Genomic DNA, 269,515 nt, shown 5'->3' on the forward strand with positions numbered 1-269,515 from the left:
TTTCTATTATAGGCGTGTTTTGAGTCAACAGGTTTTATGTGTGTTTGTGTGTGTGTGTGTGTGTGTGTGTGAGAGAGAGAGAAATGTGTGTAAATGATAGTCTGTGGTCATCAGCTCTACACCACAGATGCAGCAGATAAAGGTTGTATTGATAAGAGTCTGAGGTGTTTTTTTTTAAGTGAGGACGATGGAGAAAAGAGGAGCGAATTATAAAATGAGACTTCTGGCATGTTTAAGAGCACAGCTTTTACCGATCACATTTTACCTTAATTTTAGACACATACAGGCATACAGAAAAAAGACTATCACTGCAAAGTCATGTAAATCCACTCACAAAACATCCATCCATCCATCCCTTCCTCCCTTAACACAGGTGTATCAGAGCATCTGATACTATAAAGGAGAGAACTCCGTACCTTTAGTTTAGTGTGGTATTTAAACAAGTAGCCCCTCCCCTAGAGCTAAACCTAATCACAGGAAAAAAATATCACACATGATTAGAATTTACAAAAGCAGTAAGTATAGCAAATTCAACATCACACATTAGGATTTACATTGTGCACACATAAATGCATACGCCTAAAAGGACTTGAACAAATCTGATAATAATAAAAAAAATCATTTAAAAGTATCTTCAGATTATCTCATATTAATTTAGGGTATTTAAGGCTTAGTCCTGTGAAACTTTTTGTTCTGTCAGTAATGATAACATTATGGGTTCATTCTGCATTAGTTACTTGAGCCCTTCAAAATAACAACTACATATCTCAACTGTTCTTCTTCTTTTTTTTCTTAACTTGAACTTTTTAACATGAAAACTGAAATATAGTTTATTTAGACTTAGACTTTAGACTATTTCTCTATTCATGAAATCACTTAAAATATAATAACTTACAACTGTAAGGAAAATAGCAAAACGTCTCATAAAAGTGAGAAAAATGGTTAATATATGATTATGGATTAGTTAAGTTAATCATTTAAACATAGAGCAGCTCACAACCAAAATTATAGCCTGAAGCAGTTGTACTTTTTATTGAAAATGTAACCAAAAAAGCATGCTTTTAGAGACTGCTACTGTATCATGGTAATTAGTGGAATACATGTTTATCACTGAGGGAGTGATGGTTAGAACATTTATTGAGTCCAATGTGCCCACTCATTACAGTCATATTCAAATGTACTAGAGGAAGAAGAAGGAGATATTCTAGGTCAAGTAAAGAAATGTAACATTCAGTTCTCAGCAGAGAGTTCCTCCAGAAAGAGTGAGCTACTCTACTGACTCTGAGCCTCACTGTTCTGCTGCTGCGCCACGTTCACCTATGAAAACAGGTCACATGCCACTCTGACTGCTTTCCAGGTCATCAAGTCAACTTCAGCTTCTCTGTGTGGTGCAACACTGACCTCTCACAGTTCAGACTCAGAGTCAGAGTTGTTGGTATGGTGCCAGTGCTCCTTTCTGAGTAGCCACTGTTTGTTATAGTGGTTATTAGACTAATCTCAATATTGTTTTTGAGCAACAAAAATAAAGTAATCAAAAGGCACAAATTGCAATAATTGCACATGCATTGTGAACAAATTGTGTATTTTTTGGCTTTTCTGTTTCTTGTGCATTGCTATATTTTAAATTGCCAAATGCTTATTTATCCATTTTAATGCATGTTTTTTTAATTCAACAAATTGTGAAAAGGCTACAAACAGAAACATATACAGCTTTGGAAAAAAATGAGAGACCACTTAAAAATGGAAGATGGATGATCACAAGCCATCAAACCAAGCTAAACTGCTTGAATTTTTGCACCAGGAGTGGCGTAAAGTTATCCAAAAGCAGTGTGTAAGACTGGTGGAGGAGAACATGCCAAGAAGCATGAAAACTGTAATTAAAAACCAAATACTGATTTCTGATCTCTTAAAACTGTATGAATATGAAACTGTTTTATTTGAATTATTTGAGGCCTTTTGTTATTTCCCATTTTCTGCAAATAAATTCTCTAAATGACATTATTTTTATTTGGAATTTGGGAGAAATGTTTGTTTTACTCAAACATATACCTATAAATATGTAAATCAGAGAAACTGGTTCAGAAAGTAAAGTGGTCTGAATTTTATTCAGAGCTGTAGATACACAATTTTTTGTCTTTGGAATTTTTTCCACCAGTTAGTTAGGACTTCCACTCTTATTAATGATGCTGCCAGCATCAGCATCTGGAGGCAGTGGTGAAAGCTAGTTTGGGCTTCCTATAACAAACATGAAGCACCACACACATTTGTTTTTAAACACTTTTAACACCATGTTAATGCTTTTCTCATTTTAGCTTATTTTTCTTAAATATCTTAGAATAGTGAATCCCGACAAATTTTTAAAAAAATTACAGACTAAATATAGAGACATTAGCAGTCACTCTGTTTTTCATAATTTAGCTCTGAAAATACCCTTTTTACTGTCTTATTTTTTTCAGTTGAGTAATCATGTTTAATGTAATATTGCTGACAGCCCGACTTTTGAGACATTTTGTTGAGAAGCAACATTACTAGATGAATCATGACCTGATTAAATAATTATCATCACAGTTTCCGTCTACTAATGAGTAATATTTTTAGCCTGGCAAATAATTACCACCTCCTATGCCCCCAATACCTTCTGCAGCCCAGAGTGAACTGTGGTGTCTGTATCATTCTGCCTATTAAATCCCAATGTAAACATCATTTTAATGAAAGAGGGCAAATGTTGTGCTGACACAAGCTGTTCATTCTGGAAGACAGTATTAGGGATGTAGCCAGCATTATGCAATGCCTTCCACATGAATTCATGAGCCACGTGATTCATAATTCCCTAATCAGGCAAGAAAAAGCATATCTGAGTCTCTTTTAGATAACAACAGAACGTTACAAACAAAAAATAACATGGCAGCTATGAGGAAGAGAAGGTGGCAGAGAGTGGGACAGGACAATGTGGACTGTGGATTTGAGATTTATTGTTTATTGATTGTTCATGCACAAGGTTAATGATGAACTCAGACGGCACATATCCTACTTTTAATTTAGATTCACTTCTGAAGAAAGAAAACTTAAGTCTTCACCACACATCAGTTATTAAAGCTCACTCTTTTTCTGGATAAGGTTACACAAATGTTTGATGCCAGCTGATGCCAAGCTACATGAACGGGATTCGAACCAGCTCAATTGATCAAGAAGTGTTACATCAAGGGAAAGCTTGGTAATGCTAACACCACTGCAAGTTGTGAGGTGTTATCTTGTGAGTGATGTTATATATGATGTTATTATATGAATTGGACTTTCTGCTTAACATTCCTCTATCCTTTAGAGGACAGCGCAGAGGGTAGTAAAGATTGTGACCAGCATCATCTGTTTAGAATTGTCCATGCAAACAGACAATCACATCCACATTCTATGCAGGAGACTCAACACGCATTTCCTGCGAACTTTAGCTTCCATGGGACATGAATCAGTGTTTTAATGGAGAAGCTGTCTATGGACAGCTATGGATTTCACTTTATGAGTCATTTTCTTCTCTAATGCTTGTTTATAGTATAACATTTATAGTTATATTATAGTTATAGTATAACAAGATTACACTGGTCTCTGAGACCCTGTTCATTTTAGCCACTTTTCCAATAACACTGTGCCTAATGTCCGAGCTGAACACAACACTGACACTCCCACGTTTCAGGATGACCCCTGTAGGGTACATTGCTGCATGTGACTATTTAAAAAAATGCTGATAATACAAACCATGTTATGTAAGAATTTTCAGAGAAAAAAAAAACAATGGGTCCTATCGTACACTCTGTGCAAAGCTCGTTGCGATGCTCATTGCTATCTTACACCCCATCAACAGTTCATTTTAACACCTTGCACCCGCATCGTTTAAATAGCAAAGGCTCTTGTGAATGAAGTTATATTATAGTTATAGTATAACAAGGTTACACTGGTCTCTGAGACCCTGTTCATTTTAGCCACTTTTCCAATAACACTGTGTCTAATGTGCGAGCTCAACACAACACTGACACTCCCACATTCCAGGATGACCCCTGTAGGGTACATTGTTCCAAATGTGTATGTGACTGTTTTAACAGACACACACTGGGAAACTGGGACACTGAGAGTGACCAGTGAATTCCCCTGACCTCTATTCCAATTCCCTATCTTTGAAAAGAGGAGGTGAATTGTGATCTTTAGCTGGAGTGTGAGCACTCGGTCAGTGTCAGTGGAAGGTTGGGATGTTTAAGGACTGGTAGAATTCTTATCTGACAGCATTGAGGCTGTATTGATTGAAATCATGAGCTGAAAAAAGTGAAAAGCGTAGTCAAATAAAGGTCTGAACAGTCCTAAGTTCACTCACGACTGCACAAGAAAACCACTCAGGCCCCAAAGACACCTTTGATGACCCTGCAGGAAGTACCAAAACCCAACTTCAAAGACTTTTCACAAGTTTCACAAGTGCAGCTCACCCACGTGTGAACACTCTGTCAAGCCAAAGAGCTGCAGGCCAGGAGCCGACACACAAACGCCAGTCAATACATTTAAAAAGAGCACAAACAAACCAGACACACCACAACCCAGAGAACCTCTCAGCACACAGCAAGCGAGGCCTTCTCCACCGCCTCCCCCTCCTCCCACTGCTCTGTTTTAGAGGAGAGAAACACACACACTAACATGCCCACACAGAAACACACACACACACAGTTGAGTTCAGGTCCTGTTCAGACGTGTCAGCTGGAAAACAAAGACACTAAATTTCACAGCACTCAGTTCATTCACAGTTTATCTACCCTTTCTTAGGGCTGCCATGATTCAACTGTTTAAAAAAATGCTGATAATTCAAACCACGTCATGTTAGAATTTTCTGAGGAAAAAAAACAATGGGTCCTATTGTACACTCTGTGCAAAGCTCGCTCCAAAGCTCATTGCCATCTTACACCCCGTCAACAATTTGTTTTCACAACTTGTACCTGCAGCATTAAAATAGCAAAGGCGCTTGTGAATATATCAACACTGATGGGCGTGGTGGTCTGAAAGTGAGGTGTGTTCGGGTGTGTTAAATATCTGGTGTATTGATATCTTGGCAATGGAAAACACAGGTGCGCCACTGACTGATTTGAACTCTGACAACAGTCAATAGTCAGATGTTTATGGCTATCTTCACAATGCAAGCAGGTCACTAATACATGAGATGTCACCCACCACCTCTTTTCAAACTGCTGCTGATTAGCATCACAGCGCAATCATAGAAAAGCGCATTGACTCGGTTCCGATACATCAGCTCACAGACGCCTTGGAGTGAAGTGGGGAGAGAGCTCCATCTACCCACCCAGAGAGAGAGAGCAAGGCCAATTGTGCTCTCTCAGGGCTCCGGCAGCTGATGGCAAGCTACATGAACAGGATTGGAACTGGCAATCTCCTGATAATAGTGGCAGTGCTTAGCCCGCTGGAACACTCGAAACCTAGTCTCAGGTTTTCTGATAAACTACGAGAAATGTATATGGAAATATGATAGATTATGTTAAATACTAAGATTAAATGTTATTATGGTCATATTATGTTAAATTAGCAAGTAATACCAAGCTTTTAAACTTTTTTTATGCATGTTTTAAAGGATTATCATTACACTCTTAGTGCATGTAATGTTTAGACTGAAGTCAAGCAGAAAACAGAGACACTGGAACTTGCAGCACTTCATTCTTTCCTTTATCATCTTCCTCTGAAGCAGATCTAAAGAGAAAGTCCTATTTTAAAAGCCCTCAGGGCCAGAATAGCTCCAACCACAGCAGTCCACCGGCAGCTGATAAGTAAAGCGGTGTGTGCTGATTTCTCTCAGATTACGGATGGGTATCTGATAAGATCTTGCTGGGAGTGTGAGGCACCTGGACTGAGTTCCCTCAAGATGCCCGAGGCCTCTGTACTGAACCTTCAATGAGAGTGAAGAAGCCAGAGGTCATCCTCTGCTCCTGCCCTGCCCAAGCCTGTGTTACTGTGACTGCTGTCTGTGGGGAATGTAGCACCAGCCCACAGAGACCCCCATCCCATCCAGAACTATGCACTATGGTAGTCATTGTTTGTAAAGGTGTTATTTAAACAGTTTTTATAGATGTGGTTTGTTGCTGGATATCTAAGTTGCTAGCGGTGATGTTTGTTTAGATAGTTGTTCTGGTAATACCTAATGCTAGACAACTTCCATCACTTGCTATTTGTCAAATTTGCCTAATTTTTGTTTTAATATTAATATTTTAATATTACGAGATTAAAGTCGTAGTCCACATTGTAGAGATCATTACTTTGACACGCATATCTCTTTAATCTTGTAATAATTAAACTTTAATCTCGTAATATTACGTCTTTAATCTCGTAATATTACAACTTTAAACTCGTAATATTACGACTTTGTTCTCAAAGTGAACTGTTATTTTTTTTAAAGTGTCCCTAAAAAGCTGTCATACCTTTTGTGAGGTACTGCCATGCCCGTTTTAATTGGTTTTATGAATGGCCCTAAAACGCTGTTGTACAAAGGCTATGTCCACAATTATCTGAATAATTTTAAGTACAGATTTCCATGCATTTTTGGAAATATTTCCGTTTAAACAGAGATAAAAATAAATACTGGCATGAGCATGCTAGCTTTGTTTGGGGCAACTGTACCTCAAAAACTGACAAATCATCATCAAGAATATGGAAGAATAGAGCACAATACATGTGTAATTCAATGGCATATACATTTATGTTGAAATGGGATAAATCTTGCAGATTTTACAGTTTAATGACTTATAGTATGTAGCTCACTAAACAGGATATGAGGAGGTATGTAAGATTTAGCATGAGGGCCTGTAAGCTGGCGTTTCAGATTTGGGTTGCAGTGTTTTCCTCTGAGTGTGCTGGTTATCCAGTGATGCCTCATCAGCAGAATTTGAAAAAAGAGTGATTGGTTTGGAAAAGGGGCGGTGGCGGGTTTTACACGTGCCGGAGGAGGCATGTTCTAGTCTTTACCCTCATTACTAATTACAGGGATTTGTATGTGAACAATTAAAAAAATATAAATTAAAAAGTATAAGTAAAAAATACATAATTAAAAAAAGTAAATTCAGTAACCGAAAAACAACATTTTCATGTAGACATGAGACCAAAGCAGACAAAACCTGCCCTGTTTTAAACAGATACCTCTGGATGGAGCCATTGACTACAGTAGATTTCTAATGTGTTCACTTCACAAAAACCATTTCAATATTTATTACTACATTCTATAAACTAATAAAGTAGTAACTGAAAACTGAAACTAAACCTCACATTCAAAAACCACAAGATGTGAAAAAGCGATTCACAATAAGCTAAAGTAGTTTTGATGATCACATGTTTAATGTTTAATTACATGAATGCATATAAAGTGCCTGTGTACATTGTCAATAAAGCTCATTGCTGCTTTTGACAACTCATTTGATGGTGCAAAAAACATAAGAGAGAGGAAAGAAAGAGCGTACAGAAAGATCAGTGAATAGTCATCATCATGCTGCTCGGATTGCCCTCTTAGCAGCGATCAGAAGTAATTTCTGCTTTTTACAAGAAAACACAAACACAGGCTTTAAAAAGCAACATTCAAACCGCTGTATTAACATTGTTCTTTCATTGCACAAATCATTTATCTGCTCAGACGGACTTAGTGATAGTTAGAAGGCAAAGTCCACCACCTAAAAAGTGTGAGAACACGGCACTTGTTGATCCTCGCACTGTCGCTGTGAGGCTGTGAGCACGGTTAACGCTGTTCCCCGCAAATCCTTCCCCGAGGCACTTCAACAGTCTGCGTTCCAAAGAGAACTCCTTAATTTTGATGGCTTTAAAATATCCAGGGTGTTTAGGATCCAGCAGAAATGGAAAATGTGAAAGGAGTAAAGTCACTGTCTTATGGACAGGGTTTAGTAAACTGTGCATTTAAGTAGCTGGCCTACACTGTGTGCCCTGCACAGTATTCGTCCTTAAGGTAATAAATACAAGGCAAAATACAAGGACCCCATTTATAAAAGCAGTGTTACAACCAACGTACTGCATATACTGGATGCTAACAATTGGCACTTTGATGCAAAATAAAAAATACATTTGTGTTTAATGCATTAGAGGCCACAGCACTGTTGAGCTGAAGAAAAGGCATGCAATAGAAACCACTTCACGACAACTCGCACGGTTCTACACACTGCAGCGTTTCATGGAATGTCTGAAGGTGCCTTGACGTTAAAAATGGTTCTAATCAGTGTGTACAAAAGGGGTGTAGAAATGCATCTGAATTAAAAACAATGACTGTATATAAGCATGGACAGCACAGCGCCTCTCGAAAAAGTGAAGACACCTCAGGTCTAGCGCCTCTGCTGGCTGGTTGTGGTGTGATGTGTTTCTCTGCCCATCACTATGTGTTAAAAATAAAGTGACTGAAATCCTTGACAGGGTCAGACTGCATGCAGGACTATTCTATTCATTGCATGAGTAGCATGAGGAGTTGTAGTCAAGCTGTCAGGAAGTTGGTTATTTAATAATACTATTATTGATCATGTGATGTGCTGTCGACTCATTTACAGACACTTCTTTCTTATTACATGCTTAGTATTCCGGTAAGTCTGATGTAAGTGTAAAATTGGCAATGTGATCTAATTAGTCATAAACTAGACAGCTAATGTTAGTGTAGTTAGATGTGCTGGTATTTGTTCTTGGCTTCTGTCAGCACTTTAGCCTGGGGGATAAACTGGATAGTAGTAGTTTCGGTTTGTCGCATGGAAATGGAAATCGATTCATAACGAGATGCTTGTTTTGTTTGAAAGAGGCAGGTCTACCAAATAAGTAGGCAAGTCTGGGTTCACCTCTGGTCACTACTGTACACATTAGAGCTTAGATTCTCTGCCCGAACCCAAACTGACCCGAGGCCCGACCCAAACTCGGGCCGAGTCAGGTTGGAGTCAGGAGTCAGGTTTTATTAATAATATTTTTATTTTATACAAAGCTACGGCATGATAATCAAAATCAAAAGGGTAAAAGGAACAAAAAGTTGCACAAGTGTGCAGTGCACACTCCACTTGTGGCAGTGCAGTGCATAGCCTTATTACTGTTTTTTGTGTTTTTGCACATAGACTTTAAGCTTAATATAAAAAAATTAGAGGAAAGTCATTCAGACATCATTCTTGTAGCCTAATTTACCGATGTTTAGGCCTGTGGATCATTGTTCACGTTGTTCATGTTTTAATCTTTTGGAGATCTGTCCTTAATAAACATTTTTCTTAAATAAAAGCAACACTTCTTTGGTGTTTTAATGTTAATTAATAAAATCGTCCTGAACAGATTTCGCTTATTCAAACAGCCCGGAAATGTTTTTTAAAAGCTACTTACTAAACAAATGACCGGTTTAATTCAAGCTCGGGCTCAAAAGGACAGTTTATGGGTCGGGTCGGGCTAGGGCATCACATGCTCGGGCTCGGGGCGGGTCAGGCCGGATATTTTGGGCCTGATCTAAGCTCTAGTACAGACTACTGCATGGTCTCTGGCTGGAAATTCAATAATATGGCAGACATTTTTAGTAGCGGCACTTCAATTCTATAGAATGGAAGGGAATGGAACCATAACATCCATGCTTATATACAGTATTATTGTGTATATTTTTTTAAACTCTATTAACTTTGGAATGTTATAATCAGTCATGAATGAACATAGTAATAAATTAGGTATTCGTTGTTTTGGCCCACATATAAAGTTTAAAATTTACAAAAATAAGTTTTATTTGTTGCATTCCTTGTCTATTTTTAACTACCATTTAAATGGATAAAATCATGAAAAAAAATGATGGGCCAATTTGAATTTTTTATAATGCATTGAATCTCAATCTCCCTTAAGAATCATATTTATATTGTGAGTGTATGCCGTTCTCAGATCACATACAGCAGGTGTAAAAGCAGTGTCATGTCCTTCAGTTTGCATAGTGTTAGAGACAATATTAAACCGTAAGGGGAATATTAATCACGTTCACACAGGGGACGACACAAATCAGTCTGGCTAGTATCATCAGTGCCAAGTGATTAGTACTGATTAGTAGTCAAGACTCTATTGTCTTGATTCCATTGTCCTTTGGTTTCTCACTTCTGTAGTAAATCCCACTCTGAGAGCAGTTGCTCGTGGACAGTGTTCTGGGCTGATAAACACTGTGCTGTGGAGATTCCTGGACCCACAGGAACACACATTCTGCTCAGGTCCACACGTCCATGGGCACCATGGCTTCCTTGGAGCCGATGGGTGGCAGGAGGTTCTGCTCGCTGAGGAAATAGAGAGGAAACTGGACTAGAAAGCCTCGGATCTTCTTCAGCTCGTCCTGAGCCCGGGCGGGATCTTCCTTATCCAGACCCGGCTTGGCCAGGTAGCCCTCCAGCTCCAGGATGGTCCGCACATCGCTGGAGGGCAAGCAACGAAACACCTAAAAGAGACAAGGAGGAGAGTCAAAGAAGGTACACATAGCTATACACTATATAGACAAATTATTGGGACACCTGGTCATTCATTGTTTCTTCTGAGATCAATGATATAAAAAAGCACAGTCTGCTTTTGGTGTGCATTGCTTTTAGGATTTGATTGCATTCAATGGCAAAGGTATTAGTGATCCTTATTCAGCACTAGTGAATATAGGTGAACCCTCCTGTCTCAGAAAAAGTGTGTTGCACTGTCAAGTCACTGAAAAGATTTAACCGGTTTGCTTGCCTTCTCTGAGAAAACATGTTAGCCTTCACCCTGCCAGCACTGGTAACACTATGATATGAGATGTCCTAAGTAGTAGATGGAATTTTACACGGCTAAATGTGGAAGAAATTAGGGGAAAAAATTGTAGAAGTTTATCAGGTGGTCATTTAATACAAAATGCTCAGTACAACACAATAAGGCTGTTTTGGGGTTTTGACAAAAAAATAAATAGCCAAACAAATGATCCATGTCTATAATACAGAAGATTATTTTGATTCTGCAGTTTCATAGTTGTTTTTCCTCCATGCACAAACATAATCATTGTATAGCTTTGACATTGTGTCTCAATCTCTCTCAGTTCACAAAATTCATATAAAAAGGCACTACAGTACTACTACATTAGTTACAGTTGGGGTAAAAACACTTATGGCCTAAAAGACACAATACATTATTTAAATCTGCACATAAGAAGTGAGTAAAATGCAAGAAGGAAAAGTCTGACCTTTTGGTAGATGGACGCATTCCGAGCAGCAGTGGTCATCCACACCTCCTTGTAGAACTGGTCACTGATGGGGTCGGTGACATCTATGCTAGGATCTGTGTTAGCTCCCAAAATCATCCTGTTTAAAAAGGAAATCAGTTTATTTACATGGAGAAAGATCTGGGGCGAATCTAAATCACTAAATGGGTGATTTAAAGCCAACGCTGTTATGATGAGAGTTTAAAGATATACATACAAATACACATTCTGAACAGCTGAACATCACTAGAGCTGTGGTGGTATAATAAAAACTTGTTAATACTTTAACAGTGTAATGTATGTTGGTTTGTAAATATACAGCTGATTTTGCTATTTATAGGTTTATGTTTGAGCAAAATTAACATTGTTGATTTATTCTATAAACTACAGACAACATTTCTCCCAAATTACAAATTAAAATATCGTCACTTTATTTGCAGAAATTGAGAAATGGCTGAAATAACAAAAAGATGCAGAGCTTTCCGACCTCAAATAAGAAAGAAAACAAGTTCATATTCATGAAGGTTTAACAATATTTGGTGGAATAACCCTGGTTTTTAATCTCAGTTTTCATGCATCTTGGCATGTTCTCCTCCACCAGTCTTACACACTGCTTTTGGATAACTTTATTCAATTCCTGGTGCAAAAATTCAAGCAGTTCAGCTTGGTTTGATGGCTTGTGATCATCCATCTTCCTCTTGATTATAATCCAGAGGTTTACAATTTGGCAAAAACAAAGAAACTCATAATTTTTAAGTGGTCTCTTATTTTTTTCCAGAGCTGTATTTGTTTTAGTTTAGATAAATAAAATAAAAGGTGTGCTTGGGCTGTGGGTTAACCATTCAGCGATTGTGTCGCTACCTGAAGCATTCCAGACGGAGGTTAAGGCCAAACCGCCCTGCCTGGTACTCCTGTCCGTCCATTATGGACTTTTCAGTCTCTGTATCCTCAAAGATGACTGCCACCTCACTGTCCCTCTTCCCCAGCATACTGCGGTCATTGATGTTGGCCGAGCCTGGAAGAGCGAAAAGCAAAAGAAAGAACCTTTTATCCGCAGGAGTGAAACCCGAGTGTGTGACATGCCTGGGTGCCAAGAGGATCACAGAGAACAAGAAGATAATTTGTGAAGGGCATTCACTAATGAAAATTGATATTCTAACCATGAAGAGACTTTTATATCCATCGACTGATTAATTACACATGCCACAGCTGAGCCACTTCTAGATAGTCCTGTCACTCAGATGAAGTCAGATGATGTGGTGAATATCCATGTCATATAATGTCAGAAAACAGGTGGCGCCATTTTACTATTTATTATCCAATAGGTCTACATTCAGTGTTCTCAATACTCTAAATATATACTCATAATGAATTTAAGGAGGTTACAACTTAGTATTATTTTATTTATAGGCAAGACTGCAAAATCTTTAAGCTATTTTATGTCATTTATTTTAAATTATTTACATTTTATAACAATAATAATAAGTAAGTCAGTAAGTTAATTTAACCTTATTTTACAGATTACCAAGTGGCCTTAGAAAATAAATAAAGTTTTTTAAATGTGAGCCATGGAGCCAAAAGCTCAAGAGCTAAGAGCTCACATACTTTCTGTGGTTTAATAACAGATCACTATATTATTAGTTTAAATTATGGACCCGTTATTTTACTATTTATCTAAAAATAATAAATCAGTTGACACATCATGTACAAATTGGATAATTGTACAGTGAAATCTATGAATAAAATGAATAATAATGTAATAAAAGTCACACTGCCATTTCAGCAAGTCCTCCACTTACCAATGATGACAGTACTGTCGTCTGCAATAAGCATTTTGCTGTGGACATAAATCAGCTCTGTGACCAGCTTCCCCTCCAACTCCGCATGAGTCCTCAGGCCTCCAAACGAGATGTAATTCATCCACTGATCTCCCACTGCAGAAACACAGAGAGAGAGAGAGAGAGAGAGAGAGACCTATTACTACTGAAATACATATAACTTACTGAATATCCTATCAATTAGCATCACGAAAAAGCACACTTAAATCATGTTCGATAATTTCAAACTAACAATGGAAAAAATAACAATGATAGTAAAACATATGAAACCATAGTTCCATTCCCTTCAATTCCACAGACTTGTGGGTAGCAGTGGCTTAGTGCTTAGCACGTCTGCCTCCTAGTACTGGCGTTTCCCTATGGGGTTGGAGTTTCCACGGTAAATGGTTGTGTGTAAAACATGATTGTAAGGCATCTTTAGGAGTCTATATATGTGCGTGTATAATGTTTAAAAATTCAAATGTTATAAAATTAACAACCAGAGTTTATACAGTAGAGACTAGAGGAGGAGCCAGACACGCCCTCTTATCACAGAGCAAGTGTCTCAGACCTATTGAGTTAACTGCACAGTCAAAAGGACCAAATGCAACTGTTAGTTAATCCAGGAGGCGTAATGTTTCAAAAGAAATTCAGCATGTCTGACTACACTAGCATTAGCTCGCTAATAACCAAATATTGATTTTTCATTGAAACACATGGGAATGGATGAAACTACATATTATACTCATTAGAGGAGTACAAAACAAATGCCAAAAATGTGATTTGTCAGTAATAAATGTGAATTTGTGAATTAAGAATGCAGTTTTAAGCACTGTGCTAATCTGGTGGCTATTAACATCCATCTATTCATCCCTCTATGCAGAGCAAAGTAACAAACATGTTTGGCCTGATCAACAACTGTCAGTGTAAGTATTAAAATTGTGTAAACATGACACCTGGCTGTACTGCTATAATACATGCAGCGCATTTTATATACAAACTTCTGTAAGCAACAGCGGAAGACTCTGCTTCAGCAGTGGTGCAACAAAACACCAAAAAGCTGCTGGATAATTCACACACACAGAGAAACTCCACTCCAGCATCTCTCCCACGGTCAATGAGTTCATTCTAACGTAGACCACAACCGCAGAAGAGACGAGCGGGAAGGTAATATGCAAAAATGGGATGTGGGGAGATAAAAAAAAACAGAACAAACAAGATTAAATGGCCACATGGTGTCACTGTAGCGTTAAACTAACACTACTATTTTCAGCTGGAATAATACTAAGAAAGGATGCATGATAAAACACAGATTAGTGCAGCTGTGCAGGAAACCTGCCCAACCTGCTAAAGTCCATTTAAGGTCATCTGCACACAGCCCCAGTTGCAGCCTCTGCTTGAGTAACAAGGAACATTACATAACAGGAAGTTCTTGTTTCTCTACTGTTGCTTATAGTGTGTGTTTGCCACATACACAGACAACTTCCACTCCAAGGGACAAGACCATTTGAAATGGCATATTTTATGTAACACACACACATATACATATACACACACACACACACACATACATAAATACACATACACACACACACACACACACACACACATATATATATATATATATATATATATATATATATATATATATATATATATATATATATATATATATATATATAAACAGACTGATAAAACCATACAGCTAAGAAGCAGTTTAATTTCTTGTCATGTTTAATTTTACTCATTTTGTTTAATGAAGCTACTGGCACACAATGATTATATAGTTATTTAAATGTTAATGTTTTACCTTCTAGGACCTGGTGTCCACATGTGTTGACATTACATTTTGGGTTGTCTAGACCAAAACACAAAATTTTGCTCTACATGGACCTGGTGTCCTCTTATGAGGCCATTATACTGTCACCTAGTGGTGGCAGAAAAGTTTAACATGTTTTGATTTTGATCAGAAATTTAAATGAACAATAAATACAGTAAATGTTTAAGGTTATTGCATTGTTAGGTATTTGTGTTGAAGCAGCACATTGCTCAAAAAAGCACAATTGTTGTATCTACTTTTGTTTTGTATGCTTCAGTGTTGAGGCACAAAATAAATATTTTGCACATCATTACTAATTGCAATTTCATTGAGTTCTATCGAAATATAAAACTAAAAGTCCTCATATGTGGACATCATTTTTCTCAGTAACTACATCACGTAGCAAAGAGAAATAAAAAATGCATGCCATGCATAAGGTTCAGGTATTAGAAGGTGAATGTGCAATGTCTTTAAATGTAGTTCATGTCAAAACAGATTAATAACAGAGTACACCACAAAATGGTCAAAGCAGAGTCTTGACTTTAACCCTATCGAGAAGTTGTGGCATGAGAAATTGCTCCTCAACATTGTTCAAATCTAATCTGAAGATTAAATAAATATTTAGTGATGGTGACTTCTGCTAAGCCAGGGTCTAACTGTTAATACATTGAAGGGTTTACATACTTTTTCTAGCACACATTGTGTTTTTTACTCAGTGCGATTTTTAAAATAAATAAAGAGAACAATTGGTCCTGTGATATTAGTTTACCTACACAGTGACTATCTGCCAGGGTGACTTAGATAACATCAAGAACACATTTTATTGGTAATCAATACTTCCTAAGGGTTCACTTACTCTCTTTCTTCAGCTGGGATATGATGGAATATTCTCCTCGAACCATTGTTCTGAGAAAAAAAGAAAAAAAAGGCAGAGTTAGAGCAATAAACCTCAAATCCCTGAAGCCTTATAAAGCTCTTGGAACCACAAGGCGTGAAATTGTTTAACCCTTAGAGCCTCAAGCCATGACTGAATGTGATTTTTTACTTTTACTGTAAAACTCAGAGTAGAGCTGCACGTCTGTAGAATCTGCCGACTCCCATCTTACACCTTACACACACTTATCCACATCACATTTATTAATTTAGCAGTGTAAGAGAAATAATAAACACAAAACTTAAAATCTGTTGGGACTTAAACATAAGCATAAACAGCATAACATTAAATCACTTCAAATGTCACATGTGTAAAAAGCTACAGGTCTAGAGAAGGATGTAAAGCAAATAAATGTGAAGCATACACATGCATTTTACACTGTATGTACTACCATAGTTTTTCAATGTGATTATTAGAAGTGCCTACAGAGGGCAGCAGAAAGCTGCATTCTACACACTACACACACGGTCTGCTACAGAAAGGTTTGCAGGATAAGACCGTTTAAAAGTAATGTTATACCATTTGCAATTGATTCTTATGAAATTAAAATGCCATAAGTGTTTGAACTTGGTTACTTTTGAAGGTGAATAACTGATATAATCTAATATGGCAATAATTTAAATATGTGCTAATATGCAAATGACTTGTTTCATTCATTTGAACACATCACATATTTCACACATCACACACTTTGTACAGAAATTGTAGTCTGCTGTTTTAATGTATAAAACTAGTCTAAACTAACCGGACATCAGTTAGATGGCAATATACATAGACCCTGTTTACACCTGTTCACTTCATGAGACTTAAGCCACATGTATTTACAGTCCTTGGATATACGTTTTAGTTGTTATATGTGTCTTAGAGAGAATAAAAATAGGGTCTTATATTTTAAGCTTTAAAAGGATTCTAGGGTTAAAAATGGTATCTGCTTTTCATTACAAAAGTTTGGAAATATTTTGGCTTAAAACACAATGACAGTCACAAACCACTAAGTGTTAACAGTGATGTATACAGTACGTGTAGTATATAAATGTCATTATAGCTTTAGTCATTTTAAAAGCTAGCCCCAGTGCTGATAATAGTAATTATATTACCTTCAGTGAAAGTGTGAGCTATTGGGAATGACTCAGGACTCTATAGGGTAGGGATCACATGTTTCTCACACATGCATGAATATCTCCCTGATCATGATCATTCTGTTCATAACTTCTGAATTCTGCAAATTTCCCCATTGTGGGATTATTAAAAGATTATGATAACTGTAAAATTTACACTGTTATACAAGATAACCATTTGGTACACGTCTCAAGAATTAGCTACAATTTACCAAAATCACCCGCCATCCAGCAATAGACCACTCAACATCATTAAATTAACGTATTATACCATATAATAAGGCGCACTATCAAAAAAGTCTATTTATAGCGTTGGATATTAATTTACATAGATAATTATTTGTGTGAGTAATGTGCTTCCGTTTATTTACCGTAAGCTTAGATTTCCACCTAAGCTAGAGCATAAGCATTATCGGCTAACCGCTAGCGGGTAATGCTAATGCTGCTCCAGTAGTGATAGCCGTGGTTAGCAGCAGGCTACAGGCTGATAATACTCACCTTTGGACAGCCAAAGAGCTAGCACTTAGCACTGTTAGCAGCTAATGCTAATACTGCTGGAGAACTAAACTGAAGTACTTAAGCGGAGTGGCTTTACTGATCCTTACAACTTGACTGGTAGAATTCATACATAAGGCGCACCGGATTATAAGGCGCACTGACAATTTGGGGGAAAATTAAAGATTTTAAGTGTGCCTTATAGTGCGAAAATTATGGTAAAACTTGCAAACCTGTACTTCCCTTAAATAAATCAATGTAAATCTAAAATTCCAAACAGCTGCTTATTGGATATTATTGGATATATATGTTTATTCATCTAACTATTTAAACATCTCTAGGTCTAACCAGAATTCATGTTTTGTTTTTTCAGCTTCTCTGATGAACAGAGAAATGACCTTCGGCCTCATTCTACCTGTAGTTGAAGTGCATGACAGCCTGGAGGGCACTCCCTCCTCCTGTGTTGATGTCTCCCTCGAAGCCAGGAAGGAGCGGAGTGACTACATACACGCGGTACTTCTTGCTCTCCCTGTTGACGTGAAGTGAAATAAGGAACAGGGTTACAGACGGAGTTTAGGCGTTTTATGAGAGGCAAGGCTGCTTTATTGCTTTCATTTCAACATTGCCTCGAATCACAGGCAGCTGTTCTCACTGGGCTGAACATTATGTTTTTAATGTGGAATGGAAACAGGGGACTTTGTAGCCAAGCACAACAGTGGCTAGTCCAAACACACACACACACACATTTTTCTGTGTAATGCCTGTGAAATCACTGTATGTGTGTGTCTGTGTCAGTCTATTTTCATACATTTATTACCACAAAAAATAACTTGTTATGGTTAGTTATAGAAATCTAGTTATAGAAATCTATATTACTCATATGTACATAATATATCCTGGGCATAATTATTATTGCATAAAGGCAATAATACACATGGTAAATAGTAACAATACATTAAGCTGTGGTTTATTTAACTGGGTTCATCAAAATATTATAGTTTAGTACTATTCATAATCATCCACACCATGTCCATGTTAAATCAGGTGAGCTGGAGATAGAATTAAACAAATCTATCTATCAAGTTCTGACTGGGTTGTCCAGGAGAAATCTGGAAACAAGGTTAGTCCTTCAGACTAGCTCACAAGATATAAAAGTAATTATTTTCTTTAAAATGAGAAATTCTTGTTACATTTTACTGTATTTATGTTTGCCAGAATCTGTTCTGTCATGATCTGCTTTCTTTCTTTTTCAAGCAATAACCCTGGTAATGCTGAGATAAATGGTTCTCAAATGTGTGCTTAGTGCCTGAAGCCTCTGAACAGTATACATATTGTAGGTGTGTGCACAACAGAAAATTCCCTTTAAGTTACTTTAAGACTAATCCAGGCTAAAGGTGAGCAAGAAAGACAGGTTTGACACTCTTACTCTAACCTGTGTGCTTTGATGATCCTCTGGATGATGGCGTCACCAATCTTGTTGTGGACAACCTTGTTGTCAGCACAGCTTATAAAGAACTGGTTCTGAAAAACGATAGTGATCAACCTTAATTCACTTCATATTCTGAAATCAACTCATGTTAACCATGAAAACTGATTATTTAAAGTCTCAAACACTGATCTAAATGAGTGCTTACCTCTATGTAGATGTAGTGTTTGCTGTTTTCAATCACATGGATGTATGCATTGTGAATAGACTCCTCGTGAAACTTTATACCAGCTGACCAGTCTGCTGCAGAACGCAACACCTATGAGAGACAGCAAAGCCAGAGTTCACAAAGACTCGTAAAACAATTAACTGCAATTTCTTAACTTTTTCCACAGATCAGAATAACAGTGGTAACATTAAAACCATGAAACTATGAACTATGACAGTCACAGTCCCTGAAGCTTCCTGCCTTTCTGTCTCCACCCATTTCTCGTATAGGTGTTACTGTTGCCCTATCCTCCCTTCACATTTCTTTCTGAGTTTAGTGTGTAGTGTTTATACTGACCTGGTTCTCTTTGTTCCCTGACTGATACTGTTACCTATTAAATTTGTAGCTCTAGTGTTTTTCTAGCTTTATTATATAAAATTATAATAATTTTTTAAAAATAGATAAATATACACATGGACAAATCAGTGTTCAATCTTTTCACTTTTTTATATGTTGGTTCTGTCAATAATTTCATACATTATTAACATCAATATTCTTTTAAAGTAGCACTAGGTAGGATTTTCTTGGTTCTTGATCTTTTTAAAGAAGTGAAATTACAGCTTAAAACTCACTGTAGCGCTGCATTGAGGTGCAGTGAGTGTCTGTGCCGGAGGTGCAGTGTCTGTGTTGGAGCTCCTCTGAGCTCAATCCAGACAGTTTTCCGAGGCGCCCACGACCAACGCTCGTGAGAACTGCGACCTGCTTTCCGACCTTAAGTTCTAACAATTCTACAAGGACTACTGCTTCATTCTTTCCAAACTAACATATAGACACTCTGGCAGAAGCTGAAAAGAGACCGAATATGTCTGTGAAAGCCAGAAAACGAAAAAGAGAAACTAATCCGCCTGAAACATTTATTACACTCTACAACTGTAGGGGGAGCCCGGGAGCACAAAATCCCAATCCTACCTAGTGGAGCTTTAACTGTCTAAAAAACACAAAAAAGTAGTATTTTGAAGTAAATGTAGGACTAGGAATAAATGCCAGTAAAAAAAAAAACTAATCTAGTCACAGATCATATGAGTCTAAGGCTGTAACAGAAGGTGTTACCTGAACTTTAGTGGGGATGCAGCCTGGAACCTGGTGTTTGATCTCATTAGCAGAAGACAGGGACTTTGGGAGGAGGTATGGGTATGAGAGGGACCTGTACTTCGGTTTCATGATCTAAAAGTAAAGAAAAAAATAATTCATAGTCAAATCAGCTGGGAATTTTAATGGTTTATTAACATGTTAAGCACATGTATGATAAAAAAAAAGGATGAAAGAACACGAGGTGATAGTTTTGGATTGTCACCTTGGTAAAATTCCAGCGCTGAATGAAGTGCCGTGCGACGTCTCTGGCAGCCTTCCCATGAAGCACGGAGGCAATGTCATGCCAAGGCATTCTGGGAGTTATGTGCCTGTCGATGAAGTCTGAACAAGTACAATTTAATATTTAACTTTACAGCAAGACAAAGTGCGCAATTTCTTAATTAGAGAAGCAGGAAGGAATGGTCCAACATTTATCCACTATGCTGTGCAAAGCATACATGCAACTATATGAAGAGAACGCTGCTTGAGGGATATCTACATGTCATTATTGCATTTATGTGTTCACTTTCTTTCTCTAGCCTGCAATTTGGTAAATTCCTTTAACTCAAATAACGAGATTTACCATCAAATGGTTTGTCGAGCTGAATCCAGTCCTTGTGGACAAAGTTGCAGTAGTCTTTGCCGTGCCAGAACCGTGTATTTCCCATCAGGCCAATGACATCAGCCTGCAGATCCTGTGCTGTTTCTGCCTCTAAAAAGAAGAAGTCATCAAAACATTCAGTTAGACAACATGAAGAGATAAAGACAGATTAAACACAGGCACAAAAAGGGCAAACTTTCATCCTGAAGATAAAATGGCCAGGAAACCCATGCAATACAGAGCAAAAGAAAAACACCATCAATCAGTTTTTGTACAGCCTGTGGCTCAGCACTAGAAGACAGCACAGTAAGATGGATCACAAAGGCTGACAAAAACCAAAACAAAACACAATGGGACAGTGCTGTCTTTGAAGAAGATAAAGTGAGTCATAAATCTTCCTTTGGAGCTTGGAAGCGAGGAGTCTAACAGAAGCTTTTTTACTACTCTTGTTTTCAGAAGAAACAATGAATGAGCAGGCGTCCCAATACTTTTGTCCATGTAGCTTATGAACTAAAGTGTGCTTCATATAAATCCTTACTGTTGGAATTCACTACCTGACAATTGGCTTCTAATGTAAGTGTGTATTAAATCACAACAAAACAAGTAAAAATAAAATGTCTTATTGTCTGTATGCTACACATGCAGATAGATAGGTTTAGAAACCACAGAACTGAAGTCATTTAAAATAAAAAAGAGAGACTCCTGCTGTGCTGATCAGGGATCAGATCTATATTTTAAGTAGGAATATTACATAGTATTCATTGCAAAGATTTCACAAAGATCACAAAGGTATAATCCTGGATCAGCACTGAAGGCAGGGCCCACAGGAAACACACGGCAGCCAATCTAACACCAGTCGTGAGCCTCACTCACCGGCCTGGCAAAGACAGGAGGGTATGGGCACCTTTAATTCCATCCATTTAAGTGGAATCAAGTTCTGTTGGCTGCAAATACTGTTAGAATAACCTGCAGAAAAGGGCAGCCAGACACTCGTTACTGTGCCCCCAAAATCAATACTCTATGAAATAAGGAATGATATTTAAAAATAAGTTTCTTAAAACTACCAATATAAAAACACTACCAGGAAAGACTGTGTATTTATGTATTTGGATGAGTCACAGTTTAGTCCAACCTTAATAAGACTAATAAAACAGCTGATGACCAATAATACAGCTACTTAGAAACTTCTGTCTTTCATGGTAATGTTTTACTCATCTCATGTCTTATTCCTCTTCCTTTTTGTGTAAACAGACCAATGAATTCTTGAAAGGTCATCTAAACTATACATACATTACATATATGAATAGATTTTATGGTGTAAGCAGCATTACTGTAAGACAGAAGATTTTACACAAAATGACTGTCCTGCTCACTTTACCAAACTTACATAGCGCAATTTCTGGCATTCTGAGCTTAAAATAGCAACAGTGGTGATGCTAGTATTCCTATTAAATACAAGGCAGTGAATGTTTTACTTATTCCTATTAAATACAAGGCAGTGAATTCCTGACATGATTTTCAAGCTGTTATTTTAAGGTAAAAAATATACATAATGCAGCTTTAAAATCAATGAAGGTCATCAGGATTAGTTTCTTCACCATTCAAGAATATAAATATATAATACAATATATTTATATAGCACGGTAAACACTTATTAGCACATTGCAGCCTAAAATATCAATACTAAAAAGAGCTAAATTGTGATAATACTACAATAAACTATTTGTGCTAACACTTTAACTAACTTTAATGCTTAAAACTTTTACAATAAAGATGTACTTACTTTCCTCTGAGCTGTCTATGCTGCTGACGCTATCCGCAGGTGCCAGGCCATGCTTCTGCAGGTGTTTGCGGATACTGAAGCGATTTCTCCTGGTCTTGCCATAGCCCTTCAACTTGGGAAGCTCCACAGTGTCTGTTCCTATTGCTTTACCATTGCTATGAGCTGGAGCTGGGCCGTTTGAGGGTGCAGCCATGTTTAGGGATGCCTCCCCCACATTCTGCAGAAGAGAGGACAGTAAGATTAGTTTGTACATGTGTTCACATAATCTTTTTTAACACACTATAGTATGTGCGAAAAAAGCCAGTGGCAACTGTTCAGGAATTCAATATGTGAAGTTTTTAATCAGATTATTAAAGGAAGCCTAATCTTTAACAGTTTGCTACTTATGATAAATCATAATTAAAGATGAGTGAGCCAGTACATGTTACACCCATACAGGCCCAGGCAACAACACCCCCACCACCATGCTTTACAGATAAGCTAGTATTGGACAGATATGGTCAATAAATCGTCAATATTGTTATGTCTGAGACCATTTTACAAGAAATTCTTTTTTATATCTGTGCTCCTTTTGGCTGTAATAGTGTCAAAATACATGTCAACACATTAGTTAAGGTGTATACTCATGAAACTCATTAAATCTTTATCATAAAATGGCATTATGGGCCCTATTTCAGCAATCTATAGTGCACAGGTCAATTGCGCATTTTAACAGTCTGCTACTTATGATAAATCATAATTAAAGATGAGTGAGCTGGAATCTGTGAGACCCATGGAGGCCCAGGCCATAGCACCCCCACCACCATGCTTTACAGATAAGGTAGTATTGGACAGATAAGGTAGGGATGGTCAATAAATCTTCAATATTGATATATTTGAAACCATTTTACAAGACAAAAAAATCAATACTGACACTTTCTTTAACTAATATTTTTGTTTATCATTATATATCATATATTACCATTTCAAGATAGGTCAGGTCTTTTTTACCTCCACACTCTTTCTCTTATCATGCTAATGGAAATTGTTAATCACCTCTGCTGAAGTGTTTAGAGTTCTGGTCACACTCCCAACATCAGTCAGCCGATGCTCTCTATCGTCCCAGCGCCCATACGCCAGGTCAATGCCTCCCACGAAGGCCACTGATTGGTCAATAACCACAATCTTCTCATGATGAGCCCACAGGTAGACGGAGGATGACACATGGTCAGGATGTCTCATTACCTGCAAAAGAGAGATATTTCTCTGTAAACATCATTTCTTAATCTTATATTTTCTTTTCTCATACGCCACTCCCAATGCTGTATTAAGTCTCTGAATATACCTTGATGTTGGGGTGGAGCTGCAACAGTGTCCTCTTACTGTATTCACTGTTAATCCCGAGGGCCAGTTCCACTTCCTTATACAGCATCACAAATATCCGTACTCCTTTTTGCTGTGAAAGTTTTAAGAGAGAGATCAACACATTAGTACAAGGGTATATTCATGAAACTCATTAGATTTTTATCATGAAATGACATTATATATCTGAAGTAAGGAAATACTAGGGGTGGGCGATATGGTCCTAAAAAATATGATGATATTTCATGGTATTTTTGTGATGAAGACACTGACAAAACGTTGAAAACAAAATAAATTCTATTATTGCATATGATATGATATGGCACATCCTTAACTAAGATACTAAAAAATACAAGAATTCAGCAGATTTGTAACAGAAGTCAATGATCCAGAATGTCATGATACTAATAATGCACTCCAAATATCTCTGTATATCCAGAACTGAGGTAAAATAAATGATACTGGACAGATATCATCTGTTTGTAGTAGATATAAAGTAGGAAATGAGAATTTGAGTGTGAATTTTCCTTTTACTAAAAACAGCAAAACATTGATAATTGGGTGTAGTTGATATGGAATGATATTTCAGGGTATAATATAACTTACAATATTTAAAAATGTTGGTGATATTATTGCGTATGATACAATATGGAACACCCCTAGGAACTACACTTGCAACACATGCCATAAAAACAGTACCACTTTAAAATAAGACTACCTTTATAAACAGTTTATACATGTTTACAATTAGTTTATTAATGATTACTTATTGGGTTGTAAATAATCAGTTATAACATACGTAGAAAGGGCAACAATCTAGATGGCTGTAGGTTCACTATTTGGCAACAACAGGTCATCATTGCCCTTTCTACGTATGTGTTATAACTGATTATTAATGATTTTTAAGGCAATTACAACCTAATTAGTAACCATTAATAAACTAATTGTAAACCATTTATAAACCCTTTATAAAGGTAGTCTTATTTCACAGTGATACCAAAATATTTTATAGAAATTATGTTTTGCCTTAAATAAGGTTTTTGTTGGTTGCAAATATACCATGCAGTTGTGCCCTGTAGTTACAAAACGTATTGCATAGCAGCAATGAAAACATTTTCTACACTAAAATTAAACTTCAAATATTTATTTTAAATTAAAGATGCATGCTGTTCATGCATGTCAAAAATACTTTCCTTTCTTGTACTGTTACCTTATACCCCCACACACCGACTAGTTTGTTAATAGTTTGTTTCTTCTGCTTTTTTGTATAATTTCCAGTAATTTCATATTAAATGTTTTTTGGTTGTATCATATACAAAATTAGATCAGTCTAAATGTGTAGATCCTGTAATGGACTTACTTCTTTAGATCTATTTAGAGCATAGCTAGGTTTTTAGCTTTTGAACACAACACAAAATTGTTGTGAAACACCATATCCTGATAAAGATAAAAAAATAGAAAATGCAGAAACTGTGTTTATGGTTTAAGGAGCTAAATTTAAAACCTCCACCCATACGTCCGATCTTACCATTTTGTGGATAATGGAAACTCCATCATGATGCACCAGTGAAGTGGAAGTATTGGGTGCCTTCAGGGAAAAAGTTAACCTAAGAACTAACCTTCACAAACTTCACAAGCACCCAACACCTCCAATTCCCAATAACCAAAGCATCATAATTAAGCCATTTTTTTCAGTACGCATGTCCTGGTGTTGGTTTTCCATCATCAACAAAATGGTAGGAGTGGACTTAGGGATATCTGGGTGGATGTTGTAAATCTAGCGCCTTTCTAGGTTCTTTTCTTTGGAAGGGAGAAGATATATGTTATATGATGCTTCACAACACTCGCATCTTTTTTTTGTGGTGTTTATAACACTGCTGTTCACATATTATAATACTCATTTTATATGTTTATTATTGCTGTGGTTGTAATCCGTATTAGTGGATCTGAGGAAGTTGTGACAAGGATAACAAAGATGTCCCCTCCTTTGGTACCAAAATAGTGGATCATAAAGAATAAATGAGCATGCTATATAACTCACTGCTTTGCGTTTCAGGATGCAGTCAAGACGCCAGCGGTTGCCTTCAACAACGGGTCTCTTGAGAAAGATTTCAGGGCTCAACCTGCGGTCACACAAAAATGACATTTAATAGACCAATAGAAAAAGAACCAATACAAATATCAGAAATTATAGTGGCAGTTTTCATGATAAAGATTAAGACTAATTTAACTATATTTTTCTTTCAATGAAACATTTCTATTCAAAATGTTGGGTAGACTATGCTTAATCCCTGTCTGGGAGACTACTCCCAAAAAACTTTATGACATACGATAAACAATATCTGGGTTTTTTTTATCTGATTGAATGTCAAGCTAACACATGCACAAACACACCCTCACACACATTGGGTTTCTGACACACTGACTGACAGACTTGTAACAGTGCACCTGCTGTCAGTCTGATACAGGTAACAGATCTCTCTGACCAGTGTTCCCTTTTGAGGGTGTCTTCTGTGCGACGACTCTGTTCTCTGTATATGTGTGTGTGTTTATGTGTATGTATGTGTGATTTGTATTGTCAATATTTTATTATTTTTAATTAGAGGATAAAACTACTGACAAAAGCATATTCAGGGCATAAATAGTATTAGTTTTGGGACACCTGTTCATCCACTGTATCTTCTGAAATCAAGGTTATTTAATGGCTATATTGTCTCTCTTGTACAGGGAAAACTAGATTTTGGAGCATTGCGGTGAGTATATGGCCTGAAATTAGACATATGTTTTACATTATAAGGCACACTATAATTAAACGTCTATTTTCTGGTCTATTTACACACATAAGGTGCATTGGATTAAGCAGGTCTCGCCGCTGGGTGGTGGTGGGGTGAGTAGTTATCTAAGTTAAGTAAAGCTAAGCTAAGTACACCAAAATGTGATTCTTAAAAAAAACAAAACACTTTCTTTTAAGGTCAAACGAGCACTGGATGTTAATAAACACAGATTTCTCTCCTGAAAATTGTTTATTTGGGTGAGTAAAGCGCTTCCATTTATTAACTGCAAGCTTAGATTCACAAATTTCTCAAGCAATAAGGCTGGAGCATTAGCATTAGCCACTAACCACTAGCGGCTAATGCCACCCAACAGAGCTACACTGAGAAACCCTGGTTGTTCCAGTAAGCCAGGGTGCGATTTTAGCTAGCGATACGTCTCACATAACTTGTTTTAATGCAGTAAATGTGCAGGCTACAGTCCGATATACTCACCTCTGAACGACAAAAGAGCTAGCGTTTAGCGGCTAATGCTAATACTGCTCCAGCCTTGGTATTGTACTTTAGTGGAGTGGCGTTACTGCTCCTTACAACCTGACTGGTAAAATTCATACATAAGGTGCACCGGATTATAAGGTGCTCTGACGATTGAAAAAAATATATATAAGGATTTTAAAGTGCACCTTTTTTGTGCGAAAAAATGGTAGGTTCATGTTCATCTGCTCCAGAGAGTCATATTCTTTAGACAATACTTCTTTGTCTAGGGACTAGAAAAACTCCATGTGTGTGTGCATTTGCACATCTCTTCATTCATTACAAGGGGGGGGCAATAACAGCTGAGGAGCAGAGGATCACACAAATGTGTGTAAATGACCTCATATCCTGAAATGATGTAAAAATGTAGGTGTGTGTATGTCTATTTTGTAGGGCTTCGTCAAGCATTCCTTCATTCAGTAGTTTCCTCTTTTCTTTTTCTCTTCTGGACTATGTCACACATCTAAAACAAATAAAACCCACACTCTCTATGTAAAATAAGTAAAATAAATAAAGTCGAAACGCGTCTGTTTGAATGAGCCACATTAAAATGTGCAGTAGTGGAGAGTGTAGCGTTTTTTTTTTTTTGTTTTTTTTTTCACATCAAGTCTTCGTATAGGCTTCCCTTCTGACCTCCTAACCTCCTGCACTTCTCAGGAGAGTAAGGGAGATGGAATGTTTGCTTAAGGTCTTAAATATCAGCGTACCCTCTTAAGATTCCGGTAGTTTCTTGGAAACTTCCTTGCTGGGTATTTCCTCTAATAGTGGCACAGCTTTGGTTTGCTCTATTTAGCCTAGTCTAAATGGCTCCAAGAAACAACTTGAAGTCATGCTCTAAAGATATTCATGCCAATTTATACTTGGCTAAAGTGAATTGTGTCTTGCTCACACTTACCACCAATCAGTGATGAAGATTTCTTCCTCAGCTTCCTCCAGAGCATTTGCCACATCTTCCATATATGTTTTACCATTCACATACCTAAAACAGATATCATAACCGTTAGCTTTTTTCATCATCACTTTAAGAAGCATTTTTCATTATTATTTTGAGAAGGTTAACTTCTCAAATGAAAAATGTACCTCATTCAGGGTTCATACACGTTCTAACTAATACATTTCCATGATTTTTAATGACTCTTCCATGCCTTCAAGAAATTTTTTCACGACCATTAGATGTTTAAAACATCAGTGCAAACATAGACAATAAAACCAAAAATCAACTAAAACTATAATCGAAATTGATTATAGCAGGTCTAAAATGAATCTGACACAATTTTTAATAATAAAAAGTGTGTCAGATCCTGAGAGCTCCATTGTGTAGGGCTAAATTACTGAATTAACTCTGAGCTGATGTATTTTATTAGCTCAAAATAAAATTTCTCCATCGATAAACGGAAACACAAAAATTTAAGACCAAATTTCCAGATTTTAATTTTTCCAAAACTTATCCAGGCCTGGAAATGATCAGATTCCATGACTTTTCCAGGTTTTTTATGACCGTACAAACCCTGCTCTTTTAAAGAGAGCTGCTGTTAAAGAGGCAATACAGTATTCCTTAAATTTATACAGCTACCAGTTTGAAAGTTCAGCCCACTCTCATTCTCTTCAATAATTTTACGACAAACCTGCAAGTTCATTTTATTTCTATCAAAATTAAGGATATTAAAGCTTTGCTTATCCAGCATTTCTGGAGTAGCTGTGTCTACTGTCCAGGCATGACTTTCTACTAGATTTTGTAGCATTGCTGTGAAGATTTAGCAACAAATTCAGCAACAAGGTCATTAGTGAGGTCAAGCTGTTGAATTATCACCATCCAACCTCATCCCCAACTCCTTAACTTATCCCTAAAGTATTCCAGAGAACACAGATCCACATACTACTCCTCAATACTACATCTCAATGCTGGGGCTGTTTAACCCAATAGGTTCGTAATTACCTGTTTGACAGGGTCCTATTTTATTAACAGATAAAGATAAGCTGTGTGTGTGTGTAATGACGTCTCTCTGTTAGCAATGGTAGCAACAATAAAGCTGTGTCCACAAACATTAGGAAATATAAGGGCAGTTTCCAAAACAAGGATTAAGTCTTGGACTACACAGCATTTTAAATGGAGATTTTCCATTAAAAGGAAAACATAGTTTAAAACAAGGTCTAATCCCTGTCTGGGAAATTCACCAAAGAGTGTATTATTTATGAATAGTGAAAATAAGCAATATTAGGCTATATAGAGTCATAATCACATGTCACAAACTAGAAAGCATTGTTTAATATCCACTACTAAAATAAAATACATAATAATGAACATATTGATTAATTATTTTTTGTTTATAACTTTATTGCAAGTGATACTGCTAGCTAATGAGCTAAAGACTTATCTGAGTAACACACTATCTGGGTTGGTGTAAAGGTTGGCAGAACTTTCTGCTGACAGACAGGCGATAAAAGCCATTGGAAAACAGCCAGATATTTTCCAGGAATCACACATCCACATGGGATTTAAGGTATCACTACTGCTCGTCTTCAAACAGTGGATGTATTGCTTCCCCATTAAACAGCTGAATTATTCAGGTAACAAGCAAGCTAATGGGGCTTAATGCTCCAATACTAAAGCCGAAATCATTCTGCTCAGCCAAGACTAACAGCTCAGCTGGCCTTGGCTGAAGAGGATGATTGGTGTTTCATTGTTGGAGGATTATCTGCAGTCTCTCACACGGACACTATCACATTCCTGTAAAGGGTCAGCAGAGGATCGCAGCTGCCGTATTGCTTTCACTCTCATTCTCTCAGGTTACTCCAGTGAAACCGACTTCACCTGGAGACATTTAAGGAGTCCATGCACTACAGTCTACAACAATGATTAGTCTGTCACTAATGATAACAGAAATTCAACACTCCTAAGCAGACGAGGACACAGCATGTTAAATCCAAGCTCAAGTAAACGTATTGTTACTTCAGTGAAACAAGTAGGAGACAAGTAGAACTGAAAGTTTCCATCCAAAATAGCCTGTTTGAGTAGGAGTAAGGGCCCAAGGTGTACTCAGGCACTGAGTCCTCTATAGAACTGCCCTATATACAACCTTGCTGCACTCCTCCAATGAACGTCGCCTCGCTTTGCCAAACACTCACACAAAGCAATCCAGACTGTTCTCATACAGAGTTCCCCAATGGTGGAACAAACTACCTTCCACTACCAGATCAGGAGAATCTCTCACTATCTTTAATAAACTCCTGAAGACAGAGCTCTACAAAGAGCACTTACTCTCCTAACACCTCTAACACACTAACTACTTCTAACCTCATTTCCTTCTTCCCCTCCTTCACTTCTCTATCCCATTATTTCCCTTTGACCTCCTTTAGGCCCTGTCTAAAGATGTTTTTACCTTTAAACTTCTATTACTTTTGTACTTCACTATTGTCAGTGCCAAATGTAATGTAACGTAATGTAATATCTGGTATTTAATCTCATAGGAATTGATGCATGTAAGTTTTTTTTAGGTCTAAAACAAATAAATAAAAACAAAAGTGAATGTGAATGCAACTGCAAATCAGGAAGAATAACCCAGAACTCTTTATATAAAAGGCAATGATTTAAATACCTTTTTTTTTTTCTTTTTTTTTTACAAAATATCCTTGACTAGAACAATGATGATTTGATAACACCCAAATATAGCATAAATGTAACAAAGCTTTAATTTATTCAATGTCACAACCAGTTAAAACCCAACTGTGCTCTTATTGGAACCTTTAATAAAGATGTAGTCACTGTATTAAGATTAAGGCACTATATTTACAACTGTGTCAGTACAGTACTGAAATATATTGTTACCATTTGGCAGGGATGTTTTCCGCTTGTTTGGCAAAGGAGCCAAATCGGTGGTCCTGGAGGAAGGCACTGCCGTGTTTGCGCACAAACTCATCGAGGGCCTGGCCCCACCAACGGGCATGGCGATAACTGGAGAACTTCAGAACCAGGTTCCTGGAGAAAATCATCAAGAGCTCATACACACTTATAGTACCACATTTAACAACCAAAAAAGGAACATACAGTACATGTGGTCTATCAAACTGAGATTATTTACCTGGACAAGCTGTCAACACGAATGCCATGCTTGGTCTCAGTGTCTTTAGAGTCCATTTTGATGCAGAACTCTTTGTCCACCAGAAGGACAAACGAGATGGACCCTGAGTCGGGCTTCATGTAAAGGAGGAAGGAGTCCTTTACCACCAGCCACCTACAGAGGAAGATGCAAATCGTCATTATAGACTGATTATCAGTTTATTAGGTACAACTACATTTTAGGTACCAAATATGATGTGTGACATATGAAAAATGATGGTGGTTCTATCACTTTCCAGAATACACATAAAAACTGTGGATTGAAGACCATTAAATGCTCACACAACTTTTGAAATTAAATGTCCCATTCATCTGGTATCCACTAATCAGGCATTGCTCTGTTCATTCATGGTGCCTTGTCATGAGCATGCAGGCCAGTATACAGCCTCACTCAACAAATAACTCCTCACTTATCACTATATAATCAATTTAAAATTAAAAGGCTTTTATGACTTCTGCCAATGACCTTTACTTTTTATTGTATGTATGTCTATGTGCATGTTTTAATACAATATTGTGTTTTTACAAGCAAAAAACTCATGTCAAGATTAATTATATATAAATTATTTAATTTTCTAATGTATTTTGGTGCCAGAACCTCAGCACAGTATGGTAAAAAACATCACACTTTAGATATAGGACAATGATCCAAAGAAGATTACTCTCTGCATTTCGAGGACACTGACCTTTTCGACCAGCGGTAGCATATTTTGCTGTGGCCGCAGCAGTTGAGTCCAGGAATACGGTGACCCCCTGACCTTTTGTAAACCATGCCCTCCCTGAACACCAAACAGGGCAGAAGAACAAGGATCAGTAACTCAGATCTTCAGGGTCATTTAATATACATTGATTTCTCCATCAATAATGGTGTACTCTGAATATCAATAAAAGGCAATCGACAAAAAAAAAAAAAGCTCTTACAAGCCTTTTGGTCCCAAGTCATGAATGAAGGACAGCTGACTCACATCAATAAACTCCATCTATGACAAAAAAATCAGTACCATGACATAAAACATCGGAAATATACATGTAAAAATGTGAAATATGTAAAAGTATGTCAGTTATTTCGTATATTTGTTTCCACTCTAAATAATCTTTATGAGGAAGGAGAACTCACAGTGGCATGGTAGTTCCTGTACATTGGCATTTTTAGCAGCTTATTCAAGTAATCTTCCAGTTGTTTCTGTTAAAGATACAATACAGAACAAATTAAAATTACATTTATTACATACTGAGCTGTCTCTTACACATCGTACATGCTAATGTGTATGGGATATTAAAGAGGAACCCGACCCTCCGGCTGGACACTTGCTCCTCCCTGACCAGTTCATCCCCTCCTCCTCGCGGCAGAGTGGGCATCTGACGCGTGTGTCTCACTGTCTGCCTCCGCTCTGTGTGGCTACAAACAGCAAGATGGTAGAAATGTGTAAGACAAATGGTAAACGAGTTAAGGAAAGGAAAAAGGAAACAGTAAAACTGCTGCTGTACTCACGTGCGGGAGGGCAGAGGAATCCGCAGTAAGGTCTTGTAGGTCCGTAACTCTCTGTGCAGCTCCATGAAGTGCTTCTCCTTCCTTTTCACAATCCAGGTGAAGTTCCCATGTCTCAGCTCGATCCTGAAGACTGCAGGGAGCATCTGCAGGACAGATAAAAACAAGTAAAATGGTGAACATCATAGATTTTTTGGATGCCAGTAGAAATACTGCATTTCTCTGTGAGATGACTGTTATTTTTTTTTTGTCTGAAGAGACAGAAGTATGGTGGGATTTTCATATTTTCTGTAAATATCTCAGTATGACTGTTATGATTGCTTAACAGATAATTACTCAGTAAAAAAATCTGTTTGCAGTTTGCATGATGCATATGTTACAATCTCCATCTGGTCTCCCTTACAGTAAGAAATAGAGCCTGAGAGATGCACTCATTTCTATGTATTTTTTAACAAACTGTATTTATATGTCTTTAAAGCACACTGTATTTATATTAGATTAAATATGTATTTTACGCATACAGTATTTGTTTTTGTATATGTGTTTGTGCACTTTTTCAAATACCGTACACTGTTTTCGATAGATTTTTGTTTACCACACTGTATCTATGAGTATTTTATATGCATTTTAACCATGATACATTCTTATACATTTGAACCATACTGTACTCAAATTATGTTTTCACCAAAATTATGTATTATTTATGTAACACATTTTTACACACAGTATTTTTTTTGCATTTTTAACCATACTGTATGTGTGTTTCACCATCCAGTATTACACAAATGGTAATTGTATGTAATATTGTATGTTATATTTTTACCACAATGTATCCATATATATTTTTATTATACTGTATCTATGTGTATTCTCCTTTTACCATACTACATGTATGTGCATTTAGAAGCACAGTTTATTTAAAAAATATTATATATAATTTGTAAAGGTATTTATGTGTATTTTTACCGTTATATTTGTATATGCATTTTAAATACTGTATGCATTTTTATTATGCTGTTGTTAAATTTTTAAAGATTTTTACATTTTGTTGATATTTTTTAAATATACTATTCCATATCATACCACAGTTAGTTCCGACCCTGCAATGTGATTGGCTAAGAGGCGTTTTATGAGTGCCGTTATCAGCCGGTAATGCACTGGAACCGAAGCTCTCCATGTATTACTTCGCCACATACAGGTAACCTAGCAATGATGCAGAGCTTACCAGCCAAACAACGCAGCTACAAACAGAGCAGCAATTGAACTACTTTACCTCGCTGACTTTTTATAACCAAACAGATCATATGTTCACATTCTCTTTAACTCAAAATCTTTCAATAAACAGCGATAATGGAACTGTGGAATAATCGCAATAATACATTTGAGGTTCATGCTATTGTGCATTATTGCGTAAATATTTGACTTTATGGAATATCGGATATTAGCTTTTTATGCATGTTTAATTCATAATATTACTTTTTTTTTTTCAATTTGTAAAATACTTAGAAGCATTTCTCACTATTTGACAGATTGTCTAATACACTAAATAACTGAGACTGGAGACTGGGCTTGCCCTCAAGCTTTTTACAGTGAAACTGACACATTTATCAATTAGCGGTGAGAGCAAGTGGTGTGGCTCAGTTTCAGACGTTACTCACTGGGACTTTAGGGCCCTGTTTGCACGCCTCATTAGTGTCCATTTAAACCTCATGGGGAGATTTGTGGTCGCACTAACTTGTTCAGTGCAGCCATCATTTAATTATGTGTCTCTGGCAAAGGAGAGCAAGCCATCTGTGAACATTTCAGGAACACGTCAACACATATTTTGCTTTAAATGAGATGAAGACGTGTTGGCTGTCAGTGATAATTTATACTATGATATTTAACATACACTGTATAGTTATCATGGGCAGTGAAGTATCAATCCTGCACATCAAACAAGTTGCTGTTTTTTTTTAGATATGCAAAGCGGCTCTGGTTTCACAAGCTTCCACTGTGCTGTCTCATTGTGATCACATGCTTTGTTCCATGTTTATACAGCTGTTTCAGTCTGTTTTTGGTCTGAGCACCTTCACAGCTCACTGTAAAGGTTTCAGTGCTGTTCTTAATTACTCATGGTTTTATATACACCAAAGGTTCCACCACATGAGATTATACTAGTTATAATTTTAATATTATTAATTAGTGCCCTATATATATAGAGCCCTATAATATTTTTGAAAATGTATGACCACAAACACCAATGCACAAATTGCTATTAAAAATTTAATCCATGTAATTTTCCTCAACACAAATTTAAATAGTATCTGAAATGTTGCCTTCATGTATAGTACAGCATATAATATATAAAAGTGTACACATTAGCCCACACATTGCATTTGAGAGTATTAAACAGGTTAGAAGGTTATGGTGATAAAATTGTAATGCATATCAGAGTGGACTAGACTTTATAAGCTGATAGGATTGTCCTGTGTTGTGTATTGAGTGCTGCTGCTGGCTAAGGTGTGTGAGTGCTGTTACTTAAATATGTAGCGCAAACACTCCTGGAATACCACAACACATTACAACATTACACGCATTGCTCACTTTAAAAAACCCTTCCTGCAAGGCTGACGTAACTGACAACTTACCACCAAAAATGTGTGGTAAGAATGTGAGGTAAATGTGAGGTAAGAATGTCCTGTTAAATGGGTGTTATACTTAAATATACAACAGCTTTTTTTCTAAATGGCAGGTTATGCTGTCGAGAGGTCAAATCAAGGAAGTCTTTCTGTTATCAGATTGTGTTGGCTTTGTCACTACCATGCTGTTTTGGTCTACTGTACTACCTTTGATATTTCTCATCGCTATAATCATAAACCTCATCAACCTCAGCAATAACCTCAACTGTAAAGCAGTGCTGCATTTGAAACCATTAAAGAGCAGATTGAATCAAGAATAAGAGTAGGAGTGGGCGGGTCGAAACGACGAGCAGCTCACTTTTCTTTCAAAGTATTTGTGGAAATAAATAACTACATGATAATAATATGTTTTGTCCAGATTGTGTTCAGATTGTAAGGGAACAGTTTTATACCATTTAAGCACTACTGCTATTAGTCGTACCGATGTGGTTGGAGGTTTACACACACTCTAATAAACTGTATATATATTTCTAATCTGTATATAAACTTTTAATCCTTCAGAAAACCCAAAATGAAAATGTGTAGACCACATTACTGTCTTATTTTAAATAAATGCTATATGCTATATTGTGCTATATGTTTGCATTGGAGTAACTTAGCCTAATTTGCACAGTCAATATACAGTTGTAAAGGGTTAACACAAGCTTGTACTAAGAATAGCACAGCATGGCACAATGCCACTTTTCAGCCCTATCACTACTAACCAATACTGCCCTAAAATAATATATGAATATTACAGGGTATTTTTTTTAGTGGGAACAATATAATTGCCAATATTTACAACTATGATGTACAATTAATTTCAATAACATACTACTGCAATAAAAATATTAAAGTTTTATTTAGTTTGAAAATAACAGTTTCATAAATTTTATAGGAAAAAAAGATAAACATTTGTTTATTTCTTAAACAGTAGGGTACCAAAATTATAAGAGTAACACAATAAAGAACTAAACAAACAAACAAAACGTTCTACAGTGCAGCGTATTTAATGCATGCATAACAATAAAAGTAAATGCAGTAAATAGCAAAACAAATACAAAACAGACTGCCTTTAAGAATTTTGCTCCATATCATGATATGGCATTTTAATTTTTTTTTTTAGTACAATATGATATGACACACCTCTAACCACTATCCTAAAATATTATTATGTATTACACCTTGTATTACACTCTTTTAGACAAGCAGCAAAAAATGACTTTGCATATTTTACTTGGCATGATCTGTGTTTTTGTACACCGTAAGCATGCAGACATGATGCAGTCAGTGACTCTGGCTTAAAGCGTACAACTTTACATAGATTACATTGATAAAGAAAAAACAAACAAAAGGAAAATGAAGACGGGCTTGTTGCCAAATTCTGTCAGTGCTGAAAGGCTGAAAGCAAGTACACAGTAAACAAAATTCTTTCAATTTTAGAAATTAAGTGTTTATACTACCTTAAAGTTTCAAGTTTATTAAACCTAAAAATAGCTAAAACAGATTAGTGTTCTGCTTATTAAGTACTAAATGTCCATTTTTTCATTACATGTTCAATGCATAATTGGGTACCTCTTTAAAATAAGACTACCTTTATAAAGTGTTTATAAATGGTTTACAATTAGTTTATTAATGGTTACTAATTAGGTTGTAAATGCCTTAAAAATCATTAATAATCAGTTATAACACATGACCTGTTGTTTGTCAAATAGTGAACCCACAGCCATCTATATTGTCAAACTTCAGATCTTGTCAGATACTCAACTTACTTTGTCTTCTCCATCTCCGTGTTCTCCATCAGTTTAACCATTTAACTCCCAAGTTTAATCATTCTACCACTAACTCTTTTAGTCATTTATAAACAACAGGTCATTATTGCCCTTTCTGTGTATGTGTTATAACTGATAATTAATGATTTTTAAGGTATTTACAACCTAATACCTTTTATAAGGGTAGTCTTATTTTAAAGTGGTACCCATTTTTGTAAATTGGCTCATTTAAACTGCTTATTTAGAAGGTGAGAATGCAACACTGATAATGTTATGTAGAACCTTTAGAACCACACACAAGGCAAATTAATTCAGTTCTCAGCAAGCCTGTGTGTGATATCATTACGTCTACTACAGCAATTCATTCATAAAAATGTCCCAAACCACCCCCCCCCAACCAAAATTCTCAGAAATCCTTTTCACTTGCAAATGTGAGCACAGTGCACCTACTGTATATAGCCTTTGTATTCCCACAATACTGACACTGGCTTAACAAGAACACTTTAAATATTGTTGAGAATTGCATTTTAAATTTACATTTTAAAAAATGCCTTGGAAAGGAAGTGTACCTTGGCAAAGATGAATAATGAGTGTTTGCTTCACAGAAATGACAAATGAATATAAATAAATAAATAAAAGCTGTCTCATTATTCGAAAGAAATTCCAGCATAAGCACAGATAATATGGTATTTTTGATACTTGCACTTTGCTTTCTGGGACAGCTGTTCCTTAAGATGTTCATTAGTAAAAAGGACAAGCAGCACAACATTACTACACAATGCAAGCTGAGACTGTAGCTTACTGTAGCGACTGGCCTTTACATCTCGTAAGCAAGCTAATCGCACACTGCAGGTGAGGATTTCAGCACTTTTCAGTAAGAACTTTTTAGTCAGATTTTCAAAAGAGTAATTAAAATGTTTTTGAATCAGGACTAAAAACAAAGCTATATTTATAGGCATGCCTATTAAGTCAGTGGCTATTTTTGCAATGACCTCCAGTCACAGCCTCTACCCTCCACCCACAGACTCTCCTCACTGCACTAGCAGCAAGCTGATTGGTTCTTTTTGTTGTTTGTCTGCAAACAGATGCCATGATGAGCGTAACGAGAACTCCCATTCATATTTAACCAGTGGCTGGTCTCCTCATTAATAACATTTTTGGCTATGCTATGCTGCTTCTGTGTGAGCAGTAAAGCAGTCAGTCAGAGCAGAGCTCATCAAATCATTCACACCATAATACCAACACACCGTAATAGAAAAAATAGTTTTAGTCCAAGGCCAAATCATGGTTGTAAATTGGTGTGTAAAACTACATCTGGTGGGCATTTTCCCCCAATCAAAATAGCATGTCTTCTGTGCAGACATCAAAATAGCTGACTTTTAACAAACTGAAAGATGATTTTTTTTTTATTTCTGCTGGCAAAATTTTGCCTCCGGCTTTTTTTTTCTTTGATCCTACAGAGATTCTCATTCCCTGTGGAGGAAAAGCATCCCAATTATCTGCAGCTATGAACATCCTACTGCACTAAATGGGGTTTTAGGCAACGGCAGACTTGTGCCACATGTTATAAAAAAAATTAAAATCTACTGCAGCCTGATCTAATCATAAAAAATCTGATATGATTATTTATATGGCTGCGAGCTGGGCAACAGCTCACACTTCGGAGGTCCAGACACCTTCGCTTGCATAATGTGTGCTGCAGGCGGGGGACGGTGTGGCGTCAGCAGCGTTAAGCCTAGAACTCCCAGCTTCACATTAACAGCTCCTACATTCTGACATTCAATTCATTGTAGATCTATATATGTGGGCTATGATTAATGGACTGATTTAAAAGAATTGCTAATTTTGTAAGGAACAACTCAGCAGGGGCTTGTCAAAAGGTCTAATGACACAATTTGTTCTTTTTTTATGGTGAAAATCCTGTACAGGAAACAAATCCAAATCTTTTTTTGGCCACATTTCATTTTTTTTTTATGTGCACCCAAGAAATATGTAATCAATTACATTTACAATTACACATTTTATAATTTTATATGCTAAAATACATAAAAGGCAGTAATTATGCTTTAGAATAGTTATCAACACTATTTTATGTGCACAATATATAACTTGTGTGAGGCAAATTAAAAAAGTCAGCTATTTTATGCATTGTAAAAATTTTGTGTCTGCAAAAAAGGAATAGAATAGTCATTCGGACTAATGTGATTTTAAGTCTTGTTTTTAAAAAAGTGACTCAAGCTAAAATAGCTATTTTGTTTACTCTCTAAAATGGTCACTTAACCTGAATTTGTATCCCAAACTAAAAGAAACAGTAAAATAATGGTTAATCTTAATATGTTTCTTTAGGGATAGATTTTACTTTATAGCCCTGAATGTAATACTCCACCACAGTTTCCAAAGCAACATCTCAGGCCTAAGGCAGTATATCCACAACACTTTCAGCTTTTTTGTGATGTAGCTTTTAGACCTTATGACATTTAGTTTTAATCACTAATACAGTGATTATAAAACAGCAGTTTCTCTAGGACAGTGCGTTTCATTCTCTGAATGACTGACTAATATTACATATAAACAATTTAATTGTGCAGAATATTTGAAAAATAAAAGGAATTCCAATTTAATGTAATCTAATCTAATCTAATTTCTTTCAGAACTGATGTTCTGGAAAAGCAGCTTTACAGAAATCACTAATAAGGCAACAGGTACAGGATAAATCTCACTCAAAGCTGGAGAATATGAGTCTTGGGGGAAACCAATACTCATATCCTACGTTAAAAACATTTAGAAATGATACGATAATGAATGGTATAATGCTAATGCTAATTTAGGTACAATATGGTCAAATACACACCCCTGTTGCAACGCTGACATCATATGTGTCTATGTGTGATGTACAAGGCCACTGACCTTAGAGACACTCCTCTGGTTGGTGATGTTGAAGCGATCCTGTGCAGAGGCGAAACGCTCCACCTCCAGAATTTTGGCAGTGATGGGAAAAGATGTGAGGAAAACTCGAGCGCCCGGCTCTTTGAAGCCTGTTGTCTGATAAACAGCGGAGAAACGGATACGGGAATCTGCAACAGAGCAATCGAGAACTAATGACTACAGAGATATAAAAGCTTAAGCAAATGTTTATTTAAACACAGTGTTACAGTACTGTTTCAGTATTGTTGCAGAACTTGCATTCAAAATTATATTTAAATATCTGCAATAATCAAATATAATAATCAAAATTATAATTACTAAAGGGTGTATTGTGTAGGCTTGAGTTTGAAAGTTCTCAGCTGTAACACACACCTACTTAGAGAACTGAATTTTTAGAATGAAAGCAAGACAGTCCACATTCTTGCTCATCTCTAGCTCGCAGAAGCTGTACCTGTAGTATTTACTGAGTATCCAGGTGTATCAGGAGCAATCAAACAGTCTGACTATTTTACCAGCTTACCTGCTCAAATCTAAATAATAATGATCATAGATTTGTGCTCATAATTCATTTGTACTATAAAGCAGCCTCCTGTCGTTATTGCAGCATTCAACTAAATCTGAGTAGAAAGTATAGCTCTATATACTTCATAAATCAGCCTGCTAATTAAAAGTCAGCAGTCACACCATCTCTAAACACCAGGAACTCAGTTCACTTGGCTGCCTATATCTATGCCTGAACAGTGTTTGACAGGTATGTTTAAAAGATAATGACCTTTTTGAGCTTTTTTATAGTTATGAAACCCCTACTTAAATTAGAATTTTAACTTCATATAATCTACACAGACCACACTTATAATAATTACAGTTTATTTGCTAATTCTTAACTGCTGTATTTTGGTTCTGAAAAAAAATTAAATAAATAAATAAATTCAAAGAACGCATCTAAATGAGAGGTGTTCAAACACTGAAGCTAATTACTAGCTGGACATCATCCATTATAAAAACCCTATCTAGTCAAAGTAAAAAAATAATAATTTAATCTGTTACTGGGAATATAGTATTTCTAGTAATTTAGTGTTAATATGGAATTAACAGTTGTTGCTCTATGAAAACGATATTAGTATTCATTAATTTCTCAAAAGATCAGATCTGTGACTTGTAATATAAACGTAACCTAGATCCCTTTCACCAGGCCCTATACGGCCATACCTGCTCTACATTCTCTCTTACCCGAGTTATTAGCATCCTGTCCATCAAACACCTCCTCTCCGTCTCCAATGTCCAGCTCGCGTGTGTCTAGGTTCTCCATGATCTCGGTCATGTCTGTGGCCACCAGATGCAGGGTACTGGATGTGGGTTCCTGCGGCCGCAGCATGGCTAACACTCAGCCTGCCGGCCAGGGCTGTCCTGCAGTAGAAACAGAGCATGGGAAGCTTTAGGAAGCCTGTTTGATTTAGCTTTCAGTAGAGTTCAATTAAAGCAATGTTTCCACTAAACATATTGTTCTTTTTATATACAAAACATGTGTGACACACTGTATCAAACAATGTTACACAAAGCTACTACACATATTCTCTGAGTTCCTTAACTTAATTTTGGTCAATATAATATTACATAGGTTCGTACAGGATCCACAGCTCTGTTAGAGTTCACAAGTAGTGAATGGTAAATGCAATTGGTCTAGCGTAGTGGATAATGACACCAGCCTGCATGTGGCAGACAAGTGTTCAGTTTCCTAGTGGCCCACATACAATCTCTTTTTTATATGTAACACAGATGTGTTATTTGAGTGGCAGTGTGAATGGCAAAAAAAACACTAGCAATTCACTTTCAAACATTTTCACTTCCGATTTGGGCCTAATTTTTCATATTAAAATAAATCTGCTACATATCAGAAAAATGGCAGAGATTTAATCTGAACAGCCAGATCAGAAGTCATGTACCTTCTAAAAATGAATTAATATGTAATGTAATGTGTTGTTTCTTTTGTACACACCAAATTGGGGGTAAAATAATATATTTCAGGGTATTTTTTCAAAATAACAAAATATTGAATAAAAAAAATCTTTAAAGAACACACCACTGCAACAAAATAAATATTTAGTTTTATTTTGTTTATTTTGTGATATTATTGCATAAAATATGATATGGCACACCCCTAATTGAGATTTTCACCAGATTGTAACAGAAGTCAATGATTCAACAGGTCATGATACTAAAAATAAAAGTAAAATAAATGATATTGGACAGACATAATTGGTCTCTATTAGATATTCAATGGGAAATGAGAACAGTGTGAATTTTAATTTTGCTACAAACAGCAAATAAATCTGTAAATTAATGGCCTACATGGCCCTAAAATAGTACAATAGTTCAAGGTACTTTTTGCTATAACGATATTTAAAAGATTTTGGCTTTTAAAGATTTGGAGATTATTGCGTGCAACACGCATATGGCACACCCCTACACTGCATTCAATATTTTTATATCAGACAGTAATTGTTATTTAGAATATGTAATTTATAATAAATGTAAAGCAATAAAGCAAATTAAAAGTGTTAAATTAAAAGCTACTTCATACATTGTAGGAACATGTGTTTGTATGAATGGAATAACAGAAATGGCCACTGAACCTACACATTCTAAACTGAGTAAAACAGTAAAGTAATGGTTAATCTTAAAATATTCTTTGGGGAAAGATTTTACTTTTAATAGCTCTGCATGTACCACTGCACTAAAGTCTCCAGGGTGGAGGAAACTCAACCAAGTATCCTGCCAAAAGCTTGTTCTTAAAGTATCATAAAACATTGTCTCATGACTTTATGATGCAGATTTTTCAGGCAGAAACCTTCCAGACATCTGTTTTCAATCACTACTGCTATAACCCTGAAATGGCAGCTTCTCTAGAACAGTGTGTTTCACACCAAACCATTTTGAATAACTATAATACTTATGCACAATTTCACTATGCTATTAATAATTTATTTGTGCAATTTGTTAATACATTATATAAACACACTTTTATATGTGGCTTTAAAATCGTATACATATTCAGTAAAAAATGTAGGTGAAGAGATGGAAACAAGGATGACAGCAGTAAGGAAGGCTTTCAGTGACGGGATAGTGAGGAAACAGACCTCTTTGTGGTGATGTCTCTGTTCAGACATAAAATTCACATATCTCATACTACTCAGTGTTTCTAAAGAAACATCCAAACACCACCTCATGAGTTTGTGGCTGCAGTGCTCAAAAAATGCTAAAAAGTGCCTGCAACCAAAAATGTGCCACCAAAATGTGCCACCTATGATAAGTCAGTTATCAGCCACTGCAAATCCTTGATAGCTCCTATGATGATGACAAAGGTAAAACCGAAACTTAACATAAAGCACTGTTCCTTTTTTCATGTGCATCAAGGAGGAGAGTGAACTGTTCAGTCAAATAAAAAAAAATAAAAATTGTTGGCACAATTGGATTTGGGCCTATACCAGATGTGTAACAGTAGCCTAAAAGTCCTCTGCAAAGACTCCTATGTAAAAGTAACCATTCCCACTCTTGCCTATAAGCTAGGTGTATAACTGGAGCCCTCAACTAGAGGTGATCATTTGACATAGGAGCAAGGACACATCATACAGATGAGAGTAACTGTGAACTTGGTCACACAGCTTTCTTCAAAATTTCTGCGATTTTGTTCCTGCTGAGTGCCTGCAATGCCCCTAGAGTTGTGATGTGTACTGCATCACACACACACATAGCTTTAAATTCACAGGATGTGGCAACCCTCATGCATGTGAACAACAAGTGTATCTCCAGCCTACAGCACTCTACATAAGAGCATCATCCAAATGTTATGAATGTAAGAGAATGTATATTGAATTTGGACAAACCGTAGCTTTAAGGCAGTTTTAAGGAGCTTTTCCTGTACCTCCTTCTGCAACTGGTTTAATATTTCATCTCATAACCACTTGGCAAAAGATGAGAGGAAGCTAATCACAGCTGTTTTGAGGGAGGCTCTTGAGTCTCTGTTATATTCTCTGACAGGAGAGCTTATAAAAAGACCTGTTTGAAGATACTGAACTCTGCAGAAAAATGTTAGAAATGTATGTTAGGAATTTGGTTGAACTACAGTCTGTTCAGTTTTACAACAGGCAGCTTATACTTATTTTTTGTTAAAATGACTGGCACAATGCCTGACACAATCTTCTGTTTTTCACTTGTTTAGTTGTGCATGTAGCCTTTATTCATCTCAATGTGATCTAGTTTTAATGTGATCTAGTTCTCATGTTTCTATTTATATCTACCAAATGGCAATTTTACAGGAGAAGGAAAAAAAATACTTTTAATTTGAAGTCAACATAACTAATAACATCCTAATAACAACATGACTTTTACCACATTGTAAAGATGAACAGCAAGATTTAATATGACAAAAAGTGAAAAATGGAGACAAAATAAGTTTTAATACTTATTTTAAAACCAAATTATCTTAAACCGCACTATGGACTGCAGAAGTCAACAGAAAAGGTTAAAGGAGCAATAAATATTTCTCACTGTGTGACCAAGCCTCCATTTATTACTGGTCATTTAGTGCATCTTAAGCTTCACAGCAAATTACATCTAGATAAGGTCAAAACACATAACAATGCAGGTTAAATCCAATAAAATGTATTTGGTTAGAATGTTTTACAATAGATGTCGCAAAGCAGCTTTGCAGTCTTACAGTAACAGAGTACTAAGCTCAAAGATCAACAAACCATAAAACCACCAGAGAGCAAAGTAAAGGCAGCAGTGGCAAGAAAGGAAAACATTCAAGTTAAAAGAATAATGCTTTGGAAGAGCCAAGACACACAAGGTGTGGCCCATCCTCCTCTGGTCAAAGAAAAAACACATTCAAGGTGCACACAGAACAGATAAAATAAAAAATAAAAAAACAGAAGCAGGCTTATGATAGTTAAGAAATTATTATTATTTTTAAAATTCATTATTATTTACAACATCCTTAAGAATTAAAACTAAGTTTTATATATATATATATATATATATATATATATATATATATATATATATATATATATATATATATATATATAAAATGTTTAATAATGTCTAAACTAGACAAATAATTACTTGAGATATCATGTTTTAAAAATGTAACAATATTTATTAGTGTCGTATGTGCTGTTATTTGTGACTGTGACCCTTCATTGACCCTCAAGTATTATTAAAAAACAAAAGATGTGGTTAAACACAGTATAAATGTGGTATTGAACATATAATACATTAACTGTCAAAAGCAGCAGCAACAAAAAAGTATCCAGATATAGCTGCATCCTTCCTCAATCTATATAATTTTTATTATTTTATAATAAATGACTGGCAAAGCCTTTTAAATAAATTATACAATCAGCTGACAACAAATATGTTTAAAACCAATATAGAAAAGATAGTGAAATTCATTGTGGACTGCTACCACGGTATTTCTCATTAGGTTCCCGGTGTCACAATGTGAATACGAGTGCCAATCATGAGGCTAAATTTATCAATTTAAAAACATGTTACTGAAATGCTATTTGTGCTTAAAATCACAACTAATCCTCCAGTGTTTTCTACCATTTTGTCCCATTTTGCTGACATTCTGATGCCACTCTGCACAATATACTGTATAATCTAAAAAAGCCTTTACCCTGCAGCAGTGTTAAAGAAACCTGTGGGTCATGACCTGAATGTGGGTCACAGCACACCCTCATGAGGTCACAAGGACATGCTGAAAAAAAGACTAGCTACTGCCTCAGGCTAATCTGAGTCAGCTTTCATTTAAGTCAAACTGACCAGAACATTCTGCACTTACAACAACTTAGCAGTATAAACCTAACCCTACACAACACTGCAACCACACAAAGCGTTCAGGCAGCGGGTCAACTTTGACACCTCTGAAATTTTACACACACTGCTCTCGAGCTTCCTGCTAATGAGAAATGTACAAGTGTTAAAACGACTTTAAATGTGCTTGCTTAACACACAGTTTGCAAACCCTTTTCTCCTTCTTCTTTTTTTACAGCATTATTCTTATTCTCCTTCTTGCGTATGAGGAAGGGGTTGTTATTTTAAAGCTATTGGAGAAAGAGTTTTAAACAGAAAAAGATAAAACCAATTTTAACACTAATATAATATAGGTTATTTAAAGGAAAACGCCGGTGTAAAATTGACTTTAGGTGTAGTTCTACATGATAAAGTACTAACCTTTGTTGTACAGCACAGCTCTGTTCTCAAGCAGCTTTCCGATATCCAGTCATTTATTTTACAGTTTGTCCAAACATGCTTTAGAATGGATGATATGGGCATATTTTGTGCCTGCAGATAAATCGCTTTTTCCACTGTTATCGAGACTCAAAGTAGACCCACACCTCATTGGTAGAATCTGGAGAGACCTGACATTTAAAACTGAGGCATTAATAACTTTAAAAATGCACAAGAAGTTTATTAAAAAGCACTGTTCACAACCCATAGTGTAACCTAATCTTCGGGCGGAGACATCTTAAAGTAACAATAAAATTGAAGCTACTTTGAGCCTGGATAAGCGATTTTTCTGCAGGGGCAAAATATGCCCCATATCATGCATCCTAAAGCATGTTTGGACAAACTGTAAAAAAAATTGCTGGATCTCTGAAAGCTGCGGGAGAACAAAGGTGGGTTACTCAACAATTTAACATTTTTTACTACACCAAAAGTAAATTTAGAGTTCTCCTTTAATATAATAACCATTTCTATAGCTATTTTAGTTAACAGAAAAAAAAGGTTGTTACTAGGATCCTGTCACGGATCATCAGCTCATTCTGCTTGAGCACGAGCAGCACAAGAGCAGCTGCAGTCTGAGAGAACACAACTGGTGGATAACCACATCTCTCTAAGTGTGACGCTGGCTGGCACAGGTGTCTATTAGCTGAAGTATCAGAGCTGGGTCACTGCACTTTCCTCCAAAAAGGAATGCTGAATCAGTGGCAGTTTGAAAAAAGAGGGTGGCTGACATCACATGGGTTGGAGGAGGCATGTGCCAGCCTTCTCCCTCCTAGTGTCTGTTCGGGGGCATTATTAGTGATTACTAGTGTAGCTCATATGAATGGGCACTGGGTAGTTGGCTTTTCGAATTGGGGAGAAATTTTGAAATAAAATAAAAAAAAAATTCATGTGGTAACAAGCAAGTGAATAGATGTGGTTTAATGGAAGTTTTTATTTGAGCTGAATAACCCTCTGTTACCATATGAAGAAATGTTTTTTAGGTTAAAACAGATGAACCACATTTTACAGTGAGTGTACTGTTAGTTTAGAACTCTCAGAGAATCTGTCTGGGTCAAACCATCTCAGTGTAAATAATACAACCTAAGACATTGCATCAATTGACCATTAAAGCAAAACGAAAGCAACTTTGAACTTAATAGACAGACCACACTGACAAGAACACTCTGCAATATCCGACCAAACATTCTGCAATCAAAAACACCCTAAGTCCCTAAGCAGTGTTCTGTCATTCTCTACACACTGGTCACTGAATGTGGACATTTTAAGAACCAGTTATTCAAAATGGCCTGCAACAACATTATTGTGTGTTTGCATCAAAAACTGCTATGTAATGAAATGCATGACCTTTCATTACTTTAAATACATTTATACTACACAATTGCAACAACATAAGCTAAGAAATGCAAAAATGTAAATGCAAATAATAAAGAGAACTGCACCGTATTAAAAAAAGGTAAGCCTGCAAAGCAAAGTTCATTTTAAAATGCTTTAAAATGTTTTTTATAATAAATAATACTTTATGTGAAGAAATGAGAAGTATTAGCATGTGAAGTTTGTAGAATCACCACAAAACCTCATTAGACTCTTCCATATGTGTGAACAACAGGTTACTGAGAAGGAATTTTTATAGTGCCGTTTTTCAAATTATGCTACCCTCAGATATGTGCTCTGCAGATGCATTTGGGTGCATTTAAAATTCTGAGCTTACTGCTGTTTTTGCCTCAATGTTCCAAATGTGTGCAAACACAGCAAATCAAATTTAGGAAAAAGAACAACCAAACAACTTCTTATCACTTTAATTAGCTTATCTTTACTCTCTAATACAGTAAACATCCTGTCTACGCCTCTGCTGGAAGCATTTTCTGATATGGTGCTTTTTACTCATTTCCTTCTAGTTTTTACATTTTTGAACAAAGAACCTATCCACTACAGTAACACCCTTTGACAAGGTAGAACAAATGAACAAAACACCAACTGTAATTAAACTAATCCTTATAGCAAAATCTTTATAGCAATATCCTGTAATTCCTTATGTGGCCATAATAAATTATGATAAAAAAGTACAGAACTTTCTGGAAACAGTGAGAATGAGAACATTTTAGAGTGTTTTACTAATCCAGCTCAGTAATAGTACACCAACTGAATGCCTGCTTGTTTGTCTGTGTGTTTTTTTATTTATTTATTTTTGTCAGTGTGCTTTGGACTTAGTTGTGCTTAATTACTTTTAAGGACATGCTGGCAACTGGCCAGCATCCACATCATATATACAGGGGTCAAGCCTGTTGCCACTGTTTTTCAACTGCATCCTTAAGAGTTATTTCTGTGTTTATTTTGTGCTTGTACCATATTTTGTCTGTCTGCTCTGATTTTTGTCATGCCCTTTTGTGCTTTTACCATAACTACATCTTTCAGTTTGGCCCTACATTAGGGCTGCAACTAATGATTATTTTGGTAGTCGACTAATCTGACGATTATTTTACGATTAGTCGATTAGTCACCGATTATTTCTGCCATCTCTAAAAACGATAGAAACAGCAGAACATGGCATTTAAATTGCATTTAAATATCTGAATGTTGTTTCAACGTAAAAAGTACTGATATTTAGTGATTAAATATGTAATCTGTTGTGTTTGGGCACTTCTAGAGCCACAAACTAAGTTGATTGTAAACTGTGTGAGCAAACCATTAACCCATCTCCCTTTACGCTTTTGTCCCCAGTACTTTGTGTACTGCAGAACTTTTACAAATTAACGATTAGTTGACAATGACATTTATAGTCGACAAATTTAAATAATCAACATTGTCGATTATATCGACTAATTGTTGCAGCCCTACATATTAAAATGCTTCTATTTTTTTACTGCATGTGACTGATTCCAGTCTGTGACATTGCAGAGCACGTGAGCAAAGATCAGAGGGTCCCTCCACTAACGGCAATGAGCAAGTGGAACAATGGCTTTATGACGCTAAAATACACACAAAACAAAAAAAAAAGAGCACATCTGTACACTTTACACACAGAGGTAGTATTAAGCTGCAGCTTGAATCTGATTTGATGAATAGCAGAGAAGCAGAATGTCTCACTTTAATCCAAACCTGACCCTGAGCGTGTTTTCTCTGTAATATTCACCATGATGCAGACCTATGAGATTATAACCTCAGAACTGGGTTGTGTTTGATTTAGAGCTTTTAGAGCTCTGGGGCTCTTCAGGTGAGTCTGCAGCACAAAAGCACTGACTGAACACACTCAGCCTGGCAGAGCCAGAGGTGCGCTTTTCCACAGAGATAATGAGGTCAGTGCAATGCTTCAAAAAAGCCATGTTGAATTAGTCTCAGTATGAACAGAGTGCAGGTTAATTAAGCCAGAGCTGAGAGTCAGACAATAGCTACTGAACTATTGTGCAAGTGATACTGACTGGTGTAGATAAATATACAAAGTATCCTTTCACTTCTCTAATGCTGCTGATGAAGGGTGCAAAACCACAGTGGAGGAGAGGAAGCTAATATCAAGTGTTTACAACAGCAGTACTGAGGATGCGTAGCTTTAAGCATTAAAATCTGACAATGCAAAATTTTAGGACTTATTTAAGTTTTATGTATTGGTTACATTCCTGAAGAAAGTATTAGAACAGAATAGGAATCTCTGGAGCAGATAAACATGAAGCTACAGGCACCATGTCTAATGCCAGGCATGGGCTGGAGAGGGATAAAGACCCCAGAACTGAGATGGATCAGTGGAATTGTGTTTCTTTGAATAATAGTGCTCCATCCAATCCTTTTAGAAGAGTGGAGAGCTGGAGATAAGAGGTGGTATTCATCCAACACCTCAATAATGCTTTTTACATGTGATTTACTTTTAATGTAAACAGAATAAAAAAATCGTTAGCATAACACACCAGTATTTGCACATGCAAAGTTAAATTATCTCAAAATACTGTGACAGATTAATTTTATCAATAGTGTTCCTACAGAGCTTAGTTAAAAAATAAGTCTGTAAGATATATTCTCAGAGGCAATATGGATGAGAAACAGAGGAACAACGATATGCAGAGGAACTGCACTTCCAGCCAATTACTCCCAGTAATGCAGTGGGAGTTATAACCAAGATGAATGGAGTGTCACCATGACAACAAAACCTAAAGTTATACTCGCGCTCACAAGCTGGTAGCGAAAGGCTTCTGGTCCAGCTCGCCTTTTGTTCAAACTTTCATCTTGGTTGCAAAAGGCTAGAGAGGAAGCCCTGTGCTGCAGATCTCAAAGCTTCATGACTTTAGCTTCAGTCAGTTTACTAAAAATACTGTAAAAACTGGATATCCTAACATCACCTTCAAATGCTGAAAACAGTGATGAATCATCAGCCCCATAATGTTAAACAGAGAGCACACACTTCTGCAGAGTGAGCTTATATATATATATAGCTCTGGGAAAAAAATAAGAGACCACTTAAAAATATATACATTATTTGATTTTAACAAATCGAAAACCTCTGGAATTTAATTAGGAGGAAGATGGATGATCACAAGCCATCAAACCAAACTGAACTGCTTAGAATTTTTGCACTAGGAGTAAAGGCTTAAAGTTATCCAAGAGCAGTGTGTAAGACTGGTGAAGGAAAACATGCCTAGATGCATGAAAACTGTGATTAAAACAGGGTTATTCCACCAGATATTAATTTCTGAACTTCATGAATATAAACTCATTCATTTTACTCAAACAAATACCTATAAACAGCAAAATCAGAGAAACTGATTCAGAAACTGAAGTGGTCTTTTAATTTTTCCAGCGTATATATTTTAATTACAAGATTACTGGCCTGTGTATGATTTAGACTGCTGGTGGGTCTATAGATAAAAGAAAGCGCACAGGGGTAGGGCTGTATATTGCCAAGAACAAGAACTTGGAGATATGATACACATCACAATGTATTAAATATATCACAATAAACTGGCATTTTTTGTTATAGTTTAAATCAAATCTTGTTTTTGAAAATGGATACTGTACTGCAAAACCAAATATTGTGATAATTTTACATACCTTTATTTCTTAGATTCCTACACTGGAGCATGTAGGAATATATTCACAATAAAATACCAGCATCTGACCACATTTCTGAGAATACTGTGGGCATCTTTATAACACTGAACTCCGTCCCACATAATGCATTATAAAATAACAACTGCTATATTATAACTGTACTATGAATCATATTTTTATTAGGGATGTTCTGGTCCAGGCCCATGTTTCAGGATCCGGGCTAAACCAGGCATATTTTATGTGATTCTTAGAGATTAAACATATGGTACTACAAAACAGTACTTTACTACTGTGAAGTAAACATGTCACTAAAAATACATACAGTAATCAAGGCAGAATGTCTCATTACATAAACTGTTACTAAAAATAAAGTGATTTTACTTCAGTATTAATCAGCAGCACCATGTTATCTAAACTGTGTGGCTGTTTTACTTATACAAACATCAGATTAGTATTGGCTATTACTCAGTAATAAGAGGTATAAATCAAATCTGGGCAAAATAACTGGATCAAGACATCACTACTCTTTATATGATATATGTTTTTATAACATATTTGTTTTTATTGTGATTCCTCTCTATGCCAACTTGCTAAAAAAATAAATAAAAAACCTATACAATTTTTTTTTCCTTTTTATTTTATCTAGCCTCATCCTGAAAACGTATTTCTCCCAGTGATAAAATTGTGAGAGATCTCTGAACTACAGGGCCTTTTACTGTTTGTATTCAAAACACAGATGACAGATCATGGTGTAATGCTGTTTAAAATCCCAACAATACATGTTTCAGTCACTCCATGCTAATTTTCCACTTATTGCACCACATAGAAAACAATGTGCAGTGTATAGTGAGTGAGTTAAAAAGGACGTTTGTTGTGTAAACATGTGTATTGTGTAAATATAGATAAAAGCTTTCTACTAAAATTTGCATACATCTAGGCCTTTCACAATAATTACATTATCAGCTTATCACACAATATCACATCAATATTACCTGTTCTGCTTACTATGAATTTGCCAATATGTCTTTGATTAAAATATGTTTTATTTAATTTGTTTTATTTGTTTAAGATACTGAAATATTGTTAGATGCCATTTGCAAAGTCTTAATAATATTAATAATCAAAGTTCATTACTAATGAACTAAATCAATCTGTAAAAGCATTATTATGCTACAGTATTATCACTAAATCTCTGGTTTACAACAGTATTAAAATGACAATAATAATGTCTATCGCAATAATTTCTGGGACAATATCTCATCCAAAGAAATCTAGTTATTGTGACAGGCCTACAAACAACCAGCACAAACTAGCCAAAACCTTTAGGGCTTATCACAAACTCTGCTTGACGAGAAAATGGAAGCAATGCCAAAAAGGCTAAAAGCTAAAGCTAGGCCTACCGTAGGAGGAAAAGGGCTAAGAGGAGGAAATACACCTGTGTGTATTAGCACATGAGGAAACCCACACGTCACAAGAAGCCAGGGAGGCAGCGAAAAAATAGGGAATTTTTATAATATTAAGCTAGGCTGACTGAACAAGAGAAAAAAACTGACTGCAGAGAAGCCAACAAAGCTAAATGCTAACAGCCAGTTACAACCCCCTCAGCTAGCAAACCATGTCAAAAAGAGGCTGAGAGAATAGCAACACCAACCACTATTACTTGTTATGCTATTCTACATAAATACTGTGATTATTCACATTGATTTAAATGCCAATAAAAGCCTAAATCCATTCTAAAAAAAATCTTTGTGTTCAATTTTAAGGATAGATAACAAGGTTGTAACAAGATTAATGAAAGAGCATCTGGAAACTTTACACCCCAACCAAAGACACAAACCTGCTGGTTCACAAAAAAAAGGTTTTAAAAGGTTAAACATATTAAATAAATGCATTATTTGATTTTTATTTGCTCTGAGACTGAAAATCTATTGTATTTTATATTTTAAAAAACAGTACAGTGGGACAGCAATAGTAGAAGTTTAATAAATTGGTGGTATCTGAGTGGAGGAAAAAGAAATTCTAAGTGGTGTGATCTGTTTATATTTCCAGCCGCACTTCATTAGCTAATGTGCTGTTGAAGTACCTTCAGGTTTTGCTGGACTTTTTCCAGGGGCAAGCATTAAGTATAGGTGGTTGTCTCGGTCAGAAGCTTCTAGGCACTGATTTAGAAACATATTTGATAAATAAGAGCTCCAATGTGTAACAGTTCAGAGAGTGACTGCTGATGATACCAGGTCACATTCGATCATGGTTTTATAGTATTGTACCAGGACGGACAAGGCTGAGAGTTTCCATCTGGCCTGTGAGATCTGTGTTATCTCACGCTACAGAGAATATGTTTACATTCCAGAGGTTTGTAGATAGTGCCCCCCAGGCTAAACCAGCAGAAATCAATGCAGCGGTATTTCATATCAATGTTTGGCTGCAATGAAGTTCTTACAAGTCTACTTTCTTTCACACAGTTCAGCGTGAAAGTACAAACAAGGGTTTCTTCATCTGAAACCAGCATTTTGTAAGCTGGGAAAGTGTATCAGAAATAGAGAAGCTTCAGAGACACAACAGCTTTCTGGTTCTCCTTTGCCAGGACAACCCCCAAGTTGCACAGTTGTCAGGGGATCCATTTCCACTTTAGAAAATGTAGAACTTAACTTAAAGGCTGCTCTGACTAGAAACTAACTCTTTTCTTTCTTTTTCAATTGAAACAGCAGTAGAGTACAAAGTTTAACATTTAATTAAAAAGAGTGTAATCAGCCCTGTTTAAGTGGGTGATGGGCATTTTATTTTTAATAAATAGCACTGTACTCTATTTTTACTTGTTAATACTATGGAATGGCATTTAAAATGCAGTTTTTAAAAATGTGCTCTTCTGGCGCATTTTGACTGCAATTATGTGTATCAAAATAAATATTATATTGTATTGTATTGTATTGTAAATTGTAAAGTATTGTAAACTAGGGGTGGGCAATATTATATCGTATACAATATATCGTGACACAGAAATATCATGATATTAAAAATCCATATCGTGATAGTAGGGCTGTTCTGTCTTAAAAGTAGTCTATTATTTACTGTGAAGCTTTAAGTGTATTTACTGTATAATTGTTTTAGTTTGCAGTTTATATGCATGCACTAAATATTCTGCAATATTTTTTGCTGCATTATATTATTTTATGCTATATTATTTATTTTGCCACATTATGATTATACTGTTATACTATTGTACTATATTCCTGAAATGAGTTATTTTAGTTTTCCTGTATCGTTTATCGGAAAAATACCCTGAAATATCGTGATATTATTTTAGAGCCGTATCGCCCACCCCTATTGTAAACATGTTTTTAATATTGTGTTACAATATCATTATCAGCCCTACGTAGGCCCCAGATCCAAGACTGACCAATAATGGTTGATAGTACATTAGATATAAAGGACTACTCCTATTTGGTAGCATCAGTAATCAAATAAACTAACACTTACAATTAGGTCATTTTTAAATCTAAACTTAAAGATAGAAAGGGTGAACGCACAAGATAAAACAGAGTATAGAATATAAGATTATAGAAGAATATCTGTAGACACTCTGAAATGTAAACCATACCAGTGACCAATCACTGTGAATCAATCTACATGCAGGAATCTGCAGTTACCATCATTCTAAACTAAAAAGTAAAACAGACGGTGCTAAGACTGTCTGACAGGCCTGCCAATGCTTCACACCATTGGAGAGGGTAGATTATTCACAAATGTTAGCGCTCTCACACAGGAAAAGGCAGAAGTGTGTTTCTTACACTCATTCTGGCCATACAACACCAGACACAGAATCTATTAGCAGGGGCAACTTGACAGTGGCCTTAATATTATTTGTGTGCCCTAGAAAAAAAAAACTATTACTAGTGTAACACAGTAAAAGCTTTCTTATAAGTACAACATAAAAAACAGCCTGTTGTTAAGGTCCTAGTGGCGTGTTAGGGTCTTTTAGCCTGCAGACAGTGAGGCAGAGAATAGGCCATTGTTGTGAGAGGTTTGGGTGAGGTGAGGAGGAAACTGATGGAGCATGTGCCTCAAACCTCCAGACCATATTCACACCAAATATCACACAAAGAGTCCAGTCAATACTGTAGCTTCCCAGCTCCCTGTCATGCTTCACACACACACAACATACAGCTCCCGGGCAAACTCCACTCTCAGATACACAATCTCTGATCATAAAACCGGCATTCCTGATAAACAACAGAGAAGAAAAAATGATAAGATCGAGACAAGGTCAGCTAAGCTGCAAAAGTAATCTAATCTCATGAAGCTGTTCAGTTCAGTTTGTCTGTCACTTTTCCTTTAACATATACAGGCCAACATAGAAAGTACACTAGAATGTAAGGTATTTGTAGATGCTGTATAATTTATTTCTGTTAGTTAAAAATGACATTTCATTCTTATGGAAAAAAAAATCCTCAAAAATATGATGTTGCTCTGCAGAAAATGTGCATCCGATTAAAAAGCTGTATACAAACATGGCACAACAAATAGGCCACTACTGATAAATTTAACAACACTCTAGGTCCTACTGATAAACACGCCAAGCATAAGCATGAGGAAATATTTGGCAGTTACTGAATGTTCGGGGCTCCTCTGCATGCGGTTCTCATGGTTGCAGTGGCCAGACAAGTATGCCATACCAGCATCTATGTGCTAGGTGGACCTGGCAAAGAATTGGTAGCAGCTAAACAGTGAAGGCCCAGCTATAGCCTCACATAAGTTAATGCCTTGGGTGGAACGCAGAGGGTCAAACATACTGCACTAGGGCTGCAGCTAATGATTATTTTGGTATTCAACTAATCTGGAGATTATTTTTCTGATTAGTTGATTAGTCAAAGATGAAATCGTCATGCCCTCCAACTCTGCTTGCTGTGGAAACGGCTCCTGTTTCTAGCTTTGTCTAGCTTCAAAACAATAGAAACTGCTGAATATGGAGTTTAATGCCCTTCAAATGTCCAGAATATCGCCCTTTAAAATATTTGAGGAAATATGTAAGCTGTCGTGTTTAAGCACGTTTGGAGACGCAGGCTGAGTATAAACTGTGTAACCATCCCCAATACTTTGTGTAGTGCTCCAAATTAACGACTAGTTGACAATTAACATTTGATGTTGACAATTGTTTATAATCAACATTGTCAATTATATTGACTAATCGTTGCAGCCCTATCCTGCACTATAGATTAGCAACTATGCATTTATACTGTAAATGGCTTATATTCAATCAGGAGAATGAAGACTCTTTTTCACTCATTTGTACTACTATACTCCTATATGTGACGTGACAATAAACCTGATTTGGTTCGATTAATATGAAGCCTTTTACACATATTCTGTATGTACAAATGCTTGTATATACTTCTTCTCCTTAATTAAGTCAGTTTTTTGGTAAACCAATAGCGAAACACACAGCTTATGGTCTCCATAGGAAAGCACTGCTAATAAAATGGTACACCCTGGCACAGCTGCACAAGCCAATAATTTGCATGCCACCCAAATTATACCCAAGACATCAGTTAGAGAGGCATAGTGGAGTGACACCATATCCTCTTATGTGATGTAGCTGCCAAGAGTAGAATCAATAAAATGATGAACATCCCAATGTTAAGAGGAGGCAAAGCCTGGGGGTTCCCAAAGGTTCAGGGCCTTACAGTGTGTGGCAGCTTGATAATGACCTTTTAAGTTCTGGTTAGATTTAGCAGCAACTTGACATACGCACTTAAAGTGTGGTCACTTTAGGACTGTATGTTAGGGCTGTACTGCTTAAGGGCTGTGTGTATAGGCGTTTTTATGAAAAATACATTGAAAGGGCTGCAACAACATTGTGTGCTCACATAACATAACAATATTGAGACTGGAGGCAGAGCGAGGCAGAGCTTGTTCCACAGTTAACACACACACCAAACTACTTCTTAATTTGGGAAAAATGAGTGCAACCAAGCCAAGAGCTGAAAAAAAAAAACCTTTGAGGAGCTTAAATTAATTGATTGCAGTACAGTCAATATAAGGATATTCTGTACATCAGATTTTTTGACGATATAGTGCAACCCTACACAACTTCAATCTCCATATAAAAGCACTGCTAATAAAATGGGACAGCCTGGAGCAGCCGCATAACCTGAATTTTAAATGCTATCCAAATCACAGAAGAACCAATGTCAAAATCAAATCCCCACAGTTCAGTATGTTGTGCATTTAGTCGCAATTAAGTAAAGGGTGTTTGATTACACAAAGGTAAGAAACACTCCCAATTAGTACCATTGATTTTAGAGATAATATTAGATAGATAGGTGTCTACAAACATTTGGACACATTGTGACAGTAGTGATAATGTAGGGCATCCCCAGCACAGAATAGAGGTGGGTGTAAATTACACCGCTGCTTACTGGAGCGAAGTGGTTCACTCTGAGATGGCACTGGAGAGGCCGGGGCTGCCAGCAATGGCCTGGCTGGTGCCACTCACTCTAATTGGGGACGAAGACGGATGGGTAACCCCACCTCCCCCACCCTATAAACACACACTCGCACACATATGAACACCCTAACCAATTGCCTGATCTCTCGCCAGCCAGGTGTCTAAGTGTTGAGAGGTACCCACATACACACAGATGTACACAAACACACAAAGACAGACACACAAATACACCCACACACACCTGCTGCCTCTTCACATAACAGTACATCGTATATCTCTTGGATCAGGTTTCTTATATGTTAATATACCATTTAACATTTTAAACAAGGCATTGAAACGAAGCTCGAAAATGTCATTTCTAAATCAAACTCCACCGCGTCTGGGAATTGTATCTGTCACTGCTGTCACGCCGAGGCAAACGTGCCAAATATACTGCACATAAAGCAGTGAATCACAAAACACCCACATTCACAAGCACCCACGTTCACATTCACAGGATCTCAAGAAGTAGAAGAAAATCACACCCTTCACACATACCAGCAAGTGACTATACACAAATGACTCTACACACACATAAGCAAAAAAACAAAAACAGCAGTGATGATCAGAACTACTGGGTGATAAACTAAACTGACATACCACTTGTGTGCCATGACTTTTGCCATGTACAGTGCAAGCTAAAGAACCAGCTTGTGTGAGGCCTTCTGCATTGCATGTGGATGTAATCTGTTTAAGTCTGTTTGCATGGACAATTTAAGCCAGATGTCACTGGTCACGATTATTACCACACACTACACTGTCCACTGTGGGTGTTAATGCCTTCTTTGACTACACAACTTCGAAAATGGTATATTCCATCCACCTGGCACTTAATATCAGGCCTTGCTGAAGCTCATGGAACACTGACCAGTGTCCAAGCTTATTCCTGATTCCCAAGCCAGCCTCTGAGCTAGCACTTTATGAGCAAGTTATATACTGATATCCCATGACTTTTGACTTGGCATGTCATATCCAATACTAGCCTATTGAGACTTTTCATATTATTTTAGAAAATTTTACAAATATTTAACAGCAAATTACATCTTGGCAGTGGGGAACCCTCACTGCTTTTTTTTAGTCCTTCAGAGACCTGATTTATTAAAATGCATGTCCGTAATTTTTATGTAATAAATTGATGCTTGTATTTAAACATTTATGAATTACAATCCAAACTTTATTCTATTGTTAGACATTGGCTTTCAGCAAAAGAGAAACATACATGTATAAAGGATTGTGTTCTCTGTGGTATACTGATATATAGAAAAGTAAGCTCTACAGCTGGTTGGCACTTCAAATGCAGAACTAAAAAGTACACTATGTGTCCAAATGTTTGTAGATACCACTTTTAATGCTACTTTAAGTTGCACACATTGCTAACAGAGATGTTTAAAACACACAGTCGCTGTAGAGAAGTTCTGTCAATATAATAAGACTCTCTCATGCATATAAAACTTATGAACCTATTGGCACCATGCCTGATGCCAGGCCTGAGCTAGAGGAAGAAGAAGAAGATCACACCCATAGCACACATTAAAAAGTAACTATACACAAATGAATAGTAGTGGTGATGAGTAGCACTGTGTAACGTTATTCAGATAATCATCAAATTTTCTAAAACTGAACTTAAAATGTCATACTTGAATATTTGCCATGGAAAACACTCATGACTTTCTAGGAATTAGAAAATGATCATTTTTAGGAATTAAGAAAATGCACATCTGTTATATTTAGTTCATTTTTATGTAATAAAATGATGCATGTATTTAAATTTTCAAATATTACAATACTAGCCCTATTCCACTGGCAATAGAAGAAAAAGAAATGGAAAACTGACCAATCAGATTTTGTTTCTCATCTAGTTGATTGAGATTTCAAAAGTATATCTGGAGACCTTATACGCAATACATCCAAATAAATGCATTCAGCTACTTTAAATTGCACTCGCTTGCCAGATGTGCAAATGCTCAAACACATACACACACACACACAGCTTGTCTAGTCCCTGTACAGAAGTGCTGCCAATTCAATAGGACTCAATAGGACTCACTGGATTGGCACCATGCCTAATGGCAGTTTTGATATAAGGATCTCCTGAATTAAAGAGGGGAAATTCTATTCTATTCTATTTTTGTGTTTCAAGACAATGCTGAAAGGCCTCTACCAAGCCAAGAGTTGCAGTCACCATAGCTACCAAACAGTGAACACACACACACCCCCGGTGACTATAATGTAGAGAGTAGTCACACCTGGAAAGATGAGGAGCAACCCCAGATTTGAGCAATTCAAGATTAAAGCTTGCTCAAGGGCATCCCAACCACAAATGCAACAGAAGCAGATAATGCTGTTCCTTCTCCCCGACTTCTGGCTGGTTGAGGGAATCAAACCAGCAACCTTCCAGCCTCAAGTCTGTTTCTCTAATACTTAAACAACCCCCCTGACTTACTGTCAACTCTTGCAGAGTTTTACTCAACCTGTTGCATGATGTGAGGCTTATCTGGTTTAGCTGGATTTAGCACAGTACAATGTGTGAATCATTACATAGAAATCACTGTGTCACACCCATCACAGTATCCAATATTGTGTTTTTAAACGTACCACTACTGGGACTTTCAGTATTAGTATCAGTACACTACACCACAGAACATGCAGTGAAACACAGTATGTAATATAGTGGGGTTTTTTTATTGCCTAAAATATTTTATCTTTCTGCCTCAAAAATATTACCTTTAGAGGAAAGGGCAAAATAAAATGTAACATGATTTTATTCCAAGTCATTTTTACTGCTCTGTTTATCATAAAATATAAAAAGCACAAACTCAAAGGTCACTACTACACTCCAATGACGCAGAAAACGAGTACTCAGCCATTTAGTAAACATAATCTCCATCTCCTGCATCTGTGCAGTTGAGCACCAAAGAAAATAACATACCTCTAATTAAAAAAAAGAAGGGAAACCCATGAATTTAAAATAAAATCAACCATGCCCTACAAAAGTAGTAGGAGAGAGGATACCCCTTTCAATTAATGCAATCATCTGTTTTAATTAAGTTGCACCAATTGCTGATACAAATGTTCTAATGTACACACACAGCTTGTTTATTGCCTGTGGAGAAATACTGCCAATAAAATAGGACTTTCTGAGGTAGATAAACATGCACACTGAGCTGAGTAGCAGTTACTCCAATACATGAAACATAAATTCTTTTTAATACACTGGATCTCAGATGAAATAATGAAGGAGCAACTGTACCAATACCTTCACATATACAGTGCAATTAATTTATCAGATTGCATGTTAAAAACAACACAAACCAAACTAAAATGTAACCTAAAAAATCAATTGTAGTCTGGTCTGAAAAACATTATTTCTTTGGTGGACAGAGGACCAATATTTAAGAAGTATGGATTCAGTAACTTTATTAATACAAACAGCTCTGTTATTATATAAAATTAAGAGACCACTTCTGAATCAGTTTCTCTGATTTTGCTATTTATAGGGATATGTTTCAGTAAAATGAACATTGTTGTTTTATTGTATAAACTATGGACAACATTTCTCTCAAATTCGAAATACAATTTTTGTCATTTAGAGCATTTAATTGCAGACAATGAGAAATGGCTGAAATAACAAAAAATGCAGAGCTTTCAGACTTCAGATAATGCAAAGAAAACAAGTACATATTCATAAAGTTTTAAGAGTTCAGAAATCAATATTTGGTGGAATAACCCTGTTTTTAATCACAGTTTTCATGCATCTTGGCATGTTTTCCTCCGCCAGTCTTACACACTGCTTTTGGATAACTTTATGCCACCCGGGTGCAAACATTTAAGCAGTTAAGCTTGGTTTGATGGTTGTGATTATACATCTACCTCTTGAGGTTTACAATTTGGTAAAATCAAAGAAACTAATTAGTTTTAAGTGGTCTTTTATTTTTTTCCAGAGCTTTTCATGTATCAAGAAAACACTGCGATTCCAAACTTTATCAGTACCATTCCGTACCAATCTTGACAGATTGACAGCACGAAGCAGTGGGTGACAAACTCCATCCCACACACATCACTATATAACACACCAGCACATGCACAGACCACCAACTGACCACAGTAACAAAGTCAAGCACAGCACATGTACTGTTAAACAGCAGAACAGTGAAGAACAGTGATGAAACAACCACCTAAAATAACCACTGACCTGCCCTGGCGCCGGCAAAGAAGCCCCCATTGTGTGTTATTCCCTTTATTCCTCTTCACCAGTTAGAAAAGCACTAAATATATCCTTATATAACACAGCACACACACCACCACAACCTCTCTCTCTCATACACACACACACACACACAGAGCTCACAGCTCACACTGACAGACAGAGAGCGGGCGGACTACTTGGTCCTAGTGAGAGGTGTTGAGGGCTGGGACATGGCAGTCACATGGCCCACAGAGGGGAGGTGCTGTTGCTTGTTAGAAGCAACAGGGTGATCTGGCCCTGAGGTGCCAATCAAAGCCTCAGCCAGTCACATTTTGAGAGGAAGGCTGGCCTTTTCCCCTTTATTTATATCCCTAAGTACCTCTTTTTGATGCAGACACTTCAACACAAACAGGAAGCCTCGGATATGAGTTAATACAGTAGCGTCATTCAGCTAATGCTAAATTGTTAGTAAATAAGCCTGCGATTACTCATAAATGACATGATGCAATTTAATATTACTTTAGCAGCTCATTTTCTGAGTTATCTGCATGATACGAGTGTATTCCTCAATACCCGTTGCTCTGTAGCAATGCAATGCGTCTAAAAACAATAAATATGAAGATACTGCCAATAAAACACGTGGAATGAAAAATGCTAATTTATAAAAAGCACAGTGTTTCACACATTTCCTATATATTTTTACTTACCGGTAATTGCAAACAGTACGAACCAAAGATAATACATGTTTTATTTGATTAATAAATGTATGCATCTATTTCCTGCTTTTTAGGACTGTAACAAAATATGTAAAAAAAGTAGAGACAATAAAACCAATTTCTTGGGGCCGTTGCAACAAGGCAAGCACTAAACAAGCAACTGGCGCCAACAGACAATAACTGTGTGAGTATAATTTAAAATTTTGAGATGGTCAATGCAGAAAAGTACAACAACACTGTTTTTGGAATCTCCCTTAAGGGGGTATCTCCTGCTAGTTTCTGACAGTAGCCAGAGAGCCAGGTTCATGGTTCCTGCATCCTGCAAAATATGAATATGGGGTGAATGTGGTCCACACTGCTTGGGGCCTCCAATTGCAAATACCACAAATTTTGCTATTCCTTCTCACAACATTTAAAAACAAGCAATGAAATGTTTCAGGAGTTACTTGGCCCCATTCTTCCTGCAAAGACATCTTAAGTTATGCAACAATAAAGGGTCATTATTGCATTTTTCGCTTCAATATTCTAAACAGATTATCTGTTGAGGACAGGCAGGCCAGTCCAGTATCTGTAACCTCTTCTTCCACAGCCATGCCTTTTTAATGTATACAGCATGTGGTTTTGCACTTGTTGAAAACTGCATGTACGCTCCTATAAAATATGTGGTCCTAAAAACCCACAGTATATGTTTCTCTCAGATCTCAATGGACTTTTCTGTACATTTATCATGATAGTGTACTGACACAACCCTATACCATGACAGAGCCTTGCTTTTGCATTTGTTTTGGATCACAGTCTGAATCACATCTTTGGTTCCGAGAACATGGCATCTATTTGTTCTAAAACAAATCTAGAATATAGATTTGTCTGACCACAATACACGCTTCCACTGTGTGATTGATGTCCATCAAAGATGCATCAGAGAAGTGGACGCCACTTCTGGAAAATGGTTAACAGATTTGCCAAATAAATCTATAAGCTATTGCTGAATGATGGTTCTTTATGGTTCATGCATCTTGAGTTTTGCAAGGCTTGTGCCCTTGCCATTTATACACTAAAATTCCTCCCGATTCCTTGCTATTAGGCACTCACTGTAGAGAAAGTAAAAAATGCATTGTACAGATTCAGGCATTCTGGATATTACTATTAAAATTCTAACCCTGAATTATTAATTTCCCTACTGTCAGCTACCTGAATGCTGTTTTGACACATTATTTCAGGTGCAAGCATCAAGAAAACAGAATCTAATGAGCCTTTTATTCATAATAGAGCTCTACAACAAGAACATAACACAGTCATTGCAATACATAATGGTAAATCAGTGATCCGACATGGCCAAAGGCTGAGCCATATTATTCTAAGCAAAATAATTAACTTTCGTTGGATAACAGGAATACATTCATTCATCAAAACACAAAAACAAACATAAAGCTGGACCTGTGATTGGTCAATATGCTCGCAAAACCTAGTAAACACACTGTGACTGGATAGTGGATCATTTGCACACTAAAGGATAATGAATGTGAAAATAATGTTAATAATAATGAGAAAAATAATGTACTGTTCAATCCTAACCTGGACATGCTCTGCACTCTCTTCATTCTGATTCAACATCGCATCAATAACTGATATCATGACCTTGACACCACCAGGATACAAACATCCCATCTACCTGCCCACAGCATCTGCTTTGGTGACATATTAACAGCAGGAGTCCAGTAAAATGTCACCTCCTCCCAGGTTTTATGGCCGTGAGGCAAACAAGAGGAATCCATGCACTATCCAGAAGGTTGATTCACACCCAAGATACGAGTAAACCAACAAAGGTGGGGAAGACGGAGCTTCTTACATCCTCCTCAGTATCGATTCAAAGTACACTAAAGTGCCTGGCAGACTGTATAACTTATCACTGGGGAATAAATTATTGACAGACTCTCAATTCATGTTAGTGCAGCCATTTGAAATGTTTTGCAACTCTTTATCACTATCACTACTTCAAATGAGGAAAATAAACCGTGAGGTTTTGCATAGATACTGGATAATCAGGGATCTCGAGTGAAAGTGTGAATGAATGAATTAGTCATACTGGAGCTGTCAAATAAACAGGGCCGCTTCTGACCCCTTCTGGTGATTAAGATGCATTACATTTAGTAAGCCAGGCTGGCTGTGCACAGTACCTAAACACAAATGTGTCCTCATACACACAGACAGAAAACCAGCGGCTGCAAAACAATACACAATACACAGTAAATTATGGGTTAGAGGTATGGACAGGCTGTCAGCTGGGCTTACTAAAAGGCCAGCAACTACACGTTTGATGTACCCACACAATCTATGAAGACATCTGAGAGTTAGTACTCAAGCGAAAGAGAAGGGAGTTACTAAATCTAAACAAATGATTACAAGTAAGTAGAGCCAGTTGAGCCAGTTAAGTCGTTGAACGTGTCGCAATAGGGTTCAGGTTTTCTGTAATGTGCCTCACCTATAGTGGGTCGAAGGTACTTTTAAAACACATGAATCCTTTAGTAGGAGTTAATTACACTGGCATACACAACACAATAATTACATCACTGACTTGTCATGCAATATTTGGACGTGACCACAACCATTTTTGTTTGCCTAATGTGATTACAAAACCAATTAATATGAATGAGCTGGTGTGTGGATTGTGAACACTGGTTTTATTTAACTTATCTTTATTTATTTCTTTGGGATAAATAAAGGGCTAAAAAATTACAATAATATTATTTACGCCATTTATTTCTGGGACAATATATCAACCAAAGAAATTCAAATGCATTTCACTGAGGTTATAAACTAGCCCACAACTGTGTTTTTATGTTTTCATTGGACCATGTCATGACCCCAAAAAAACAACCCCTGGCTTTGGTTGGTGGTGTAATGAAAAATGTCTTTTTCACGTTTGCTCTGATGTTGTAGAGTGAAGTTCTACATACCGTATTTTTTGGACTATAAGGCGCACTATCTATAGCGTCATAGCACATTTTAAAAGGCACTTGTTAGGAACAGGGGTGTCGCCATGTTTCTCTTCTAATTCAGCCTCTAGCGGCAAAACCTGTAAAGCTAAGCTAAGTAAAATAAACAAAACGGTACTTCTTAAAAAAAAAAAACTTTTTGACGAGTCAGACAAGTCAAACAAGCGCTGGATGTTAATCTACACATATTTCTCTCCTGAAAACTGTTTATTTGGGTGAGTAAAGTGCTTCCGTTTATTTAGAGCAAGCTTACATTGCAGATTTCCTGCAGATTTAACTGCTAATGGCGCCTTACTGCAGCCCTACAGAGCAACACTGAGGAACCCTGATTGTTACCAGGGCAATATTAGCTTAATTGCTGCTATTGCTGCTCCAGCAACGCTAGCAGGGGTTAGCAGCAGGCTACAGGTCGATAATACTCAACTCTGAACGACCAGAATGGCTGGTGCTTAGCGGGTAACGCTAATGCTGCTCCAGCAGTGCTAGCCGGGGTTAGCAGCAGGCTACAGGCCGATAATACTCACCTCTGAACAGCCAAAAAGATAGGGCTTAGCGGGTATTGCTAATAATGCTCCAGCAATGCAAGCCAGAGTTAGAAGCAGACTACAGGCCGTTAATACTCAACTCTGAATGGCCGGATGGCTAGCGCTTTGCGGGCAATGCTAAACTGAAACTTCTGTGTAACACTGCACTTCAGCAGAGTTGCTTTACTACTCCTTACAACCTGACAGGTAAAGTTCATACATAAGGCACACCAGATTATAAATGTGCACTGACAATTTTTGGAAAAATTACAGTATTTATTGTGCACCTAATAGTCCAAAAAATACAGTAATAATCTATTTTCGATAGCCTGCATATAATTTATCCATATGTCCTGCATATTCAGAATTTAATGCACTTTGTTGACTTAGATTAATTTAGTATTATTTATATTATTTATAATATTTATTTCAAATATCATACACAATATAAGGCCTGTTGTAATGTAGCTGAAAAAGAAAGAAGCCAACCTTGGCTTTATTCCAAGACCACAGTTGGTCTGAGAACACTGCAGTGTTGAAGCCCCAGGTTTTAATCACCTGTCCCTAGTTACAGGTGAAAGATATGGCAAACAAATTAACAAATACTCTCATATCACCCACCTTCACCATAGATATCATCAGCACTAGCATTAGACTGCATGACAGCTCATTTTATCATCATTTTATTTTGTTACGTAATTTTTAATAATTGATTGGGCAACCTTGCAATACGTATAACAATGAATCATCGTGATAAATACTGTGTAACAGAATTCTCCACCCTTACTGCCCACACACATTTTACACCATAATGACAATGACATACACAAAGTATCAGAAGGATATAATATCAACCGCAATTAAAAAATATATATTTTTTTGCTTTAAAAACTTTAAAATACTTCATAATAGATCATATTATTACCATTCATCATATCACTTAAAATACATAATCGTATTTTCTGGTAATCTTCCATCAAATTCACATTAGAATAAAAAAAGAAGAAATGTGGTTAAGCATTAATACTATCCAATCATATCATGTTTCCCCACCACCCACAAGAGTAAATGATGCTCAGCTAGGTCAAAGTGCATCCCTGATACTCCCTTACACTCAATCTGACACTACACACCAACCAACCAACCCGTGATCCGCATTATTATTATTATTCATCAGGATATGACACACTAATCCCACAAACACAGCTTTTCTCTCTAAACACTGATGATCAAACCTTCTGGAGTGACTCACAGCAGTGTTCCTGTACAAGTATGAGGTGCACCCCATAGGGCAGCATAGCCCAGCTGGTGTCAAACTCCATTATATTTTACTACACTGATCCACCCATTCTCATATAACCCAAACACATCATATGCTTTTCTAATCCAGAAGTACATAGTGAGATCAGATCCCACTTCTGTTAAACTGAGTAAAATATAAACAAAAATGTGGTGACAAGCAATTTAGGACACATGCTACTGCTATCATGCATCATCACCACTTGCACTCTACTTCCTGTCACTTGTGTAGAGTGTAACACCACGGTTTATAACCACAAGACCATCTCCCCTTCAGATCTGTACGTTAACACATGGTTAGCTACACGTTAGACACATGCAAATTACCATGCCAGCATGTTTTTTAAGCTAAATAAAATGTATTACGCTACAGTTTCATTTTATATGACCTTCAAGGGTATGGAAATCACTTGCAGAGCAAAAGATAGCGGTCGCACAGAGTTCAACAGCATCCTATTACCAGGATCATATATATTTTTGAAATAAAAAATGTTATATGCATATCTGCACAACAGCTACACTTCATAAGGTCCATAAGAGTTCCCACAGTAATCATTTGTGTAGTAAAGTTTGCCTCTGAAGCATTTAAAATGTAACATTTGCTACCATTAAAGAAATATGTTAACATTTTAGGAATTAAAGCCAATTTACCCAAGCTTAAATCAAATTGGACAGTTAAGTGTGTGTGACAATCAGTTGTATGACCAGACATGGTCTGTTTTTTATTTTATTTTAAAGGCAAAATAAGGAGATAAAAGATCTGGAGTTAATTCCAAGTGTCTCATTTGCCAACTGACAACTGGTAGTAAAATGCATCTCCAGTTTACAATGTGATTGCTGTGTGTGACAGACATAATATGCAAATCCACTTGTTACATGGCAACCAGCTGTTTATCTGTGCCATGATGAAGATCGTTGCTGTCTGAAAATCTGCAATTTTACAAGTCATTGTCCTTCATTATTATCTTCCTCGATGTACTGCATAGGGAGGAGTTTCAGTTGTACTGGTGGGAGGTTAAATTTTCAAGTGGATATTGAAGAGACCGATGTGTTTACATTGCTATAAAATGTGTCTTAAATGTGTTTTTAAGTGGTTTAAGTGCTGGGTTTGTATTTGTATGTAAAAGCGTCATTAAGTCTCCCAGAGAAAATCTAATAAAGCTAATAAGTTCTGGAACAGGATTCTTTGGACAGGATTAAACTGAGTAATGAGAGGGAACAGAGAGGTTCATTATCAAAAGCATACCACATCCTTTCTCAAACACAGTGGAGATGGTGTTAAGGCATGGGCATGCACAGTTCCCAATATAACTAGTTCACTGGTGCTTTTTCATGATGTGACTGCTGAATTGAAGCAGAAGGATTAATTATTTAAATGTTGATGACCATATGGTGCCAAACTGATTGGATGTGGGATGTGCTGCTTCATACAGTGTAATTTAGGCTATACAACAACACAGTTATTATCTATTGGAACTATTATCCTCACAGATGCAGCTATTTTTGTGCAATAATTTATTAATATTTAACAGGATGTTTATACTGTTACAATTAGAGTTGCACGGTGTACCGAAGGTTCGATTCTTTTTCGATACTACGTCATCACAAACGATTCGGTTCTTTAGCGTTCGATGCTTTCGATACTGTGTATAGCCCAGTCACTAGCTTCAAATGAGTCAAATTAGTAGGCGCGATTTGATTCAGTTCATAAGAAAACTGATTCACACCGCAGCAGTCGGTGTGGCAGGATTCAGATAAACTTAGTGTTCTGAACAAATGAATCGATTCACGCGCAAGCCAGCAGAGCAGCAGCGAGTGTAGAATGGCGACGGCTAAAATAACAGATGTCTCTCGTCCGCGACTTGTGGACAAAACGGGCGCGAGGAGTGAAGTGTGGGAAAATAGTCTGAGATGTAGGCATCTGTTTTTTATTTGTATTTTTATTTTTAAATAAAATAACGAAAATAACGAAAACTGAAAGTGAACTAAACTACTTTATTTATTAGCGCTGTTTTCACTCCCGCAGTTGTACAGCGGGGGGTGTTGTGCCGATTCTGTCCGCGAAGCGGGAGTTGGATTCAGTAGCGGATTCGGCACAAGCGCGGCGGCACCTCGCGGTCCGCGGTGTTAGTTGTAAGCGCTCGCGCTAGCCGCAAAATACGACAGAAAACACTGAGGGAGCTGCAGACTTATGTGTGGGACTAGAATATGAGCACGAGGAGATAAAAGAGAACCTTTACCTGTGAGTAGCTCACATCAGAACACGCAAATCTCTCTCTCTCACTCTCGCTGTGTCTCTTTCTCTGTTTCTCTCTCTCTCGCACGTGAACGCCTCCGCGTTTGACCTGCAGCAGTGTGTTTAGCTGTTCTTAAAAATCATTTTAATTAAATAATAGTTCTATGCTTCTATGTTACAGTGTTATTTAACATAATAGCAGACAAGCACCCTGATCTCTACAAAGAGCTGAGAAGTCGACAGGTTAGTGGAGTTAGTCAAGATACACTCTGTCTGTAGTTTTACTAAGATTTACTAGCGACTGCTTATTAAAAATGGTAAACGGTTGATTAATAAAACGGAGCAGTGAGTGTTAAAATGAACATAACATTGTAATGTTCTTCTGTCTCTTTATTTTCCTTATTCAGAACTTAACTTCTGCCCGCCCGTCAGGTTCACATAGTCAGGCTACCATTACCTCTGGTTTTAGTTTTAGTTTTTAGGAAGTGTTTAGATAATTATGTTATAGTTAAGGTTATAATAACGAAACTTGTTTTTTGTTCAAATGTTTCATTTTAGAATAAAAACGTTTGCACCTATTGTTCAGTGTTCAATCCAGTTCAGTCAAAAATAAACATTTTATGTTCAGATATTTTTATTGTTTTTTTTTTCTTCCAAGTATCGTTTTGGTATCGAGAATCGTGATACTACAGTTGGTATCGGTATCGAAGTCAAAATTTTGGTATCGTGACAACCCTAGTTACAATGAGCAATAATACCACCAGTGTGATTCATGTGCAATATATATGTTTCCTCTTTTTTCTCTCCCTATATGCAGCTCTGGAAAACAAGGAAGAGACCACTTCAGTTTTTGAATCAGTTTCTCTGATTTTACTATTTATAGGTATATGTTTGAGTAAAATGAACGTTGTTGTTTTGTTCTGTAAACTACTGACATCTCTCTTAAATTCCAAATATAAATAATATCATTTAGAGCATTTATTTGCAGAAAATGAGAAATGGCTATATTCAGACTTCAAATAATGAAAAGAAAACAAGTTTATATTCATCAAGTTTTAAGAGTTCAGAACTCAATATTTGGAGAAATAACCATGGTTTTATTAATCTTGGGATGTTCTCCTCCACCAGTCTTACACACTGCTTTTGGATAACTTTATGCCACTCCTGGTGCAAAAATTCAAGAAGTTTAGCTTGGTTTGATGGCTTGTGATCATCCTTCTTCCTCTTGGTTGTATTCAGGAGGTTTTCATTTTGGTAAAATCAAAGAAACTCATCACTTTTAAATAGTCTCTAATTTCTTTCCAGTGCTGTATATACTTTTTCTCCATATGTCTACTTGCTGTCTAACACATACCGTGTTTTATTTTGTGTTATATTTTCACATCAGACTGGAAAACTCAATTCCACTCAGCTGTGCTCTCTTTGGTGTGTAGTCTGAATGACAATGAAGCTCACTTTCTTCACTCTTTTCACAGAATGGAATGTTCTTAAAAAGGCCCGGGTCAGTCACCTGGCCTAATCCCTGGTGAGCATGATTTTCACTGGAGACTAAACTAAAGGCAGAAAGACCCACATTATCAGAACTCACAAGTACATAAAGAGTGATGGAACTTGCAGTTCAGAAACTCCTCACAAAGACAAACGCAAAGACAGAGAGAGGAGGACAGACCTCAACCTTTGACTCATACAGTGAAGGAGTCAAGCATCATATGATGAAACATTTAAACATTTGAGTCCTGAGAGGAATGCTCTCTCTGGTGATGACAGTGACCCCTGAGGCTGAACAAATGGTTTGAGGAGTAATAAAATGACGCAAATTATATGCTTTAGCCTTTACACTCACCAGATCTCAACCCAAATGAAAACCTGAGATGGAGTGATACAATCTTATGAAAGGTTTGGGCAACCTTGGCCAAATGACACAGTAAATACAGCTTCTTTACCACTTCATAACCTAACCAGAGATACTAGACACCCCAGTATAATTTTAGAAACATGATTTGCCTTATATTAGCTTAGCTTTCAACAAACTGTATGCAATAAAATGACATGTGTAAAATTTGTTTTCACATTTTGTTTCCCATTTGTTCCTTACACAGACTGGTCACAGCCTAAAACATTTTAATAAATAAAACAATAGATCTGTTGAAACAAAAAATTAATTAATTAAAGCTTTAACCTATATTTAAGCTATTATTAGCTTGAATCAGTCTTAATATAGTACATCCAGTGTTGGCCAGTTGGCCCGAGTGGTGAGCGTAACTTGGTTCTTTTTCAGCATAGAATAAATATGTCAAAAAGTACTGGTTTGAACTATCTGCTAAATCTAGGCATTGGGCAGATGATTCTGAAAAAGAAATAATGCAATAATTACAATATAACTGTGCATCATTAATAATAATAGTGGCAACAGATCCTTAAAACCAAAGTCAATTAAAAAATCAATTCGAGAACTATTCCATACTCAGTATACAGTTCTTTTTATTCAGAATGTGCTGTTTTTTATCTAGTTAAACAGCACTAATCACACTCTTTGTAATGAAACATGCAGTTGGGCAATGTTCTTGTAGCACTGGTGATACTCTCAATATGCCTACAAAAGTATATTGGCAATACGAAAATTTATTACGATACGATAAAACATGGTCATATTGACCAGCTCAAAAAAGAAATGTTCACTTTGTTCTGTACAAACATTTTGTCACTTTATAGTGTCTGAAGCAGTCAGCCACTTTTAAGTGTCAGTAACGCCCCATTTGTCAGAAATGTATTTTTTTATAAAATGCTGTTCCCTTTTTCTCAAAACAATCCTTTCCTCCCTTTGCTGCTTGTGGCCCAATATCTCTATTTTTACTCCACCAGTTTCCTCAGCTGGCTTCCCTGGATGTTCTGTAGCTTACTTCAAATATTTAGATTAAGATTTTCTTTTTATGACTCTTACATGAAGATTATGCGCAGTTGAATGGTACACCACCCTCTTGAGTGAGAGAGCTAAACTTTCTCTTAGGTTTTCTTTCAAATGAAACAAACTTTAGTTCGTAATTCCCATTTTTAAACTAGATTATTTTAGTTGATTCGGATTTAAACTATGTTCTACCACTCGCTTTCTATCCACTCTGAGCTGCAGGCAAACAGACACGATATTAAGTTGTGTTTGAAGAGTACAGAGTGAGTATGCAAATCTACTTGTAGTCAGTGGAACAATTTCAGCTTTTATTTCTTATCTGGAGTATTTCCTTATCTGGTGTATTTCCGCATGATACACACAAATACACCAACAGCTAACACTGTCACATTCTCTACCGCAGCCTTCTAGGATATTTAAACCTTGAGTAAGAGCTCTTTACTAAAGAAATGCTTAGAGAAGCACAATTCACCACAACACACTCCTGCCCCGTTTTAAAGAGATGTATTCTGAGGATGGGAGGAATCTCCAACACAATCTGAGCTCACTGCACAAACCCTGACTGGCAAACAACAACCGCTCTGTCCACTGTTCATACACAGGTCATCTGAGCTAAGCTGAGGATGGCTAACTCCAATCTCGTGAGACTGCATTACTTTATTAGGTCAGTAAGAGAGGGAGTGTATCTTAGTACACAAACCCAAAATCATTCAGGTTAATCCTGCATGTATTTACATCTTACATTTTTTTAAACATTTGTTTGTCAGATCCCTGATTTGTATGCTTAGTGTCCACTTTAATGGAAATTGCCTCTTTGGCCAATTTATTAGAAACAACTACCTATTACATCCACTTGCTGGACACAGGCCACATTATTATAAACACTTACTTTGTGTTTCCACTCATATGCCACTTAATTGTCACTTTATTAGAAACACCTACCTTGTGCTTTCACTAAATTGTCACTTTATTAGAAACACCTACTATGTGCATCAACTTACTGACCACTTTATTAGAAACACCTACCTTGTGCTTTCACTCATATGTCACTTTATTTGTGTCTTTTACTTCCATTTACTGGACACTTCAGTAGAAACACCTTTGCTGTACTTCCACTTATTTGCAACTTTATTTGAAACATCTACCTTATACTTCCATTCTCTTGCCACTTTATTCGAAAAACAATTTATTTCCACTCATTGGCCTCTTTATTAGAAATAACTGCATTTACTTACAGACCACTGTTTTAGAAACACCTATATTGTATTTCCACTTTATTAAAAAGAAAAACACCTAGTTTTGCACTTACTGGCCACTTTATTAGAAACACCTACCTTGCTACCAGCACTGGAAGGGTGAAAGCTAGCATGTGCTTCCTCCAAGTCAAGCAAAGCCACCTAGGGCATGCAGTATTTTAACCTGCCACTTACACAGTATCATTGGGCAGCTAAACAATGTGATGCTATACGACTAGAACTGTACAGCATCACATAAGTGATGGGCAAGCGGGAGGGCCATTCTTTACACACAGAGAGAGCAAAGCCAAGCAAGCTTTCCACAGTAAAGACTTTAGCATCATCAGAGATTTCTGGCACAGAGTCAACACTTAGATGATTAAACCACTCTTCAGCAGAGGCATTCTCCTCAGCAATCAGCATGCTTTATCCTTCTGCACAGTCTTTTCTCCATGGAGGTAGAGAGCCATCATGTTGCTCTTAGGCATGATATTAGCAAGAGCTGCAGAAGTGCAAATAGTTATGAGAAAACTGATGAGGGCCTCCCTGCATGGGCGCACAGCAATACAGCTCCAGCAGCACAACGCATATGCATACTGACATCCAAACCCACAAAGTCAACCAAACACACCCGTTCTGTGTTTACCTTGCCACCAGATTGCTCAGGAGAGGTGAACAGGCTGACAGGACCAACACAATACAGGCCTATTCCAATGCCTTCATTAGCTTACACATTGTAGTCAATTGCAGCTGACTGTGAAAAACAAGTACGACTGTGCTGTAGAAGTGCTTACCCAAGTTAGCAGGCCCAAATTGCTCTCTAATGACACCTAAAAAGGTTGCAGGTAATTGAACACAGAGATCTCACCACAACCTATTTGAGTATTACAGTATGGACTTAAGCAGAGGACACAACTAATGTGCCAACTCTCATTCAGCAGGAGCAAAAGCAGGAAATTTACACGGTCGAAGCCCAGACATGAAGTTGCCATGCAGGAACTGCAGGTTGTTGGCCTTCTGTTATTAATATTAATGAAGCTGATGGGCCTCTGACTACTCCCAAGTGTTTTCATTCTCTTCTGCTTCTCTCAAAGGGAACTCTATCCTGTGAGTTTTCAATGGTGTGTAAAGTTTCCTGTTTAGTAGTTTAAGAAAAGCAGAACAAAAGTGTAACTTAACGAGGCAGGAATAGATTTCCATAAATATACAAACTCAAGAACACTTACTCAAGTCATTTGGCAGGTCTTCAGTCAACATATTTCACTTTTCTGATGTAGTGGCCCAGAAATGCAACCTAAATCTAGCTGTAAACTAGGCTTCAGATCCCAGCTTAACGTATTTAACTGTCCTGGATTCCATCTCTTGGACTACCTAACTCTCTAACTCACATTACAAGCCACATTTCTTAATTCCGGCTATCTTGACGGTTCACATTCACAAATGTAAGTGACCTGTATCTGTGTGTAATGTGAACAAATTTGTCTCTGAAACCTCTCACATGCGCACATTGATGCGTGAATAAGCATTGCTTTCTTTACCAACAACAGAAAAAACTCATATTTGAAAGATGACTCGTAGCTTTATAAAGGTGAAACAGATGTGTTAGCAGCTCATATATGGAGCATCTTTTGCTCGCATGGAAAGCAAATGGCAAAACTTTTGCTGTTTTTGCAGCTAAAGCTGCACAGATGCACCAAGAGATGTGTGGGTACGAGAGAAAAGCACGTAGCTTAAACGTACATGTATGTGTGAAAGCAAAAAGACGCATCAACTCCAATTTGACCGTTCACTTTCATGTCGCATGTTCATGGATTGGATATGTATCCAATTTAGGACCACACATGAAAGTGACTCAAAACTGATTTGAAAAAAAAAAAAAAATGATTTTGCACGTTCACACAGCCATGAAAAAAAAAACAGATCTGAGACACATTGAGCAAAAAATCCGATTTGAGTCACTTCTGCCTGGTAATGTGAACGTAAAGTGCAGGACAATATGATATTTTGACATTATTGAGATTTTATCAGCTGATGTTTTTTGGTATACATTTTCTTTTCTTAAAAAAATGGTCAGATTTAAAATGCACCTGACATAAGGAGAGCAAGTCAAAATAGGCCACGAAACTACTCAAGCAAGACTAGCCCATAGCAAGAAACGCAGATAACAACATGGCGACATCAAACAGTGTGGGTGTGTACGGTATTTTAGGCTAGATTTGTTACAAAACTGGATTGAATTCATTCTTTTTTACCCAAGGCAACAATTCCTGCTGACATCATCCGAGTAAACGTTTATGTTGTCTAGTGTAGTAGACAACAAGTGAGTAAACTTGGATTGAGTTTTAATTTCCTAGCTAGGCAAGCACACAAAAGAGTGTACTTTTTTATCCCGTTTTACACTTCCATCTCTCACTTATGTGATTGAGCTTATGTGACTCATCAGTTGTTTTTTAGATTGGCCAGACTCAAATTTGCATGATGTATGGACCAACAGAATTGCTCCAAAATAAATAATGAATAAAATCTCTTTACTTCTAAGTCCTCAAAGGAAGTTAACCTCTATATTTAACATGTTGGTAGGTCGTTTTTTGCATTATGGCGACAATATCCTGATATTGTGGTTTATCCCTTCTTGCTAAACCTGAAGGTCAGTGTCAGTGTTGGCACCAGGGCTGCAATGACTAGTCAACATAATTGACTGTGTGGATTTTAAAAATGTGTTGCTCCAAATTTTAGTGTTGCCTTATTGTTCATTTATTAAAGTGTACTAGAGACAGAAAATCAATAAGAGAGGGTTAATGAGCTTATTCACACAATTTATATTCCACTTGATCTGTGTCTCCAAACGTGCCCAAACACAAAGAGGGCAGAGGAGGTATTAAGCATTGTTGTGAATGAAGGGAATGAGTTACACGTATATAGCGGCTTTCTAGAAACCCAAGAATCACGTTTTAGTGATATTCAGCACTCATCAACACAAACACTTTTAAGTAGCAGCAGCCAATTGTGCACAGCTAGAAATGGCTGTTCACCTAAATGACTGTATCAGGCACTGCAGCATTGACCCAGTACAGAGTACGAATCCAGGTCAATTCATAGGGAGGAAACCCACACAAAGACACAAGAAGAACATGAAAACTCCATCCAGATGGGATAGGGACTTTAACCCACTTCCCCAGTGTTGGGAGGCTAACTTGCTAACCAATAAGACATATTGTTGCCAACTATAGGCTATATGCTTTCAATAAAATGTCCATTCAGAGTACTGTGTAGTCCAGGACTAGGCTTAAATGGTCACTAACTAACTACCCCCTGATTCTAGCTGGTTTTACCCATTGTATGGGAGGGTTAGTTTGGGAGGGGCACTGGATGATGTATGGGTTTAGGGCTGGGGCAGAAGGGAGAGCTGATTGAGCAGAGCAGTGTGCCTTTGAAAGTGGTGAGATGCAGATGGTTGGACATCACCAAAGTACACAAACACATCATCCTTGCCTATAGCACAGTTGAACCTGCGAGGGCACTAAAGAGGCAGAAATGACAGCAATAAAAGTGTTTTACATAGGACTTGTATGTTTCAAAACTTCAAAGGAACACATTTCAGTGGCTGTTTAACCCCTGTCTGGGAACCTGCTGCTGCTGCACTTCGATAAGCTTCTGCAATGTCACAATATTTATTTCAATCCAGTGTTGCATTAAATTTTCACCAAGATCTTGCATTGATGATGGTAGAGTTTGACCACTGCACAAAGTATTCTCCAGCACATCCCAAAGATTCTCAATGGGGTTAAGGTCTGAACAATCCATGTGTGAAAAAGATGATCTCGTGCTTCCTGAATCACTCTTGCAAAATCCCAGCCCCAATGAATCCTGGCATTGTCATTTTGGAATATGAAGATATGAAATTTATTGATGGAATAACCTGGTCTACATTCAGTATATTCAGGTAGTCAGCTGATTTTCAGCACTGTTGCTGAACCTGGACCTGACCAACTGCAGCATAAACCTCACATCATTTACTTAGTTAAACCCAGGTGGAGGCTTTTTTGGTCCTGAGAGGGTTATTCAAATCCCAGAGTAGGTCTGACAGCTTTAAAGCCTCGGTATTATGATTCCTGATGATCTGTAGATCCACAGTGTAACACTAACAGGCTGCTGCTGGTGCTGCAGTGCGGATCACTGGGGTCATTAAGAAATGAGAAGCAGCAGCAGCAGCAGCAGTAGCAGCAGTAGCAGCAGTAGGTCGGTGGGTTGGAGGTAGGTTGGTAGGTTGCCTGAGAGACTCCGCGGACTGAGCTCAGGAATGTTTACAGCTCCGCTGAAGCTCCTGCTCTCACACAGCGCGTTTCTCCACTCAGCTGGACCCTCTACTCTAAAACCCAGTGTAAACCGCACAGCAGTGTCCCTGAATCATGTTCTCTGAGTGCGCTTATCTGAGTTTATCTACAGTGTTTCTGCTCCTCTGAACCGCCCTCACTCCACACTCGCTCCGTCTCAACGAACAAAACAACACAAACTGCGCTAAACTGAGTAAAAGAGGAGATAACTCACCGCTACAGAGAAATTGAATGGATGGAAATCCTCAGGCTGCTCTCCTGCACTTGTTGTGCTCCTCTCTGGAACTCCTGCTGCTCTCCGCTTCCTCCCAGCGCGCGCCCAGAACACGCCCTCCGCGCGCCACTGATGGAGAAAAACCGAGTCATGATGAACCGACTCCTTCGAGCAGCTAATGCGACTCACTGAGTCAAAAGTCACGTCTACTGATTCATTTCACAAACCGCATCTTCTACTTCCCGGCTTTGAATGCAGTCAAAAGTTTAGACACACCTCTTCTCATTCAGTACGGCAACGTAGAGCTGCCAGCCATAGAAATATAATTTGACTCAGTAACATGTAATAACGTAAAAGGTTTCATATTATAACGTGATATTTATTACGTTATAACGTGATATCTATCACGTTATAACGTGATATCTATCACGTTATTTCGTGATACAAAACTATTATGTTATTTCATGATATGGTATTTTTACGTTATATTGTGAAATTATCATGTTATTTCGTGATAAGAAATTATCATGTTATTTCGAATTATGAAATGATCATGTTATTTTGTGATAAACATTTATCAAGTTGTTTCATGATATTTTAACGTTATAACGTGAAAACATCAATATGGTTTACTTTGATACACGGCCAAGCCAGCGCGCTTCCATTTCACTTCACGTCGCCTCCAGCTACAGTGCTCAACAACTGTAGAATTCCACCATGCCTTAAACCAAGCTTGAAATAGAACTGAATTAAGTCATGCAGACGAGCCATGTTCCTTCACTGAACCTGGTAAGTGTTGAAGTGCTGAATGGCCTAATATCATGATATAACATGATAAATGTTTAACATGAAATAACGTGATAGTTGCATATCTCAGAATAACTTGATAATTTCTTATCTCAGAATAACGTGATAGTTGCATATCTCAGAATAACGTGAAAGTTGCATATCATGAAATAACATGATAGTTCCTTATCTCGGAATAACGTGATAATTTCATATCACGAAATAACGTGATAATTTCTTGTTATAACGTGAAAATACCACATAATGAAATAACATGATAATTCCATATCATGAAATAACGTGATAAGTATCACATTATAACATGGTAAATTTCACGTTATAACATAAAACTTTTCACGTAATTACATGATACTGAGCCAAATATATATTAGGGCTTGGCAGCTCTGAGTTTCCGTACATTCAGTGTGCTCTCTACCTTTTTATCATTTTTTACATTGTAAATTTAACACATTCCGCATTATTTTATAAGCAAAAAAAAAAAAAAAACAGAATATGTTATATAGGCCATTTCACTGAATATTTAACTATTCAAAACATGTACCGGTTAATCTCAGACAGCTTTACTTAGTTTCTTACAAGTTTTCTTTTTACAAAATTTAAAAGGCATATTTAAGAGCAAGTCCACTAATTCCTTTGATTTTCTCTTAAGAAAGTCGTTACTTTAAAGAAATGGTTGACTGCATGTTAAAATCATTGATATTTATGACAAAAAATCACTCCTGTTAATGGCACTCATTCCTGTTACTGGAACTTACTCCTGTTACTTAATAATCAGTTCTAGTATAGAATTAGCAAAAATATGAAAAATAGCTAAAAAAAAAAAACAACAACACTGAGGACATTCTAGTGATTTTCCCAAAATTACGATTTTAAAAATAAACAAATTAGATCTAAGAATAAATTTAGGTAACAAAATGTATTCTTCGAGTGAGTTCCAGTAACAGGAGTGAGTTCCAGTGACAGGAATGAGTGCCATTAACAGGAGTGATTTATTTTTTATTTTTTAGGTAACAGGAATACGTGTTGAGATTGACCTCCTCAGTCATAGTTACAATAAGATCAAATTTGCAGAAAAACAATTGAGATAATTTAATTTTGCTCTTCCCATGATCTTCTGAAGAACCAACTGATGTATCTTCCTGTTGTAGATGGGTATGGGAGAATGTTTCAGATGTTTCAGATGGGGTAATGCTTTACAGTAACAGGAATGAGTAAAACGCAGGGACACAACTATAATGTATATTTTACCTTAAATATTATGGATTTATTTTGAAAAACAAATCTTTAAAGCATAGATGGGATTTGAACAACAGTGCACAGCAATGCAAAATAAAACATCTCTGAACGATTTTAAAGAATGGGGGCAGGTAACAAGTGCTATTTTTTTCAGTGTTCTAATAAGATCAGCTTGATCTCTTGATTCACTCAATGATGAGGAGCCCCTTTAAACCTGGTGACAGTGCAGAGCATCTACCTCTCTGGCTTTAGTGATAATATGGGGATGAAATAATTCATAACTTTTTTTCATAATCGTAACAAGTAACGATGCATCACATAATAAATGTATCAGCGTAAAAATATTAAACTCATGGAAAATATGTAGTAAAGTAAAAGTGGAAGTGGGAGAAAAACAATAATACCTACATAGATTTAGATACAGCATTTTAGTATTTAACTGCAGTAGTGAAGTAGTTCTACTTCCTTACTAAACATCTTTGGGTCCAGCTCATTAAAAATCACCATCTCATTTGGGTTTAGGTCAGAGGATTGTGTAGGCCGAACACTTTTTTATTTACTACTTGATTCCATATGTGTTCCTGAAATGTTTGATGTTTTTAATATTAATCTACAATGTAGAAAATTTATTTGATAAGAAATAAAAAATAACATTGAAATTTAAACCATGATGTAACCATAGTGTAGCTGTTCCACATTGGCCCTTGTGTGTCTTCTTTTTGTGGTCTTTTCGGTTCCTTTTTTGTGCTCTCCTGTCTTGTCTTGTGTTTCTAGCCATGTGCTCTTTTAGCACATGGCTCTGTTTTGTTTCTGTCTTGTCTCCTCCCTAGCTCCATCCAGTCATTAGTGTTTCCACCTGTCTTGTTTGTAACCCCTCTCCCTCGTTTCCTTCCCCGGGTGTTTCCAGTCTCCCAGTTTGTATATATACCCCAATGTGTTTCTTTGTTCTTTGTCATGCTTTATGTTTGAACCTGTCCTGTTAAACTCTGATTTGATGTATTAGTGTTGTTTGTTTGAGCCTCAATCCAAGTTTCAGGTTAGTCCTCTTTATTTTGTTTATTTCTTTGTATGCTTTTCTTGCTTGTTTGTTTTACTTTTCTTGTTAGTCCTTTATTTTTTAGTCATTGTTTCATTAGTCTTAGTGTTTGTTTTACTGTTTCAGTTTTTGTTCTTTGTTAGTTTTTGTAAGTGAAAATAAAACCGACATGAATTTGCATCCTGTGTCCAAATGTAGTTATGGTGGGAAGGGTTTTCAGCAGCCTGTGAGTACAAACCGTAGGTAGCAAAGGTTTCTCTTGATGCAATAAAAATGTTCCCTCCCTGAAGGACAGTAATGAATCCCTAATGGATGTTTTGCTCAAGCTCTGTCCATCCTAATCTTAGACTGCCACATCTGTGCCTCTCAATTGAATAAAACAAGATAAGACAAGCCATGAACTGCCTCCAATTTCCCTGTACTGAGTAAAGAACAGACAACAGAGTGGCTGGGTAAACACATTTATAACCCAAGCCAATGGGCAGTTGCTTCATCACAGCTGTTTACTTAACATAAGGACATATGTCTAAATTATGGTCTGAGGTAACTATGAGTTTTAGATCCAGAAGATTATAACTGCTACTGGTTCTGGCTACCACCCCAACCACCCCCTCACTGCTATAATATAGGAACAACTCCAGTTTTATTTTTTCCACAGGCTTTCCTTAAATGTGCCACTTTTTAAAGAGAATATTTGTTTGCCATTTTAGTATGTACCATAATAGAGGTTAAATATAAGCATATAAGGCCCATTCCCTTCCCCTATACTCTACTCTCCTTCTCTTTACACATCAGTAACTTCCTCCACCTAACATTTGGTTTCTGTGTCCGTTTATGATCTGATCAGCAACATTTAACCCAAACATGAAGATCCAACACCTAACAGGTTGCAGTTTTGGGTTTCCTTTTTGGGTAAAAAAAAACATTTACAATTACAAGACTATATTGAACTATATTTAAACATTTATTGAACACTTAACATTTCAACATCCCATCAGATGATCCAACAAAGCACAGTGTATTTACCTCAGCAGTGCTACTCTAATTATTAATATATTTTAAGCAGTGCTATTCTAGTCACACATTTAGCTAAATATAGCTAACTAAATAACTCGGAGTGCCGTTCTAATCATAATTGTACTGAAGCAGTGGAAATCTAGTCATAAATTACCCAGCAGTGCTACTCATATCACATGTGAGTGAAATGTACGCAGAGAAACAGATACAAAAATGAGCTCAGCTCGCTAACCCTGGCACCTTGTATGTGAAGGAGTATCTTTATAAATGATTTATGACATGCTATTTGGAATATAAACAAATCATATTTCGGTATAAATTATTCTGTCTATATATGTATTTTGCCTTTTTAAAACTTTTTGGTCACAATATTTTCGACACATCGCCAAATTAAAAGAATAATACCTACCTTTAAAAAACTACTTGAAGACTTGAGCTCTTAAAAAAATATTTACGGCTTAATAAGTTGTGGCCATGCCTTAGGATCTCATTCCCATTCCTTAATAAGTCATTGCCACACATTAGCATCTCATTTCCACGCCTTAATAAGTTGTGGCTACGCTTTAGGATCTCATTTTCACGCCTTAATAGGTTGTAACTATGCCTTAGAATGCCATTCCCATGCTTTAATTAGTCATAGTCATGCTCACATACTGGGATCTCGTTTCCACACCTTAATAAGTCATGGCCACGCATTAGGATCTTGTTTCCACGCCTTAATAAGTCATGGCCACACATTAGGATTTTGTTTCCACGCCTTAAGCTAATGTACATATTTTTTTTGTAATGTGCTTTGGATAGAAGTGTCTGCTAAATGTAATGTAATGTAATAGGCTAACTAGGTGTAATAAAACTCATGGATCAAAAGGGGTTAAATTGACAGGTACAGAATGGGTTTATGTGGTTCTCTGTGGTCCTTCAATAGCACATAAAACCCTTTATGCAGCTGTATTTGTTTTTAGAGTGAGGTACAGTAAGGTTTACGTATGTAGTTACGTATGTGTTATACTATAAATACATGGACTTGGACTGGAACTTAAACCGAACAAGAAAAAAAGTCAAACAGTTCCATCTTGTGGTCATACGTTGTAAAGGCACGTCTCTCATTGAGTGGAGTTGTTTATATTTTATTGTAAAAGTGGTGGTTATAGCAATCAGACTTCTCTATAAATGTAACGATACTAATGACCCAAACCTACCTGTCACATCAAATAGATAAAAATATCAATCAGTTAACCTTTATTTTTACCCATTTCATATTTATTTATTTATTTTTACAATAAACATGGATTGAGTGAAAATAAGAGTAAAAATAATATTACATCTCATTTTATTAATAAGGTACAAAAAATGAGGAGGTAAAAAAATCAAGAAATTATTAAAATACATAGATGTCCCAAAAGAGACTCATCTTTGCTGGCTTAACAGCAGCTAAAAAGAGTATAATAATAAAATGGTTTAATCCCAAAACAGGAGTCTCAAAACAATGGCTGTTATTCTATTATGATATTGTCTCTTTTGAACAGACTACTGGAATGATAAATAGAGCTAAAGCAGCTACATTTATGGGGTGGGATACCATCAGAACAATCCTAAAGGACTCACATTGTACTTTTTTTCAACCTATATGGTGTCACAGTGAATAGGATGGTTTATCCCTTATATCTGTATCAGCTTGTTTTTTATATATTTTCTTTTATGTGCTGAATTGTAAACTATACATTTGTAAAAAAAAAAAAAAAACAATACAAAAAATATCACAATATCTAGATGTTAGAGTTTTTTTTAACAAAAAACATTTTTAAAAAGGTCATTTTAAACCAAAAAGTAAGATCACTTTAAGCCAAAACTAACTAATACATAAAAAAAGAAAATATTAATATGAAAAATATTAACACTACTAAAAAGTAAATGTTTAATAATTAAAATGTGCTGCCTCATAATGTCTGATATATTGTTTGTTTTTTTAAGGATACACATTTTTTTAAATCTGACCACAGGACTCTCAACTAGTAAATACTAGTCGTTTTAACCATCATGTCCCTATACAAAATGAATAATGTCTTACAGCAGATCAGTCAATTTAAACACCAGCTGTATTGCTAGTTTGAAACAGCTTCCTTTTGTAGACATCCCCCACACACACACACACAGGTCTCTTCCAGCCTTTTAATACCTGTAGCTCCGCCCCTTCTCTAATTGGGTCATACCATAAATACAGGCAAGGGTATACAGACACACAAATACACAAATACATATATTAATGTTGACATTATTTATACCACATTTAACATACAGTCACTAGATGGTAAGTATTACCATTAATTGTTTCTTTAATTTCCCCAGCAGATGTGGCCAGGCCTCTGCCATCATCACACTGACTGGAGAAAGTCTTAAAGCAACAGCTTGATACAAAATTATATTTACATGATTTTCTTATTAGATAATGATTAGCAGATTTGTTATTTTGGCCCTATAGGTTACAAATTAGAATATCAGCTTTAAATCAAGGCTTTTTCATACATTTTGTGTAAACCATATAGTAAGCCTTATTAATTCTAGCACACAGAAAGCTAGTTATAATTAGTCCACCAGATGGCAGAAGATGAAATTACTTTCTTTTTTTTTTTACTGCAAACACTGAAAAAACATGAAGCAGCATCTTTACGTTTTACCAGAAATTGTATCTGGTTTTGATTTAGTATATTAGTAGAAAATGGATTAGCTATGAGAGAAAGGAATGTATAATAAATCTTATTTATTCCTTGAACATGAGTCATTGTGTTTTCTTGTGTGGGGTAGTACAGTGATTTAAGGTAGTAGAGTAATTGGAGTGGAAAACTCTTCGATGCTTATGTTAAAGTATCATTATGCAAGAATTGGTATTTGTGCTCCTGGGCTCCCCCTACAGTAAGGAAATGTAATTCATGGTTTGAGCAACTGTTAAAAGACACTGTACACATGCATTTCTGGACAAGCTGAGAGATACAGAACTGTCAACTAAAGTAAAAGAAGAATTTTTAATGAAGTGGTCAATAAATATTACAGGAAATTACACAAACATTGAGTTATGCAGTGTTATATAGTTCTCATGAGTGTTGCCCTGCAAGCTATATAATGAAGTTAACAGCAAATCTGCAGAATCAACAAATGTATTATTCTATTACAGGTCAGTGGAGCATCATAATAACTGTTACTTGTAGGTAAATTCTGCATTTAAGTGAAATACTTTACTTTCAAACAGCTTATTTTTAACTTCAAATGTTTTGAGCCAAAAAATGCTTGATTGAAAAAAGAGTTGTTGTGCCACCCTTAATTTCTGCCAATAAAAGGAAGAACACTGGCTTCCAGAAATGTACTTTATGATTCTTGGTCTCACAGCAGCAATTAGGTGATGCTGATGACAAGATATATAAGTTTGTTCTGTTAGAGTCATTGTCTGGAGAACATTACGAGGCCCTGCTGCTAGGAAAAAGCCTTCTAGTGCAGAGCTGTGCTGAAACATTTACAAGAATAGTTTACTTCAATACAAAGGAGAAGGTAAGATCTTAGATTGTAGTCCATATCCAATAATACAACCTGGATGTCACAAATGAAACAGTCAGTTTAATAAGTAAAGATCAACTATTCTGAACACTGTGGGTCAGTTTCCTGGACAGGGGTTAATTCTAGTCTAATTCTAGTCTACATTCTAGTTTCTGCTCAAGTAGGAAATCTCCAATCTGTGTAGTTCAAGATTATGCTTAATCTCTGCCTGGGAAACTGCCCCTGCATGTTTTAGGACAAACAGATACAGTGGGTTTATTAGGATTTTTATTTCAGTAGAGGCCAAACAGGGCACTCGGTACTGCAGTATTAATACTAGGAGGCATGTTATGAGAACATTACTAATGATTGCATTGCATTTGATTGTAAAAAAGTAAACTAAACATATTAAACACTGTGTATACAAACGATTGGGAATCATTAATATATTAAATTATCTCTGTATTAGTGTATAATTAGCAGCATTGCATTTCTAGGTACCATCAAGTGTCTGTTAGAGTTTATTGCTATGCAGCTAATAAGAGTTTAATAAGGCACTAATACTTGTTGAAGATGTGCTCCACATCCTTAAGTGCCGTTTTAGTCATCACTACTTATAGACTAATGTTCACTAAGCTTCAGTAATTCAGTTACTTTCATTACAAATTCAATAATAATTCTTGGAATTCTTATGGACTAAATTAAAGATTTTCGGTGTGTAATATTTGTTTGGTAAAATGGGGTAATAAGGTGTATATACAGCTCTGAAAAAAAATTAAGAGATCACTTCAGTTTCTGAATCAGTTTCTCTGATTTGGCTATTTATAGGTATATGTTTGAATACAATGAACATTGTTGTTTTATTCCATAAACTATGGACAATATTTCTCCCAAATTCCAAATAAAAATATTCTCATTTAGAGCATTTATTTGCAGAAAATGAGAAATGACTGAAATAACAAAAAAGATGCAGAGCTTTCAGACCTCAAATAATGCAAAGAAAACAAGTTCATATTCATAAAGTTTTAGGAGATCAGAAATCAATATTTGCTGGAATAACCCTGTTTTTTTAATCACAGTTTTCATGCATCTTGGCATGTTCTCCTCCACCAGTCTTACATACTGATTTTGGATAACTTTATGTCACTCCTGGTGATAAAATTCATGCAGTTTAGTTTGGTTTGATGGCTTGTGATCATCCACCTTCCTCTTGATTATATTCCAGAGGTTTTCAATTTGGTAAAATCAAAGAAACTCATTATTTTTAAGTGTCTTCTTATTTTTTTTCCAGAGCTGTATTTTTCAAGCTTGCATATTTCACACAAGCTGACAAACCTTACAAAATGGTGATGGCTAAAGTTGCATTTTAGATTGTGGTATAAGTGAATAGGAAGATGTTTTAGCTTAATCAATATCAGGGTTTATAAAATACATGACCAGTACTTCTTAAGGGGACAGTGCATGATTACAGTGAAGTAGCAATTAGCAGAATTATGAAAAATAGTCTACAAGGTAAAACTACTTTGGGTAGAGGTTTTGAATGTCTCTGTCCTGAATGTTCTATCTAAAACAAAATGATTACGCTTGAGTGTTTACTGTGCATTATTACAACTAATAAGGGCAATGAAGCTGTTTTTACACAACAGACCTACATTCATGTCTTTTATGTACCACGACAGGTCATGATGAACACAAACAGCTTAATTTATATTAAATAAGCCACTGCAAAAATGTCTAATTTAGGTTTTCCATCTCATTCACTTCAACTCATCAGCTCATCAGAGAGAACCCCTCATTAGAAATCCTTTTCAGGTGTGCTAAAACAATTAAAGCAATAAAATGCACGAAGCACAGATTAAATCCTTTCAGCTGCAGTGCAAATATAACAATGACCGTGTCAATTACTTATTTATTTACTATTGTTCTGTCTCAAACAAGCTGATGCTCTCAGTGTGTGCCACTCCACACACTTGCATCTAGTGTTGCAAACAAACCTGAATGTGTTTCTGTTTACATATAACTGGGTTACAGCAATACTGTGTAATACTCTGTAATGCCAAATTATGAGTTATAATATTGCAAGTTGTGAGGGATTTATTTGAAAAGGGACAGTAGATGAGATTTTAAATATACATGTAAGCATTGGTTGTTGCGGCCCCTCCCCAGTAGTTAAACCACTGGCACATGTACTCCACAACCATCTCTCAGTTCGTAAAGGCCTGCCAGAGATAGCACTTGCATCATAACAAAAACATGTTTGGTCCTGTTTGAACAATCACAGTTGGCCACCAGTGTTAATTAGGCTTTGAAGGCTGGAATGAATGTAAATTGTGATGTCAGATGACCAAAAAATTTTGGTTCCAGTGTCAATTACATATAAGATAGTGACAGCGACTGGCTATGGTATTTTATTGGTTTTAAGTTGTGGTGTTAAGTAGCCAAAATCCAACATTTTGGCTGTCTTTTGGCTGATGTATGAGTGAGTGCATTGGCTGCCTAGTGATGCTGCTTTGGTGGCAGTTTGCAAAGAGGCGATGACTGACTTCAAATGTATCTAAGGAGGTGTGTGCTTGTCTTTATCCTTCTAGTATCGGGAGCATAGTAAGTGTGGGGGATATAAGTGTTCGAGTTAAGTGGCTCAGGTAAGTAGGTAGAAGAAATGTGTAAAAAAAAAAGTTAATGTATTGTTGGTTATAAATCATGGTGTTCAATAATTCTGTATTCGATTTCCAACCAAAATTCAACATCTGTCTAATGTTGGATCTTGGTGTCAACCAAAACCTTGAAAGTATATGTGACTTAGATTTTTATCTAATGTCGGAGCTTCATATCAACTCAATGCTGGTTTGCACAGATGATTTTGATTTGAAAGTTCCATGTCTGTTTAACTTCAGAGCTCAGTCCCACAACAATTTTGTATGTCTGCTAAAATACACATGGTTAACTGGTGGTGGAATCACAGTTTTATAACTGTCTGCATTAAAACATCAGCGCAATTTAAAGGGGAACTCCACACATTATTTTTTTAACAATATTTTAACACCTGATGCAGATGATTGTCTAAATCCCAGTAAGCCTGAAAAAATACATATGCTTCAAAGGTTTCTTTAAGGAATACCATAGAACACCCATATATGTGATAATGATGGTGAACACCCTACTTCAATCATCTTCATAAAACTGATATATTCTATGGCAACACGCACAAGTACATTTGAAGTACCTTTATTTATTATTTAGGAGAGCAGATGGGAAAACAGCATCAGTCTACACTGATACTGTATCAGTGCATGACACACAAACTCTCACACACACACACACACACACACACACACTCGCGCGCACAGGAGGCTGAATGAATGCAGTGCAATGCTGTGTGCGCATGTGTTTGCGGTGGTGGTGATGCTGAGTGTACTACGCTGTAAACAGCTCTCTCTCTCTCTCTCACACACACACACACACACACACACACACACACACACACACACACACACACACACACAGCTCTCTGTATGAATGAAGTGATGACCAGCCTCCAGTGTGAAGGTCTGTGTGCAGGATTTGACTGGCAGTGAAAGGCGCGCGATGTGACCGGATTCAGGAGTGAGGGGGGCTGCGTTTCTCCGTGCGTTTTTACGCACAGAAATCTGAGGAAACTCTTCTGCTTTTTTTAAAATATCTGATTAGAAGATGTGAAAGGACCCGAGCGGCGGATCGTCCTCGCTGAAGAAGCTCCGTCACCATGAGCAACGGGACGAACGCGTCCGCGTGCCAGCTGTTCGGCTCGTGCGTGGCGGACGAGTACCCGGACTACCCCGTGCACCTGTTCCCCGTGCCCGTGCTCACGGGCATCACGGCCACGTGCTCCCTCCTGTTCCTGGTGGGCATTGCGGGCAACCTGCTGACCATCCTGGTGGTGACCAAGTACAAGGACATGCGCACCACCACCAACCTGTACCTGTGCAGCATGGCTCTGTCCGACCTGCTGATCTTCCTGTGCATGCCGCTGGACCTGTACCGCGTGTGGCGCTACCGGCCCTGGAACCTGGGCGACGAGCTCTGCAAGCTGTTCCAGTTCGTCAGCGAGTGCTGCACCTACTCCGCCATCCTCAGCATCACGGCGCTCAGCGTGGAGCGCTACTTCGCCATCTGCTTCCCGCTGCGCGCCAAGGTGCTGGTGACCCGCGGGCGCGTGAAGGGCGTGATCGCGCTGCTGTGGACCGTGGCGCTCTGCAGCGCCGGGCCCATCTTCGTGCTGGTGGGCGTCGAGCACGAGAACGGCACCGAGCCCTGGGAGACCAACGAGTGCAAAGCCACCGAGCGCGCCATCCAGTCCGGCCTGCTGACTCTGATGGTGTGGGTCTCCAGCGTCTTCTTCTTCCTTCCCGTGCTCTGCCTCACCGTGCTCTACAGCCTGATCGGCAGAACCCTCTGGAAGAGGAAGGAGAACCCGGTGGGACCCGTGTCCAGCCGAGACAAGAGCAACAAGCAGACCGTCAAGATGCTCGGTGAGAGAGAGGAGGATGCTCCTGTGTCTGTGCGTGTCTGTGAGCGCGCGCACGTTTTTACACCTTTGTGAGGACCAGATGTTCTCACAACCAGGGTTACCATCTTTTAGAAATATAAATAAGAGACGCAATCCACAGCTCCTCTGGGCCATGACCAGTCAAAATATGAATATATAATTATAAATTATAATACATAAAAAATATAAACACTTTGGCACACAATAAAAAAAGCTCTACAGATATTTTATTGTGGAAGTTCTTTAAATATATATATATATATTTCAAGTTTTATATATTGCATTTTACATTGTATACATTTATATTTACATAAAAATATATAAACATCTTGAACTAAAAATAAACATAGATGGTTTTAATCTTGAAAATGTAAATATATTTTACAAATATTTTTATGTTTTATTGCATATTATATACATTTATATATATTTACATAAAATATAAATATTTTGACACAAAACACACAAAGCTCTACAAACATTTTAGTCGAGGAAGTTCTTTAAATCTAAATATATTTTTATATATTTTATTGTATATTGTATACATTAATATATATTTATTTGTAGAGCTCTATATTTATTATATATAGAGCTCTACAAATATTTTAATCTAGGAAGTTTTTTAAATGTGAAATTTTTAAATATATGTATATGTATATATATATATATATATATATATATATATATATATATATATATATATATATATCTTATATTGTATACATTAACATTTTGACACAAAATAAACAGAAACCTTTACAAATATTTTAACTTATGAGGTTCTTTAAATGTAAATATAATATATTTATATTGGCTTTTACTACTGTATATTAAATAAATGATCATTAATTCACCTTAAAAGCTTAACATTCTAAACAATCAATCAAACCACAACAGTCTACTAAAATAAGCCATGCCCCATGCACTGACATCTTCTAGCAAAAACACAGATAAGAAATCAATTATTATTGATCATTATTGTTGGATTTAGTGTTGATGTGTGTGTGTGTGACAGATGTGTGTATTGGACATTAATGGAAAATTGGTTCAAAAAGGATGCAACACTTAATTAAGTGTAAGTAAATTTAATTAATTTAACACTTAATAAAGGACATTTCCCTACTTTACTGGAAGGTTGGCAACCCTACTGACAATCATAGTGGAAAAACAAAATGTCCTCACAACTTTGAAAGCAAAAAATATGCTTTAATTAGAAAATCTAAAAGAGTAAAATAATTTATTTTTGATCAAATAATTTATTTATTCACTTAAGGTTAAAATTAGGGATGTAGGTGTAGTATACATTAGCTGCATTTATTATAATTATTTGAATGGAAGGTCCTCATAAGAACAACAAAACCAACGTGTGTGTGTGTGTGTGTGTGTGTGTTTCTGGATATTCTCCTCTTTGGGGGTCTCTCTCACTCAACTGTTAACATTAATAAAATGGGCAAGTATGAAAATCTGTTTCATTAATAACAATCAATTTCAAATAATTATTTTAATATTAATTAGTATTCAAAAATAATAGCAAAGAATGTTGAATAACATTACTTCTTTCATCTTGTAATGATGATGAAGGAAAAACAACCTTTATTTAATATTGGCTAGTCATCGGTCTTCATTAAAACGTAAATCAATTCTGAGTCAGAGATCAACGTGTTGTCAATGCATTAGCGATAGAAAACATCATTTACTTTCATTTAGCTATCTGGTGTGTGTGTCTCTGCTCTTTATGTGTCCCTGACTCAGCTCCTAATGTTGAGCTTTTGTTTGCAAGAAAAATTAAATGATTTTAAAATGCTATGTTTGGTTAATATCAACATTGTACATTGTATGGTCCCTTTTTTCCTGACAGTGTAAAATTTGTGTATGTCTGCACTCTTGTTTCACTGGAAAATACATTTTTAAGGATGATATCAGAATAATTATAATATTTATTTTTAGTTAATTATGTTTCAATTTGACCAATATTTTAAACCAGTATTTGTTGTTCATCAGCATCAGCATGTGACCTTAATGAAGGCAGTCTGAGACACTTGTTCTGGAGAAGGGGGTGACATTTTTGACTCATTTCTATGAATTAGAAGGGAACAGAACCACACGGTACATATTTTATACAATTATCGGGCTACAGTCAGATACCCCCTTGTCACGGTTGGCTAGGCAGGGAGACGAGGAGGCGGACGTAATCGCAGGTAATAAGGAAATTTATTAAGTAAATAACAAATTAACCAACCAAAACAAACGAGAGATAATACTAACATAAACAAACAGGGAAAACAACAAGGAACAAAACTAGACAGAAAATAACTAAGCAGGACAAGGTAAATAAACAAGGAAATAAACTAGATATAAACAAGGAAAAACAGAGAAAAACACAGGGCAAAGAACTAGGAAATGCGTATATAAACTAGAGTAAACGAGGTACGACAAACAACAGAGGAAGGTGCAAAGACCGACGAATACAGACTGAAACACAGGGCTATAAATAGACAGGAACACAGATGGGAAGTAGAAACACCTGGGGCTAGGGGGCGGAGCTACAAATTACACACAGGTGAATGGAAAATATCTGGGGAAGGAACACAGAGCATACACAGAGTAACATGAGAACAGACAGGAAAAAGGGCAAAGACGTGACACCCCTGAAGAAAGAATGTTAAATCCACTTGATCATTTGTCTAATACTCTTCTCCCTCTGTTCTTCACAGCTGTGGTGGTGCTTGCGTTTGTGCTCTGCTGGCTGCCGTTCCACGTGGGCCGTTACCTGTTTTCAAAGTCATCTGAACTAAATTCCCCTCTCATCACCCAGATCAGCGAATACTGCAACCTGATCTCCTTCGTTCTCTTTTATTTCAGCGCTGCAATAAACCCAATCCTCTACAACATAATGTCAAAGAAGTACAGGGTGGCAGCCTGCAGACTGTTCGGAGTGAGGCGAGCTACCGAGCGCTCGGCCTCGTCCGTCGTTACTGCTGAAAGCTTCGCCGTGTGGTACGACTCCAGCGGAAGCACATGACAGAGGAGGGAGAGGAGGATGCGGAAAGAATAGCAGCAGATGTCCTTACCTGACCCACTCACTAGCCACTGTTACAATTCCCATTGAGCGAAAATCGTAAACAACATTATGGAGTGGGAGACTGGTTTGGACCAATTTGGACTAAAGTGACCTAATTTCAACACTGGTTATCATAGTAAATGACTCCCAGCAGTTTTGATTGGTTGTGATTGGAGGATCATAGATCATATATGATATAGAGATTAATGCCCCAATAATAAGCATTATCGAAGGTTGCAAAACCACCTTTTACACAAACTTATAAGCTGAAGGACTCTTTGTGGTTTTGTATTGGCAGTTGTTTATGAGTGTTCCAAAACTGCAGGTGGCGCTGCAACATTTTAAGGTCTTTTCCATCAATTTAAGGAACAAAAACTACAACACAGTGCAACAGTGATTAAAAAGCCTACGCTGCAGTCAAGGTAGGGCGAGTCCTCATCAGAGCTGTTCTATGAAGACTCCTGTTGGTTGGACATATAAAAACCGTTTAATGAAGCTGTGTGATGACATCACAAACAAAACCTGTGTAAAAAAATGAATCCTGTTGCATTGTGTCTCTTGTTATTTATGTATTTATTAATTTGTGTAAAAAAACATACATTTAATACAGACTCTGCTCTGAAAGCTTCGTTTTCATCACTTTTCATGGTGCTGTGTTTTTATTTGTGTTGTACAGATAATGCAGAGAATTCTGGAAACTATGCTGTTGTTTTTTTTTTCTCGCAGTTACATCATGTGGTTCTCTGAAGCAGGGTGAACATCATCCATGCACAAAGTATACTGAGGCCTTAAGTCATCTCACACTTGAAAAACAGTGATTTCTTACTGGACAAAAGCAGTTTTTAAGTCCAACCCAGTTCCGATTTTTCGTTTTTACCATTGCATCCTTTAGACACAAGTAATGGACAGAATTAGAGCTGGACAATATATCGATATTTTATCGCATTGTGATAAATTTTCTTATCGTGTCAACAGTAAGCATATTGAGGATATCATCAGTTCTTAAAAAACACAGACCCAACTGTACATTTTATTAATAAGAGTGTAAAAATGTATGTTTAATTGGATCAGGTGCAGCATAAATGAAATAAGAATCACTGTACTATTCATGAAAGAACTTTTGAATAGCAGAATTGTGTTGCCCTAATTGAATATATAACAGATTTCAATACCACATATTACCAATTGGACTTGATAGAGTGGAAATGTCATGTTCAATGTGTTTTTGCTGTTCATACTGTCACACAAATCACACATATGGGTCGAACTGGATGAAAAAAAAAATCAGATTTGGGTCAATTTTATCTGCTGTGTAAATGTAGCCTAACATCAATAACACAGATTTAACCATTTTATTAACTCCAACTCCAACCACCAATCAACCCTCAAATGTCTTCCTAGAGTATATGTACAGAGTCCATGTCCTAAGGATTTATCCATTTATCCAGATCAATCTTTCGCCTTACATTACAATATCTTTTGTATATTGCCCCTCGGGGACAAATAAAGTAATGTATAAAAAATACATTTATATAAAAAATATAAATGTATAAAAAATACATTTTAGGCAAAAATCTGATTTTAGAAATGTCATAGAACAGACGATTATATCTTAATTAATATATTAAATTATATCTTAATTATAACTATATATCTCAAAAAGGTTTTAGAGGCATTAAACGTATTCAGATGCCTGGTTCTGTTCACCTCCACTGTGACTCTGTCAGGCTTTTTTTTCACACATACAATTCACATCAAACTACATAATAACGTTCTCTCTGCTGATTGGTCAGATCTGTCTGGGGTGGGAGCAAGAAAGTAAATTCAGGATAAAGGTCCTGTGTTATGGACCAATGCATAGGAGACAGAGACCAGCTCCTCTCAAGGGTCTAAGTTTAGTTGTTTTGTTGAATTCTGTAAATAACTGTTTACATCTCAACCACTTAATCTTTAATCAGACAGAAATTTGAATAAATATATTAATAAAATTAGGTCTCCTTTTAAAAGTTTTAAGGAGTAAACATTTTTACCTTGCGATGTAAAAAAGAACTGAACTTCACTGATGCAAGTATTTGTACATGGTGAATTGTCTTTGTTTTTTTTTTTTTCATTCTTGTAGATGATTGTTATATGCATTCTACACAAAAATGCCTTAAACAGTTTAAAATACTGGAAGACAAAGTTCGCACTGTAGATGTAAGCATTGTACATTGTACCCTGAGTCAGGGAGAATACAATTGTGCTGGCTGATCAAATGTTTATATTTATTTATGTGAATATTTACCTTATTTTTGTGTATGATCACTGTCAGGATAAAATTATGCATCTTTAAAATGATATATTTAGAGAAAAAGTCTGATCTTCATGGAAATTTGACCACAAAAGGACAGTAACAGGAGGAAACTAGGTCAGTAATGGAGATCTGGTTTTATCCTCACAGTGATAAATGTTGTAAAAATCGTTCATATGCCGTTACAGTAAGTTGTGGTAAGTTAAGCGCTCTGGCAGATAGATGTTTGTGTTTACATTCTGTATTTGGTGTTAAGCATTCTTTACAGAACTGCACTGGTGATTTTAATGCTTGTGATCTGTTTTAAGCGTACGATACACTTCAGTTGTTTTTATTAAAAGCCTTTATTGTTAGATTTACAAGCATATGCAAGCAAAAGAACACCAGCAACATGAGCTTTCTGTAATATTAAGTGCTTAATCAGCCAATGTGTGCACTTTTTAAAATAGTCTCAAATCACTTTATTTATTCATTTACTTCGAATTAGTTCCCTATTTTTCCCCATTTAGCTCGGCCAATTGTCCCACTCATTCAGCTGCTACTCAGCTGTATATACCCATCACTGGTGATGCAAAAACATCAGGAGGGTGAAGACTATCACATGCCTCCTCTGATACAATCTGATGCAGCACTGCTCGGAGGAGGAAAGTGCAGCGACTCGGTTCTGATACATCAGCTCACAGACGCCTTGTGCTGATCGGCATCACCCTGTGGAGTGATGTGGGGAGAGCATGCCATCTACCCACCCAGAGAGAGCAAGGGCAATTGTGCTCTCTCAGGGCTCCGGTAGCTGATGGTAAGCTACATGACCGGGATTCAAACTAGCGATCTCCCGATCATAGTGGCAGCACTTTTAGAACTTTGTTCATTTAGAATGTTTCTTACTTTAATAAGTCATCATTAAACTATGAAAAAGAAAAGGAAATGTATTTTATAAATGATAAAAGTAAAAACTAATCTGTAATTAACACACTAAAATATGGCATTTTCTGAACATTTTGTAGCTAGTTGTTTATTTGCTGAATTCTACATTTAAAAATGCTAAATATAATGCAAAAAACATTATTCTTAATACAATAAACTGTGTATTAAAATGTGCAGAAGTGTGTTCTTCATAAAAAAAAAAACATTTATGTGACTTTTTACATTTTCATTAAAACCTGTTTACTTTATGTGACTAATAATATCTAGATTGAGTCCTAATTGCATTTTAACCACATTCATTTATGCTTATTACCCAAACGTGTCTCCAGTTAAACTGAAATCTAATTCCTGTGTGAGACAGAATATGCTAATGATGTGTTTCTGCTTTGTATTGGGATTAGGTTTTGGTTGTTGAATGTTTCTTAAGGAGACAGATGTGTTTACACTGTTAGAACTTAAAAATCTACATACATAATCCTGATACTTGAGACTCAGCATAAATCAAATAGCAACACTGTAAGTCATATCAGAAAAATTTAAACATTTATTGTGTATAAATATATTACATATATGCTACAGATACATAATCATCTTAAATACAATGGGTAGTACTTCAAATCTATACATTAAACCGATATGGTAGGTTGTGTTGTTCTTGTTTCATTTTTTTTTTATATAATGCCTATGATTATAATTTACAACAATAAATGTGACATGATTATGTTTGGAAATGGCAGTGTGGAATGATTCTCATCATGTGTCAACACGAGCGACTGTGTTTATCTTCCCTGATGACAGGTAAGGCTTTGAATTGTGATGTCAGAAGATCCTTAAAGTGACAACCTGATGAATTTTTGCACATTTATTTAAAAAAAAAAAAAAAAAAAAACAACAACAGAAAGTTGGGGTTGTTTAGGTGAAAGTTTTGAAATTAAAGTGTTCAAGTGTTTCCACTTCAAGTTTTATGTTTAGTATCAAGTTATGTCACGTCTCTCTTCAAAAAGGACACTGGAATGTATGTTAGATGTCCTCGTACGAAAGGCTCGAGGGCTGCGCTGATGTAAATCAAACAAATAAAAAACAAACAAATGAAAGAAGATGAAATGAAAAATAATAACGAAAATATATTCCATATGAGTATTAACTTGCTGATCGGAGAAGAGAGATATAAGCTATTGAACGAAGGCAGACATACATGTAAGTAAAAACTGGTATATGCGCAATAAAACATATCTGAAACGAAACAGGTTAATATTAAAAGATTACTGCTCTATATTTGGAAACAATTCATCATAACCGAAAAAATAAAAGACATGCTACATGAGAAAATATTGAATATGACAGTTCGTTTGATTCTTAAAGAAATAAATAAATGAAAGATTGCACTGTGATTTGCATTATAAAGTACTGTATGCAATATATAGTATAAATAAACCTAAACAAAACTGTTATACCTTGCTTTGCTCACTAACTTTGGTTAAAGATAAAGTTGAGCTAGTAAACATTGTTTTTTCATGTACTGCATAATGTAGTCTCAGCTAAAGAGAGAGGTTAGAGGGTAAATGAAATGGTGGGAGATCTGTGGAGAGCGTAGAGAGTAGAGAATCTGAAATTATTTAAAAGCATAGGCACGGGCCACCGGCATTCTGAACAGTTTATCTGGTCCCCCCAGTCCCTGAGGTACGTACATTCCAGACTTCACTTTACTGTGAGTTGCCAGAAGGCGAAGGATGTTGCTAGAAAGTTCTTTGGCCATAAGGGTGCTTGCATTTTGTTTTCCCAGGACCCAAGGGCACTTTCCCTTTTTCACTTTAAAAGGATTAGGAGGAGAGCGAAAAAGAGACAAGAGGAAAACAAGAACGTTAAAAGGAAAACTCAGAAAAGTTTGTGGACGCTCCTTATTATTACTAAGTACATTTACATTAAGATGTCCCCACTGCAGACAGTGTAATTTCCATATAAAAGAACTACATTTACAGTCACTAATAAAATAAGATGAAGTTTAGAGGGGTCTAAAGCCCCCGGTATTGGACTGTAAAGCACTGGAGCAGCAAATGTCACTCCACCCACATAACTATGTGAGGAGCTTTAGATTTACTCACTTTCCCTTTGGTGTGTTGGTTGTGCAAGTCTTTAAAAAGAAATGAATGCTAGGTGTACACAAGGCACAGTACACACTGCAGGCACTTAGCAGCATCAACATATCGCAAAGTTCTGAGGAAAAGCTGTGTGATCAGGTACGTGATTACCTGCTGAATGATGTGCCCTTGCCACTGTAGTAAGTGGAAGGCTCTGGTGGAAGCATCCAGTAATATTAGAACAGTTACGTTCAAGAGGCAGAGGACTGTCTACACGAGTGCATGGCTAAAGAGCAAGTACAGTACCAGTCAAACGCCTGGACACACATTCTCATTAATATTAGTCATTTATTTGTACTATTTTCTACACTGTATATTAATGGTAAAGACTTAGAAACAATAAACGAACACATAAGCAATAATCATTATTGCGTACATGTTTCTTCATAGTTTTGATGTCTTCGATATTAATCTACAATGTTGAAATGAAAAAACTAAAACTAAAAATTAAAAAGAAGGGCAGTGTTCAACACTCGACTGGTACTGTATATTTTTAGCCTTTGAGCAGCATCTGTGATCAAGATCCGATCCCCCAACATCCACCAACCATCAACTAACTGCAGTTCTTTCTGCTGCAGGAAATTTGAAGAAAAACTCCCTATTAATGATCTTAAAGTTTTAGAAAAAACAAAGTAATAATCAGGTGTCCACAAACTTTTGTCCACAGTGTAAGTACAGATATGAAAGCATAAACGAATAAGTAAAAATCCGCTGGTAAAAGTACGGGCCACTGAGTATCGGTAACTATGAGATTATTTGTTACGAAAATGAACTTATGGGTACAATAAATACAATGGTCTACAAATTTACCATGAGACGAACCTCTCGTTTGTACCTGTATTTAATACACTTCTATTATCTCTCTTTATATTGAATATCAATAGCTCTATAGTTAGGAAAGGCTACTCGCTGTATTACTAGTGTAGTATCATCTACTACTGCAGCATTAGTGTTGTCGACCCCATGCTAACCGCTGCAGCAATCCGTCCGTAGCAGCAGCAGCAGTGAGGTCTTAAACAGGAAAATAGAAAATTACACATCTCTGCAATGCTGATGTGTTAAAGCTGTATCACATAATAAACACTTTGTAAAAATACAAAAAAATACATATATATATTTTTTTACGTTTACATGAAACCTGTTCGGGGGCCTCGTAAAAAGTTCTTACCTTGTAAAAAATACATAGGACCTAAAAACATATAAAAATACTTTCATTTACCACTGTAGCTGTAGTTTAAAAAAAACTGTGCAACAAAGACACCAAAGTTTAAACATATAAAAGAGACAGACAAGAAAAAGCAGATGAATTGAAACGATAATAGGTGGGGGGGGGCAGGGCAAGGAAGCCTGTCTGACTGATTTAGAAAAAAATATTATAAAACGCTGCTTTGACGTCCCTCAAGTTTTGCAGCTCTGTATATGTATGAAAGTGTGTTTATGTGTATTTATGTTTGTGTGTGTGTATGTGTGCGTCTGCTCGCTGGCTTCATATGAGGAGCTGGAGCAGGTAAGCGATAATGATGGAGGCGCCGGCCACCCCGAGGACGATGAGGCTGGCGAACTGTTCGTCCGTGAGTGCTTTGGGTGTGGATGTGCTGACAGAGCCCGGCTCCAGGGCCACGGCCGTGTTGGTGCGGCGCGGGGAGAAATGTGTGGAGGGGCTGAACGGTCCGCACAGCTCCTGTGAGGTGTCTGAGCAACGTCGGCACACGAAGACCCGCAGGCGGTAGTCTGTGTTCCACTGCAGGCCGAACAGCTGATAGGAGGTGTCCTCTCCCTTGTAGACCTGAAGAGTCAATCAGAAATGGGGAGGAAATTGTTATTTCTGCCATTTGTTCATTTATTCTAACCTTATCTCTGTTAAACACGTTTTTTACCATGTACAATAGAGACATGCATGCGTATTAATTACTCTGGAGGAAGATTTTAATAAATGATGTGTTCATGTGTTCAACAGTGCTCATGCTACCTATTATTCCAACAGAAACTTTAGCTGCACTTAAATTAATGAAATGTATCTACTAATTTCTGTACATGCAACGTTTTCCAATTCTTTGTTCAGTTTTACCATTTCATTTCAGCTTGAATGTAGAGAAAAACAAAACATTAAAGTTGCTGTCTGTTAATGGACACTCTAAACTGAGGCACCATCAGACCATTTCTGTGCTTTAACAAGGAGACGGTGGCCCATCTACCCCACTCTTCCCTGCACTTTCACTAACACACCCTAACAAAAACACTCAATCAAGTTGGGAACACAGTATATTACACTTTGCACATTAACAGCGGGACAATTTCAGATGTTGCTAATAGAAACTGAAACAGGCTCCAGCGTAAAGAAAAACACTCCAACATTTTTCAAACTAAACTCTCCATGCCACAGCTACATTTTATAATCGACTGTATATCACAGATGCAGCAGCCAGAGAATAACATAAACTATGGATGTCGATCTGATCATGTGATCGGAATGGCCAGGCTGCATTCACACTGGCAGCAACAAGTCTCTCATTTCAACCAAGTTTGCCTGTAGTGTGTGTTTCTGACTGCTCGCGCTGTCATGCTACTGAGGGCATTCTCTCTCTTTCTCTCACACACACACTCGTGCAGCTATGCAGCTGCACACACACCTTTTCCTCTTTCCAATGTGGAATTTGAAAAATAAATAAATAAATCATATATGGAGCTACACAAGTATTTATTTTCTCCATTAAAGCTCTCAGTTTAACTCAGTAACTCAGTAAATTACAATACTAATTTTATTTATCTAATTAAAAAATAAAATAAAATACCCCAAGATATTATACTATAGTGAAAACATCTTATCTAAATCTAGTCTTCCAGACCTAAAACCACACTATACTATTATTACTGCCCTCCCAACAATATAAATTAATCTTGATCTTAAGTATGATTAATCACAGAGCTGTTGACATTTTTAGTTTAGTTGTTTATTTAAGAATCGATGCATATTCAAATGTAAACCATTTATATGGCTATTTAGTACTTGTCTATTTTGTGCTAAATTGTTTTGATACCATTGTTTCAATAGTAATTAAAAATAATTTTAAACATCAAAAGGGACAACTTGGATGTGTTCTTTCTTGAAAGTATTTCTGTTTATCGAATCAATACTCAGTATCAGCAGATACTCAAAATCAAATGACTCAGAGGCAAAAAAAAATATGATTGGGACATCCCCAGCATATGCCATAGCGGCAGATCTAAAATGTTTCTTTAATGTACTGTATGGACAGCGTTTACAGAACTGAATCTCACCACAGCTAAATGTGTTTGGAGAGAACACTGCCGCTGCTGTTATGTTTATTAACAGACCCCTGCGTTGGCAAGCATCACACTAATTGAGAGAAAATTGCTAGAGCTTTCCTCCCTACTCTGAGAGAGCAAGGCCAATTATACTGTAATTGTGTGGGAAGGAGTTAAATGTGACCATGAGCCAGAGCCAGAATCCTTGTAATGATGCAGCGATTTACCAGCCAGAGACCCAGTATATTACCTATTGCAGTAAATACAGCAACATCTATAAGACAAACTTAATTTGGCAAACTTCCAATGAAACTGCTACATTTGTGAATATCATGAAGTCCGAACATTAGTAAGACAAGTAAAACAACCTCACACAGAATACCCTGCGACATCTGAAACCTGTGCTTTTTTATGTAACTACACTTTAGCACACACACTGGGAGAAGACACAGGTTGGCACTTAGCGACTCTAAATACTGTTCACTTCCATGGCGCAGCAGAATAGACCACGCAGTGTTTTTCATTATTACATTACATTCAACACAAATCAAAACCACAAAAATGAATAATATACAGTGCAAAAGTTTTCATAACCCTTGAACTTTTTCACATTTTGTCACCTTACAACTACAAACTTAAATGTATTTGATTGAGATTTCATAGACCAACACAAAGCCGTACATGTATGTTAAGTGGAAAGAAAATGTCTTGCTGTCTTGCTGGAAGGTGAATCTCCTTCCAAGTCTTAAGACTTTTGCAGCCTCCAACACGTTCTCTTTCAGCCCTGTATATAGCTCCATCCCCACAGCATGAAGCTGCCACCACCATGTTTTACATTGGGAATGGTCTGTTCACGATGATGAGCAGTGTTACTTATCTGCCACACATAGCGTTTTCGATTTAGGCCACAAAGTTCAGCTTTGGTTTCATCTGACCCCAACACTTTCTGGATTTTATTTAGGGGTTTCAGAATAAAGGGGACGGAATATTTTTTAATATCATACTTTTCAGATTTTTAATTGATACAATTTTTGAAAACCATGTACCATTTTTGTTTTACTTTACAATTAGGTGCTACTTTGTGTTGGTCTATCACTTGAAATCTCATTAAAATACATTTAAGTTTTTGGTTGTAAGATCACAAAATGTGAGAAAGTTCAAAAGTTACTGTATGATTTGTGATTGTACATGAAATGCGAGAATTCCAGTATTTAAAAGTAACTTTTTACTCAGAGTAGGCTCAACACCAAGCTTGATGTGATGGAAGAGAAGAAGCTGATCAACAGGATGAACGTTTTAGATTATAAATAATCTAATCTCATACATCAAATGATCATTTTCAATAGAAACAAATCATACAATCCAGGGCTCTGATTTTAGCCTTTGTTGCGAGATGAGGTGAGGTGAGGTGAGGTGCTGTACGGCACATTCAGTGAGTGGTCACCTGTATCCGGTGTAAGAGTGCTCATGATGAGTGATAACTATAAAAAAAAGTCAAACAGCTAGTTTGTGATTTGTTGAGCATTTGATTTTTGTTGCTATCACAGCTGCTAAGTGAAAGGTTACAGAAAAGTGCACAAGTTGCAATTACACCACCTATTTTGAAAGCTTTCAAACATATGGAGCCCTCTACTATCCTCTGATTGACAGTTCACTGCACACAAGAAAGACCTGCACAACACAAAGCAAATGTGTTCTACCACAGAACAGTGGAGAGAAAAATTACTTTAATTTGTGTGAGCTTTCAGTAGGGTCTGAATTCTACTCAATTCTACTGAAAATGAAGCAACAATGAGAAGACATACACACAGAGTCATGTATTGCCTTGTTAATCCCTGAGGTGCAAAACTTCAACCATATTAAAGCCTTTAAGGCAGCCACATTGCCACTTTCAATACAGTAAGGCATAATTTAATTTAATATTGATTCATGCAATAAATTGCTTTGCAGAATGAAATATGTAAATTGCCTTTCCGTCCAATTTTCTCTCTAAAAAACTCAATTTAATCGATAGCTTCTCTGAGGTGCTTGTATACATTCAAAACAGCATTCACTTGGTAACAGAAAAACAAGACAAAACACTTGTTAAAAAAAACTTTTCACTTCATTTGTGCTGACTCTTCTTTTTCTCTGAGAAGTATATTTATTGTTTATTCTCATGCTGTCTACAGTTTGAAATGAACATTCGCATTGCAAATTATGTTTTCAGCAACTGTATCAAAACACAATGGGATAATGCAAAATCTCCTATTATAAACTATACCATGCTATAGCCATCCTCAAAGATAAAACACCATAAAACGCTCCCTGCAACAAAGGAAGTATTGATCAAAACCATGTCATACCTGTCTGTATTCTGACTCCTTTCCACCCAGGACCTGCAGCACGTAGGTGATACGGTCCCCCCTCATCGGGGGGACGCTTTCCCAGGTCACCTCACAAGCATTGCCCTCTAGCTGAGCCACTCTAGGAGCTGAAGAGAGAGACATAAAGAGCATATTTAGCAAAAGGATAATGGCAGTATGACAAAAGATATCCACAATATGATATAAAAAGCGAAATGTTTATCACAATTATAAAAAAAACATATCCCCACAGACACTCAGATCATATAAAAATGACGTTTTCACTGAACATTAAAATTAAAAAGTAAATGGGCCCCAATATATTTAACACTGCGAAGATTTACAAATGAGGTTAAATTAATAAAATGTGTCTGTTTTAGCCCAAAATGTACTGTACGTGCTGCAGTTATCTGCTAATGTTACATTCAGAGAAAAAATATTAACCAATTGTTCATTTACAGTGCTGTGAAAAAGTATTTGCCCCCTTACAGACTTCTTTTGTCTTTTAGTCATTTTTGTCAAACTTTAATATGTATAAACCTGAGTTAATATAAAAATCTTTTTTTAATAATAATTTAATTTATTAAGGGAAAAAAAATCCAAACAAACCAGGAACAAAGCCTGTAATTATAATTATTTTTTTTGTAATTGAGTTTAATTTCACTAGCGACAACCAGGCCTGATTATTGTCAGACCTGTAGAATCAAGAACTTAAAAAAACCTGTCTTACAACATCATGCAGGTTAAAATATCTCAAAAATCAACACATTATGCACCAATCTAAACTAATTCAACAATTTTTTTGATGACTTTAAGCTCAAATGTCCTTGGGTTCTGCAGCAGGACAATGATCTGACATACACCAGCAAGAATGCCCTGAGAATGCCCCAGTGTGGCTGAATTAAAAGAATTCTGTAAAGAAAAGTGGACCAAAACTCCTCCACAGAGAAGTGAAAGACTCACTGCTATGGAGTCAAAAAAGGGTCATAAAGATTTTGAGTTTGTAAAACAGAAGTCACAAATGTACTGAAACTTGTAACTGCGTTTAAACAACTGCATGCACGAAAATCCAAATCCACAAATTAACTGGAATGTGCAAACTTGAAACAGAAAGTAATATTAATAATAATTCAAATGTACAAATGTGAAAAAATATTTTAATTATATATAAATATATATTTTTTAATTTGTAAATCCAATCTCTTGAATGTGTGAATCAGTACTGCTCAAATGGCTTAAGCTGGGTCAGACCAAAAATCACATTGAATTTGTGAGGTTGTAAATGTGACAGTGGGTGTTTTTCACTGTGGAGCTAAAAATCCTCTCATTCACCTTCTCTGCTGCGGGTGCGAAGCTCTAGCTGCAGTTGCGAATTTTGACCCTGTTTTGACGCCTGATTGATGAACCAATAGGAAAGCTTTATCTGGACCAATCAGATTACGGGGTTTGTTTAACCAATCAGAACAATGGGTGGGTCTCTGCAGCTCAGAGTACTGGGCATGTCGAAAGGTGGTCGTCTATTGGTCTATTGGAGCTGACGTTCCACGTGGCCGCCATTTTGGAGTCGGCCACCATGCGCCCCCCAGTGGATCAATTTACACTGAGGAAGGAGTTTAATAAACCGATAATATTCACAACTCTACCAATTTACACACGGTTTGGTTTGTTACAAACAGCAGAGATGTAGTAATGATACAGGACACTGTCACACATTACAAATATGTGCTTTCATGCTGAAATACTTTACATTATGCTCTTTATCAAAGACAGACATATGGTATAGCATATTAATTAGTACATAAATTAATTAATTTATTAATATATATATATATATATATATATATATATATATATATATATATATATATATATATATATATATGTGTGTGTGTGTGTGTGTGTGTGTGTGTGTGTGTGTGCATCTATGTACATAAATATAAAATTAATTCATATAATTAGAACATAATATAAAGTATTTCAGCATGAAAGCACGTATTTGTAATGTGTAAATCAGGTAAAAAATTGGTAGAGTTATGAATATTATTGTTTTATTAAACTCCTTCCTCTGTGTAAATTAATCCACCGGGGGCGCATGGTGGCTGACTCCAAAATGGCGGCCACACTTTCGACACGCCCACACCTTTCGACACGCCCAGTACTCTGAGCTGCAGAGACCCACCCATTGTTCTGATTGGTTAAACAAACCCCGTAATCTGATTGGTCCGGATAAAGCTTTCCTATTGGTCCATCAATCAGGCGTCAAAACAGGGTCAAAATTCGCAACTGCAGCTAGAGCTTCGCACCCGCAGCAGAGAAGATGAATGAGAGGATTTTTAGCTCCACAGTGAAAAACACCCACTGTCACATTTACAACCTCACAAATTCAATGTGATTTTTGGTCTGACCCAGCTTAAGCCATTTGAGCAGTACTGATTCACACATTCAAGAGATTGGATTTACAAATTAAAAAATATATATTTATATATAATTAAAATATTTTTTCACATTTGTACATTTGAATTATTATTAATATTACTTTCTGTTTCAAGTTTGCACATTCCAGTTAATTTGTGGATTTGGATTTTTGTGCATGTAGTTGTTTAAACGCAGTTACAAGTTTCAGTACATTTGTGACTTCTGTTTTACAAACTCAAAATCTTTATGACCCTTTTTTGACTCCATACACTGCCAGTAATCGCAAATGCTTGATTGCAGTTGTTGCTGCCAAGGGTGGTCCAACCAAGTTATTACTTTTAGGGACAATAATATTTACACATAAGGGCCAGATTGGTATGGATAGATTTTTAACATAATAAAAGAAATTATCATTTAAAAATGTTTTTATATAATATTAGGGTTATATTTGTCTTATATCAATGTAGTGATAAAAATGTGAGTATGATTAAAATGCAAAAAGAAAAAAAATACTTTTTATATATGGTAGAGTAAAAAAAAGGTGGTCATACATCTACAGGCTGTTTGTCTGTGGACGATGGTTACCTTTGAGTGTTGGAGGCACTGATTTGGTAGTGGTGAAGGTGTGGGTGTCAGAGAAGGGGCCCTCGCCTGCCTCACTCACAGCCTGGATCCTGAAAGTGTAGCGGCTCGACTCGCTCAGGCGCTGAACCTTAAACGTGTGGCTCGGCCCACGATAGATTGGCACGAACCTGTTAAAAGTTAAAACCAGAACCTGACGGATTACTTTACCAGAACAAGGAACACATTTTTGCTGCATCCCCTTTATAGTATTAAAAACATCAAAAAACTCAAATGAAATAAAACAGAAATGGTCCAAAATAAAATAATTGGTTAAGAGCAAAGTTTTCTTTCTCATTTATTTGCAATCTAATATCGGCTTAGCTTGCTATTTAGATTAATAGGTTTATTCTGTCTGTGGTCAGTGACGATACACCCAGGGGACCTCAACTAAAATATTTAGAGAAATATTTTATCCACTAAAAAAGAGAAGGCATTACATAAAGCTTCTAAGTACAATTAAGCTCATCAGACTCCGAGACAGAACTATTTGTCCGTGAACTTTTTAAACCCATGTACCAGACCACTGAGTGAAGGTAAAAGCTGGACGCAGCAGAAACAAGCAGACAAAAAAGCTCCATCACAGCAGTGTCTTATTAGTCTCCACAGCAGTGTCTTACTCAGATCCAGCTGCTTCCTCTGCACCCTGTGCATTTCTGCTGGCTCAGAGCCCTAAGCAGGGGGAAGTGTGAGGCTTCAATTAGCCTTATAGCTCTAATCAGCGGGGCAGTGCTGAAGCAGAAAGAGTGGGTATTAGTGAGGAGGGTCAAGACAACCCTACCTTTACTCCTCCTAATTCATAAGACACTGAGAGAGCTGCCATACTCATTAACACACAGCTCATCTACTCAACAGCTAGCAGACGGGGCTATAATAAAGACATATAGACACATGTGAACACACAGCTAAAATAGACAAGCAAGCAAAGACATGAACACAGAAGAACGTGGCTGTGGAAATCAGGGCAATGACACCTGAAGGGACATGGACATAGGGCAGTGACATATGCAGGGACACAAAATCTAAGGCAAGAACATGTGCTAGGACATTGACACATGGCAGTTGGGAATATGTATTAGATAATTTGTCATATTTAAATGGTGAAAATAAATTAAGCTCCGAGAATTATATTGACTGATGAACTAGAGACAGCAATAGGGGTGGATGATATGGCCCTAAAATAATATCACAAATTTTTTATGGTATTTTCGCGGTAACGATACTCTTGGCAATATGACAAAACACTGAATAAAAAAAAAATATTTTAAGAATACACTACTGCAACAAAATGAAAATAACATTTTATTATTGCATATGATATGATGTGGCACACTTCTAACTGAGATAATAAAAAATACAAGAATTTTATCAGATTTATAACAGAAGTCAATGATGCAGTATGTCATGATACTAATAATGCACTCCAAATATCTCAATATAACCAGGATTAAAGTAAAATAAATGATACTAGACAGATATAATCTGTCTCCAGTAGATCTATAATGGTAAATGAGAACAGCATGATTTTTTCTTTTGCTAAAAACAGCAAAAATAGTACCCTGATGTAATAATTAGGGGTGGGTGTGAGATGTTGGCGATATTATCGCGTACGATATGATATGGCACACCCCTAGACAGCAATGTAATTTTTTAGCACAGCTCTGTTCTCACCTCTGGTTCCTGTCCTCCATCTGCAGGACGTAGGTAGTATCGTCTGTGATCAGCCCCCTGCTGTTGCTGTCCCCCCAGCGCAGTTTCAGACTCTGTGGTCCTGTAGCGGCACACTCCAGTTTAGGTGGGGAGGGGGGCAGTGGCTTGGTCCTCACCTGCAGACTTGGCCCAAATGGACCAGCACCTACACTGTTTTCCGCTCTCACCTGCACACTAAACACACACATAAACACAGGTGTTATATACTCATTTTAAAATGCGTGTTTGTTTGCTGAAGTAATCTGCAGTTTTTCATCCTTAACAGATATTGATCTACATAAAATGCATCACTTAACATTAAAAACAAATATAACATTCATGTGTGCAGGGCTGTAAAACCCAATAAAATAAATACGATACAGGTCAGGAAAAAAATAAAAGACTTTATTCTTTATTTCTTTGTTTTTACCAAATTGAAAACCTTTGAAATATAATCAAGAGGAAGATGAATGATCACAAGTCATAAAACCAAGCTGAACTGCTTGGATTTTTGCACCAGGAGTGGAATGAAGTTATCCAAAAGCAGTGTGTAAGACTGGTGGAGGAGAACATGACAGGATGCATGAAAACTGTGATTAAAAACCAGGGTTATTCCACCAAATATTGATTTCTGAAAACTTTCTCTTAAAAATGTATGAATATGAGCTTGTTCTCTTTGAATTATTTGAGGTCTGAAAGCTCTGCATCTTTTTTGTTATTTCAGCCATTTCTCATTTTCTGCAAATAAATGCTCTAAATAACAATATTTTTATTATAGAAATAATTATTTTAACAAAATAAACAAATGTTTAATAACAGATCATAATCACTGTAAATAATTTAGAGGAAAAGGCCAATTGTTGTCATTACAGAGGAATAGGCCCCAATTGTGGCCAGTTTGCTTAATGGGACGATAATAAAATGGCAAAAAAAAAAACAGAACATAATTTTGGTAAACACAAGCTTACTCTGGTATTTACACGGCAAGAAAATCTCGCTTTCAAGTAAATCACAGGGGCCCAAATGCTTGTTCGCTTCCCCTCTACTTAAAGCAATAAAATGTCGATGTATTTATAAATAAAACAGCAATGAATTTTTTTAAGTAATTATGTGATGTGACAGTGCATCCATAGTTAGAATGCTTCTAACCCTGTGTATGTCCACTTTCACTCGCAATAATATAGAAGAGTCTCTAATGTGCACTTAATGCGTTGCTTGTATTTTCTATATACACACAAACAGAAATCTCCAGCTCTTAGGTTTCATAATGCAGAAAAAATAGCTTGAATCTGATTCATATGAGAACATTAGCACGGTACGGACAATCCCACAAGAGTTACCACTACGGTCATGCTGTTCATTTGCAGTCATTATCTCTCCCACTCCCGATTTAATTTCTCATCCCACAGGAGCTTCTATAGCGAGATCCACTGTTTCACAATGATAACATGCACAGACACACACAGTAGGAGGAGAAGCACATTGTGTGCATGTCCCAGGACTGCAGCTGGATAAAGAGGAATGTGAATGAAGTATGGAATATGATGTTGTGAGATCAAACTCTGTTCAGTCTCAATAAAGGCAATATCCATGTTGGATCCATGTTGGAAGTCCAAAAGCAAGTCTCCAGATTTAATATTATCTCTGTCGGTTCTGCTGCAGCTTTTGTCATATTGAAGCTTCAAGCTACAAACACTCAAGTCACCAGGAAGAAATGAAGTGTTCAGAATATCAATCTGAGCAGTTGCTTTTTGATATTTACCAGCATCTGTCCAACCTCAAGTCATTCATTTCTGTAATTTCAGATTTCTACTGTCCAATCTTGATTTACATAAAACCTATTTCACCACTAGTTTAATACACATTAAAACTTGTACTCCTTTTTTGGCTGTAGTATTGAGTCAAATTATCCAAGATTTACACCTTGGCCCATTTTTGTAGCATTTCTTCTCTTCTTGGTTCTTTCTTTTCCTGTCTTGTGTTCTTGTTTGACTTCCTAGTCATGTGCTCTGTAGAACATGGTTCAGTTTTGTTACTCTAATGTCTCTCGGGCCTTGTCATTAGTGTCCCACCTGTGTCTCATTTGTGACTGAGCCCCCTGGTTATCTTCCCCAGGTGTTCCTTGTCGGTGTCTGAGAATAAATATCCCATGTTTTCCTTTGTTCTCTCTTGTGCCTTGTTTGTTCGCTCAATGTTACAGGTGTGTAAGCTTTAGCACGCTCACTCAATTGCTTGCTTGTTGGTTGGACTCCTGTTTATGTTAGTCCTTATGTTTCAAGGTTACTTTTTGTTGTTTGTTTTCAGTAGGGCTACTAGTAAAACTAACTTGCACATGCATCCTGTTTTCAACTCTACACCAAGAGGGTTTTTTATCAGTCGTTACCATTGATTGTGTTTTGGTGTATAAACACATAGACAAACACATTGTTTTTCATGGTCTGTTTTATGTGTTTTCTGATAAGTACCCTGTTAACTGTGTGAACATACATTTCTTTTTCATATTCTAACTTAACTGAAAATGAAAATCCATCAGTGCTGCAAAAACTTCCCAAACTTCTGTGTAAACATAGCAATCGGTGCAGTCCTGCAATTATGCCTGCAGAAGCTCTTGTTCCTCTTAAAAACAACCAATTTAGCCCTCTCTTTTTATAACTCTCTCAGAGGCAGCCTTTCAGACTTTACATCTGATTGGCTGTTGATGCATGTCTTCCCTTGATGTTCAGTCTGTTTGTGAGAGAATTGAAAACAGCTTACGGAGTGGCTGTTAAGAGGCCTGGACACAAAAAGTCTCTCTTAAATGCACAAAGGCAGGTGAACAACGCAGCACAGGACACAATGTTAAAATAAGCCAGCAGGGTACAGAAGAACTCTCAGCATAAATATATACATAAAGATATCCTACAGCAAAAAAAGGAGAAATGCAAATATTGATAATGAAGTCCTGATAAATCGCACAGTTATTTGGGCAAATAAATACTTTTAAGCAATTTTAAAGTGTGCAATACATTATAGTTGAATAAATTATAGAGATGGAACAAGTGGTCCAAAACGGTCCAAACTGAGACGTGATGCTGCATTTTTTAACCTTTTCGGATTAAATAATGGAGATTTTTTTTTGGCCAACAGGCTAAATATACAGCACTTTGCTTAATTTCAGCAGAATCTTCCCACATGGTTACCTAAGATACAGCAGTGTTGCATATTGTTACTAATTTTAACACTCACTTTCCCATTTAGCATAGCTGTACCAATTTCTGGGCAGTGCACCGAATAAAAACTAAAAAGTACAGGTGTGAAAACACCCAGAAAACCTTTTAAACTACCCATACTTATCAATAATATAAAACTACTGATTTACAAAATATTCAAACAGTATCTTCTCTATCTGTAGAACTCAGATACACAGAGCACATTTGAATGTGTTAAATCAACACTGTCTGTGTTAAGACTGTTACATTTGAAGTATAATGTTCATTTAACACTATAATTGTTGATTTAACACAGGCAAATTTACTGTGTATTCTCTCCTCTTCTCTCTCTCTATCTCCCCCCTCTCTTTTTCTCTGTCAATCTGTTTATTTTATTTTTTTTGTTCTGTCTACTTTTTTTGTCACTTGTTTTTTAATGTTTCTGTCTCAGTCCGGCTTGTCTGTTTTTCATTTTCTAATGCAGCCTTGTTTGTGTTTCTCTTTTGCTAGTATTGTTCATATTATCTATTTCTCCCTCTCAGTCTATCTCCATCTAGTTTGTCTCTTTGGTACAGTCATATATCTTCATTAACAGAAAAGGCCAAAGAAAAAAAGATAACTGCAAAGCACGCAGAAAGCTCTCTGATAATACTAATGGACCTTACTGGCTGCAGACACGCACGTGTGTGAGACACATTACTGCAGTCTCTCACTGACCTGTACTCGCTGTCAGGCTGCAGGTTTCGGATCACGTGGCAGGTGGCATTTCCAGCTGTAATGAGTGTCTCTCCCATGGCGATGGTGTAGCAGGTGATCTCCTGGCCGTTACAGTTGGGCTCATCCCAGGCCAGAGCCAGGCAAGTGGAGGGGGAGAAGGGTTCTTCGTCAGCAGGCAAGGAGACAGACTCCTGCAGGTAGAGGCTGACCACGGCGTTCGGAGCAGCCGCCGGTGTCCGACACCACCCCAGATCACTGTAGGGGCCTGCCCCTGCCTGGTTGGTGGCCTACAGAACAATACAATCACTGAGGCTACATTCATGTTACAGGAGTGACACAGGTCTGTTTTTTTTTAAAGAATGGTGTAAAAACAAGAACAGAATTTAATAGGGCACAGTTCATTTTACAGCTGCTGCTCACAACGCCATATGATCACATGGAAAGTGCAACACTGCCTACAGTGGTATGAAAAAGTTTGGGTAAATATGGAACATACAATATGACAAGCTCTCAGGATTGGCTAAATTATGAGCCATTTATTAATAACAAATTTGGTCTCCAAATAAGTTAATAATGAAACATAGCCGATCAATCGTTCCATCTCCAGCAAAAAAAAAAACATATATTAATGCTTTAATTTACCATTTATACCTAAAAACACCAGCAGCAAGATGAATCGTGATAAATCGATCATAAATGTGAGCTGCCAGGGCAGAAAGGTTATAAAAGCACATTAAAACAATAAGTTCTGTCATATGAAGGCAGCCTGGGATTCGCGGGTGGCATTCTGCTCATCCTGTTAAGCCATGAAACAGCTGGTTAAAGCAAAGGTTTCAGGAAATTAAGGACACTTGTAATTGTAACTGCATCAAAAGAAAAAGGCCTTTACTCTGAGATAGACGCTCTTTGTGTTACAGGGCTGTGTTAAACACTCTGCTTGTTGCTAGCTCATTTAGAGTCAATTGTCTGAGACCTGTGCACACTCAAAGGTCAAAGACCATGCAGGAAGAGAATTTGATCAAGTATAAATGCACCCAGAAATGAATTTGTTATTGTGAGAAATGTTTTTTTCTTTCATGAATAAAGATATTCAAAGTGGCATTTTGTGCGTCACTAGGACTGGCGGGAGAATGGGACTGTTATTATTTAAATAAATGAATCCAAAAAGGAGTGTCTCTTTATATAATAAGAGCTGGAAGTAATTGCTACTAATAATGGCAGTAGAATAGCAGAGAGGTATTCAGGACTGGTATGGTTTAGAGCATGGCTTAGAGCATTTTCAATTCAAAGGGTGCAAATCAATATCAATCTCATCTTTTTATTTCATTTAATTTTCTTTCCTTAGAAGACACTTGACAAAAAGCACATACACATTGGGTTTCTTTTCATGTGGGTGATTTTATATAACAGCAGGTGATAAAAAATATCTAAACAATTTTTTTGTGGTCTGCTGTTATGTAAAATCATCCATATGAAAAGAATCATGATGTACGAAGCTGGTGGTTACCTGTAGCCTACAGCAGTAGCTTGCTGCTGCCTCCAGGTTGGAGATTTCGCAGAAGGTTTCCGTCCCATTATAAATCATTTCCAGAGAGTCCTGGTCCCGACCCCAGTCGAGCTGGTAGCCGGAGATATCTGCTCCCGAGCTCTCATCCGTCTGATGAAACAAATTAACAAATCAGAACCTGGCTCAGCCTCCTGGAAACTCCAGGTACATGTGCTCAGCTGAAATCTGACCGATTAACATTCGGACACAACGCAATTACGACCCGCCGCTGGGAGGAATTAAGACGGAACGGGACACTGGGAAGATCGTCTCTGCCACTTTATAAAATTTAATTTTCTACCTCTCTGACACTAAGAGGTTGATGTACATTTTGAGTGGGAACAACGTCCAGAATACACATAACTCCCTTACTGGAAGAACTTCAAATGAGGCATAAATCACGATGGATGGTAATTGAAAAGGTTGTGACGTTGCCCAGATTAAATGTTCTTTTCATTCTATTCTTACTTTTAATTACGTTTCATTTGCGTAATTATGTTGACTATGGGAGTAGCACAGTGTCGGAGCAGAGCAGCAAGGCCTGGGGATGTAGGGAGACATTGCTCAAGGAATAACCAAGAAAACCCAGCAAGTTTTGGGATTTAAATCCACAACCTTGTGCTTGCTGTAATACTCCACTATACTATGACATTTGTTGATGCATATTCCAACACAATATTAATGTTGTCAGTTTTTTTCTTGTTCTTAAATGTTTCTGTCTCAGTCCAGCTTGTCTGTTTTCTTTTTCTAATTCAGCCTTGTTTGTTTCTCTCTCTAGCTCGTTTTGTTCTATACACTTAGGGTTTTTTGGTTCTTTTAATATGTTTTATTTGCCAACAATGTTCCTTTTGCATTGCAATCTGCTATTTAACTTCTTTTGTTGCTGTCCAATGAAAAATAAGTATCTCCAAAATAACTTCACAACTTTACAGCAGAGGAAAAAACACCCTAAACTTTTAATAGAAGTCAATGTAAAAAGAGTTTTTTTTATTTTAAGTATTTAAACTATTGGTTTGTTCATTAAGACATGTTGGCACAGTGTAAGGGCCAGATTGTTTTTTGAATTTTGTAGTAAACTATACATCCACAAAAATGAAGATACTTGTTTTTTTCACTGGAGAGGCACGCTATGCATGTATCATACTGAGAAAGACGCCACCCACATTAATCACAATTAAACACGTCATGCCTCCATGGTATAGCTGCCTTTTACTGCAAACTTGGCAATGAGGATTTTTCTAATCGTCAAAACAGCACACCATATCTGAACTGAATTTATTGTACTTTAAAATATTAATTAAAGACCTGCCCTTATAACAGTAATATGATGAACAGAACAAGTTAAAAGTGACAAAATTCCATCTATTTTGTGAAATGTTACTACACTGATTTAGCAATCAAGGCTAAAGTTTGGACACACCTTCTCATTTAATGCGTTTTCTTTATGTTCATGAGTATTTACATTGTAGATTCTCACGGAAGGCATCAAAACTATGAATGAACAAGTGGAGTTTATGTATTTAACAAAAAATGAGCTGGCCTCCACAGTCACCTGACCTGAACCCAATCCAGATGGTTTGGGGTCAGCTGGACCACAGAGTGAAGACAAAGGAGCCAACAAGTGCTAATAAACACCTCTGGGAACTCCTTCCTTCAAGACTGTTGGAAAACCATTTCAGGTGACCACCTCTTGAGAGAAGCTCATTGAGAGAATGATGCCAATAGTGTGCAAAGCAGTAATCAGAGCAAAGGTGGCTACTTTGAAGAAACTAGAATATATATATATTTTTTTTTTTTGTTAGTTATTTCACCCTTTTTTTGTTAAGTACATAACTCCACGTGTGTTCATTCATAGTTTTGATGCCTTCAGTGAGAATCTACAATGTAAATAGTAATGAAAATAAAGAAAACGCATTAAAAAGAGAATGAGTGTCCAGACTTTTGACCTGTACTCTAGATTTAAATAATCTTAACAAATGATCTTTAATCTCTTAGGCACTATGTTTACAATACATTTTATTAATCTCACTGCAAAACCTTTATAAATTATTTGACAGGCATATGCTTTAATGTAATGTTAAAAACTGAGGTGTGGGATTAGGTATAAGGTAAAGTAAGCCTAGATTGGCTTTGTTAATGATCTTTCAGATTTAAATTGGAGGTCCTTAATCAGTTTTCTTTCCCCACACATAAAAGGAGCTGATTCATTTGGAGAGATGGGGTGCCCTGCAAAAAAAAAAAAGAACGGATAAAGGAGTGGATGGATATAAATCCACCTGTGGTTGTAGAAAGGAAGGAAATGGACCATATGAGTTAGCTATTGTGAGAGAACAGCTTCTCAAACACCTTCCGTGCTCCCTAGAGAAGAGTATTATAAAGCATGTTGGGATGAATATAATGGACAATGTCCTGAGTGGAGAGGCTGGAGCTGAGGTGGCATTTATCCTGTAATTTAGCCCAATTTTGTTTTTTTCACCACAACAAAGAAGCTGATTGCAGCTGGAAATGTATTAGTACTCTGAAGAAGCAGGAAAGACTGTAGAGTTGTAGAGTCCGTGAACATAATGGGTGTGCTTTTTACTCTGAAACTTCAATAAAAAAACCCTAACTGCAGTCAAACTCACCTCCCAGCTGACCACTGCACACGTGTGAGATGTCAGATTGATGACGGGAACCACACACTGGCCTGGAGGTCCTGCTGCAGTGGTCACTTCCACAAACTCGGTGTATGGTCCATACTGAGGAGGAAATGAATGGGACATCAAGAAAAACACTCAACACTGACTCACCAAATTATAAATTGATGGGAAAATGCCACAAAATGTTCTGAAAAACAGTGGAGATGTTTTTTTTTTATGTTTTGTTACATCTGTCAAATACTCTTCATCTGCTGACAGGTAAATTACTATATTTATAGCCTGACAACTGACAAGAACTAAATTTCAGCTCAAAAGCACATCAATGTGATGTCCCTGTCTTTCATAAGAAAATATTACCTGAAAGAATGCACTCCAGACTTACGGTAAGAACCTCAAAGCAATATTCCAATATTTTTTTATCCTGATCTATATCTGCAGCATCTCTAGCAGACAGTCAGTTATCACAGACCATCATTATGAAGCCTGTATTTACTGAAAGAATAGAATACCATTGACCAGAAACATAATAGAAGCCAATGAAGCAGCTCCCACAGGTGTGTTTTCAATGTGTTTATCTATTCTTTACTTACTTTGTACATAAATATGTTACAAAATGAAGGTCTATATCATTTAAAGTACAGTTTATATAAGAAATACCTTCATTTTGGAAAGAAAAAATTGTCCATCCCTCTCCCAGTCTAACTTCCTATGAATTCATCTATACATTACATTAAAGTAGACTTCACAGGATAAAAGGAAGTCACCTCTTTTCAGAGGGGAGGTTTGACCATCTACAATAAAGCAGAAACCACATAAACTCCTGCCCAAAATTCTCATATATTCATAAGCTGATGTCACATTTCAAACTCACAAACTGCATTATATATGCTAAACCTTTTTAAATCAGACTTGTCAGATTTGTAGCCCAGATACAACCCTGGAAAAGATTAAGAGAACACTTCAGTTTCTGTATCAGTGTCTCTGATTTTGCTATTTATAGGTATATGTTTGAGTAAAATAAACATTGTTGTTTTATTCTATAATCTACAGACAACATTTCTCCCAAATTCCAAATTAAAAATATTGTCATTTTAGAGCATTTATTGGCAGAAAATAAGAAAAGGCTGAAATAACAAAAAAGATGCAGAGCTTTCAGACCTCAAATAATGCAAAGATAACAAAGTTTTAAGAGTTCAGAAATCAATATTTGGTGGAATAACCCTGGTTTTTAATCTCAGTTTTCATGCATCTTTACATGTTCTCCTCCACCAGTCTTACACGCTGCTTTTGGATAACTTTATGCCACTCCTGTTGCAAAAATTCAAGCAGTTCACTTTGGTTTGATGGCTTGTGATCATCCATCTTCCTCTTGATTATATTCTAGAGGTTTTCAATTTTTAAGTGGTCTCTTTTTTTTTCAGAAACTGCACTGTGTTGGGTGACCTACCCCGGCATCGTTGGCAGCACGCACTCTGAACCTGTAGGTGGCGCCTGGCAGCAGACTCCCCACAGTACACTCTGTGTGGGTTCCATTGTACACCTGCATCGGGTTGGCTTCCTCTTCTACTCCACTCATCTCCACACTGTAGACCAGACTTTCATTCTCCACATCGCACACAGGACCTTCTATACAGACAGACAGTAGGAGAGCAAGACAGAAAGAGAGAAAGTGTGAAAGGGCAAGAGAGGGGAGAAAGAGAGTTAAATACTCTTATTTTTCTAACATTTCCAAACTTTGTCAAATAACACAGCAGTGCTGTAATGAACTGAGCGAGACAGGGAGGGAGGGAAAGGGAGGAAGACAGGGAAAAATGAGATGGTGGGATAGCGTGTTATGGATGAGAGGGAGAGCTTTCAAAGCGGCTAATTTATTTTTCTGCACAGATGCAGGTCTGAATATTTCTGTCTAGACAAAGATAAGGGGATGATGGGTAGGCATAGCTCACAAAGCTGAGACGTGTACATCTCCAAAATCTCTACTACCAGTACATGTTGGGCATATACAAGACTCTCCATTAAATTTGTGGGTGGGACATTTTTTGTTCTTTATCTTCTATTTATTTACGTTTATAGAGTTTTTTAACCTCCTTCTGATACTGATGTGGCGAGAGATTTTAAATGTCTTCTGATACAACTTCTTGTCTGTAAAATTCAATAAACATATTACAAAAATCAATACTGCATTTTTGAGAACCAAATATAAATATAATATTGCAATATATACATTGATGTTTTCTCACACCCATATAATCCAAAAATACAGGGACAGAGCAGAAAGATTGATTGGATTGATTGTGCAAAAATATAAATATTTAAAAGATCTACGCTTAGACTTGAATTTTACTCCAACAGGCTATCCCAGTCATTTAAAGTTCTCGCATTTACTTGAGACGCTGTTTTGTTCACCTGAGCTCAACTTTGTTTCACCTGTGTCTGTTTTTGATGTAGCACAGTTTTGGCAATGGCTTGCCTCTACACATCACACACAAACAATAACGTGTGAGCGCTTCCTTTGACTGTCAATCCTTTCACAGTATGTCATTTAGGACTAGATTGTAAAAGATGGGGTGGGGCGGATCGAAGTAGTAACACTTACGGTTCAGACTAAAACGAGCACAACATACCTTACATAAACACTCATTTTATCTCAAATAACACTCTTACAGAATCATACAACCCAGTAAACACATATACACATTTTAGTCTAGCTTCCGTTCCCTCAGCAACCGCTCAGCCTGCACACATTGCGAGGTGAATCAATAGCGGGGGGGGGGGGAGAGGGGGAACATGCTGTGAAAAACACATTTGATAATAGAGCCAGAACATAGAGAGGTGGAGAGCGCTTCTCACCCTGCAAGAGCTTTCTGAGCTTCATCGTTACAAAAAAAGAGGATGAAAAAAGGAGGTTTCTGTCTTTAAATTCCAGACAGGTTCTCCTCAGACCAGCTGAAGATGTTTGGAGGCATGCATGCAGATGCTGTTCATTACATGCTGAAACACTACTTATAACTTGTTGAGGGCAAAGCTAAACTGCAGGAGCTTAATAGGTTTTAGGGACATCACAAAACATATTTTAACAAGTAAACTAAACAATATGTATTTGTCTTGCAGGTTCTTTAGCAAACAAGCATCTAAAAATACCAGCATAACATACATCATGCAAAATTTTGTATCTTCAAAATGGCAACTTAAAAACTTCTTAATTTTTAATGAAAGTCAAGGTCAACGTGTTGATCCATTTATCATGAAATTGTGACACAAAGTAACAATACAGAAACTGTCAAAAATAGTGCAAACGAAGGTACAAAGTTGTGTTCGCAACAATATCAAACATACATCAGAAAAAAACTGCCTAGAAACACTACATGGACAAAAATATTGGAACACCTGCTCATTCATTGTTTCTTATAATATGAAGGGTTTGAAAAAAAATCATCATACTTTTGTTGTAGTAATTGTCTCTAATAATCAGAGTAGGCATTCTACTAGACTTTAGATACATTGGTGTGAGGATTTGATTGCATTCAGCAATAACAGCTGAATTAAGGATGTCAGGATGTTGTATGACCAGCATCCCACCTCATCCTCAACTCATTCCAGAAGTATTGTATGGATTGTGTGGAACACAGTTGCTCCACAGATCCATTACTGTACAGAATGTTATACCTCTTTAGCCCAAGCCTGGCATTAAGCATGGTGCTAACAGGTTAAAGTTTATCTGCTGCAGAGAATCCCATTTTATTGGCAGTAATTTTCTTTAAACACAGAAATGTCAAAAATTAGTACCTCTTACAGTAGCTGAACGCATTTATTAGAATGTGTGTCTAAAAAGATGACTTTTACACCGATTACTTTGGATACAGCTGTTGTCTATAGTATTAACAATTTAACAATTTACAGAATTATATATTGTCAATCACCTCGTCTGCTTTATCGCTCCGCTTTAGAGTAAATAATGGTCAGTTTAAATGAGTTTAAACAGGGTTGACTCATGGACTGACTGGCTATAACTTCAGGTTAGTCGAGTTAACACTGATGGATGATGCAGGTGCAGTAGGGATTTCCCTTCTGGCCAGGCTGCATGGATACAAGATGTAATGCATTCATTAAACCCATCACGTAAATGTTTCTCAGCTCTAATCTGGTTTGAAATAGCTCTGATTTTATAACCATAAAGCTTGGAAACCCCCAGATCTAATTTACAGCACTTTGGACAGCTAATGTGAACATAGCCTGAGATGCCAAGTTTAACAGAACACTGCTAACTTCTCACACTACAGGTGGATAGAGGGCATTTAATGTCAAGCTCAGCTATAAACAGACTGCTGTTCTTTTTTTTTGTTCTCTAAGTGGACAGAGGCAGCAATTTATGTCTTTTAGACTAAAACTGGGCACAACGGAAATCCAGGCCAGATAATCTATAAACATAAAGACTGGCAGTTATTAGGGCACAAATGCAAAAAACCACTGACCAAATAAGAGAGGCTTTTTAAATGAAGGACTTTAGCAAGATGTGCATTTAAGCTAATGGTTAAATCTAGATTTTGCTAGGACATGTGTACACAAATAATGACAGGAAGAAGACAGGAGCAAATGGAAAACAAACACACAAGTGACTCACAGAACATGTGCTTTTGGGGTGCGTTTGTTTTCGGTGTGCATGTGAGTCAAATGTTTGGACACACCTGTGTTTTGAAAGGATATTTCTCAGATTCACCATTTCCTTATGTTGTACAACGCTAATAAAACACCATCAAAAGTGTACAATGAAATTATTATTAAATGGTTAAACAAATCTATATGCATTTATATCTGAGACTCTTGAGACCATGCAGTCTCAATGCGGCATTGTATTTTTGTACAGTGGGATTTCCTTAAGTAGAACTGTGAGAAGCCCCTACAAAGACTTTTATAAAAGTTCCATGGCTGATAGGGACTACTTCTTAAAATAATTAAGAATTTAATCATTATTGAATGCCATCATATTATCATATTTCGTGCATATCTGCTAGTGCCAATATGAGAACAGCACTTTTTCTGAAGAGCTTCTGCTGCTGTTCCTCCCTGTAGGAGGGTTTTTATCCAAGTAAAATAGAAAAATAACACCAAACAACAAAAATTGTCAAAGCTGTGTTAAATTTGTGTAACGTGTCTCTTTTTAAGCATTATTGTTTACATTCTTTAGCTGTTTTTCTGCTAATGCAGTCTGATGTCTTTATATATTGTGTAATTTTGTGGGACAAAGTAAACCCAATAGTAATCAAAGCTTTAAGTTAAAGCTTAAATGTTTAATATTATATGTATTTCTAACAGAAAGGTAAGTCACAAACATTTTAAACTCAGTGACGCAACAAAACTATACATAAATAAAAATATAACAATACTGTGATATACCACCCATCACTAATATTCACATATAACAGTTAACATAACAGTTTAGCCCCAAAGCATTTATATTGAAGTTATAAGCAATGTTACATTGGATACAAACACAATTTGCGTATTGTATGACTACCTTTTGAATAAGGGAACCAATCAGACCAGAGATACTTTACATTTATTAGTATAAAGGCAGTAAAACCTGTTTTATCCTAGCAGAAAAACTGAATTCTTTCTGATACTTTTTTATTAATTTTCATGCTTGTTGTAGAAACCATAAAGGAATAAAGTTTCAGAAAATATTAGTATAAATGTTCATACAACCACATTCATCAGGTGTGTACTCAAACAACATGTGTGTACTTACCCCACTGTAAGTTCACCTCCCTGTGTTTGACACTGCCCTGGACTGTGATTGGCCGGCAGGTGCCTGGAGGCATGCTGAGAGTGCAGACGTGCAGGCTGTCTACGTACTGCGGGACCAACACAAACATGTCAAATACAAACGTAATTAACCACCCCATTTCCATCTCCCAAAACATCATTGATGATTATAAAGCCAAAAACAATAAATATGAGGATTGTGCTTTTTGCACATTTTTACCTGGCTGTGGCCACCTGAGCCGATGGCGCTGAGGCGAACTGTGTACCGAGTCGATGCATTTAAATCCTTACACACGTGCTCCCGCAACGGTCCACGATAAACAACCTCCCACTGGCTCCCCTCTGTACAGCAAAATAAAGAGAATGTTAAAGCGGAAACTGACGGATAGGACATAGGACTGTTAGGACCCTCAACTTTAATTCATGATTAATTTTTTATTTGATTTGTTTTCATTTTAATTAGAAATCTCTAATGGTACTTTTATATACAGCTCTGGAAAAAATAACAGACCCCTTCAGTTTCTGAATCTAATTTTGCTATTTATATGTATATATTTGAGTAAAATGAAAATTGTTGTTTTATTCTATAAACTACAAACAGCATTTCTCCTAAATTCCACATAAAAATATTGTCATTTAGAGCATTTATCTGCAGAAAATGAGAAATGGCTGAAATAAAAAAAAGATGCAGAGCTTTCAGACCTCAAATAGTGCAATGAAAACAAGTTCATATCCATAAAGAAATGAATATTTGGTGGAATAACACTGGTTTTTAATCACAGTTTTCATGCATCTTGGAATGTTCTCCTCCACCAGTCTTTCACACTGCTTTTGGATAACGTTATTCCACTCCTAGTGCAAACATTCAAGCAGTTCAGCTTGGTTTGATGGCTTGTGATCATCCATCTTCCTCTTGTTTATATTCCAGAGGTTTTCAATTTGGTACATTCAAAGAAACTCATCATTTTTAGTGTCTCTTTTTTTCCAGACCTGTAGTTAACTTCAGTCCAGACACATCCACACAAGTGGATGTATACTATATATAACATATATACTATATGTTTCTCACATTGGTTATCCATCCATAAAAACAAATGCAAATTCTTTTACCTATAAAACCAGTTTCATAACAACTTTATGCTGTTTACATAACAGTTTGTTAACTGGATCCTTCACCTGTTAGCTTAATAGCTTATTGTGTTGGTTTAAAACTAAAAGCACTAAACTTCAGGTATAACTTGGATAATCCACTACTTTTGGAATAAAGTGAAAATTGCTGTGTGGCTCCTCCAAAAAACAGTACTTTCTACAAAATTTAATACCTTCAGAATTCCCTTCAGACATTTCCAAGAGGTATGTCAAATCCCCACAGCCTCCATCATCTTGTGGGGGATCTGCAATATAAAAAGCAGTTTAGAGATGTTTATTATTTAGAGTCTATATCATTAAGCAACAGATCACATATCATACACATATCTGATTAAAGCTTACCCCACGTCACGCAGAAGCCGTGAGACGTGACTGCAGAGACTCTGGGGGCTGCTGGAGGTCCAGGTTTGTCTGCAGTCGTCCTACACACCAGGATGGAGCTGGGGGTGCTTTTCCACTCTGCACTGCAGGTAGTGAGCTGTAGGGGGCGCCAAATTAGAGGGGGTGTACATATTAGACTGGCAGGCAAAATAAAAAACACATCACTGAGACCCAAACAGCACTACAGTTTCTCAGTACACTGTAGCTTCTTATTTAACCTCACACTGCTCTGTCATATTTAAATGAGACTCTTTTTAATTAGACCACTGCCTAGAATTCTTCACTTCTGCCCACAGACCTCCTACACTCTACTGGTAAAGGTCCAGTCTGAAGATGGTGACTCAATTTATTACAGCATGTACTCTTTTATTAAGTGTTTATGCTTAATGCATTGTTTCTATTTTAAACTATGTGCAATGTGCCCATAATCCCCAGGACTCCAGGACTGACTTAATAATGCGCTGACTAATTTTAATTACATTTAACAGTTTAATTACCGCGAATGAAAGGCTGTAGATAGTAGCAGACAAAAAAGCAGACCCCTGCTGTGTTTTATGTAGAGAGAAAACAAGCATGTACATGTTTTGTACAAAAATTACTGAATAAATAAGACCTATGACTCAACCTAAAAGCTAAAACCAATATGAAACAGAATATTAGTATCAAAAGAGAGGACAGATACTTTTACTCACTCTGAATCTGTAGCTGGTGTTTCTGTTTAGACCCTCCATTCTGCTGCTCAGCTCTGCCCCACTGTAAACAGCCTTAAACTCTGGCCCCTACAGTCATACACACCATGTTACACACAAGCACTACACCCACAACATTTCAGTAAAAATCCTCATAATAACCATCATACAGGAATTGAGTTACCATTCAAAAGATTGAAAATCAGTGATGCTACTCACAGACAACCAATTGTTTCAAAATTCAAACTATTTTTTTTCTCAACAGTAAATGATGTTATGTAATAACAAAAGTTTGGGAGAAGGACCACGCCCGAACTCTACGTTCTAACTCCACCCCGTATCAATCAACCGTCCTATAAATACCTCCCCTAACTAACTACCTCTCGTGACGAAAGTTCGCAACAATCGAATTTGATGCACTCACCTGCCAGCATTTGCTTGCTCCCCATGGACCTCCAACTCACCGCCTCCGATGAGGACCTCTCCCCTCCCAGCCAGCCTGTCTCTGCTCCTGCTCCCTCTCGCCGGGCTCATCACTTGAGGTCTGTCGTCTCCATTCCGGCTACTCCTGGTTCTACCCATTCTTCCTCCCGGGCTGGTTGTCCTCACCAACGCACCCCCGGATCTTGGCGCTCCCGCCGCTCTTCTCCTCCTTCCCCTATTCCTCCTGGTCGGGCTCGCCGCTCTGGGCGCACGGCTTCCTTGGCCGGCCCTGCACCCCATTCCCCGGCCGAGCCCCTCTCTTCTGGTAAATCCCAGCCTCCTCGCATGTCCGATTGGACTGTTGTTAAGTTACAGCGGGTTTTGAAAGACCGCGGCGTCCATTTCCCCCATTCTGCTCCCAAAGCGGAACTTTTTTCGCTCTATCTCTCCTCGTTGGGTGGAAAACAGCGTGCAGGAGCCGCACCGGCGTCGCGGTCCGATGACGTCACCCGCTCAACTCATCGCCACGGCTCCTCTCGTGCCGCAGGCGCGGCACACCCTCCACCTGCTTCGCCCTCAGCGCCTCCTCCTCTGGGCCCCGAACCCCTCCCCTTCTCCTCTGCCTCCTTCTCTCCTTCATCGCCGATCCCGGCTGTTTTCTCTCGTCTCTCTCCTTCCCCCCGCTTCCTCCATTCGTCCAACCCCCTCCCTCAATCGTCCAACCCCCGCCCTCAATCGTCCAACCCCCTCCCTTAATCGTCCAACCCCCTCCCTCGATCGTCCAACCCCCCCTCCCTCAGCCGTCCAACCCCCTCCCTCAGTCGTCCAACCCCTTCCCTCAATCATCCTTTGTCCCTCCCCTTTGCTTCGCTTCTGCCGTTCCCCAACCGGTGTGTTCCAGCCAGCCTTTCCCATTCTCTCACTCTATGCCAGTCCAGCCTCTCCCCTCCACTTCTATCCCTGTTCCCCCCCAGTCTGCAGCACTCGCCGCGCCCATCACCGGAGCTCCGTGCTCTTCATTCTCCCTGTCTACGGCACTGCCTGTTGCCCCCCCGGCCAATGCACGGATGTTCAACCCTCCCCTGGTCTCCTCCTCTCTGCGGAACCGCATTCTTCAAGGTGCGGATGTCAATCTTTCCTCCCTACTTCTCCCCTCCACTTCTTCTGCTCCCCGTGTCATCGACACCGGCGACATCTCGCTTACCTTGCATCAACCAGACCCTCGCGTCTCCAAAATCCTCTCTGCAGCCGAATTCGCCTTTGCCTTCTCCATCTTCAGGGATGTCATCTGTTCGGCTTTCCCATCACGTCGCCAGGAATTGGACGATTATCTGTCCTTGATTTTGGATATGGCTATCCGTTTTGGAGGCTCTGGTTTCTACGAATATCACCGCCTCTTCTCAGCCCGCGCCGCAACTCGTCTTCAACAGTGGAACCTTGCTACATTCTGGGGCGCCCCGGACCTGGAACTTTATTGCCACGTTTTCGCGGGACATAGCTCCCTCTCCTGCTCCGCGTGTGGCGGCCCCTCTCACCCTGCTTCTGTTTGTTCCCAGGCAGCCTCCACCGCCCCTCCGGCCCCCGTCCAACATTCCTCGGCATTCCGCGACAGCTTTGGCCGGCCTATCGTTTTTCTCGACGGGCAGATGGTCTGCAACAATTTCAACCATTTGGGTTGTTTTGCTTCCTCCTGTCGAAGGCTGCACGTTTGCTCTCGATGCGGTTTGGCGCACGCTCTCTCCTGCTGCCCAACGCGTCCCCCCAAGTTCGGCCGGAGCTGACTATTGCGGTTCCTCTCCACCCCAGTCAACGTACCGGCTCTCACCGCTGACCTGTCTGCTCACCCTGACACCTCCTTCGTCCTTTGGGCATTGCCACACGAAAATACTCTGGCAAAAAGAGGATCATAATTGATCTCTCGGCTCCGCATGGCTCTTCGGACCCGTCCATCAACAGCCTCATCCCCAGTTCTGAACTTTCTCTCCGTTACGCCACCGTGGATTGTGCCATCGAAGCCGTCAAGTTGGCCGGCAGAGGTGCTTGGCTGTCGAAGGCTGACATCATCTCAGCTTTTAAAATCCTACCCCTCCATCCTGACTCTTGGCACCTTTTTGGAGTCCGCTGGGATGATCAGTTTTACTTTTCCGTTCGCCTTGCTTTTGGGTGCAAAAGCAGCCCCAAGCTTTTTGATTCCTTCACTGAGGCGCTGTGCTGGATCTTGCTGAATAAACACAGGCTCCCATTCGTGCTCCACCTCCTGGATGATTTTCTCGTCGTTGACTCACCTTCCTCGCCCCCTCGCGGGGTCTTGACGCCATGACCAGCACTTTCACTCGTCTCGGAGTCCCGATTTCCCTTCTCATCATCCATCCGTAATAGCAGCTTATATTACTTTCATTCACACTCAACATTCAGCCCGTTCCTCGTCACTCAGAGTCCATCTGGCAGCTATCAATTTTTTCACTAAACTAATTACTGGCATACCACACCCTTCCTCTAATCACCCTCAAATTTCCCTTCTCCTGAAAGGAATCCAAAAATCAGAAACTCCATCCTCACATCAACGAGCTCCCATCTCACCAGAAATCCTCCATCGTTGCATTCAAACCCTCCGATCAGGCTTGTACCCTCCGACAACATCCTCCACGCTCCAATCGCTATTTCTCCTGGCATACTTCGGATTCCTCAGATGCTCAGAATTCACTTCACTTAAAATCTCCCACAACTCCTTTTCATACCCCCTCATATCAGATCTCAGCATCCTGGACTCGGATACTCTCACCTTTAAAATCAAACGAAGCAAAACTGACCAACTTGGCAAAACCACGATCCTCCATCTGTTTAAACTTGACTCACCCCTCAGCCCGTACGAACCACTCGTCCACCACCTAAATCTCCGGCTCTCTCAACAAGCATCACCTTCAGATCCTGTGTTCACTACGGAATCTGGTAGTATAATCACAAGGCACTGGTTCCACACACATTTCCGCCGCATCCTTTCAGTCAACGGTTACTCACCAGACCAATTCTCCGCCCACTCATTCCGCATCGGTGCAGCATCCAACGCCTCCAGACAAGGAATCCCCGAGCACGTCATCAAGCTTCTCGGACGGTGGTCTTCCCAGGCGTACCACTTATACATCCGTTCCAAACCAGACGATTTGAGACAGGCTCATCTCAAACTAGCTTCATTATAAGCTCCATATTTTGGGTATATAACTGCATGCTTCTTCAGCACGCAGTTCAGAACTCCAGCCCAAATTTCCCCGAGTTCCCTCCCCTTTTTCTTCCTCCTTTTCTACTTCTATCAGGCGTGGTCCGCACTTAGCAAAATGATGTTATGTAATAACAAAAGTTTGGGAGAAGGACCACGCCCGAACTCTACGTTCTAACTCCACCCCGTATCAATCAACCGTCCTATAAATACCTCCCCTAACTAACTACCTCTCGTGACGAATGTTCTACTCTTCCACTTCTCATTAAATAAAAAGGGGGGGATTTAACTGCACGCTTCTTCAGCACGCAGTTCAGAACTCCAGCCCAAATTTCCCTGAGTTCCCTCCCCTTTTTCTTCCTCCTTTTCTACGTCTATCAGGCGTGGTCCGCACTTAGCAAAGTGCTTTTGCCTGTAAAACCCCATACAACATTAGAATGCATACAAATAAGCATACATCCAGCAACAGCATTCGGATCACATGGTCTTCAGTGAAGATTATGATATGTTGATTTAGAAAAATACACTTAGGCTATGTTCACATTGACTGGCTGAAGTGAATCAAATCAGATTTTTTGCTTTGAAGTGACAGATATTTTTAGGGATGTATGGACATATCAAATCAGATATTTTCATACCAGATTCATATCACCACATTTGTATAATTTATATTTATATCACTATGTGGTCCTATTTTGGATAAATATCTACTTCTTAGGCATGTAATATGAATGTGAACAGCCAAATCTGTACATGTACGCATCCTTTGGTGTGTACACATGCACTCAGTGCTGTCATCATTGCAGCACTAAGTTTGGTTTGCATTGCAGGCAGATACAGATCAACTGCATTTATGAATGCGAACTGTCAAAAAATCTGAATTGATTTATAAGGCTAGTAATCTGAACATAGCCCCCACATTCCCACCAAATCTTATGTTTAGACTGTTCACACTTTTGTCATACTTTTGTCAACACTAATGTATCACATATGATGAAAAACATCAGATTTGGGCCACTTTCACCTGCTGAGCAAAGTCAGTATTGCATAAGATGTGATGACTTAACTGTTGGTAAATTATCAAATTGTTTAAATGATAAAAGCAAATGCTCATTAAACTATATTACCAATGATAATGTATGTAGTAGATGTCTGCCCTTGAGTTGTAAAGGAATAAGGATAGTGTCAATACCTAATAAATAATAGCTGTGGTTATTAGCAGGTATAGGGGAGAAAGTAAGATTTATTTCTTTATTTCCTTTCTTTCTTTTTTTTTATTTAAATAAAATGACTAAGCCTTAAATACTTCTATGTGGGCATGTTCTAGTTTTATATTTAATTACATTTTATTAAACTGATTATAAAGTTATCCTTAGTAAGAACACAATCCATCTGAAACAGCTGGGTAGCTGGAAAAAAAGGAATGGGCACATGAGAGGGTATTGATTTTCAGTGTGGTAATGTCCCAGCTTGGATATTAGTCACAGTTATTCCATTTACTCAGACAGCTGTGGATGATGGGTTATTAACTGACAGCAGGCCTATGTTCAGTCCAAACACGCAACTAATGGCCAAAATATCCAGAGAATTCCCCACTGGCTGAAACTGGAAAACTGGGAAACATCAACCCTGTTTAGGTGCAGATTCTTGATCCAATGCCAAAAAGATGCCCACAGCCTCCGATACATGATAAAGAGTTAAGTGTGAGAATGCCGCTGTTACCTTGCTGTCGTCCTGCATCTCCAGGGTGTACGTGAGCGCCTCATCTGGGCTGCAGCCACTGGGGCGGGTCCACTCCAGTGCCACCCAAGACGTCCCGGCTCGGAGCAGGCGAGGCGCCAAGGGCATCTGGGGCAGGCTGCCCGTGGTGTGGAAAACCACTTCTGGGCTAAAGCCACTGTGGGAGAGTTTGGGGGGGGGGCACAAAGAAGGGAAAGAAGGGGGAGACTGTGTGAGCACTAATACATTCAAGCTATTCCCAGAGGAGAACATGTGACTCACTGATTCTAGCATAAGACATGTTCTACATTTTCCCTGCATTATAATTTCCCAACTAAATTCCTTTAACATTAGAGTCCATCTATGTACCAAGAACACTCATTCTAACATGACTGTTCTATCTCATTAAATTAAATAGCATATATAGTTTATTGTACTGTTCTTTAATACTGATATGTGTTGATGTTGATAACTGCACTGAATCACTCTTAAAAAGACTCAAAAGCTGGACAACTGATCATTAGAACTTTAGTCATCAATTTTATCATTTTAGATAGAAGGCTAGGAAATAATATATATGTGTTTCCTAACAGCCAGGAACAGCCATATTTGGACACTCACAGCACACTGTGGTTTTGGGCTTATTTTCCACATCACCGCTGTCTGATAAGTATGTAAGTCTATAAATAAATTAAATAAATTAATCAATGATAAAACATGTTTCTTTTTCTTTACATTCTAACCACAATATCTGCTTGTTATATTTAATGACAAATTCCTTGCATGACACTCTACCTATATTGAAACCTGCACTGAAAGTTATTGTAAAATATTTATTTTTAAAGAATATATTTTACATTTTACTGTTAAGTTTCATTTTTTATGGATATATGCTATTTCAAGAAAATGTAAACCAAATAAACACACTAAACTAGAGGCCTGCTTTCCGGCGGAACTGCATGTGTAACGCTGAGTGTGAAGGCAGGACGAGGAGAGCGGATGCTAATGCAAGTAACATTTATTATAGAAAAGAAAACAAAACATAAACCAAACAGAAACTCAGAGACCGGGAGACTAAATAACAGACGGGATATCCACAGCCGTGACAGACGTACAAACGCACAAGAACCGACAAACTAACACTAATGACAGAGACGCTTAAATACACACAAGGGAAAGAGAACAGGTAACACCTGGGGACTGACGAATGAGGGGCGGAGCTACAAATGGACACAGGTGAGTGGAAAAACACCAGGGGAGAAACACAGAGAAGCCGGGTCACATGAGAATAACAGACATGAGAATAGACAGAAAACAGGCAAAAGATGTGACAGAACCCTCCCCTTAACGCGCAACTCCCGGGGCGCAAAAAAACAAAACCCCAGGAGCTGGTCAGGAGAGGGTGGAAAACAAAGAACAAGACACCAAACACGACTAAGACTGAGCACAGAAGAGAGGAGACTGGCCAGAGGATGGGACAGAAAACTGAAATGCAGACTGGACAGGGGAGAAAAGCCGGGACTGGAGATTAGACACAAAAGGGAAAACAGACTGGACTGTAGACTGAGACTGGATGGGGGACTGGACAGCGCATGGAGACTGGACATGTGGCACAAATGGAGACTGGGACTGGACCGGGGACAGGACACAGGGCTGGACAGGAAACTTGAAAGGAGACTGGACAGTGGACTGAGCTGGGGATGGAGCTGTGGACTGGACATTGGACTGGGGACTGGACACGAACAGAGACTGGACATGTGGCACAAATGGAGACTGGGACTGGACCGGGGACAGGACACAGGGCTGGACAGGAAACTTGAAAGGAGACTGGACAGTGGACTGAGCTGGGGATGGAGCTGTGGACTGGACATTGGACTGGGGACTGGACACGAACAGAGACTGGACAGGGGATTGGACAGTGGACATGAACGGGAACTTGATGTTGGAAGCAGACGGGAGAGTAGACTGGACCGGATTGGACAAGGGAACAGGAACAAACACATTAACAGGAACTGACACGAACACAGTAACAGGGACAGGAACAGAAAAACTACTGGGGACAGGAACTGGAACATGGACAGACACAGGAACCATGACAGGGAGAGACAGGGGCACAAAAAACACAAGAGGGTGCCCAGGACCAGCAAAAGTCTGTGGGGTTAGCCTGGGCACATTACTGGGGGCAAAGTCAGGAGGTCTAGCTGGCCTAGGGACACAGGGCCTAGGGCCAAACATTGTTCTTGGAGTGGGAACAGGGGCAGCTGGAGCTGCTGGTGCCTGAGCTGGAGCAGCAGGAGCTGCTGGTGTTGGAGTTGGAGCAGCTGGTGCTGGAGCTGCTGGTGCTGGAGCAGCGGGAGCTGCTGGTGCTGGAGCTGCAGTGTATGCAGGTTCCGGGGCTGTGGGAGCACCACATTCAGGTTCAAGGGTGGCAGGAGTCGAGGAGCGCGGATGAGCCACGGGAGTTACGGAGCGTGGCTTCCCATCCGCGGGCCTCTCGGAAGCGCGGCGACTCGGCCGTGGGCTTCACAGAAGGCGGCATCTCGGCCGCGAGAGTCACTGAGCGCGGCGTCTCGGCCGCGTGAGTCGAGGAGCGCGGATGAGCCACGGGAGTCACGGAGTGTGGCGTCCGATCCACGGGCCTCACGGAGCGCGACGTCTCGGCTGCGGGATTCTCGGAGCGCGGCGTCTCGGCTGCGGGATTCTCGGAGCGCAGCTGTGCTGCCGCGGGCTTCACGGAGCTCGGCGTCTCGGCCGCGGGCTTCACGGAGCGCGGCGCCTCGGCCGCGGGATTCTCGGAGCGCGGCGTTTCAGCCGCGAGAGTCACGGAGCGCAGCTTTGCGGCCGCGGGCTTCACGGAGCTCGGCGTCTCGGCCGCGGGCTTCACGGAGTGCAGCGCCTCGGCCGCGGGATTCTCGGAGCGCGGCGTCTCGGCTGCGGGATTCTCGGAGCGCAGGATCTCGGCCGCGAAAGTCACTGAGCGCGGCTTCTCAGCCGCCAGGGAATACGGCCATGGAGTACGGGCTGGTGCGGGGTTGAGCTCCTCCTCCTCCTCGGAGCTACTGGGAGCACATCCCAGGAAGTCCCACGGGCTGCGCGTCCTCTGCCTCGGGCACTCATGGCTCGACCCGAGGCTCACTGCACCGATCCTTAGCGCCCCCCTAAGAAAATCCTCCCTCCGGAAGGATTCTTCTTCCGGCAGGCAGGAACTCTGAGCACGCTGCGAGTGCCGCCGTCTCCCTTTTCTCCTCCGGCGCCGGGAAGTGGAGGAGTCTTCAGTCCCATACTCCTCCTGAGCGCCGCGAGAGAATGGAGTGGGTCGGATCGCCAGCCTGGATCCGTAATACAGGTAACTTGCAGCGTCCATGGTCTTTTTGTGGTCGGTTCTTCTGTAACGCTGAGTGTGAAGGCAGGACGAGGAGAGCGGACGCTAATGCAAGTAACATTTATTATAGAACAGAAAACAAAACATAAACCAAACAGAAACTCAGAGACCGGGAGACTAAATAACAGACGGGATATACACAGCCGTGACAGACGTACAAACGCACAAGAACCGACAAACTAACACTAATGACAGAGACGCTTAAATACACACACAAGGCGGGAAAGAGAACAGGTAACACCTGGGGACTGACTAATGAGGGGCGGAGCAATAAATGGACACAGGTGAGTGGAAAAACACCAGGGGAGAAACACAGAGAAGCCGGGTCACGTGAGAATAACAGACATGAGAATAGACAGAAAACAGGCAAAAGATGTGACAGCATGGGACTTGAAAGTTCCTTCACAATGTTTTTTATTAGAGAACTATGAGGCAAATTAGTAAATAGTTTTTATATAATTATAATGATCACACAATAATCATGTATAATCACAAATAATCAATAAAACAGCTATAATATCAATAAGAGATAAAACAAATATTGTGCTACAGAAATGGTGGAGTCCGTAGATGGTCAGTCAACGTTTTATTTGTATGTGTGTGTTTACAGTAGAGGCTATTTACTTTTTTACTGAGGTGTCTGCAGCCAATAGCCTATTTAAATTATTATTCTAATTTTTTATTCTTGCTTTGTGTTAATTCAAAATGAACAGCTCGCTTACAAAAAAATAAAGTGGCCAAATGTGCACTATCTATTTATATATATAAACTTTTAGAAGAAAATAATTTATTGGTAATGTATGTGGGCAGGAATGAATTATAGTGGACTTAAGTGAAAATAAAGAGTTCCATAACATGGACCCTTAAAAAACTGTTCTTCCAGCATTATTTGTTATCAGCTATCAGCCTCAAGCACAGTAGGAGTGTTCTCATTTAGTGTGTTGTTAAATTTAAGAACACTGGGGGGAGAAAGCTCAATTACTTTAAAGAGAGCGTAAATGGTACACCTGGGAATGACATTTCCGACAAAGTCTTTATGACTTAAGAAAACATAAAAACAGATATATGAGTTCTCATACCCACACATATATAAGTGAAGGCACATACAATCTTACAAACACAAACACACACCTGGGTCCAATGTCATTGAGTGCTGCCACTCGAAACGTGTACCCAACTGCAGGGCACAGGCGCATGACTTTGAAATGCCGCTGGTGTCCAAAATAACACTCCCGGAAGACGCTGTTCTTCTTCCCCTGCAAAGCCAAAAAAGCACAAGCTGAAACACAGACTGAGCAAGAGTACATGTTGTACAAGCTGGCACAGAAGAGCATGGTGAGACATCCCTCTGTCTAACAAACAGGACACTGGACAAAAGAACAACAAAGCAGAAACTCTGGGGTTCATGACAGGAGGGTGAGTTTGGTTTGGATGAAAGGCAAAATTCTCTTGACCTTTCAGTACAAATGCACACCCCAATGGAGCCACTTTCCAGTTTTCAATCTGTACTGCTGAACAGCAACCCCAGAGGGGCAGCAATTGTGTCCTGGTTCATCAAACAGTGTATAAATGATTGGATGTCCAGCAGCCCCCAGATGAGGATGAATAAGGCTGAGAAGATGCTGAGGGAGCCCCTACACTATTACAAACTACTCCAGCCCAACTCAACATTTCCCAGAGGGTACAGGAATGTATACTTTCCATATGTTCTGAGACATCTTTTTTTAAATGAAAAATGAGCATGTCAGGTTTTGGCCAGTCTACTAACGATTTGATTTTCAAAAGGATTCTGACGTGTGCCCAGAGACTTAAGATTTGTGTCCCTATACAGACCAGAGTGGACAAACCCTTCTGATCATGTTTCCTAAAAAATTAAAAAAATAAAATTTCTATAACGTGTACTTTTTCAGCTAGGCTTTTTTTTAAGATTTGGTAAATTATCTAACCATCTGGTCTTCTTTCTGCCATTGCTTTTCAAAAATTATTAAATAAAATACAGGAATACTCAGAATCCTAAAACCTGACAATAACGCTGCTATGTGCCGTGCCATATATAAATCCCATTTGTAAAGGTCTGGTAGCATTTCTAGTTTTGTTTTCGGTCAGTTTATATGCGACCTTCATTTTATTTTGTTAAGTAACAACCAATCAAAACTGATAACATCTTAATACACTTTTATATACTAATAAACAAAGCTCAGATAAAAAAGGAAAGGAAAAGTATAGATACCAGTTATACAGGTTTCAGAGCTAAGTGAATGTGCCCAAATGTGCCTGATAACTTTAATACCTTTAAATGATCCATTAAAAAAATGAAGATTGTCTCAGCTGCAGTTGTGGTACTGATCTTGATTTGTTTTGTTTCAATATGCTTAATTTAAACAGATCAAAAATAGTTTTTTAATTTCTTTTTATTAATTAATAAAAGCCCATTAAGCCCACAGGAGCACTTTTGGCAGATTTTAAGGAAGCAGACAACATGCCTTTAGTCACTGTCTACCAAGGACCAAGCATGTTACTACAAAGATTTTTTCCTTTTAAAGTCTTAGTCACACTTGGTGGTGCAATTTCCAAAAATCTGTATTCCCTAAAGCACTTTTAACACAGGCTTGGCCTATTTTGAATAAAATGTCACCTTAACCTATTAAATAAACTTATACTTATAATGTTATAATGACTTATAACAGGGATGGGCAACTTCCATGATGGAGAGGGCCACATTTTTTTCAGCATGACCATTGGAGGGCCACATGACCTCGCACTTCAAATAATTGAATATGAAAAACGCTACAAATGATTTTCAATAAGAACAAATTTTATATGAATTTATATCTGTATGTTTACAGCACCAACATTTATCAACAACTATTTTCTGCATATTAATGCATTTTAATACGGCAAAAGACAAACCGTTTGCTTAAAAAAAGTGCAAAAAGGAAGTCCTTCATATCAAAGAACAAAAAGTTTGCTTAAAAAACTGATTGCAAATACAGTAGTTCCTCTGTGTAAAATAAGTTCATTATAACAAGTCCTTCATAAGCAACAAGGACAAAACATTTGCTCATAAAAGTGCAAAAGGCATTTGAACTCATTTATAACAAAGAACAAAAAAGATTTAAAAACTGATTGCAAATAGCTCATTCAATAATAGCAGAAAACTAGACCACAGAGGCCCAACATTTATTGAAGCTAATGAGAGAGCTGTGGTTTGGCCTGCTGGCTCACAATGGACTGGATGTCAATGTCAATTTTCGTGGTTGTTTCGTGGTTTGGCAGCGGTCAAAAGTAGAATTACGTTTTTTTTTTTTTTTTTTAAATTATGAAATTATGAAATTATTTTTGATCTATTCGCGGGCCGCACTGAGTGATGACGAGGGCCGTGTGCGGCCCCCGGGCCGCCAGTTGCCCATCCCTGACTTATAATGTGTGGACAAAATTGTATTGTGTCCAAGTTATTTAATTTTAGTTTTGGAAACAAAAAACAATATATAAGCTAGTGGTGAAAGAGCTATCCTAAAAATAATGTCCACACACATTTCATTCCCTTGTTGTGATGTCAGCGCTGCACTTAAATCTCTCATCATCAATCCTGGCTCACAATGTTTTCAATATAAATTCCTAAATATATTAAATATAGATTTTAGAACTGTAAAAAAAGAGAACTGTGAAATATTTATTTTGGCCGAACCAGTTCCCATTTCAAGAAAACATAAATACCTGTTTTATGCTATCAACAATTTTGCCAGTGATTTTAGACAGACAGGCAGACAGACACACTGGCACACTTTATCCTTTTGCGGGAGAATATGGGAAAATATTCTTACTAAGTTGAAAAATAACAGCGGGAAAATTCTGAGAAAAAGAAGGAGACTGTAAATTGTACCCTGGCATCAGCCATTTTAATGGACTCCATATGCCATCTGTTAACACTAACAGGTACAAAACAAGGCCGAAATGGCGCTGTAATAATTTCCCATGTACTCACAAGGGTGCACAATCCGACCTTGAGTAAATGCAGAATTAAGTACAGTAATGGCTGCAGCAGTAGTGCTGAGGGCAAAAGCAGAAGCCGTTCAGTGTCTCTGAAGCACATGACAGGTAGGAATATATAAAGGTGGAAAGACTCAGGTCAATAAAAGCGTTTTTATTCTACCTCCTGTTCAAACACGACCTGTTCCTGAGGCGCTGAGTAATGGCGAGGTCAGAGCGTGGGTGTGGTGGGTGGCCTGAGTTTACCTGAATAAATGAGTAATACCTAAATGATCCTGGACACTCATAAATGGGTGCTTACCTCATCCCACTCCAGGATGTAGCTGGTGATTTTTGAGCCATTATCGACGGGTGGCTGAAATGAGACATGTGCTAATTAAGACTTAGCATTAAAAATAAGACTTGCAAATAAAGTGAATTTGCTGCAGCTGCGTGTGTGTTCCAACTATCCTGACGCTGGCACTACCTTCCACTGTAGAGTCAAGGAGCTCTTGGTGCGGTGGGAGAGTCGCGGGGGTAGGGGGGTCTCCGGAGGGGCGCTGTGGGTAGTAAACGCCCTCACCTCTGAATGGGGACCCTTCACAGAGTTACACACTGCGCTTACTCTGCAACACATACACAGAGGTAAGGTAAGGTCTACATTGGCAAATTTTCCTTGATTTTTGTTTTTGAAACTAAGTTACAAACCAGCCTGTCTTGAACTTATGATGGTTGGGGTGTCACAAACTAACACACTTACATACACCTCCTATTAAATATACAGTACTTACTTATGTATACATAGAGGTATACATACTTAAAATGTTCATATAAATGGCTGGGTTATAAAGATACAACCAACAACCAGTCCAAACAACTATCACCTATGGGATTAGTATTTTACTGCTGTAGGGTAAAATGTAACACATAAAAACAAGTGCTTCTCTTGTAAGACACATCTTTTACATAAGGTCACTTTATATTAAAAGAATACAGGTGGATGTTTTGAAAAAGAGGCAATCAGATTAAACAGAAATAGAAGTGGACCAGACTTATAAGCAGACGTTCACATTTAAGCACTGCAGAACAATCTTTCCACAGGAAATAAAAGCCATTAAAATAGAAGACAGTCTCTGAGAAAGGCAGGAGTTTCTGAGTTCTTACCTAACATGATAGTCTGTAGCAGGTCTCAGATCAGTGAGAGTATACTGCAGCTCTTCTCCACTGAAAAAAACAGAATAAGGCCATACTGAGTGAAAGTACAAATGAGATTTCCTTTGATAGCGTCTATAAATGTTTTATAAATGTACCAAAATATCTATCAAATGAAACAAAACAGATTCCAATAATGTTTAGCCCAGTGTTTTAAAAACATGAGCAACCACTGACTATCTGTCTTTAGGGGATCGTCAAAACTAATCAGGACCAAAATCTGAATCCAGCATTTTCTGAAAACTTCAAAGCAAGTACCCAGGAGATAAACTCATTCTTTACCTGTAGACGACTTTGTATTTCCCATCGCAGCTCTTATCAGCGAGAAGCAGCTCGTAGCTACAGGACTGTGGAGCTCCATCAGTCTGCCCCCGGCCAGATGCCCCCACCTGTGTGGCTCGGGACCAGGACACCAGCGCAGAGTGAGCCTGAACCTTACACACCTGAGGAAATAAAAACATCACACACTGTATTAAGCTATGTAATGTATTTCTAGATACAGATAGGATAGGGGGACATTGAATAGATCTCCAGCAGAATCATATTAGGTCGTATTGCAGTTTTTTCTCTAAAGGTAGATGATAGATGATTAAAACTGCACTCCTGCTGTAAATGTGTGGTTAAGAATGCACTGCAAAGGTAAACGTAATGAGCTTGTAATTGTAAGCAAGACAAAAAATACCTTTAGATTAATAAACTTATTTAATGATAAAAAAAGTGTGTAAACAGAAAAATCACTGAACTGAACAAGAATCCGTCCCTCCAGGACCAGAATTCGCCAGCCATGGTAGAGGTGGATAATAAAAGGCAGATTTAATTGCAATAGTTTCACATTTTTTAGGAACTGAGCCATCTATTGCCTATCCACTATTGCCATCTTTAATGACCACTGTTCTTCACAGAAACCCTAGCTTAATACAAATCTAATTTGATTTGATTAAAATCATTATTTTTCATAAAAGGTCACGCTGTAAATCCATATACCAGAAGTTGCAGCTAATCTGGAGATTAGATTTTTAAAAGGTCAACAGCATCTCATTATGTGTTTCTGAGAGCAATTTTATATAGTGTGCTCAAGCTTGCGCATGAGCAGTGTACATGTTCTAATGTTCCTTTTAATTATTTTTTTAAACATTTATATTTCTGACCTGATGGATGAGGTGCACAAACAGGCTGTGCCTTTCTCATTAAGGCAGTGCACATGTTGTCAGTCACATGAGCGCTTACAGCATAATGATATATGAACTGTTCCTCATATTGCAGGGCAGTGTTTCTTTCATAACACAGATAAGAGCTTGAGGCTGAGGTGATCAATTCCATAATTGAAGAACAGTAGCCGTTGGGAAGAGTCTGGTGCATCAGTCTCAAAGAGATAGTGAAGAGAATGGATTGGAGGTTTGAGATTGTGATTGTGACCCACCTAAAAACGTGACCAGTTAGTTATAAAGAGAAATGAGGATGAATTCGGCAGAACAAATGACTTCTTTGAACGGAAAAAACAAAAGTCAGCTTTGCTGCCAAATGCCATGGCAACAATATTGCATGACCAGTCATTTTGAAAAAGGACAGAATATTAACTAATTGGCAAGGGTAACATGACAAAAGCAAACAAATCAAAACAGCGCTCTGGAAAACACTGGGACTTTCACCCTAATTAGCAATCAAGGCTGTCCTGACATCCTAAAACCCTCTTGAACAGCTTTTTTAAGAAGGAATGATTAAAATGCTCTTCATGCGATTATTAAGACGTAGCTGGTAAAGTAGGTTCTGGTGTTGTGTTTCTGGTTTGACTTGCAAAACTCTTGATTTATGAGAGACTCAGTGAGAGCCAAATACTGTCAACTACGGTATTCCACAGGGCTTAATACTTGGGCCATTTAGATCTATTTAGAATTCAGTGTTGCTTGAGCCACCACATGCATGCTAATGGCATACAAATTTGCATTTGCACAATGGCTGATATTTCATTCACTTTGAATACACATAAGGAAACACACTGGATATGGATATATTTCTTAATCACTAAGAAATACAAGCACTAATAAAATAAAGTCATTATGATTTGCATCAAGCCATTTACTGACACTCTTTGCAATGTTTTCCTGTCTATTGACGCTGTTAATATTTCACCACTCGCACAGATGCTACTTTGGATACACCACTTTAGGGTAGTGTTTCTTAAAGGAGAATCCTGCAGGAAATGAGAGCGAGCGTGTGAATTAGCTACAGCAGTCCAATTTCAATACACCACAGAGAGTAGGTTGCCCAGGTTGCCAAGTTGAGAAGGCTGAATCTACACAATCCAGTGTGAGACGAGTTCAGTAACTTCTACCATGGCAAGCAACATCGAGTCATACTCTGTAAGTTAATCAGCTAATAAATACGATTGTAGTGTTTTTATTGTTTGCACATTATAAAACGTCTTTTGTGAACTTTATCCACAGTTAGCTAACCTAGTTTTGCTATCTTCCATGCTACAGCACCGCTCGCTCGCTGCTGAGTATTGACAACCTTGGGGGTGGAGTTAACTTTGGGGAATGAGCAGCAGGCGGAGTCAGAGGCCAAAACAATCACAGATACCCGCAACGGACTGCGCACTTCAAATAGGAACCTACTGGCTGAAGCCCTGCTGACAAGAGCTGCCAGTGCTTTAACTCAACATGTTTCCTTAATACCTGATGATACATCCTGCTCATTTTATCATTTACTACTGAAAACAAATTCCTTATTGATCCTTTAAACTAATTAATCCTGATCCCAGAGACATTTACTGCTTTCCTTTCTCCCAGTGCACCTGATTTAGCATATCAGCTGACTAAGTAGCCCTATTAAAGTTTCAGGGGATGTGTTAATGCAGGCAAACCACTAAGATGTGCAGTTTAGGTTGTTTCCAGGACCAGGATAATGCTACCTATATATAGGAAATATAACCTGTATTCAATAATATTTTATATTTGTAGATGTTTATACATCTGAGCCATATTTATGACAGTTACTATACGCTATTTCTTTGTAGGCCCTCTATAATTGAACTAAATACAGCTCAGACAACAGTGAAATATTTTTTTAATTATTTGTCTTATAATTAGCCACTGTTCTCTGTTCTCGCTATAAACTGCCCATATCACTATAGATTACCACAAAACACACACACACATATATGTATATATATATATATATATATATATATATATATATATATATATATATATATATATATATATATATATATATATAGGTATATCTTACCAAACAAATTCCTTTGACAGATAAACTCACGCAAAAGCATAAACACAAAGCAGTATTTCTCTCCACAGACCCTACTGAGAAGCTCTTGACATTTCAAACCTGCTCCTCACACCTTCAAGCAGAATCATTAACTGCAACTCTAATCAATTAAGGCGCTAATGAAACTGCTTAGGCTCTTAAATAAACATGTGTGTGTGTGATTAAGTGTGTCCTTGTGCTGAAGAGATAGAGATGAAGTAAATAAATCAGAAGACACTGTGCACAGCTGTAAGCACAGCGCTGCTGCCCCCTAGTGGGGGGAAAACTCCACTACAATAATGTGTAGTCACGATTAAGGAAATCTAAAAACAATTTCGGATTTTCCCATTAAAACAACACATCTGTAAAATTATAAAACTGAGATTATAGTTGCCACCCACCTGTGGCTTGTCCATTCCTGATGGTACATCCTGGTCTCTTCTTGTGTCCAAAACAGGATCTGCACAAAAGAGATGATAAAAACATGAGGTACTGTTTGTACGGATAAATAATGTGAATTTGAATCATAGTGTCTTTGCTTTGTTCTTAGCTTTGTCAGCACCATGTCATCAGTTCATTTCAACTGTTCTCCATCTATATAAGTGGCCAGAACCTCAGTGTAGGAAAAAACAAGCTCTTACTTCATCTGTTAATAAACTCACTGGTACACATAAGCGGCCTACGCATTTTTTGCCACAATTTTTGTGAGGTGTCTCTCAGTAAAAATACCAGTTTTATAATGTTATATAAAAATGATCAATTAGAAGTAATTAACAATACAAAATGAATGCAGCTGATTAATGCACCACTTCAAAACAGATCAATCGATGAATCACGATGCGTCTGTACACACAGGACTGTTTGTCCACTATTTGTCCAGAACGGACAGAACTCCCGTAATCAAACTACTAGGGACATGACTACCCTGAAATAAAGTTTTCTAAAAAGCTATCAGGCTATTTATAGTGAGCATCTCTGTGACTGTTGTAGAAACTGTGAATCATCAGAGGTCAGCAGTAGAGGGGGAATAGAGAGATCTGGGGGAAGAGTGACAGGCTGATGGATGGAGCTGCCGTCATGTACCCAGGCAGCACTGTGGAAGGTAAGGGGGATTTGTGGCGAAGCAAGTTCATAGGTTCCTCTCCTACTGGGCCCAAGGGGGTCCCACTATGAGTCACCACTGTGATGAAGTCATGGTAGCCTGGCCTTAACATGACCTTTATGTGGCCAACTTTTTCCCCTCTAAGATGCTGGTGGAGGCAGAAAGTGGGATTACTCAATATCCTTTCACTGGTCATTTTTTTATGGTGGAAAAAAACATTAAGCTTCTGTTCCACGTAAAGACTAAGACATGTGAATGATCTAAATTAGTGAGCTGCTCATTTAACAAGCACACATAAGTGTTAAGCAAACAAATCTACAATGCTAACAGTGTTGAATCTAGCAACATCAGCTATGAATTAGCATAGTCACAAAGTTAGATAGGGGGTTAGATAGGCCATTAAAAGAGACCATGTATGCAATACTACAGACAAGAAACTAGAAAATACACTGACTGACATGCCACATATCCTTAAACAGGAACTAGTATCATGTTCCATGGAAGTTAAGGCTAAAAACGCTGCACTGATCTGCAGGATATGCGTGTGGGCCTTTTTCTGCATTTAATGTGGATGTGATTTCTGCCAGACTTGCTTATGTGTTAACACAGGAATTAAAGCCAGTTACATTTACTTCATTATTACCCACTGCTCAAATGCTAGTACATGGCCTGAGCATCAGAACTCGGTCCAGCATTTAACCTCACAAGATAACATCTTACACATTATACAGGTGTGTGCATTCCCAAGCCATCCCATGAGATAACACTTAATGGTCAATATTCATACTGCTATCCCATGACTTTTGGCATGTCAGTCAAAAATCAAATCAACACTGAAGACAAAGTCTGAAGACAACCAATAGTACAAAAAGCAGTTACTTAGTATTATTAATGATAACATTGACAATTTAAAAACTTTATATATTTTGGTCGTTCATTTACTTTTCTACGGTGGCCGAGAAAGCCCAACGCAGTGCAAATTGAAAAGCGCTGCAAAAGCACAAAACACATCCATCAAAATTACAACACAGGCGCAGCAACTAGAAAAACGCGCTGCAACTAGAAAAACGCGCTGCAAATAGAACCACAACACAACGGAAGTGAGTCACAACACAACGGAATTTTCCCGGGGGACCTTAAAAGATACTGTACCAGCTAAGCTGCGTCTTCAGTAACGTCTCGGACTTCACTATGTGTACAAAGGACAATACGTGGCAAACAAGGCGTTTTGTGAAGCAGAACTTTTAATAATATGCACACAACCGTGGTAATCACAGGTAATAAACATAACTTACTTTTCAGAAGCTTGTTTGCCACTTATTGTCCTTTGTATACAGCTGGTACAGCATCTTTTAAGGTCCCCCGGGAAAATTCCGTTGTGTTGTGACTCACTTCCGTTGTGTTGTGGTTCTATTTGCAGCGCGTTTTTCTATTTGCAGCGCGTTTTTCTTTTTGCAGCGCGTTTTTCTATTTGCTGCGCCTGTGTTGTAATTTTGATGGATGTGTTTTGTGCTTTTGCAGCGCTTTTCAATTTGCACTGCGCTGGGCTTTCTCGGCCACCGTACTTTTCCCCACCCAGTGTAAACTAATGAGCTAACGACTCCACCTGAAGTTGGAAAAGAAAAAGAGCAAAACAGCTAAAACAGAGGTGTCCCACATAAAGCCACCTCTACCAAAAGTTCTAATCCACTGTATTATATTCATTTAGAACCCATATTCTCAATGGCAACACTATTTTCTAATCTAGCTTAGGTCAGTTAGCTGACATGAAACATAAAACCTGGACACTGTTCATGAACAGGTTTTCATATTATAGCTCTGATAGAGGCATATCAAGCTAAGGCATTATGAGGCTCTTTTATCTTTTAACAGAGAAAATTTCATTTAGTATCGTTTCCAATAGCACACTTTACCACAAATAAGATAATTACATATCATTCTTTCTTATAAAACTAAGGATTACATTATTTTCTTGTGTCTTTCACGAAAAGTGGACACCATGCTTTGTTTGCTGAGAAAAAAAATGTTCCATCCCACCTGATCCTGAACTGAAAATGATAGGCAAGTTTGACACACTAAAGAAAAAATCCATACAATTAAGCCCTTTAAAGCAAGGAAAAAGAAATCTGGCTTAGATTTACACGGAAGCAAAGCATGCGTGGTCAAGGACCTTAGAGGAAAACATCCTGGTGTGGATTACGAAGAACACTAAAGCAGCAGCACATAGCCAGAACACAGCAGCTTTACCTTTCTCTGGGCATTTTAGAATTGTGCGTAGGTTTAACCCTCTCAGACACGTCCGAGGTATGTCCAAATTTCACATACCGATACTGAAAAATCTTGCTGCACATGCCTATATTCAGCTCAAACCCAGCAACAGTAATGTGAGAGCAGTAAGAAAGTCTTGTGTAGGTAACCTAATGTAGGTTATGTTTAAATCAACTTTAAACATAAACTTTATTTATAATATTATGTTATGTGACAAATGATTTTATTGCAGTTGTAAATTAGTTAGTTAGTAAAAGACCCTACATTTACCTAAATAATGCAAAATATTCTGAATTTTATATTGAAAATTAAAAGATAAGGAAAATAGAATTAAATCAAATGGTCTACTGGAAGTACCTGTAAACTTGCCATTTTGGTTTGGTTTTTGCCCAACAGAGGCAAATGTCTTGTCAATTTATATGCATACAACTATAATAATAGATATGATATGCAAAAAAAATAATAATAAATTGACTGAAATCTTTGGAATTGACAAAAACGTAGATTCTGACATACGCCTGTCACGATAAGAATTTTTTGCAAACAAAATTTTGTCTCAGAAATGATTGCGATAAACGATATTGTTGGCATTTTTAGACCACTAATTTGGCACTTATACAATGATAATACAATACTGTAACAAAGAAATTAACCCTTTTAAAGACACTAAACTTTCGATTCCTGTTCACACACCTAATTTTGGAACCACACCAAATTTTGTTATGTTTCTTTAAGTTAGTTTTGGGTGTTGATGGAGGGCATTTTTCCTAATAAAGGTAATTTTTTTTTTTAGTTTTTACTTAATTCACTCTCAGTGTCTGTGTCTCTCTGTGCCTCATGGTGGTCTCCAAGGCTGCAGTGGATGTGAGCTCAAACTACAGACATTCAGGGAGTCAGGCTTCACCCCACAGACACACACACACACACACATATTAAAGATCAGAACCACACTGACCTGTGCGTCTCCGCAAGATCGGCCCTCCTCCCTGCTTGTTCTAATTTGCCGTCTTTTCATAGCTTTTCTGTGTTGCAATGCGCTCTGGCCCTGTGCGGCCACACAGACAGGAAGTGGTCTGCATCTCGTTACGGACTAGGCCAGACTACAGGCGCTCACGGGCCGCCAGACATGAGAACCAGAGAGCGGAAAAAGAACAAAGCGTAGAGGAGGTGAAGACGGTGAGATAAGACAGAAATAAGGGGAGGAGGTAAATAAGAGCCAGAGGCTGAGGTCTTCAGAGGAACAGTGTGAGTGAGGAAAGGGAGGAAGTGAAGGATGCATGTGTTCTACTGAGAGGTACAAGTTTAGGTCAAGTTTAAAAATTTAAACCAATGCCTTGAGCTAATTAGCAAATGCAATTCACACAATTTTATAACAGGACATCAGTAAAATACATAAAAGATTTGCATTGTATAACAAATCTCAGCATAAATGCCTGCAATGGGAGTAACTGCTTGACTTACACACCCAATTATTTTTCTATTATATATTTATAACTGCCTTACATAAATAATAAAAAAATTAGTTTGAGCTGTCGAAGGGGTTCAACCCCGATACATCCTTTACCTTACCTGAACTTTTCACAGACTTAAATGACGTGTCTAACCTATGGTATCTGTGCCATGCAAAACAAAATGTCCATCAGAAATATTTATATATATATAAATATTAATATTTATATAACCTGAGGTTATTTTTACAGCTTGTTTTACAGAAGGTAAAAGCTGCCAGAATCTTTACTGACTTGGGATTACCCAGACTGTAAAAATGACTGACTCTGGCACACTCTGGTAAGACTGAAATCACTGATAAAATGACATTACCCATCTCCCCAGGAAAAAATATTCATATCCTAATAGAGCTTAAGAAGAGATTTTAATGGGAATGTTAAAGACTTTAGATAGCTGCTACTACAGTTAATATATGACATTTGTATTTTTGTGTAGTGGTTATGGATGCACACATTATTTGGCAACCCAACTTATTTGGCCAAAAATGTTAACACTTTCGGTGTGCGAAAAGACTGAATGATTTATACTAAACAATTATGTTTTTGCTGAGATGTTAAAATGTTCTGTGTTTAATAAATACGTTATAAAATTGTAAATGTTGTAATTGCTTCTTCTTTGAACAACAAGACAACAATACATGTAAGCTATTTGATTTATGCCGTTTTTAAAAAGCGGGAGAAAAATGCACAAATTCAGTATTCAGCATTTGGGCAAATGTTTAGTTTTGTTTAGTTTTGTTTCAGTTTCTGACAAAATTGTCCATTTCAGTGCATCCCTAGTCATGGTCCAATGCATGGTTCTCTCCACAGTCATGCCAGGCTATTCAAAATGCTTCGATCATTTTGTCTGAAGTTGAATGAAGTCAGAGCGTAATTCTGGATGACCTGTTATTGTTCTCAGCTCATGTTTCAAGCCTGACATGGTCAACCAGGTTTCTCCTTTACAACATCTGGAAGATTCAACCCTTGCTTTCTAGGGAGGCCACCCAGCTGCTTGTTCAGTCTCTTGTCATCTCAAAGCTTGACCACTGCAACTCTCTCCTGGTGGGTCTTCATATACATGCCATCACGCCCTCGCAGCTGATCCAGAATTCACCACCACAATTCATCTTCAACCTTCTTGAGTTCAGTCATGTGACTCCACTGCTGTGTTCTCTTCACTGGTTTCCTGTGGCCATCTGCTTCAGATTTAAAACCCTAAGATCGCCTACAAAGCCTTGGGCTGATCTGCTCCTCCCTACCTGATGGCATTGGTCAAAGCTTGATCTGTAAACCTAGAGCTTTGAGTACTTTAGAGTTTTGAGTACTTTCAGAAGACAAGCTTAAATACTTTTTTTCCGACTTGAACCATATGGTAGATTGAATTTCCGATGGCTTTTTAAACAACAGAGACACTTGAATGTTTATTTTGAGAAGCACTTTAGATCAGCAGCCAGTATTTTTCAAAGGATTTGTTTTACTCTAACCTACAGTATATGGACAAAAGTATTGGGACACCTGCTCATTCATTCATCTTTTAAAATCAAAGAATTAAAACGGAATATATTTTGCTGTTGTTGTTTCTATTTGGTCTAAACTGTCCAGGGTAGGAGTGGGCGATATGGCTCTAAAATAATATCACGATATTTCAGGGTATTTTTGCGATAACGATATACTTGGCGATATAGGAAAAAACGAAAATAATTCATTCATTTTAGGAATATAGTATAATAGTATAACAGAATAATCATAATGTGGCAAAATAAATAATATAGCATAAAATAATATAATGCAGCAAATAATATTGCAGAATATTTAGTGCATGCATATAAACTGCAAACTAAAACAATTATACAGTAAATACACATAAAGCTTCACAGTCAATAATAGACTACTTTAAAGACAGAACAGCCCTATTATCACGATATGGATTTTTAATATCATGATATTTCTGTGTCATGTTATATTGTATACGATATAATGCCCACCCCTAGTCCAGGGAAGGATTTCTATTAGATTGTGAAGCATTAGTGGGGTCAGGATTTTGGAGGATCAATACCCTACCTCATCCTCACTGGGCACCATCATATTAGAGAACACAGTTCCGCTGCTCCACAGCTCAATCCTTAATGGCAGAGTCCTATTCTATTGCCAAAAGTTTTCCACAAGGACTAGACAAGCTGTGTGTGTGTGTGCATTTGCACACCCATGTAAATAGAATAGGTGTCCACAAATATTTGGACATGCAGTGTATTTATATGAAGAATGGCAGTGATCTCTCTGTATAAATATATGGCCTTCAGAACTGTACATATCCAGCAGGGGATGCTCTTAGGTGCACCCTTGCTTTACAAGGTCATGACCATCGTGCATCCTGTACATGTGTGCATAACGTGTGTGAACGTGCATGTCAGACCAATGACAAAAAGCTGACACAAAAACTTTAAAGCGAAAGGCTTAAAAGTGCAACTCCCTAGAATTCACAGCCATGAGACTATAAAGTAAGCAGGTGTGGAGGAGGTCTGAATCAGCAGCTCAGCTGTTCTCACTTCAGACCTACTAATAGACCCTCACCTCACCCTCATGAAGACATGCTGAAACAGCCCTCAGCTCCCTTCAGGCATGCACTGACAAAGAACACAGTCTGAGACTGGTAACTACAATTGTAACATGTGCTACAACTAAAAGTAAGGAGACAACCTCCTAATACATGTGTACACACACACTGGGTGGTTTGAATTTCCTCAGGGATCTGAAACCGTCGCTATGAACCACATTACATTGGAACAAAAGTCCTACACACAACACACACATAAATACTTATACTACACGCCCAAGTATCATTAGCACTTTATGTATGATATGGATTATATACAGTTTTTGATAAGAACTTTCTACAACTGTACTTTTTTATGATTACATGGCATTAATAGCGTGTACTACATTAATGAGTGCAGTCATTGGGTAATACATAACAATGGGTACTACTCTTATGGGTGCTGAAATATTTTAAGTACAACATTATTATGGTTCCCAAAATTAAATACAAAAAAGCCATAGCCATAATACTGCACTCCTAAGAGACACACACATAAAGTCTCTCTAACCTCAATCACCGAGATCTACACCACACGCTGCATCCGCAAAGCCATCCGGCAGAAGATACAGGAGCATCCAAGCCTCCACTACTAGACTCTGCAACAGCTTCATCCACCAGGCAGTCAGACTCCTCAACACACAGAGACAGAGCTGAACCCCAAATAAATGTTATTATTATCCTTATACTTGTAGGTACTATAAATGTATAAGTACTACACTATTAGCATAAGTACAATATTCTTGTTGTTTTAGGTACCTTCCTATTATAATTGTTACATTCCTATGTTACCTATAGGTACTATATTGTCTATACTATAGTACATTATGATAACTATTTTATGAACTATATTCTTAGGTTACTTGCAGGTACTAAACCATTATAATCACTATCTATAGTGACTAAATTATTATTGGCTGTTTTCTTATGCCACCTATTAGTACTCTACTATTATGAACAATTATTACATAACATAATAATTAACAGTTATAATGGCAACTATAATATTAACAGTTCTATTTCTCAAAATTGAACTATACCCATAAGCATACCTGTTGATATTAGAAGCCATAATACTATAGAACCAGCTGTATCCAATTATAAATAATAATTCCTTTTTACTTTTAGCTATCTTTTTAACCACAGCTCTGTACACCAGCTATCTCTCTAATTTTGGAAGTATGACGTACGCTGGCGTATTGTGTCTTGTTTTGGTTTTTAATTATTGTGAACAAACTTCACGCAAATCAAGGTTGCAGAACCGGTGTGGAGGATATAACCTTCCTGCTGCTGTTTTGTCTGTTTGCATTCCACCAGCAGCCATGAAGAGTGACGACAGCAGCAGGGTTTGAGCATGCAGTGCGCACGACTAAGACATGAAGTGGAATGAACGAGTGCGCACTCGGTCTGAACACGACTCCATATCATGGGCACACGAGTTAACCATGACGTGAAGAGAGTGAGTGCTGTCAGTCTGAACACAACTCCACCAGTGTGTGAATGTGCATCCTGATAGACTGGTCTTTGGTTGAGAAGACACATTCTGCACAGACAGTGCTAAAGCCTTCAACTCACAATACATTAACAAGCAAGCACAAGCATACTGATACACAATACAATCAGATGCTTAATGAACAGCTCTCTGAACTCTGTTATTCAATGTTATACGAATTCTTTAGAAAATGATTCAGCAAGCGAGCAGGTGTGCAGGATTCATCAGCTCACGAGACTTGCAGGAACAGACCACAGTTCCCTCACATTTTCAGTCACGTTAGATATTTTGGTGCAATTCAAAATTCTTTAAGGAATAACTTAAAAATGAGTTGGAGTTTGGGGCAGCTTCATAGGAGCATCAAGCTGAAATCCCCACACAAGAAAAGATACGGGAGAAAAAGGGGTAAGATGGAGAAAGGAGGAAGATGGGCAGGAGGAGGGTGTGAAGTTGTTAGAGATAGGTAGGAAGTGAGGGCTTATATAGGGTGGAGAGTGGGAGGAGTAATGGCGTTTTTAACCATTAAAATGTTTTAATTACATCAAATAATATTGTCTAATGTAAAAAAGGATATATGTGCTCAGTATTACTTACCTCCATTTACTCAACAAATACACTGCACACTTAAAGGTACTGTATACAATTTTAATCAAATACACTCTAGAATTGGGAAAACAGTCTTTACAGTTCCTCTCTCTCTCTCTCTCTCTCTCTCTGCTCTGTTTCTGCACTGGCAAAAAAATCTACTAAATTAATTAATTTAATCATACTCAAACCTGACTTGGACCACAAAGCACGATTTCAGCCAATCAAAACAGGGGGGCATTCATGCTTGTGCCCAGGACAGGGATTGGAGGGAAAGAGGACAAAGAAGGCAAAGAAGAGTTTTGATGGTGGAGAAAGGTCCAAATGTTGAAAAACATGAAAACGGATGAGGCTGTTTCTCTTTTTATGCCCAATAGAGTGGTAAAACTGGCTATTTTTTGCAGATTCACAGGAATATATCAGTATTGAATTGTACCATTTGACAATGTTTAGCAAAAACAATTGCAGTAAGCTAAATGAAAATGTGCAGAAATTTGAGGGGGAAGAGCTTTTGAAGAACCTGTTAAGTTTAAATTATGGTTTTCCATACAGTACATTTAAAAACAATGCTTTAATCGATCAATGCCATTGTTTCCATAAAGAACTATGTCTGTATTAAAAATATCTGAGTGTGAAGAACCTTTACACTGGTGAAAAAAAATGCAACACTATGTCTAATATTACCCTTATTTTCGAAATCAGCTCTGACCGACATGTTTCTCTTCAAATCTCACTTCTGCAGTTATCTATGGTCCACTAACATCTGTGTTATCGTGCAGGGAGGATCTGCTCACCTTGCTGGTCACTCTCTGTGTGTTTGGGGCTTCCTCTGGCCCTCCTCTCAGTCCGTTTGTTCCCGGGGCTTCCTCCTCCTCCCCCTGTGGCTGCGGTGCCGCTGTGGTTCTTGCTGTAGCCGTTTGGAGTGGAGTTGCAGGCCGAGCCGTTTTTGTAGCTGGACGATGGGGGCGTGCTGACCCTGGATAGACTCTGCCTTTCAGTCGGACGCTCCTTCGGCTTCTTTGGCTGAGGCTTGCAGTACTCTTCCCGACCCAGGAACGTGGACATGTTGTATAAAGGAATGATCTCTGGGAGATGAAGAGACACAGTTTCATTAGAATACACTCTCATGCAGAGGGGTTTACTAAACCAGCACGGATGAGTGTCACTAGTTAAGTACACTAGGTTTAACTATACTTAAAGTACAGTACTATTATATAATTTGATGCTGTAGTCAAAGTACTATAAATTTGTCGGTTTGATTCATACAGTAATAACTAACACAATTTAGAATATATTATTTTCAAACTGTATTTTTAAATGCCTTTCTTCTAAAGTTTTAATTTCTATGTACATTGAAACACTTTTAAAACAAGGCATATCTGGATATTAAACTTTTAACTTCATCCTTGAAGTTTGACAGCTTTCTTCCTCTAATTTGACATCATCAATATCTAGGCAGATTTGTGCTATGTTGCTTTGAGGGGGGCTAAACAGGCTTACCCTCTGGGTAGATTGGGGGCAGGCGATGTTGGTAGTACTGGTGTGGGGGCACGTCTCCGGGGCTGGCGGGAGGGTAGTAGGCCGTGTGTGAAGTTGGGATGAAGTGGGGGTGTGTCATGTACGGTGGGGGCAGGTGGTGGGTAGGGGAGATTGCAGGGGAGTAACTTGGGGGGTAACATTCGGAGTGAGGGGTGACCACAACTCGCCGAACCCCAGTGGTGTCCTCCAGAACCTGAAGACACACAAAACAACAAACACATGTGGTTGGGACTGCAATGCATGTATTGTGGAAAAAAGAAACCCAAAGCTTGACTTCAGGGCCCAGTGCCTCTGATGATAGCCATTAGTGTGCCTGCCATCGAACAAAGGAGAGAGCCTTCAGTTCCAGCATACCAGACATCTCTGAGTCCGACCACAACCATGCAGTGCCACTTTCAACACTAATCCAGAATGAAAACAAAACAAGGGCACGCTAACAGAACTGTGACCAAATGGATTCCAGTGGATGTGAGAGAGAGCCGCCGTTCGAGGCAGGGTTCACAGGAGACTTAGAACAACAATGGGAACCGTGCTGACACAAGGATCATCATGGGTTAAAAGGTGAGACTTTTGGCATCAGTGCCAAAAAAAGGTTTACCCGTGTCTTATAGGCTAAGCTAGGTTCTGACTGAGGGAACCCTGCAGAGCTCCCTGGGGCATTATACATTAGGCTGGGGTTCTATATTAATTACAGTCACATGAGTGAGCTTTGATGCCTTATGCAACCTGCTGTGGGAAGGACAGGGGGTTTAATTCATTATGTCCACATCTCGCACTCCGATCGTTCGCCTTTTCTGACCTTTTGGTTGAAATGCCAGCATAGCTGACCTTTACCTAACTGCGGCCTGACGTAGCCTCCTTCAAAACGGCAGGACAATTTTACAGCCTGAGTTTGGTGTGTGTTTGGTGTATTTGTTAGAGAGTGAAAGGGTTGTGTATTAGACAAACATGTCCTGTCAGGGCTGATTTTCTATTTGCCTGCGAGGCTGAAATCACATCCTATTGTGCAAGTCATACTGGACCACCCGAACTCATTGCCTTAGTTAATTTTGCCTGCGTTACCTGGGAGATGTAGCCTGGGGGCACGTGAATGGGAGGGATGGAGCCGTTCGGTGACATCATGGGAACTTCTGCAGGCCCTGAGAGAAACGAGGAAAAAAAGATGTCAATCAAACAGGCAGGAAAGGATAGGCCAAACAGTAACTCGATACCGCCTATAAAGCCCCACCCCCTCACGGTACAACACAAAGGGCAGAAAACTAAAGCAAATCCCCCGTGTTAACAGAGAGAGAACAGAGAGAGAGAGAGCAAAAAAGCAGTCATCCCTCATATCGTTTAACCCAGCTGTCATATGCTTAAGAGATAAAATTAGGCTCCGTATAGCTTAAGCTAACCGCAATACCTGATGCAGCAGAGCAGCGGCCTGCCACAGACAGGCCTCCATTCATCATCAGCAAAACCCCTTGCCATTAAAGAGATCTGGAGACCTCTCTCTCTCTCTCCCTCTCTTTCTCTCTGTGCTGATCTCCCTCTCAGGTATATCTGTTCCCATCCAGCTGAGCCCATTCAGCAGGGCTGTATCGGATACTGTGACGCTGGGTTAAACAAACAGATTGAGTCATTGTTTATGGCTTTTCGTTCTGCGTCCCGGAGCCGTAACAGAGCCGCGGGGTCCGACGGGAGCAGAGGGGGGAAGAGATGGACGCTGCTGCCGTTTACACAGCACACACAGCGCGCTCTGTCACGGCTCTCCCGGGACGTGGCCCAAGCGGACCCCGCATTCCCCCTTTTTGCCCTCCGTTTGCAGTCGGAAAGTAAGCCCGGCCCACGCCACCCCCAAAGGAGAACACACATATCTCACAGAAGACTCAGCTGCATTTCTTCCATCTTTTTCAAGCTATTCCGCAGGGATTTCATACAGATGTTCTGATTAGAGATGTTATGGGTGATATGGTGCAATACCATTTTATCATATTATGCATATCATGATATTTCTGCTGTTTTTTACATCCTCAATTCTCCAATGTTAGGACAGTATGAAAGAAACAAATTGCGCAGTATTTTTTACATTTATGTTGACCTTTATTTACTGCAGACAATATGAACCCAATGAACTCAAGATTTGTATTATTTTTGTCTGGAAACTTTAAATTTAATTTATTAATAAAAAGCATGCTACACATTCTAAACAATTTTGGACAGGGGCCATTCAGGGCTATAAATGATAGCATATGTGCTTTCAGTTGGTTGAATGTTAACAGGGGATTGTAAACATGATTTGTTTTCACATTTTGAAATCATTTGATGAATAATTGGATGATCAATAAACTAATTGAAATGCTTTTTCTTTATTGTGGTTAAATATTGGACAAATGAAAAAGGAGTGCATGTGTTTTGGTAGAACTGATTCTATCATTCAGAAAAGCTTGCAGTTGATAGGATGCATTGATGAATCTGTGTTGGTCGTTATCACTACAACTAAATAGAATTAGTAAATAAATACGTTTGAGTTGAAGCTTACTATTTACTTTCCCGTGTGCCAGTGAAAATCATTTCACCTGGCCCCTCCCCGCAAAAGGCTGCATCAATAACTCACAGCAACTTGGGCTGCATTTTTTCCGTGACCGTTCCTTCCTTTTCTGTGGGCCTTCGCCAGCTGTTTAAGACATTTCTTGGCCCCCTCCTCCCCTGTAGGGCCGTGAGGAGGCGCAGCGTGACGGCCTCCGGATCACTCCGCGCCTGTAAATCATGGTGTCGCACTGATGGACTTTACAGTTTCATCTCTACCGCCCTGGCCGTTGGCCCCCGGAGGACCCGCTGAGGCCCTGGCCTCTCAATAAGGCCCCTGTTTGTGCGCTCGCATGTTTGGAGCTTCAACGCGGCCTTCTTCCAGGTGGAGGAGGGCTATATGTACACAGAGATATGTGTGGTTTTGGCTTCATAGGGACGGCAGTGTGCAGGACTGGCGGCTTAAAATAACCCCACACAACAAAATCCATTCAGATTGTTCTCTGTGTTTGGAAAGGGCCTGTGCACAGGTATGCTAGAGAGAAGCCCCCGGGCCCTTCTTACACACACAGACACACACACACACATACACACACTAGAGAGAGAGAGAGAGAGAGAGAGAGGGAGTGAAAAAGAGATATGGTGGGGCAGAAAGCAGGGTGTCTTAGACTCTCCAATATGAAGAGAGGCCATTCACACAGAAAAAGAGAAAGAGAGAGAGCGAGAGAGAGAGAAAGAAAGAGAGAGAGGCACTCAACAGCTCGCCTCCCAGACACTGGGCAAACAGCAACATTCCTACCAACTCAACAGGAGGGGTAACGGGTGAAGGGAGGGGGGAGCGAGCAAAGAGAGACAGAGGGGTAGCGAGAGACTCAAACGGAGATATGTAGAAATGCAAACAGTAAAAGAAAGAGAGGATGTTTGCAAAATACTGCTGCAACTGAGGGGCAGCAGCTGAGGCGTGACCCCAGAGAGATCACTTAGAAAGGCTGTGGGATGGTTTATCATCACAATTTTTATTTTTGTGGTATTTTTCTCATATATTACAACAATATTGGACTAAGAATTTTACAGACAAATGATTGGCCTATAAAACTACATGTCTACAATCAATATGCATCAGACAAATATAGATATTATATATATATAGATAAAATGTAGCTTGTTATTGTGTCCTACTACTTATATTTAAAAGTATTCAATTTTTATTGCTTGCAACAAATCACAGGGCAAATCTACCCCCTTCAAGTACCTAAAACATAACAAAATGTATTTTAAAATTTAAACTTACAAGCTTCTTAAGATGCAAGAACCAAAAACACATACTTTAGCACACTGTCTAAACAGATGTAGTAATATCAATATTTGTCCAATTATTGAAAGGGATTACATTTAGTTAAGATTTTGTTCTTCTTAAGGCTGCAGAAATACCTTTTTATGCTAAATATAAAATAAAATTATATAATAAATATATGAATTATATACTATATAAATTATATAATATATTATATAAATTATATTATATATTTTTTATGTATTTTAAATTAATTTTTTATTTACCTTTTACACTCACCTCAACAATATATGGCATGAATTCTGTTTTATTATTAGTGGTTTCTAATACAGGTCCCAGGATTCATGCTCCAACACATCTGATTCATATGAATAACTAGGGATTACCTGCTGCAGCTGGCTGATAAAATGGTCAATTAAATGCTGTAGTAGGAGAGTGTCTAAAACACACAAAACAGGGGGTCCCCATAGGAGCCACTGCTTCAGCATGATAGTCCTAACAAACATGGTCTACTACTAATGATTGAAAAGATTGTTCCATAACAAGATATAATGTCAAACCCACTGACACCCCTCCTTTATTGTATGGAAACATGTTTGTGACATGTATATATTGCCTGAGGGCAACACCATGGCATAAACTGTTTATATTCCATTAATTATTTGGGAATTAGAGCTACAGCTATTGACCATTAAAAACTAGATATTTATGATTTCACTGATTGTAAATACAAGTAACAAATAATTGTGATGTAACATAAGATTAGCATGCAGAACATGTACTGTAGCAGCTGTGCCATGTCTCTAAATCGTTTTTTTATTTAACTCTTAAATATTGTTCATATCAACGATTCAAGATTCATTAAAAGTTACAACATCTATACCTAGTCACAGTTTTCAGGCAGCTTTCTAAATGGCCAACAGCAAGCGTGAATACATAGCTAGCCATATCTCTCATTAAAATTATAGAAAATATGTAGTAACAAGCACATGATTTGCTTATATAACGTAAGATTGTACACCATTTTTCTTAGAGTAATTAAGCTCAGCAATTGAATTGCTTAACAGTTACATGAGCATAATAGGCACAGTTACTATAACAAAACTGGATCCAATGACATTAACTCAGTTGCCGAATAAATCATTTCAGATCAGAAACTACAGGTTTCTTAAATCTCTCATTGTTAGATCTGATTATTTTAAGTGGAGTTTTGGCAATGCAGTAAGTTCGCATGGAAAATTCCTGGCTTACTGAAATAAATTCAACTGAATTGAGACAGAGGTCAACAAAAAAGAGCCATCAAAGAGAGAGAACGTAACGTTAGGTGGAGGTGAGTTCTGCGCTGCTCCCCCACCAGGCTTCCCTGGAGCCTGCAGGAGCAACGGGGCCTCCTCAGAACAAGCCCCTCTTTGTGCTGCAGAGAGAGAGAGAGAAGCCTTTTCCCTCTTCAGGGGCCTGAGGATCCCTCACACAAACCATTCAGCCCTGCAGGAGGCTGCAGCTCATGCTCACACACCACACCACCACCACTGGCTCCGTGTGTGCCTGTGCCTGTGTGTGTGTGTGCGTGTGTGTGTTTTTCACTGCTGTGCCAGATAAACTCGCAACAGGCAGTTGCCAAAAGGATGCCTTTCAGTTGTTTTTTCAACAGATGCACAGAGGGAGAAGACATAAGCTTCCCCAGGATCTGAATGAATATACAGAATGACAAAATCAGACATATACTGCCTTAAATAATCTGATTGAATGTACAGACTGTCACAATCAGATATAAACCGCTTTAAAGAATTTAAATGAATTTACAATCTGACACAATCAAATACAGCCTGCCTTAAAAGATCTGAATTAATTTACAGACCGACGCAATCATATATAGACTGCCTCAAATAATCTGAATGAATTTACAGACTGACACAATCAGATATAAACTGCCTTAAATGATCTGAATTAATTTACAGACAGACACAATCAGATATAGACTGCCTTAAAAGATCTGAATTAATTTACAGACCGACGCAATCATATATAGACTGCCTCAAATAATCTGAATGAACTTACAGACTGACACAATCAGATATAAACTGCCTTAAATGATCTGAATTAATTTACAGACAGACACAATCATATATAGACTGCCTCAAATAATCTGAATGAATATACAGACTGACACAATCAGATATAAACTGCCTCAAATGATCTGAATGAACATACAGACTGACACAATCAGATATAAACTGCCTCAAATGATCTGAATTAATTTACAGACAGACACAATCAGATATAGACTGCATTAAATGATCTGAATTAATTTACAGACTGACACAATCAGATATAAACTGCCTTAAATGATCTGAATTAATTTACAGACAGACACAATCAGATATAGACTGCCTTAAAAGATCTGAATTAATTTACAGACTGACACAATCAGATATAAACTGCCTTAAAATATCTGAATTAATTTACTGACTGACAAAGTTATATATGGACTCCCTAAATTATCTGAATTAATTTATAGACTGACACAATCATATAAAGACTGCCTTCAGAATAAGTGCATTTATATACAGGTACAATTGGGCATAATCTGAATAAATATGTATATATAGGACACAATTCAACATAAACCTTCATAAATATTGATCCCTAAAGGATCTTTTAGAACAGTTCTTATTTATAGGCACACTCAGGCATATATGTTTTTAAGGTTCTGAATAAATGTGTATATACAGGATATAAGTCAACAGAGACCGCCTTTAATGTTCTGAATGTCCACTTAAGAATCTTAAAGAACATTTGCTAAAATATCAAAATTACCTTAAATTTTCACTGTCACAGAGGAAGTCAATTAGCTTAGACATATCTGAGATCAGAGTTGTGCTTCTTTAGTTTAGAAAGAGAGATGCTAGGATAACTTTGGTAAGAAACACAGTGTTTAGACTGTTACCAATGTTATCTTGCCCAACAATGTCTCTAAGCCTGCCTAAAACACATCCACATCTTGCTTTGTATATATTGTTAGCCCGAAGACTTCTGACTTATACTGTTGGGCTGTCTTGCTTATTGGACAATATCTCGAGACAGATATGATGCAGGAAATGTCCACATATAGTTTGGTAATTTGATAAAGTAATTACTGTGATATGCCTAACAAGTCTAAATGTGGAATTTATTATTTTCTTCAGCATTTAAAAACTGCTAATGCCACTAGCATTAAACAACCAAAAAACATCCTTCCCTTTATGATCCACAGTTGGCGAGGTGTTATTTTCATGAAAACCATATATACTTTTATAAAAATTTAAATTTGACCATGGCATGAATTTATTTTTGAGAAAATGAGAATTGTGCTCTAATATATGTAGTATTTAGTGGTATATTTAGTAGTTTATATAACTACATAAAGTTTGTTTCCTGTATAGGATTTGCTCATGTATGTACACACTTAGAATATCAGCAAAATGTTGACTGGGATGCACAAACAAATACACACACAGAAAGAGAGAGAGAGAGAGAGTAATGCGTTTTTTCCACAAACTAGAGGCTCCTTCGAAAGATCCACTAATTCAGCTGGGAAAGCTGCAGTAGTTTGGCCAGACAGCAAGACGACGGACAAAAAAAAGAGAGAGAAAGCGAGAGAGAGAAAGAGAGAGAGAGAGGGAGAGAGAGATGTTTTTGGAAGGAATGTATTACGTGGACTCTAGAGTGTGGTGCAGAGTGGAGGAGGGCTGTGAGCTTCTGCGAAAAAGAAAAAAGATACAATAATCTCAATCTACGTTTTGGGACACATGTGTTTTGGGGTTTGTGACTGATCCTGAGAATGTGTGTTAATGTGTGCTGCAGTGTGTGTGTGTGTGTGTGTGTGTGTGTGTGTGTGTAAAAGGGCAGTATTTGGGACATGTGGAGCTAGGCTGGGAGGGGAACACCCCCTGAAGGGAACCCTACGTGAACAACAGGAAGTAGCTGGGTACAGTTTTCTGCAGCTTGTTTTATTTTGCCCCACTAAAAACGACAGCAGTGCAGAGACACACTGAGATCCTGCTAGAGCTGGAAGAGTCACACTCAGTTTGTGTGTGTTTCTTCACCAGTCTCTCTGCCAGTCTTTCTACCAGTTTCATGGCCTGTCTCTCTGCCACTGTTTTTGCCAGTCTCTCTTTGTGGGTCTCTTCATCATTCTTTCTGCCTGTCTCTCCACCAGTCCTTCTACCAGTCTCGCTGCCTATCTCTCTGCCAGTATCTCTGCCAAAGTTTCTGCCAGTCTCTGCACAAGTCTTTCTACCAGTCTTATAACCTGTCTCTCTGCCAGTATCTCTGCCAATGTTTCTGCCAGTCTCTCTTTGTGGGTCTCTACGTCATTCTTTCTGCCTGTCTCTCCACCAGTCTCACAGCCTGTCTCTCTGCTAGTATCTCTGCCAAAGTTTCTGCCAGTCTCTCCACCAGTCTTTCTACCAGTCTCATAGCCTGTCTCTCTGCCAGTATCTCTGCCAACTTTTCTGCCAGTCTCTCTTTGTGGGTCTTTTTGTCAGTTTTTCTGCCTGTCTCTCCACCAGTCTTTCTACCAGTCTCACAGCCTGTCTCTCTGTCAGTTTTTCTGCCAAAGTTTCTGCCAGTCTCTTTGTCAGTCTTTCTGCCTGTCTCTCCGCCAGTCTTTTTACCAGTCTCACGGCCTGTCTTTATGCCAGCCTCTGTTAAACTAACCAGCATAAACACAGGGATGTGCCAGAGAATAAAAAAATATGTACAAGTGTACTGGGAGATCATATTTTCCCCTGAAGAGCGAGTGTGCGAGAGTGTGTGTGTGTGTCCCTTTCATCTGTTTGTGATTGTATGGCCCATTGTCCGGTCTATAAACACTATCAGTCTGTGTCGCTTAGATGAGGAAAATGTGAGCTGTGGAGAGGCGGCGTGTTTAATAAACATCATCACTGATCAAGAGAGCGACTATCATCACTGCTTCCATCAGCACCAGCACACACACACAAACACTGTCATTAAACTTAACAAGGCATTTTACATGAGATACACAAAGACAGATAGACAGAGACAGTGAGAGGGAAAGATTGAATAATTTGTTTCTATGTTAACGAGAACTTTAATCAACATTTGGCATCAAAAAGTGAGGCTATTTCATCTGATTTAAGAGAGTAAGTGAAATAAACAAATAGACAGACAGGAATCTATACACACTGAGGGTAAGACAGAAAGAGTGATAGAGAAAGTCAGACAAAAGGACAGAAAGAGGCAGACAGACAAAGATAGAAGAATGTGTTTGGCATTACAGCCAATCAAAAATGTAAAGACAGACAGTAAAAAAATAAGTGAGACGAAAAGACAAAAAAACATCAAAAGAGAAATAAACAGAGAAAGAGTAAGCTAGAGAGGGAAACCTAAAGGGAGCAAACGCAAAAAAAGTCTAAAAAAGTCTAAAAAGCCCACTATTAAAAAGTACCCAAAGGTCAAGGGTTGCTTTCAACGATCTGAAATGCTAAATTCCTAGAAACAGTACCTCACGTCATCTAATTTTCCTTCACATAACTGTAGTGGATGGAAACATGACCTATTTCACATTTTCCTACTAAAATTGCAAAATGTTTGAAAGGAATACTCCCTACTGAGTGAGAGAGGATGCCTAAGAACACAAGAAAAAGGAAAGAGAGAGAGAGAATGAATGCTAAGACAGATATGTAAAATGATGTTGCCCTCCAAATTCCTTTATATCTGTGTCTAACTGATACACACATAAGATAAAGACAAGAGAGCATCTCATGAATGTGATGAGCTGCTAAGAGATCAGTGCTCCAAATATTTGCAGTTTAAGGATATTTCTGCTATTAAAGAAAGGTCACCAGAGTCACTACTTCAATAAAGAGCTTCACACACACTCAGATACAGGAGGACACACCATCTAAGCAAATTTGCTGCACCTACTGCAGGAATGAAGAAAAGGAACGGATAAAGGCATAATTACAGGCTCTCAAAGAGTCAGAAGAAGGAATCTCAAGTAATTAAGCATCCATTCTGTCATCTTCCACTTAGGCCTGTCGGCCTGTTTATTAGCACGTACAAGCAAAGACCAGAGGAGTGTGTGTGTCTTTGAAGAAGTGGCTTTAATTCTCGTGTTAATTTAAAGACTCACACACACACATACACACACACACACACACACACAGAGCAGCTCGCTTTTGGCATACATGACTGGTAGGCCTTCCTTCCAACCAGCCCGCTAAGCTATTTTCGATTCTCTACTCTCTGGGCTGCTGGGGCCATAATGCACCACCGCATGACCACACTGCATCTGACCGCCCCGCGCTCCGAAGCTGCCCACTTTTATTGGCATTTCAGAAAACGCACGGCATCTCTCACGCCGGACGAAAATGAAATGCGGCGGTCGCCACAGAACAGAAGCCTGTCCTCTGGTTTGAAGCTCAGAGAGCGAGCCGCATTTTTCTTGTTAAGCGCAAACTGGATGACATATGGAGGTTTTAATAGGCAGAAAGGGAAAAATAAGTCATGTATATGTTGAGAAAACGTTGAAAAAAGAAGTCCTCAGGGTTGGAGGTTAAAGCACATACACTCCAGGATATAAAGACTACATCGTGCTGCCAAATAAAAGAAAAAGACTGACGGAGTGAAGCAGTTGAGTTGAGCTCGATAATGAATTGTGGGGCTAGCTATCCAAAAGGTCACATAATCCAAACACTGAAATATTGAAAGCGAAGGCATGTGGTCAGAGAATATCACAGCTTATAGGAGGGCAGGAGCAGCTAGATGAGCTAACAATGAGACAGATTCAAAGGAGAAGAAGAAGAACAAAATGAAGTAGAGTATTCTCTGGGGCTATGGGTCCAACTGGACGCGCTCCAGCCAGTTCAGGTCACGGTTCTGTCCAGCAAATCTTGAAAAGGGCCTAACTGGGATGGAAATGGGGTTGTAAACGTGAAATATAAGCATTATGCCTGTGCCACCTGTGTTTCAGTCTCAAAAGTAGAGAATCCCACAGAAAAAAATCTTCATGCCAGTTCTGCCACTACACATTATTTTGCTTTCCATTCAAATGGCTCTTTCCTAGCAATGATGAAACACACCAGACTCTTTAGAATTGATATCCAAAATGATTACTTGATGATAGCTGTAATTATGTAACTTTATAATAGCTGGAATTGATATTAGCTGGAATTACGTAACTTGATCGTAGTTAAAATCACATTAATTGGTTGTGTCCAAAATGATGTTACTTGAAGGTAGCTGGGATTATCTTACTGGATGATATCCAGAGTTTTGTTATGGGGCTCCGAGTGTACTTATGCGCTGCCACTATTATATGAGGGTCGCGGGTTCGAATCATTTGCCATCAGCAGCTGGAGTCTGAGAGAGCACAATTGGGTGAGTAGATGGCACTCTCTCCCCTCATCACACACAAGGTGATCTGTTGCTGGGTTGTTGCGCTTTACTCTGATGGTGATGGCTACCCAGTGATGCTGCATCAGCAGCAGCTCAAAAAAAAAAGAGGCAGTAGTTGCCTTCACATTTGTCAAGGGCATGTGCTAGTCTTTTCGCTCCTAGTGTTGGGAGCATCACTAACGATAGGTGGAGTCCTGGAAATCCCCCTATATGAGTGGGTTTGGTAATTGGCTCTCCGAATTGGGAAGATAATGGAATAAAATTTAAAATAAAATTATATTAAAATATACTTGATGGCAGTTGGGATGTAGTTACATAATGGTAGCCAAAATTACATTGCTTGATTGTAGCCTAATATTTTCACACGGTAAGATCTGACAGACTTGATACATGGTTGCTCATACTGTGAAAACCCAGTGAGCCACTACTTCCAGCTTCATATCCGTTTCAACATCCCTCCCTATATCCTCTGTTCCTGTCCTACGCCTGCTACTGATCCTGGACCTGATTGTGAATTCCCAGCATGCTTCAGGACCTTAGTTTTCGGGATGCACAGTAGACCAGTCAGGCTGACTTCTTGCACTCCCTTTCTCAGACAGTTGTGAAAACAGTTCAGCCGGAAGACGAGAAGACTCACTGCCACTTCTCACCACAGCTTCACCCTCCACATCCTCCTCATCCACCCAACCCAACCTAGTCAACTCTCCTGTCCCCGCCTGGTCTTCGCGTGGGTGACTGCTGGCTGTGTTTCTGTGCCGTCAGGGGCAAGTGAGGCTGTGTGGAATGGAAGCACTGAAGCGTTTTATCGTGCCAGGCCACTGCCGCTGCTGTCTGGGCATTGTTTCCCCTTCCTCTGTCCCGAGCAGACAGAGCCAAAGCCTCCCGCTCTCGTCCCTCCCTGAGCTTCCGTTCCCGAACCGAAAACAAGGCGAGCACAGGCCAATCACGGCCAGAGACTAGGAGATATCTGATTTAGAATTAATGCTCTGCTCTGTGATCAGTGTAGATCAGTGACCTGGAGTCACAATACTGATGAACCACAATTGCATTTTAACAAGCATTATTAAAAAATCCCCAGAAGATAAGACCATAAGTACTTGAGATCCAAGTTTAGCAGTACCAGTTTCATTTGGTCAGAGCAGATCTCAAAAAACCTGTTAACATCTGGTCATTTCATCAGTCTTGAGAATTAGAATAGAACATAAAAGTATGAGTGTAAACTCACCCAAAATGTGCCCAAATTTGATCAATCCCATTGAAACAATTTCAGCAAAAGGTCTGAGACACATTCTAAAAATTACTTTTAAAACATGCACTGTGGTGCAGTCTATTTTTAGAATTAATGAGTCTGACAATGTATGAATGAGCAAATAAAGACTACGTCTGCTGTTCTAAAAACCCCTATGTTTGCAGTTGCTCTTGTATCAGCACCATTAGCAGCACCATGGATGCTTAGGTAACCAGCAAAATATGTTATAGCCAGACAAAGGTGGCACCTACCAGATATCTCTGTTTTTAGAATGAATATATGTGGTTTGGCAAAAATGGTAGCAGAAGCTCTTTGATTTATTATAATGTTTTGCCCTTTCTCTACTAAGGAACACTACTACTACTTAAGAAAATCTTAAGGACTTTTGCTTTTAGGTAAGAAAGTGTGAATGCATGTGGTTAAAGTGACTAGTATGTGGTTATACTGTATCTTATGAGGATACAATCAACATGAAGTGACCAAGTATAAACGAGGTCATAGTCACAGGTAGGTTTAGGTTAAAATAAACTTTTGAACTTTTAATAGAAGTCAGTGCAAAAAAATTTAAATTGATGAAAAGTAGAGACTCTAGATTTGTACTGCTACTATACGTCTAATATATCCAGTATAGTGTAGTAAAAGCTCATTTTACATACACAGCAATCCTCTGTGATATCTGTATCAGGATAACTCAACAGGCTTTACATTGTGCAGGACTGGTCTACACTGTAGATCTGTGACTCCAGTGATAGGGACTGTTGTGGAGGGAGACTCCCAGGAGGCGGAGGGTGGAAAAATGTGGTGCAAGAGTGGATGGCCCCCCTGCCCTCTGCTGCACTCCTCGACTGACCCACTTCTCCACCACAGCTGGGCCAGGGGAAGGGGATTACCTCAAATCACTGCTCATTTACCAGAGGAGAGAAAAAGAGAGAGAGAGAAAGGGTAAAGATAGGGAGATATGGGAAAAAGGTAGGGGGAGGGAGAGAGAGAGAGAGAAAGTGAGAGAGAGAGGTAGGGTGTATGGGGAAGAAAAAGAGAGAGCTTGTATGTGAGAGAGCGAGAAGGGGAGAGATGGGGAAAAGGCAGGGCAGAAGGCAGATGGAGAGAGAAGGTGAGAGGGGTGAAAGGTAGAGAGAGAAAAAGAGAGAGAGAGTTTTTGGAAGACTTGCTCTGACATGCTCTGTGCTCAGAAAGAAGTTTTCTTTGCTCTGACATGATCTGAAGGGGTGTTCACCCTTCATAGTGGGGAAGAGAGAGAGAGAGAAAAAGAGAGAGAGTGTGTGTGTGTGTGTGTGTGTGTGTGTGTTCTCAGATCAGCCCTGTCTGGGTGAAGTCGTGAAGTCTAGTCTATGTTCATAAATGGCACCATTGTCTAGAAGGAAAACTCCCCAAAAAGCCTCAAGATCTGCTCACGTTACTGCACTCGCTGAGAATCACATCAGCATAGCTTTTTGGGATTGCACACAGCATGGCTCGAGACTGCATTTTAAACAGATAGCCACTACATACACAAACACCGGCCATAGCAGCAGCACCAGTGCAGTGTATGGAGCCCTATGTAGGGCCTTTTTCCACTGCAGCCTCCGTTTCTCGTGGCCGAGTCCTGCTCCAGATGAGCTTTCCTGCTCGGGAGGTTAGAGAGTTCGTTTCACTGAACTGCACACTCATGTTATTTTCTGCAAAGTCCGGCCTGGCCAGAGAAAATCAGGGCGAGGAGCAGCAGCAGCGGGCCGGCTGGACCGGAGGTGTCACTCCAGTGCGTTTATTTTTTTTCCTTTTTTTTAAGAGTGGCCTTGTTATCCTGGAGCTGGAGCTTAAAGCCACGGCCTCATAAAGACACATCAAGAGCCGGACACACAGCACACAACAGCAGGCCAGCAGAGTGGGTCAGAAAGAGAGAGAGAGAGAGAGAGAGAGAGAGAGAGAGAGAGAGAGAGAGAGCAAAATATGTAAAAAAACAAAACAAAAAAGAAAAAGTGAGATAGAGAGTGAGAGAGAGAATAGGGAAAACAGAAAAGAGAAAGAGAGTAAAAGAAAAAAAAAGTCGAAGAATGAGCAGGAAAAAAAGGTTAGGTCAGAGAGAGAGAGAGTAAAAGAGAATGAGAGCGGGAAAAAATAGGTAAGAATTGTTAAAGAAAATAAGTTCAAAGTAAATGGGGGAGAAAAGACTGAATATCTAAAGAGATGGAGACTTCAGTAAATAAGAAAAAGAAAGGAAGAATGGAAAAAAAGACAGTTAAGAAAAAGAGAGCAAAAGAATAAGGAAGAGAAAGAAAGGAAGAATGGGAAAAGAAAAAAGGGACGTAAGGCACAGAGTGAAAGAAAGAGGGAATGGGAAAGGAAGGGGAGGGAGAGAGAGAAAAAGAATAAGCAAAAGGAAAGTAAGGACAAGATATAAAACATATTATTTGTAACAGAAATAGAGAAAGTGAGAGAGAGAGAGAATGAGAGAAAAGACAAAAAGAAAAGAGAGAAATGAGAGAGAGAGAGAGAGAGAGAGAGAGAGAAATGAGAGAGTGAGAGAAAGGAGGGAGAGAAAGGAGGGGGAAGGATAAGGAAAGAAAAAAGAGTTCTGGAATGTTCCACTGTGTAATGTTCTAAAATGTTTGGTGCCAGCAGGCGAGAAGCGTTGAGCGCTTTCAAACAGAAAGCCCTTTCCTTTCCCTCAAACGCTCTGCAAAAGACCTGTGTGTGCCAACAGACTGAGTAAAGAGTGAGACAAAACAAACACACACACACAGCAGCGTGGAAGGACGTGGGTGAGACACAACGTTGCCCTTTTCCTCAGCTCTCTCTCTCTCTCTTTCTCTCCCTCTCTCTGTCTGTGCCTCTCCGTGATGCACACAAAAATGCACTGTTCCACAGCTGGGTGACTCACAGCAATGGAATCAGGGCTCTGCTATGATCATCTGTGCAGCGCAGGGGCTTTCCTCCACAGCAGGAAAGGGAACAGAGCGTACGCAAAAATCCCAAAAATATAGGCGCCATAAAAGAGCAAAAAAGCAAAAAAAGGGGAGGAAAGAAAGTAAGAGAAAATGTCTGAGAGAAGCAGTGGGGCAAAGAAAAGAGCTGAAGCACGGAGGCAGACAGAACATGCCTCCATGAGCGTTTGCAGTGAACCTGGCTGAAAGAACGAACACCATCCAGTCCCGTAGCTCCTGCTCATTGCCATTCCTCCCTCAGGGCTGGAGGAGGCGTCGACTTCCAGCAGCAAAAAAAGAAGGAACGCTGGGCTGGATCCTACCTCTGCTCCAGCTGAGAGGAGCGGCTAAAGCTCTGCTGCTAATACAACCGTCGCTTTTCTGTTAAAGAGCAATGCCACTGAATTGAAATATAACAACCTAAAAACACACACTACTTAATCATAAGATCTTTTAACTATTTCTGTGGCCAGGACAGACATATTTCAATAGTTTATGGCAGTTGTTGTCTAAACTAGCGAAAAATATAGCTGGCAGCTATTATATATTGGAGGTAAGTAATGTTAGCCAACATGCTAATCACAATGCTGTGCTGGGCTTTGTTTTTCTAGCAAGAGACTTTAAAGCAAAACAACATTGTTTTAGTCAAAAATCTTTTCTTAATCTAAAACCTCCCTCTGACAATAACTGGTTGCTTATTATCACCTCATTTATTCTGAGATCCGCAATGGCAACTGGTCCTATTCACCATAAAGCTTGTTCCAAGACCTCCCCCCGATCGTGTCTGGTCATAATCACCAATTAGTTTGTTCCTGTTCTTTGACTCCTCCCCCTAACTGTAACTTATCCCAGTCCTCCCCCACTTATTCAGAGCCTTATTCCTTACTGTGATTTTTCCTTTAATTATCTAGAGCAGTGGTTGTTAACCTGTAGGCTGCAGAGATACTGCAAGACCATTTTTTTTCTATTTTGCAAAGTAAAAAATCCAATATAAAGATAGACAGACATTAAGTACAGTCACACGACAGGTAGAAAATATAGCAAAATACAGTGTTCTATTTGACAAATAAAATATTCCTGAGAAAGTGTTTCAGTGAGTTAAGTGAGCTGAACGTTGCGTGATCAGGTTAAGAAACCCTGATCTAGAGACCTTACCTTGACTGTGATTTGTTTTGTTCAAAATCCCCCAGCTGCTTATGAAAGCAATAGTTTGGCAAAAAACATATTAAAATTTTCCCCTTACCTGTATTGAAGCTGATCAGATAAGACATATTCACTATTCATTTAGTTTTACAGTTGATAATAATGAAGCATGTAATAAAGGCATGTAACCCAACAATTAGCATTTGATTTCTGACTATGTATCTGTACAAAAGTATGAATGTTATACAGCATTGAAGGTTTAACTACACAACAAACATCAGCACTACTGTGAGTATTTATTGAACACATGGCAAATGTGCTAAATGTGTATGCAATGCCTTAATGTCTGATTTTATATAACAGTATGTCATCCAGAGTCTGAAACTGCTAAAGTCACAAGAATTGTACAGTTCTAACTGCTGGACAGATATTATAAGGAAAAAAGTATTGAGACACCTGCTCATGCATTGCTTCTTCTGAAATTATTGTTAAAAAGTGTTTATTCTGCGCTTGTTGGAGTAAAATAATATCACAATATTTCATGGTACTTTCGCGATAACAATACTCTTGGTCATATGACAAAACACTGAAATATAAACAATTATTTAAAGAATACACTACTGCAACAAAATGAAAATTAAATTTTACTATTGCATACGATATGATATGGCATACCCTAGGGGTGTGCCATATCGTATCGAACGCAATAATATCGCCAACATTTTTTAATATCGTTAACGATATTTCACTCTGAAATATCATGCCATAACATCACCATCACATCAGGGTACTACTTTTTTGCTGTTTTAAGCAAAAGAAAAATTTACACATTTCTCATTTCCTATTAAATATCTACTAGAGACAGATTATATCTGTCCAGTATAATTTATTTTACTTTAATCCTGGATATATGGAGATATTTGGAGTGCATTATTATTATTAGTATCATGACATTCGGCATCATTGACATCTGTTACAAATCTGCTAAAGTTTTTGTATTTTTTTGTCATATCGCCAAGAGTATCGTTATCGCGATAATACCATGAAATAGCGTGATATTATTTTAGGGCCATATTGCCCACCCTTAGCATTCCCGAGGTACCTGAGGTAACAGAAGTCAATGGTCCAGAATGTCATGATACTAATAATGCACTCAAAATATTTTTATATATCCAGTATTAAAGTAAAAAAAAACGATACAGGACAGATATAATCTGTCTCTAGTAGAAGTATAATAGGAAATGAGAACAGTGTGAATTCTTTTGCTAAAATCAGCAAAAAAGTAGTACCCTGAGGTGATAATTAAGGCTGGGTGATATTTCAGAGTATAATATCGTTCATAATATATAAAAATGTTGCCAATATTGTTGTGTACGATACAATACGGCACGCTCCTAGTCCGGATCATTCCAGAGGGCTTTATACACCTATCTAGACCACCTGGCATTAAGCAGGGTTTATCTGTACCAGCAAATGCTTCTCTACAGAGAAAAAGAAAAAGACAAGAATCTAAGCTTTCATTTACTTGCAAACTGCATTAACCTCATAGCTCCAGTACAAAGCTGAGAAAAAAAATCAAAGCTTGGCTGATCAACTACATTTGCTGTAAGGGGTAAACTATGTATATTTGACTTTTCACTGAACTATCTCTTTAAGACCTGTTTCATCCCAGGCCAAATTTGTGCCATCTATCATGAGCAGGCTGTGTGTGTGTGTACGTCCGGCCTACACATCAAAGGCAGGCACGCTCCTCTCTCTCTCCTCAAGGCTGTGGCCACATCTGGCATGGATGTGAGGCTATTGTGGCTGTTTTTTGGAGTCCAAAAATGGCTGCTCTCCACACACAGATAACCTGGAGAGAGGCAGAGCGGCGGCCAGGCACGATCTGTTAACAGCTGTGCGGCTCCACATGGCCACATTCTTTCAGTCGCTCACCAGATCCTCAGCGTCTGACGGCTTTACTCTCTCCGTCTGACAGTCAGGTTTAAGAGCAGCTTTTCACCACAGTGCTTGAGGGGGTAAGGTGGGTGATATAAGGCACTGGAGGGTTGCAGTAATGGACCACTGAAGAGAAAGAGAGCGAAAGCACGCGAGAGAGAGAGTGAGAACGAGAAGCAGGGGCATAGAGAGCAGAAGAGCGAGGGATGGGGGAAGGACTCTGCCACATCAGCAGGAAATATATTTGTGCAGCCTAAAGACAGACAGCGAGGAGTGAGGAATGGAGGAGAAGAAAGCTTCTCTTAGTTTTCTCAGTCTGTTAAAGTCATTTAACCCTCTGGGGGACAAAAAAATTAAATCAAAATGATAAGAAAAGGGGCTAAAGTTACACTGAAAGCAAAGAGCCACGTATTACATTCATCACTATTGTGTGAGGCTGGATCTGTCTGTCTTTATGAGCGTCTTTACATTTTACAAGCATATTGGTTATGCTCATTCATAAACGAATAAAACACAACAGCAGTCTTTAGAGAAAATTGATTATTGTCTGACAACAAAAAATAAATAACTGTTCATGTAATGAGTGTTCTATATAGAACATTACAAACTTATAATAACCTTATTACAGGTATTACAGGCATTACAGGTATATGTAATTATTATAAACATTTAACGTGAGTTAGATGCTGTTGACAACGTCAGATAGACATAAAATACTCCAATGTCATCTAGTTGTTAATGTCCCAAGCCAATTTTAGCTTTATGTTAACTACTTTAGCCTATGTTAGCTAAATGCTAACCATAGATCTACCAAATAGTATATGTCATGCAAACATTAGCTAGATGTTATCTACTCTGAATGCTCAAGTCGATGTAACTAGATGTTATATATTCTACCTGTTCTAGTCAATTTCAGGTAGATGCAGGCAAATCTAGCCAATGTTACCTAGATATTAACTTCTTTAGCTAATGTAACTATATGGTAAATGCTGTAGCCAGTTTTAGATGTTAACTATTATTACTGCTCTAGCCAACTTAGATGAAAACTAGTATTCAAACAGCTTTAACCAGGTTAATATAAGCTCTAGTGAATATTAGATGTTACGCCAACATTAGATAGTCTGCTTTAGCCAATGTTAGTTGTTTACTAGTCTACCTGCTCTAGCTAATGTTAGCTGTCACCTAGTCTAACTGCTTTGGCCAAGAGTTAGAAAGAGTTTTCTTCTCAATTCCATGTAAGTCAGACATAATCTGTTTTTATCATCACTAGGGTCAGTTTGTAAACAGTAACATACCTACTACCACAGATGATACTGACCCAGAAATTGAAATTTCATATGCACACTTGTATATAAAAGAACTATCACTTTAGTTGAAAGTGTTTGTCAACATATTGTATTTAACACAATTATTTTCATATTGTTGGAAAGGTGCTGTTTTAATTATGTCATAACGTATGTAACACTATGAAATTTGGGAAATTTAACCAGTAAAATCTGCATCACAAGTACCGTAGGCTCTCAGACAGTTTGGAAAAAGTCTGTGTGACCACACATCTGGAGAAGACCAGATATTTAGACTCAGCATTTAAATGCCCAGTTAATCAAATAATATTAATGGAATACACATTAGGTTTATTGATTACAAAAATGCATAAATAACTGGTTGCGGCCCTAATTAACAGAATTTACTAAACAATAACTCAGGGAATATTACAACACTGGGTCCTATTGCTCTGACTTCACACCCAGTCCGGCAGGAGAAATTATGGTGCGTAATTATTGCTCTGAAAAGCTGAGGAGGAACAACCTCTCCTCCTAGCACTGCCTGCCAGTCCTCAGACCACCCATCATGAGCTCAAGGCTAAAGGTCCAGAGGTGGTACAGCAGCACCCAGGGAGTTAGAAAGCAGCTGGTAGACGCCTGTGGGTGTCCTAACCCTGCTTGAGCCGATGCCAACAGCGCTGCCAGGCTCCGTTACTCAAGCCTCCTTGCCCAGCAGAAGAGAGACAAAGTTTAAGTTGCCAGGCTGTGGAGATGTAATGACAGAAAAATGACAATCGCCATTTATTGCATCAAACCCAGAACCACAGGCACAGGCGATTAGGTAACGTAGGCACAGACATTCCTGCCTGCTGAAAGCATTCAAGCACCACACACACACACACTCCATGCCAGCCTCAACACGGCTAAGATAAATGTTTAAAATAGGAGATAATGGAACTCGGATCTAGCAGACTGCTCTAACCAAGGCCTGGGAAAAAAGTTTATCGACAACTTTCTGCAGAAACGGCAAGTTAGCGCTGAAATAACAATAACAACAGCAAGAGACGTTGCTTATCCGATAGCAGGCGGGACACCTGGCTAACAGCGTACGCAAGAACACCCGAATATTAAACAGAACATGTGTGCTCAAACGACCACTCCGCTAATGATTAACACCCCTCTGGAAACATGCTAAGCACAGAGTTTTTTTAAAGCTGTAAGCATCCCCTTCTCTCTAGTTTTTTCCACTCAACCTGCCCTCACCAGTCCCTCCCATAAAACCCAAATGACCCTATGCCACAGGCTCCAGTATTCTCATTGGGCAAATTGAATTAGGTAATAGTTGCAGCATCACTTTGCTGTGCAAACAGAGGCAGGAGCCCTCAGAGAGACAAGGCTAACGGCATGTGGCACACTCCTCTGCCTGTCAGTCGGTCAAGGTTTATTTGTTGACAGTAATAATGCAATTCTCTTAAGGCACCACTTTGGAGGTGGGATGAGGTGGTTATCTAAAGACTTAATGAAGTCTAGTGCAAACTTTGGAGGTGCTTCCGAAAACGCTCTGCTGTTCCAACTCTAATTTATGGGTCCAAATCATTAGATTTATTTTGATAGTATTACATAAAATAAAAATCATACTGAGACCACAGAAAGCCACAGTGGATCAGATGTGACTTGATATTTAGCCAAAAAAAGACAGTCAACAAAGAAACGCAGTTGCTAAGTTACCTCAGATAACTTTACTATTCTAGCTTTGTACAGCTGTGATAGTTAATCTCAAAAACAGCCAGTTTGTGAAGAGGTTGTAAATAGGGATGCATTGATATCAGGAGCATTATGTAATGGTGTAGTTGTTAATTTAAAGTACTGCAATGCGACAGCTAATTTTATATTGTTTATGTGAGTCACATTATATAAACATTTTTATTTGTACTTTTCCTGACAAGCATGTTTGAAAAAAAAGAAAAAAAAAAGAAAAAGAAATTATGCTTACACAAAAAATAGAGATTAGTTTTGCTCTATGGATGCATGTTAATTTCTCCAGCACCATCACGTGACATCAGGACTACATCAGCTAATCAGATGATTCTTTTGGGGAACAAATAGGAATTGAATAAAGCAAGGGGGACTGCCTGTGGACTTCGTGTTTAATGTAAGAACTCTATGACATCGAGGTGGTTTAGCGGGCTCTGGGGAGTCTTAGTGGTACTGTGGGGGAAGAAACAAGCCCATCGGAGCTCAACAGCTTATCACAGAGTACTTCATGAATTATGGTTTGCTGAGCTGCTGGTGTTTAGACAGTTGTGTTCTCTCTCTATCGGACGAAATACCTATACAAGTATTGGTATTGATGCATCCCAAGTTGTTAAATGAGTAAACTAATACTAATAAAAAGTGTGAATAGTAATGGCAAATGCTTTACATCTGTTCATTCATGCATAGAATAGAATTTAAAATAAACTTAAACCCAGTGTTTATCTGTCTTCCAAACAGAATTCTATACGGTATATTTCTGATACGCAGCTCTAAACTAGGGAAACGGCTAGAAAAAGCACTTAACCCTAAACTTACACACTTCCTGTCAGCTAACAGCTAACCTTTTCTTGTGGCTCGTATTATTTCATGTCCTATATATATATATATTCTTACAGTTGCTGACTCACCCTTAATACAGTTTTAGCTCTGACATGCTATACCTTGGAAGAGTGCTGGGCGGCTAAATCATATGACTGGTGAAATCATATGCATAACAAGTATTATTCAGTGTCACTTAAGCCACAGGAATAACGATCTGACCAAACATGTGAACAAAACCACAATACAACAACCATCTGACTCATAACATTCTAAAAATATTCCATTACTTTAATACAGACAATTCCAAAAAATACTCTAAATGCATGTAATAGTGAGCTTCTCCAACATGATAAAACGGCCTTGGAAAATCTAGAAATGAGATAGAAACGTTTTTACTGAAAACAGACCTTGAATGCACTGTAGAGTTCCATCCTCCCTCCGAATGGTGAACGTTTCTCCAGGATTCACCTGGACCACGATCACCTGTAAACAGAAGCATGATTAGTTACCTCTACCTCCTCTAGGGAACATTCAGGAAAAGAGCAGTCTGGGGCATAAGTTCACCTGTTGCGAGGCGTCTCCATTAATCATGTGGTGCATCACGGGAACCTCGCCGTTCAGCAGTGGCGGAAGCTCCAGCATCTGGTCCGTCATCATCATGGTGACGTACATTCATGGAGCCTTTCCCTGCACAGCCACTGTGGATAGGAAAAACACACAATTCGTTTAAACACATTTACAGTAGGGGTGGGAATCGATTACTATCTCACGATTCGATTCGATTCCGATTTTGGGGGCCACGATTCGATTCAAAATCGATTTTTGATTCAAAACGATTTGAATTATAAATATTTCTGCTTCTGGCTTATGAATCGTATTGAAAAAAAACCCTCCATAATATACACTGGTCCTGGAGCAAGTAATGTGTTACAAAAACAATAAAATGTGCAGGAATGTGGGTCCTCAGTGACAGAGGAATCACTGGGATATCACAATGACGTTAATGAACAATAAATACATAAATAAATAACACTGCTTTATTACCAGGCTACTAGCGGTGGTGTGTAGGTGACGCTGCTGGGCTGATGTGATGATAGCAGTGGAGCGCTAAAGTTCAGGAGCAGCTGCTGATTAACTAGTTAATTTAAGGTGGTTGTATTTCTTCAGAAAGGGGGCAGGAGGTGGAGAAATTAATTCATATTGTCCATTCCTTAATTCCTCTGTGATGAGGAGCTGAAATTAGCTCTGATTAGCTTATTGTTATTTTTCCGTTCCGCCTTAAATGCTGCAGCCCGCTGCCACCTGTAGCGTTATTTAAGGTGGAACTGGAAAGTTAGCTAGTTAGCTAGCTAACAGTTACTGAAACTAACTACTAGCGATCTTTTTTATGCTTGTTATGAAGCATTCTGCCATAAAACATTGAAACTACACGTTAATCTAAGGTAATATAGTGCTTGTTCTGCCATCTTACCGGTGATTCTCAAACACCTACGCTCTGTGTGTGTCTGGAAGATCTCCAAAGGGACAAGCGCTATCACCAGGGTTGCCAGGTCCAACAAAAATACCCAGCCCAAAATCAGTCTAAAACCCGCCCCTCAGAATCGATTTTGGGACATTTTAAATCGATTCTGAATCGTAGTAAATGAGAATCAAGATTCTTATGTGAATCGATTTTTTGGCACACCTCTAATTTACAGCACATTGAACTGGACTGCTGTTATAATGCCACTTAGCAACCATACAAATCAGCCACGAATGGCTCATTAAAAAGATCAGAGGATACAACAGAGCTCTGCCCAACTGTGCATGTACACCCACCCACACACGTCTTTGTAGGACGTTACCATCAGGATCTGAGAGCCGGCTGCAGTCTTAATGATTGATGTCACCAGCATTTATGTGATGATGTAATCTGTATAGGAATGAAGTAATCGGTATATAAATGAAGTTATGAGATGACTCATTCGTTGCCACAGCTGGTAGATCAGGCAGTCAGGATAAGAAGAGAGATGGGGAAGCCTCCAGTGCCACAAGCTGCTAGAAATTGGCCTGTGCCAGAACTGTTTGCCTTGATGGAGTTTTGATGAGCAGACAGAGGAGAAAGGACCAGAGGAAGGCACATATACTCCAAGCTAATTATACAGAATGAGATAATTAATTAAAAAAATATATATATAGTGAAACTTTCCCAGTAATGCTTGCTAATGTATATTCAAATTGGGCACTAAAGTTCAGCTTAACCCAAATGAACTCTCTAACTGATTCATAAATAGCATCTTTGGCTGCATAACCCTATCTTTTAGAAGAGATTATACATTAATTAGTTTATACAGTTGGCTCTGCAGACATGTTACAGGATGTTCAACATGCTAGAGGGGAAGCCAAGCCGAACAATCATGCTATTTGTGCATTACTGAGACCAAATAACTATTCATGTGGGTTTAATCTGATTTTATCAGCGATAATAGATAAGTAAAAAAACAGTAATAATTTTTGGACTCATATTGGACTTAACTAGGGATGTCCTGATTTTATCCAGTGCTACATACCCAACTGTTCTCTCTGCTCATTTGTTAAATGACTTTCTAAGACAGAACTGAAATTTCAAAAAAAACTTCAGCTTATCTTACAGAGAACACTTAAAAGAAAGTTGTTAGTTAATATGTCAAAAAAGTATGATTTAAACTACTGTACTGTAAAATATTTTTGTTTATGTGCCTGATTGCCCCACAGCGAATCAGCTTTTTAATAAAAAATACTGTGACCTACACTCATATTTTACATTAAGCTAAAAATCAGATTTAAGTCTACTTCAGCCTGGTAGTATGAACAAAGCTATGTTAGTAAAGTAGAATCCACTTAGCAAAAAATCATACATATTTCTAGTCATGACAACATGTGGATTCAGGATTTCAAATTATTTCAGACAATCTACTGTATTAACAAAAACTTTAGCCATGCTGAAATCTTTAATTCTGCCAGTGTTGCAGATTCTGCCCCATGCTTTTTTGAGCTTGCAGAGAGGCACACGTGAGGCTCATCTGCTTTGCACTGGGGCCAAGCATGCATACTGATGAGTTCACTAAAAAAAAGGGTTCAAGTTCAGGCATCAGATTGATTTCTCTTCTTTTTCCCAGCAGAGAAAATATTTTTTCTCCACCTGTGCCAGTGGATCCCTATCACAGTCAACACACCAAGAAAAAACAATAAGTACTTAAAAAAAAAACATGAACCTAAAATCGCCCGACACTGAGTACAAGGTACGAGGTCAGAGAAAAGTCACAAAAGGTGCCACAGGTGAATTTGTTGGCTCATCATCTTTGTCCACTATAAAGCAATAAGTCTAGGTCTTCGGCCTAAACACTTGACACATAAGGGCCTTGTTGTGAGTAGTGGAGGGTGATATTTAACTTTCAGGAACATTTGTAGGGCAATAAACACCTCTATAGCAACGTGTCTCTGCTGCAAGGCCATCGTGCACCGTGTACAATGTAGTCACAACAGACCCACTTAAAGAGCCTCAAATTTTCAAGTGTTTCATCTAGACATGAGAGTTTTTTCTCACCCATTCCAGGCATGCCCGATTCCTTGACTACAGGCATGATAGTGCAGCCTGTAATTACCAGCATCTAAAATCATTAACACAGCAATTTAACGCACCAAGCCCCCAGGGTTCAGAAACCAACACTCACTCACTCTCTAACTCTCTCTCTCTCTCCCCCTCCCACCCTCCCTCCCTCTCCCTCTCTCTCTCTGTCTGTCTTTTATGTTTTCTTCATTCTCGCCATTCCTTAGGCAGAGTGGTGCCTCCACCTTTGTTAGTCTGGGGGGTAGAGTTCGGAGTTTACTCCAACACCCCACCTGCCCCCCATACCCACCCAAGGGAAATGATTCAAGGGCCCATTCAACACTGGATGGAGGGGGGACCTCCTACCTTCAAAGGTCATGTTGTTATTACTGCATTATAGTGGCGTACTTTGCTACACAACCATGGACTCCCATTTTAAGGGTATTCCCCCAATTACGCCCCCCAACTTTGTCCACCTCCCCCGCAAAACAGTCCATCTGCTTCGCATCCTGTGTTGCGCAGGACCAAAACAAACGCAGCCGAAACAAACGTTTCCTACGCAATGGAATCTACAGCAGGCCTAGTGATACGGACTCAGTGCAGATTACAGGGAACGTAAATCACCCGCGATCCACACAGGCCTTTTCCCATCCAGTTACTACAGATAGTGGTGGCTTGAACGTGGCTTTTTGTAGACACGTACACAACATGCATAGAATCGGCAAAACGTGTTGTGTGATCTCTGTCAGGGCTTTTTTACCCTTGTCCTAAATAAATGAGTCCACTTCCAGAACAGGTTCTGGGTTTGTTTTTGGGGGAGGGGCTTATTATTGCTGGTTTGTTTTCACACACACATCTCTTCCTGTACTGTGGATTAAAATTACATGCATTTTTGTGTGTAGATTTGAAAAAAAAACTTAGTGTGTTTGATTCCTTATACTATTATGCTTGGATGAAAACACTAACAGAGGGAGGAACATCTTTTTAGGATGCATGAAATTGCACCAGCAGCCATTCTAGTGAGAGAAGAATTGTACCAATGCAGGTCAGTGCCAGAGGAGTGGTATCATCATGCTGTCAATACTCGCAACTTAATCCACAAAGCTGATTTTTTTTTCTCAACTCTTAGTCCAGTCTTAAGACAGTGGTTTATAAGGATATACTAATGAAAAGCGAAGTAATGCACATTACAAAGCAGGGACATCACAAAATGAACCAATCACACAACCCCACATGTGGTACAGGGAGTGGATAGCTTCCACACCTGGAGTGGGCTGCACCAGAATCCAACTCGAAGTGAACCCCAGACCACCAATTTCAGGAGTTTGAAAGTTCCCATGCTTGAAAACAGCTTTTACACACAATGTTTTAAACTTGCAGAGCAAGAACTCTCAGGTCTAGAAAATAAGGCTAGTGTAAAAATGTTCTCAGAAATTCCAGGGTTTTACATAACGTATCAACACAAGTAGAAAAACATTCCCTAATGTGTTCATGACATGCACGCAAGAATAAAATCGAGAATCTTCCATTGCACACAGTGGCACCTTACACCAAACATCTGTTGAAACTCTGACATCATGTTGAGGATAACATTATGCAATTTAATGAATTTATGAGGGATGAAAAACTGCTGCTGCTGCAACAGAGTAGTTGCAAGAGCGTCTAGTTGCCTGCCACCCAGCCCTGCTCCTCTAGAAAGACAGATTTCTTTCAAATCTGCTTTCACGTCTGGCACTTTTACAGCCCAGATGGGGAGTCGGTCTGGCGCAGGCCCTATAATCCAGCTAATGATATGTAATAACACAGAGGAAACTGGGGGAAACCAAAAAAATCATCCCTTTTTCCTCTCCTCCTCTCCTCTCTCTCTCTTTTCCCTCCCCCATTCCCTCTATCTTCTCTCTCCCTCCACCTTTTAGTCACCCCTTGGCTACATAGAAAAACTTTTCTCCTAACAACTGGAGCTAAACAAGCAGATACACACAGACATATACACATACACAGACACGCACACCTCCTCCGGTGTCTCAAGTAAATCACCACACTCAGCCCTTCATACGAGACAGACAGAATAAGGAGGAAAGAGTGTGTGTGTGGCATGTCCTATTTCTCGATTGTTTTTTTTCCGGCGTAACTCCATCTCACCTCCGAACATTCACCATTTCCAACAGCCTCCAGCTCTCCTCATGAGTCATGTCTGCGACTCCAATCAACATTTACAGCGAGATGAAATCACGTCTTTAAAAATATCCCTGAAAATATCCCCTCCTCCTCCTCATTCCAGCCGTCACCTCTCCTGCCGCGAGTCTGGGGCCTGATAAGACCTCGGACTGGCCCGGGACAGACGGTAAGCTGAGGACACGTCACTGGAATGTTGTTGAAACGTTGAGCAAATGTTAACACTTGGCCAGGACTAGAGTTAGACAAAGTACTGCAACTCAGCAAAAAAGCCATTACTCTATACTGAAATGCCAAAAGTCATGGCATAGCATGTGTATCTGAACTGATTACGCAGTGTTTTTCACTTTGAAAAAAACTATGTCTGTATAAGTTGTGAGGTGTTAACTTTAAGTGAGGCTGGTCAGCTAGCATGCTGATGATGGTGAAGTGAAGTGATACACAGGGGCCTGATAGCGGATGCAATACCCAAAGTTGAATTTAACAATTTTATCAGATGTACACTGGAAATACATCGAAGAAGGCATTACCAACCACAATGGGCAGTGCAGCAGGTGGTAATAATCATGCCGGGCAGTGTCTGGCTACAACTGTTCATGCAAACAGACTTTGGCACAAATTATGTTTATATTTAAACGCATCTCATGGCATCTCAAATCATCATTTTATTGATACTAATCATGGTTAAATGATTCCTGTCTATGAAGCATTTTGGAGTTTTTATATGTGAAAATCATTAGTAAATGCATTTATAATCAACATAATACTGACAGTCTCTACAAGCTGCTTGACGACACTTTTATGCATGGCCTAAGAGCCCTAGGAAGGAAGACTTCCTAGAATCCCAGTATAGCCTAACACCCCACAAGCCATACAAGGAAAGTGCACATAAGGGCTGTAAATGCAGCCCACACATGCCTTACTAACACTGCCTCACAGGAAGTTTAGCTTTTTGAGACGTGTGTACAGAAAAGCCAGTATACAAAGGGTATCATCACTGACAAACTGTCTATGTGAATGTGTATTAGGGAGGGCAGGCAGAGTTTACATTGCCATACATTCATCACATCACTCTACACACAAACACACATTGCTATCGGCCTCTTTGGTCCAGGAGGAACATCTGGGCTCATCCTAAAGCCACGTTATAATGTAAGGGTTTAAATAATGACCCAGCTGAGCTAGGGCTCAGTACAGGCCCTCCCAGCTAGGCCCTCCCTGACACAGTGCTCCTGCAATATCCCTCCCAGCTGAGCTCAAAAGCAGGGAAGATATTTTTTTATCCATTTTGGCTAGTCCAAGGAATAGCAGCAACAGATAGAATTTCAAGGAAAATTATTAAGGCTACATTCACCCAGCAGGTAAAAGTGACCCAAATCTGCTCTTTTGCATGATAAGTGATACAGAGGTGTTATCAGTATGGCAGAGTGAACGGCAAAAACACACTCAATCTGTGAAATCTGATACATCTGATACTTGGCAATGCCGAAACACTTAAGAGTCTTAACACTCTTAGTAGAATTCATTCAAGCTTTATAATCAATCTAACTCAAATGGAAAAAGGACAACAGCAGTGAGTGAGGGTTTTCAGTGGCAAACAAGCTCATTCACGCATAGTAAACAAAGAGTGTAGTTAAAGTGAAGTTTCTGACTGAGTGTACTCTCTCTCTGACTAAACATAACCAGGAATCTGATTCATCTCTGAAAGGAGACCACATCACACCCACCCAGTTTAAAATGATTCTTCTGCATGTTCAGTGCAATCACCCATTCTCACCAGAGAGGGCCCTAAATCAAAAAACTTATGGACATCAGCTTTAAAGACATTTGAAAAAAAAATGCCCGGACACAGCCACCGACATATGTGTCAGTAGTGTTAAAGGAAAAAAATAAAATAGCCCATGTGTAAAGAGGACATAATGCAAAGAAGTAAGTAAAATAATTTTTATTTAAAGCACACTCAAATGCATTCTCAGTGACCAGGCCACCTGTCAGCCACATGAAATCCCTAATGGCTTCTGTGATGCTTGAGAAGATGAAACTGAAACCTCATGTGAAGCTCTGCTTTTTCACAAATGCAAATCAGTTCACCTGCTGTGTGAACGTAGCCTTAAATGTTAATCAACACAACAAGTAGAGCTGGACTATACAGCCATTTACAAACTCACAAAATATTTCTTCTTTTAGACTGATACAATATGATTCCAACATCAATATGAAGAATATAAAAGAAGCAGAAAAACAGGCATGGACACCCACAACAAATGTCTGTACTTGTAGACTTGAAAATTATTTAGCCAATTCATGTAAGGCACCTGTAATGACCAGCAAACAGTAAATACTGTTTAATATTAAATGTAGTGAAAATGTGTTTAAAATCACACCATAGTTATTAAAGCATTTTTATCATGATATACAACAATACTTAGCATTTCTTTACATGATTTAAATATGTGTATTTTAGGTGTATGTGATGTAACATTCTACAAGCTGAACTTCAGAAAGATAATTTAGGATTTATTTAGGGATTTTTTTTAGTGAGGTCAGAATGGTGGATAATCACCACCTGACCTCATCCCCAACATTATTAGAAGCTAGGACACAATTCTTTCTCATGACCCAGACCTCATTCGCATGCCCATTAAAGTAAACAGATACTAAGAGGAGTTTGTATATCTGCATGTATTCTATTACCCACACCCATCCGTACTCAAAACCTGAGCCACTTTGTCATGCACTGTAAACTCACACTTTTGCCCAGCAGCAGTGGCACAGTGTGAGTGTGTGTGAGAGAGCCTAAACACAGGACAATACTGAAGAAGAAGAGGAGGAGGAAAAAAGGATTCCCAGAATGGAGCTTTAGCATTGCGTAACCAACACCCCCAAAACCGAAACATGATACTGTCTTGAAGACGAGGAGCCGAGAGCATCTAAACCAGGTCAAGCTGTTCCTGTGACTGAATTATTCTCTCCTATCAAAACACACAGGAGTGGATCGGGATTACCCCACAAAAAATCAATCACACACACACACACACACACATAGGCACGGCAAGGAGTTTACAGAGAGGAGTGAGGGGACCCAGCAGGTGGAGTTTGGGAGAGTGGGGGACCCCACTGATGACATCACTTTACAGTTCTGACTGAGAAAGCTCAAAACAAATACTCCTATGTTGATTTTATCATTAACCCTTAATAGTGGAGAATCATTACTCAGTTATTAAGCTCATCACTGGAAGGAATACAAATGACTCATTCAGAAAAAAAGCACACAAAAGCTGTTTTTGTAGCTAATTAGAGAGTAACATGTTAGTAACTACATGAATCATGCTTCTGTTTTTTTATATATTGTTGCTTTTGGACAAAATCCCTGAATGTGCAAAATTATAGAATGATTTACAATGAAATATGTCTTAACTTACATATTTTTGTTACATTTATATTTAACTTATACTGGCCCATACATCTGACTAACTGTTTATGGATCATGAATCCTTGATAAAAAAAAAAACTGCCAAATTCAAATTAAGATAAAAAAGGGAAAAATAGGATGTATGTTTTATGCACAGCAGTTATGATATTACACTACATCAAAAACTACAAAATTTCTTTTTTCCAATTGAGTATCATAATTAGGGTTATCACAATTTACTTTTTGGCATACTGTCCTGCTATCACACTCAGTAACAGGAAGGATTCAGGAAAAACAAATCTATGTTAAGACTTATTTTACTTTTTTTTTCTTCCAATAACTAAGATTTTCAGGTTGCGAGGTGACTTGGAAATTACTGTCACACAGACAATCTGGTAGTGTAAGAGCAACAACTTTCCAACTGAGCTAGAAATATATGAACAGATGAATCAGGCCTGATATTAAGTGAAAGGTACTCTGATTTTCAAATCTGTCATTTTTTTTTATCCTAGAAGCTTAGATTTGTTTTCACTAATCAGATCATTTTTACACAATTGTGCCTCTTTTCTAAAACTAAAACAGCCATAAATAACAACACAAGACCAACAAAACTAACAAGGCTGGAATTCTGTCCATTCCCACAAAGTCCACACAACGATTCTTACTCCTAATTAACTACACAGACTGCAGCTCTCCACAGAGAGGGCAAAAACACCTCACCATGCAACACATCTACAGGCAATGCAAAGGAGCTCACAGTGCAACCCCCTTCCAGCTCCTCCCCTCACTCTCCTTAAAAGGTCAACAGGTCAAATTCCTTATCCTCATCCAGGCCTCAGCTACATTTTACACCCCAGTAAACTGGCTTTGCATGGGTGGATGTGTGTACCCAAGGAGAGTTCTTCCCCAGGGGTGGATACAGTGGTATTTTTTTTTGGGCAAAAGAACCGTAGTGACAATTTTTGGCTAATAAACTCACCATTCAATATACAATACTTCCTTTATAATATCTTAATGCTTAAGCCATAATTTATAAAATGAACTATTATTATTTAATTATGATGTACTCTGTGTTCGTTTAATAAACTAAGATCTAAACATTTATTTTGATTAACCGTCAGGGACTCCTTTTAATTAGCAAATGTTAATTTTATAAGCATTATAATAGAGATAAATAAAAAATATTGCTAATATCAATTAAAAATATAGCTAAACCAAAAACTGATTTTACATAAAGTAATATGTGTCAGTATCACAGGATCACAGTTTAAGTAATATCTCTCAGATGTTTAAAAAATATATATAGAATAATGTATGATATTGTGCTGGCGTTTTAACATTACACTCACAAAGATCATGAGCTTATTTTTCATTCTTAGAGCACAATGATCTTATTTTTATTTGTAAGCATATGTAAATTTCAACTTAGTTATATTTACAATTAGAAGTCAAGGATCCAATATGACACTAATCATGCACTATGTATTATCCAAGACGTGAAACTAATTAATAATATTATATAGGGTAAACTCTATGTTATGTGACACCTGTACCTATGCTGCTGTTAACATGCTAACACATGTTAAAAAACTAAACTAAAAAAAGAGCAAGACATCATTCAATCAAACAAGTCTGTCTCAAAGCAGCTGGAAATAACACAATACAGAAGGTACAGAAGCACTGGCAACAGGCTGCCAGCATTAACTATCGAATATGTCGTCATTCTGACTTCATTTATTGTGATTGAAGGTGCAAGTGGTAGATTTCAGGCTCTGTTCAAGCTTTTTACTTGTCACAGGATATCAAATGATAACCTATTCTGACACATTAAATGATCCCACTGTTAGATTTATAAATGCTCTATTAATGAAAGAATCTAATTTTGTTCAAATTTTCACAACACATCTGTTGTGCAACTTTAGCCATGGAGACGTGCAAATTGCTTGAAAATCCTCTAATACTGCATCCAAGTAGAAAATAAAGCCTGTCTCCTTTTCCTGGCACAGAAAAGTGGTTGTTTACCAAGTGAAATTACTTTTTTTTGTTCACAACCGCAGCTTGTCTGATTGATGGAGCACCAGTCTCGTTTACTTGTTTACTTAGCTATTATGCTCCGTGTTGAATGGAACATCGACCTTAATCTGACTCCACTGTACCAGTTTTTGTGTTTATGCAAAGGTTTTTCCACTCACTAGGCCAGTTATTAATGGTATATTACGCAAGTGAAACTGTATTAGGTTATCGTACAGCGCTACATTTATCTGTTAAGCAACTGTAACTTCAATACTAGCAGATTCATTTATGGCATTCTCTGAAAAGGCTCATTAAGAGGTGGGAAGTGAGCCGTCTGCTCAGGTCACTTTCAGAACTTTTAGAGCCAATCCGAGGGGGCTCTGTCTGACCGCCTGAAGAGCTCATAGGCAGTTCATGCTCCAACGGCGCCGTTTTACAGGCACATAATTAGGATGTGTTTACTGAATCCTGTTAATTAGGTCTTAACCTTGTTAATGACCGTTCTCATTAACATCACCGTTGCAGCGATACAGCAACGTGCAAACCTTCAAACGCTCAAGCTCCCACAATCCCTCCTTCTCTTTTCAGTGGAAGGCAAGGATGACATTAATTTAGATAAAGCCCCCCATTCCAGTCAGGTCAAAATCCATAAGCCCTCCCCAAATTCTCTCCAAATGTACCATCAGGTTTTCATAAGATAAAGTCTGCTAAAGCCACAAAAGTGTGCCTTCGGGGCAACTGGCATTTGCAGTAACTTGGCACGAACCGCCCCGCAATATCAACAGAGGCAACAATGGCAGCTCAACAGACGCTTAAAATCTCGCTCAGGAATTGATGGAGACAGATAGGGGGCAACACCTGACCTTCCCTTGCCATTAGCAAAAAAATGGCTCTGCATTTCTATAGTCGCTGTGTGCAGATAACATCAGAGCTTTTCAATGAGGAATCTCCGAGGGGAGACTTTAGCCTCAGGGGGGAGTGGAGAAGGGAGGGGACCGCAGCAACCCAGGTGCAAAACATACGACATCCCAGGACTGGGAAACTCACAGCTATTCAGACTACAGGAACAACACAAAGCCTGACCACCAGCAGCTGAGGTGAAGGTCTCAGGATAGCCTCTATTTCATGACTCCCAGAGTTCCGCAAGGGCATGTGGCTACAGGAATTTTAAACTTTGGAATTGAGTGTACTGGAATGCAATCAGGCCCACTAGCTCATACTGTTTCATCAAATTCTAAATAATCCTTTTTTTTCAACATGCCTATGTTCACATTACCTGGCTAAATTGCACAGACCAAATCCAATCTTTTTAATTGAGATTTGAAACTTTCGCATGTGGTCCTAGATTGGACATGTATCCAATATGTGGGGATGCAACATGAATGTTAAAGGTCAGGTCTGCATTTCAGGGTCAGATTAATTAGTTTACATTACAGACAATTGCAGGTCATCTTCATTGAGTATCTTTAGAGTGGTAATGACAGGACCCATGGGTTGTGATAGTTATTACCAAAATATATTGACTATATTTGTTTACTATCCAGTACATGTTATATTTCAGGCATCAGCAAGTGTAAACAAAGCACGCCATTAGCAAGCCTTCAATAGCTGTAACTGAGCTAAAAAATACCCAATGATAAGCTGAATTAAAGCGTGTATGGAACTATTCCCACCTTGTTTTCTGAGTATGCTTTTTTAGGCTGTGATCTGTCTTGACAGAGGTCCAATATCACAACAGTAGCTATATGATTAGCATTGGGTGATATTATAGTAGACAGGATTCAAGGCTTGTCCTGCTGCTATGAGCTCCACCAAACACAAACATTAAAAAAAATCAGGCAGGGGTGTCTAGCTCTGCAATGCTGAAGGTCATTAGCCTAACACTGCTTGGCGAATTCCCTACGAAAAAAATAAAACGAACTCCACAGTTAGTTACCACCTCTTGTATGTATGTTTGCATAAGGAAATCACTAAACTCCAACCCTCCAGGACCGGAACTAAACATCCCTGCAATAAAGCGTTCTCCTTATCTGCATGCGGTCGCTGGGTTAAACGCATTGAATTTGAAAAAACTTCTACCACAAGTGAAATCTTTAGTTAAAAATAGCACACCGAGGTAAACCCCAGTGAGGCTGGCGTGTTATTATCAAGATTTGGACACCAGAGGCAGAGAACGGCACAGCAGAGGAATGCCACAGGCTTCACATTCTTTCAGTGGTCGGGACAGGAGCCTGGGGGCTGAAGCTGAGGCTGAGCTTGGGGTAGAGGAGCGTGCAGTGGGAGGGGGGTGACCTACGCGCAGACGGCAGTGTATGGCTTCTCAGCAGTTGAGTACAGTAACAAAGTAAATTACAATAATTAGTTACTGCACTTAAGTTTTTTTTTTATATGAGTACTTTATTGAACTATTTCCCAGTTGTGCGATGTTTTATTTTAACTTCACTACATTTTTTATATTACAAGTCTGATATTTCCCTTTAACTCCTCTACTTTGTGCAAAATGCAAAAAAGGCAAAGGTGTTTCTTTCGAGTTACGTGTTCAAAAAAATTTAACAAACCAAACAAAAGAAGCACAAAGTGAGCACACAGATTAATGAACAGAGAGCACTTTGTTTTGAATGTGTTTTGACCCACAGCTACCTGTGCAAGCATAGAGTTCAATCAGTGCATCAGCATGAACGTTCAAGAGTGCCTATGCAAATATAAATTAGCGAATATATGGAATTGATCTTGTAACTAAGATGTACTAAAAATCTTACAACAAAATCTGATGATTTTAATTGTTTTTTTATCAACATGTGTTTTTAACAAATGAAGCTTGCTTGTCTTTGTGTTTTGTGCTTAAGACATTGTTATTAATCATCAGTGTCTGACTGATTAATGACGTTTCACATTAAATGAGCTGATTAAGCAAGAGTATTGTTCAAAAATTAAAAACAGGAGCAATAATTCAACCGTTATAACCATAATAAATCCGTTAATACAATACAACAGTTTTCAAGGCAAATACTTTAACATTTTGTGGCATTCAAGTGGCAGTCTAAAAAGAGGACTTCTACTTTACTGGAGTAACTAATGCCTTAGGTATTTATCTCTACTCTAACTCCAAGTACAAGACTATTTCTAGATGAGTGACAAAAGTAAGACACAGACAGAGTAAAGGACAGTGGGAGAGAAAGAGTAGAAGAGGGAGAGAGGATAATAGACAGATAAAGTGGAAAAGAGATAGAGAGTCTAAGAGACAGAGACACAGAGAGAGGGAGAGAAAGACAGAGAGAGTTTATGAGAGGGAGAAGAATAAGAGAGACTGAAAGGAAAAGAAATAAGAGAATCTAAAAGACAGAAAATAAGAGAGTAAGAAAGACAGTAAGAGAGAGTAAAAGAGATAGAGAGGGAAAGAGAAAATAAGAGACAGAGTAAGAGAGATTGACAGATAGAAAGGGAGAAAGAGAGAGAGTAAAAAGAGAGACAAGGAAGAGAGATAAAGAGAGTGAGAGAAAATGAGAGACAGAGAGAGAGTAAGAGAGATTGACAGACAGAGAGAGATTGATAGACTAGCAGTGTCTTACTTAGCAGAGTGTTGAGGTAGCCAGCCAAGTCTATCAACCCCCCCCCCCCTACCCACTCCCCTCACCCCACCCCTTCAAATCAGATCACAACATACAGTTATCTTAAAACATGGAGAATACAGCAGTATGGATGTTAGCAGCAGTATGGATGTTAGCTCCTCTGCAAGAGCCACGACACAAACCCAGCGGAAAAAAGCGCTGCTTTCTTTCTACACCTCAGCACAGTTGGCTTTGGTATGCCGTGTGACGTAGTGTGTTTGGGATCAGATTTCCTCTGGTTGGTTAACGCTAGGTTAGCTAACGCTGAAATGTTACTTAAAAAGCGTTACAAAACACTCCACCGCGGACTGTTTACCTCACTTTTACCTATCGCTCGTCCACGATAACCCCTTAGGAAACGTGTGCGCCCGGGGTCAGACACTGGTGGTCCACGTCAGTGACTAAAAGTCTGGTTAAATCGACAGATATCGACACGTCTGCCTCCCAGCATCACCACCCAGCAGCATAAGCCACGGCGAGCTTGGCTTTAGATTTAGCGCTTGGCCAGAGTTTCTTCTTGAGCTTCGCTTGAGTTTGCTGGCATGACTTCACCGCTATCTGCCGACCAGCTGCTGAGATTTGACGTGTCACTTCCCCTCCTTAACCATGGCTAGCACTAACATTCCACTTTTCTACATAGTCTTCATTATTGTAACGCCATGAACTAAAGTAAAGGCTTCTTTACAGCTAGCTCCTACACTAGATACACTTCTATTGCTCAACCAACCAAACCAAAAAGAACGTTTTTAACTAACAGCTAACTAGGTTATTCAGAGACAAACTCTTAAAAATATATAGATAGAGGAGGTTTAATCTATTTTAAGATAATTCCTGAGAGAAGACCATACATATTAGCCAGGTTAAAAGTTATCTTAGCTAACCTACCTAGCTAACTAACCAACTAACTATTTTCTCAACGGGAAGTAAGGATGCTATTTCGGAAAACCAAAACTACCTTGAGTGATGGGGCCTTCTGAGAGGACCACAAACGCATATTTTCAGCGACTTAAGATTGTGTTTAACATTTAAAACGTCTATTTTTAGTTAATAAATGCTTACTTATCACTGCAGTCGGTCCCAAAACCCAACTCGAACGTTAATTTTTAAACTGAGCTGCAGTTTAAAATTGGTCCTAACTGACAAAAACTCTAAAACTGAGTAAAAGTAAGCGCTGGAAAAGCTGCACGAAATGAAATACAAGCTGACAAAAAAGTCTTGTGTATGAAAAACAAGGAAATAAGACTTTATTCGGTCGTCAAGTAGTTTAAGTTTCGTTTCTCCTCCATTCAATTCAATCCGAGCTTCCTTTTTCCATCAGCTCAGGCAGCAGCAGCAGCCGGCGTCTGCTCGCCGCCGAGATCCTCCTGCAGCTTTTCTATACTACCTAACCTGGGTTAACTCTCTAAGTTGGCCAGATGTTCTTCACATCTCTAAACCTCAGGTAAAAACAATACCTCGCTTCCCCTCTGTGCTCAAAAACACAAGTTTCACTCACCGTGGTATTCTGGGAACCCTGCTAATCCACGTTTTAAGTCCTCCGTGCCTGAATTTTAAAAACTCGCCATCCCGGAGCTGCTACGTCCACAGTGAAGCGGAATGTGGGATTCCGCCATGTCAATTATGTGGCAGAGCATAGGGGGGGGGGGGGGGGGGGGGGGGGCTGGACTTTACCGTAAGTCATAAAATAGCTGCACTTCAAGGACGGAATGTCTCTAAGTACCGTAAAACATAGAGTATATGCTCAAAATTTTGCAAAAATTGTGAATTTTAGTTAAAGTATGATTCAGCACAATAAAAAATTAATATGTATATAGAGTACAGAGGCAAATAACTACTTCACAACTGTACTTAAGTACTAAAATGCTGTATCTGTAAACTTACTCATTAGTATTTTTTTCACTACATATTTTTGTTAAGTTTAGTATGCACTAAACTTAACAAAAATATGTAGTGAAAAAAATCCTCCTCGGAAGTTTCTACTTACGAGGTTGGAGGTCGTAAATATGATTTGACATGCGTGTTCTTTTGGCATTAGAAAAAATTAAAGTTCTTTTGCCATTAGAAAAAATTATGTTTATATAGTATATTATATGTGAAGCGGGTTGTTAAAAATACTGTTTAATAATATTATTGCATAAAGTCAACATATGTGCACAAGGCAAAACTTTTACTTCATTACTTTCATTACTTTTTTTTTAGTCTGGGTCTCTAGTACTTTATATATGCCTGTACAGACGGGCTTGATATGAAATGTTGAAAAACTGAGTCACATACAGAGTAAATTCAAAGTGAGGGTTATAGGAATCCCAAATTATTGTTAAGTATTTCACGCCTCAAAATCTAAAACACAGAAAGGTTTTCCATTAAATGTTTATTAATAATCTACCCGATGCCTGTTACATTATTGATTAGTTTCAGATTTTAACATGGGGTTTTCAAAATGATGAAAATTCTTTTTCACCCACAAATAACCATTTATTACAAAAAGATTAAAAAAATTAAAAATGTTCATTGCTACTGATCATGTCTTTGTTGGGAACCAAAAAGTTTTGTCCACTCTGTTCTTGCTGGCCACTTGTATAGGTGCCTAATATGGACAGTGATAATCAATAAACTTAATATGACCTAGTATGACTAGATACATGAACTAACAAGTAGGACTGCATGCTATTGAACAAAAACCTCACATGGCATATATTTCGATATTAAAAAAGACAGGATTTTATTTACCTGATATCACTAGAATCCAATAATCCAACATGTGATGAAATGATTAATGCACCTCAAGTATCCAATTTTCGAATTGATATTGGGCAAATATGATCTACCTCTGTCATAGAATATTTGCTGTGAATATTATGCATATGCACATTGTAACTACAATGTTACAACAATCTATTGTGCAGCATTGAATATTGTTGTAACCTAAACACAGTCAAAGATTATCTGTCTACATGAACAATCTACTTTCTCAGAAACATGGATGTCTACATTGTTTGTCACTGGCTGTCCATGTTATAAAGTCCTCATAATATCGCTTTTTGAATTATAAGTTTAATACAGTAGATAACCCACAGTAACCCATCTACTGTAATCACAGTTATTACTGGTCTGTTGGATTACTGTTTGTTGGATAAGGTTTGGGTGCTGGCTCCTTTTTGGCACAGCAGTGACCCTGAAATGGTAGTGTGTGTGGTGCTGGTATAATTGTATTCACACACTTCAGTGTGACCTCAGAAATTATATCCAGCCACAGTGACTTGGTGGTCAGACACTGAGGCTAGAGGATGGTTAACACAAACTGTGTTCATCAGAGATGTGGAGATACAATGTAGGCGGTTCCAATAAAGTGGCCAGTAAGTGTATGTAGAGCTAAGTGTGGAAAAAAGCAAACGCTAGTAAGTATTTGGCAGGTTATGGCATGAAACTGTTTCTCTTGGCATGAACTCCAAGGACATGAAAATCTCTTTTAACACTAACCCCTGTGTGCACAAGTCTGGAAAAATGGTTTACTGTGACGAGGAAGAGGAGGATGGAGATTAAGGCTGTCACTGTTGATCTACTACTTTTATTTTAACGATTAATCAGGTAATTGCTATGCATATTGATTTCCCACCAATATGCAAACTGGTAACAGCTTTTAAAATGAAATCCAGACTTTTTATCTCATGCTTTTAAATCCATTGTGATGGCGTACAAAGACACCTGTCCAGAACCTGACTATATGTTAGTTTAAAATTAGTTTTAAATACAATTTTCTTAGATGTCTTAAACACAGTTTATATATAACACCATGTGGTACAATACACCCATATGCCACATGTCATGGTTTAACAGTATGTTCATTGATCATGAAGTATTTCCTCAGAGGATGGTTTGGGAATGCCAACAGCTGTATAAGTTGAGAGGTGTTGTCTTGTGCGTGAGGCTGGCAAATGCCCACTGTGTATAGTTGCAAGTCCGTGTGATGTTTTTGAGTGAGGCCTGATTGTGAGTGACATACAGATATACGGACATTCCATTTCAAAAATTGTACAGGTATGTATCATTCCACAATCCCCAGTGTAGCTGTGGATACAACCTAGAAGACATTACCACCGACAGTGGACAGTTGAGTGTATTGTAACGATTGTGATCTGTTTCATCTGTGTAGAAAATAGTTCAAACAAAACTCATGACTAAAGGATTTAATTTACACTGCTGCTTTTTGTGTCTCTATAGGAAGTATACAAAGACATCTATGCCAACGTATAGGTTGCATTGGCATATTAGTGGCCATAAGTGAAAAATAGCTCTTTTAAGCATCATAAAACATCATAAAAGTGTCATAAGTAGAGAGAAATAATCATGTGCAAAAATGAAGTGTTTCGGCTTTATCTGAGCTATAGGGAAGAATACATGACCGGAATCTGACATTACTAGTAGTACAAGATGTCTGCAAACAGATGTTTAATTGTGTGTGATGTGTGTTCGTTGTTTTTGTAACAAAACATACTCATATTTTTTCATATTTGGCATTGAGAGCTTTAGAGTTACTGTTTAGGATCAATGAGGCAGCCAACAGGGACAGCTGCTGGCTGACACCAGCCCATACAGATGATTTATTAAAGGGCTTACAAAAAAGATCATGCAGTGAGTTTTAAAGAAAACTTTTAATGCACTCTTGTTTTTAAACTGAAGGCTATCCCCAGCAAATATGGTGACATTAAGGTAATAAATCAGAGGTTCTGTGTTCCAGGCCAGGAGACCCCACACTCTGCATCTAGCCCACCTGATTCAACTCATTTACTACTAAACAAGACCCTCATGTGCTGAGTCAGGTGTGTTAGAGCAGAGGTTGTCAAATTGGTCCTCTGGGACCCCCAGACAGGGTTGGAGTGAAAATATTTAGACCATTTGGGGTCCCAGAGGAACTGATTTGAGAAACACTGTTTAAAAACAGGAAGAATGCATAAATAAGCTGAGCTTGGGGGGACCCAGGGAACCCTGAATATGAATGATTATTTCAGTGTACCAACCTGAAATTGGTTATTATAGACTAGTAGTAGTAGTAGCAGTAGTGATAGTGGTAGTATTGCAGTGTAATATTTACTATATATGAAATGAGTATCAGCATTTTCCATATCATGAACTGCTTTATGAATGAAGCACAATACAGGACAGCCAATCAGAATAGAGCTAACTTACAAACATGTCTGTCTTCAAGGCAGAGTAATAAAAACATATTTTAGGGATAAAGAAAGGTAGGAAAATTGTTATGTAAAAGTAAATTATGACTCCTTTTGGTTCATAAAACCAAACAAATATAAAATAAATGTAGGATATCGGTCCATTAAACACTTAAACTATTTTTTTACACATCCATTTTACAAACATTACTTTATAACTGTATAATCACAATAAGTGATTTTGCAGAATATTAAATGTTTTGTAGACTTCTGTAGGTGTAAGATGCACTGGAACACAGTGTTGTGCATTATGAACAGTAAATTAATATAGTAATAATCAAAACCTTTTGAACAAGTAAACAAACCAAAATACTCTGTGAAGCATTAAGGTACTCTTATCTGGGGTTCTGTTAACTTGCCGTTTCTGAGGCTGGAAACTCTGATGAACTTATCCTGTGCAACAGAGGGAACTCTTGTTCTTCTTTTCTTGGGGTGGTCCTGATGAGAGCCGTTTTCATCATACCGTTTTTGATAGTCTTTGTGACTGCACTTGAGGATACTTTCAAAGTTTTTGAAATGTTTTGAATTGACTGACTTTCATTTCATAAAGTATTGTTTTCTTTTACTTAGTTGAGAGTTCTTGCCATAATCTTTGGACAAGGCCCAGCTGTTAACTGAAAGCCATTTCAAAAGCTCTACCTCATAAAGCTGACTGAGAAAATGCCAAGATGTGCAAAGCTGTCATGTAAGATGAGCCTACTTTTAAGAATCTAAAATATAAAACATATTCTCTTTGTTTAACACTTTTTGTCATAGTTTGAGTTATCTTAGTTTTAATCTACAATGCAAAAACTATTTAATAGTAAAAAAAAATGAAACTAAAACAATGAATTTAAGGTGTGTCCACATTTTTGACTGGTACTGTACATGCACACACACAGATAATACTTGCAATATACAGTAATAGTCAGAATTCTTGACATTTAGGAGCAACAAAAATGTATTTACATGTAAAATCCTAAGCTGCAATTCCCGGTACGCCAAAAATGTTTTTTAAAACTAACTAAATTCTTCGGTTAAACCCTTTGATTTGATGCCTAATGCTGTCATTCCATGTTCCTGAGATCATAAATTCTCATTTCATTCTCAGATTCACGCTCTAATTACCGCTATTTACCATCCAGCTCTGATTAGGAGGGAATTTAAAATAAAGAACTATAGCGCCCCCTGCTGATCTTCAATCTGTAATGATGTTGAAGTCTACCTTCATTCAAACTGCTGCACGACCTGTCCCCTTTAAAAAAACATTCATCAGCCCATAAAGAGAGAAGTATGTAGCTAAAATTCTGCTTCAGTTATATAATAAATCTAGTAGATATAAAAAAAAGAATAGCTAAGCTTCAGAAGAAGAAGAAGCAACATGGCCCAGAATAAAGCAAATGATTTCTGAATGCTATCTGTTCGTTACCAATGGAAGTGGGTATGCTGATCACCAGCTGTTCTGTTCGTCTGTTTCTGGGATCTGGGAATAAATCAAACAATCAATCAATTAATCAAACAATCAATCAATCAATTAATCAATCAACCAAACCATTAGTTTCACTGTGAAAATACATTGAAGGTGAAAATAGACAGGGATTGAAAGAGAATATTTAATCAATTTAAATCAATAAAGGCTGATAAAAATTTGAACATTAAAATGAAAGCAATAAGGATTGAAAGATTGAAATTAAAAATATGATAAAATAAATTAATTTATAGATTTATTATAGATTTCTAATATATTTTTTTAATAAAATATGAACAGAAGTGGTAAATATATAGGAATATTGGTCAACATGATGTATGCTAATGTTAGGTCAAATTAAGATTTTAAAACAAGCAACAAAATTCTACAATTTAATTCAGAAGAAGATATAAGAAAAACAAATGACAAAGTTAACTAGAAAAGCTAAATGGGAAATAAAAAAATGAATTAAAAAAAAAGTTCTATGGAGATTTACTGAACTAGAATTGTTCATACAGGTTAATAGAACAAGATGTAAGCATACATTGCACTGAATTAGCCACCATTAAGGACACACTTCACACATTCATTTCTCGAAAACCTGAGAGATATTAAACCATCCATCACTGAAAGTAAATCATGTGGACGAATGAGTAATTTTGCAGGATTTAAACAAAAAATTTAAATGCAAAAGTTGTCCTGTCCTCTTAATCAGAATTACATAGTGCAATTAGCAGCATGATAAGATAACTTGATAAGATACTTTAAATACCAAGTCAGGAAGGCATAATAATTATTTGTAAACTATTTTTAAGGGAAAACTCACTGTTGGTTCTTATATCGCAAATATTGGATTATTCTTCTGCAATTCATTTTTATTTGTTAACCCTCATTTTTAACCCTCATCATGTACAGATCCATCAAAACTGTACATGAGTACATGGAACTAATGAACTCTAACTTTTTCCAACAATTACAACAATTACAACTCCAACAATTATAGAGTGTAACAACTGACAGAATTTGCTATTTAGTTAATCTGTATGTGCCCTGCATAATTTTCAGGTTATTAGAGCATTCTAGAAGTACAATATAACCTTACACTCTAGCCACAAGTTAATAAGTTAGTCATAACGTAAGAATAAAGTACAATGGAAAATGATATGCTGTGAAACAATATGATATGTTGTACTGTCACATTCCTAGCACCTATATATATCCCTCAGCGTCACAGGGTTGTTTCTCATAGGTTATAAGATACAGGTGACGTAGTTAGGATCTTAGGAGCCCCAGGAACTTTTCAAGGGCTTTCCTCTTTCTTCCAGGGGATACCCCACCCTCTCAAATCGTTCTTTCCCATAACATAATATACTTGTTTATTTTCTCATTAGTGCATCAGTCCATCTTCTAGCATCTTACAATAATAAACATTACCAGAATGTTTGGATTGCACTCTAAAGACCATTCTGTATTTTCAACCTATATAAATGATTGTTTCTAATATTCTCTATAGATCTTTAAAATTTCGTTGGACCGCCTCTAGGTTCACAGTGGTATATTTTCGTATTTTTTCGTAAGTATCTGCAACAACACAATATTTATTTCTGTTTATGTCAAAGGAAAAGAGGATTCAGTATTTTGAAGTAGTCAGTTGACCTCATTCTTTGGGCACATCAAATTCCTGAACTTAGACCTGACCAACTGCAGCAACCCCAGATCATAGCCCCGCCCCCACAGGCTTGTACAGTAGGCACTAGGCATGAAGGATGCATCACTTTAGCAGCCTTTTTTCTGATACTGATGTACTGATATCACTCTGTAACAGGGTAAATCTGCACTCATCAGACCACATGACCTTCTGTCATTGCCTTAGAGTCCAATCTTTATGCTCCTTATTGAATTGAAGCCGTTTTTGCCAGTTAGCCTCACTAATAAGTGCTTTTCGTAAAGCTACACAGCTGTTTAGCTCTCTTCACACAGTGCTTGTGGGAATGCTCTTACTTTCACTATTAAACATATGTCTGATTGTTGTTTTTCTACAATTTGTTTTCACCAATTGTTTAAGAGATCACAGATCAGTCAATCCACTGTCTCCACTGTCCTTCCACTTTTTTTAATAAAGCGTTGCACAGATCTTAACCTGATTTTAGTAGTTTTAAGCAATCTCCTTATATGTTTTGTGACAATACACTTGTTACCAAAGACATACTCAGCTCTCATTGTTTTTGCAGATGTACTCTTCTGCACTGGGTGAGCAGATGCTGTAATTTATGAAGAAGTCTGAAGGACATCTGTGGACTAAATTGGCAGCACAGCTGTGTTGCAGATGGACCTGATAATGGAGGATCTTGTCAGTCTTGTCATGCCAAGTGTAGCACTCTCAGTGTTAATCTAATCTGGCAAATTTACTTTAGGTTGCTGGTTGGTTTTTTTTGTTGTACATAGCTCTTCAGTGTTGTAAAATGTTCTTTAAGCAAATGGCTCTACGACAGTTTCAGTCTGGATTAAACTCCTTATGAAAGTCTGACCTTAGGGTTAAGCACCCTTTATTGCTTAACATTTCAAATCAATGTATTGCTCTGGGATATGACCAGCTGACACCGGCTGTTCTGTGTATAAAGTTCAACACTTAAAGAGAAAACAAAGCACAATATGTACTATGGCACAATGGAGAGAATGTCAGTTCACTTAAAGGAACAGTAACACACATTTTCCATTTTCCAGTTTAAAAAGAATTGTTTTACTGTGATACATCTACAGCTAATTATGTGATGGCAAAATATTGTATTGTATTTTAATATATACAAAATATTTTTGGCATTTCTTTTTGTACATTGTATTTTATAAGCAAACATCTGACACATAAAAACATCAGACATCTATTATGTTCAAAAGCGAAAATAATTTACACTGCTTGACTTTTAGCACAGGAATAAGAAACACATATTTTAAAATGAATATTGACAAGGCAAAAAAATTTCATGTTCATTTTCTTCACTGTAAAAAGGTTTAAAAAAAACAGCCTTCCAGATCTTATAAACAATACCAGAAATGATCATTTGTGTAGCTGGTAGCTTCTGACATTCATTTCTATTTATATATTTTGTTTAAAATAACAAATTCTTGTATTTCATAGTTTAACTTCTATTATGTCGCCTAGCTTTGCCAAAAATTTAAACAAAGCAATCCAGAATGTTCTTCTTGCAAGTTCCACAAAGGTGGAAAACAATTACCTTTCACTACCAGATCAGGAGCGTCACTCATTATGTTTAAGAAATTACTGAAAACAGAGCTCTTCAAAAAGCACGTACTCTCCTAACACCTATAACAAACTAACTACTTCCAACCTCACTTCCTTCTCCCTCTAATTTTCCTGTCTATCCCACTATGTACCTTGGCATTCTTTAGGCCATGCCTAAAAATGTTTTTTTTGCCTTGAACATGTCCTCTATTGCTAATGTACATAATTTTTTGTAAATCGCTTTGGATAAAAACATCCACTAAATGTAATATAATTATTATGTTCCCCCTTTTTTTAATGAAATTATGGTATTCACAACAGGAAACTCTTAAAACATGTTTTTTTTATTATTTTTTTTACCTTTTTTACCTTTTAATTATTTATTGGGTCATTTTATTTATCTTATGTTAAAAATTTATCTAATATTAGTTTTACCTTTTATCCTTTTTATTTATTTTATTAATTTCGTTCTTTTATTTATTGTTTTTTTTTACTTTTGTCCTTTTTTTATTTCATTTATTTTATCATTTTAGTACTCTAATTATTTCTCTCTTTATTTTAGGGGGTGTCCTCTTATTTTTTATTCTGAATTGTTTTATTTCTTCTTAATTATATCTTATTTTGTTTGCTTGTTTTTCTAATGTTTTTACGGTGTATTTTGATTGTTTTGTTTATGAAGTTCCTTATTTTAGCTCATCTGATCAAATACTGGATTTTAATTTTAATTAAGAATGATTTTTTCAGTCCCTTTAAGTTATAAATGCTCGGCTGCTTTTACAGCAGGACGATAATCACCCGTTATCCCCCGGGGACTCTTATTATGAAAATGTCCCTCGGACAGTTTTATAACCCGGGCTGGGTGGTGGTGGGGGTGGTGTGTGTGAATGGGGGGCTGTGGGTCTGTGAGCGGTGACTGAGCGCGCGGTGTGGTTACTGAGCGCGCGGTGTGTGGTGACTGAGCGCGTGGTTGATCTGGTGAGGATGAGGGCGGCGGTGGTCGCCTCGCTCCTGCTGTCCGCGGCCGCGTCCTACTACATCTACCAGCCGCTGCCCGGTGCCGTGGCCGAGCCCTGGAAGCTGATGCTGCTGGACGCCGTGTTCCGGGCGATGTTCCGGGTGGTGAGTGAGTTGCTGCGGGGTCGGCGGGGGTTCACTGGTGTATTTATAGAGCGGAGGCGCAGCTGAGCCCCGGGTTTACCGGGTCTACCGGGTTACAGCGCTGCAGCGCTCCTCTCAGACCGGTGACAGCGCGCGGAACCTGGAGACCTGAAGACCTGTTACGTCACCAGCGCTGGACGTTTGATAACGTTGCGCTGATGACAGACATAATTCATCTGCAGCCTATTTTCTCTCTGTATCTCAGAAACAATGCATGATGCAGTGCAGTACTATCTATATACGACAATGTAATAGAGCGTTTATTACTGTAATATAGTGTTTATTACAACTGCAGCTCATTACTTGTTGCTATAAAGACTAAATAGTTTACAGTTGTAAAATAACTAATGATATTTGAGTGATCTGAACAAGAGTTTTGTGCATGTCTGCTGTCAACTCTTGATATTTTTAATTTCCCTCCTTTCCTGAGTGTTTTTGAGATTTTCTTTCAAAATTTCCTTATTCAGCCATTCAGATGTGAAGAAAGCATTAACACAATAAGTTATAGTAAACACAGGCAAGTGAAAAAGAAGAAATGTGCAGGAAAAAAAAAACAGAAAAGGCTTATATCAAGTGCTTTACAACACAAACACAGCCATATTTAACTTTATAATGTTGACAGTGAAAAATATTATAGCATAGATTGTTGCATAAATGTTCATTTGTTTGGTTGCATTTTTATCTATTAATGTTGATGATGAAAAAACAACCTTTAAACAGCCTTTATTTAACATCGTCTAATTGCCTCAATTAATGTTACAATTCTGACATAGAATCAGCAGTCATTTAAAAGTTTTGAATTCTACACTGACAGTGATTTTAGGTGAAAGGTGCACCCAACAATTAGTAATATTAATATTAATATTAAATGTTTAAATGTATATTTTCATGATAAGGCTATAATAATTGAATACAAACAATATATACGTATTTAATATAAGTAAAGATTAATACTAACCATTCATATAAAACCATAACAAAACAATCAATGTTGAATCCACATAGAATCAATGTCCACAAATCAGATCGAAATTAGCTATGATGCTATGAATGAACATTGATTCAGCATCCTTTTATGTTGACACTGAAGAAATAGTAGAACATTTTAAACATATATAATAATTTTTTGCTCTGGGGGACTATTTTACTGTAAGAAACTACTACAATATATTTTCTAATTTAAGAATCTTTACACAAATTAAGTCATTTAATTCCAATTTCTTCACAGGAATAGGTTTAATATACTCATAAAAATACTCTCATTTTGTTTAAATATGAGCATTTACTTGATTTCTTTGCACTATTGAAGTATGTTAAGTCTCTTTTTTGTTTTGCACAGTCAGTTGGTTATGGAATAAAATGAAAAAAAATATTTATATCACCCTAAACTGGTGTGGCTGTGTAAGCGTCTCTAGAATGGAGCATTTCACACCAAATCTACTCTGAATGACCTTATTAACATCTTAACGACTGAATTATGCAGAAATTCTGAAAAGGAATATGTGTGTTTGAGGGTGTGAGTTAAGCTGTGTAGCACTATTATGGTAATGTGTGTGTGCTTTATAATCTTCTACACTGCTGCACAGTGATCGTCTGGTTCTACTGAGCAGCAGCCGGTACTCCTGTGTGCAGAGTCACACATGTTTACTGAGGCTGAGGATTATACGATTTCTTTCCTTTTCAGCAAAATTATTCGAATCAGAATTGCACTGACCTTTCACAGTGATTAGCCCTTTTTTTTTTTTAGAACTTTATTTATTAAATTTTTAAATTTTCCATCTTTTACAACATAGATCATATATACATATGGTTAACAACATGCAAGGGAAAATAGATTTTTAATTAGAAAAAGAAAACAAAAACAAAACATCCTTAAAGAGAGAAAAAAAAAAACCCATCCAAACCCCCCTCCCTCCCTCCTTCTTATAGTTCCATCAAAAAGTTAAAAAAATATACATCCTATGCATCTTGTACATCTTGCTGGCTTTCCAAAAAGTCTATAAATTGTTCCCATATTTTGTAGAAACTCCGTAGCTTCCCCTTTTTAGCATAAGTCAATTTTTCCAAGGCCAGAGTGTTGGAAAGGCTCTTGAACCATACATTGACAGAAGGTGCCTCCATAGCTTTCCACGAGATAGCAATACAGTATTTAGCTTGTAATGAGCACATATATACCATTTTTTTCTGCATTAGACAATCTTAAGTCTGATGGGACAAGTCCAAGAATGAACAACTTAGGACAAAGGGGCAATCTGGTGGAGCTAATGTCAGAGACTCGGTCTATTACCTTTTCCCAAAATTCCCTAATTTTAGGGCAGGTCCACAAACAGTGATATAATGTACCCTCCTCTAAACCACACTTATTGCAAAGGTCAGGGTTATTATTATTGAAGCGGTGCAAAAGGGATGGGGTCATATATGTACGCATGATCCATTTATACTGTATAAGTTTAAATCTGGTATTGATAGTTTGAGTCTGTGCTGTGTGACACAGCATTTTCCAATCGTCCTCAGAAATTTCTGTGCCCATATCACTGGACCATTTCATTCTCTTGTCAGTTGAAGATTCATTGGAGTTTTCCAGAATTAAGCTATAAGAAACAGAAACTTGACCACGACTGTATAACTTAGTATAACATCTTCAAGACTGGGTAATGGTGGTTTGTTTAGCTGATGTTTATATTTTTTCAAAATATAACTCCTAATTTGTAAATATTTAAAGAAATGAGTCCTGTGTATATTGTAAGCACCCTGTATTTCCTCAAAGCTATACAACACATTATTTTCACTGTACATGTCTCTAATTTTGCTGATACCTTTCGTTGCCCATAATTTAAACCCTGGATCTTTTTCCCCTACTGGAAATCGGTGGTTTCCCCAAATTGGGGTAAACCCTGATAAATCTGAGTCAATGCCTAAATGAGTCTGCACTTTGTGCCAGACTATAATGGAGTTTTTAACAAAAGGGTTGTGTGTCTTTTTACACAGGTTTTTAAATGAATCCGAGAATAAATATAACTTTAATGGCAAGGGGGAAGTAGTACAACTTTCTATCTCAACCCATGAATTTTTAGGTTCATTAGAGAACCAGTGCATAATTGCCTTGATCTGAGCTGCCCAATAGTACCATAGAAAATTTGGCACTTGTAAGCCCCCTCTATCATATGGCAGATAAAGTAGGGACATCCTAATCCTTGGGCGCCTGTTATTCCAAATAAAATTAGTTATTAGTTCCTTCAACTTGGAAAATAAAGTGGGTGGGGGACTAAGTGGGATGGATTGAAAAAGATACAAGAATTTTGGGAGAATATTCATTTTAACTATGTTAACTCGGCCAATTAAAGATATGGGGAGATCTGACCATCTCTTCAGCATGTTACTGGTAGCAGATAGAATTAAATTATAATTTCCTGGGACGATATCATGTATTTTGGGAGTAACCTGTATACCCAGGTACTTAAAACCCCTGGATACGTTATGAAATTCATGCCCCACTGTTGGGTTTATTCTTTCTTTGTCATTTAGAAACATAATATTAGACTTGGTTTTGTTGACTTTATAACCGGAAATCTTCCCAAAGGTGGCTATTACGTTGAAAAAGGCAGGAAGAGATTGTGTCAAATTTTTTAAAAAGAGTATGATGTCGTCTGCGAAAAGGCTTATTCTGTGTTCACAGCTTCCTATTGTTACTCCCCGTATCAAAGGGTGTGATCTAATTGTTAGGGCCAATGGTTCTATGGACATTACAAACAAAAGGGGCGACAACGGACATCCCTGTCGTGTTCCTCTGGTAAGTATAAATGGCTTGGACGTTATAGAGTTTGTCAATACTGCTGCAGTGGGTCTATTGTATAATAATTTCACCCATTTGATAATATTCTGTCCCAAGCCAAATCTAGGAAGTATATCAAATAGATATGGCCATTCCAGCCTATCAAAGGCCTTCTCACAGTCCAGGGAGAGTAGGGCCGCATCAGGACATCCCTCTTCTATATTAATAATATTCAAGACTCTCCTAAGATTGTGAAAAGCTTGTCTACCTACTACAAATCCATTTTGATCTTCGTGAATCAGACTAGGTAGGAGTTTCTCCAATCTCCGTGCAATGACTTTAGCAACTATTTTCATATCCGAGTTTAGGAGGGATATGGGTCGGTAGGATTCACACTTAGTAGGTGGCTTGCCCGGTTTCAATATTGTCGAGATAAGAGCTGTAGAGAAAGAGGGTGGTAAAGAATCAATTCTGAAGGCTTCTTCAAGCATATTGAATAAGTGGGGTATCAGCATATCTTTAAAGATCTTATATAGTTCAATTGGCAGCCCGTCTGGGCCAGCGGCTTTCCCACTTTGCATAAACATAAGGGCACTATGAAGTTCCTCTAACTCAAATGGTCTCTCCAGAATTTCCATGTCTTCTTGGGAAAGAATTATGAAGTTTAGGCCATCAAGAAAACCATTTAAAGATGTTGTATCCGCTGAGAAATCAGATTTGTAAAGTGTTTCATAAAATTTCTGAAATGTTTCATTAATTTCTTTGGGGTCTGAGGTCATTGTTCCATTTGATTGTTCTATCTCATGTATTGATCTCTCATTCTGTAGAGTTTTAATACGCCAGGCAAGTAACTTGCCTGCCTTTTCCCCCTGGTCATAGAATTGTTGTTTTAATTTATTTAGATTATTTAGGGCCTTATTTACTGATATTTCATTATACTGGGCTCTAAGTGTGGTTAATCTTTGCTCTACAGTAGGTGTCTTATTACTTGCAATTTTCTCTTCTAGTGTTTTAATTTCTTTTTCGATTTCTAACAGCTTCTTTTTAGATTCTTTAGATTTAAATCTAGTATAGCTTATTATTTGTCCTCTGATGTATGCCTTAAAGGCATCCCATCTGGTTATCGATGATGTTTCATTTTTATTAAGCTCGAAAAACATATCTATATTTACCTTAAGGAACTGTACAAATTCCGGATCTTGGAGCCATTTGTTATCAAATCTATATATGGGAGGACCACTGTATTCTTTATAAACCTTATAATCTAAAGATACTGCAGCATGATCAGATATTATTATACCATTATAGTAACATCTCTGGATTTTAAATAGTGAGGAGTTAGAAATGAGAAAATAATCTAGTCTGGAATAGGTATTATATGTAGTAGAATGGCACGAGAAATCTCTCTTATCTGGATTATGTTTCCTAAATACGTCACACAGCCCCAACTCTGCCATGAAGTGATGAATTACCTTTCTTGTATGGCTATGAGAGGAGTCCTGACCGCCCTCTCGGTCTATATTAGGTCTCAGAACACAGTTGAAATCACCCCCCATTATAACTTCCCCCCGTAAGGTTGAAATCGTTAGAAAAATATTCTTGTAAAAAGCAGGATCATCCTTATTAGGCCCATATACATTAACTAGATTAAGATCATTTCCAAATAGACTACACTGTAGAATAATATATCTGCCCCCCGGGTCCATAATAGTTGAGATTACCTGAATTGGAATAGATCTGTGAATTAAGATAGCTACTCCTCTAGCATGAGAGGAAAAGTTAGCCGCAAACACTTGCCCCTGCCATCTTCTACGTATTCTGATGATTTCAGTGGAGACCAAGTGTGTTTCCTGTAGAAATATAATTCTAGAGCCCAAGTGCTTTAGTCTAGTCATTACCTGTTTTATTTTCACCAAACTGCCCAAGCCTCTTATGTTCCATGGATTAGCCCTTTTTTAGCAGGGATGTACCGATGTAGGACTTCTGTGCCAATTTCATTATACACATAAAAATAAAAATGAGCTTAAATCAATTAATTTTAAAGTAGCACATTCAGCGCCAGCCAATTGTAGCAGTACAATGAGGTCACTTGGTCTTATTCCAGCACCAACTAAACACATCAGCATGTATCGGTTTGAAATATGGGCCATATTGGCTGATGGCAATGATTCTACAAAAAAAAAAAAAAAAATTATAGCCTGATACTGATATAATTTCAGTATCATTGTGCATCTCAACTTTTTTGACTATATTTAATTTTTATTTAATTTAATATTTAAGTTCGTGCATTGTGTTCAGTTAAATCAGTTGCATCATTTCCACGTTAAGAAAGTATATAATATTGTGAATTTCAGTTTACTTGCTTTTGAGAATTAAACCATTGTTTTATTTTGTCTCAAATACTTTTACACCCAATTACAAGCTATTTCAAGTCTAAATTGTTTTTAGGTTACACTACCGGTAAAAAAAAATAAAATCCCTAGTTTATCCAGTGGTCCACCCTTTCTTATTTTATGATCTTAGCAATGACTTCTTTACTGCCTCTCCACCTGTCCCACCTGGAGCTGCAAGTCTTCTCCTCACAGCTAAAACTGAGACGTGTTTGCTGAATTTATTTTCATTGATACAGGGAAGCTGAAATGTTAACTCTCTGAGAACATTTTGTTAAATAATATTGTGAATACATAAATTAAATTCAAATTGTGAATACATAAATACCAAATAATGTTTTAATAATATTTTATGTAAGGTTTTAGTTTTTAATCATTTTTCCTACTGGACAGTGATGTGTTTAAACGTCAATACAGTCTGGATTGTAAAATCTTTGACCTATAGTGTATACCAGTTAAAAGAAAAAGAGGGCTAAGATGATTTGCAGATTTGAACTTAATACATCATTCATTGCTGGAAGTTGTTTCAGAAATCTGAAGACTAGGTCATTTCGTTGCTAATCTTGACCTCCTTTCTGGCAGAGCCACTTTGCTCAGGATCTCGGCCTGGGTCACCATCTCCATGTCCTTAACTATATGGTGACGCTCATCGAGGTTCGGGGGCCGCAGTCCAGCGAGACAGTTCGGGTCACTGACACTTCCTTCGATGGAGTTCAGGCCCGCGTGTTTGAGTCCGTCACACCCGGTTCCAGACGCCTGAAACGAGGAGTCATCTACTTCCATGGAGGAGGGTGGGCCCTTGGCACTGGAAGTGAGTAGATTTAATGTTTTTATAGGAAACAGAACATCACATCTCATTTTAACTGTTGAGTTTCTTTTGCTCCTGGATATGCAGTGTACATTTTTAAATAGCTTATAAATTGTTATTTTAACCAAACTTAATTGTAATTCACACTTTTAATGATATGCAATATACAATTCCTATTAGTGAATTAATCAACACTGATATATGTTTACACCTCTATATAACTTGAATCTACTTGCCAAGTGTGATGAATGATGAGTGATGTGGAAGGGAGGGAAAGTTCACAAGTGTTTACAGCTTGTGCATGTTGCAGCACTCCTCGTGCTCGACTGTTCAGGAGCTCCCTCATGTGGACAGACCTGGAAATGTCAAAGAAACGCTAAATAACAAAGCAGTAAAATCTACAAGCCCTATGCTTTATACAAAAATATACATGCATGTATGCACATGATTAATTAAAGGAAACTACTTTGTAATTCATCACATTGGTGTGTGTACATCTCCAACTGGCAGTCTTTGTAACTTGACTTTAATTTATTTGTTTCTTCATTCTTTTCCCTGACCTCTCACTCCACCACAAAAAGGAATGCGATCCTATGACCTCCTGTGCAGGACGATGGCTGAAGAGCTGGATGCAGTAATTATATCAGTAGAGTAAGTATGGTTTTCTCAAAGTAAAAGGAAGTTACTTTAACCTCTCAAAAGATCAGGATCTGATACAAAGAGCAGATCAGATTCAGCTGAGAACACAATCTTGATTGAAAAGGATAAGAATTAAAAGGGTTAAAGCACTGTTTGAAATGCCACTTTTTATGCCACGTTTTTGTAAAAAAAAAAAAAAAAAGGTTTTCCAGATGTCAAGTGTGGGCTTAAACTTTTTGTTTAAAAAGAGTAACTTTAAATGCTGACAAAAGAATGACTTGTATTTTTTGTCAAATATTTTTTTATTATAAATATTTGTTTTCTTGTACAAAAAATGACCAAAATCTTCATAAGTCTTCTCAGCTGCGTCTGATCTACTGATCAGAGGCTTTTACCCAAGCCTGAGAATTCCATAGCAGCTGTAATGCAAGCTGTCTGTCATTAGGGGGACAAAACACGTGTACATAGTGTACTGTGTTTCTCTGACTATCCTTACAAAGACAAATATATTCTTGAAAAAACAGGGTGTCTGGTGGGTTTTCCTGGGATTTTTTTCTGATATTATTGCTTTTACTGGATATCTGAGCAACTGCAGCACTGCTAATGATACTGATACAAATGCTTCTGCGAACATCAAGATATTAGAACAGCAAACTTTGTCATTGTCTGTCCATTTATACTTCAATAAACCAAAGAAACACAGAATTAGAGCTGTGGAGAGCTGGAAAGTTAAAAGAGTGTAAAAAGAGAGTTCCTGCTAAGATTTTCCTCTTATGTTCGATCTAATTACACATTCTTACCTCTAAATGTATGGACTGTTACTTTAAAATAGAAAAGTTGTATATATATATATATATATATATATATATATATTCATTAGAGAGTTCAGACTTTTGGGCTCCACGTTAAATCATTTCTCACCTCCTTTTTGGTTAGTTTTTTTTAGAATTTTAGATTTTATTTAATACTTTTGTATGTTCCATATTATTTCTCAAACATGTAGTTTTTTTATTTTTGACATCTGATTAATTTTATGCTCACATGTTAAATACTTGTGTCTCCTGCATTTCCAGTTACAGGCTTGCCCCTGAAGTTCATTTCCCGGAGCCGTATAATGATGCTCTGAGGGCCTGCAGGCACATCCTGAGAGCGGAGGTGCTGGCACTGTACTCCATGGACCCTGAGCGAGTGGCCGTGTCAGGTGACAGCGCCGGAGGGAACCTGGCTGCTGCTGTGGCTCAACAGGTACTGAGATCAGATCAGAAACAAAACCTTGCAGCTATTTAGCCTCAAGGCCTGGCAAATGAAAACAAATGCATTTTTCGACCAAGCGTAAAATCATGACCACCTCCTTGTTTCTATTATTTTTATTTTCCCATATTCTTTATTGGACAAGACCCCACAGGAACACCACAGAGCAGGTATTGTTTGGGTGGTTGGTTATTTTCAGCACTGGGATGGTGGTACACATGGATCATATGGTACACATGGCTGCTGGAGTTTTTAAACATCTCAACTGAAATGGAAATAGTCAACCAACAGCCTCCTGAGGCCAGTGTGTGGAGACATGGTTTAAAAACTCCATCAACACTGCTGTGTCTGATCCACTCATGCCAGCACAACACACACTAGCACGGAGCCATGTACGTGTATGCATACATGCTCTGTGGTGGTCCTGGGGGGTCCTGACCATTGAAAAACAAGGTGAAAGGATAATTATAAACTATGTAAAACACACAGAAGCTCTACAATCTGTAATTACAGAACTAAAAAGTGTCCTATATGATCAGTGGAGAAACAAGGAGGTGGTCATAATGTTATGTGTGATCAGTGTATTTTACATAAATATAAAATGCATAGTCTTTGTTCATTTTTAATGTGAAATTGTACAATGGTGTGCATATACAAGAATGCTAATCAACCCTGATGTGATTTGTCTTTATTGCCACAGTTGGCCCTAGACAAGAGCGTGTCAGTTGGGTTCAAGGTACAGGCTCTTGTCTACCCCGTGCTCCAGGCCCTGGACTTCAACACACCCTCTTACCAGCAGAATGGCAACGTGCCCATCCTCTACCGCACCAACATGGCCCGCTTCTGGTTGGAATACCTGAGTGGAGATATGGACCTGGTTCCTTTACTGCTGGCTAATAACCACACAGCTGTAGACCAAAGCCAGGAAGCGATGTCTGCAGCGAAGGCAAAGACGAACTGGACAGCTCTTCTAGCTCCGGCCTTCCAGAAGCACTACAAGCCAGTGGTTCCTGGTCTTGGCTCCCCTGGGCTTCTAGAGCAGTTGCCAGCCCTGCTGGATGTCCGAGCAGCACCTTTGCTGGCTGAGAAGGAGGTGCTAAAACTGGTCCCACCTGCCTATATTATGACTTGTGAGCATGATGTGCTGCGGGACGATGGTCTTATGTACGCCCAGCGCTTGGAGGAGGCTGGTGTGACTGTTACCAGTGACCATTACGCAGAGGGTTTTCATGGTTGCATGGTCTTTGGCTTCTGGCCTGCACGCTTCTCAGTGGGGACGCGGAGTATGACAAACTATATCCGCTGGTTAGAGCAGAACCTGTAGTATTCTATTGAACGTCAAGAAGAACCACTGTAGAACCTACAGTATGTGCTCCCCTGGAACCTGTGGACGTCTGTTGAAGCTCTAATCTTCCGCATTATCTTTCACAATAAGTCTTTCACAGAAACTTTTCCTGTAGAATTTCTGAAAAACATCTGAAGAACCTGCAGGCTTCTGTAGAATATAAAGGCTCTTGGAGAACCTTCCTGCTCTTATGGAACCTCTGCTAAGTTCCTATGGAACCTGTAGGCACTTCTACAACCCATGGGCTCAAAGATACACTCCAAGATTAAATACTGCACACTGCTTATATTCAGATATGCACCGGCAGGACTGGTGCTACAAAGAACTGTACTACAGAGCATGTTCAGCAGACTGCATTGCTACAGGTCCACAGTGCTACGAGCTTTAGTGTTTAAATCATCCTGTCAGGGTCGTAATGATTTAATCAGGTGTCTGAGGGCAGGAAATCTCCTGCAGCTCTGAGGAATTGCAGGTTGATTCCACCGTTTACAGAAGGCTTTAAAAAATTAAACACATAGTTATATGATATAGGTTAATATAATTGTATATTATGCTTACATTCCTTTGTTTTATATCCTAATTATATTCCAAAGATATTTATGACTCCAAAAATATGAAGATACTGTATATCCATGCACTGACCTGTAAAAGGAACCACATAGACCAAACATTGAAACATTGTAGGTATAGAGAACGATATACTTTACTTGAAAGAAGAAAACAATGCATATGAACATGTAAGTGGTTTAAACTGTGTATTTGGTATGATTATTATTGCTTTATTATAATACAGTTGTAAAGAAAATGTATCCAACAAGGTCCCTCATCAAAGTGATGGAAAATTAGATTTTTATTTTAATTTTACCTGATTTTTTTACAAATCTTTTTTTTTTTTTTTTGTGAAAAAGCATAGGCCTACCTAGTGTTATACTGATGATTTAAAATGTGTTGAAGTATGATAGGACATAGGACTCATAGAGAATTTTTTTCCTGCAACCAAATACAATTAATATTAAAAAACATTGACTTCACACTTGTGAATGGAGCTTCCACATTTTTAAACAGTACAATGTAAATGTAAATATGCAGAAATGTCCTAAATATATATACAAAGCTTTGCATAATTGATGGGTGCATCCAGTTAACCTGAACGTCATAGTTCAGATTGTAATAGAAATCTAATCTCTCTCTGCCACATCTGCAGCATACAGTCAGTCATCCTACCCTGAACAATCCTTTCTCTGTTCCTAAAAATAACAGAAAACGCATTGCCTTGCATCATGCCCACCCACCCGCTCAAATACCAGTTTTAACAAGCCCTCGTCCACTTGGCCTCACCATGACCCATTAGAGGAACCCCCTATACCATATTAAGAACTGTTCCGTTGATTTACTGTAATAGCTCAGATAAAGTTTTCTAAATGGGCTGTCAGAAAGGTGATGGATTGAGTTAGGTGTTGACCTTAGCAAGAGAGTTTGCTCATAAACAATTAATGTGATCCAACACATTTCTCTTTTCAAACACAACCAAAGTGCCAAACAAAGCTGTTAGAAAAAATGCTGTTTTTATTTTTATTTCAGCTAAATACTTTAAAATAGCTATTTTTTTCAAAGCCATAAAAAACCAAACCTTCCAGCAGTAAATAGTCTCTCATCTTAAAAAGACAAAAACTGAAACACTGCAAAGTCTTTATAGCTAGCTGATTAACAGACTAAGGACCCAATTTTAGTGATCTATAGGCGAGCCGTTAATCACGCAGCAGGATTTAGGGTGTGTCAGTGTGTCTTTGGTATCATGAAGACGAAAAAGCACACCTTGTGCAGCTTAAAATGCTCAAAAGGTGTGAACTAATTCTCTTAATTAATCATGGTTGTGTTTTGGGTGAAATAAATCAGTCAGCTTTCACTTGCCATTCCCTTTAAGAGCCAGGTGCACTCTTTGGTGCGTTGGTATCTTAACAGGGCAGCACTTTGTGCTTCTCAGCAGAGGAAACTGACCTGTTTGTTCACACTGTGAAGGTGCTTCAGCAGGTAATTTACAGGAACAGCAATTTAATTTTATTTTGTATTCTGTATATTGTTGATGTAAAAGTTGGATTTACATGCTGCAGCACGTCCATGTGTGTGTAAGGAGTAATGGTGTACGGATGCTGCACCTGCATAGTGAAGATAGGTAGATATGGATAGGTGACTTTTGACTGTTGTCAGCATTTATATCAGTCAATGGCACACCTGTTGATTTTTGCTGCCAAGATAGAAACACTCCAGAAATATACATGAACACACCTTAATACCAGACCACCACGCCCATCAATGTAGATATACAGTACAGGCCAAAAGTTTGGACACACCTTCTCATTTAATGCGTTCTCTTTATGTTCATGACTATTTACATTGTAGATTCTCACTGAAGGCATCAAAACACATGTCGAGTTTTGTACTCCTGGCCTCCACAGTCACCGGACCTGAACCCAATCCAGATGAGCTGGACCACAGAGTGAAGGCAAATGAAGTGCTAAAAACCTCTGGGAACTCCTTCAAGACTGTTGGAAAAGCATTTCAGGTGACCACCTCTTGAAGCTCATTGAGAGAATGATGCCAAGAGTGTGCAAAGCAGTAATCAGAGCAAAGGGTGGCTATTTTGAAGAAACTAGAATATACATTTTTTTTTTAGTTCTTTCACCTTTTTTTTTTTAAGTACATAACTCCACATGTGTTCATTTATAGTTTTGATGCCTTCAGTGAGAATCTACAATGTAAATAGTCATAAAAATAAAGAAAACGCATTAAAAAGGAAAGGTGTGTCCAAAATGTTTGCCTGTATTTTATTTATAAAATCTGATGGTATTTTAACAGTGCTGGCACAAGGCGTTAAAATAGACCATTGTTGGGGTGTAAGATAGCAAAGAGCAGGCCCCTGTATAAGGCCCCTGTATAACCACTTTGTTGTAGTTACACATGAGAGTAAGTTGGTGAGGGAATGTTGAAGGCAGCATTAAAACTGCATCAATAGCAGCTTTTCTGTAGTCTGACTATGTATAACAAAATCAAGTATAAAAGTTGGACTAAAGCTTATAGACTGAAAAATACACATGTGGCAGAGTGAGAATGTAAAAATGTGAAAATTGTGTCTATTTTCATTTAACGTCCTCAGTGGATTTTAAAATATATGGGCGGGTTATTGTTGTTTCTTCTGTGTATTCTGTTATGTTACTGTGTATTTTATGAAGTAAATCTTTATTTCATTACACATCCTTTTCTCGTTCTTGAACAGTGAACAGGGAAGGCAGGCTTTAAGTTTAAGAGTCCGCAGTCTGAAGGCCTTCGATGGGGAGCGTTTCGTAAGCATCGCTGTTGGCAGCAAGAAAAGATGACAAAAGGGAATTTCCTAAATAGAGAGCAGTATGGAGGTTCAGAGGAAACATGAGAGGGGGAGTAGCTGTGGGAAGGCGGCCTGGCCCTGCGGCGCATGGGAAAGGCCGGGGGCTATGGACTCAGCGCTGTGGAATGCTTGCTCAATCTCCCTTCACCTTCACCTGTGGGACTGGAGGTCTCAACACAACCTTCAACCTCCACTAGTGTAGCTTTATCAGAGCAGGAATCAGCAGCAGAAACAGTGAAACAGAAAGAAAATACGATGTTTATTACTCTAAAAGTGCTTAGCACAGTCTGACGAAGCGCAGAGTCGAGAATAAAAGCCAACATTATTTACAAAGTCAAATGTGGCTTTTGGTCTTTTTGATTTTAACATCTGCAGCTTTTCTGTAGGCGAACTGCATAATGCTGACTAGAGCTGGGTAATACGGCAAGAATAGAATATTATGAAACTTATGACGATGATGTACTATATATATATTGCAGGCGAAGGAAAAAAACAAGTAGTGCCTCTGTGGTGTGATGCAGTAAAAACAGGTAAACAGAACAAATTAAAGAGAATCCAATGCAATTTAATACTTTTCAAAGATTTTTACAGTGTATGATTTTAACCTATATTATACAGAATGAGGAGATAGTGGACATAACTGAACACATTTTGTTTTTATTTAATATTTTAAATACATTTAAAAGTATTTTAAGCAAATAAGTATGTATTTAGAAGTGTTTGTAACTATATTGCTCTTTAATACAAGTAGCCAGCATATCTCTGCTACAAAACAAAAGTTTATATAGACCTATATTATTATATAGACAATAAACTTCCAGCTAACAGTTACAAACGTTACAACTTACCCCTTACTGGGTTAATTATTGGTACCTTTTAACAGTGAAAATAGTATGTCTGGGAAACGTACTACAGCTGTTCTATGTTGATCACACCAGACAAGCTTTCCAACTGAAATGCATAAAAAGGATGGTATTATAATTAGCAAAGAAACACAACATTTAATTCTTAATTCAATGAGTAACAGAAAATATTATTTTAATAAATATTTCCATTATAGCTACAATAAACTGACAGTTTCGAAATGATTTGTGGGAACTATATTCATCAGTTCATTGTTTACTTTAGGAACACTTGTAATGCAGTTATAATACTGTTTAAACTAATCCTCCTGTGTGGAGGCAGGTAAAGTTGTCTAACTTCCTCAAATCGGCATGACATATAGGTATGATTCAGTAAATAAAGTAGGTACAAACAGGGGTATATAAATATAGGTCGCTTATCTTATCACATGTGTGCCTACTGAGCTAACAAAAAAAAAAACCTGTGTATCCAATGAGGACGAAGCCCTATGCAAAGGAGCACACACCACAGTTTTTCTGGTGAAGAATTTTAGTTTTAGTTGCGTTTTAAAATATTCAACCAAATTTCATTAAAATGGCCACTAAGAGGTCTGGGGAAAACATCTGTTATGCACAATGTGTTGAAGAAAGCTTACTGTGACATAATAATGATAAAATGCAGTTGTATTACCCACCCCTAATTCTGAGCAAAAATGCTTCTTTTTTTCTTTTTTCCTTTTGATATTGTATGTGTTGTGTTTCTTCTTTTTAAGGGCTTATTCTGTCTTTTGACTCTTGGCTATATATGATCTTGTTTTGCTTGGCACAGATTTGCTGTAACCTCTGATTGCAATTGGAACTCTTCAGTTCCTTGCCTGTTAAATGTAACTCTGTTTCTTTGTACAACCAAACAGAAGATGTCAGTATTGTGTTCGTCTCCAATGTGTATCTGTTGTCCAGAACGCCCACATAAAACAGATTTGATAAAAATCAAATGTTGTTCTGTGTTTCTGGTGCTTTTTTGGGTCTGTATCAGTGTATCTCCCACTGATAATCTTTTTGAAGAGTTCCTTTCTTATCAGCTTCTCTAAGAGTCTCCAGAATTAGCCTGCAGGTTCAGCTTAGCATGTCCTGCTAACTGGAATAACCTGTTGCTGTTTCTCATGCCCCGACAGGGAAACAGATCTCCTGTGCGAAAGTCATTTGTGCTAATGTCAAAACCGCTGCAATGTTGAATGGGTCACATGACCAAACCTGATCTCTCTCTCTGTCTCTTAAAATTCAGAAGGAAGAGGATGAGAAGTTGAGTTTTTTCTCAGCAGCTACAGAACCTGATACCTAGCCTAACCCTAGCCTAAACCGTCAGTCTGTAGGTTTCCCTCAGGACGGCCGTGTCGTGCCAAACAGTGTATCCGAGCCACAATTCCCACCCAGGTTATTATGGACTGCAAGCGAAACTTCACGTTAATTATTAATCCTGAAGGGAAAAAAGGCCCTCTCATTATTTCAAAGGTAAACAGAACTGAAGGAACTCAGTATGAATGTGAAAGTTCACATACCTAGCTCAGCAAAGAATGTTATCTTCGACTAAGGTTCACATTGTTCATTACTTCCTGACTTTAAGGGGCAGTGGCTCGCTCAGAGCCAAGTTTCTCTTGCCCTGTGCAAAAAAAAAAAAAAAAAAAAACAGGGTTTTGTTTGTGCAGAAAGAGCCAATACCCAATTTCACATTCCCCCTCAGCTTTAATTGTGGCTTTTCAACCAAAAATATGTAGCATTTTTGGTGATATTACATCTCTTTATCTGTTTGGAATAAACAGGCTGTTGTAGATATTTTATTACCATTCCTTTAAGATTGGCTCTTCTATGTCATGTCTCATTTAAAAAGCAGCCTTTATAACTAGAGCAGTTGCCTATGCAGTAATTAAAAAGCCCAAATAATAAACCAAATAATGCAGTGTTACTTACTTTTCCTTAGACCTTTTTTGATATTTTGTCTAGTCAATATTTCATTTGGTAATATACAGTGGAGGAAATAATTATTTGATCCCTTGCTGATTTTGTAAGTTTGCCCACTGACAAACTCCTCTTTGCAGATCATCTCTAAATCATTAAGATTTTGAGGCTGTCACTTGACAACTCAGATCTTCATCTCCCTCCATAAGTTTTCTTTGGGATTAAGGTCTGAAGACTGACTAGGTCACTCCATGAACTTAATGTGCTACCTTTGGAGCCACTCCTTTGTTGCCTTGGCTGTATGTTTTGGGTCATCATCGTGCTGGAAGACCCAGCCATGACCCCTTTTTGAAGTCCTGGCGGAGGGAAGGAGGTGTTCACTCAGGATTTTACGGTACGTGGCTTCATCAATTCTTCTGTTGATGTGATGAAGTAGTCCTGTGCCCTTAGAAAAGAAACACCCCTAAACATAATGTTCCCCCCTCCATGCTTGATAGTGAGGACAGTGTTCTTTGGGTTATAGTCAGCATTTCTCTTCCTCCAAACCCGGCGAGTTGAGTTAATGCCAAAGGGCTCAATTTTTGTCTCATCTGACCACAGCACCTTCAACCAATCATCCAGGTGTTCATTGGCAAACTTCAGACAGGCCTGCACATGTGTCTTTCTGAGCAGGGGACCTTGCGGGCACTACAGGATTTTAATCCATTACGGCGTTACCAATGCTTTTCTTGACTGTGACTGTGGTCCCAGCTGCCTTGAGATTATTAACAAGTCCCCCTCATGTAGTTTTAGGCTGACCTTTCTGATGATCAGGGATACCCCACGAGGTAAGATTTTGCATGGAGCCGCAGATCGATGTCAGTTCACTGTACATCCATTCCTGCATGTCGGGCCTGAAACAATTTTTTTATGGGAAATTATTTGCTATTATTAAGATCCAATAAATCAATAAATAAATCATGGTGTGATTTTGATGTCATTTGATGTCAGCAAGTGATTGTAATCATGATTTGGTACAAACATAGTATCCACAAAAGACTCTTTAAGGAGGAAAGATGAGCAGAGAATTTAATGTTTTGTAACAAATGTGTGACAAAATTATTCCAAACATTAAAAATGTTCCTCATAGAAAGTTCGGAAAGGATTTAAATATTACTTTGTCTACATTTCATGATATCATTAAACATTTCAAAGAAATCTACATGAATTTCAGCAGCAAGAGCACGAGAGACACAATTTAACAATAGCTGATAGAATTACTTTATCAATTTACTTTACTTTGTCAAGCACAACAAAATAGAGTTATATTCACAAATTAAAACCAATTAAAACTTTACAGTACAAAACAGTAGACTTTTTACTATGTCCAGAATCCAGAATTGCATCAGTTTCTCTGGGCATCAGGGATAAACCATCATTCCCACAACTGAAACATGTGTTGTGGTCAGACAAATCAGTATTCCATCCATCTTTTCTGGCAGAAATGGATGCATTGTGCTCTGGATTAAAAACTGAACTAAAATAAAAAAAAAATTCTTAGCAACAATCCCAGAAGCCAGGGTATGTCCTGATATATGTTTATGTCAGTACACTTCCCTGATGCTGCACTAATGCAGAAAAGTCCCAAATTAAAATAAAAAGACGAAAATCTAGTGTCTAGTTTTCCATGATATGAAGCCCATAATAAAGAACCCCCTCTTCAGATGACACAGCGCAGCAGCTAGACACTTCAGACACTGACTCATTTGCACTGCTGAATTGCAGCTTTTCTTCAAGGGCCTTACGCTCAGTTTGTTAGGGAGTTTCCTGAACAGAAAAAAAGAAAATTTTAGACATATTGACTTCATTTCCTCTTGAAACACAGCTCTTCAAAAACATGCTTTAGCCTGTAGCTTATTGTTCAGTGGCACTTTTCATCACTTTTCTCCATTGCAAATAAGCCATATGACACCATGATGCATCTCTGTGGTGAGAGATGGCATGGTATCTGTTAAACAGTGAGAAAGAAACAGTGAAGGCAGTGATTGTTTTAAAGTTTGAGGGGTATTTTTTTTGGCAATTTATTATTAACTAACATGTTTATAACATGTTTGATGACCCATTTTATGACATGTTTAATATTCAGTTCAAAATATTGCATTGTTTTACAGAAGAATTATAACATAAACCCTTATAGAAAGACTGACTACTTTAGTACTTTAAGATGTTTAAGAAACACCTTACTGTATACTCTTTCCTACTCTTAAGAAAACCTCTTCAAAACAGTTGTATGCAAACGTCTATTCTAACACCATTTTTTGAATATGAAACACTTTGCCTATATATACATTTATACATTAATTTAAAGTGTGTGATATCTGTATATATGAATATGTCATCCTCACTTAGAATAAATGTTGTAAATTATGTTAATTACTTTCTTCACCAAACTATTTCTTCAAACAATATCTTTATTAGATTTTCAAAATGACAGAAGAAATTGCAGCAGTATTTTATAAAGAAAGTTTATAGCTTACCAACATCACACAACAAAAAATATATAGGCATAATAAGGGTACGAAATGTTTATAGTTCTCTTTTTGCAGGGTTGTTACACTTCAGCCATGTCCAGGTCTTTTGTGGTGTTCCTCTTTAGGCTTCTTCAATTAGCAGGCTAGCTATATTTACATTACACCAAAGTACAAGTCATTCAATTATCAGTTATCAGAGTCAGCAAGCTCCCCCTTTTTAAGAAAATGTTGGAAATCCTTAAAAATCTCTCTAAATTCCATCATTCTATCCTTAATAAAACAGGTGTTTTTTCCCAATGCAAGATTTAAAGTCATTCCTCTTATCCACTGTGGTAGACCAGGGGTTTTTCTTTTTCCAGGATTGTGCTATTATCTGTTTTAATAGGACATATGGTAAGTTAATCAGGGAGATTCCTTTATATAAATTCCAAAATCATCTGGAAATATTTAAAAAATGCACAGTTTTGGACTAAGAGGAACATCTTCGTTGATAATTAATCACACTGTGTGAATTACAGGCCTCTGTACTTCTGACAGGTTGGAATCTATGCGAATAATGGCTAAATTAAAGGAAGTAGACCTTTCAATATTCTGAACATGTTCAATGAAAGCTTTCTTTGAATGAGCAGGTGTTCCAATACTTTTGTCCTCATTTATTGTTTCTTTCAAAAAATGAGTTTATCCTGCTTTTGTAGAAAGTAACTGTCTCCACTATTTTGGGGTATTATTATCAGAAACAAGAGCATTAGTGAGTCAGAATGTTGAATAATATTCCCATTTCATCCCAAAAGTAGACCTAAATGATGAGTAGTCCATTCATACGATTGTGCAGCTTCTATCAGTTCAGTGATCAAATATGCGCCCACTCTTGAAGCCTGTAAACTGAGCAAAATGTCTTCTAAGGCATCATAGACGCATGTTTAGCAAGCAATGATCTCTCATGAAAGGTGCACTACCCAAATATACCTATCAATAGAGTGTATATGCGTCATGCATGCTTCTTTTAAATGAGCAGGTGTCCCCAGGGCCGCCGCTCTGCATACGCAGACAACGCAGCCAGCGTTAGGCCTCAACCATTTTGCAGTTGCAGGGAGCCAAATTGACTGAGAATGAAATGTGTTGAAATTATGACATTATTAAATTTAAAACCCAATGTGAATTATTTATGATACGCTCATCTTTTTTGTCTTTAAACATTGCATGGGGCACCTACTCTACTACTTAAAAGCGGCACGTTATTATTTTTGTGCATAATATAATGCCCCCACCCCTATTGCCTGAAATGGCACGGCTCGGTTTGCTCTGTTGGTTGTTGCCAGATGTGACATTTTCCAGTCAAATAAATAATCAAATAATGCATGGAGGTGCTAAATCTTGCGCATGTTTAACCATTTTTAAAGTGTATGTGGCCATTCTATACAAAAACTTGTCCAGTGCAATATTTGTGTAAGTTAAAAACTTAAAATAAAATAAACAAATAGGATGAAAAATCGTAACTTATCTGGCAACCTTAGTCCTAACTAAAGTAGCAACGCTACTTGAGTTTGGCAGGAGACAAGTTCACCTCGCGAAGTTACTACTAAATGGTAATTCAACTATGAAGCGACGGTTTGAGTCTGGAGCTGAGAAGAAGAAAAAGAAGCAGAAAGATGAGGCCCATGCATCCCTTTCTGGTGAGTAACTTCGATGATAAAGGTTTAAATAGTTTTGATTACTTCATGTTCAGTGGTGTTGCCTGAGCTAGTTACGTTGGCTTTGCTGATTTGGTAGCTTTAAACGCTTAACTAGAAACTAATCTGGGTATTGCAAGGCACGTGGCACGTTTGCAAATAGTAGTAGTGTAGTTTGAAGATTTTTAGTGACTTTAATAAAAAATTAATAAACAGAGTAGCCTACCTATTGACTAATGCCGTCAGTGCACTATCCAAATGGTCTGTATGACAGCAGGATCAGACAGCTCTATAGATTTTGACAGGCTGATATAAATACACCACGAATATAAACGATAATTTCATAACCTTTAAGGCTGGCTTGTGTAAATGACGTGTCCACTGCTTAAAATAGACATGCATCGTTTCATTTATTATTTATACATTATAAATAGTACTCTTGTGCTGTTCTTCACTGTTATTGGCCTTACTTATAACGTTGTAAATATTCACAGTTACATGCGTAATTGTAATAAATAGTAAAATTTTGCGTAAACCAGTTATGCTTAGGGCCTCCAAAACCTTAGCAGCGGCCCTGGGTGTCCCAATACTTTTGTCCATGTTGTGGTACCTGTTGATCCATTGTTTATTTAAAAAAAATGAGTTTATTCTGCTTTTGTTAAAGTAACTGTCTTCAGTATTTAGGAGCACTGTCAGCAACAAGAGCATTAGTGAGGTCAGAATGTTGGCTAATCTCCACTCCCAAAAGTAAACATATGATGGGCAATCTGTTGAAAGAACTGTGTTGCTTCTCTTAGGCTACGTTCACATTACCAGGCTGGAGGGACTCTAATCCGATTTTTTGCTCAATGTGGCTCAGATCTGATTTTTTCAAATTAGATTTGAGTCACTTTCATATGTGGTCCTGAATCAGATATATATCCAATCCATGGATATGCGACACAAATGTGAATGGTCAAATCGGAATTTTTGCATCTTTTTACTTTTACTCTGCGCTACGTGCTTCTCTCTCGCTCCCACACATCTTTTGCTGCAAAAACAGCAAAAGCAAACCGCCTGGACATTTTCACCTCCTCGACCTGAGCATGTACTTCAGACCAGCTGTTTACTCTCCACTCCAGCAGAAGATGCTCCACATATGATCTGCTAACACATCCATTTCCCTTTATAAAGCTACGAGTCGTCAAAAAATCTTTTTTTTTGTTGTTGGTAAAGAAGGCCATGTTTAAACACATATCAATGTGAGCATGTGAGGCGTTTCAGGGACAGATTCATTCACATTACACACAGATACAGCTCTCTCGCATTTGTGAATGTGAACTGTCAAGATAGCAAAATTTGATCTGTGGCTTGTAATTTAAACATAGCATTAGTCCAATGTTCTGTCATGCACCAACTCTCAAAGCCTGTAAACTGAGCAAAATGTCTTCTACAGCATCATAGAGGCATGTCTAGCAGTCCATGATCTTTCACAAAGAGGTACACTACCCACAAATAGCATCTGAGAACCTTTATATAGGGCCTCAGGGGAGGCATTTATGCTCTTTTGTGGCAAAACATAATGTCTAATCAGACCGCCCCTGTAATAATTTACATATCTGCATGAGACCTAACAGCAAGCCAAGTTTGGCAGCATCTAGGTGCGTTAGAACTTGTACAGAACTTATTGGTTGCAGTGCTCTGGTTTGCAGCAGTGAGCTCCTCTTTGTTTTAAATTTCAGCCTATACTTTTCTTTTTAATTACTTACGATATATCACTGCACTAAAACTTCTTCAACCCTTCAGAAGCTTCTGACTGGAGCTGCAGTGAATTTTTCTCAGGAGAATCGGCACTTAGGCAGACCCCTACTCTCTAATGTTCATGAACACATTACTCTATATTATCTTTTGTAAAAGCACAAGTGTCATGTTCATTTGTATTAACAAAGGGCTGCTTTCTAACGTCTGGACAGCGGTGTAAGTAGAGCTTGAAAGAGTCCAGCAGACGAGATGGTTCCAGGCAAAACAAATCTTTTCTTGTTCACGGTTTAGCCGGCTCTCTGACCGCTGTGATTTGTGAGGCCGAGCTGCTAACTTGGAGTTTGGGTCCATCAATCACTCCCCACCCGAAGGATGACCACTTGGCTTTTCGCAGTCTTTCCGCCCAAATAGGGAAAGATAGCCAAACCTAGGAGGGAAAAAAAGCAGCTCCTCTGTATCTGCTGCACATTTTTATCTACACACATCAGCGAGAAGGCGGGGAGTTTTCCCTCCTTTGCAGTTCACTGTCTGCCATGTCTCGTACAGATCTAATGCTCACAGTACCCAGGACTGCTATATAAAGACCGCATTGGGTCATCTCAGCATCGCACCATCAGTACGGAAAAACCCCTCAGTGTCCCCAAGGGAAGCCTTCCGCCCGCATGGTCACAATGTGGAGCCACTCACTCGCTTGGGCCTGAGGAGGGACGCTGGAATCTCCCCTTTCATATCCTGCTCCAAGTCACGAGTGATATCATGCTCTGCACGGCAAAAGTTTAGAGACGTCCAGCTTTTCATAATGCTTCTGATAAAAAAACCAACATGACGTCAATGTTGGGACAAAAACTCTCTATTTTTCTTATTTATTAACTTTTTATGACATTTTCCTGTAGAATGGTCCAACAGAAATGTGCCAGAACTGCCTGAAAGTTATTTTTTTCCCTTTTCTCCACTGTTACCTTACTAAATATACAAGTTTATGAACTGAAAACAAAACAATATTCTCTGAGAATTTGACGTGCACTGCACTATATTTGAACTCAGCCCTTATAGGTCAGATTTCCTACTTTGAAAATCAGGAGAGCCTCACCAACCCTGAGCTTAAAATCCAAGATGGCTACTCCACACAAGTATTGCACAGGTTATTAGTACTTCTAAGCTAAATAGCCAGAAGTTTTCACTCACCCATCCAAATCACCGATCTTGGATCCCAATCACTTTCAAGGCCACAGGTGTATAAAACCAAACACCTAGACATGTACCTAAGTACCAGTTATCAGAACAGAAAATTAGTGGATCTAAAAAAAGATGAACAAATCAACAGTGCAGGAATACCGTTTAAACAAATATATAAATAATGCAAGTTTCCATTCAGGTTTTATGTGTAAATAAATACAGTTGTATGACAGTACTAACTAAATGAAATAAAACATATTTAGCTCCACTCATTTTATCTCCTTTTTTAACAGTTCTCTGACCTGTCTAAACAGTCTTCACCACATAGACATTTTAGTATAAAGTTTTAATAGTACTTCAGACAAGGAAACTGTCTTGCTAAGTTTATATTTCAAAATTTAAACTTACTCACAAACTGTTCTTAGGTCTCCCTAAGAGAAGCTGCACAGGACCTTTAAATAAAAAAAAACACTATATAGGTACAGTATATTATGTCCAATAGTACATATAGTCTGTAAATTGTACATTATATGTGGGATTGTTACAGAGCACTGAAAATGTAGCATTATACTGTCAAACACTACAACGGAATGACAGAAACCAAAACACTTTATAGTAAATAAACAGTTTTAAGCACAGATGCTTTGTCAGGATTTTAGTTTGAACTATTTTAAGAGAATTCTTTAATACATTAAAGATGATTTTTCTTAAGGAACACTTTGATAAACATGAAAATGTTCCCAGAGTAACAGCAAATCAGTTATAATAAGCTCTGGACTTATTATTCAACTGTTAGTCTTATGGCTGATAAAACAGTAATTTTCTGCCTAATGCCTGATCTTTTAGTAGACATACAGTGTATATTGTAAATCTGAAATATGATCAGAAAAATATTATCTCAGTACAATGAAACACAAGAATCTCTACATTATTACTAGATAATTTATAAATCATAATTTCTTGATGAATGGACCAACAGAAATTCTCCAAAATGACCGGAAACAAGCTCTTTTTACATTGATTATTTTGAGAGTTAAGAAAGTTTGATATTTCTCTTGTAAAGATGCTGTTACAGTTGGAGATACGTGTTTTTCATTGTGTACTCATTTTGTTTTTCAAGTGTACCAATAAACCAATGAATTAGTTCTGAATCTCAACCAGTGACTACACACTAAGAAAAGCAAGTACAGATTTGTACTTAGAAGAGTACAAAGCTTGTTGCTGGGGCTGTACCTTATATTGAGATACAAAAAAGTACCTTTCAGTGAAAGTCCTTTTTTGTACCCATGGTTTTTGTGCCAGTAAAGATCATAAAGATTATAAACATTATCATCAACTAAATATGGCTCAAAAACTTGATGATCCAAAATTGTCTGGCTTTCAAATAAAAAATGTGCAAATAAAATATATATAGTTTATTAGTACAGTGATACAGAATACTGAATGTACCCTTTGGCTGGTTAAATGGTACAAATTTGTACTTATTGCTGTTAGGAATGACTTTGTACTTCAGAGGGAACAAATCTGACCCTGTAAAGACCAATGTTGTACCTTTAAGGGTACAAATACTAAGAGTGTCCCTTTAAGTACAAAAAAGTATGCATATCGTACCTCTGTTTTTTAGAATGTAAACTATAAATTCTTCAGTAACTGCTATTAAGAAGTTTAGGGATGTCTAGCTTTTCAAAATGAAGAGGGATAAATGAAATTCTAGGCCTTTCAACATGTTTTTTGAGTTTACTGGAATCTGAAAATTTGATGAGAATTTCAGAATTTTAAAAGACCCCAAAGAGTGAACCCAAACTTTAGACAGAGCTCGGTCTGTCAGAGTCAGTGCTCTCAACCTGCTGCATTTACAGGTAACCCAGGTCAAAGTTTCAGTCTTTCTCTTTCTCTTTTGCTTCTCTCTCATTCAAACTCATTATTACTTTCTTTTCCTCCTCCGCTCCTCCCACTTCATCTCTCCCCCACTTTCTCTCCTTCCCGCCCTTCTGGCATTTGATTCCAATAGACTTTCCTCCTTCCTTGCTATAAAGCAGGGCCTCCCAAAGTTGGGGGCCTCCTCTGCAGCCAAATTCTTGATTCCCCAAGTGCAATGAGGCAAGTCAGGAGTCCATAACTCACCATACGCTCACCATGTTCCCCCGCAGCAGACATGATAGCTCCGTAATCACCAGCCTCATCAGCGTGCCTTTAAGAGATCAGAGTTACAGCATGAATCTTCAGACTGTTCAACTGACCAACCATCAGCTCTCTGAATTCACACTCTGCTTACTGTAAAATCTGTCAGGACACGTGTTCCAGAGCATTGAGTGCAAATCCCAGAGCAACTCGTCTACACACACACACATACACACGTGCACACACTCACAGAATCTGCCAGGACATGGGGTCATACATATGCATTACACGTGGTAATGTGCAGAAGTAAGAGACCACCCTGCATTTATTTAATTTCCACTCAAACAGCCGTTAAGTGAGTTATTCATTGTTCTACACCAGATAGATCTGTATTTAACAGACAATAACACAGAATCCTCAACAACTAATCCAATATCAGATGCTTTATTATTCAGTGCATACACTTTTAACTTTAGAACAGTTTACATTCTTTTCAGAAGATTCACTTTCAACTTTTCTTCTGCATGAAACTGTAGGAAGTTCACACTGCCAGTCCAAATCCAATTTGTATTTTATCTAGATTGTATCCAGATTGATTTTTAATAGTCTAAACAGCCAGAAACCATGATAAGTATGTATAATATTGTTTGATTGTTTGTTGTTATTTGTGTTGTATGTTGAGTCAGTCAGACCACAGGATGAATAGTAGCTATAGCGAATTATGGGGATTTATAGTAAACAATAAAACATGAAATGTACAAACATATATCAGACTGGACGGTCTGGCATTACATATCGGATTTCAGTGAGTCTTTTGCATCACTTGCAGCTCAATAAATACAACCACATCAAATCCAGAGTGGTGGGAGTGCACGGGTCCAAGAGCAGCTCCAAATTCTGTTCAGACGTCTGGCAAACTAGATTTGTTTCTTAAATCAGGTCAACTGAGATAACTATCTACACGTTATAGGAAAGTAATCAGATCAATTTTTGACCAACCTACATAGGCAGGCATGCAGGTAGGTCAGTAATTAGGTAGTTGTAGATTCTTAGATTTAATTTGGACTGGCAGTCTGAACATTGCCATGGAAGTTATAGGTATATTTTTGTTTAGTTTTTCACTTTTCTGCATTATTTAAATCACCCCAAACACATTCAATGAAACTGAGGTCTGGACTTTGGGATGGACAGTCCTGAAAGCAGAAAAACAGCAGCTTTATTGTTTCATATTGGCCTTCTGTCTGTTTGTTCATCTCAATAACAGCCTTAATATCATCTCCACATTCTTTCACACCCACAGCGGTGTTGAGTCATTCACCGTGGAAGGACAGACACCAACACCTGTGAATGTTTTAGAGATCTGAACTGATAGCAGAGCTTTATTTACTCCTCTCTCACAAAGATGAAAGTTGTAGATGATGTTTATCTGATTTAGATATTGCGTTTCGATGTTTACCAGGTCTTGTATTGGTTCTGGGGGTTCTTTTAATCTTTTAATATCGAAATACAGTTTTCATGTCTTTTGAAGTCTTACTCATTGGGGCTGGACAAAATATTGTTTCTATTTCTATTGAATCTTCATTGTAATGTGTGCATGTGCAATAGTCACATCGCAGGGTGTGAAATGTGTAAACAGCTTTTTATGAGTGCACTATTAATATCTAGAGATGTATGTATGATAGTGAAGTAGAACTTTACTCAGATATTATTATTTATGTGCTGCATCGTTTCTCGTTAGAATTCTTAAAATGTTATAAACCATTCTAAACCCACATTATCACTAAAGCCAGAGCAGTAGATGCCTGAACTGTCACCGGGTTTGATGAAGCTCATCATTGAGTGAATCAAGAGATCATGAACGAGCAGATAATTGGCTTCAGGAATCTGGTGAAAATATCAGTGTATTTAAATACTGCACTATATATATATATATGTATTGGACAATCAGAACATTGACCCCTCCAACATATATATATATATATTTTTATATTTATCCAATTCCAAATACAAATGCTTTTAATACTTTAAAAGTTTTGATAAGAAAAAGCACATGCAGATTTTGTCAACAAACTCAGTCTACAAGACTCTCTAAAAATGAAACAGCTTAACATGAAAATAGCTTAACATGACTTAACGTAGTAAAAATAAGGGATTAAGAACATCAAACTTCACTCATTTACTACTTTTCATAAGTACTCTCACCTGCTGTAAGAATAAACCTGTACTACAGTAAGAAAGAAAGTAATACATATTTTATTAAGTGTTTTTCTTCCCATTGAAGTCTATTATAAGGAAAAGGACTAACATGGCTTAATGTACTAAACCAGAACCTAGGATCACATTTAGCTAAAAGCTTGTGGAGCGCAACATTGCCCAGATGCAATTATCTACAGGATTCATGTGTTTTTGTTATTTTATTTATTTTTTTGTTATTGTGTCTGAAATGTTCCCTTATTTTCACTAAAATCATTTTTTGATCATTCTCATTTTAAATATACAGAGGACATGACATTACCATATATATATTTTTTTTATGTTTGCATTTGACCTGTAGGTGTAGTCAGACCTTACAATTCAGTGATAAATCAACAGAAGTAGAAAGTATGTATGTGTGTTTAATAATCCCAGGTTGATGTTTTATTACATTAAGCCACATTAAGTTTTTTTTATAATAGGGAGGACAAATGTCTCTACAAGGAGAGTTCTTCTGTTTTTTATGTTCCTCATAGTCCTGACATTTCTGGCCTGAATATGTATGAAAACACCACACTACACTAAACTACACTCACACACTTCCTTGTTAAATGGACTTTGGTTTCACAATGCCCTTTGTAATACATAACAAAATATAGAGTCAGGCATCCTGATCATGTTTTTGTCAAATGTGTGCAAAAGAGCACCAAAGGACATGAGATTGCAGAGGAAAGCAAAACAGAAAGAGAAAAGCTGGAAGGGAGTATCGACTCTATGACACGAGCCATTAAGCTCAGTGATTTTAGTGCTAGGCTCAAGCTGTCTCCTGACTTACAGGCACTCCCCCATCTTCAACCACACACACACTCACTCACACACTCACACACACTCACAGACTGGCGCGCACATACCAAGGTTGTTGACAATGCCAGCAGTTCAGGGTTGTACAATATCAAAAGCACATTGATTATTGTTTTATTAATGTACATTTTGCATACCTGTAAAATGTAATGATAGTATGCATGTATAGACACATATATGGACAAAAGTGTTCACAATTTCTTCAAATAGCAAGGCTTTTAAATATTAAATTCAATATTACGACTTTCTACTAGATTTATAAGCATTGCTGTGAGACTTTGATTGCATTAAGTCACAAGACACAAGCTCTACACTAGGACTTTAGTTCTCAGATATTCTTGCAATATAATAGGGCTGCAACTAATGCTTATTTTGGTAGTTAATTAATCTAATGATTTTTTTTCAATTATTCGATTAGTCACCGATGATTTCTGCCACATTCTCCATCTCTAAAGAAATTATAGAAACAGCTGAGCTTAATATTTAAAAGCCAAATAAATATCTACATTTTGTCTAAAAGTTCTGATATTTAGTGAGTAAATATGTAATCTGTTGTGTTTGGGCACTTTTGAAGAACAAAGTAAGTTGAGTATAATCTGTGTGAGTGAGTCATTTACCCATCCCCCATTGTGTTTCTGTCCCCAGCACTTGTGTAATGTGGTACTTTTTAATTATGTTGATTCTGTTCCAAACCATTGAACAATTCAAAAGCTCTAATTAAATACATATATGACATATTCCGAGTTATAAACTCATTTTTATAGAACAAAATGATAAAATACAAATTATGAAATTGTTATTGTGACCTACAGCATATATTACATTGCGATTTTAACCTTAAAATAAAAGAATACAGAAGAAGTCATGTGACCTCTTTATCATTATCAGAAACAAACATTAGTTTAACTTTGATTGTCCATTGTTGATGGCTTTTAAATGCCATTGAATATAAACCTGTATACAACTCTAATCTTAACATTTTTAGGGTTAAGTTTAGGGTTAGGTAAAAGTTAGGTTTAGGTGAGGATTAGGTTAGATTTAGGTTTTAGGGTTGATTCATGGTTAGGATTAGGCTTATTTTTTTTTATTTAGGTTCTATAGAAATGTTAATACATATTCAGGTACATGTTAGTTGAATGTCAGGTGAAAATCTATAAGGTATCTATATTAGACCAGTTTAACTGATTCTATAATCAAAGTTCAAAATGGGTCTGGGCTCATTCGGGTTAAGGTCATCATATATGATCATATATGTGTTGTGATTTGTATGTCTTACCAACATATGAGCAGTTTTCTTTGAAAGTGTTTTTTTATTTATCTATCAGACCTTATATCGACCTCCACAGTTCCCCTGAGCTGCCATATCTTCAGCATGAACTGTACAGATACTGTAGAACACCGAAATCAAATACTCATGATCACTCATCATTCCCCGCTTTCTGGGAAACCAAAACTTTCATTTTCAGATTTTTTTTGGCAGCTGCTTAGAGAAGCCTGTGGTTGCTGAGTGGTAGGACAAGGTTTGAAGATTCTTAATGAAGATTCTTTATGTGTACAAGCTTAGAAGTTTGATTCAGAAGTTTCTAAATAGCTGCAAGTGAAGGTGTGAGATTGTGTCTACAAAATAAAACGAGCCTTTGAATTTTTTTTATTAGATTTTTTACTTATTTTTATGTTTTGAAAGACTAAAATGAGAAATGGCGCATTAGGATTTGCGTATAATATTGTGTATTTTTTTATATGTTTGATTAAGTACACTTCATTTATTTTTTATTTTATTTACTTTATTACACCGTGGCTGCACGGTGGCTTAGTGGTTAGCACGTTCGCATCTCAGCACTGGGGTCTTGGGTTCAAGTCCCTATCTGGGTGGAGTTTCCATGTCCTCCCCGTGTCTGCGTGGGTTTCCTCCGGGGATTCCGGTTTCCTCCCACAGTCCAAAAACATGGAGAGCAGGTAAATTGAATACTCTAAATTGCCCAGAAAACTGAATACTCTAAATTGATCTGGTAAATTGGACACTCTTAATTGATCTGGTGTGTATGTGTGTAAAATGTGTTGTACATATGTAAGTTTGTGTATGTAATTTTGTATGTATGACTGTGTACCCAGATATGGATTGGTACTCTGTCCTTGGTAAATGCAGTAGTGCCCGATGCAGTCCTCCAGGTGGACGGTTGTTTCCGGTTGAGAGTACGCTGCGTGCTATTGGCTGCCGCTTCTCACCGGTGTGTGGAAGGGTGTTGATGTGTAATAATGTGCTTGTGTGTAAAACGTGTAAATTGTAAAGCGTCCTAGGGTTTCTAGAAAGGCGCTATATAAGTAAATTAATAACTTAATAAAAAGACAAACTGTGTCATTTGTTCAGTGGTCCTCAAACGTTTGCATAACTGTGTGTATACATAACATCAGGTAAACCCTAAAACTGCAAACTCACTCTAATGTTTTTTGTCATTCTTTACTCACATGCAATATATATTCCCAGTCCCTGTAATCTGTATATCTGTATACATGTCTGCAGTCTACTCAAGGTTTGTGGTTATGCTGATAAGTACGGTCATTACTTCATCAATGGCCTCATGATAATATTCTCACAATAATCCCTGCTGCTGTGAACTGGCTGTTTTCTGTTTCCCCGCTTGTCCAGCGTCTAGTCACTATTGTTCTGTGATTATTGGTGAAGTATGGTTATTGTACACTGTACAATAGAGTTTAGTCTATAGTGTTTATAGAGTTTGTTGTCTGTATTTACTGTCTACTTGCACTGTCTGCTGTTGGGTCTACACTGATCAGCCATAACATTAGCACCGCCTGCCTGATATTGAGTAGGCCCCCCCTTGTTTCACCACAACAGATCTGACCATTCAATGTCTGGACTTCACAAGTTTTTTGAAGGCGTTCTCTGGTATTAGCAGTAGATTCATGAGGTGACATGGGGCCTCCATGGATTGCATCAATGAGCCATAGGTGCCCTTGACCCTTTTGCTAGTTCACTTGTTTGTACTTTCTTGGAACTGACCACTGCATACCAGGAACACCCTACAAGACCTTCATGCCATTTTGGAGATGCAATGACCTTCTAACACAACCTAGCTCGTGGCATAGTTTTTAATGCCTCAAGAACTATATGTAATTTGAATTTTCAAGAACTGACTGTCTGATCACTGCCTAATAGTAAATCCCACCCTTGACAGACACCACTGTAGGTTAAAATATTAGCAATGTTCTTCATCTGTGGTTGATTTTTTAGCTTAATAATCTATTGTATACTTTTTTCAATTGGTAGAGACTTCCACTGGTGGACCCCATAGCATTATTAAAAAATAGCATCATTCAAGTGCCCCCAGAGTGATGAAAGCCCCTATTGGTTGCTTCTTTTAGGAAAAAAGTGATCAAATGTGTTCACTAGGATGCTACTCTATATTAATAAATGTTCATAATATGTCTTAATGGGTGCATATTTGATTTACAGCATTTAAGGTGAAATAGTAAATGTAAATAATCTCAAATAAAGTGTGTTTAAGAACACTAGATAGCAACTATTTTCTATTGTAATGAAGATGTAAGCAACATGACCATTATTTGTGTAAGGCAGGCACACAAGAGGTAAAAACAAATGAGATTATCTTCTTTAGCTGTGTTTAAAATCGTATTGCAATGTTTATTAAGAAGTTTCCAGGCATGAACACTGACTGTGTTTTGTAATACAGTGCCTGGCCAACAAAAAAAAGTCGCCTCCAAAAAAAAATTAAGATCACACACTCTAGTATTTTGTTGCACACATTCACTGTGGCATTGTTTTATTAAGCTTCTGCAATGTCACAAGATTTATTTCAATCCAGTGTTGCATTCATTTTCACCAAGATCTTGCAGCATTTATGATGGTAGTGTCTGACTGCTGCACAAAGCCTTCTTCACCCAGCACATCCCAAAGATTCTCAATGAGGTTAAGGTCTGAACTCTGGGGTGAGCAATCCATGAACAATCCATGTCCCCATCAGGGAAGAAAAAATCCATTGATGGAATAACCTGGTCTATATTCAGTATATTCAGGTAGTCAGCTGACCTCATTCTTTCAGCACATACTGTTGCTGAACCAAGTCTGAATTAATGGCGTCAAGTCTGAATTACTGGGGTAAAAATAAAACAATCCCCCTTTTAATTTGTGCCCTGATGAAGACTACAGTATTACACATGAACGTTCGGCATGCTGGTGGTGCCCTTATTTGGTTTCAGCACCTTCATTAATAAAATTCAGTAATTTGAGTGTGCTTTATTAAAAGACTGATCAGTAGTTAAAGGGTTAAGTTGTTTACATAGTTCATTTCTAACTCTGAAAAAGACTGTCTAAATCAATCTGCTCACTTTCTAAACGAGGCCTCCTTATGTGATCAGTTTGTGATTCCCTCCACTGGAGTTTTTCCTGGCGTCAGCAAAATCAAACCCAGCCAAAACTCAGCCCTGCACCACTGCACTACTGCTGGAAAATCCAGAGTTTCCGGCCCGGCCATTGGTCGCCCGACTGTTTTTCTTTCCTCTCTCTTCTTTGTGTTACTCCTCCTCCCTGTGCAGCGCCTGTGTGCCAGATCTGCGCCGGCCTGTTTGCAGCATTGTTTAGGTTGCCTGCCGTTCAGAGCAGGTCATGTCAACAGTGTGGCCTAGAGAGCCTGCAGTTAAACACAGCTGGCTGATTGAGATAGAACGAGAAAATGAAGGAGGGAGGAGGTGCTCAGAATGGTGGAAGGCTGGAGGGACAAAGAGAATTAGTCAGATTGAAGAAGTGCTCTCTAAAAAGCTTCAGTCTGACTTTTAAGTCTTCATTATTCTGCCTTTGGGGACTTTGTTCCAACACACAGTGCACATTGTTCACACTAATGTACCACAAGATTTGGATCTGGATACATGAATAGACAGTGTCCATCAAACTGCTGAACAAATGCTTATTCAGCAATTCTTTTGTCAAGCGAAATACAAGTTTGGAGACGGCTTGCTTTATTTTGAAAGAGACACTTTTCAAGCTCCACCCACAAAAAGCATTAAAAACTGATCATAAAAACTGCATAGCCTTAAGTGTCTCTTATTCAGAGTGAATCACATTTGAGTCATATTACACAGATAGCAGAAAGTAGAGCTTGGACAACACTTTACCAAGGGAATCTAACCCTAGTCTGCAACAGGGAAGCTGTTCTTTTTTAATGTTATTGTGTATTACTTAGCTTTTTGACAAAATGCATAAAGACACGTCGTGTGCTTTAAATGATCTTTTTCTTCAATGTTGTTGAAAGTTCACAGTTAGTACTGAATAGTTCTGAACAGGGATTAAGCCTAGTCTTTGACTACACAGCATTTTAAATAGAGATATCCCATTGAAAGGAAAATCATGAAAGTAAAGTCTAGGGGTGTTTTCACACCTGTAGTTGTTTTTTATTGTCTGAATCAGTTAATGAATTAATTTGCTTGGAGCCTTTTCTCCCTCTGTTTGGTTTGGTTTCACACAGGCATAAACCTAAATGCACCAAAAAGAGCACCAATAAACCACGTGAGCACCCTTTCTCCTCTGAGTGGTCGGAGCTCTCTGGCACGGAAGCAAGAAAGTAAATATAGTGTAAAGATTCTGTGTTCCAGCGAGTATATCTGTGCAGTGTGAAGCTGCTTTAACACAGAACACTAAATTGCTTTCAAACACAGTGTTTTAATGGGACATGCAGCGCACAAGTACACATAGTAAACAGAGTCGCGCGTCTGAGAGCAGTGAGCGCAGCACAGACCACACGTGTAAACAGCATGCAGCATTTGTTCATAGCTGTGGTAATTAATGTTATTTGGCTAATATATCATAATAAATGGTGCCTTATCAGCAGTTTAGCTTAAATAAAAGGATCATGACCAGATCACGTTTTCACCACAAGTGAATCGCTCCAGAGTTTGTTTGAGACCAGACCGAGATCACACTGTTTTCACACCTACGCAATCAAACCGCACTAAGGGTACAAACAAACTAGACACTGTTTTAACTGGACCAAATAGTGCTGGTGTAAAAATGCCCTAAAGCTAGGCCTAATCCTTGTCTGGAAAACTGTCATCATATGTCCAAGTTGCACCCGTTGCTGACACAGATGCGCAAGTGCACACCCACAGCTTGTTTAGTCCCTTTAGAGATGCATTCCCAATGGAATATGACTCTATGCTTCCGTATGACATTACACAATTCACAAATATGCCACTGCACCTGTATGTACTGTAGCTTAAGTGCGAAGTTACACAAGCTTCCAAAACAACGGCCAAACTCAAATTCAACCTAAAGAGATATGTTAATGCTCATAACTTGTATAAATTGCATAACATTTATTATTTACTAACATTTACTAACATGTAATGTCTTGTTGTGTAGTTTAAGCAACATTATTTAGTGACATCTTTTGTTTTTGACACATACAGCCTGGGAACATAGAAACTGAAAACCGAAAAGCAGACAAACATGAATCTCAGGCATGTGCTGGAAAGGTATAAAGGAACCGAGGAACTGTGTTCTGTGGAATTATGGCGCTCCATCCAATATTTTGGGATGATCTGAGGAGTAGGGGATGAGGTAGGGTGGATATCATCCAACATCCTGACTATCATCACTAATAGGGCTGCAACAATTAGTCGATATAATCGAGAATGTTGATTATTTAAATTTGTCAACTAAAAATTTAACTGTTGAATAATCGTTAATTTGTATCAGTACCACATTACACAAAGTGCTGGGGACACTCACACTCACACGCTCACAGTTTGTGTCTCCAAAAGTGCCCAAACACAACAGATTACATATTTAATCACTAAGAAATCAGTATTTTCCACATTTAAACAATGTCCAGACATTTAAATGCCTTTTAAATCTCATGTTCAGCTGTTTCTATCATTTTTAGAGACATGTTTTAGGACATGGCAAAAATAATCTTTGACTAATCGACTAATCAGAAAAATAAACATCAGATTAGTCAAATACAAAAATAATCATTAGTTGCAACCCTATTCACTAATGCTCTCAATTCTGAATGCAATCAAATTCTCACAGCAAAACCCCATATATCCAGTAGAAAGTTTAGTGGAGACAGTAACTCCAACAAAATAAGCAGGTTGAAGTAGTTTTAATAAATGTAAATAAAAACAGAAAACAATGATTTGCTAATCTCATAGACCCATATTTTATTCACAATAGAACATGGAACACATATCAAAAGCTGGGGCAGGTAAATTATCTCCTCTTCTGTTAACAAAAGTCTGTAAGCCTCTAGGAAGAGAGAAGAGCAATAGCTGAAATTTTAAGATAGGACTGCTGTCCTGCTCTTGTCAAATGTAGGATTCCAGCTGTTGTTCTATAACTTATATACTGTTGATCACCACTTACGCCTTTCCAGATGTTTAAAGTTGACCACGCCATAGGCTTTAATGCAACCCCATACCAGCAGAGATCCAGGATTTTGAACTGTGCACTGATTACACGTTGGACTCTCCTTTTGAGAATGCAGAACACAGTATCTGTGCTTTCCAAAGAAGAAGTTAATATTTTGATTGATTTGACCACAGAGAAGTTTTCCATTTTGCCTCAGCCCATTTTAAATGAGTTTTGACCCAAAGAAGATGGTGGCGTTTCTGGATTGTGTTAAAATCTGGTTTCTTCTCATTGTCTTCACAGACAATGAACTCTGGAAGGGTTTCTGAGCTCATGTAGTCATTTCCAGCACAGAATCAGTACAGAGTGTTTTTAATGCAGTGCTGCCCGAGGGCTCAAAGATCATCAGCATACAATATTAACTGCATTGTGTCTTACACATAGGGATTTCTCCAGATTCTTTGAATCATTTGATGACATTATGTACTAGAGATGGTGGGATACCCAGAGACTTAGTATTATGTTGAGGAACATTTTTGAAGTTGTTACAATCTTTTTAGACATACTTTTTTTGCAAATTGATAAACCCTAGAATCTGCTTCTAGGGCTATGTTCACATTACAAGCCACATTGCTCAAATCCGAATGTGAACTAATCTGCCCCTAAAACACCTCCTATGTGCACATTAATTGAGAGATGACTCGTAGCTTTATAAAGGTGAAATGGATGCAGATCATATGTGGAGCATCTTTTGCTGGAGTGGAGAGTAAACAGCTGGTCTGAAATACATGCTCAGGTCGAGGAGGTGGAAAAAGGCCAGGCTGTTTGCTTTTGCTGTTTTTGCAGCTATAGCTGCACAGCTGCACCAAGAAATGTGTGTGAGTACGAGAGAGAAGCACGTAGCACATGCATAAAAAAGCAAAAAGACGCATGAATTCTGATTTGACTGTTCACATTCAAGTTGCACGTTAATGGATCGGATATATATCTGATTTAGAACCACATATGAAAATGACTCAAATCTGATTTGATAGAAACTGGTTTGGCACATTCACACAGCCATGAAAAAATCTGATCTGAGACACATTAATCAATTCATCAATTCAGCCTGCTAATGTGAACACAGCATAAGACATTCTGCTCCTCCAGTTGCTTTTTATTAGTTGCCCTGACCCAACTTTTTTTGAGATAGCAGGTTTGGTACTCATTTTGGTAAAAGAGTATTTTGGATCACTTTCAACATGTGATATCTATATCTGTCTATACAGTACATAGTGTTATATGCTCTGTTGTGAATAATATTTGGTCTATAAAATTTTCAAATCATTGCTTTCTGCTTTGATTCACATTTCTTAAAATTTTTCGCAGTCACATTTTTAAAAATTCTTTTTGTATTATATTAGCTCTAAACAAGCGATGTATTCAGTAGGTCAATTTCGTATTAAATTTCTCTTGTCAGGTGACCCGGTGACCTTCACAGGCGGTGTGTGTTCTTAATTGAGTTGTGGTTGATCGTCTGTGGCTGCAGTGGTCCTCTAGCTGAACTTTAGTCTGCAGCACATTATAAATTTCAATTTTCACTTGTGTCAGGTTTGTGCTGACTACCTATGTTTTACGGGAAGTCCCCGAGCCACTGTCCCCAGAGAGCTACGGTCATTTCTCCTCATCTGCTGTTTATTAGGGCTTGCTGATTTAATCTGGCCGTGACACATGTGGCAGAAAACAAGACCGGGAAAAGAGTTTAGTGAGCAGAAATCTCTCCCACTTACAGGACAGAACCTGTGCGCTGGGGGCGTTTTCCTCCACAATGAAACCCTCAATCTCAACATCAGGAGTCTGGTGATCGTTAACATGACTAGACTGGAGGTGGCTGATATGATGTAGTATTGACATTTTGATTAACCCTTTCAGACGTGACTTATACTTGTATGTATAAAATGCTGTTTCTGTCTGTAATGTGCTCAAAAACAGGATTCAGTAAATAAACACATAAAATAACAAAGAAATAAATAAAAATCAAACATAATATTTGTACTTTGTCTGTTCATTGTAGTGCAGTCATTTATTAAACACCCATTTTTATTATATATAACTTTTTTTATTCTATAAAAATATTCTAAAAAAATATATTAATATTTTTTTCCCACAAATTATTTCTAAGCAGTAATAAACTCATAACATGATGGTAAAGGTGTTTGCTCTGCCACATTAGATGTTATGCAACCATGCTTTACTTCAGTGAGCAGATTTTTATTTGTCCAATGCAGTGGGCGGGGTTAATCTGCTGTCTGATTGGCTGATAAATATCTATTGTGACTAATCATCTTAATCTGAGTAAAATCAAAGAATACACAAAAAGATTAACATATACCATGTCCATTGAATTGGACATGGTATATTTGTTATTTTTTAAAAGCAATATGTTCTTAAAAATTTGGAAAATATTCAGAACATTGAGTGTATAATTTTAATTATACCACAGTTCTTTTGTAGCTGTTTATGTTTAGATTTTAAAATTAAGTGTTTTCAATTCTTCAGGCTACCCATTAATAAAACAGCATTATCAGACTCTGCCCTTCAGTCCTAATAGTCAAGGAACACTAAAATGGCTTTAATCCAATCCAATAAATCAAAATAGAAAAATTCTACCTAATAATCAGACAATTTCCAAATCAGATAATATTTATTACTGATGTGGATATAAAAGCTCTCACTGTTCTTGTAATACACCAGAAAAAACTGTGTATTACAACATAGTAGTGTTTTAGCTATCTGACTATTTGTTTTCAAACCATGACATCTACATGCTATATCAACACATGGTTTCACATTAGCCTTATTGTTAATGACATTACAATATATCAATTTAAGATGATTTACTCTATGTTTTACTGAAGTTTACACATAGCCTGTTACAGCCATGACTTTGGGTGCATCCAAAAGAGTAACATTTCATTACAAACACATTTAAAAAAAAAAAAAAAAGAAAACACCCCAGAAGGCATGCCAATAGCTGGTTTTCTCTGGTCTGCATTAGTGTATGAGTTTGTAATCTTGGAGCGTTTTCCCCTTTGTTTGGTTTGTTTTTACATGAAGTACATCAAAATGTGTCACAACAACTTAGTTCAATAATCTGGTATATTATCTGGCAATATATCATCTTAAACTGCAGAATAGAGTTTTTCTCAGACTTGCAAAGTACATCTGATAGTTGTATTGGATTAAGGTCAGATCACGGCCTCAGCTCATCACAAACTACCCACTCCTGAGTTCTTTTGGGATCAGACTGAGAGCACATTCTCTAAAGGGTCTTGTTCTGGATATTTTTTGGTCCAGGTTTGATTTCTGTGTTCAGAACTTAAGCAAAAGAAACAAGCACATCCAAACTAACTTAAGTAAAAGAAACAAACTTATCCAGACTAACTTAAAGAGAAGACCTAACTTATCCAGACTAACTTAAGGAGAAGACTTAACTTATCCAGACTAACTTAAAGAGAAGACCTAACTTATCCAGACTAACTTAAGGAGAAGACCTAACTTATCCAGACTAACTTAAGCAAAAGAAACAAACTTATCCAGACTAACTTAAAGAGAAGACCCAACTTATCCAGACTAACTCAAGAAGAAGAAGAAATCAAAAAAGAGTTAACTAGCTTTTCCAATACAACATAATAATTAAAATAAAATGAAGAACAGTAAATTGACCCTTCAGACTCAATTATTAACAATAAGAAAAAAAATTTCAGCCTAAGAAGAAAAAACTAAAAATAATAAGCTGGCTTTTTTAAGACAACTTAATAATAATAAGAAAATGAAGAACAATAAACTAGCGTATCCAAGCTAACTTAAAAAGGAGGAACCAAATAACATTAGGTTTACTTAACTGAGGCAACTTAGTAGTAGAAAACGAAGAACTGTAAGTTAGCTTTTCTGTGCCAACTTAAAAATAAGAAGAACAACGCAAAGAACAGTAAACTGGCTTTTCCAAGCCAATCTTAATGAGAAAAAGAAACAACAAAAGGTAATTTTGCTTTTCTGAGCCAACTTAAGAGGAAGAAAACTAACAACAATCAACTGGACTTTCCAAGACAATTTAATAATATGAAGAAAATAAAGAGTCTGATTTTCTGAGCTGAGTTAAGAATAAGAAAACGACGAACTGGATATTTTTTGGTCCAGGTTTGATTTCTGTGTTCACACCTGTTCAAACAAATCAGATTAAATGAGTTTGATTTAAAGGTCTCATTCCATTATTTTTTCATTCATTTTAAAATGTCTACTTATGGTCTCTAGTATGAAGGAACGCCATATAAGCTGTTTGGTGATCCGGTAAAACGCTGCTCCAGTGCAGTGGAGGTGTGGGGGAAACGATGGGATTTCGGCTCTTGCTCATGAATATTCATACAAGCACACATATCGCCATTAATTGACAACAGTTAGAAACTTTTTAAAATAAAGACATTTTTACACTAATAACAGTCTTTGCAATACCATTTGTTACTTTACAGCATGTGTAATGCCCTGCTAAGTGCAGTTCAGCCACTAACCTAGGGTCTCTGTAAAACGTGAAATCCACCGGAGATCCTACGTAAACCCATGTTAACACACAGAGATGGGTAGTCCAGGTCCAGAAAGTAAAAATTCTAATTAGATTTTTACTTTTAACAAGTGTAAACAGAATTGTTTTAAAAATACACCTACCTATCTTAATTGTACTTCGCTGGTGGTGTTTTTCTGTTATAGTAATTTAAAAAATCCTGATGATGGCTCAAAGACAAAAAGAATATGACTGGCACTGTGAAACTGAAAAGCTACATGAAAAGCTTATATTACACAGAGATCATGAAAATAAAACGTAAATCTAATTATCTCAGTGTATTGTTGCAACATCACACAACCCTGCATGACACACAAACCAAAGCTTGCCCCTGGTCGGCATGCAATGCAACTCCAGTGATTTCAGTATAATACAGCATGTTCCACTGGAAACAATTGTATTATCTCAAGAGCAGGACACAACTGATCATTATGTATTTAAGTGTAATAAAGGCACATTGATACAGCGCAGAAGCAGCCCTGTCCACTGTGTCAAATCAAATCATAGTGATGCCCTTATAAAGCCATATGGTTTGAATAGACTGTCACAGGAGGTGGGGAGGGTGCCTGGAAAGCCTTCCCAGTGGGGCTGAGCGGGTTTCACAGGCCGTAAGCCATTTGTAACAGAATAGCAAGGTAACGCGTGATTGTTCGCTGAGCATAAAACACCTCGGAATGATCACCTGCGTTTGTACTTCACTCTCTGACTCGAGAGTGGAAAAGTCTAGAAGGTCTGGTGGTCTGAGTTTTAGTGGGGCCCACTAGGACCTGCCATCCGAGTCTGACAAGGGAGAATAAAGGTCCATAAATCATGAGCGAATACTCCATCCCCTGCAGAATGCCACGCTAAAGAACAATATGAGCCGAATACTCCCCAGAAACCTCCTAACAGCCTAGATTGCAACCACATGTTAGCATGCTAGAGCTGGATTATATATACACACAGCAGAACACACTCTGCATTTAAGTCTAACGGAGGGCCACTCTTAAATAAGACTCAGAGTGCAGCTCCTGCAGAGCCTGTGAGTGTGATCACAATTTAGTAGAGTTGTTTCAATACAGGTGTTGGTTGCTAAGGTGCTAGGTGGTTCTTAAGGTGTTATAATATAGTAGATTATAAATATGCTTAATTTTGACAAAAATGTAGGGTGCCAAAACATGTACCCAAAAGCTGGTTGGTCTAAACGCTCCTCCATACACAGATAGTACTAGAGAGAAATGGAGAGAAAGATGGCGCTGCATGTTCTCTCAGCTGGTATGTTGGAGAGCTAAACATTCCCCCATCTTCTCTTTTGTCAAGCCAACTTAAAAAGAAAAAGAAAACAGAGAACAGTGAGTTGGCTTATCCAAACTAACTTAAAGAAAAAGAAACAAACTTATCCAGACTAACTTAAGGAGAAGACCTAACTTATTTAAACTAACTTAAGCAAAAGAAACAAGCACATCCAAACTAACTTAAGTAAAAGAGACAAACTTATCCAGACTAACTTAAGGAGAAGACTTAACTTATCCAGACTAACTTAAGGAGAAGACTTAACTTATCCAGACTAACTTAAGGAGAAGACCTAACTTATCCAGACTAACTTAAGCAAAAGAAACAAACTTATCCAGACTAACTTAAAGAGAAGACCCAACTTATCCAGACTAACTCAAGAAGAAGAAGAAATCAAAAAAGAGTTAACTAGCTTTTCCAATACAACATAATAATTAAAATAAAATGAAGAACGGTAAATTGACCCTTCAGACTCAATTATTAACAATAAGAAAAAAAAACTTCAGCCTAAGAAGAAAAAACTAAAAATAATAAGCTGGCTTTTTTAAGACAACTTAATAATAATAAGAAAATGAAGAACAATAAACTAGCGTATCCAAGCTAACTTAAAAAGGAGGAACCAAAGAACATTAGGTTTACTTAACTGAGGCAACTTAGTAGTAGAAAACGAAGAACTGTAAGTTAGCTTTTCTGTGCCAACTTAAAAATAAGAAGAACAACGCAAAGAACAGTAAACTGGCTTTTCCAAGCCAATCTTAATGAGAAAAAGAAACAACAAAAGGTAATTTTGCTTTTCTGAGCCAACTTAAGAGGAAGAAAACTAACAACAATCAACTGGACTTTCCAAGACAATTTAATAATATGAAGAAAATAAAAAGAGTCTGATTTTCTGAGCTGAGTTAAGAATAAGAAAACGACGAACTGTATGTTAGCCTTTCCAAATTAACGTAATAATGAGAAGAAAGGAAGAACAGCAAGCTGGCTCAGTGGGAACAAAGAGGGAACAGCGAGAGCCATGGTAGAAATTAAAAACAGGGCTTGTGTGGTGTTTTTTATTTCCTCTTATGGAGGGCTTGTTCTGACTTCATCCAGCAGTCAGGCTGTGTGTGTATACAGAAATGATGGTTCAGATGAATCAGCAGCAGCAGCGGTACAGCAGCTGTCAGACTCAGGCAGAGCTTTTTTGTTGTGTTTTTCTGGCAGAAAAATGAGAAAGTGTTCAAAAGGTTCGAGGCTAGAAAACGAAAGAGGCCTGTTTGAGGTTGAGGAGAAAAAGCAGGCTGCATGTTCCTCTTACAGTTTCCTTGATAGCCTGCTCCGCCTCCATGCTGGGGAAGAGTGAGTGAGTGTGTATGTGTGTGTGTGTGTGTGTTTCATATGTACGGAGGGGGAAGAACTCAGCTCCAGCTTTTGTCTCGGGCTGCTGCACTGCACGCAACGAGTCAGCATGACAAGCTCTCACACAATGCAGTATATAGGACTTCTGCTGCTGGCTGCCATCCTGCTGCAGACCATCGCCGTGGCTGTCACCTTCATATACTTCAGCAACGTCCTGACGACGGTAGGGCCTCGTGCTGGAACTTTTTGGGGGGAGTTTTTTTTGCAGTGCTGGTGGTCTGAGGACATGGGGAAAGGAGGGTTAGAGCACTGGGCTTAGTGTGGAGTTGCTGGAAGTGTGTGTTAGTGTGGGGAAAGCTTGTTTAGGGTGTGTATTTTTGTGTGTAGAGGGAAAACGCCTGCATTGTGTGTGTGTGTGTGTGTGTGTTTGTGTGCGTGTGTGACTAGCTAGGTTACTTTGTTGCTTGCTGGACTGTAGACCCACTCCAGCAGGTCCAGCAGTCGAGCTGCAGATGAGGAAAGAGTGCATGCAGCAGTAAATGCAGGAAAAATAGGATCACTAGCTAGGCTAGCTAACCCAGCAGCCTGGACTACAGTCAGAATCAGCCAAACAGAGCCTGGGAAACAGCCAGCTAACTCTGAGGCTAACTCTGTAATACTTTCAGGTTCTGTGGGTTTAAGAGCTGCTGCTTTCTGTTGTTGTTCAGATGAAATGAAAGCAATACTGTGCAGCACACAGACCTCCAGGATCTGATAATCATAGTTTAGTTAAATATATATATATATATATATATATATATATATATATATATATATATATATATATATATATATATATATATATATATACATATACGTATATGTGTATATATATACATATATATATATATATATATATATATATATATATATATATATATATATATATATATATATATATACATGTGTATATATATATATATATATACATATATATATATATATATATATATATATATATACATATATATATATATATATATATATATATATATATATATATGTGTGTATATATATATATATACATGTATGTATGTATATATATATAAATGTGTGTATATATATATATATATATATATATATATATATATATATATGTGTGTGTGTGTGTGTAAGACTGGTGGAGAACATGCATGAAAACTGTGATTAAAAATATTCCACCAAATATTGATTTCTAAACTCTTAAAACTTTATGAATATGAACTTGTTTTCTTTGCATTATTTGAGGTCTGAAAGCTCTGCATCTTTTTTGTTATTTCAGCCATTTCTCATTTTCTGCAAATAAACGCTCTAAGTGACAGTTGTCTGTGATTTTGTTGTCTGTAGTTTATAGAACAACATAATAAATAGCAAATTCAGAGAAGCTGATTCAGAAACAAAAGTGGTCTCTTATTTTTTTCCAGAGCTGTATATACATCAAAATGTTTAAGCTATTTAAACTCCAGTTCCGGGAAACCTGATTTAAAGATCCCTGTAGTGTTGGTTTTGATAGTAAAAAATAATAAGAAGAAAGAGTTCAGCTTCAGATATCAGCTATGCAGTGTTTACTAGTAATAATCACATCATATCTACAGATCTGTGAAGACATTCTGACTAGCTAGGACTGTATATGTATTAATTTAATTCAGTTTAGTCGTATTTTAGCATTAATTCAAATTAGGTTAGAGAATTTCACCCTCTAATCTGTAATTACTTTCTCTGTAGAAGGGCTTAAATTAATTTTGCTAAATTGTCTTTGCTAAATTGTCTCCCAAGTTATTACCTAAAATGCCATTAAAAGACATTTAATAAAAATCAGTTTATTTTACAAATTTCATTTGAAAATGTTATTGCTTATATTAGATAATAAATGGGAGTTTCTACTGGTTTTGACAAGTAGTCCTGTAATTAGAGTTCTTACTGGTAAAATCAGAGTTAGGACTTGCAATGCTGGCTTGCCATACAGGTAGGCTATTTGGAGTCTCCACTAATTACTTTTTAAAGCTATTTAAGATTTAATTTGTGCATGAATATATGAAAAGTTAATTTGTAAAAAAAAAAAAAACAGATTAAAGTATGTTTATGAGCTACTCGTATCTTTCCACGTTTTTTTTTATGTAGGTAAGAAACACACTTTTAATAAACATTAAATAGTTATATTTCTCCACAGCCTCAGGCCTCACAATCCACATCTACCTATTAAATTCTAATATGAGCTGATTTATAATCCGTATAATAACTATAATAATTCAGTATGTAAACACATAGTTATAGTGCACTATAGTGTATTAAACGCAGTGTTTTTCTGTCTCCGCAGATGAAGGAGACCTTCTCTAAGAGCAGCGTGTCCTGTTTGATGCGCGCCAACCTCAGGTCCATCAAGGGTCTGGACGCGGGCGCTGCGGAGGGAAAAGACGACCCCTGCTGGCAGGTCACGCAGCAGCTCCACTTTCTCATAGAAAAGGTAGCTATCAGCTTCAGAGGGGGACAGGATGTAGATACAATGAACCCATTTATGTCTAAGATAGCTTTCCTCTTTTTTAATTACTGAAGGAATTCAGCAGGCCTGCCAGTCTTAACCCATTAAAGTCCATATCTGGAATGTTGTCCTTCTGTCTAGATTTTCTCTGAGATAAGCTTTTTTTCCCTCTTCTTCAGAAAGATGCGGTGATTTCCAGATGATGATTTCAGTTATAAACAGACGGGTTGTTATTGCATGGCTGCTGAATCAGATTTATTTCCTTCAGAAGCATAATGATGAAAGATAAATTTTAATCATTTCACAAAGGATTTTCTCAAGAAAACAACTAAACATCTAAACTATGTGGACACATTTATATGTGAACAAAAGTATGAAAAATAACATGCAAATGAAAATATTTTAATACATGTATTAGATATTTTATTCAAATTGGATTAAATTAAGTAAATTAATTAATTGAGCTACAGACGAAACTAATCACATTAAAATAAGCTTAGCTCCAAATTTTACAATTTTCTCCAAAGAATAACATTCAGAACAACCACTAATTAAAAGAAGGATTGTTATCACTGACTATATAAAATTAAGTCAAGAGTAACAGCCCACATACCATGGTAAATAAAATTACAAAAAAATTGCCCACATTAAAAACATTTATTCTATTAAGTCTATTAAATCTTAAACATTAAACCACTGTAGACAAGATTGTTTTTTCAACTTTGCAGCCTGAGTACAGTTTCCAGCCCTAGATTTTGTAACCATTGATATTGAATTCAGCTGTCAATGAGTGTGTTTACATTCACTGCTTAATCTGATTATAATCAGATTTCTGATTAATCCAAGGGTTGTGTGAAACATCATACTTTGATTTATTAGATTTAGGCCTATAAATCTAATAAAGAGAGCTTAATTTAAGCACAGTGATCGTATTTCTCAACACTTGTAAATGATTAAATTTGATTACTTTTGGGTTTCTTGATCTTTACGCTCTTAAACAAGCTCATCTCATACTTTGCAGCCATATAGAGATAGCTGTAAGAAGCACAGTGTGCTAGAAGAAACCAGATACAAACAAGATCTGTATTTACATTACATTACATTTGGCAGACGCTTTTGTCCAAAGCGACTTACAATATTGAATTGCAAATAATAGAAGAGGCTAAGTATAAAAATAATAGAAGTTAAAAATAAAACATCTATAGATAGGGCCTTAGGGAGGTCAGAGGGAAATAATGGGATAGAGGAGTAGAGAAGAGGAAGAAGGAGATGAGGTTAGAATTACCGTATTTTTCGGACTATAAGGCGCACTTAAAAACTTTTAATTTTCACAAAAATTGACAGTGCGTCTTATAATACGGTGCGCCTTTTGTATGGATTTTACTCGTCAGGTTGTAAGGAGCAGTAAACACACACTCCGTGCAGCGTTATAGAGAGTTTCAGTGCTATACAGAGTCCAGAGCCGTGCAGCTCCGAGGCTGAGCAGCAATAGCATTAGCTAGATGCTAACCGCTAAGCTAGCTAGCTTATTCACTGAGATCAGTATTATCTAAATTTTACTCGAAAGGTTGTAAGGAGCAGTAAACACACACTCCGTGCAGCGTTATACAGAGTTTCAGTGCTATACAGAGTCCAGAGCCGTGCAGCTCCGAGGCTGGAGCAGCAAATAGCATTAGCTAGCTTATTCACTGTTCAGAGATCAGTATTATCTAAATTTTACCCGTCAGGTGTAAGGAGCAGTAAACACACACTCCGTGCAGAGCCGTGCCGCTCCGAGGCTGGAGCAGCAATAGCATTAGCTAGATGCTAACCGCTTAGCTAGCTAGCTTTTTCACTGTTCAGAGATCAGTATTATCTAAATTTAGTACTTTTAATACTGCTGGAGCAGTATTATTAGAGTTAGATGCTAATCGCTAAGCGTTCACCGTTCAGAGGTGAGTTATCGGCCTGTAAGTCTGTGCTGCTTTGCCTGGCTAGCATTAGCTAGATGCTAAGCGCTAACTCTCTCAGAGGTGAGTTTTATCAGCCTGTAATCTGCTTGTTTACAGTGTTAAAACAAGCTACGGGGGACGAATCGCTAGCTAATATCTCACTGTCTTACCAGAACACGCAGGATTACTCAGTGTAACGCTGTCGTTTAAGTTTGGGTTAACTTTACTAGTTTAGGTGACTAGCTAGCGTGCTAGCGGATAGCTATGCTAACGCTGGTGCAGCAAGCCTTAGTGGACATCTGGAAATCTAAGCTTACTGTAAATAAACTGAAGCACGTTACTCACCCAAATAAACAGTTTTCAGGAGAGGAATCTGTGTAGATTAATATCCAGCACTCGTTTGACTTTGAAAGAGCTATATTTTGTATACTGAGACGCTCCACCGGCAAGCGACCACCCCCGGTGGGGGAAGGGAAACATGGCGCCACCCCTGTTCACTTTGATATAGGCACCCTTTCTAGTGTCACTTAACACGCCTTATAATGCGATGCGCCCTATGTATGGAAAAATAGCAGAAAATAGGCGTTCTTTGATAGTGCGTCTTATAATACGGTGCGCCTTATAGTCCGAAAAATACGGTAGTTATTTGTCAGTAATGTGGGTCCTTGCTTGTAAAAAGCTGTGGAAGAAAGTTGAAAGTCATTCGGTGAGATTATTTGCCTGTTGCAAAGTAGAAATTTGATGATTACCTGACTCCAGGTGATCCCATAGTTTTCCCAAGTGCATGTAAATTGATTGGAGTTTTGACAAAATCTGATTTTCTGCAGTTGTTTCTGTATTTTTGAGTGCATGTAAACACTTACTTACTGCAACTAATTGGCCACCAAGAGTCTTGCCCAACCACTGTTCCTCTGATTAGAACATGTTTAAGACCTCTGCTTTTTACTTATAAAACTACATTTAGTAGTTGACCACTAGTAACCTCATCAATTAACATCAGTGTGCTGCATTTACTGTCATATTCCAAAGCTGTTTATAATGACTTAATCCTGAACATATTTTTTCTTTTTCCTTTTCTTCCTTTTCCTTTAGTCGATGTCTAATCGCTACCAGAAAGAGATCTCCTCAGCTGTAAAAGGTACGTTTGAAACAAAGTACTTTCCCTTCTGCTACAAGTGTACCAAGCTTTGAACAAATTCATGAGAACCTAAACCTCTGGACTCTTTCCAGATGAAGTCTCCAGAGTCCTCCCCTCCTTGGTGATCCAAGACCAGGACGCCCCCCCTCGGCCCAAGGTTGCTGCTCATGTTACAGGCAGCTACATTCCAGATACAGACAAGGATGGTGGAGGTATGTCTTCTACAAATACTTTGTAATGTTTTGGAACATTTAAGACTTTGTAGTAGACTCTGCACTGACTGATTTGGAATAGTGAAATTTCAGACAGACCTGTTTCCTCATTGTCTTAATAAAATGGCTGCACATGTGCTCAGACACTTGAGCAGCTGATGAAACAGTGATAAATATAAATGCTCCTCCAACAAGTATTTTCTATTGCTATATAGACGGTATTGTCTGCTTTTATGGACCTTTGTAGTAACAGTCTGGAGGCCAAACCAATATACATGTAGCTCTTTATTGCACGCAAGCAGACCAATAAAATCTTGACCAGTGAAAATTGAAAGCAGACCTCATTTGCCTACAAATAAACCCTTCATGGATGTGTGCACTTAGAAAAATAAATTCCACAGATCTTGGGAAGGTGTTGACAGACCTTTGCATAATATGAAACCCTCTGCGCTCACTTAAGAAACTAATGCATTGTATTCCACAGAACGGCGCTGCTCATTTTGACTAAAACAAAAAGACTGGTGTGTAACTTGACCCTAGTCTTTGAAATATGCATCCCTTTTCCTCTGTGGTGCCAAACATTGAAACAATGGTGCTTTTCTGACTAACCCAACCCCATAATCCTTCTCTCTGGCCTCTCTGCTCCAGGTCCCTCCAACAGGAAAGTCCAAGGCCAGAAGATCCAGTCGTGGGAGTCCGAGAAGGGCCTGGCCTTTCTTCAGAATGTGGAGCTGAGTGACGGCGAGCTGGTGGTGCCTCAGGCCGGCCTTTACTACATTTACTCTCAGACTTACTTCAGACACACACTCATGGAGGAGGACGAGGAGGAGCGAGAAGAGGACGAGGGCACTTCCGCAGAGACAGCGAGAGGGAAGCCCATGCTGCAGTATGTATATAAGAAAGTAACCTCATACCCGGTACCTATTCTTTTGATGAAAAACGCTCGGACCACCTGCTGGTCCAGGGATGCAGAGTACGGACTGTACTCCATTTATCAGGCGGGCTTGTTCCAGCTCGCAGGTGGTGACAGGCTATTTGTCACTGTCAGTAACGTGAGCACTATTGACATGGATGAGAAGTCGAGCTTCTTCGGCGCTTTTCTTGTCAGCTAGGCCCAGCGGAGGCAAAAGAAGGTTTTATTTAATGTTCAGACTGCAACGGTTCCTCTCTGGCAGGCGAGCGACAGGACTCAGCTTGCTCGGTATGTTTTCCGAGCTCCCTTTGAAAAGCTGCCAAGGATCTGAAAACCAGCTGTATATGTGTGTTGCGATACACTGTCTCTAGCCGGTGCTCTTTACCCGGACTGATTGGATCGTCAAAAGGTGGGTGCATTCGGCTTAATGGATCTGGGGAACAGCCAGAGAGGATCAGAGTGGATCGAAGGCCCAGAGAAAATCAAAGGTGTAGCTCATAACATCGGCTCAGGAAGCAGGAACTCTATAGAGCTTGCCAGGACACTTGAAAGCGAGTTGACTGGTCACAGCAGAACCCAAATGTATGACCTTGTGAGGAGGAATAAAAGAGCACTGTGCAAGTTAATTGGAGATTGTGGAGATTCCTGTGATGAAGCGAAGGCAAAACCCTCACATTGTAACATGGAAGACTGACTTGCCATTCCGGAATCAAACCAAGTACCACCACAAGGTTTCTGTTTTGCTCTGTCGTTCTTGAAAGTGTTATTTTTTTATAGCATTTAAAATGTTCTCTTTTTTATAAAACAGTGAATGTATTAAAAAACATGTCACTCGCTAGCAGAGGAATGTCTCAACTGTAGGCACTGGGTTCTGACGGTTGTCTTCTCTGTCTATTTTATGAATGTTTTCACTGAGAATTGAATGTCACCTACATCTTTACTACTTCACTGTGTTTTCCATGTTTCTTTTAACTGATAAATCATGCCATGAACATGGAAGTATCTCTTTTGAGATAAAAGGGATTTTTTTCTGTTTTGAGAGATCACTGTGACTTTGTACATTTACAACTGGTGAAACTGCCTAGCACCTGATATCACAGCTGTGTACATTTACCAGTATTTCACTGAAACTACAGGAGTGCGTACATTTTCCAATGCAACACTAAAAAAGCACACTGAATAAAGTCCATATTGACATATTGAGTCACTGTTTATCATATGTAACACATATTTTTAAATCCAAACTTAATATTTTTGGTGTTGGATAAGTACCAGATTCAAACTTTAAAAAGAAAAATGGCAAAAAATGAGCTACAGTGTTTTTGGGGAACAGCAAAACATATTTATAAAAGAAAGTAGATTTTTGGGGTTCCAAGTGGCTAATCATACTAGGACACTGGCACTGTGTGCTTGTCATTACTATCCTAGTGTAGGAGGCATTGCAAGTGATGATGAGTCCTAGCAAGGGGGTGAGTTGATTGACTACTAAATTGGGGGAAAAATTGCATTACTATTACTAAAGTGTAGCTGAAGTGCTATTTTAAATACTACATAAGAATCTGATTACCACTTGAACATAAAAACTGCTTCTAACATCCACACAAATCTGGATATTTGATAAAAGCAGAGATTTTCCTCCCTCCATTTTTGAAAATGTTTCCATCCACATTGATACACTTCTGCATGCATGCTAGCCCTGAATGTGGCTAAAGTACCTTATAAAGGCTCCATCTACATGCATACAGAGATTCTTTATTCTGTTTTAAAATAAATCTGTCTACATAGGGAAAAAAATGATTGCATAAGCACACTAGCCTTGTATGGGGCAACTGTACCTCATAAAAGCGACACATCAACATGCCATGAAACAGGATAAAAATATAACCTGTGAGGTTTATCATATGCTACACAATCCCTATAGTCATGAAATTACAGCCTCCGAATCTAAAGAGAGAATGTAAGTCCCATATTTGTAATGGAACAGTATTAACATTTATTCATATGAAAATCTAACATCTCATGCTATCTGCATGTAGTTCACTACATAGGTAGTAAAAGGAGGTATTCCGCCATGCTTTGTGTGTTTTTTTAATAAAGCTGTTTTCCACATCCATATGACAACACTGAAAGCTCTGTTTCTGGTGATCAAAAGCTGCACTTTCATGTGGACAGGAGGCCAAAATACTGAGAAAACCTTATTTTAAAAGAACATCCAGATATATAGACGTTTAGAAGTTCTGGGCACGCTACGAACGGTTACTGAGAATCCGTCATATTAGACTATGTTAGCAGCCAAACAAAAAGTAAATAAAGCCAGATTTATGTCAAACTGGTACTTTCTCAATTAACTTTATTTGGCATCTGTTTCCTCTGCGCTGCAACATGCCAACCCTGGGCAGCAGCCCATGGTTAACAAAAACAGAATCAGATCAGCCAACAAAATCAAATTTGGTAAGCATTCAAAGTTATTGATGGAAAGAAAATGGGAGAAGAAATCTATGCAAATGAAATCCATGATTGCTAATATTCTTCATTAAAAAGGCAAAAATATTCCAGATGGTAACAGCATTTTCCAAACAGCAAGGAAACATGCATGGCCTGTGCAAAAAAAGGCAGCGGGGGGTTAGCTATGGAGGCAAAACGGCAGCTGGAGGTCGAATACATGGAATTACCCCTACACAAATAAGAAGGCAGAGTAGAGAAAACCATCACAAATCAAACCACAGTCAAGGTTTCAGACCAACCACATTGCTCTACAACATAAACAAGAGACTGGGATAATGCTGCCCTCATTGAAATCAGAGCTTTGAATCTGTGAGACACAAACACATACTGCAAGGCAGAAGTGAATACACACTATATGGACAAAAGTTGAGAGACACCTGGTCATTAATTCCTTCTGAAATCATGCAATTTATGAAAGGCAAGGTCAGGATCATTGCAGAGAGCACAGTGCAACTGCTCCAGAGTTCATTAGTGAGGGGCTTTATATAACTCTAACCCATGTCTGGCATTAGACATGGTGTTAATAGGGTTATGTTTATATGCTCCAGTATATTCTATTTTATTGGTAGTACATCTCTACAGGAAACAGACAAGCTCAATGTGTTTTGTGCATTTAAACACATTTGTTAGCGTGAGTTCAAACGCACAATGCATATTTATTAAAAAGGTGTCCACAAGTATTTGAGCAAATTCGTGTACATTACTTTGGCGCTCATAGAGGGAAGAAAAATTTAGACTCCTCTTCTGCCCCCTGGTGGCACTAAAAGCAAACTACATCAAACATTTTAAGCCAATGCAAAACAAGACTAAAACAAAACCATCCCTTCATAAAAATATCCCGTTGTTGAATTTAAAATTTAATTAGAAGCAAAAAAAGACAGAAGTCAGTTTTGTTTTTTTCTTTTTATGTGGAAATATGTTACATTTATATTACAGGTATTTAAATGCCCCAAAGGAAAAAAAAAAAGATTGAGAGCATAAACTAGCACAAACAGGACTGCAACATAATTTAGACAGAAACTGAACATACTGCATCTCAGTGACTTGCATCTGAAGAAATGGTATCCTGATGAAGCCATAGATGGACCGCAATCTATGTTAAGTGATGCCCAATAAATACTGCAAATGTTGTTAATGTAACTTAAAAAATATATCATAAAATGTACTTTGAAATTGAATTCCATAAGTCTGTGTACAAAAAATGTTTATAAATACAACCAGTCTCTACTGACATAGCAGGTACCATTTCATTGAACAGGTCTCATCATCTAGCCTACTAACTTAAAGTCATCCACGTATGCACATAACATGACCCACAACAACGAGGTCAAGCATTTCTTGCCAAAGGTCATGCCATATAGATCACTTGTAGAGAAACAAACAAAAAAAATCTGCCAATGGAATTCTCTCAAATTACAGTAACAAGACTCTTTTCTAATTCACATTAGTGAATAAGACAACGAAAAAAAGAATGTTACAAGTGATTTATAGGCACAAGCTTCAGCAACGACTAATTCAATTGATAACATGAACTGGAACAGAATCACAGTAGCTGCCTTATTTTGTTGACTCCACTGGCTCCCCTCAGGTCTCAGCGGCACCTTGCCGAGAGCAAGCCAGGGTGGAATAAGGGGGTGCGATGGTAAGAGCATTGTGCGGGGCTCAACAGTCAAACCTCATGTCCAAAGTCTCATCAAACCCCTTGTCCTCGTGAGGTCCGGTTGCTAAAAACGAGGTTACAGGTGGGCCGGACGTAGAGGTGACATTCAGTACCCCTCCAGCCCCACTACCGCCTGCGTTCCGCACTGCTATGCTGGTGACATTGATGCCCAGAGTTAGCCTGGTCTGCTCTAGTGCTTTCTCTGGCACAGCAAACGCCTCCAGTTTCTTCTCACCATTGGCCATGTAGGAGTTCTGGCAGCCTCTGCATATGCAGTCCAGACAGGCTTTGCGGTTGGAGTAGCATGGGCATCGCTGGCCCCGGCACGTAAGAACACTTGGGTTTTGGGTGGCCCTGCCGCACTTGCAGCCCTTTTTCTCCTGCGGCTTTTTGTACACCACTTTTGTTGGGCTCCCTGGCACAAGGGGATTGGTCGAAATCCGTTCTTTTGTCTTATCTTTCGATTTGGGAGCACTCTGTTTTGCCTTTGTGTACACCTTTTTAGGTCCATGCTGGTCAAGGGGCTTTTTGACACTTTTATTGGGCACCAACAAGGCCTTTCCCACTTTTGACAACCCCCCACCATTGGGGACAGCCGCCATGTGGGGTGCAGCCTGTGCTGGAGCTTTAGGTTCACACTTGACAGGAACAGGCACAGATGCACCAAGTGTGGGCCCTCTGATAATGGTGGATATGGGGAGAGGCTGAATTTTTTCACTGTCGCTCTCAGAGCGGGAGCGTTTACGGCTAGACCGTGGCACTCTGGGAGTAACAGCAGAACAGGATATTCCAGACGAGGGCAGAGGGTTCTGCTGGGAGGTTGGATGTTGGGGCGCTAAGACCCCTGCAGAGTCGAGGGGAAGGGAAGAAATCTGCCGAGAAGAGTCAGCAGAGTTGGTGGAACAGCCAAAAGGTCCATTTATGTTCCCTGAAGCCTCCAGGCTTGACTGTAGAATAGCGGGGCACTCATCCTGAGGAACGTGGTCTGGCTCCAGAGTCCTGAGCACTTCCTCCACGCTCAACAAAAGAGTACCCCCATCGTGCTTTATGTCCTCTCCGAAACCGCATATGTCCATGCTGCTGGCACAAAGCTCATCCCCAGCTGTTGCCACAGCTTCACATACAGGAATTTCATCAGTAAAGTTTTCTTGTTTTACTGCCTCACCCTCCACTTCTACTGTCACAGGAACATTAGCAGGAGGCGAAGGCAAGCTGGATGTTAACTCGTCCACATTACTTAACCCATTACAGTCCTGAAGGCCATTCACCCCTAACGGACTCAGGGGCTGTTCCTTGACCTCTGACGATTGGGGCGACTGGTCCTCCTCAGGAGAAGTCTCTGAAGTCGAGGGAGGAGGTGAGTGGTGCGTTAAGTTCAGTGACAGAGAGTCCTCCCCCTGCTTACTACTGTCCAAAGAAAGGCCCTCATTTACCAGGGACAAAATGTCTGGGGATCCCCCAGCAGCACTTGAAATGTGTGAGGCAAGGGGAGACTCTGCAATGTACTCACAGAGCTTCCTGTAGCAATCTACTAAAATGCATAGCTGCTTATTCTCCTCAAACTGGTCATAGTCCTTACACCAGCTGCAAGACGGCTTCATCATCATCTTTTTGCCTTTACACGCTTTGCAGACATAGTGCTGGCATGATGAGTTGGTCGGTGCAATCGGATCTTGGAGCAAATTCCCTATGAAAACAAACAAAAAGTTAAATTACTTTAGATTAGAAAGACGTCATGACTGACTTGAAAACATTTCAGTGTGCAATACATACAATCAGGTCAGTAGATGGCGCTCTTAATCAACAACCTCAGTGTAAGATGTGGCTGCTACTCAATGTGCCAAAAAAGGGATTAATATATCTTACTCTTATTCCACTTTTAAGCACGTTTAATTTCAATGCACATGACACATGACAACTCCATCACAACATGTAAACCCAACTGCTAATAAATCACTCCAGTTAAAAATATCCCCTATCCATGTTTGCACACCCGTATGGGGATTTCCAATGGATTCAGCTGTCACCTGCTGGTAGATACACATGCATCCATACATGCTAAGATGCAAAAATGAATGCATGCATAAAATATTTGAAATAAACATATTCTTAAAAGCATATATTGTTTCAACATCACCCTCACACTGTACACATGTGCAAAAGTCACACTGTTTGATACAAAAGTAAAATTCACACACTGTTCAGATTTAAAGACTCCAATATGCACCAGAGGCAGATCAAAAGCCTAGTCAGTGTTGTTTATTTAACCCTGTATGGCAAGAATTGTATTTTTGGGAATTTTTTTTGTACACATTCTTGCACATATACATATATATTTTTTTAAATATGACTCATTTGTATGCCTTAATGTATAAGACATAGATAGGTTTTGTAACATTATATTAAAATTATATATATTCTAAAATAATATATTCCTAGTAAATAAGGTATGGTATGGAATTGTGTAGTAACCAAAAGATGGTTTGTTGCCTGAGAGCAACATCATGCCACAGAGAGTTCACTACACTACTGGATGATAGGGGAGGGCGATACGGTATGGTTTCATGGTATTTTCACAATAACGATACTCTTGGAGATATGATAAAACACTGAATTAAAAAAAAATCTAATTCAAGAATACACTACTGCAACAAAAATTCTAATTACATTTTATTATTGCATACAATATGCCACGTCCTTTCTAAAAGATATTTAAAAAAAATACAAGACATACAAGTCAAAGATGCATGATGTCAGGATTAAAGTAAACTGAATGATACTGAACAGATAATTTCTAGTAGATATTTATTGGGAAATGAGAACAGTGTGATTTATTTATTCAGCTAAAAACAGCAACAAACAAATAGTACTCTGGTGTGATAATTAGGGGTGGGTGATATGGCACGATATTCCAGGGTATAGTATCGTTCAAGATATTCAAATCAAATTAAATCCAACTGATATCACAAAGCAGCTTTACAGAAATGTTATTGCAGGACAGAAAATCAGGCCAAACATTAAACATAAAAATACAGAATACAGAACCCCCAGTGAGCAGGAAGGCAAGGAAAAAGTGTCAACAAAAATAATGGCGATATTATTGCGTAAGATACGGCACAGCCCTACTGGACACATAATGAATTATTAATATCATTATACCATAATGCTATGTTGGCTTAACGGCTTGTAATGACATCAAATAGAAATTAAGTATTATTTTAAATATCTTAATATCTACATATATCACAGAACAACAATGTTGCAATCATGGTCCACGATGTTATATTGTTATTATTTAAAGAAGGCTAGCTAAATAAACAGAGATGCTTCAGAAGAGGCGACAGGCCTGCTCTCTTATTTGCAGTCAGGAACCAGAGCAGTGGGACTCGACGGGGGTGTGTCGTGCTCACAGGGCCGAGGAGGAGCTACACAAGGACTACACACACACACACACACACACACACACACACAGAGAGATATTAAAACTGGACGGATGCTTACCGCACACTAGGCAGGCGAGAGACTGCCTGAAGAACGGTAGTAGCTTATAGAGCTCGGCCAAAGCCTGGGGGTCCCGGGGATCGCACTGCAGCACCGAACGGCAAGCGGACACGTAGAGAGCGGTCGCATTCACCGGGTTCATCCTCAGCAAGTCTCAGGGCTCGACAGAGGCAGCACGGGGAGAAAAACAACAGAGAGAAAGATGGGGGGAGAAAGACAGGGAGAGAGGGGAGAGAAGCAGCGAGAGAGAGCAGGGAGACAGAGAGAGAAAGAAAAAGAAAGAGGGGGGATCACGCAGCAGGTCCCGCCGGCTAACGCTCTCTCTCCAAAGACAGTGTTGCCTAGTCAGATCAGCTAGGTTAGCTAGTTAGCCAACTAACGCTTCAGCCAAGGCTAACGTTCAAGGGTCCACGTCCAACCATGCAAGCAGGCTCCCCACACGCACAGTCTCCAGCAATCCGGGCGCGGAGTGTGTCCATACACATACAAATCCACGTCCGTGCGCGTCGTTAACCCGTTCAAGCCTTAATATCCGCTCACAGCTGATCAGCAGCACACGCCAACGCTGGACATGTCTTTCCACATTTCCACGTTCAGCAGCAGCACAATAACAACCGCTCCATTTTTAACGGCCTTCTCTCTCATCCGGGACAGGAAACAAGCCCGAATAATCATCATGAGCTCGCGGTAAATCCGTGAATCGTCCCTCTTAAAAAAAGAGAAAAAATAGGAAAGATGAAAAGTCTCTAGTGTCAAGGGGACCTGATCCCGTTTCTTCTTTTTCTTCTACTTAAAGAAGGGGTGGTGGAGAAGAATAATAAGAAGGAGGAGGGAGGGGGAGAATATAGCTAAAGCTAGCTAGTTAGCTTATGTTAGCTGGCTATATCAGCTTCTCTCGCTCTCTTTTTTTTCTTTCCTCCTCCTATTTCAAATTCAACAACAATAACAGTAGTCAGTGGTGGCGCTCTTCTCCGAGGAGTCGCAGCGCTAATGTTAGTTAGCTTAGCTAGCTTCAGGCTAGCTAGCTTTAGCTGGCATCCAGTGGGCAGAATGAACAGCTAGCAAGCTAACTCTCTGAGCTCCTCCTGAATTCAAATCTCTCCAGCAGTAGTTAGAGCCAGCTAGTCAGAGCAGAGCTGTCGTCGTGAGCTCCACAGCTAACCGTCGTCGTCGGTCGTAGTCGTGGTGGTGCTGCTGCGCCGCTTTCCTCCCCACAGCACACAGCACCTTCTTTCCTTCCTCCACGACGAGCTAGCTTGTTAGTTAATTGTCCTGAAAGCAGAGAGCAGGCGAAAAAAAGAGGTCGTGGCGCTTTGTGTTTGTGTTATTGTCCCCCTCTGCTTTTCATGGCGGTGCCGTCCCCGCTCTGCAAAAACAAAACAGGCCCGCTTTTCCTACGACTTTCTCTCCCGTTAGCAGCTCCCGTCCCTCCGCTCGCTCGTTTCTTCGCCCAGTCGGTAGCTCACTCACTAGGTAGGTCAGCGGTGAAATACAAGCACCCAGCGACCAGAAACTACTCCAAACCATGAAAACACTGGGCGAGAAGCTAGCTAAGCTAACCCAGCTAGTTACTTAGCTATCGTTAGCGTTAGCCAGCTACCCCACCGGCCGCCAGTCAGTCAGTAACACACACACAGAGCGTGAGACTCGGCTCCGGGATATCAGGAACAAAACAGGCCGCTTCTCTCCCCTTCAGGATGTATCCTGCCGCCCCGCCGCCTCTCCGGGCCGCACCTGAAGCACCGAGCCGGTTAGGACGCGACTGCGGGCGATCTCCAGCGCTCGGGCTCCGGGTTCGAGCGGGGGAAATGTGTGAAATGTGCGCTGCTGTATTTGTGTTTCAAAAGGCTGCTGGGGCTGTAGCGCTTCTTCTCCCCTCCCTTTTCCTCTCTGCATTAGCAGTACAAGGAGGGGGCGCTGCTGCCCGAGTCTCGCGAGAACACGGCCGATAACACAGCCGAGAACCGTCTCCCTTGGTTACATAAACCTTAACTACGTAGGTGGAGGCGGCAGCAGCAGGAGGAAGAGGAGGAGGACAGCGGCCTTTTTTAGGAGAAATCCTGTAAACATGAATGTAAAATTGCCACACACGTTTTATTTTAACGTGTTTACACATGCAGGATCAATCCAAGAGCCATCTAGCAATTCATAATTCTGTACTATAATTTCACTACGTACACATGTAGGGGTGAGCTGAGGGGTGTTTCGGAATAGAAAATTTGAAAAGCTAAATCCTTTAGCTACACAATGGAAGCCTATTTCTGCCACCTGGAACAAAGTAAGGGTTTTCCACTACCCAGTCATAGTCGAGATATTAGTGGAGGTGTTATTTCATACTTATGACGTATTATCTCGTAATTATGACTTAGTATCTCTTAATTATGACCTAACTTCTCATAATTATCACTTACCATCTCAAATGTATGCCATAATTATGACTTACCATCTCGTGTATATATATATATATATATATATAACTTACTTTTCTCATAATTATGATTTACCATCTCAGAATTTTGACTTAGTCTCTCATAATTATGGCTTACCATCTCAGAATTATGACTCCCCATCTCGTAATTATGGCTTAGTATCCCATAATTATGACTTACCATCTCATAATTATGACTTTCTATCTCGTCATTATGATTTAGAATCTCATAATTATGATTTAGCTTTTTGTAATTATGACGTACCATCTCGAATTTATGACTTACAATTTCATAATTATGACTTTGTATCTCATAATAATGACTTAGTATCTCGTAATTATTACTTAGTATCTTGTAATTATGACTTACCATTTTATATTTTTGACTTAGTATCTCATAATTATGACATGGTATCTTGTAATTTTGACTAAGCATCTCATAATTATGACTTATTATCTTGTAATTATGACTTAGTGTCTCGTAATTATTGCTTACCATCTCTCATTATCTCATTATAACAGTGTAAATTTATTCTTCTCTCAAAATAATTCAGTATACAGCCAGTAATATCTAAATAACTGGCAACAAAAGTGAAAGTTAGTGAAAGTTGATGAAGTGTCAATATTTTGCGTGGCCACCATTATTTTTTTTAGAACTGCCTAACTCTCCTGTGCATGGAGTTTACCAGAACTTCACAGGTTGCCACTGGAATGCTTTTCCACTCCTCCATGACGATGTCATAGAGCTGGCAGATATTCGAGACTTTGAGCTCCTCCACCTTCAGCTTGAGGAGCCCCAAAGATTTTCTATTGGGTTTAGGTCTGGAGACATGCTTGGCCAGTCAATCACCTTTACCAGCAGACTCTTTAATAAAGCAGTGGTCATCTTAAAGGTGTGTTTGGGGTCATTATCATGCTGGAACACTGTCCAATATGTACTGCGACCCAGTCTCCGAAGGGAGGGGATCATGCTCTGATACAGTATTTCGCAGTACATATTGGAGTTCATGTGTTTCTCATTGAAATGTAGCTCACCAATACCTGTTGCACTCATGCAGCTTTCTTGTGTAAAGACTTCAGAAGAGACTCCTCCTAAAGTGACAGTCATGCAGACCAGTTTTATGTAGAGTGCGGTGTATGGTCTGAGCACTGACAGGCTGACCCCCCACCTCTTCAATCTCTGCAGCATGTGCACTCAGCTTCTTTGGACGACCAATACGAAGTCTGTTTTAGTGGACCTTGCACTTTTAAAATGCAGGATGATCTTGCCCACTGTGCTGCTGCTCAGTTTCATCTTCTTGTAGCCTTGGCCATCTTCATGTCGCGCAAAACTTCGTTTTTTAAGATCCTCAGAGAGTTCTTTGCCATGGGGTACCATGTTGGAACTTTCAGTTACCAATATGAGAGTGTGAGAGTTGTACTACAAAATTGAACACATCTGCTCCCTATGCACACCTGAGACCTAGTATCACTAACGAGTCACATTAAATTTTGGAGGGAAAATGACAAGCAGTACTCAATTTGGACATTTAGGGGTGTAGTCTCTTAGGGGTGTACTCACTTTTGTTGCCGGTGGTTCACACATTAATAGCTGTGTATTGAGTTATTTTGAGGGAAGAATAAATTTACACTGTTATATAAGCTGCACACAGACTACTTGTCATTTTGTCAGTATTGTCCCATTAAAAGATATACTTAAATATCTGCAGAAATGTGAAGGGTGTACTTAGGCCTGGACAATATTTCGATATCGGTATTTATCGCGATAAGAAATGTTTAAATAACGGTGATATCATTTTTGTGGCATATCGATATGTATAACTTACAGGCGTTTTTAGCGGCGTCAGTTCACTGCAGCGCTGTACACAATCAGACTCAGTAGCCGGGCTACGTCAGTGCGTGATGACGCAATCATACAGGCACGTAGCCAGATAGGCTAGGCTAGGCTAGACCTGGGTCGGGTCGGCTCCGCTCCGGTCCGCACCTAAAATCTCCCGCGATGAAGCGAAACCGACCCTAACTGAGCGGATCTCAGCTCCGCTCCGCACGTAAAACCTCCCGCGATGAAGCGAAACCGACCCTAACCGAGCGGATCTCGGCTCCGCACCTAAAATGTCCCGAGGTGAAGCGAAACCGAACCTAACCGAGCGGATCTCGGCTCCGCTCCGCTCCGCTCCGCTCCGCACCTAAAATCTCCCGCAGTGAAGCGAAACTGACCCTAACCCGCAGAATGAGCGCACCTGACGTCTCCACAAGTGATTAAACAGAATAAATAATTGAGGGAGTCGGGTCTAATTCAGTGGTTCGGCGTTCAAAGGTCTGATAAACTTCAGACTTCAGCTTTCACTAAATTGTTCTGGAGAGTGGAGCCGACTAGCAACAGTAATACATCCGTTCCTCCACCTCAAGCAGATTCACTACACACAATACCTTCCTTATTCTAAAACACTTTTTTAGTTTATGTTGTATCTAAGTTATTTATAGTTGATATAGGTTTGTTTATTTGACAGGGATATCATGTTCCCTTTATATAAATCAGGGGTCTCAAACTCATTTTTGCCGAGGGCCACATTGGCATATTGGCTGTCCTCTGAGGGCCAGATGTAACTTATAAATATAAGAAAATGTAACCAGATGTAATACAAAATGAATGTAATTACTCCTTAATGTTAAATAACTCTCAATATACTATTTATTCAATCAAATATTACAGTTGCATGGGAAAATGGTTGCTTGTTGCTCTATTAACATAAATCCTTTTAATTTATAAGTTATATTAACTTTGATCAAAACGTTTGATACTGAAATAAGGCTTAATAAATATAAAATCAAAAATTGTGAGCTGTGACAGATTTAGCATTTCCTCAGATTTAGCAGTTCCTCATCCAACCACTAGTCGGAGCTGCAGCTGCAGCACCACAAGCCCGCAGTCTTTGCTTAGTCAGAGCTGCAGCCCAGCCACGGGCTACAGGGCTCAGCTGAGCCAGTCTGGAGCGTTTTTAAAAAATTGTAAGTTCTTCTGTGTATGAAATAAAATAACCCCACTAACCGGATAATACGGCTCTCTACAGTTCATCTTTCAGCTAACAGCAGCAGTTTAGAGCAGCGTCACGGAGGCACTGCTCGGATTACATCATAAACAGGTCAGTTAGCGCGCTGCTAACCTCAGGATGTTTATAACTACGGAGTTTAGTGGACACACCACGGCAGCAAGGTTAGACTGTTGAAGGCTACTGAAGACTACTAAAGCAGGCAACGCAGCGTAAGCAAAAAAAAAAAAAAAAAAACACACACACACACCAAAATACAAGTTAAGATAAAATATGAAAACGAACATAATAAAGCATAAATAATTAAATTGAATTGCGGGCCAGATGTATGTTTATTTTGTTAACCCGTGAGGGGCCGTATGAAACCGCGTGCGGCCCGCGGGCCGCTACTTTGAGACCCCTGATATAAATGAAGACTTTTTGTATTCCCTATTCTGGTTAAAGCACTTCTGTTTTGATCTGTTAAATATGTTTACAAAAGAATAAGAAGCTTTGCCTCCGTTGTAATGTAAAGTTATTTATATTGGTAATATGTTTATAGGTTATAGGTTTGTGTTTCACAGAGTGAGCATTGATTTATTCTGATCATTTTTTATTTCTAAATTATTATATAGTTTTAGTGAGAGGAGGCTTTAAAAGACTTAAATTAAAATTTCAGACAGTAGTGTACAGATATCCATTGCAGGGATTCTTAGCAGTTTTTCTGAGCCCTTTAAAGAATTTATATCGATATCGAAATTATATCGTATTGACCGAAATTAAGGAATATATCGTGATATAAATTTTGGCCATATCGTCCAGCACTAGGTGTACTCACATTTGTGATACACTGTATGACTTAATGTCTCGCAATTATGACTTAGTATCTTGCAATTATTACTTACCATCTCGTAATTATGACTTACAGGGGTTGGACAATAAAACTGAAACCTGGCTTTAGACCACAATAATAGACCACGGACAGTTCTGGTGAAAACAGGAGAATTGAGGTGCACATTGAATTCTGTCGTCATTTGTGCAGCCGTGTTGTATTTTTTTTTATACAATCTGGGTTAGCACCTGAACATCCCTTTCAGACAGCTTCCTCTTGCGTCCACAGTTAATCCTGTTCGATTTGGTTTGTCCTTCTTGGTGGTATGCTGACATTACCCTGGATACAGTGGCTCTTGATACATCACAAAGACTTGCTGTTCTGGTCACAGATGCACCAGCAAGACGTGCACCAACAATTTGTCCACTTTGGAACTCTGGTATGTCGCCCATAATGTTGTGTGCATTGCAATATTTTGAGCAAAACTGTGATCTTACCCTGCTAATTAACCCTTCACACTCTGCTCTTTCTGGTGCAATGTGCAAGGCTGGTCCAATTTAGCCATGAAACCTCCCACACTAAAATGACAAGTGTTTCAGTTTCATTGTCTAACCCCTGTAGTATCTTATAATTAAGATTTACCATTTCATAATTGTGTCTACTTTTTAGAGCAATTAATTGAAATAATGTATCTTATTTTTAATAAATATAGTATTTTCACCATGATAATACGGCCCTTATATTTTGATACTAATTTACCACATTAGCACTAACATAAAGTTTTTCTCCACTTTGCATCTTCTCTGAAGAGTGGCAACATGGGAGCCTCAAAACTACTCTCAAATTACCTGAAAACAAAGATTGTTCTACATTATGGTTTAGAGGATGGATACAAAAAGCTATCTCAGAGATTTCAGCTGTCAGTTTCCACTGTGAGGTACATAGTGAGGAAATGGAAGATCACAGATAGAGCAATGCAGAAGAAGCCTTTTCTGAGCACACGCCACAAACAGAGTCGCTTAAGGTATGTTAAAACACATTTGGACAAGCCAGCTTCATTGTGGAATAAGGTGCTGTGGACTGATGAAACTCAAATTGAGTTATTTGGAAAGAACACAGCATTCCAAGACATTTGGAACTTGCTACTAACAGTAAATTTTGGTGGTGGTTCCATCATGCTGTGGGGCTGTGTGATCAGTGCAGGTACTGGGAATCTTGTTAAAGTTAGGGGTTGCATGGATTTCAGTCAATATCAGCAGATTCATGAAAACAATGTTCAAGAATCAGTGAGAAAGTTGAAGTTTCACCAGGGCTGGATACTTCAACAAGACAACGACCCTTAACACTGCTCAAAATCTACTAAAGCATTCATGCAGAGGAACAAGTGCAACATTCTGGAATGATCATCTCAGTCCCCAGACCTGAATATTATTGAAAATCTATGCTGTGATTTAAAGTGGGCTGTTTATTCTCAGAAACCATCAGACCTGACTGAACTGGAAATATTCTGTAAAGAAGAATGGTCCGAAATAATTCAACCAGAAGCCAGACTTTCATTGAAAGCTATAATAAGCATTTAGACATTATTTCTGCAAAAGGAGAATCCACTAAATATTGATGTAATCTTTCTTTTGGGGTGTCCAAATTTATGCACCTGCCTAATTCTGTTTAAAGAATTACTGCACACTTTCTGTAAATCCTATAAACTTTATTTTACTTCTCAAATATCACTGTGTTCGTCTGCTATATGATATATTTACCCTGAATTTGCTGATCCCAACAACCAATGATTTATAAAAGAAAATCATGAAAATTATCAGAGGTGCCCAAATTTTTCATACCACTGTATGTAATTCACAAATATGTACAACATTTCTTTACTGATGTACAGTATATTTAACAAATAATCTTCAAGCCTATCTAGTCTAAGCATATCTGAAACTAAGTCTTCCTTTATACCCATAGCTCATCTGATGATGCACAGTTTAACCTCCACATCTGCAAACACTTCATTTGTGGTTAGTTTCTTACCACAAAGCAGCTATTGGTCTCAGTACTGTTGCATAGTGGACCAGCAGCACCACACTCTCTTACTGACAAGCTGAGCTCAGTCTTGCATTGGCGATCATCAATATATTTACTTTAGATATTTGTTTGTTACAATAATAAACTATCTACATAACTAATAGACATTCAAAAAGTATAAGCCAATAGTTTTAATCATACATTTTAATTCTCTTTATGACTCATCCTTAAAAAGGCCAACTTTGTTATGTTGTTTTCCTGAGCCAGACACTGAAATTATTAATTAAAATAGCAGACAACTATAGGAAGTTATAAAATGAACAGCAGACATCTCCCACAGTCAGTTTTATGTATGACTTTCTTTAACAGAACTTCACAGCTATGTAAAATTAATGTGCAAAAAAAATTACATCACTGAAAACCTAACCCTCTTTATGTCATATTGACACATGTTTAGCAAATACATGCTACTTCTCATTGACACTGTTCTGAGCAGCACTGGGAAAATAATCTAAAGTTTATTTATTTAAACATTACAGCACACGCAGTTGTCTCAAATGGTCTTCTCGTGGCACTTCTAGTAGCATGCTTTTAAGGGGAAAAGCAGGGGGCCTCACATGTGTCATGTGCGTGTAATTTAAGATAAACATGATATGGGCCCTTTTTTTTTTATTAATAGAAGAAAGAAAAGGGGAAATCTATATGGCCAGACATGTGGTAACAGGTCTTTTACTTTCAGTAATTCATAACATTTTAGTCTCCTTACATCAGACATTTGAAAACAGTTGATAGTCCACATTAGTGCTGTAAGATAAATCATATTTTATTTTATGAGAATGCATGATAAACAAAGAGCTTAAAAGATTAAAAGAGGTGCAGTAACATTGTGAGGAGCATTACCTGTGCAGCCACTGCTCTTCATGCTGCAGACTGTGATCACACGACTTAACAAAACTGGAGGCAAATTTTAAGATTCTCCAAATCTAGGAAAGCTTAAAGAAGATCAGTATGTACATTTCAGTTAAGTTTGTCTAAAGCCAATGGCATACCTAACTGCTTCACACTTCAGATCATCCAACACCAGTACCTGCCCTCAATAATTTGTTGTTTCTGGCTAACTGCAGTCATCATGCAGTTCAATAGATTTCATGTAGTGCTACCAAATTTACAGTGCAGTTACTACCAGGTGTGCCACGATCTCTTGCTTTGAGTGTCAAGGAGAGAGATTCTGTTCTCCATAAAACAAGTCAAGGCATCTAATCCTCACAGTCCTGGGGTAGTGGCTGCAAATATGTACCCGTTTACTGGGCAGCTTATTTGCCCCAATCAGGTCTAGATTAGAGTATGGTGAAATGCCAATTAAGCAATGAGCATGGGTGGTGGGGTCCTGGGTTGTTGCTGACCTTTGGTACAAACTAAACTGACTTTTGGTACAAGGACTGTAATGTCACAGTGGGGAACGGAGCCTGAGCTGGTGTTGGAGCTTAAGAGACATTAAAGAGATCTAGTTGTTCTTACCTCTATACTAGAGGTTAGATCGGGCCCGTGCACGTTCTGCCCAAGCCCGACTCAACCCGAACCATAAACCGTCATTATGAGCCCG

At 38.1% G+C, this 269,515-nt stretch overlaps 6 protein-coding genes across 8 annotated transcripts; 3 read left to right on the forward strand and 3 right to left on the reverse strand.

Moving 5' to 3' along the window:
• Positions 1–7,343: 7,343 nt before the first annotated feature.
• pld1b (phospholipase D1b) lies at positions 7,344–78,737 on the reverse strand. 2 transcript variants are annotated; one of them, XM_007232665.4, is made up of 26 exons: positions 78,629–78,737; positions 41,402–41,578; positions 40,154–40,320; positions 32,818–32,960; positions 32,619–32,724; positions 32,443–32,508; positions 32,247–32,305; positions 32,012–32,104; positions 31,288–31,440; positions 31,035–31,184; positions 28,104–28,187; positions 25,945–26,026; positions 23,887–23,997; positions 23,598–23,786; positions 22,563–22,779; positions 20,762–20,890; positions 20,402–20,520; positions 20,158–20,271; positions 19,048–19,158; positions 18,846–18,934; positions 17,829–17,942; positions 15,723–15,772; positions 13,030–13,164; positions 12,092–12,245; positions 11,213–11,330; positions 7,344–10,450 (listed from the first exon to the last, which is right to left on the reverse strand). In XM_007232665.4, the coding sequence occupies exons 2-26, from the start codon at positions 41,544–41,546 to the stop codon at positions 10,226–10,228; spliced, it is 3,123 nt and encodes a 1,040-aa protein (XP_007232727.3). In that variant the 5' UTR covers positions 41,547–41,578; positions 78,629–78,737; the 3' UTR covers positions 7,344–10,225. The 2 variants fall into 2 exon arrangements, with proteins under 2 accessions (XP_007232727.3, XP_007232728.3); XM_007232666.3 differs by lacking the exon at positions 78,629–78,737 and adding an exon at positions 62,176–62,362.
• Positions 78,738–89,744: 11,007 nt separating this feature from the next.
• ghsrb (growth hormone secretagogue receptor b) lies at positions 89,745–95,057 on the forward strand. Its single transcript, XM_007232683.3, has 2 exons — positions 89,745–90,757; positions 93,489–95,057. The coding sequence occupies exons 1-2, from the start codon at positions 89,992–89,994 to the stop codon at positions 93,794–93,796; spliced, it is 1,074 nt and encodes a 357-aa protein (XP_007232745.1). The 5' UTR covers positions 89,745–89,991; the 3' UTR covers positions 93,797–95,057.
• A 2,513-nt stretch (positions 95,058–97,570) lies between these two features.
• Positions 97,571–192,550, reverse strand: fndc3bb (fibronectin type III domain containing 3Bb). Its single transcript, XM_022681185.2, has 26 exons — positions 192,419–192,550; positions 176,712–176,845; positions 176,555–176,630; positions 154,914–154,990; positions 153,813–154,044; positions 153,107–153,397; positions 143,184–143,242; positions 139,798–139,958; positions 139,468–139,527; positions 138,791–138,929; positions 138,626–138,679; positions 135,466–135,590; positions 130,956–131,130; positions 125,600–125,686; positions 124,869–125,004; positions 124,700–124,771; positions 123,598–123,719; positions 123,361–123,466; positions 119,062–119,240; positions 117,600–117,713; positions 114,937–115,086; positions 113,430–113,716; positions 109,507–109,719; positions 107,800–107,966; positions 104,800–104,927; positions 97,571–100,973 (listed from the first exon to the last, which is right to left on the reverse strand). The coding sequence occupies exons 2-26, from the start codon at positions 176,817–176,819 to the stop codon at positions 100,674–100,676; spliced, it is 3,618 nt and encodes a 1,205-aa protein (XP_022536906.2). The 5' UTR covers positions 176,820–176,845; positions 192,419–192,550; the 3' UTR covers positions 97,571–100,673.
• A 9,161-nt stretch (positions 192,551–201,711) lies between these two features.
• LOC103023841 (neutral cholesterol ester hydrolase 1) lies at positions 201,712–217,425 on the forward strand. 2 transcript variants are annotated; one of them, XM_049463048.1, is made up of 5 exons: positions 201,712–201,958; positions 208,742–208,970; positions 209,549–209,618; positions 210,680–210,851; positions 211,558–217,425. In XM_049463048.1, the coding sequence occupies exons 1-5, from the start codon at positions 201,821–201,823 to the stop codon at positions 212,179–212,181; spliced, it is 1,233 nt and encodes a 410-aa protein (XP_049319005.1). In that variant the 5' UTR covers positions 201,712–201,820; the 3' UTR covers positions 212,182–217,425. The 2 variants fall into 2 exon arrangements, with proteins under 2 accessions (XP_049319005.1, XP_022536901.1); XM_022681180.2 differs by having other exon boundaries at positions 201,895–201,962.
• A 27,769-nt stretch (positions 217,426–245,194) lies between these two features.
• On the forward strand, positions 245,195–253,129 carry tnfsf10 (TNF superfamily member 10). The gene is made up of 5 exons (XM_007232663.4): positions 245,195–245,464; positions 247,577–247,723; positions 250,762–250,807; positions 250,900–251,019; positions 251,668–253,129. The coding sequence occupies exons 1-5, from the start codon at positions 245,351–245,353 to the stop codon at positions 252,129–252,131; spliced, it is 891 nt and encodes a 296-aa protein (XP_007232725.3). The 5' UTR covers positions 245,195–245,350; the 3' UTR covers positions 252,132–253,129.
• A 2,186-nt stretch (positions 253,130–255,315) lies between these two features.
• msl2b (MSL complex subunit 2b) lies at positions 255,316–261,501 on the reverse strand. The gene is made up of 2 exons (XM_007232662.4): positions 259,599–261,501; positions 255,316–257,784 (listed from the first exon to the last, which is right to left on the reverse strand). Exons 1-2 carry the CDS (start codon positions 259,738–259,740, stop codon positions 256,100–256,102), a joined length of 1,827 nt encoding a protein of 608 aa, XP_007232724.2. The 5' UTR covers positions 259,741–261,501; the 3' UTR covers positions 255,316–256,099.
• Between the last annotated feature and the right edge of the window lie 8,014 nt (positions 261,502–269,515).

This window comes from Astyanax mexicanus, chromosome 1 (genome assembly GCF_023375975.1).
Source record: "Astyanax mexicanus isolate ESR-SI-001 chromosome 1, AstMex3_surface, whole genome shotgun sequence".
In the NCBI taxonomy this organism is placed as follows: domain Eukaryota; kingdom Metazoa; phylum Chordata; class Actinopteri; order Characiformes; family Acestrorhamphidae; genus Astyanax; species Astyanax mexicanus.

Bases quoted from the DNA above. Each gene is read 5' to 3' on its own strand.
- pld1b (XM_007232665.4), bottom strand. From the start codon at position 41,546: ATGCTGCGGCCGCAGGAACCCACATCCAGTACCCTGCATCTGGTGGCC. The intron at 40,321-41,401 runs GTAAGAGAGAAT...GCTCTGTTGCAG, and splicing joins ACAGGATGCTAATAACTCGG to ATTCCCGTATCCGTTTCTCC. The intron at 32,725-32,817 runs GTGAGTACAGCA...TGCTGTTTGTAG, and splicing joins ATTCCTCTGCCCTCCCGCAC to CCACACAGAGCGGAGGCAGA.
- ghsrb (XM_007232683.3), top strand. From the start codon at position 89,992: ATGAGCAACGGGACGAACGCGTCCGCGTGCCAGCTGTTCGGCTCGTGC. The intron at 90,758-93,488 runs GTGAGAGAGAGG...TGTTCTTCACAG, and splicing joins GCAGACCGTCAAGATGCTCG to CTGTGGTGGTGCTTGCGTTT.
- fndc3bb (XM_022681185.2), bottom strand. From the start codon at position 176,819: ATGTACGTCACCATGATGATGACGGACCAGATGCTGGAGCTTCCGCCA. The intron at 176,631-176,711 runs GTGAACTTATGC...TTCTGTTTACAG, and splicing joins ATGGAGACGCCTCGCAACAG to GTGATCGTGGTCCAGGTGAA. The intron at 154,991-176,554 runs GTCTGTTTTCAG...CGTTTCTCTCAG, and splicing joins AACTCTACAGTGCATTCAAG to GGCCTGCAGAAGTTCCCATG.
- LOC103023841 (XM_049463048.1), top strand. From the start codon at position 201,821: ATGAGGGCGGCGGTGGTCGCCTCGCTCCTGCTGTCCGCGGCCGCGTCC. The intron at 201,959-208,741 runs GTGAGTGAGTTG...CCTTTCTGGCAG, and splicing joins TCCGGGCGATGTTCCGGGTG to AGCCACTTTGCTCAGGATCT. The intron at 210,852-211,557 runs GTACTGAGATCA...TTATTGCCACAG, and splicing joins CTGCTGCTGTGGCTCAACAG to TTGGCCCTAGACAAGAGCGT.
- tnfsf10 (XM_007232663.4), top strand. From the start codon at position 245,351: ATGACAAGCTCTCACACAATGCAGTATATAGGACTTCTGCTGCTGGCT. The intron at 247,724-250,761 runs GTAGCTATCAGC...CTTTTCCTTTAG, and splicing joins TCCACTTTCTCATAGAAAAG to TCGATGTCTAATCGCTACCA. The intron at 250,808-250,899 runs GTACGTTTGAAA...GACTCTTTCCAG, and splicing joins GATCTCCTCAGCTGTAAAAG to ATGAAGTCTCCAGAGTCCTC.
- msl2b (XM_007232662.4), bottom strand. From the start codon at position 259,740: ATGAACCCGGTGAATGCGACCGCTCTCTACGTGTCCGCTTGCCGTTCG. The intron at 257,785-259,598 runs GTAAGCATCCGT...TTGTTTTCATAG, and splicing joins TCTCGCCTGCCTAGTGTGCG to GGAATTTGCTCCAAGATCCG.